Below are 288358 nucleotides of genomic sequence, written 5' to 3' on the forward strand. Positions count from 1 at the left end.
GCCAAAAAAAACACAAAAAATGTCAATAACTTGTTCAAGTTATGAATAACTTGATCAAGTCATTTAAAATTTTGAAAAATGGTTAGGTCACTTGGTAACCAAGCCTGGCAAAGATATATAAGAAAAAAAACTTGGTTAGGTTTTAGATGTTGAAATAACCTGACTAGGTTATGAAAATAAAAAATTACATTCAAAACTCGATCGAGTTATGAAAATAAAAAAGTACATTCAAAACCCAATTAGATTTTGAAGAAGTAAAAATAGGCTCTACTTCGGAGAGTATAACTTTTAAATATCAACATGTATTGGATAGGTATTGACGATCTATAACATAATGGATCAAAAATAATTCTAGGAAATTAATATTTTTCTTTCCATCCATTTGAATCAAACACTGTCCAAAATAGGTGGTCATTATTTTGCAAACATGAAGTGAATAGGTAGTAGATAAGAGTACTCTCTCTCTCTCTCTCTCTCACACACACACACACACACACACACACACACACACACACACACACACACACACACACACACACACACACACACACACACACACACACACACACACACACACACACACACACACACACGCATGCACGCACGCACACATGCACGCACGCACGCACACACGCACACACGCATGCACGCACGACATACACACATAGAGGTACATGAACTCTTAAAATCTCTCTCTTACTAACTCATAACCTCTTTCTTAATAACTTCTAAATTCTCTCTATATAACTTGTAATCCTCTCTCTCTCTCTCTCTCTCTCTCTCTCTCTCTCTCTCTCACACACACACACACACACACACACACACACACACACACACGCATGCATGCACACATGCACACACACGCACACACACACGCACACACAGAGAGGTACATGAACTCTTAAAATCTCTCTCTTACTAACACATAACCTCTTTCTTAATAACTCCTAACTTCTCTCTATATAACTTGTAATCCTTAACCTTTGTCTCTCTAACTAACTCATACCTCCTCTCTGACTAACCACAAAACTCTCTCTCTCTCTCTCTCTCTCTCTCTCTCTCTCTCTCTCTCTCTCTCTCTCTCTCTCTCTCTCTCTCTCTCTCTCACTCACTCTCTCTCTCTCTCTCTCTCTCTCTCTCTCTCTCTCTCTCTCTCTCTCTCTCACACACACACACACACACACACAAATAGAAATAAAAAATAAAAATCCTAAGATCTCTCTCTTACTAACTCTTAAAATCTCCCTCTTTCATGCATTCAAAAGAGCTTTCTAGATGTTCATTGTGCCCACTAAGTACTAGCCCTTATCAGTCTTCCCCAAAACCTCATGTCCCACTAGAATGTATTTGATATTGACATTAGGTTAGTTGACCTCTATATTCTCATTCATCCACTTATTCACTTCATTCTAGTTCGAAGAGATCCTCTTCAAGTTGTTGGTGGTGACTCCCATAGTTAATTCGATCCCAGAATTGGAAAATAGCTTGAATACACTAAGTTCTTGTTTGAAGATATGATATTTACCAATTTTGTTTGCTTTCAATAAACTCACCACCTCCTCTTGCAATGAAAAATTTGATCCTGACATCCCATTGATCACACCAATCTCATGTCTCTACACATCTGTAAGGTCAAAAAATATTTAGGGACAAAAATCAACATGTGGATCAATCTGAGTTGAATCGAAACTAACCATAACTAGTAGTTGCATGCTTTTTTGAATGCAATGATGAGCTGATAGAGATGATATAATTTGTCTTATATAAATAAAATGGTCACTAAAATTCTACCTAATTTATTTATACAATAGAAGAAAAATCTATAAATAAAAAGAACTCAAACAAAATGCAAAAATCATTTAGAGGCAATCTCAAATCACATTTCATTAAAAGTCAAATTTTCCAATTTACCCAAATTCAAGATTTTTTTTAATTATAGATTATTTAATTATATTTATATATTTAATTATTAATTATTTTATTTAAAAATAAGCTTTATTTTTAGTATATCACTTTTAGTTAATCTATAAATTAGTCATGAAATAACTTTTCAAATTATAAATCTTGATATAAAATATTTTTTTTCATTATTATAGTTTATTTATAAGTTTATATAATATTAAATTTTAATTATTTGTATTTAATTATTGACTTTTTTCAAATATTTTATTTTTAAGTAATTGTTAAAAACTATAATTTTCTTTTTTAATTGTGAAAAAATATCAATTCTAATTTTTAAAAAAAGCCTAATAGTTTTTAATATAACATAAAAAAATTATTTATTTGTAAATATTTATGTCTTACTAAATAAATAAAATGAGAATTACAACATGTAAAATTGTGAAATTGTTGATTAGAAGGTGAAAAAATCACCCCTATGCTCAAATTTCTTTTATTGCAATCATAAAAAGTCTAAATAGTGATGGTTCAAGAAGAACTTTAATCTGTAATTGTTAGACAAGAGCTTTAATTTGAATTTTTTCGACAAGTGTTTTTGTCTAAAATTAACAATATTACAATTGCCTTAGTGATAACAATTTCTTTAATAAAAAATATACTTATACTTATAATTATCATTTCAATTGTAATCTTAACAATAAAATATTATTATATTTTTGAATTAAAAGCAACCAAAACCAGGGGGTTGGCCCTTAAACAAACAAACTGCTCAACAACTAGCAAATAACCATCAACCCAAACTACCCCCTACTAAAATATTATTATGTTGTAAATAAGTATACTTTATTAAAATTTATAATTATATATTCTATTTTTATGGTTGTAAGAATGAATTAATAAGAAGTAAATGATAAATCTATTTTTATTACCAACCTTAGTTAGACATGATTTATCTTATCATACATTCATAGTTGATTTTGTTAAGAAAACTTATTTAAAAAGAGAAGAAGGATGCAACGTGTTACTTATGTTTCAAAATTAAGTATGATAGAATATGTACAATATTATAATTAATGTTATTGTTATTGTTGATTTTTTTTTTAGAAATTAATCAATAAATTTTTATTAATCTATTCAACCATTAATCAAAATAATCAAAGTATATTTCAATTTTTTTAAAAAATAATTTATATTTAATAATTAGCAATACTCATTCTCTTTTGTGCATCCATTAACGTTAATTTTAAAAAATAATTCGTAAATAAGTATTTTATTAATCTATTCAACTACTATTAAAAATAAATTTTAATGTATCAAGAAAAAAAATATTTTAATTTTTCTTTTTATTAGGAATTATGTATGAGTTATAAAATGTATATTCACAAAGTGTACCTTGATTTTAAGAAAATAAAGACATTATGAAGATAATTCATATTTATTTTGAACATATTATTTCTTATATTTTTTATGATGTGTTTTCGTTTCTTGGTGTAAATAGCAAAGATTTAAAAAAATATTCAAACTTTATAAATGTGATATATAGGTGTTGTTAAATTTGTGTAAAGTTTGCATGTACATAATTATTATTAAAGTAAACTTGAGAAATGAGGAAGTTTCTATTTAGAAAAATAACTTTCTTATTCAGTGGTTCAATAAAAAGTGTCTCTATAAGGGATACTAATTTAAACCAATAATATGAGAGATACAAAAGTTAGAGAAAAATGGGGAAAAAGGTACTTTACTAAAATAGATTGCTATTTTTTATTGCCAATTTTTTTTTTTTTTTTTTTTGGATCGGTAAATGGCTGAAGCTTAGATTAATTATTATCATCTTTTTTTTCTTTTTTTCTTTTTTTTTTTCAATGCGTTAAGAAAATTCAAACCCAAGACCTCCCACATGAGAGGCTCACAAGTTACCATTGTGTTGTAGGCTCTTGCCTATTGTAGGGAAAAATTATCAAGAATGGGTGAAAATTTATAAAATCTGGGAGCAAAGCTCCCACATATGAGCCTATTGGCTTAAATATATTAATATAACAAAAATTACAATGATTAATCAATATAAAATATGTATAAAAAATTATGAATTTCAATTTTAACAATAGCTTAGTGGAGAATATTCAATAACAATATATTAAAAAATAAACAAAATAATAAAAAAAAATTAGGAAATAATAAATTTTAAAAAAGAATGAACATAAAATGGAGAATATTATATTAAATTATATTAAGAATAAGAAACATTAACAAATGATGAATTTAAAATTAAAAAATTTCAATTAAATCCAACTATATAACACATCCTTAAATCACTACCTAAAACATTAAAAAATGATAAATGTTATTATAATCTACATATTGGTACACAAAGAAATACAATCTTATTCTATAAAGAAATGGGCATTGTGATTCGAAATTTACAAAAAAAAGAAGATTTAGTTAATCAAAGCACAAGGGCCCCTAAACGAGAAGCACCATTTCTCGCTAACTACATATTTGTGAATTTCCTTTATATCTCATGACCAAACAACTATGCTAGCTACGCCCTTATTTACTGTGATCTCCATGTCATCTTTTATCTTTTTTGTCTTCCACTTAGCCATTGTTCTAGAAAACTGAGTTGCAAAAACTTTTAACGACTTAGTGGAAAAATAATTTGGTCAATGGAAAAATGAAAATAATAGTGAGAAGGTTACCTGGAGAAGTGATAAATTCATTTGAATCTTTGTACTATCTTTAGGGCTTTAAAAAATATCTAGTATGAAAGATGCAAAGTTCCCTTCATTGTATTCAATCTATTCTAAAAATTGTAACAAAAATAATGTAGATATCATAAATAACATAAGCATTAGAATAAATAAATAAAATAACCAAAATTTTAAAACAATAAGAGATCTAGCACCATGGATATCTTCCAGTTAAATATTGTATTCAAATCCTTCACTTGAAAAGTACTCAATTAGCATGTCAGCTGATAGAGGCAATAATTATATAGCACCAATCAATAGAATCAAAATGAAATAAAAATATTAAATAAAAACATACTTATCAAATGATATTTTGTATCAATACAGAAGTGACTTTTGTTGATCTCTTAATGAAGGGAAGTTCTCTATTTCTTGTTTGTGATTTTTAGATCTCAAATATCTATGAAAGTTTTGGAACCCCACAACTCTAAGAACATGAGAGTGTACAAATATCATTGTAAAACCATTATAAAAGTAATAATTTATGTGCAATTAAAAAGAAAAATACTTTATTCCAAAATTAAATGACATAAATTATTGAAAGTTTAATTTGATAAAATAAAATAATTTCAATATAGAATGTTGTGATTTATTGCAAACTTACAAAATTCAATACTTGTGTGAACTCAATTTTTTTGGGTAAGTTCTTTATAATATAATTTAAAAACTATAGTCTATACCAATCAAAAGATTAGATCTTGTGTGAAAAGTAGAAATAGAAACTCCAACAAAATAAAATAAATTAACTAAAAAATTTGCACAGAAAAAAAAATTAGTTCAAAAGGCTAATAATTTACCAACAAGTATTTACAAATAGTGGAAGCAAATTTCCCACATATAAACCTATTAACAGTTAATGGAACAGGGAAAAAGACAATAGCATATGACTCAAAATTCATTATGTTGGGCTCTTAGCTGATGCCGAAGCATCTAGTGGTATAAGGGAAATCTTGTATCACCAAAAAAATGCTTAGTGTTAGTTTTTATTTAAAGAAATTTCATTTCTAGATACCCATTTGGGTGAAATAGACATTCCAACTCTCATAGTTCCATTATTGGTTTTTTGGGTTACAGTTTTTGAGCACGTTGGGATATGTGCTAATGTAGAAAATAAGTTATTTTTTAATTGAGCCATAATTATGATGATTTGGAGGTGTAAGTTGGAGGGATGATTATACTTGTAATTTAAAGCACTCCAAAAAAAATTAGGTCAAAAGGCTTTACGGTTTGAAAATTATTACAGTTTTAATTTGCCTAGAGACCTCCTAAGAGCACTTCAAAGTCAAAATTTGAGGCATTAAATGGCCTTTTACAGGCCTAAAAAATGGGGGACAAGCTAAGATAGTTTATAGGGCTATAAAGTACTTGGAGAGCTTTTCAAAAATGTAAACAGTTCGTCAATCAGAGTCCTAGATCAAAAGTTATGCCTCTCGAAAGTTGGGCTACCATTTCTGGATTCTTCTAATTTTACACCAAATTTTGATGTATTTTCTAGAACCTTCTATTTTGGTGGTGTATTCTAAATGGAATACTATAAAATTTATTCCTATCCCTAAACCTAATTTGGATTACTTAAGGTCAGTTTTGGCATTGTAAAGGCAGTTTTTGGTGGAGTTTGGGAGAAGGTACTATAAGAAGGGTTTTTTGTAGAATCTAATAACATTGTAAGCCCATAGGGCATGTCATGGAGTTTTTTTTTTTTTTATTGAATATAATAGAATATAATTTCTGATAATAATATTCCCCCTTTCCTATTGTGTTAATTTTTTCTTGGATTCTATCTCCATTGAGTGGTATCAGAGCTGGTTTTCATGAGTATGTAGATAGAGCACCAATTGTGAGGCAGTTTTCACTTGGATTGTGTGGATGTGGGTTTTGATACAAGAAGATGCCTCCATGAAGGGATCATAGTGGAAGGGCTATAGTTGTTACTCTTGAGGTTAGAGCCCTCCAAAGACAAGTCCAAGCATTTCAAGAGGAGATCCATAAAGGGATGAATGTTCTCGTAGGTGATGAAAGTGAGGAAGAAACTGAAGAAGGAAATATTGGGTAGGAAGGGGAAGGAGATGGAGAAGTTCTAAACTAGGTAGAGGAAATGATTTTTAAGGCCATTTCCAAGCTTGTAAAAAAACCTAAAATTGATATTGGCATGTTTTCAGGAAATCTAAACTTGGATGAGTTGATTGACTGGATCAATGAGCTAGAGGAATGTTTTGAGTATGAGGATATAAAGGACCCTAATAGGGTTAGGTTTTTGAAGGAAAAATGAAAGGCCATGCTAAAATATGGTGGCAAGAGATTTAGTTGGAATGAAATAGAAGAGAAAATGAGAAAATCACAAGATGGGATCGCATGGTGGACAAACTAAAGAAGCGGTGCATTCCTCTTGATCACAAGCTTGATTTGTTCAAAAATATGCAAGAGTTAAAGAAAGCAGGAAAATATGTCTAGGAATACACAGAGCAATTTTATGGAGTTCTTATTAGGGTGGGGCATAAAAACACAAACAATGAAAAGGTTTCTCGTTACCTTTGTGGGTTAAGACCTAGCATTCAAAAGGAGTTAAGTTTGGCTAGAATGACTAGCATTGAAGAAGCATACTAGTATGCTTTGTGAGTTGAGGAGAAGCTAAGAAAAATAGTTTGATGGAAGGAAAAGAGGGCATATTCAAGGAAGAAGGGGCAGCGTTAGGTCATTTGGAGGCTGAAATGAGAACTAGAAGAGAAATGAAGATGTGGGTACTATACGAAACTAGAGGAATGAGGGTTTCAATTGCTCCTGTGATCAAAACTTTGGAGATCAAAGAGGAAGAGGTAGAGGAAATGGAAAAGGTTTAAGAAGAGGAAGCTTTTAGGGTACCTATTTTCATTATAATGAAGAAGTTCATTATGCCTATGAATGCCCTCAATGCCAAGGAAGGATAGATAGGAGAGCTAATGGTCAATCAAGGGTTGCTCATGTGAAAGATGATGAATAGTCATCACATTCAAAGGATGTAGAAAGAGGAGATGTTTTGGTTGATGAAAGGGTCTTGTTAAGTGGTGAGACTAGCAAATGTGAGGGTAAATGTTGTGATGTGATTGATGGTGGGAGCACTAACAACTTGGTGTCAAAAGAAATGGTCTCAAGGCTAAAGTTCAAGAGGGAGAAACATCCCCATCCCTATTAGATTGCTTGGGTGTAGGATGATCATAAGGTCTTGGTTAGTGAGGAATGTTTGGTAAAGTTCAAGATTATGAATTAAAATGATGAGGCTCTTTGTGACATCATTCCAATAGATGTCTTCCATTTATTGTTGGGAAGGCCATGGTAGTTTGATAAAAATGCTATACATGATGGTCATGCAAATACATAATCTCTGAAGAAGGATGGATTTCACCAAAAATTGAAGCCCTTGATAAAGGAGGGTGAAAAGGTATACAATATTGCTAGGGTATGTCTTGTTGATGGAAGAAAATTTTTGGATGGCATGAAACATCAACATATGTGTTATGCTTTAATTACTAGAAAGGATAAGGAAGGTAGTAGTGAAATTCCACTTGAAGTTTCAGGTCTATTAAGTGAGTATGGAGATGTCATCTCTGATAATGTTCCAAAAGGGTTACCACCAATAAGACAAATTAGTCATCAAATAGATTTAGTCCCTAGAGCTAGTTTTCCTAACAAGACTTCTCATAAGATGACTCCTACTAAGACCGAGGAGCTGAATAGACAAGTTTAGGAGTTGTTGAGGAAAGGTTTAATTCAAGAGATCCTGAATCCATATGTAGTACCTATAGTGCCAACACCAAAGAAGGATGGAGAATGTATATAGACTCTTGGTTATAAATAAAATAACCATCAACTATTGATTTCCTTTGCCAAGGATGATGATCTTATGGATTGCTTGAGTGGAGCTTAGTACTTCAAAAAGATACATCTCAAGAGTGGCTATCACCAGATATGGATATGAGAGGGAGATGAGTGGAAGAATTTATTCAAGACCAATGGGGGTCTATATGAGTGGTAATTCATGCTCTTTGGATTGACCAATGTGCCAAGCACCTTCGTGCAGCTTATGAATAAGGTATTAAAGAATTTTTTGGGAAAATTTGTTATTGTCTATTTGGATGATATTTTGATTTTATTAAGTCTTTTGATGAACATTTATTGTACATTCATAGTATCGTTGAAAGCTTGAGGGAAGAGAAATTGTTGATTAATTTGAAGAAGTGTAGCCTTGTCAAAAGTGAGTTAGTCTATTTGGGGTTTGTTGTATCAACTGAGTGTCTCAAAACAAACCTAAAGAAGGTGAAGGTCATCTTGGAATGGCCTACTCCAAGGTCTACCACTAAGGTAAGATCATTCCATGGTCTAGCTAGTTTTAATAGGAAGTTCATTAGGAATCTGAGTAATATATGTGCACCCTTGACTGAAACAATGAGGGGGATAGAAAATAGTTGAAGTTGACTACAAGAGTTGCAAGGAGTTTTGAACTACTAAAGAAGAAGGTGATAGAGCAACCTGTGTTGGCACTTCCTAATTTCAACAAAGTATTTCAAGTGGATTGCAATACTAGTGGTAGTGCTATTGGGGCTGTGTTGAGAAAAGAAGATAAGTCTATTGCCTATTTCTATGAAAAATTAAATGACGCAAAGACGTATTCTATTTATGAACATGAGTTCTATGCAATAGTTTAGGCCTTAAAGAAATGGAGGCATTATTTTTTGTGAAAAGATTTTTTTTTTGTATACTGATCACCAGGCATTGCAATACCTAAATAGCTAGGATAAATCAAATCAAAGACATTTGAAATGGGTAGAGTTCATGCAAAATTATACATTTACAGTATTGAAACATAGAAGTGGAAGGTCTAATAGGGTTTCAGATGCATTAAGTAGGAGACAATTGTTGTGAACAATAATGTAGGTTGAAGTGGTTGAGTTTGATGAACTCAAGAATCTACACCCCAAGGATCCTAACTTTGTAGAGACTTGGAATGCTTGTAAAGAATTTGTTACTCTAGATAGGACTAAATGGCTAGATTACATGATTCAGGATTGTATGTTGCTCAAGGGAAGTCAACTGTATATCCCAAAGAGTTTCATCAGGGAGAACTTAATCAAGGAGAAGCATAGTGGAGGGATGGCAGGACACCTTGGTTGAGATAAGACCATTGCCATTATTAGAGAACATTATTTTTTGCCTCAATTGTCATAGGATGTGAACAAGTTTGTGCAGAGTTGTCAAGTATGTCAAACAACCAAATGATTTAGTCAAAATACTAGACTATATCAGCCATTGCCTATTCCATAAAAGCCTTGGAAGGAAATAAGTATGGATTTTTTTCTTGGATTGCCAAGGACATAAAGGGGTAATGATTTAGTATTTGTGGTGGTTGATAGGTTCTGTAAGATGAAACATTTCATTCCATGCCACAAGACTCATGATGCAGTACATATTGTAGATTTGTTTTTCAAAGAGGTCGTGAGGGTACATGGTCTCCCAAAAAGTATTGTTTCTGATAGAGATACTAAATTTGTTGAGTATATCTGGAGGAATTTGTGGAAGAATTTGAAGATAGAATTGAAGTTCAGTTCTACACATCATCCGCAGACTGATGAAAAAACAAAAGTAGTGAATAGAAGTTTGGGCAATTTGTTGAGGTGTTTAGTAGGAGATAAACTCAAGGGATAGTATTTGATTCTACCACAAGCAATTTTTTTTTACAATAATTCTATAAATAGGAGTACTAGTAGATCAACATTCCAAATTGTGTATGGGAGTAGTCCAAGGACTACACTAGAGCTAAGGAAGATGGAGCAAGGAGAGAGGGCAAGGGCTGAGGTAGAATACTTTGTTGAACATGTCAAGAACCTACATGAGGAGGTATGAGCACAAATTACCAAGATGAACCTACAATATAAGGCTAAGATAGATCAAAAGAGGAGACATAGGAGTTCCAAGTTGGAGATCAGGTTATGGTATATTTGAGGAAGGAATGATTTCCAGTGGATAGCTACAACAAGCTAAAGATGAAGAAATCTAGCCCCTATAAATTTTTGAAGAAAAATGACCAAGGAAATGCATATGGTATGGAGTTGCTAGATGTGATTCATATTTCTTCTATTTTCAATATTTCAGACTTAACATAATATCATGATGATGGTGTAGATGAGGAGTTGATGCTGGAGCAATGTCCAATTCCTACTTCTGTGAAGAAAGAGATTGAAGGAGTTCTAGATAGTCATGTGGGCTAGAGTACCAAAAATAGATAATATGAAGAATACTTGGGGAAATTTAAATGAAAACCAATAGAAGAATCAACTTGGATATTTGCAACAGAGGTTTCCCATTTTGATTTTCCTCTACTAGCTATAAAGTGACAGGGTCACTTTTAAATCTACCCTGGGTGTCTGATGTAGGAGCATCTAGTGGTGTAAAGGCAACCTTGTATCACCAAAAATATGCTTAGTGTTAGTTTTTGTTTAAAGTGTTTTCATTTCTGGATGCACATTTGGGTCAAATAGAGATTCCAACTATCATAGTTCCACTATTGGTTTTCTGAGTTAGATTTTTTGAGCACTTTGAGACACATGCCAATGTAGAAAATAGGTTATTTTTTAATTGAGCCATAATTATGATGAATTGAAGGGTGTAATTTGGAGGGATGATTATACTTTTAATTTAAAGCACTCTCGAAAAAAGAATCAGGTCAAAAGACTTTATGGTTTGAAAGTTATTATAGTTTTAAGTAGCCTAGAGACCTCCTAAGAGCATTTCAAAGTCAAATTTGAGGCACTAAATAGCATTTTATAGGCCCAAAAAATTGAGAGACAAGTGAATATTTTCTAGATGGCTATAGAGTACTTGGAGAGCTTTCTAGAAATGTAAATGGTTCGTCAATTAGAGTCCTAGATCAAAAGTTATGGCTTTGAGAAATTAGACTACCATTTTTGGATTCTTCTAATTTTACACCAACTTATGACATGTTTTCTAGAACCTTCTATTTTGGTGATGGATTCCAAATGACATATTCTAAAATGTATTCCTAACCCTAAACCTAATTCAAGTTACTTAAGGTCACTTCTGGCATTGTAAAGGTAGTTTTTGGTGGAGTTTGGGAGAAGTTACTGTGAGAAGGGTTTTCTCCAAAATCTAATGACATCATAAGCCCATAGGGCATGTTGTGTAATCTACTTTTGTTGTATTGAATGTAATAGAATATCATTTTTTATAACAATATTCTCCCTTTTCTATTGTGTTCATTTTTGTCTTGGATTGTGTCCCCATAATGAGCGCTTCTACAAATTGATTAATTGTAGTTCATAAATGTGTTGAGATTAGTATTAATTATAACATAACTCAAAACTTACCTCCATTGATGGAGAGGCACTAGATTGAAATACATGCGATCACCTAGAAAAAATTCATCTTAATTGTGTTGAAGTCTATTAAAATCTTCCCAAAGAGAAGGTGATACAAGAAGAAATGTTGGGCGAAGGTCCTTTATAAGGAGATGGATGAGTCAAAATAGATAGATTGGTTTAATGGTCACATCAAATTTGTATTTAATTTATTCAAAGTGGTATGTAGAGTCTTTAGATGGAAAGGAAATAGAGTTAGAGAGTTTGGCGGGTTGATGAGTCCACCCACATTTCCATTAGGCAAAGTTTTATGTTCAGTGTGTATTTTCATTCTCATAGATTCATCTAATTGTCAAATTGAATTTTATATTAACTTTGAAAATATTGTTTTTCTTTTCTTAGTGCCTCAAAAGTAATTTAAACTTTGAATATACTAGGTACTATCAAATTATAATTTAAAGTATATATTCTTTACAATTTATTTTATATATATATATATATATATATAGATTTAACTGTTAAATTTTTTAATTAGTTAAATTAGATTTTAATGTTAAATTCATGTTTGTAGAAAATATGCTTAATTTTCTATTAATCTTCATAGTATTTTTTCTAACTTTATTTCATATCAATAAAAAATTGAAAAGCCTTCTCATATTTTATTTTACAGTAAATGATGACTTCTCTATGATTTCACATGTTTTTTCCTTTATGGATCTCACTTGTTCTTTTGATATATTGTATGCAAGTCAGGGTCTTGGATTGCACTTGCATCAGACAACTTTCTAATATCATGGTCTCAATTGTAGTTTTGGATGAAGTTCAATTATGGTAATTTTTATGACAATTTTTGGCTAGACTCTTGGTTTTGTCTCTAGCACCAAACAATTAATTGTATTCATATGAGTTTTAGGCTCTTTGTAATCACTATATTCTCGATTTGGGAATCTCTAGGACAAGATTCATTAGTTTTTATAGATACTCTCTCTTGATGCAGTGTTTCTTCTACATCTTTTGTATCTAGCAATGACCGTAGTTTTTCTTTTCTAGTTCTTTTCTCCAAGAGCTATTTTGAACTAGTTATTATTAATATAAATATAATATTTTGCCAAACATTTTTTTTTAAAAAAATTGAAAAGCACATTATATCTAGTAGTTAAGTAGCTAAAATCAATTTTAAATTAATTATTTATAACTAACTATAGGGTCTTCAAATAGGAAATATATATAGAGAGAGACTTGGAAGCAAGATGAGTCTGGCCACATTTCTATTAGGGGGACTTTTATGTCTAGTTCATGCTTATATTTACTACTCAAATTGAATATTATATTTAGTTATTTATAATTAAATTTATTATTTAGTTTATTATTATTTCTAATGAACTGAGTTAATGGTAAATTTTAATTTTATTAGTTATCATTAGGCTTTCATTGAAATATGAAAATTTCATAATCCATAAATAATAAAATATCAAGAATTTTAACTAAGTTAGAATTCTAAATTTAAATCATGCTTATAGAAAAAAATTTCATGTTTGAATTCGATATTTACCTTTTGAATTTCATTAAAACTTGAAATTTCTATTGCTTATAATAACACTTTACAAGTTTCTATATTTGATTTGAAATTTCTTAGTAAATTAGAGGTCTATGCTTGAATCATGCTTCTAGAAAAAATCAAGTTACTTGATTTAATTATTTACCATTGACATTTTATTAAACACATGATTTTTTCATAATCAACACTAGCATAGTTTGTCTTTCTTATCTAATATAAATAATTAAATTGAAGAAACTCTTCCTCTATTCAGTAAATTGTCTATTTAAGCAAGAGGCAAAGTAAGGCACAACTTTCCTTCTACATATATTACTTGCATGATACATATTTTTTTCATATTTAGAGGTGGAATAGTACATCTAGCAATGATGGTTTTTGTAAACGTAAAAGATACATAGCTAATTGGACCTTATAGAATTTTACTTGAGTGTATATTTTCTCATCAGAAAAGTTAAAACACATTGCCCATGGTTAAAGGTTTAAAGAATAGATTTTGAGATTCTAGAATTCATATTACACATAGATGGTAACCTAGTAATTTAGCTAAGTGATAATTGTTAAGAATGATTGGTGTTAAGAATGATTGGCTTTACAACTTAGTACTATAGGGAAACATCCTCTTTTTCATAGGAACTATATATAACAAAAATGGGTGAGTTCTAGGCTCAAAGCTCCAAAAGACGTCAATTCTAAATCTTATGATTGAATGATTGTGATCTATATAAAATGTCTCAATCAATATAAATAGAAGAACACATAATTTGTATGTCATCTCGATAATTTGTATATTGGCTATCTTATTTAAATTGTTAGTGATATCCACTTCATAAAGTTCATCTCCAAAGGTTGAGATAAGTAAAACTGGATGATATCTTTTAACTCATAGTAGACTTAGAAAGGCTATCATCTATGTAGAATATTTCTAATATAATAAGGATTAAATATGAAAATCCATTTAGAAAGGAACAAACATTTTTTGTCTTATTATACATGAAAATTCTCTAAACTAGGGTAAAAACACATAAAAAATTTAAAAAAATCAATGATCATACACAAGTATGGCTTCAAAATGACCATATAAAAAGAAATGAGAAATAGAAAACCTAATTTAACTTTTTAACCTAAAATTGACAAAAAAATCTGATTTATAAATCAAGGCTTGGTAATAAAGCATTTATAAAGATTCAGATAGCCCTCCCCTCATTAAAGTTTCTATGAAAGTAAAAAATTTACAACTAATAATATGCAAGATCAAATTCAAAGAATTACAAGAGGTGGTGTTTCAATAGGAGTACCATGTCAAACACCATGGGGTCAAATCTATATGATCATTTGAATGTGTTGCCATCTCCCAAGCATCCTTAAATCATAAGCTCTAGTAAGAATTATGCAAGAATGATAGTTCTAACTAATAACATGTATTTTCAAATTCAAAGAACTATATTAGGTGGTATTTTAATAAGTACATATTGTAGAGAATCATAAGATCAAATCTCTTGAACCATTTTAACGAATTGCCAGTTTGAAGTATCACTAAAATGTAAGCAACAACATTTAAAATACTAGAAATGAAAAAGTAATTTAAAAGATACCATAAGTGTAGAATTTTAAAATGATGTTGATCTCTAAGATTATGTTGTCTATTAGTGTCCAAACACTTAGTCATTTACTAGGAAAGATTACAAGGTCATCACTGTGACCGAGTTATCTAGTAAAGGCCAAGCATGCAATTCTTATACCAAGGAGGATAGTGATTGTTGAGCATTCAATATAGTCCAAGAAATATAATGAAGATTGAGCATATTGATAGATTATTAAGTGTCAAGAAATAGGTATATAGAAGTTGAGTAACAACATGAAGGTTTATACATGACAATGCATCAAAGCATTCGAGTGTCGAGTAGTTTAGTTTTGACATATAAGATTGTAATTGCACAAACTCATATGTAAACCATTTTTTCCAACTTTTATATGATATTTAATATTTGCAGAGCTAGATAAGGTATTCTTACAAAAGGTAGTGATCCCAAGGCATACAATTCAATCAATTAGAAAATGAGTTATATAAATGACAAAAGATGATAAATTGTAAGTCATCGATCAAGATCTAGAAACTTCATAGAGCGTCTATTTAAGGAGGATTCTAACCCTAGAATTAGAAGTGTTAAGAAGTTGAGATGCATAGAGAGTATATGTGCATGTGATGAAATGGAAATGAAGTTTCAAGGTCAAATCAAGCAGACAACAATCAGAATAGTAAAGGACTAAACAAAGTTATCATATTAGGAGACTAGATCAGAGTTAAGCAAAGAGGAGACCCAAGATCACCTTGTAAAGAAAACTAAGGGCTAGGTACTGAATGAGTTATTTTTAATTGAGACAGGGTAAATCTCTTAACAAAGTGGTCTTAACAGATCTATGTAAACCTCCTAACAAAGTACTTACTTCATTATTAGTGTAAATTTTTTTAACAAGGTTAGACCTAATAGTCTCTTAATATTTTAACATGAAAAACCTTTTATAGGATAGATCATATCTTATGATCAAACATTATAACCCTAACAAGTTAACTTTATTGTTGTAATAATGAAGATTTGTGGGTTTCATCCCCACCCTAGTTTTACCTTCATCTTGAAGTCTTTCTAGGTAACCAAATCATTGTGTTATGTGTTAAGAATTCTTTATTGATGTGATGTATTTTGTTTATATTTCAGCATTATATATTTAAATGGTATATTTAATAAATAAGATGATTTGGATATGAATTTATGAAATTGGTTTTGAAGTCAAAATTTTAAGATCTTGATTCACCTCCCCACCCCTCTTAGTATCTTATTTTCTATATACTCATTCTAACAAATGAAGTCCTAACTCAAAAATGTAGTATATGAAATCAACAATATTAAGGACAAACCTATAACTGATAGGAATTTTAAGTTGTAACATACATGATACATTTTTAAATTATAAAATAATGGAAGACAATGAACCTGTTAATTTCTATAGAAAATTTAAGGCATCCTTATCAAAAATCAATTTTTCTAGAGTGATGTATGAAGTTAAAAAAATTAAAATTAATAATTTGAAACAATTTGAAAGCTATAATAAAAACTGAAACATTCTAACAAATAAAATGTGGATAGAATTTATGATTACTTTTTTTTTAAAGTGTTAATTAATTATTATATTTTTGAAATACAATTGAAATAGTAATTATAAATCTTATAGCTTTCTTTCATAAATATGAAATGTAATAATTGATTAAACAATTTTATATTGTGAACTAAATTTTTAATGAAATTGAATAATGGTAAATGAACCTATGAAAGATTCAATTTTATTGAATGCAAGTCCATTGATAGCTGAAAGGATTAGACAAAATTTGAATCTCAAATGACTTCACTAAAATTATTGATACTTAAATTGAGCAGTCTAGCCTATGACTTAGACCCATATCATATTACTTAAAAAAAATTAGTTCTAGATAGAAGCTCAAAAGAAAATAGTAGTAAATTAAAGATAGATAACATGGATGGCAAAAAAACCCTTAGAAGTCTTCATTCCCATCTATAAAATATAACAGTTATTTGTATACCGAACACATGAAATGCAAGGCTTAGTTTAAAAAAAAAACTAGACAGGCTAAAATATTAGCTACTTGTTAGGGTAGAATAGCCCAAAGTAGTTCTTGGTCTCATGTCTAGGCTAACACTAGGCTTCTAGTTCTCATTAAATAGAGAAAAGATGCAAGTCTCTAAGCTTTTTCCAAGCCTCTTTGGCATTCCTTCCTTCGAGAGAACCTATTTTATAATATTTTTGTTCTAACTTTGAGCATTCTTTATGGTAACCACATTGTTTTCCATAGCAGGCCAACCAACAACAATAACAATGATGGGTATGTTGCAATACTTGACGAATTCCATTGCAAAGTAGAGAGTATCAATCATGGTGCCAAATAAGTTCTTGTAGATCTTGTTCCTATCCTTCACCACATGAGTCATGGGTTTGAAGAGGGAAATCTAAGCTATAGTAATTCTTACTATAATTGTAAAAAAAAGGGCAACACATTGCCCAAGAATGTAAAATTATATGAAAACACAAATTTTCAAAATATAACTTTTATTGCAATACTCTACTAAAATTTGATTACAAAGGGTTAAATATAAAGAATTCATGCCCACAAAAAAACAAGCTAAAAACTAGATATCCATATACTTAGAAAAAATTTATTTGCTAAAGAATCAAACTAAAAATTGATAAAACCAAGTCCTAAATATATGCATATTTTAGCACATTTTTCATTTGCATAAAAACTAAAAAAATAACTTAAATATTCATAAGAAAAAAAATTATTTTTTTGACTAGTGTCAATTATGAACATACTCCCTCTTGATGTTGAGTGGACTTAAAATCTAGTCCATTCATTTCAAACTAAATTCTCCATCATTAGTCTTATAGACTCACACAATACTTCTAATAAAATTCAACTAACTATTTATTAATTCGTCTCTTTTGTGAGAAATCACAAGGCTCAATTTTCCCTCCTTTCTCTAATATAGAGAAGACTCTTGACACTTCCATGTGCCAATCAAAACAAGTAGTCATCAACTACTTTACTTAAACATCTAAACCTTGATCCACCACTATCACTTTTGACATTTGAACATTGAGGTTTTTACAACCTTCTCAACATCATTGCTACCTTCTGTCAACAAGATCCATCGATCCATCCATAGTGAACATGCATACAATTTATCATTTAGATTGTCCATCACAATCTCTATTCTAGCATGACTATGAATGTCCCAAAATTTATCTGCTTTATGTCCTTCTCTATGACAATGAGAACATTTGATACATTCCTTAATTTGAACTGATTTATTCAAACCTGCAATACTAGCAAGATCAAATTTCTCTCTCTCTCTCTCTCTCTCTCTCTCACACACACACACACACACACACACACACACACACACACACACACCAAATCCAAGGCCTTCAAATTTTGGCCTCCAAATGGGTTCCTTCATGCCTTGTCCATGCTTTTCTAATACACTTTCTTTGAATTCCATTTTCCCCATAATCTTAAAACCAATATTATTTTTAAAACACCCATTGTTATGATCATAGCAATTTCCAACTATACCTACAAATGTCTTCTTACCTTCATCTTTATTCTCTTCACCTGAAGAAACTTTGACTATATCGTACACAAATCACTCATTTCACATGCAACAACACAAATTGATAGCTTTGATTTTAAAATCTCAATGTCTTTTTCCAAGATACTTACCTTCTCACCCAAATCTTCATTCTCCTTCTTGACTTTATCAAATAATTTTAAATTATTCTTTAATTCAACATTTTCTTGGTTAACCTATTCCAACTCTATTTCAAGATTCTCAATTCGACATAAATAATCATATATCTTTTCCAAACTTTTTAAAATTCTCAAACAATTTTGAATTAGACATCTCCAATTTTATCAATTCATCTTTCAGCATATCTTTTTTAGAAACCAAAATTCCGTTTTCTTTCTGTACCCTTTTGCTTGTCTTCCCCATTGAAATAACAAAAAATATTACAAAAACAAATTACCTCTACTTGGTTCGTTTGTAGGGAAAATATATTCTTTGGTTAATCTTAATCTTTAATCTTCCTTTTCCCAATGCTACTCATGATCTTTCTCTTCCTTAATTTTTAAACTCTTTCATGAATATTTTTCAACACACATATCTTCTCTTCTTCAATATGATTCTAATCAATATCTCATATATTCATGCTCTGATCTTCTTATACAATCTAGATAATCGCATCAACACTCTTCACACCCTGAAGTATTCATTAATTCTGATACCAAATGTAGATTTTATACAAACACAAATTTTGAAAATATAACTTTTATTGCAACACTCTACTAAAAAATGATTACAAAAGGTTGAATATAAATAATTCACACCCATAAAAAAAAAACAAAAAATTAGATATGCATGTAGATAGAAAAGTTTTATTTGCTAAAGAATAAAACTAAGTCCTAAATATACTGATATTTCAGCAGATTCTTTATTTTCGTAAAAACTAAAAAACTAACTAAAATCTTCCTAAGAACAAACTCTATTTTTTCACTAGCATCAATTATAAACAAAGAAAGGGGAATGGTTATGTTGGAGAAATTAAAGAAAAGAGCCAGTATCATTCACAAATTTATTAGTAACTGTTCCCTTTGAAGGAACTTGAAATGATAGGGCTCCGATAAGATCTCTCATCACTAGGTTTGTGGAGACCTTGATTTCATCCTGCAAATTGGCCTTCTCAAGATAATTTTGGATGTTTAACATGGTAGGAAGAAGATATGCAACATACTCGCTAGTCTCTTCCCTGCCTACCATTTCATTTCCATAGTAATGTATTTGATGTTTTTGGTAGGAAAGTAGAGCTTTATGTAATCGTCCACTCACTTGATAGCTTCTTTCTCATTAGATGAGATTTTGTGCAAGTCAAGATTGGCCATGCCCACAATTATTTCCATGCCAAAATATAGTTGACTCTTGTTTGTATATCCTATATTTTCCAATTCTATTTGTCTTCATCAAACTGGTCACCTCCTCTTATGGACGCAAATTGTCTCCCAGAAGGCCGTTGTTAACTCCTATTTCCTCAGCATCTGCAAACAAGTCAAAATAAGGTCTATCATTGCACCACTCTAAAATATATCACATTTCTTTCTACGATTTTATGATAAGAATATTAGGGCTAGTATAAATCTAAATTACCTCCCTAGATTGAGAATAAGAGGATGAAAATCTTCATCCACTCTATACATGCCCACACTATTACTATACCGAGGCAGAGATGATGGTGTTGCAGTATGAGACAAGTATGTGAGCCATTTTATAGGAAGAATTCACCATTTCTAGATGATAAACATATTCAAGTTGATTGAATTAGTTGACAACAAAAAAAATCGTAAGCTTTCAAATCCAAAACAAAGTTAATATAAATTATTGCACAAAATAGAATTTGTATGGCTGAAATTATTATTAAGTACACCTCCTCACCCCTAGCTAGACATCTTTTGTCATCCATCAATTGATCATGATATCAAAGTGACATATATAGAGTCAATGATGATAAGGATCAACGGAAACAAAAAAAAAATCTAGAATTACACATGCAAATTTAATATTTGTACATATATACATGTTAATTTTATTGTAGTCATGTATTTGGAATACGTATTTGAGAGAAGTATTAACTACTACTTGTGTCATAGTTTTTAATATTCAGAGAAGTGATTGTTCTTGCAAGAGATGTAGAAGGATTTTTAAAAATGTTATTTAATAATTGTCAGTTCATAATGTTGTATTGAAATTGAAATTTTACCTAATAAGTGTCAAATTGTCAGGATGAATTTATTTAAATAAAATAATTTATTCTAAATTTTTTGTTGAAATTAAAATAGAAGATACAATATATAATTTGTGGAGTTAGTTCAAAATACTGATAATACAAGATCACTTTGTAGTTGCAGAAAATAGAAAATTAAACTAAACAAATGAAAAATAATAAAAAATAATAAAAAATTAAGAAGGTCAATGATTAATGGTGTAATATTCCCCCTTAATCTAAAGGGGTTAAATTAAGCATGCTCCAAAAATTCTCAAACTTTTTGTGTCCAAGAGCTTTGGTAAAACTATCTGCAAGTTGATCTTAAGTAGGACAATGTTGGAGGTGCACACTACCATCGTTCACATTGTGTTGAAGAAAATGAAATATGGTGTTGATGTGTTTAGTGTGATCATAAAGATTGGATTTTTCACCATCTTAGTTGTTTATTGATTATCAATAAAAAGTGGGGTAGAATAAACTCATTGTGCTTGTAAATCTACAAGAATCTTTGAAGCCGTAAGATCTCTTGAGTAGCCTCAGAGGTGGCCATATATTCAACTTCTATAGAAGAGATAATTGGAACATATTTCTTTTCTGATTTCCAAGAAATAGCAATAGATCCAAGATACATTAAATAACCATATGTAGAGTTTCCATGTTCCAATTCACCTGCATTATTACATTCAAAATATCCAAGTAATTAAAAATTGGTGACTTGTGAGTACTTGAGCCCATATTTTGAGTGTCTTTTAAATGTTGAAGAAAAGGTTTGGTTACTAATCGATGATTTTAACTAGGTTGTTGCATGAATCTAGAGAGAACCCAACAACAAAGGAAATATCTAAATGAGTAGTAGTTGGATAAGTCAAACTACCAACAAGTTTCCTATAGGGAGTTGGATCAACCAATGCCATAGAGTTGGTGGAGGTGAGTTTGAGATTTTGCTCCATTGGAGTATGAAGACATTTGAAATATGCCATGCCAAACTTAGGGAGAAGTTCACCAATATATTTTTTACTAGGAGATAAAACTATATTTGGGAACTTGAATTACCTCAATACCCAAATAATAATAGAGTTTCCCTAAATCAATCATTTCAAACCCTTTCTTCAATTGAGATTTCGAACCTTTCTTATAATTATCATTGTTACTAGTAAGAAATACATCATCTACATAAAGAACAAGATATACAACAATTCCATCATCAAACTCAAAATGCTAAAAATACAACTTCAAGAGATACATAGTGAGTTTTTCATACCATCCTTACAAAGCTTGCCACAAACCATGTAGTGATTTAATGAGCTTGAATACCTAGATTTCTTTACCATAGACTTCATATCCTTTTGGTTGAATCATATATACTATTTTTGTGAGATCACCATTCAAGAATGTGGTTTTTAAAATCTGGTTGATGAACTTTCCACCCATGTTGTGCTGAAAGAGCCAACAAGACATAGATGGTTATCCATTTTGTAGTAGGGGAACAAGTTTCATCATAATCTATGTCCTCTTTTTTAGCATAACCTTTTGCAACAAGGAAGACTCTATGTTCATCAAGTGAGCCATCAACTTTATATTTATTTTAAAAATCCATTTGCAACCAACAAGTTTACAACCAATTCCCATGTACACCATTTTTTAGAAGTGCATCATACTCAGTTTGCATAGCTTTTTGCCACACTTTAATATGTTTAGCTTCTTCTTTATAGGAATTTGGTTCATTATCTATTGTTAAATTAGTTCATTAAGAAACTTTAAAGTATTCAAATTAGAGTATTGAGATTGCTTCCTTAGTTTGTAAGAACTTCTTGTACTAGTTTTGCCAAATTCATCAGGTCTCAAAGATTGTAACATTTGTTGGACATGTTTGACCCATTTGTGAGAAGATTGAGTTTGGACTAAAGGTTTTTCAAAAACCTAAGTATAATCTTGATTAGTTGTTGATGGTGCTGAAATATTAGGTTCAATATTAGAAGAAATATCATTAGAAGAGGTGGCTTCTTTTTGCAAAGGAATAGGTCTATCATCTTGAGTTGTCACATGGAAATTTTATTAGATTAGAAAAAATGTAGATTTATTAAGGTGTTTAAACTCACTTTCAATATTTGTATCACTTTTGGAGGATTCACAAAATACAACATCACGGGAAATAAAAAACCTTTTATGAACTTCATCATACAACCAATATGCCTTTGAAGATTTTGAATATCCAAGAAAAATTCACTTATATAACTATGTTGAACCAACTTATTCCTTTGTTCCTTAGGGATAAAAATCTAGCAAGTAGAGCCAAAATTTGAAAGTGCCAAACAAATATCCATACCATACTTCATATAGAGTTGTTTAGTGATGAACAAATTATGCAGATCTGTTGCACATATTTACTATTGTTCTCACTACTTCAGCCAAAAAATGTAATTGGAAACCTTTGAAATACAAAATTGCCCAAATTATGTTCATGATAGTTCTATTCATTCATTCACCAATGCCATTTTGGTGAGGAGTTCCTGGAATAGTGAGATGATGTTGAATTTCATGTTGACAAAGATAATTCTAAAAAATTAGAGATGTAAGTTCTCCTCCATTATTAGCTCAAAGAGCACCAATTTTAGTCCTAGCTTGATTTTTAACCATAATAGAAAACCTTTTAAAGATTTTAAAAGCTTTTGATTTTTGTTGCAAGAAATAAATCCAAAGCATTTGGTTGAAATCATGAATAAACTATATGAAATATTTAGATATTCTAGTAGAAATTATAGGTAAAGTCCCACATAAATCAAAATGTATGAGTTGTAACTTTCTATGTGCCCTCCAAGTGGAGTAAAAGAAAGGATTCCTATGTTATTTGGCAAGTATACATGCTTCACATTTTAAACTATTTTAGGAAAAATAAGAAAACCATCAACACCATTATTTTGCATAATATCAATGCTATCATAATTAATATATCCAAACCTTGCATGCCATAAAAGGTTTAGGGGTAATCCACTTTTTGTTGTAAGATATGGAGAAAATTTTCAAATTTGTAGAAATTCCATTTAGTTTTAATAACCTTCCATCTTCACAATAGGAAAATATAATTTTATTATTAGGTATTTTCCTTACATAAAATTATGCATCTTTTAACAAAATAGAGTACTCTTGTTTTTTAATCAACATTAGTGATAACAAATTATGTGGCAATTGGGGAATAAATAATACATTATGTAGCACAAAATCTGCAAGATTAGGAAACATAAACCAAATGATTCCTTTTCCAATAGGCTTGAGACTTGATTTATCTACTAAGAAAATTGGACCACATGTACCTCCATGAAATTCTTCAAATAAATCATGTCAAACTATCATATGTTGTGTGAATCTATTATCTGAAATCCAAGAATCATGCCATGAAGTATTATATACAAAGTCTAAAATAAAAAAGAAGATAACTATCATTATCATTGTCACAAGAAAATTGAGCTACCTATGGAGCTTTATCACTTGAAGTTTTATCATCATTATAAACATTTGTTTTATCTTTCTATTAAAAATATTTTTCTCTAAAAGTTTCTATTTTATTGCATGATAGCTTGCATTCATGTGCATCATGACTACCTTTTCTACCACATCTTTTACAGTATAGATGTTGTCAATCATTTTGATTATCATTTTTCCATTGACCTCTACTTTTTCCTTTATCATAATTATTAGTTCTACTACAACTCTTTTTTATAGGTTTCTCCTTTTCATAAGCAAGACAAACATTTTCATTACTATTATCTATTTTCCTTCCAAAAGACTTTTTAAGCTCAACTAGCTTTCCGACCAATTGATCAAAAGTAATGGTTTTTAATTGATTGCTTGTTAAATGGAATGTGTTGGAAGAAGAGCCTTAATAAAATCTATGAGATAAATATCAACTTTCCCACCAACAACATCAACATCTTGTTTTATGGCTATGATTTTAGAAGCCAAACTCATAACATCACCATTTTTTTATTCAATATTAAACAACTTTAACTGCAAGTGAATAAACTCTAATTTTGAATGAGAATCGTATAAATATTTTAACTTGTGTAGTGCATCCCATGCAATTGTGCATCCTTGTATATGTCAATATAAATCTCCATTAACTGAAGCTCTTATCAAAGCCAAAGCTTTTAAATTATTATATTGCAAAATTTATTTTTCTTTTACATCTATTGGTGCTATAGGGTGGGTATTTTCATCACAAATTTTATATCATAAATAATTGAAACTAAGAGAATTTTCTACTTTTCTATGCCATTCTAGCCATATATCTTTGTCCATTAATGTTTTCCCAATCAATGAGACTATAGATTGAATTGTGAATACAAATAAATAGTTTTTCAAAGATTGTAAACTTAAAGGAATGCTTCTTCATTGCTCGTGTTTACAATGAGCAATATAAATATTTTTGTGACCATAAATAAACTAGAGAAAATGAAAATCATCTCAATATTCATCCCTTCTTCTATAACATATATATAGAAAGAAAGTGCAAACATTCCTTAGACAAAATTATTCTCCTTGTATAACTTTGAGTTTGAAAAATGAATAAAACTAGGTTTTGATACCACTATCAAGTTAGATTGATTTGAATATAATAATTTAATCTAAGATCTTGTGTTGAAATTAAAAGAAAAGATACAATATATAATGGGTAGCGTTAGCTCAAAAAGTAATAATATCATATTACTCTTTAGTTATAGAAAAAAAACTTAAACTAAACAACTATAAAATAATAAGCAAAAATAATAAACTAACAAGCCCAATGATTAATGTTGTTGTTGATGAAATATGTTAGTGTTGGTATGTTTTCATTACTTTTCTATTTGAACTCATTATGCTCAAGGAATAGACCATTCCACAAGCTACAAGTATCATACATGTATTTGGTGGGTTTTTAAAAGGATTTTTAGTGGTACATCATGCAATATATTATTATAAATTTGGAGAGAGAACAATCTAAGACCTAGATGAAGCATAGATGAATATCCTTCTAAATCATATGCTTTTGTTCATTTTTTTTAGTTTGAGTGTTGAAACTATAAATGAAAAATACATGCAATTCAAAATAGCAGAAATCAAGGCTCTTACATGTTTTCTTAATCCAAAGGTTGAATAGAGGATAGATGGATGAAAGAAAAACAATGGTTTTTAATAAACCACTAGAAAATAATTGAAAGTCATTTCTCCTTTCATAATGCATACATAAAAATTATGTTCAAATCCAACATTTTCATGGAATCTACTACTCTCAAGGATAATGTCAAAAAAATACACATTGAAAGAACCTAGATTTTTTTTAACTCACTTGTATGCTTTCTGATATTTTCTTTTTTCATTAGTACTATATTTTCCTCACTATCACTAATTTACAAATATCTTTAATGTTAAATTGAAATCATTAGTTTGCTTTCCTATTCTTTCTAAAATAATGAATCCTAATGAAAACTTAAATTTTTTATCATAAGTTATCTGACTAATAGCAATAATTTTAACAATTCAATTTCCTATGTGTTTTTATCTTTAATAATGGAGCATAAAGTATCATATGAATAGGAAGGAAGGATAATAGAGGATGCAATAGAGATAGGAAAATTTAAAAGTTAGACAAGAGATAGGAGGAGATAACTTTTTTCATTTGGTGATGAAATCTAGGTATACAAAAGCTACAAACAAAGAGAAATAGAAAGTCTTGTTTTTTTTTTAATCTCGATTTGAGGAGACAAATAACTTTGTAAAAAATTACACTCTTGGTGATCAATAAATTTTGACAATTTTAAAAATTTCCAACAATGGAAACTTAAACATAGTTTGTTCATCATTGTATGTTGCAAGTGGCATTGTCATGTTGTAGTTACAAGATTTTATGTTCATTATGGTTTTTGTTGTTGATGTTGATGTTGATGTAAATTGAAATAGTATTTCCTAAGTAGCAATAATATTTTGTTAAAACTATCTCTAGTTTAACTATTAGTTTAGAATCTTACTATACCTTGCTTTGTCATGATAATATTCCTTCTTGTGCATCTACATAACCTATGATAATCAAGCTCTACTAATGGGTTAGAACCTTGACCAAACATTTATTATTGTACTCTTTGAAATAGAATTATATAGAAAACATTAATCAAGAAAATATCCACATTTTATGTAATGCCCTGCCAAGGGATCCAAAGAATTAACCTAGAGTTTCACTAAGTTTGGTAATAAATTTTTTTTATTTTTTTTTAAAATAACATGAAAGTAAATACCACATATAACTTGTACATAATAACGGAAGCAATAGCAATCTCCATCTAAAAGTAAACATAACATACATAACCGATTTCATTCTTTAAGAATCCCTTAATGTTGAGTTACATCTAAATTAACTAACATACATGAGTCCATCTAGTACAACATCCACATGAAATAATAATGATAAGTTCAATGTTCATACAATACATTTCCAAATGCTCAATCATCCACTGTACATGTCACAGGGCATGAAGGCTTAAAAGAATATACATATGTGAAATAAGGTACATCATCCTATTCTAATCCATGATACATCAAAGACAATCACATGATACACATGATACATCATCATAGAATACATATACATCCATCGTAAGATCAAACATAACTAACTAAGTGCACGGTTCCTCCCAACCATTAATAGCATCATTAGACCATCGTGGGCCCTAGCCATCCCTCTGTGCGTACATCCCAAATCACCGAAGAGATCATTGGTATTAACATAGTAGGAATATCACTCCTAACATATACAACATCATATGTAGAAAGTAATCTAACATGCAAATATAAGCATAAGATAACATCATCTAACATATGCTAATCATCAATGAAAGGATACATAACCACCATCATGAAGGACGCATCAGCCACGATGTCTCAATGAATCTCAAATGATAAGAGTGGAAAATACACTACCACCCGACCGTGTGGTACCTAAGTGGTCCACTCCCACCATGCTGAGGAGATAATCTCAAGTCCCAAATAGGCTATCCATAACACATAGCACAAATCTCTATAGTCCAGGAATCCTAAAAGTATACTAACTCAAAGGTTCCAATTACGAAACTGACATCTACTTCCCAGAGGCACACAATGACATGTAGGAACCTACTATGCAAGTGAGAAAGTGTCATCGCATTTATCACATACAAGTTACCCTGGCAGTTACCTAAACTCCATGGGTCCATACTGATCTCATGCGGCCACTAGTATCCTCTCATACTAACAAGGCATACTATGGAATGCAAGGTTGCAACCATGCATTCTCACTACTCCCATCCTAGCCTATATAAGCACTCAAGGTATGGGCGAGAACACAACACTTATCTTTTTAGGTTCATTCAGTTAGTATTAGGTGTGAATGTTATCACTTATTAATCCAACTTACAATGAGTTACCTTGGCAGCCTCTTAGGGCCCCGGCCCCCATTGCAAGCCACTTCCCATCACTACATGCAGATATCCTACCCTAATGCTCATGGAATCATAAATCTCAAAATTACAAAAGATAATCTATAAAATCATCAAATATGCATAAAAGCATCAAATCTCCATGAGCAAGCATCCATAGAAAATCATGACCACAACAGCTCTCTATTGGCAACTAAAGCATCACTGATAATCAAAAGTATCCAACGGTTCTCAATTACCAACAATATATCTCAAACACACTGATCGAAGACTCCAAAAATGGTTGAGTCAAATATGTCACAACATGACATCATCAAGAATAAATCCACATTTCGATCCCATCATGGCGACTAGAAAATAACCAAAGATAACTGATCGATGACCAAAAATAATGGTTAAGTCAAGTGTCTCATAAATAAGAACCTCAACTATAACAATCAGTATTACAACCAATACATAGAGCATTCCATCACATAACCATGGTTGGGTTCATAAAGATCGAGATTAAAACATCATCATGACATCACAATCACATAACTCCCAAGCCTCTGGTAGACGTCCTATAACTGGTCAACACTAGTCAACCCAAAGCCCAAAACAATAGTATAAAGAATACACATGTTTTGCTAAGTTTACAACTTAAATGCAAAAGTCTCAGTTTACATTCCAAGTTGGTTAATGAATGGAGAAACATTTTGTATGTTTTTCCTACCCCACGTAATTGTTGATAGATAAAAGTTTTTCCCTCTAACTCTTAGAACTCAATTATCTAAATGTTTTTAAGAATATACGTTATACGTTATTCTGGTATTGATTTATCATAACTCAATTTATAATATTGAAAAGGGCTAAAATATTTGATAATTTAAATGTTATAACTTTAAATTTACCTTAATTAGACTAAATTCTAATTAAGTAATTTTGATTAATTAAAACCCATATTATTTATTTAAAAACTCTAATTAACTTTGAATATTAAAATTTCATATTATTACATATATATACATATATATACATATATATATATATATATATGTATATATATATATACATATATATATGTATATATATATATTAATATTATATATATATATATATATACACATATATTTACATATATATATATATATATATATAATAACATATAACAATATTTACTAATGCATATAACAATTAATATTTAATTTTAATACAAAATTGAATTTTGTTTAAGCGACTTATAACAAAGCCAAATGTATTTATAAACAAAGGCGAGTTTATACTCGCACCACCATTTATATATGACAGCGCTGTGTAGCCTGCCTCTGTCGCAGGGCCTGCAACAACAAGCCCACTGCCGGTAGCTCTAAAGAATGGGTTGGGTGGAATAAAAACCCCCGCCCTTCTTAAAACAAAGGTTTTGAAAACAAAAATTTCGCATACATATCACATACAAATATATTTTTCACAAATCGTTTACTATGAACGACTTTAGACTTATAAATATATTATATATATTTTTGAAAAATGTTTCAAATAACGATTTTTCATATATAATTTTTAAAGAAACGTTTGGAGATTCTTTTTAAAAGAACTTACATATATATATATATGTATTCGCAGAATTTAATTATCACAGCATATATATATATATATATATATATATACATATATAATTATAATGTGTATATATATATATATGTATGCAGATACGAAAATATAAACATGTATATTTTACAATGAGCATATACACAATCTATTTAAAGATTCTAACTTTTAGAATTTTCCTATAAACCATTTGGCCTCAAAATTTATCCATTAAGTCATTTAATGGTTTTGGCTACGAATTTAAACCCTAGCCCCGTGTTCTTTTCAGATTTATGCATATAAAATTTTCAAATAAACTAAACTACCCATATGCATAAAAAAAATACGAAATTCCTCAGAAGACATATGGAAGACACGAAGAAGACAGTGAATGCATGATGCAGAAATAGCATAAGTAAAATCACAAGAATCTACCCAGATTCTAATGCTAAATCGCTCTTCCTCAGAAAACTCGCAGAGCAAGCTCCTCCCTTCTTCAAAGTTCTCGAGTCCTCCAATGCTCCAATTGCACTCCAAACGCTCTCCCTAAGCTTCTAGGAATGCCTGAATATAAAGAGCTCTAAAGAAACCTTTGGAATGCTTCTTGAAATAGCTGGAAGGTGTCACCAACTAAGCATGGGCTTTTCCAACCTTTTTGATGAGTCATAGAGTTGTAGACACCTTGTGCTTAATTGATGCACTAACCCCCGTGTTGTTGACACATGTTAATTCCCATGCAAGCTTATAACTCCAATAATTTCTATTTAAATTTTATAATTTTCATTTTAATTTTTATAACTTTTATTATTATTATTTTATTTATTACTTTATTATTATTTTATAATTATTATTAATTTTGATTTCTAGTTTTCTTTTATTTAATTCCTTTCCTCAATAATTCACATTTAATTAATCAAAATATCAAAGATCATGATATTTTATTAATTTTCTCAAATAAATAATTTATTAATTAAATCTATTTAAGACTTAATTAATGGAAAATTCACCATAGACCTCCAAGATAAAATATGAAAACCCATCATAGAACAAATCATAAAAAATAAATCTAAAGGGTTAAAAATCATGAAATATGTCATCCGACACATTCGGTGGGTATTCAACTCTGATACTTGTCCTAACTCACTAGGACAAATGGTTTTTCTTTTAGGTTTGGGATTTGGACTTGAGAATTTATCTCCCTTCTCTTATCATTGAGATAGTATAATAGGGTACGCTCATCCTGACAATTCAGGGAAGTCGATACTCGGTACCTGCAACCTGCAGAAAAACCATGCATGTACATACAATATATAATGCTAAGCTAAACAGACAATGGCAAGAAGTGGTGCATCGTGTAGATCCCGACTAAGCAGGTGACTATGACTCCCTTCCTTAACCACATCAGAAACACCATACAATAAGAAAACACACACACCATACACATGCAAGTATGGGGTAAGTAACCATAATAAAACACATGAGATAATAAACCATCTAACTAATCATCATTAATAACTGAAAAATAATGTAATGATCATCATACATACATGAAATGTAAAGTCTAAATGATCTCATCATATATCAACTGAATCCCTATCATAATATCTGATAGTGTCAAAACAACACCACTAAACCATCAACACAAAACTAGTCTACATAGTTTGATAATAATAGCAACAATAAGTCTAGAAAAGATGTGAATGAGGGTAGGCACTACATTTTATACATTTACATGCAAAAGTAATAACATGATTAACTAAACAAAAAATGGTTTTGATATTAAGCAACAACCAAAAATGAGGGCTGACCTAGAACAACAAGTTATAAAACAACAATAAGTAACTTGCAACATATAATCATCCTACCCCCTTTCTTAATAAGAAAAAATCCCTACATTAACATATTCCAATTTCTAAAACTATTACAACTAGTAGACTAATAGACATACTAAAACTTAAATATATACATAAACATGTTAAACTATGATTCCAAATATTAAAACTAAAATGAGACTAACAAGAGATAATAGTAGAAGCCCATCTCAGTATCATACATGTAACTAAAAACACCAAAAAAAGAAACCTAAACATAGAGAGATAGATCTCTTTCTTCTCTTTGTCAAGCCTTTGCAATAGCACACAAAGATACTTATCTACCAAGGACTGGTACAAGGAGGTTATAGTGTCTACACCAGCATAAGTAGTAGACTTTTCCTTCTCAACATGATGGAGACGAAGAGTGGTAGTCATTGAGAGCATCACTTTAATAGTACAATTTATCACCTCATCAAATCTCTAATCTAGGTTATCCTATTTTCTCATGAGTTTCTTGATGGTCTCCTATATCACAACATTCTCCTTTGCACATCCCCAAAATCCAATTCTCATAGACACCTCAAGGTTTATCCCATCTCCTTTTATGTGGTTCTTTCCCTTCTATTGTTAATGGGTAGGGGAGCTAATAGAATCAAGGTGTAGTACATGTCCCATTTGATTTCTATAACTCATCCTGATAGATGTAACCTTGATGATCTTTCTTTGTGAGTGGTCATGATTGGGACAATTAGTGGTCTACACCCTTGAGGTGATTAGATTTATGTTATTATATTAGTTGGATTGATTATTCTTATGCTTGGTTTATGAGATTATGATGTGTTAGATGGTTTCACTAAGGTTAGTGCTAGTGGTTTCCAGGATTGATGTGGTATCATAATGTTGTTCCACGATTACCCTGAGATGTGTACAATGATTGCTCTGTGTATTGTTATCTTGCTACACTAGACTAGGTTCATGTAGTAGTGGTTAGTCCTATATTTGACCATGTTCACATATGTGTTTTAAGTTTCTTTTTATGTTGTTTAACAATTGTTATTAATTCTATTATTAAATTCTTAAATAATTAGAAATTAGTTGTCCATGTTGGATTCACTGGTTATGTGGTACACATATTTACCTTGTTCATTTTAGTAATTTATGCAAAATGAACTATTTAAATGATTATTTAAATAAAATTAATTATGATGCTTTAGGGTCAGTGCAAGAAGTTGGGTCTCACTTTTGGCCAAAAAGTGGAAGTGTTTTTCCTATTTTTGCAATATATTGTCAATTGATGCCAAAGTTTGAGGCATTTAGAGATTAAATAATAAAAACTTCAGAAATAAAAATTGTAGTACCAAGAATCTCCTTTTAGAATATGTAATTTATTTGTATACCCATATTATAGATTTTTTTTGTTATGGATCTTTAAAACCCACTTTTTCAAAATGTCCATTTTAGGACCATACCACACTCGTGTATGGACACCATAATTTGACACAACTAAATAAATTTTGTGAAGCTTTTTAAAAGAGTTACTTGACACAAACAAGATTAATGAGAATAATTTAAGAAAATTATTTAATGAATATTTTTATTATTATTAATTATTAATTGATGATTAAGTTAATTTCTAAAATTTCTTGTATACGAACACAATAATTTAATTAAAATTTAAATTTTTTGTATTTTTTTAAAACTTCAAAAGAATTGTGAAGATTGATGATATGCAAATTAATTTAAGAAATATGAAAAGTTAGAAAAATTATTAAAGTTTTAGAGAATCTCACTAATTAATGTTTAAGAGACACTTTTAATTAATAAATAATGCAAAAGTAGAAAATGAACTCATAACATTATAGAATTTACATTTTTGAAATCAAAACAGTAAGACCTATAATGGATTTTCTTTTTGTCAAAAAATTCAATGGGGAAGACTATATAAAAATAATGACAATCCCTAAAATTGTTGATTAATTGCCTTAGTCAAAATTTGATACACAAAGGCATAGGCTTGGTCTCACCAAGCCTATGCAATGCCTTTCTCCAAGGAAAAAATTGATTCCAAAGGGAAATTCCCACCCATGGCATTAGAATTGAGCACTTAATTTGCAATTCAAAAATTAGGTGCCCAATTTATAATTGGGGACCCAATTATTTAAATATTGGTTGCCCATTTTAAAATTGGGCACTTGATTGTTCAAAAAATTGATTGCCCAATTGTTTAGAAATCAGTTGCGTGATTGTTAAGTACTTTTTGGGCCCCAAAAGATGACGCACAAAGAACTTATCAATCATTGCAATGATTGATTGATAATTTTGAGCTACAAGAATGAATTTCGGTCACAATCATTTTGTTTTCTTGTCATCTTCTATAATTTGCAAGCTATTTATTTGAATTCAAAACTGGTGTAAACATGGGATCAAAACAATGAAGAAAGAATAAAATAAAAGTTCTACAAAATATAGAGATTGCAACAAACAAAGAGAATGAAGCACAATGTCAACAAGAGAGAAGACAAAGAATTAGAGAGTTGAGAAATGTTTGGTCTTCAATTTTAAATATTATTTCAGAAGAGAAAGACATTGAGGATGCCATGATGGATGAAGAGGCTAAGGAAAGGAATCCAAGACAAGGAGATTCAGATACACATTCTAATCAAACATTGAATACAGGTGTGTCTCCAAACCCTAGAGTTTTTTCTCATGATGAAATTAGTAATTTTGTAGAAGTAGGTTATGATTTGAATGATTTAGGTTTTCTTCATGAGAATAGATTATCAAATGATCATGCAAAACAAACTCCAATGAAAATGCAAGCCCCAAAAGAAATACCAAGAAAAAATGAAAATGAGATTCACATTCCAAATAAAATTGAAAATGAGATTCACATTCCAAATAAAATTGAAAATGAAATGCCAATTGAAAATAAAAATGGTATGAATGAGACATGGAAACACCAAGTACTTAACATAAATGTTTGAATGATACTGAAGTGCATGAACATAATTTTCATTTTCCTAATGATGTGCTAGATAATCTTCATAGATTGGTTTTGTGAAGACAAATTAGGACACATGCTAATAGATTAAATATAGACTTTTTTTATAATAAAAAATTTGGGTTTCAATGTTAGTTGATGTTGTAACTAATTAATATGTCTAGAATGAAAAAAATTAATAAAATGTTTAGGAATTTATGTGAAACCCAAGAATAAAAATTAGTCTTTAAAACAAGTTGTATCCATTTTTGCTAGTGCCTTTAATGTTATCAGAAATAGAAAATGCTCTAAAGATAAGAATGCAACATGATGAGCAATAACAATATCTTTAGCTAACAAATTAGCTACTGACAAAAGATTTATTTAACATAAGTGGATATCTTAATGTGAGTCGTAAAACTTTAGAAAGAGCTATAAAGAGAAGGGTTAACTTTGAATGTGATCTAGCAAATAGTTTGTGGACTTCTAGTGGTAGACTCCTAAGATGTGATATGAAACTTACTAGTGAAGTCAAGAGTTTGGTTGAAATTTTTTGGCATGATAATACTAGAGTATCACCTAATTCAAGAGGTGTTCTTAAATTGAGAGTTGGCTCAAAAATATGTAATCCACATCCTAAACACTTTTTGGACATGACTCAAACTAAATTATTCAAAAAAAAATTAGATGATAACGTGTTAACTATTACCATTAATTAAAGATCATTTGAAAAATGTAAACCATGGTATGCAAGGATTAACAAGGACATAATCACATTTTCTTTAAAACTCATGTTCAATTTGTTACCATTATGATGTATTTTGATTTATACATGGTACCATGCAAAGTAAAGAAATGTTGCAAGAATGTGGTATAAAAGCACCACCTCATATTATAAAAGATTTCATATCAGATTATTTTCTAAGCCACCTAATGACCAATATTTTCTTTTCAATACATGTCTTTCTGATACATGTGATGTGTGTGGCAATAATTCTTTGTTAGATGAATGTTTGCATGACATTTTGTTGACTACTTTTGGATAACAATTAGTTGATGTAAAAAGATTCAAAACTATTGAATGTCCATTAAAGGATGGGAATATTGGAATATGGTGTGATCTAGTTACAAATAAAGTTAGTTGTCATGCATTTATGGATGAGTTTAAGAGTGTGATCATACCAAAATATGTTTAACACTCTCAATATTCTAGATGGCTTATGGAAAATTTTTTATATGTAAGAATACATTTTCAGTTGGTACTATACTTTCATTTGTTGACTTTTCAAAGAACTACACACTTGCATTGCAAGATGAGGTACAAACACAATATTACAATTTAGTGCAACTAGCATTTTTTGTTCATATAGTTTATAGGCATGCACCTAATTGTACAAAGAAGGATAAAAAATATTAAGAGAGTACCATTTCTATATGAGTGATAATAAAATTCATTCATCTAAGTTTGTCCAATATTTTTTCAAGGTCTTTTATGACAATTTAAGAGAGAGCCAACATCAAGTGACACAATATTGGATATGGTCAAATAATTGTGTATGATAATTCAATAATGCTAGAATGTAATATTAGTTCAGTAGGGCACATAGGAAAACTAATATCCAACATGTGTGAATTTTTTTTGAGGCTAGACATGGTGAAGGAGAACATGATGGTGCTGGTGCATGCATCAAGAGAGCATTTTGTAGAGAGAAATTAAAATTTGATGAAAAAGAAAAATTCAAAAATGCATATGAGATTGTGGAATGGTGTAATGAATATTTATACATAGGATCAAGTTAGAAATCTACAATTAGACATTTCTTTTTCCTAGTTGAAAAGAAGAATATCCTTTCCAAATATTTCTATGAGACAATTAGTAGTTCAACTAAATGGCATTCATTTAGGAGTTCAGATTCTAACACTTGGACTATATGGACTAGGGAGCTTGCTTGTTTTTGTCAATTTTGTCTTGTAGGTGAATGGGAAGAATGAGAGAATACAAAAATGGGTTGAAGATTGGCAACAAAAATCATTAGCACCTAATGACACACATTTTCAAGATGATATAGTAAATGAAGGCCCAAATGTTACATTTGCATCAAAAGACTATAGTCATATTTCAAACCTCATACAACCTTATATGCACAATTTAATTAATTTCTTTGTGATCATGCTTAAATTTATTTTATTTATTTATGTGTATGTCATTAATATATTATTATTTATGTACACATATGATTAAATTATTTGCATGCACTTTATCTTATCTTGTAGGACATGTTTATGTTGTTATTGCACCTAATGATAATGATGAAGACACCAAGTATCGGTGAGCTAGATGTGTGGAACCAAAGAAAAAATTGGTATGTCATCAAGTAGATGATGATGGTTTTGAATATCCAATTGCATCTGTCATTGTAGTTGGCACTTGGCTATGTACATACCTAACAAAAAGAAATAGTTTACAAACATTTGAAGACTACCAATCAGAAAATAAGAGTTTACACTATTTTCTTTTGGTTGTGGCAACAAATTCAAATTAGAAAGATAAAAAGGGAGACCTACCAATAAGGTATCATGGACAATTTCAATGGATGAGCATGAGACAATCAAAGATGCATTGCAAATGAGAGAGGATGTAGATGGTATAGTGGGATGACTAAAAAATACACACATGTAAGTTTTTTGTTTGTTATTCTCTTTTTTATATATGTAATTATATAATTTAAATGTATATAAGAATTGTGAATAGAAAATTAGAGAACTTATATATACCTCTTATTCAGGTCTCAATTACAACTTATGCAAACTTAAATGTTTAAGGTGAATCCAACATCAACATCTTGTGCACTTACCAAATGTGGTTGTGGTGAGGTCCTATAATAGAATACATAACTTTTAAAAATTTGATATAGATCATAATGAACTATGTATAAATCACAATACTGACCTGAAAGGATGATCCTTGTACCTCCATCTAGCTTAGTCATGTAGTCCCTACAACACTCATGATGACATAGTCCTAAAATCATGGATATAAAGCTTGAGTCAAAATTATATATACATGAATTAAAATGTATGTAGATTAAAAAGTACATAATTTACACTATATTTTTTGAAATAAAAACATATATATCATATGTGAGTAGTAGCTAGTGTCAGAGATGTTGGGAATACAATAGGGAAGTAAACTCTAAGAGGGGAGGGTGAATCACCACTTAAAAGTTTCAACCTCTAAAATTATTCACCACACATCCATCTCAAAGCCTATGCATATAAATTTAAATATCAAATAAAGAATATACATTCATAGCATGAAAGTAAATATTCAACACATGTATGACACAATATAGTTGGTTACTCAGTAACCCTCTAAGGAGAAGGTAAAACTAGGGTGGGGATGACACCCACAAATCTTAACTACTATAGTAATAAAATTTATCCAATGAAGGTTACAATTTTTTTTATCATGAAACATGATCTACCTTGTGAAAGGTCTTCCTTGTTAAAGGATTTAGAACACCCTGCTAAAAGTGTGTCTAGTAAGAAGACTTTAACTTACAATGAAGTAAGCACCCTGTTAAAGGATTTACAAGAGCCCATTAGGACTAATCTATTAAGAGATTTGACTAATTCACAAATTAAAATGTCTAAATAACGATCCTTCAGTTAGCACTTTGTTGCTTGATGTTAGATCACCTTTATTTTGATGTGTACTTGATCCTTTCTGATCAGATGTACCTATATTGTCCTTTGTTTCCTTTCCTCTATTCTCCTTCTAACTAATTCTACAATGTAACACAACTCATAACACCTTAATCACCATGAGTTCTTTGTTTGCACATGCAAACTCTCTTCAATTCTACTTAGCATTCCTTTCTTCCCTAACTAAAGTTTAGGGCTCATCTTTCTTAAGAAGACCTAGGCAATTTAGGGTTAGGTACGAATCAACGATAGCAATTCACCCATATTTCTTCTTAAACCTTCCCTTTTTATGATAGGATTCATGTTATGTATAGGGATTCACAATTAAGATTTATCCTTATCAACAAAAATCATAAAATAATACTTAAGTAGGCTCAAAAATGGTTTACATATTTTTTTGTGCCAATACAAACAATTATGTCAAAATTGTATTACTTGATATCTAAAGTCCTTAGTGCTCGGCACTAACTATAACTTCAATGTTGTCACTCAACATGCCCTATTTTCTCAACACTTGAATCACTCAAAACATACTATTTGCTCAGCATCTGAGGGACTCAACAGTTGAGTGGCTCTACACTCACTGTTTACTCAACATGCATTATCTTATATGTTATGCTTGGCATATGTTACTTATTCAGTATGAACTAAGTAGATGACTTAAGTGTGTAGACACTCATTAATAAAAACCAATCTAAGACCAACAATCTCCCCCTTTGACATGAGTGTCATAAAATGCTTGGTCATACATTAATGATCTTATCCTTATGAGCATAACATAGATAACTTGTATCTATTTGCCTTCTATATAAAAAATTTCAAAATATCAAAATTTGGCAACACATGACTTATTAGTTATACCTAAAAATTTAAAATTTAGACCTCCTTCTAAGTTAATTTTTCTATGCTACACTCTATTAAATCTTTCTCTTATTGAGTAGATTGTTTGTCTGTTTAAGTATTTCATAACTCCCTTTGAGTTGATTGTTCTATCTACTACACTCTGTACAAAATCTTTCTCTTGCTAACTAGATTATCTATCTATTTAGCTCTATCTCTATCTACCCCATACTCTTTCTCATTATTACTCCCCCTTTGTCCTCACTCCCCCTTTTCGACACTTATGTCAATGGGTTATACACTAATAGTGTGTTTTGCCAAAAATAGTTTGTCGATCTCAAGGATAATCTTTGGAGCTGCATTGAAATTATCACAAGCTACCTCAAATGACTTAATTTGGATGGCCAACTTAGCATAAAGGTGTACTATGCCTTCATGTGTAGAAATATGAGAGTCTTTCTTGATGATATTTTTAGCATAGGCTAGTTCCTTGTGGAGTATCTCCCTATGTGGGGTCAACATCAACTAGATGAATATCAGTTTAGCCCTAATGTTGGCTTCATTTGCATGTAATGTTGCTAATCGACTTTGGGAATATAGGAGGGTGTAAAAGTGTTTCTCACTTTGGGCTAGAGAATTTGGTAGAGTTATGCGAGAAGTGTGCATAATGCTCTCCAAATTTAGGATATGACTCCTAACTTCCCTTGTGAAGAGTGTAGTATTATTCAGTTTGGTATATAAAAAGAAAATATTCTCTAGTATCTTCTTCACAATTTCTATTTTGGTTTCTAATTCAACACATGTTAGTGCAATAGCACTTGATATCTTTTCATCAACCTTATGTTGGAATTTTCTCTTAGACCATTCAAGTAATTTGACATTGGAATCTAGGTCTGTGTCATTCACCTTCTCCACTAAGCTAGTTAACTATTTAATTATTGGCTTGTTTTCCTCTAGAGTTGATAGACTGAATACATCAATAAAAATTTCTTTGATATCAGTTAAATCTTTCCTCTACCTATTCGCCTATCTAAACAATTCTTGATTCTTCTTCTTTGCTAGAGCTTTTTGGAGTATACCCATCTACTCAATAGTAATAGTTGCATAATCAAATTTGAGTAACTCAATTACTTCATCCAAGTTTACATCAAAAAATGATGTAACTTTGGCTCCCTTGGATTTACTTGGACTTGGCCTTGAGGATTGTAATGGTGTGGTTTCTATGCTTGGCCTTTGAAGAACTTGACTAGGAGGAGTGGAAAATTTTGGTAATGTTAACAATGTTTGTATTGCTACTTGCTTCTCTAACTTTGTTGTCAAACTTGACTCTTTGGGTGTGTCCTTTTCTTCCTTTTTATTATCAGCAACACCTTGATTATGTGTTGTAGGTGTAGGAGTATCAACCTGACCTATTTGGATATTATTTTCTTCATTCATTTTTGTCTCATCTTTCTTCTCTCCATCTATCTCACCTTTATCATGTACACTTTCCTTTATAGTGACTAAGACTAGAGTACTTTGTGCCATTATATTGATGGTAGGAGTTGTTGTCTCTCCTTTCTTTAATATACCACAAGGGGTAATGTAGGTTATAACATAGAAAATTTAGGAGGAGCTGAAGGTGTGATTTTCTTTTGTAATACCTCCCCCATAGATACCTTATCTTCCTTCTCCATCTCATCAACACTCACCAATATAGGATTGTCACAATGTTTGGCCTGGGTAGTGAATTCTACTAGTATATTTTTCAAGTAATCCTCTATGAGGGGATTGATGTTCTGAGTGACAGTATAAAAAATGTCCTTTATCTTTATAGTGTTAGCTTCTTTGTTCACCTCATGTGAAGGACTGACACTTGACACTAGTGTATTTGGTACACTATTTTGGTTGTTCATCCTCAGTTGGTGTTTATGTGTCTATGTTCATATTCAAGCCTTCGTCAACTATATCTTATTTAGTGCCAGCTTCTTTTTTTTCTTCATTTTCTTCACCTACCTCAATAGGTGCCTATAATATCATTTGGGATGTTGTCAAACCATATAACTTGATTTCCACGTCAAAAGTATCCTCAATGTTATTATGCAATATACTGAATGCCCTATATTTTGGTGCAAATTTTCTAGTATGTTTCTTAATGGATTTTGTTATTGCACCCTTAGTTCTAGCATACCTAGGCAAGTGTTGTTTCTGTTATTTTTTTTTTTAGCATTCAGATAATATTGCCACTTCTTCTCAACTCTCTCATACAAAATCTTGGGTATGGACTTGGAAAGTTCAAGAGGAGCCTTTTTTAATATTTATTTAATGGAACAAACTACCTATTCACCTTGATTCATTTCAATCTTCCCAAGATTGTCAAACTCAATGTGAGAGAATCTAGATAAATCAACATGAATTCTAATATTCTGACATAGATTATCTAAATATAAAGAAGAACTATGACTTACCACTTGAAACTATTTGTTGTCATTAGGTTAAATCTTCTCTTCATTAGATTCAGTTAGAGAAACATATTTTTTGCTTGGTCTCTTATGAGATTATTCACCCTTGCTAGCTTGACTGGCTCTTTTCTCCTTTGACTTGGCTACTTCCTTAGCCTTTCGTGTAGTGGTCCTTGTGCTAGCCCTAGTTGTAGGTATTGTAGGCTAAGTATGCTTTGCAACCTTCTTTGGTTTGTTTACAATAGGTTCTTAATATTTTCTTCTTCTTTTTTCAATAGCTATAGGTGCTTTACTAGCTTCTTCTCCCTCGACATGTTTTATGATTTCTACTTCCTCTTCTTGTTGATCCTCTCCTTGAACTTGGCTGATGGCACATGGTTCTTGTATAGGTGCATTATCTTCTTCTTCTTCTTCTGCATCATAATCTTCTTCTTTTGTGATGCAGGAGCACCCAGAGGTATAAAGGCAATCCTGTGTCACCCAAAAAAGTATACTTAGACTTAGTTTCTATTTCATGTCTTCTCATTTTTGGATACTCATTTGGGTCAAATAAAGGTTCCAACTCTCACAGTTCCACTATCAGTGCATTTGAAAATCCCAAAAAAATAGGAGCATGTAATTGAGCCATCATTTTGGTGACCTAGAAGGTGTGAATTGGCCAGATGAATGTAATTGGGATTTAGAGCATTCCAAAAAAAGAATTAGGTCAAAAGGCCCCACGGTTTGAAAGTTATTGCAGATTTTTGAGTTTTGGAGACCTCCTAAGAATGCTTCAAAGTCAAGTTAGGGGCAATAAATGACCTTGAAAAGGGTTGAAAAATGGGGGATGAGAAAAGCTGGTCAATAGGGCTATAGAGTGCTTCGAGAGCTTTTTGAAAATATAAACGGTTCGTCAATCAGAGCTACGGTTCAAAAGTTATGCCTCCCAAAAGTTCGGTTACCATTTCTGGATTCTTCTAGATTTGCACCGACTTCCAATGCAGCTTCTGGAACCTTCTATTTGGTCAGTGGATGCCTACTAGCACTTTTTAGAATGTTCTCCTAGTCCTTAACCCTCCAGGGTCTATTTAAGGAGATTTATGGCATTGTAAAAGGCAGTTCGGAGTGGAGTTTGAGAGCAGGTACTGAAGGGAGAAATTATCTCCAGATTTATGCTATTGTAAGCCCTTAGGGCATGTCTTGAAGTTTTTTTTTCTCTGTATTGTTTGTACTAGCTTATTTTCGTATTTAATACAATTTTCCCTTTTTTGTTGTGTCCATTATGTTCTTGGATTGTATCCCCATCAAGAGGTATCAGAGCTGGTTTTCCTCAGTGTGTAGACAGAGCGCCGACTATGAGGCAATTTGCATCAGGACTGTGTGGTTGTGGGTTTGAGTTAAGAAGGTGCCTCCATGAAGAGAGCGTGGTGGAAGGGCCAGAGCTATTAATCCTAAGGAGGTTAGAGCCCTCCAAAGCCAGGTGTAGGCATTGCAAGAGGAGCTTCGTAGAGGAGCAAATGTTGCCGCAGGTGACAACAGTGAGGATGACAATGAAGAAGAAGTTATGGAACCAGAAGAGGAATTTGACGGGGAAGTTCTGAATCATGTAGAGGAAAGGCTTTTTAGGGCCATTACTAAGTTTGGGAAAAGACCTACAATTGAAGTGGGTGTATTTTCAGGAAATCTAAAACCAAATGAGTTGATTGATTGGATCAATGTACTCGAAGAATACTTTGAGTATGAGGATATAAGGGACCTAGATAGGGTTAAGTTTGCAAAGGCAAAACTGAAAGGCCATGCCAAAATTTGGTGGCAAGAGGTTCAATTGGAAATAAATAGAAGAGGAAAGGAGAAGATCACAAGATGGGATTGCATGGTGGACAAATTGAAGAAGCAGTTCATTCTTGTGGACTATGAGCTTGACTCGTTTAAGAAGATGCATGGCTTAAAGCAAGCAGGAAGATCAGTCCAAGAATATACAGAAGAATTTTACAGACTCTTGATTAGAGAGGGACATGCAGAAGCAAATAAGGAGAAGGTTGCTCGTTATATCAGTGGGTTGTGACCTAGCATCCAGGAGGAATTAAGTCTGGTAAGAATGACCAATGTTGAAGAGGCATACCAGTTTGCCCTACGAGTTGAAGAGAAGCTGAATAAAAGGTTTGAAGGAAGACAAAGAGGGTGTGGTCAAGGAGGAAGGGGAAGTGGTAGATCATCTGGAGGCCGCAATGAAACCCAAAAGAAAAATGAAGATGAGGGTACTAGCAGGAACTAGAGGAATGAGGGTTTCAACTGCTTCTGTGACCAAGACTTTGGAAATCAGAGAGGAAAAGGTAGAGGACGTGGACAAGTTAGAGGAGGCTTTCATGGTACCTATTTCCATTTCCATGAAGAAGGTCATCGCGCCTTTGAATGGTCTCAATGACAAGGAAGGACAGATAGGAGAGCTAAGGGCCAAGCTAGGGTTGCTCATGTGGATGGGGATGCACAATCATCACATTCAGAGGATGCAGAAAGGGGAGAGACATTGGTAAATGAAAGAGTCCTACTAAGTGGTGAGATTGAACCAAGAAAATGGAGGAGTTTTTTCCGTACCAGATGCAAGTATGAGGATAAATGTTGTGATGTAATCATTCATAGTGGTAGCACTGATAACTTGGTATCAGAAGAGATGGTCTCTAAGCTGAAGCTCAAGAGAGAGAAATATCCCCAGCCCTATCGAATTGCTTAGGTAAAAGATGATCATAAGGTCCTAGTAAGTGAACAATGTTTAGTGAAATTCAAAATTGGAAGTTACCATGATGAAATTCTCTATGATGTTATTTCAATGGATGTTTTCTATCTATTGTTGGGTAGACCATGGCAGTTTGATAGACATGCAGTGCATGATGGACATGCAAACACATACTCTCTGACAAAGGATGGAGTTCGCCACAAATTGAAGCCGATGAAAAAGGAAGGTGAAAAGGTATGTAACAGTGCTAGGATTTGTCTTGTTGATGGAAGGAAGTTTTTAGATGGCATAAAACATAAGCATATGTGCTATTCTTTGATTCCTAGGAAAGATAAAGAAGGTAGTAGTGAAATACCACTTGAAGTTTCAGATTTACTAGGGGAGTTCGGAGATATTATCTTTGATAATGTTCCAGATGGATTGCCACCAATAAGGCAAATCAGTCATTAGATAGATCTGATTCTAGGAGCTAGTTTTCCTAACAAGGCTGCTCACAGGATGACTCCTACTGAAACAGAGGAGCTAAATAGATAGGTTCAAGAGTTGTTGAGGAAGGGCTTGATTCGAGAGATCCTGAGTCCATGTGCAGTACCTGCAGTACTCGCACCAAAGAAGGATGGTGAGTGGAGGATGTGTACAGATTCTTGAGCTATAAATAGGATCACCATCAAGTACCGATTTCCTTTGCCAAGGATGGATGATCTTATGGACTGCTTGAGTGGAGCTCAGTACTTCACAAAGATAGATCTGAAGAGTGGTTATCACCAGATATGGATTCGAGAAGGAGATGAGTGGAAAACAACCTTCAAGACCAAGGAGGGTCTTTTTGAGTGGTTAGTCATGCCCTTTGGATTGATGAATGCCCCAAGCACCTTCATGCAGCTCATGAATGAGGTACTTAAGAAGTTCTTGGGAAAATTTATTATTGTCTATTTGGATGATATTTTAATTTTCAGCAAGATTTTGGAAGAACATTTACAACATATTTGTAGTTTCCTTGAAAGGCTAAGGGAAGAGAAACTATTAATTAATCTAAAGAAATGTATCTTTGCAAAAAGGGAGTTAGTCTATTTGGGGTTTGTTATATCACTTGAAGGTCTCAAAATGGATCCAAAGAAGGTAAAAGCCATCTTGGAATGGCCTACTCCAAGGTCTGCTACTGAGGTAAGATCATTTCATGGTTTGGTTAGTTTTTACAAAAAGTTTATTAAGAATTTCAGTGGCATATGTGCACCCCTAACTGATACAATAACAGGGGATAGAAAAGAGTTCAAATGGACTACAATAGCTACGAGAAGTTTTGAATTGCTAAAGAAGAAGGTAACAGAACAGCCTATGTTGGCACTTCTAGATTTTAGAAAGGTTTTCCAGGTAGATTGTGATGCCAGTAGCAACACTATTGGGGTTGTATTAAGCCAAGAAGGTAAGCCTATTGCATATTTTAGTGAAAAATTGAATGATGCAAAGAAGAATATTCTGTTTATGATCAAGAGCTCTATGCAATAGTTCAGGCCTTAAAGAAATGAAGGCATTATTTATTGCCAAAGGAATTTGTTTTGTATACTGATCATCAGGCATTAAAGTACCTAAATAGCCAAGGTAAATTGAATCAGAGGCATATGAAGTGGGTAGAGTTCTTGCAGAGTTATACATTTGTGTTGAAGCATAGAAGTGTAAAATCTAACAGGGTTGCAGATGCACTAAGTAGGAGACAGTTGTTGCTTATAGTAATGCAAGTTGAAGTAGTTGGGTTTGATGAACTCAAGAATTTGTACCCCGAGGATCCTGATTTTGCTGAAGCATGGAAAGCTTGTAAAGAACCTGTTGCTGTAGATAGAACCAAGTGGTTAGACTATTTGATTCAGGATGGCATGTTGTTCAAGGGTAGTCAATTGTGCATTCCAAGAAGTTCCATGAGGGAAAATTTGATTAAGGAGAAACATAGTGGAGCGATGGCAGGACATTTTGGTGGAGATAAGACCATTGCCATTCTTAGAGAACATTAATTTTTGCCTCAAATTTCACAGGATGTGAAGAAGTTTGTACAGAGTTGCCAGGTTTGTCAAGTTGCCAAGGGGTTTAGTCACAATACTGGCCTATATCAGCCATTTCCTATTCCATCAAGGGCATGGGAGGACATAAGTATGGATTTTGTTCTTGGATTACCAAGGACACAAAGGGGTAATGACTCAGTATTCGTGGTGGTTGATAGGTTCTCCAAAATGGCACATTTCATTCCATGCCACAAAACTCATGATGCTGTCCATATTGTAGACTTGTTTTTCAAAGAGGTGGTAAGACTACATGGTCTTCCAAGGAGTATAGTTTCTAACAGAGATACTAAATTTGTGGGGCATTTCTAGAGGACATTGTGAAAAAAGTTGAGAACAGACTTGAAATTCAGTTCCACGCATGACCCACAAACTGACGGCCAAACAGAAGTGGTAAATAGAAGTCTGGGCAATTTGCTGAGATTTTTAGTTGGAGATAAGCCCAAGGGATGGGATTTGATTCTACCATAGGCAGAGTTTGCTTATAATAACTCTATAAATAGGAGTACTGGAAAATCACCATTCCAAATTGTATATGGGAGTAGCCCAAGGACTGCACCAGAGCTGAGGAAGATAGAACAAGGAGAGAGGACAAGTGCTGAAGCTGAGGAATTTGCTAAACATATCAGGCATCTACATGAGTAGGTTCAAGCACACATTACCAAGATGAATCAAGAGTATAAAGCTAGGGCTGATCAAAGGAGAAGACATAAGGAATTCCAAGTAGGAGATTTAGTCATGGTGCACTTACGAAAAGAAAGATTTCCAGCTAGTACTTACAACAAGCTGAAAATGAAGAAATTTGGCCTCTGTAAAATTTTGAAGAAACATGATTCAGGAAATGCATATGAAGTGGAGCTGCCAGATGGTATTCAAATTTCTCCCATTTTCAACATTGTAGATTTAACAGAGTATCATGATGATGGTGCAGATGAGGAGCTGGTGTTAGAGCCATGTCCAATTCCTGCTTCTAAGAAGGAGGAGATAGAAGACATTCTAGATCATCGTGTGGGTAGGAGTACCAGAAACAGGCAGTATGTAGAGTATTTGGTCAAATGGAAAGGACGACCGATTGAGGACTTAACTTGGATTTCAGCAGCTAAGGTTTCCCATTTGGGATTTCCTCTACCATTCATAAAGTGACAAGGTCACTTTTCAATCTACCCTGGGTGTCTGATGCAGGAGCACCCAGAGGTATAAGGGCAATCCTGTGTCACCCAAAAAAATGTACTTAGACTTAGTTTCTGTTTCATGTCTTTTCATTTTTGGATACCCATTTGGGTCAAATAAAGGTTCCAACTCTCACAGTTCCACTATCAGTGCGTTTGAAAATTCCAAAAAAATAGGAGCATGTAATTGGGCCATCATTTTGGTGACCTAGAAGGTGTGAATTGGCTAGATGAATGTAATTGTGATTTAGAACATTCCAGAAAAAGAATCAGGTCAAAAGGCCTCGCAGTTTGAAAGTTATTTTGGTTTTTTGGGTTTTGGAGACCTCCTAAGAATGCTTCAAAGTCAAGTTAGGGGCATTAAATGACCTCAAAAAGGGTCAAAAAATGGGGGACGAGTGAAGCTGGTCCATATGGCTATAGAGCGCTTCAAGAGCTTTTCGAAAATGTAAACGGTTCGTCAATCAGAGCTATGGTTCAAAAGTTATGCCTCCCGAAAGTTCGGTTACCATTTTTGGATTCTTCTAGATTTGCACCGACTTCCAATGTAGCTTCTGGAACCTTCTATTTGGTCGGTGGATGCCTACTAGCACTTTTTGGAATGTACTCCTAGTCTTTAACCCTCTGGGGTCTATTTAAGGAGATTTTTGGCATTGTAAAAGGCAGTTCGGAGTGGAGTTTGAGAGGAGGTACTGAAGGGAGAAATTATCTCTAGATTTATGCTATTGTAAGCCCTTAGGGCATGTCTTGAAGTTTTTTTTTTTCTCTGTACTATTTTTACTAGCTTATTTTCTCAGTTAATACAATTTTCCCTTTTTTGTTGTGTCCATTCTGTTCTTGGGTTGCGTCCCCATCATTTTGCCCCTTACCAAATTTTTCTTTCAATTTCTTTACCATCTTGTTCTTTAATAAATGAAGCAATCTTTGAGTCCATTGTGATTTTTGACTTGCCAAATCATAATTCCCAAAAACTATAGCCTCCTTATCAACTTCTTCTACAAGTAATGTTGTTATTGTTACAAAGGCTTCATCAATGTTGATTTCATATCCCAATGGTCTTAACCATCCAACTCTAGGAATTTCTGCCTAGACATATGTATAGTCAGTGTCAACTAGGAAGAAAACATCATCAAAATGTTTCTTCACTAGTGAAATTGGTATCCTCAGTCTTTTCTTCATTGACTGCTTGAAGTCTTAAAATTATCTTGTCATGACTAACTCAATGAATTCACCTATTTGCACTACAATAGATCTATTTACCTTCCATGTAACTTTACCAAAAGTAGGAAATGCATTTTGTACATAAAAGAATATACATACAAGAATAGATCCAAATTTGTATTGTGCACTTTTGGTCTTTCTTATGGCTCTTAAATTCTCAGTCAATTATTGCAACTGTAACTTAGAAATATCATAAGTATCATCTTTCTTCACTATGTTGTATCCCACATTCAATGCAGTACATGGAACACTATTAAGAATGCAAGAATGATATAACTTATGTTCTATTATCCTCACTACAATAGAAATTAAGGGATCAATGATTGTATCAATTGTCATCCTTGATTTATTCCACACTACCCCTATAATCTTTTCAATTACCTTTTTTTCTTCAGTTCTCAATGTCTTTGAATAATCTAGGGTTGGATAACATTTAACTCTATGCACAATTTTCTTGGTGATTTTCTCCATTCCATTCTCTAACCATACAAAATTATCATGTATCCTACTCAAAACTATCTTTATCCATTCTGTATTGAAGATGTTGGGGAAATCTAGGGCATGGGTTAACCCTTTCTTCTCAACCATTTTGAATACCTCCTTCAACACTCCATTTTCACACAATTCCCCATATGTATCACTAATTTCCATGTGTCCTCTGCTTCCAACCTTACTTGTATAGCATCATCTAATAGCTTTGATCATTAAGACTTATGGTGGTATCATTGACAACACATTGGATGGATCTTGTTTACAAGCTATGTCTAAAATAGCTCTAAAATTAGGTTGTTTAATCCATTACTTATCAATTGCACATTCAAAACTTCCATTCCCTCTACAACCTTGGCTACTAAAGAAGTAGATATCATTTCATAAAACTAGGTTTTACAAAACTTCAAACTTCATAACATGGCACTCTATAAATACCTTTATGATTCTTAAGTTGATGGTGTCGAGTGACTGGTGAATCCATTTCCAAAAAGTTGAGAACAATTTTTCTAGTTCATCTTTAGCTCTTCACACTCATTCAAATTTGAATAATGTTAGATGAGTAGAAACTGATCATATAGAACTCAAAAACTTCTAATTAATTCTTAGTGCTTACACAACTCTAAGCTCAACTTCAATAAAGATTTCAACTCATTCGGCTTCCATGAAGTTTCCTTTCCACTTGGAAACCACTAAAAACTTAGTCAATGCTAACAATTGTGTTAGCTCGACATCAACTAAAGTTTCACTCAAAAAACATAGTGAAACTTTTTATGCTTGATAGCAACATGAAAACTAACAAAACTAAAAGATTTCGTCTTGATTCTTAACAACACTTTGCATCTTTCTTCATGCATATGTAGTATTTTCAGCACTAGATCCTTGGAACTAATGTAAAGCGTTTCCTTTTAGATATCAGTCCCACATAACTCTTGATTTCTTAATTGGAGGAGGTGTGATCATCTAACCCATTGGGTGAATTGATCCCTTCTACACTTGATGTGATACAATCTTCCTTTCTCTTCCATGTCTTGTTCAATTGATCTCTAATAGTTTGAACATCTATCTTTTCTTTGCCTTTGTTAAACTCATTGTTTGGTGCCTTTGACCTTGTTGGGAAATTTTTTCTTATGTGACTAGTCTCTAAACAGTTAAAACATGTGGTTTGACTCAACCATCTACTATAGTCACTTCTAAAATTTGTTCTTATGCAATTTTTAGAAACATGTCCATATTCTTGATAGTAATGACAACTATACCTTGTATTATAATCCCAATAAGAGTTGCCATTATGTGTTACCTTTGTCTACTTGTTTTATGACCATTTAGCCTTGGATTTGCACTCATATGCCCTATGTCCATACTTATGACATTTATAGCACTATCCTTCAAATCTTTGTGAGCTTATGGTCTTGATTCTGCATTCATGTTCTTGATGTCCTTGTTTGTTACATTTATGGAAATAACCCATGAATTTTTTCTTAGGATTATGATTTACAATCTTGTTCTTACAAACATTAGTATTATGACCTATCTTACCACAATTATGAGAAGCAGGTTTGGATTTATTACCTTTATTACTTCTTTCTTCACTACTTTTGGAGGATTCTTCTTCTTCAATACTACTATATCCCAATCCAAAAGGATCATTCTTAGATCTAGGGGATCTCATCAATTGTTCAAAGTATTTGATGGCTTCACTAGATTTGTTGAAACTATCAACAAACCCCTTTTCTCTTTTCATGTCATTTCTTAGTTGTTCATTCTGCAACTCTAGTGTTGTGATCTCAATATCCTTTACATTTAGTTCATGATTTGTAGTCATCATTTGACTCAAGGTTTCCAATTTCATGTTAGCAATCCTAGTTACATTTGATGTTTTCTCTTCTAGTCTATTGGTTAAAATCCTTTTGTCATCTTCATCTTAATTTTTCTACTCAGTCACTTCACATAGCAATACTAATTGGATCTCTTGTTTTCTCTTTAGATTTTTGACCTCTTCAGATAGGGTTCCATTCTTTTCCATCAAATCTGCAACTATTGCATCAAATTCATTGGAGTTTCCATTTGCAAATAATTCAATAGTGTCAATCTCTTGGTATTGTGTGTCATTCTCTTGGATATCAATTTCATTTTCCTTCCCTTCAATGATCTCTTTAATTTATCTCTTGCTTCATTCAGCTAATGTAGGGAAAGTTTTATTTCAATTGTCTAGTTCTCAATAGTCTTTCCTAATTTGTAGACTTCCATCTCCAAGATCTTTCCTCAAAGATTTTATTTCAGAGAACTAGGCTCTAATACCAATTTTTGGAAATACAATAGGGAAGTAAACTCTAAGGGGGGTGGGGGTGAATTAGAACTTAAGAGTTTCAACCTCTAAAATTATTCACCACATATCCATCTCATGGTCTATGCATATAAAATGAAATACCAAATTAAGCATATACATTCATAGCATGAAAGTAAATATTCAACAAATGCGTGACACAAGATAATTGGTTACCTAGAAACTCTCCAAGGAGAAGGTAAAATTGGGGTAGGGATGAAACCTAAAAATCTTCACTATTAGAGTAATAAAGTGTATCCAAAGAAGGTTACAATGTTTGATCATGAAACATGATCTACCTTGTAAAATGTTTGCTTTGTTAAAGGCTTACAAGATTGTTAGATCTTACCCTGTTAAATTATTTAGAACACCCTACTAAAAGTACTTCTAGTAGGAGGACTTTAACTTATAATGAAGTAAGAACCTTGTTAAAGGATTTATATGAGCTTATTAGGACTACTTTGTTAAGAGATTTGAGTGATTCACTAGTTAAAATGTCTCAACAATGATCCTTCAGTTAACACTTTGTTTCTTGATGTTAGATCAAAACTATACTAATGTGTACTTGATCCTTTTTTATTAAATGTACCTCAGTTGTCCTTTGTTTCCTTTCCTTTTTTCTCCTTCTAACTGATTCTGCAATGTAGCTCAATTCATAACACCTTAATCACTATGAATGCTCTATTTGCGCATGTAAACTCTCTTCAATTCTTTGACAATTAAGATTCATCCTTATTAAAAATAATAATATAACAATACTTCAGTCAGCTCAAAAATGGTTTACATAGTAGTTTGTGCCAATACAAACAACTATGTCAAAATTATATTACTCAGTATCTAAAGTCCTTGGTGCTTGACACTAACTATAACTTCAATGATGTCAATTGGCATTTGATTGACTCAACATGCATTGCTTGCTTGACACTTGAATCACTTGGCACATACTATCTTCTTGGCATCTAAGTGACTTGGCACTTGAGTGGCTTGCCACTCACTGTTTACTCGGCATGCACTATCTTATATGTTATGCTCGACATTTGTTACTTATTTAGTTTGAACTAACTAGATGGCTTAAGTTTTTAGACACTCATTATCAAAACGAATCTGAGATCAACAAAAAATGTGTTTGGAGTTATGCTATCATGATGATCATTGACATTTCTGAAATGGTCAAAAGATGAAGGAGTCAAAAATGGACTATATTGAGGCCTTTATGGAAAGTATGATCCATCCCTTATTCCTAAAACCAAAATACACTATTATACATGAATCAAAGTTGAAGATAAGTTAATAACAATGTGTACATAAAAAATAGTCCAAATTATTTATTTTCAAAATGTCACACCATAGATATTTGAGGTTGTGCTTTAGTGGTCGATGAATCAATACCTATAGAAGCATTCAACTGTGTAACATATGTAAATCCCTACAAAATTAGATAAAATGAATATATGAGCACATGTTATTAAATTCAAGTTCCAATGTACATTATTTATAGTGTAATTCAAAGTGCATACTATATGAGGGATGCCAACATCTGAAGGTCTCAAAAAAAAGACTATATTGTCTCCTAAGAGGAACAATATCATCCATGTACTTTGTTAATTAAAAATCAACATACATTAATATGGTTAATAAAATTATGCATATATGTAGAAAGAAAATAATAATGTACTTTATAAATTTTCTTTAAATTTTTACCTACTTCTCCCAACTCTCTCCCTCTCCATAAACAAGGTCAACAAATGACTCAACATCAATATCATCGATACCACCACCATGAGCAACATATGCCTCATCATCAAAATTGATTCCCTCGACATGATGGCCATCCTATACTACATCAACATCACTTTGAGGGCCTCTACATATACCTCCACAATTGGTAAAAACATTTCCAAGTGGACGAATATCTATTTCCTGCATCCACTAGTTTGCTAAATTGCTCGAAAGGGCACTCATTGAAGTAAGAATAGATGGCACTACTCAATGATGTAGAGGCACTAGGAAACCTAGAGAAGGAAGAGGAACAAGAGGTTGAGGAAGTCTACAATTCGTCATATTGTTTCTAAGCTTTGCTCCAAGCCTATCCTAAGTCATGCCTCCACCAACCCCCTGAAATGGTCTAATATCAAAATAATTGGGTTTCAAACCCAATTCAAACTTAGCCCATAGTTTCTTAAGAAAGTAAATGGACACCTCATGATTTGTGTGTGGTGGATGGTCAAATACCATCCACTACCACTCCCAAAAGTGTTGTGATATATGAGGATGTGTGCACCATCTAATAGATATGTGAGGTTTATTCTCGCTTATCTTGAGACATGTCTTAGGGTTTACAAAATATGTTTTAAAATGTCCTTTATTTAATTTCAATTGATGGATCTCTCTATAAGATAGGCCATCAAAATAGAAGGCACACATTTTTTGACTCCACAATCTAAAGCTATCTATGTCAGTATCTAAATGCTCAATAGACTTTACAACACCTTGCATGATATCTGAAAGGTGAAGTAGGTACGACAGGGGGGATAGGCCTCGTGCTTAATACTATGAATATCTCACATGAGGTCATGAAGGTTGCACCTCATGCTCTCACATAGATCCTCTGGGGTAGGTGGTGGAGGAAGATTAGGTGGTCATTGAGGTGGAGATGGTGGGGGCAAGGTGGGGGTGAGTCCATCAAATATAATCTACATATATGTATACAACACGAAATTTCACAAAATTACAATTTAATAGATAAATCTAAAATATCAATAAAAATGCATCTTTAAAACCATATATTTCCATCTAATAAACTACTTGAATATAACAAAAAGTGGAGAGAATATATTTGGATTAAAGAAACATTGTGGACATCATAAACATATATAACTATAAAGTATGGTTAATCATAGGGTATGGATTAAGATTCAAATTATAGTTAGATTATGGTAAGATTAGGCTAAGGAGTAGAAGTGTTTTTAAAAAAGGTTAGTGTTATGATTGTGCATAGACTTTACAAAAGTGGTCTAAAGTGTTAACATTTACAAAATTAGATTTTACTAGATTGAACATTAATATATGTTGGTTAAGATTTAGGAATTAACATTTTTTATTTTATTTTTTTTTCCATTTAGAATTAAGGTTACAACTTAATGCATTAAATTTTTGTCATTTTTCATTTATTGGGCCAATGACAAGTAACATGAGATAACTAGGGTAGAGCTTGATGGACTGAATTGAAAGCTCACAAGTCTTTTTGAATTAGGAATAATGCATGTACCTTTTCACTATGAAATTTGATTCAAGCAATAAGTTTTTAATAATAGTTACAATAGTTATATCAAATTTGTAGAAATTTCTATTTAATATATATGAGTTATATTTATAAATATTTAATCCAAGGAAGAGTGGAAATAATTTCACTTTTAGAATTATGGAAAACAATGGACATTTTGAATAGAGAAATATTTATAGTAATATGATTTTTTTATAACTATAATTATGTGTGGATAATGTTTACGTTGAAGGTATTTTATTATTTCAAATGATTAATTAGATATTTGAGAATAACATATTTATAATTCCAATCGATATTTTATAATTTCAATTGTATTGAATCTATTTTTATTAATTAATATTTATATCAAATATATTGAATTTTACATTTTAATTAATTTGTATTTATGTTAAAGGTTTTGAATTTTTTTTTTAGTAGATATTTGTATAAAAATTAGATTTAAATTTGAATTTGAATTAATTATATTTATTGCAATATCATTTTTTTACAATATAAATATCCAATTTATATTTAATAATAGATAGTAATAAAATATTTTTAAAAATATATTTGTTGTTTAAAATTATATTTTTGATTGTAATACATTTGATTTGGAAGGGAAATATGACTTATTGAAAATCACAAATAGAATTTAAGAGAGTTTAAGTTTATGTCAAAATTAGGGCTAAGGTGTTTGAAGTAACTAATAGCAGCCAACAAGACAAGGAGCTGACCTTGTAGTTTAAAAAGGCTAAAAAAATAGCCGGAGGAAACCTTCTAGTCAACTAACCAATAATAATTTTAAAATTCAAAAAATTATATATGTCTATAGTCAACTTAACAATACTAGCAGTCTTTAAACTAATATGCATAATAGATTGTAAAATAAAACAATAGCCTTTAAAACAATTGCTGTTATAAGTCCCCTTAAATGACATAAACATAAAGACCTTGTGGGGTACCAAGTTCATAGGTGTAATCATAAATACAACAAGAAAAGTAAAAGACATAGGGCTCGTTTCCCTTTTCAAGCCCATCGTTTTCCTCCTTCTATAGTGCTTGCCCCTGGTTCACATTTTGTTATTGTTGCTAAACTCTTTTGGAGCTAGTTTTATGTTGTTGGTTGGCAACATTCTTTTGAGAATATTAGATATTGTGCTATGGATTCAGTTTATTATGTGATGAGATTACTTAGATTTTGCATTTCATGTATGCATGATGATTATTTTCAGTGTTTGCAGTTATTAATGATGATTAGTAAGATAATTTATTATCATATGTGTTTTTTTATGGATACTTACCCCATACTTGCATGTGTATGGTGTGCGTGTTTGCTTTGTGTATTTACTTTTGTATGGCATGTTTGATGTGGTTAAGGAAGGGAGTCGTAGTCACCTGCTAGTTGGGATCTACACGATGCACCACTTCCTGCCATTACCTATTTAATTTAGTATATATTATGTTTGTATGTGCATGGTTTTTATGCAGGTTGCAGGTACCAGGTATCAACTTCCTTGAATTGTCAGGATGAGCGTACCCTATCACATCATCTCAATGATAAGAGAGAGAAGATAAATTCTCAAGTCCAAATTCCAACCCTTTAAGCCATTTGTCCTAATTGAAAAATTAGGACAAGTATCCGAGTTGAGTACCCTGTGAATGCGTTAGATGACGTAATTCATGATTCAAACCCTTGGTTTGATTTTGTATGTATTTTGGCTATGATGGGTTTTCATATTTTTACCTTGTGAGTCTTTGATGTATTTTCTATTAATTAAGCCTAATTAAAATATTTAATTAATGGTTTAAATTTAATGGAAAATTAATATGATATTTTAATATTTATTTTATTTAATTAATTGAGAAATTAATTAAATAAAATAATTAAATTTGAAGGTAAAAGTTAAAAGTTAAAAGTTGGAATGTGACCATATTTATTTTAATAATAATATTATTATTAAAGCTAACAAATATTTTAGCAATTAAGTTTTGAAAAAAGAGATTTAAAAGTGAAAAATATATTTTAATTATTAAAAGATTCTAAATCCCATGTGATTAAAATATAAATATATTAAGATTGAAAAGTGGAAGTATTAAAGTAAGTGCATGAGATTTAATAAATAAATAAATTAAATTGAAAAGAGTAAAAGTAAATATTAAATTAATTAATGTGCATTATTTTAATATTTGCTCACATAGGAGTTTGCAAGTTTTCGGGAGTTGTCATGTAGACAACACATGAGTTTGCACTCTAAGAATGCACTAGTTGTCTACACTTAGAAGTTAGCATTTTATTTGAGCACATGGTGTCTACAACCTTAAGACTCATCTAGAAGGTTGGAGAAGACTCATGCTTGGTTGTCATGCTTATCTTCTAGTTGTTTCTAGACACATTCTAGATGCATTTTAGAGGCCTTTAAATTGAGGCTCTCCTAGTGTGGTTGGACAAGCTGAATGGAAGCTAGAAGCTTAAATGAAAGCTTAAATGGAAGCTACAAGCTGAAAGCTAAAATGGAAGCTTCAAAGCTTACATGTAGTGGAGAAGATTCATATGCTCATATATTTTCTACTTGTTTATATGCTTCTTCTAGCTCTTCTAGTCACTTGGAGGATTCAGTTGGCTTGAAACTTGGAGGAATTGCGAATGATGGAGAAGGAAGGGATTTTCTATGGACTTCTAAGGCATGGCGGATTAGCATCAGTGTCCAAGTGCACTCGTGATATTCACATATTCTCTTTGCACTATTTCTCTTCATATCTTCATCTTGTTTGTTATATGTGTCTGAATACTCTTTGTGATTGAATCTACAATTGAATTGGAATCTCGATATGTATGGTTGCAAAAAAAAAATAGAAAACCCTAGATCCAATTAAAGAAGAAATTAGATCTAATTCGGGTTTGGGTTCGAATTAGAATCAAATTGAAATAGATTTGAAAATGGTTTCAACATTTATGGCCAAATCCATTAGTGAAATTATTGGATAAATTTAGAGAACAATTACCTTTTAAGAGAAATTCTTAATTCATCGCAAATTGCTCTATCACTGCCCCTTGGATAGACCCAAACTCAGTCATTCATAACTTTTTATCGTGATCAAATTTATTTGATCGCTCCAGTCAAAAGTAGCGCAACTTGGCCCTCTCCAACATATTTCAATTTCAGCCCGATCCAACAGTTCATTAGGGAGATATGACCATCGTACTGAGACTATTTTATTCAAAGACAAATATTTCTCCATTTCCCATAACCAAGAGTTCTTTATGCTTAAACTTCACAAGAATAATATATCAAAGCATAGAATGAATTAAAGATATTATTGTAATCTTTCCTTAGTAGAATCTTATTAATATGCATTAGTTTTATATCGTTTATTATCTAATCTAATTAAATCAAATTTAATTAAGATTAGTTAATAGTAGAAGAAGTGTAATTAATTATTAGTCAATCTAAGTAAATGAGTTTTTAAATGAGAGAAAATTAAAAGAAAAGAGATTTTAATATAGTTATATAGTGGACTTTTTATAATGTATATTAAATACTATTTAATATATATTAAATAATTTAGAGATGATAATTTTATATTACATTTTTAAATGAGGAGACTCTAATGATAATGGATTAAGATTTAATTGATATGGAGTCACTGTTATAACATTGTTATAATTTGAATTACTATGGTATTATTAATACGTTATATATTATTAACTAAATTATTGATATACCTTAATGGTATTAATAGTTAGCTAATGAAGCTTATGTAAAGTTCTCTAGATTGACTAATAATAGTTTTGATAAGTTTATTATTTATTAATGTTTGTTGGGTCTAACAAACTATTAATAAATAATAATATAAATGGTCTAAATAGTTACCAATTAATTCGATTAGATTTAATCTAGTGAAGATTATTTAATGATTAAAGTTTTGTAAAGATATTAGTTTTTGGGATTTGAAGTATAATAGATCAATTGATATTCATTGAGTTGATATTATAACTATGATATTAATAATTAAGTTGTGCGATAGAGTCTTATTTGAAAATTGATGATAATACGAATTAATCAAGAGAACGTTGGTATTTTTTGATAGATGACGAATGTGGTCATACAGAATTATTATTAAGATTTTCAAGATAGCTTGTTATTAATATTCATAAGTTATTAATAGGATCATTTGAGTATTGGATTATAGTTGACTTTTATCTTACGAAATTCTAGTTAGTTATTAATTGGAACGTTGCTATGATTATGTAATTATTAATTAAATTAATTAATGAGAGTTAATTAGATTTAATTAATAATTAAGTTATGTAATAGAGATTTAATTAATAATTATGTAACTTCTTTTAATGAGATTGTAGAAATATTGATATCAAATTGATAGGTCTTACTCTTATGACTTGAATAATGACCTTAGATATTTAATGGTGAAGACTTAGTAATATTTAATTGAGGACTATTAGAATATGGACCTATATTAATTGATTGATCAGTTTAATAAAGTTATAATTTTTTTATTCAAAGATTGATAATTGATTCCCTTATAATTTAGACGAATAATGATCCTCTGATTATGTTGAAAAGTTGATGTAACATTAAGGAAGAGTTATTCAATTAGTAATATGGATCTTAGCAAATAAAGCAAATGATTTAATGAGTGAATATTTATCCTTAAGTTATTCTTAGAATGTAATTCTTAATAATGGAAGGATAATGCTATCGGGGAACAATTGGGTTGACTTGTAGGTTAAATGATTAAACTTAAGACACTTAAAAGTATACTTGCAAACAAAAAATTGGAAACCCCTACACATTATTCAACTATGTGAATTTAGTAAACCAAAACATGTGTTTGCATCATGTATTCTATATGCTTCTTGTTTTGAGTTTTGGGTTGACTAGTGTTGACCAGTCTTAGGTTGTTACCAGAGGCTCGGGGGTTATGAGATGTGATGGCATGTTGATTTTATTTGGTCTCGATCTTTATAAGCCCAACCATGGTTATGTGATTGTGTGCTCTATGTAATTTTTGTATTGTTCATCAGTCTTCATGCATGAAGCTAAGATGTATATGTATTTGAGACACCTGAGCTAATCATTTTTGAGTCATCGATCAGTTATCCTTGGATTATTTTCTAGTCGCCATGATGGGACTAAAATGTGAAGTTATTTCTTGATGATGTCATGTTGTGACATGTTCGACACAACCATTTTGGAGTCTTCGATCAGTATGATTTTGAGATATTCTTGGTTGCTTGTTGAGAACCAATGGTTATTGTGATCTATTTTGAGATATATTTCGGTTATTGAAAACCAATGGATATTTCTGATTATCAGTGATGCTTTCAGTTGTCGATAGAGAACTGTTGTGGTCATGATTTTCTATGGATGTTTTTTCAGATGCTCATGGATATTTGATATTTTTATCATGGACATTTCATGTTTCCTTTTATGGATTACCTTTTGGATTTTCTTTACAGTCACTTGTACAGGACTACGGTGATTTTATGATTCCATGAGCTTAGGGTTGGTAATTTACTTGTAGTGTCAAGAAGTGGCTTGCAATGGGGGCCGGGGCCCTAAGTGGCTGCCAAAGTAACTTATTTTAAGTTTGGTTAATAAGTGATAACATTTACACACTAAATGGGGATTAAATGAACCTAAAAAGATAATTTTTTTGATGTTCTTGACCATGCCTTGAGCGCTTGTACAGGCTAGGATGGGAGTAGTGAGAACACATGGTTGCGACCATGAATTTCGTAGTATGCCTCATCAGTATGAGAGGATACTAGTGGCCGCATGAGATCAGTATAGACCCGTGGAGTTTAGCTAACTGCCAAGGTAACTTGTACGTGATAAATGCAATGACACTTTCCCGCTTACAGAATAGGTTTCCTACATGTCATTGTTGTGCCTCTGGGAGTTAGATGTCAGTTTTGTGTGATGGAACCTTTGAGTTAGTATACTTTTAGGATTCCTGGACTATTAGAGATTTATGCTTTGTGGTTTTGATAGCCTATTTGGGACTTGAGATTATCTCCTTAGCATGGTGGGAGTGGACCATTTAGGTTCCATGCGGTCGGGTGGTAGTGTATTTTCCACTCTTATCATTTGAGATCCATCTGAGACACCGTGGCTGATGCTTTCTTGGTCGGTATTTATCTTCATTATATTTTTGGATCATTATGATAGATGATATACCTTATGATGGATGTATTTACTAGTATGTTTCTTACATTGATGATTTGCATATGTTAGTTGATGATATGTTATGCTTTACTTTGCATGTTAGTAGGATATTTTTAGGAGTAACATTCCTACTATGATAATACCGATGATCTCTTCAGTGCTTTGAAATGTTACGCATGGAGGGATGGCTAGGATCCACGATGGTCTAATGATGCTATTTATGGTTGGGAGGAACCGTGCACTTAGTTATTTATGTTTGTGATTTATAGTTATCTCTTATGATGGATGTTTATAACTTTCATGATGATGTATCATATATGATATCTGGTTTCATTTATGTTATTGCATCATGTATTAGTATTGGATGATGATGTACTTTATTTACATGGATGTATATTCTTTTAAGTTTTTCATACCTTGTAACATGTACAGTGGATGATTGAGCAATCTAAAATGTAATTTAAGAATGTTGGATGTATCATTGCTAAGGATTTGATGTTAGATAAATAATTATGTTAGATGTGATACAATGCTAAGGGATCTTTAAAGAATGTAATCTGATATGTATGTATGTTGTGTTTACTTTCATTTGAATTGTTACTATTGCTTCCGCAAGTGTTGTGAATGGTTTATCTTTCATGTTTTAAAAAAAAATTGTTTGGCAAACTTAGTTAAATTCTTTATATCCCTTGGTAGGGCATTACACCTTCTCAGGCTCAACCTTGTCCCCTTCCCCACCTTCCACTTTAACTAGTTTTTCCTAAATGGTCTTTAACCATTCCTTAGCCAGGAACCCATAGATGGATCAAGTGGTCTTAGTGAATTTTCCTACGTCCTTCTCCTCTTTGTTTGCCTACAAAAAATAAAGTGTGGTGGCTGCAAAGTGCATGACCTTGGTGGAAAAATCCACCAAGGTTTTGAACCTCTAGCAAATAGCAATCTGGTTGTTAGCTAGGTCCCTCATGGAGTTCTCTAGCCTTTCCAGTCTCACCTTGCTATGGCTATGTTTTCCCTTCTTCCCAACACCTTTCGGGGTTTCTTTTCTCAAGGAGGTAATATCAGCCCCCTCCACACTTCCCCCACTCCTAGTTGGGGTAGTCTTGAGGGTGTTAGAGACATGGGAGAGACTTATTATGGCTAAGGTTGTGTTAAGGATCTGGTTATGATTATTTAGGATTAGGGTTTTAGTTAATGTTAGGATTAGAGTTGGACTTAGGATCAGAGTTACATGAATAGGGTTTAGATTTAATACTATGGTTTTAAGGTAAGGGAGCACATTATACTTAGTTTTATGTTTAGGGTTTAGATTTTTATTACAATTATGGTTAGGTTGAGGTTAGACTTAGGAATTTAGTTAGTTTTATGGTTGAAATTACAATTTTTAATAAGGTTACACTTATGATAATGGTTTAGGTATATGTAACAATTAGTATTAAGATTTTGTACCTTGCTTACTATTATGATTTAATATTTGTGATAGAGTTTGATAAGGTTAAGGTTTATGGTAATAGAGTATGATTAGATCTTCCTAATTTTAGAGATTTTTTTAATCTATTAGTTGTACAAATGTACACAAAAGAATACACAAATGTTTTTTTCTAATTGACCTTCATCAATGTTTTTTCCTAATTGACCTTCAATATCTATTAGCATATCTATTGCACCCTCAGGTGTGATTACTAGTCTTATCCCCAATTAAATTAATTCTACCTTTGAGTAAAGCTTTCATGTTAGATATTTAGTATATATTTAAGCTAAAAAATAAAATTTTCATTGTTATGTTACTATTAAAATGTAGACAATAAAATCAACTTGTCACATTAGCAAAACCTTTAAAAAAAATTAAAGAAATAAATATATATTGTCTTAGCAAGTCCTAGGGGCCTATTCGAGGTGATAGAGGAAATTTTTAGGTTTATTATATTGAATATGAACCAAGTTGTTGTTGCGATATGCATATATACATGTACATAGAGCTCTCTAGATAATTCGATACTTAAAGCTAAATTAATTTTATCCATTATTTGATATATCATTTATAATTTATTTTAATACATAAAGAATGATCATTTATTATTAAAAATTAAAATAAATGCTAACTTTATTTTTTCATAAATGTTATCAATTCATACATGTAAACAAATGTGAATAATTGAGAGAGTGAAACACCTAACAATTTATAAATTTAACACATCTACATAAAATATTAAACTTACATTTAATTCAAACATACATACATCACCTTAAACTACAATATAGGGTTACATGGTTAAGTTTTAGAAATAACATTTTAGGGTATGAGTTTATAAATCTTGGTTAGGTTTAGTGTTAGGGTATGGATATGAGTATCTAACATCATGGTTTATATTTATGTTTAGAATTTAGTGTCTATATGGTAAGGTTAGGAATATAAGGTTTGAAACTTAACTTACTATCTAGAGCTAGGCATTTAAGGTTTAGAGCTAGATGTAGGATTAAGGTAAGGGTTTCAAATTATGTGCATTAGGTAGGGTTCAATTAGGATGTACATAAATTTTAAGGTCAATGTTACTATGGCTCTAGTTAAAATTGGATTACATGGTTAGCATTCAAATTAGGACTATAGTTCAATTCTTGAGATTATATAGTTGCCTAAGATTTAGATTATATAGTTGAATTAGGGTTGCAACTAGGATAATAAGTTAATATATTAGAGTTAGAAAAATATTTCATAACATTTATTTATGTGTAAAGTGCAGGTTCAAGTATAGGGTTTATACAAATCCTAACCATAAAGTTTGGTTAATATTTAATATGTACAACAAGTTAGTTGAAATATATCTAAAACACCAATGTAGATACACATTTAAACAATATAAACATACAATGGATCTATCTAATCATTCATTACTTTATCTTTAATTATGTGTCATATAAAATAAATACATCAAAACATCTAAAATAATAATTTTTAAATGAACATCTACAAAAAAAATATTTAAATGAACATCTATCTATTAAAAAAGTGTTGAAATTCTTTAGGATAATTGAGAGGGGGTGAATTAGTTATCCAAGGTCTAGATGTACAAATAAAACTTTTCAATGCTTAGTAGACCCATATCCATAACACCTCAACATGCATCCATCCATTACATCATAAAATACTTAAACTTTGTAGGCTATTGTCCTAAGTCAAAATAACTTTGCAAAAATGTAAACATGAAACACCATAAGAACATTCACACAATTGACACAAGGATTTTAAGTGGAAACCCAATTTCAGAAAAATCACTAGTAACGTGGTACTAATTTTCACTCTTCTAAAGTGATGCCTTCTAAAATGCCAACCATGTTAAAGGTTATAATACACACTATTGAATGTGACTACTTAAAGGATTTCAATCACTTTGTTAGGAGTGAGCCTTGTTAGAGGACTTTAGACCATTCCTTTAGAATTTCACCTAGTTAAATGATTTACAAATGACTATTAGGTCAACCTTAATCCAAAGGATTTTGTCCAAACTTAAACAATTATTAGAAATTAATAGTAGGACTTGATCTAATAAAAATTATAACTCAATTGTAGATTACAAATCTCTATTCCAGTCCTCCATTCTGCTTGGTATTCATACTCTTTAGCTCTGATAGCTTGTTCACCCTTGAATAATTCATCCTTTGAAGCCTTCTTGCCTTGTATGCCAACTACAATCACCTCTATTCGATCACTGGATGAAGCAATACCCTATACTTCTTGTCTTCTTTAGGTTCTTGCACATGTCAACCTTTTCTTCTAACTAGCTATCTCTATAAAAAGAGAATCTAGATCATTTTTCTCTTAACTAGAATCATCTATTTTAGGGTTAGGTAGGATTAGGTAGAATTTAATGAATCTACGCAATTTTCCATTTTGTTTCTCTAGAAACTTCCTCTACAATCTTCCTTGAATTTGCCTCAAAATGGTTTGCCTTGAATTTTGTGCCACCAACTCATCATTGTTATCTTCCACATGCTTCACATTATTCAAGAAAATAAAATAGTTAGTTCAAATTCATCAAATCTTTGATTTAACACTGTTTGTTGTTAGTTGACATCTATACTATTCTATCACTCGGCCAAAACTAGTTCACGTGGCAAGCACTATAGTTTACTAATGCTTGATATCAACTAAACTTTACTCATCATATATTATCATTCACTTGCCTTACACTATTTTTCTTCTTTGCTCAACATCTCTTGATATTCACTTGGCTTTAACTAATTTCTTCTTAACTTGCATTGACTACTCAGCAAGGTTTGGTAGACACTTTTCTTACTTGATCTTCTTCTAGTCTCAACTTAAGTAATCTTTCATTTCATACTATAAGTAAATAAACAATAGACTATAGTATTAATGTCTTACTTGGTCTTAGTGCTTCTTTTACATACTAAATAACTCAACCTTTCTCTAGGTGCTCTTGTTATCTCCTCTTTTCAAATCCTCTTCATCAATCAACTAAATGATAACATCCAAACCAAAAATCAATTGTCTTACTAGTAGGTAGCTGGTTTGACATTATTTACAAAATAATTATTGTTCCATTAATTTTTCTTCACTTGAAAACAATCTCATATCAATAATCTCCTTCTTTGGCATTGATGGAAAACTAATACCAACAAGAATACCAAAAAGAAAATAATAATCCTTGAAATTTCTCCCTCTATCAATATATGTCCTTCCTCTGTATAGGGTAATGGAAGATTTGTCAATCTCCTTCAATGTATATATCTCTCTTATATCTCCCTTTGTAGGTTAGTTTTCTTTCTATATATCCCTCTTTCTTATATCTCTCTCTTTGACAACAATGCCAAATAATTTTCATCTCTATATGTAGATATAATCAATTCAAGTTCCTCCTCTATCATCATGAATGTGACTATAAGTCTTCTAATTAAACTCCATTACTTTAGGTAGCACCTAAAGTAAGATCCACTCCATCAAGTTGTAATATACAACGTTCAACTAAGTTGATACAAGGGACTTCTCATGCTTATTAAGTAGCTTTGGATAGGGGTATCACCCCTAGTTAACCTCTAAGATATTCATGTGCATCCTTAGGTGAAGCTTTTGTGAATGTATCAACTATCTATTCTGTTGTGTTCACATATTCCATATTTACTTCTTTGTCATTAACCAACTCTCTTAAGTAATGACACTTGATTGCATTGTGCTTAGACTTTGTGTGCATCACAAGGTTCTTTGATATGTTTATAGCACTTGTATTATCACAGGTTCAGTTATTTCCTCCTTCATACCTTTGAGTACCTATTTGATCCATGCCACATTTGTACAATTTACTAAAATAACCACATATTTAGCTTCAACAGTAGATTGAGATATACAATTGTGTTTCTTATTGGTCTAGGTGACCAATCTCTTTCCTCAAAAAAATTCTCCACCACTTGTGCTCTTTTTGTCATCAATGTTTCCAGCCCAATCAACATTTGTAAAGGATCTTAACTCAAAATTTTGATTTTTCTTGTAGTATAGACCATAGTCTTTTATTCTTTTTAGATATCTCATAATTCTTTTAACAACCATCAAATGATTCTCCTTGGGATTTGCAATTTTTTTTTTAACAATCCTAATAACTAATGCAGTGTTAGGTCTGCTATGTACTACATATTGCAACTTATCAATCATGGACATGTAGAATGTTTGATTCACATCAATAGAATCATCATTCTTTGATAGTTTGTGTCTTGTCACCATATGAGTGCTAACTAGTTTTGAATCCTCTAAACTAAAATTTTTAAATATTTCCTTCACATATTTAGACTTAGTGATGTATATACCATATTTCATCTGGTATACTTACAAACCAACAAATAACTTGATCTCTCCAAACATAGTCATTAGAAATTCTTTCTTCATTTCATTTGCAAATGCTTTACATAATGCATCTTGAACTCCAAATATGATATCATCAACAAAACATTTAGCTAGTAAATTACCTTTACTGTTGGTCTTAGATTGGTTTTGACAATTGAGTGTCAACACACTTAACAAATTTTCTTAGTTAATACTGAGTATACTATAGATGTTGATTTATAGTATGTGCTGAGCCAAAAATTCAACAAGTGTTGAGTCATTCAGATGTCGAGCAAATAGATAGTGACAACCAAGTGTCAACTACTGAGTAACTAATAGATGCTAAGCCAATATATGTGCTGAGTAAACTATAGGTCTTGAGCAAGACATAATTTCTATATGTGTCGAGCATTAGTAATTAGTAAGTGTCAAGTAACATAGAATTAACATAAGAGTTTGTACCCTTACAAACTAAGATGTAAACTATTTTTGAGCTGACACAAGATGAATCTTGAAGGATTAAAAGATGAGATTGAATCTATTTGATTTCTTATGAAATCAACATGCAACCAATCAGAAAAATGGAAAGATTTGAAAAGGAAAGATGGATGAATCTCAATCATAGATTAATACCTAACCCTAAGTCATGAAATATTTTTAAGGAGTTTGAGACCCCATAATTTAGAAATGTACGAGAATGTATGAGAGAGTATGTGAGAAGAGAATGCATGCATGGAGAGAATACTAGCAAAATTTGAAAGAAATGAAAGGGATGAAAAGACTTATAAGAAGGACAACATTGTAGTATCAATTTATAGAACAAAGTATTAACACTTCGAATAGAATCATATTAGATCAATGAGGATCAAATTATAATGGACAGAACATTAATTTGAAATTTGCAATTGATGATTATAAGTTATTAGGTCAACACATTCTACTATACTTTACAGCCATTATATTAGGAGAATGAAAATCCTATGAAGATAGGTTGGGTTACAACCATTTTGTAAATACTTTAATAAGATGACATTCCAAGTGAGTGTTTGTAAAATCCTTTAGATAGTTACACCATTAATAGGGTGTTGGAGCCTTTAATAGGGAAGGCCTCTCATAGGGTAGACCATTGATGATGGTCAAACTTTTTAATCTTAACAAGTTACATAGTGTTGCAGTGATAAGTTATGGGTGTCATCCCCACCCCAGTTTTACCTTCTCATTTTGGAGGGTTTCTGGGTGATCAAATATTGTGTTATCTATTTTCATTCATGTCTTTACTTTCATGATTAATTAGACATGTTTCATGCATGTATTGATTTTAGTTAAAAGTTTTATAGCTTAAAGTTTGGTACTTTTGATTCACCCCCCTCCTCTTATAAGTATTCTTCCCACTTGTAAATTACAACAATTGGTATCAATTGCTAGTTTTTACAAGGAGAATCCTTACAACTTGAAGAAAATATCTAGAAATGGAGGTCTACAAGCTTGGGAAGATTATAAAGAATTAGGAGATCAAAATACATCTCATTTGACACTCTCTGAAAGAAGCTAGGGAAGAATTGAGGAAATCCCTAAAGAGAAGAAAGAAAATTACCATAGCTGAAAATGATACACTGTACAAGGAGATTGACACCACAAAAGTATTTTCCAATGGAGATTCTAAGGAGTTTGATGCAAAATTTATAGGCCTAATGGAGAATAACAAAGCTCAAGCAGAAGAGATTAGAACTCTCAAGATTGAACAAGAATCACAAGCCATGATGCTTTGTGAAGTGATTGAGCATAAGAAGAAAGCTATTGAGGATAAAACTATGATAGAAGATGACAAAATAAACCTTGCAAATAGACTAGAGGAAAATTCAATTGAGCTTGCAAGAGTTTCCAACATGTAGCTAGACACCCTAAGCCAAATGATGAATGCTCATCATGAGCTTAATGTTGAGGACACTGAGATCTCCACACTAAAGATGTAGAATGAAAAACTGCAAAATGTCTTGAGAAGAGAAAAAGAAATTGAAGAAAGCTTCAACAAACCTAATGAATCCATCAAGTACTTTGAACAACTCCTAAAATCACCAAGATCCAACAATGACACTTCAAGACTAGGATACACTAGTGCTGAAGAAGGAGAGTAATCTAAGATTGTAGAAGAAATAAATAACAAAAGTAAGAACAAAACACCTACTTTTCATTTTTTTGGTAAAAGGGGACATACCTCTAATGTATGTAGGAGTAAGAACACCAATCAACATGACAAACCTAAAAACATGGGTCACTATCACAAGTGCAACAAGCAAGGACATTATGCACATGACTATAGGACTAGGACCATCAAGACACCAAGATTTGAAGTTCACTGCTACAATTGCAAGAAGTATGGACATAGAGCCTTTGAATGTAGATCTAAGCCTATGTGGACACCAAACTGTAGACACCTAAAATCCCTTAGAAAATAAAGTATTTTTATTTTTTGAAAAAGTCCCTGATGACATCATCATTAATTAATTAATTAATTATTTAATTAATTAATTTATTTTTATGCCATTAAATCCCCTTGTCTTAATTAAAAATATTTAATTAAGGAATCCCTCCCAAAAATGTTTAAATCTTATTTAAACATTATTTCCTTATTTATTAATTATTTAATTAATAAATTGACCAAAAATCCCAAAATAAATATTTAATTTATTTTTTGCCCAAAACTTGGCCAATTTCCTTAAGACCACTAACCTCTTCCAAAATCTTCTAATCCTTCTTTAATTTCGATTAAAGGCTAATCTCATCATTTTCTACCCCTAATCTCAACTCAAAATATTTAACTAAGGTTAAATATCAATCCTCATGTTTATTAAAAATGTTTTAATAAATATTTCTTCAACCCAAACCCTTGAGATAAATAAACTTTATTTATCCTCAAAACCTTATGAAGTTCTAGACTCTTCTAGAAGGACTTTATCCTCTTCCTAAGCCTATCTCTAATCCTCCATTTTAGCCTAATCCACCCCATCCACCCATACTAACCAAGCTTAGCCACTAACTCACCCACCCTCATTGAATGCCATCCACTTGCATATCTCTAACAAGCTTAGTCTAATCATAAATCACCTCTAATCCCACCCCTAACCTTGTCACATTCCCTAAGCAAGCTTAAGACTTTCCTAACCCAAGCAAAGTCAACAATCTCAACTCCCTCCAAAATATCCCAACCACTAAGCCTTCAATGCTCTTACAAAGCCATAAAAGACTCTTACGAGCCCATTCGTTGCTCTTACAAGACATTATGAAGGGTTTTTATGAAGATGTTATCCCTTGAGCCTCCTTTGTTGACTCATCCGTGCCCTTTCCTCCATCCTCTCACCCTGTGACATGTGTCACTCCCTGATTGGCTGCAAGGAAGCACAATCCATGTGCTCTCCTCTCATGCAATCTGAGCCCTCCATGAGCTTTTCCCCATCTTTACATCTTAGCCCTCAAACCCTCAAGCCCTTAGCCTATAAATTGAATCCCCTCCCAAGCCATATCATCAGAATCCTTGAGCTAAAGTTATAATGCCATTTTGAGAGCAAGTTTTACATCAAATCCATTCACCCAAGCCAAAATCCATCAAGAACACCATTGAAGCTAGTTTGAGAAGCCTTGAGCATACGTACCAATCCTCTACTTAGACTCATCTACCAAGAAAATAGCTAATTCCTATTGGGAGAGTCCATTCATTTGGCTCACATTCCTAATTAGGGGTTCCTCTTTAGTCTCTCTTATATGTTATATTAATCTTTGTTATTTAATGCTTTATTCTCTAAATATATTAGTGTTTCTTGCTAACATATTAGTATATACACAAACTAACCAAAAAGGACAAATAATCGTGGACATCACTACAATTGGGACTACAACACCAAGAAGAGCTCTCACTACTATCAAGAATATGGACACATTCTAGAGAACTACATAAGAACATAATTTAGTGGCAACTATAATATTTGGTTGAGTCAAACCACTTGTTTTAGCTACCTAAAGATAGGATACATTAGCAAGTATTGCCTAACTAGGTCAAATGCACGCAACTCTAAGTTCAACAAAGGAAAACAAAAAGCTGATGTAGAACACATTAGAGGAGAGATGAATAGAACATGGAAAAGAAAAGATGGAAGTAGCACATCTAATGGAGGGATCACTTCACCTAAAAGGTCAAATGGTCACACTTCATCCAAGGGTATGTGTAGGATCTGTTGGTGATTTATTTTGATGTTAACAGTACTAAAACTACTAGGCGACAAAAGGCTTAGTACCTAGATATCAGTACATACACAACCTAAAGAATAGCCAATTCTCATTATCACTTGCATATGCAAAGTATTAGGACCCAACTTCAATAAAACCTTAGACGGTTTTCTACTCTTTTGGCTCTGTAAAACCAAGGCGGGTGCACCCGGGGATGGTTCAAAGATGGAATAATTGTATGAGAATTATCCTTAGTTTCATTTTGATTCTCATCTCTAAATCCTTAAACATATAAGTAAATAACTGATAAACACATCCCTTGAACAGATATGGCCAAGAAATCTTCTATAGCTCTGCAGGTGTTTCCAACAACAATGGCTAAATGAAGCTAAAACAATCTAGGCAGGCAAGTGCTGGCCAACTTTGAAAATCTTACAGGAAAGATAAATGAAAATTGATTTTATGATGTATTTTGAAAAAGCTAGTTATAATATACTTCTCTTTTGGCTGAAATACTCTCGATCAGTGCCTAATCCATTGGGAATTCAGAGTCAAGTAAATTCTTAGATCTAATTTGTTGCCTTGCAATGAATTTTCATCAGCAATTCTTACCAGAATTTATCATTCAAGAATCCTTATTAACACCCAAGTAACCTCATCACATTTATCAAAGCCTTTACTTAATCCATTGAATTAACAGCAATAACAAATGGATGTACAGTCTTACTAAATTGCAATCAATTGCATAAGCTTTTACTCACACAACATCAAGGTAACTTAGTATTAAAAAGGAGACAAAATTCAGATAAGAACAGATATGGGGACAGTTCATAACTTGTATTCATTTCCTTTGAAAATGATATATCCTTTACAAAAAACCCAGAAAAACCTTCAGAGAAGAAGCACAGTCCTTTTACATTCATCCATCTCTCAGAGATTTTGACAGAAAAAGCATACTATAAATTTCTTTCCAAAAATGTTTGGACCAAAAAAGAACTAAGCACAACACTTAGTGAAAACCAAATTTGGACCCTTCTTTAGCCTTGGGATCTCACTTAAATAATGTGAGATGCAACAAGCTTCAGGCTACAGAAGGTGACAGGTGTCCTTCTTTTGAAAAAACAAAAAACAAGAATAACAGAAAGGTTGATTACAACAGCATTTCTTGGCGGGTCCCTTTCTGTTATGCTTCTTGGTTGTTATGATCTGCTTTCGCAATCATTCTTCATCTTCAGAGTACATACCCATAAGGTCTGCAAGTGATGTATCATCTTCTGTTACATGTAAAATCACTTTAACCTGGGGATTTTCTATGTCATCATTGCTGACTACAAGAGTAACAATTACTCTTACATCTTCCTCGTCATCTTCTCCTGACATCTGTTCACTAAACTGATCTTTCCATCTGTTGAAAGTATCATCATCTGGCCAATCAAAACTTAGGGTTTCTCTTTGTATCTTTATTAAAGAATTGGCATTTTCTTCTAATTCATCGAATTCTTTTCTTATATCAGCATAATACAGTTGTATTTTTACCAGCTCTTCATTTGTCTTTGCCCAAAACCAATAGCCAGTTTCACTGATGATGTTTGTTATTCTGTTATCAAATAATTCATCCATTTCCTTTTCCCATTTGTCCTTTTCCTTTACTGTATCAACAGATTCTAAGGCACAAGGAAATAGGGTGAATTTCTTAGCAAGATATCTTGAAAAACAGAGTGTCAATTTCCTCTGTAAAGAATCTCTTTTATTTTCAAAATTATCTAATTGATTTAATAAATCAAAAATCCTCTCAACCTGATGGTAAGGCATTTGAACTGTAGATATACAAATAATTGTAACATCATTATTCCTCTGTCTCCACTTCTGTGTAAGAGAATCTAGTCCATTCTTTTCTTTATTTAACTCATCTATGAGGGTTACAACCCTTGTCAACTGGTCATAAAAATTTGACCATTGTATTTTATCCCTCAAGTATGTTACACCCTGCCTCCATTTCTCCTCCTGCTGGTTTCTAAATTCTATCTGCCACTCATGTAATTTGGTTTTTTCTGCTTCAAACTCCTCTGCAGTATAGAATTGAGGTCTTTCAGGGGTGTCAGGTATTTCAATAATAGGGGTTAATCCCACAGATGACTGTGGGGGATATGCAATTCTTAATGTACTGGATTCTCCTATTTTTCTCTTTCCAAGTACCTTTTCTAATTGAGACACCCTGTTTTCTGACTCAATTCTCCTTTTTACCTCTTGATTATAGGCTTCTACCACTACTTCATATTTATTATGCATATCCATCATTTCCCTCTCTTCTCTTTCCGCAGTAGCCAGGGCAAATTTAGAATAATCCACATTCATGTGGGCTGCCTGTACATTTGAAGTGTCAGCAACTCTTCTTACAATGATACTCCCTGTCAATCCTGAGTCATCAGGCTGTGATGAAGTAACTCTGGATCCTCTTCTCAGGGACCACATAACAAGGGCAGCTTGATCATTGCTGAATGCTGTACCCAAGAATTCCTCTTTATTTGGATCCTGAAGCCCTAAATTATTTGAAACAGAATTAAAAACTAATGCGTCAGCAATGTCCCAATTGGGCAATAATAAAACATTAGCATTTTTTACCATCTGTCTTCCCTCATCAGGGGTTATATTTTGGAACTCTTGAACCATTTGTTCTTTTATTAGACTTTGAATGGAGGCCTCATCCATTTCTGGATGTTCTGCTCTCATATTATTGCACCTTTGCTCAAAAATGTGCATGTTTACTCTCCACGCAAACTGATGGAAAGGCCTAGATCTTACAAAATTGTTATCAGACAAAAAATGCTGACTGGCTTGTTCCAAAACAGGGTCCAATTCCCTTCCTCTGAAATCTGCTGTAGTTAATTCAAAACTTGGTACAGGGGGTTCCTGAGGGTTCCCTTCATCAATCTCTGCTTGTGTAACAAAAATTTCTCCTTGTGACCCCAATTGTTCGAATTGCTCACTGGTGAGTTGTTCTTCCTCAACTCTTATTGGGGTTTGAGAAGGTGAGCCACTTTCATTAGGGGATTCTTCCTCCCTTATTATTCTTCTTCTTTTGGGGGAAGGTTCAGGGGGTCTTTCTTCTAGGACAGTGCTGGAAGATCCAACAATCTGTTTTTCTTTATGCACAACGGGCACCTGCTGTCGGACAATGGTATACCCTGTTTTCTTCCGTACCACCAGTGGACCTACTCCAATGTTGGGAGTGAAACCCAACTTTCTCATAATTTCTCTGGCTTTATCTGGAAAAGAATTAATAAAATGTTGTTTCTTCTCATTCATTACCTCCATTATCTCAGAGAAATTGCTCATGAGTTTATGTACTTTGTCTGCATTGTTCGCAGCATTACTAAGAGGACTGAAATTTTTATCAAAACAATTAATGAATTCCAAAACTTTTGAATAGACTCTCCATTTTTCTTTCTTTATTTCTTGCTCATGGAGAGAGTATTCATTTCTTATTATATCTTCTGGAAAATAGAATTCATGCTGGACTGGATGCAGCTTGATTCTCAATCTAAGGGCAGAGTTAAAGAAACCTTCTGCATCACAAAAATGAGAGTGAGACACTGCCATTTTGTATTGATCCAAAAATTTATGGAGAAAGACCCATCCTTCTTTAGTTATCACAAATTGGTGGGCTATAGTACAAGTAGGAAAAATTGATCCTGTCCCCCTTTTGTGCAAAAAGGCCTCCTCCACTCCTCCCAACTGCCACAAAAATTCAGCTATCCCTACCTTCAAGGGTACCTGATAGGGTAACACATGGGGTGTTCCTTTGAAACCATAGACCCTGATGACCGTTGAAACTGAATATGGGATAATATCTCCCCAATTATGTGAAACCTTCAGATTGTGGGTTTTGTCCATAGGCCTGATAAGGTGCATCAATGCCTTAGGGATTCTGGGATTGTCACTCAATAAGAGGCACCTTAGTTTGGAGGCAAAGTGCCTATCAAATCTAACGAAGCTAGCATTTTCTGCTTCCCAGGTCATGTCTGCACTCCATAATTGGACTGGTAGTGCTTCCCCTTCTTGTTCTCTATTTAAAACCATTTCCTTACCAAAATAAGTGGCCCCTTTAAAAAGAAACATATGCATCAGTAAGGAATACTAACCCCAAACCTTTTCCACCTTGCCCTGTGCAATCCCCACCAATCCATGATGGATCTCATTTGCCAAGTAAGATGCAAAATCAAAAATTATTTCCACACCAAAAGAAGAGATTTGGGTGATCATATACATGAAGCTCACCGGAATAAAATCTTCTTCGCCCTCTCCGAAGACTCTGCACAGGGTCCTATATATCTCCACTGCCCTGGCATTAAAACATGATTTCTTGAAGGGCTCTTTAGAAGATGATGTTATGGTTGGGAGGCCTCCAATTCGGCCTATGTGGGCTTTCAGTGCACCCTGTCTAACTACATCCCTCTTGGATATATATTCCTTTTCTAAATCTATCAGATTAATGGGCTAATGATACATGGTGAGGGGTCCCAGGCTGAATACCTTCCTAATCTCCTCGGGACTGATGGTAACTAAAGCCTCACCATCTACTCTCCTCACTACCTTAGTGACTTGGTCATAGTTTTTTGCTATGGCTTCAAGCAAGTCAAAATCCATAAACATGCTGGGAACAACAAGCTTCCCAAGATCAAAATTCCAAATGTTGGCATGAGGGGCATATAACTTTCTCTCTGCAAACCATTTCTTGAATAGACTCAAACCAGTCTGAGCAGTTTGAGCATCCCGGACCCAATTACCCTTATCATACAATCCATCAGCTACCCTAAGCCTAGGATTGAGTGAGGTCAACCTCTTAACTTGTACCATTTCTACAGTGGACTCAGGAAGTAACTCAAGCAAATCATCATGCACATTTCTATCCAGGTAGTTCACTGCTCCTGTAAATCCCTTCTTAGGAGGCATCTTGAGCTATCCTCTTTAAAACTTAAAAGCTCACAAAGATGATGGCAGTTTTACTTACTTGAATTCTGTCTCAATTTTCCTTTGAATTCCTGCAAAATTTCAGCGAACAGATAACTTGACAATTTCTTATCAACCTTGGCACGCTTTTCTTTCAGTAATAGCTTCTGCACAGGAATGGCTTCAAATCTTTTCTCGCGTGAAATGAAACTGATGCAATCTCTCTGTATTATACTCTGTTTTTTCTCACGGACGAAGCTTTCTTGTCTAATTAATACAGAGAGTGGCACTACATTTTTAATTTAAAACTGCGTCGTTGATCTTCAAAGATCCTACGATCATGCGGTACAAAGAGAACAACTAGGAGTTACACTTGCCATGTCAGTCATATTACCCAATGAGAGCTTGCCATGTACATAATTCTTTCTTTTGATGGCGCTTACCTTTAAACCTACTGACGACGGAGAACACGTGTCAGCATGTCGCTACTTCGTTATGCATAAAGAACAAGCACCTTGCCATAACGAGGCGGCGACAACCGTTGATCGGATCAAGAAATGATCGAAAGATATGCTACAGGGCTTCTTAAGAAAGAACGCGGTGGGCCCATCTCGCTATGTCACTATAATTATCTTCCTTGCAACTCTTCATAACGAGATAGCGAGCTCCGTTGATTCACTTCAAACTGACGTTCCAGATTTCTTGTACATTTAGTCAGGTAAGCATTAATGAGAATCGGATCTCTGCATAGCTAGCACATGTCAAATTTTATCAGTCACCTATCATTACACGTCATCAAAGATCTTGCCGATCTTTTACCATTTTACGGGGCCTCGCTAACTCGCTAACGGTGAAGCACCTCAACTTTCTGATAGCGAGGTAGCGAGCTTCGGCACTTTAAATGATTCTGTGCCAAAAAAAGCAAGGGGGTACCCAGTAACTACTCCCGTTAATTAAAATTGATTCTGACAACAGTATTCATGACAGGTCATGCCACCTAGTGTAATTATGATACAAGCGAGATGCAATGTCATCATTTTAAGATTTTCACGTGGCCTCGCTACTTCGCTAACGGTGAAGTGCCTGAATTTTCCGATAGCGAAGTGGCGGAACTTCCGGAAAAAATCAACATTCCGGCTCTGATGTCAGATATTCTAGTGGGTCCTTCTTCCCCTTTTTATGGCGAATTGCAAAGTATACCTGCACAATAAAGTAATTAATAAGCAAATCTTCGATTGTCGCACCTTCATTTCATGGTCCCACCGCTTAAAAACTCGACACTCGCTATCTCGCTATACTTAATGAGCATGCAACTTTCAATAGCGAGATAACGCCAGCGGTAGATCTAATCAGATCTGACGGTTGGGACAAACAGTAAGAAAGGTAACCCGGGAGAAAGGACAAGGAATAAGGAAGCATATTCGCTTCTTTTGAATTTTGAAAATTTTCGCGCCCGACCATTTATAAATAGAGATGAATGTAAGGCTTACAAGGCAAATATTTCTCAAAGATGTTTTATCCAAAACCTTATACTTCATTTAGACATAGATCACCTGACCTTTCTATGGTTTAACTGAAAAAATTTTACTGCAGAAAAAGTCAGACCAACAGTGGCTCTGTCTGGGGATGATAGACTACTTGAGTCTATGCAAGGATTCAGAATCTATGGGAGAGCAGACCACACATCCGGGAAATGACAACTTCTTCAGAGAGCACTGAGCAACACACAAAAACAAAAACTCAGACTGTACAAGGATTTACAGAAAACAGGACGCTGGGAAAACCTAAAACTAATGTTCATGGAAGAAACTAAGTATTTTTTCAAGAAAAATACCTCTTCAAGAACTGTCCATGAACTGGCAATTCAAGAATATTATCAAATACATCTTTGATTATGTAGGAATGTTCACCCCAAGTATTCTCAATGAGATATGGGCCTAACCAAATGGGGTCAAATTTTCCATGTTTTCCTTTATCTTCAATTCTGGCGTTCCACATTAAGACTAGGTCTCCATTTTCAAATTTCTTGTTTACAGTTCTTTTATCATAGAGTGTTTTGACTTGTAACTGCAATTTTTGATTTCTCAGAGATGCTTCTCTTCTGGCTTCGGTCAATCCTACCAGTTCATTCATTCTTTCTTTCATTTCATCAGTAGTATCTTCATCATATGACTGGATGTAATTGTATAATCCCATCAAATTGTTCTGGGGCATTCTAGCTTGAATTCCATACACTAAATCAAATGGAGCCACCCCAATTGCCTTCTTTACAGTTACTCTATCAGCCCATATTGCCAACTGTAACTTGGAATCCCATGCCCTTTTATTATCGTCCAAGGTTCTCTTAATGATTTTCAACAGGCTTTTATTTGTGGACTCAGCTTGTCCATTCCCTTGTGGATGATATGGGGCAGACGTTGTTCTTGTCATTCCATATTTATCACAAAAATTTATGAATTCCTCAGACCTAAAACACATAGCATTATCTGTGACAACTTTCTGTGGACATCCAAATCTGGAAATGATATTATTCAATAAGAAATTATTTACTACTTTACTCGTTGCATTTCTGGTAGGGATAGCCTCTACCCATTTTGTAAAGTAGTCAGTAGCAACCAGAATCCAGGAATAGCCAGTACTGGACTTGGGAAAAATTTCTCCTATGAAGTCCAGACCCCATTGTTGAAAAGGTGCTTTAGTTTCAACTGGCTTCAGTGGAGTATTTCCTGAGAATTTCAGCTTCCCAGCAAATCTCTGACAAGGATCACATTTTTTAACCATAATTTGAGCATCTTTGAACAAAGTGGGCCACCAGAAACCAGCTCTCATTATCTTATGCGCAGTAGTTTTGGCCATGTAATGTCCTCCACATACTCCAGCATGCATTTCTTTCAAAATTTTGTTTGCCCTTTCTCTGTCAACACATTTCAACAGAACTCCTTCAAAGTTTCTCCACCATAAGTTATTTTGAACAATTACATACCTGATGGCTTGCAATTTAATATTCCTTTTTTCATTATTAGGCAGATGGGGAGGAACTTCCATGTGTTGCAAATAATGTATAACATTAATGTACCAGTCACACTGGTCCATGTCGCATAAATCAGTTCTGAAATCATCATTTACTAGGTTTATCTGATTAGCTTCCAGGTTAGTTTCGGCCATAAGTTTGGCCAAACCTTGACCTCTGACTAACTTAGTTATCTGCATATCAATGTTAAATTCTTGGATTCTATTGATCCATCTGCATCTCCTTCCTGACACTTCCTGCTGAGAGAAAATATCTTTAACTGCAGCACTAGGTACAAAGGCAATAATAGTAGCACCTACCAAATAACTTCTGAATGCTTTTACAGCCTTTACCAAAGCATAGGCTTGTTTTTCATTTATTTCGTACTTCAGTTCAGCATGCTGCAGGGATTTGCTAAAAAAGGCAATAGGCTGTTCATACCCTTCTTGGTTTTTCTGTAATAAAACTGCAGCCATAGTATGGAATGATGCAAAAGAAAAGATATGCATGGGTTTTGTATAATCTGGGGTCCTCAACACTGGAGCATTTTTTATCGCAGTCTTTATATCCTGAAATGCCTGTGAAGGTTCACCATTCCAGTCTATAACAGCTCCTTTCTTGAGCATTTTTGAAATGGGTCTACTGATTTCAGCGAAATTTGTAACAAACCTCCTCAGAAAATTAACCTGGCCAAAAAAGGACTGTATACCTTTCACGTTTTTAGGTTTAGGGACTTTATCAATAGCCATTACCCTTTCTGGGTCTATTTTTACCCCATCTTTGGACACTATGTGTCCTAATAACTTTCCTTCTGTGACCCCAAACGAGCATTTCTTTGGGTTTAGGGATACCCCATATTCTAGGGCTTTTATAAAAATTTTGTTCAAGTGTTTGCAGTGATCTTCAGCCTTATTAGAATACGCTGTAAGATCATCCTGGTACACAACCATAAATTTGTCAATATATTCATGAAATGCTACATCCATGGCTCTTTGGAAAGTAGCTCCTGCATTAATCAAGCCAAAAGGCATCCTCACATACACATATGTTCCCCAAGGGGTTGTGAAGGCTGTTTTGAACTGTTCACTTTCTTTTACCAGAACTTGATTATATCCAGAAAAGCCATCCATCATTGACATTAATTCAGAGCCGGTCACTTGTTGCAACATAGCTTCCATATTAGGTAAGCCATAATTATCTTTTAGAGATGCAATGTTTAGATTTCTAAAATCCACACAAAGCCTAATATCTCCATTCTTTTTTCTTACAGGAACAAGGTTTGAAACCCAAGTGGAATGCCTAATTGGTTTGATTATTCCACCATCTCTCAGTTTTGTCAGTTCTTCCTACATTTTTGGGGCAAGGGTGGGATTGATTGGCCTCTGCTTTTGCCTAAAGGGTTTTACATTTTCTTTCAAGGGTATGACATGCTGGAAAAGGTCCTCCCTATAAGCTTTAAGGTCATCATATGACCAAGCAAAAACATGCCTGTACTTTCTAAGTAGGTCAATCAATGCTTTTCTAATTTGAACTGGTAGATCTTGGCCGATGTAAACCTTTTTAGGGATTTCATTCGTTCCCAAATTCACTTCTTCTAGCTCCTGCGGCTTGGGGTCCTTTATTTCCGATCTCACTCTGTCTTGGTTATCAAAAATGTTCTCCAAGACTACCAACCCCTTAGGCATCTTATTTGTTTTTAATTGCATGATTTCTTGACCAAAAATGGTTTCCTTCCCATTTATGGTTTCAATCAGTCCATTGCAGTCCATCTCCTGCCCATGGTATCTGTCTTCATTTAGCAAAAAATTTGTGATATCTTTGTCATCTTCAAACACCTGCCAATTGTCAATGTTGTCAGGTATAGAAGGTCTGTTTTGAATCTCAATCTGGGAGATTCCTGCAAATGATATTTCTTTTGGTTTGATAGCTACATTAACCAGAAGATCAGCCATTTTATTCTGGGTTCTATCTCTCCATGAGATCCCAAATGCATCAAAGAATTCTATTTGATCCCAGACCTCGTTTCTATATTGTTTTAATCTCCTATTTTTTGAGGAGTATGTTCCTTTAATCTGAGAGATGATCAATTCAGAATTCCCTATGACATACAATTTCTTAATTTTGTGATATGTGGCCATTTTGAGACCTAGCAACAATGCTTCATATTCAGCAATGTTATTTGTGCAAGCAAACTTCAAGGTGAATGAATACCTGAAGGTGTTATTTTCAGGGGATACAAAGACTACACCTGCCCCTGCACCTTCTTTAGAACTAGCCCCATCAAAGAACATTGTCCACAGTTTTGGTGAATTCATGCAACATTCAACCTCATTTTCAATGATATCAGGTAAGTTTTCCACTTCCTGAATAATCAATTCAGCCCTGAAAGCATTAATCCCAGTGTCTAGGAAACAGGTGGTATCTTTGTCAATGTCTTCACCTAAGATGTGGTTAACCCTTGGTTCCCTATTTACCCTGATAGCTTTGTCTCCTATATGGAAAGTGGCATAAGTAAGGTCACACTGGAGGCTTCCCCCCATGGCGGCACTCCATTTTCTGGAAAGTAGCATCCCGTAATGTGGGGGTATATCCACTACAAGGACAGACATGGTTAATTCCACCTCAGGAAATGCAGCCAGTTTAAATGGTAAGGCATTTATAGTACCTATTACTGGAACCTCTCTAGCATCCATCCCTCGGCATCTACCTTGCTTAGTATCCACCTTCAATCCTAGGGCTTCCATTACTTTAAAAGGCATTATAGTGTTGGAAGCTCCAGAATCGATCATACAATTTTTTAAGGTTTTCCCTTTTATGATTAAACTAAGGAAAAAAGGATCAATATCTTGTATGAACGCAACTGATGAATCATCTAAGAACATCTGAGGAATCTGAGATATAATACCATTGTCCTCTATTATTAATGGGGTCTGTTGGGCTACCGGTTGATTATCAATACTATTGTTGTTTGCTATTCCACCCAACCATGACAAAGCCTTATTTTTATGCTCTTCAATTCTAAAGAGCTCAGACAAGGGTACTTTCACAGTAATTTGAGATAACATGGCAATCATATCAACAGGTTCAACTACAGTAGGTTTTACAATAGTACCTGGGATCGGAGTCTTTTGAGTAGTGGGCACCACTTTTAGCTTGACAACATCCAGTTCTGATTTCTTTGGTTGCACTACGGTCTTTGTTGCTTCAACTTTCTGAAATTGAACCTTCTTTTTTGGTTCCCATTTCTGACCCTTGTTCTCCTTGATCTTAGACACATCTATACTGACTTTCTTGTGTTGATCATCTGTCTTATGAGTAGTGTCTTTGATGAACATACTAGATGGCCTTCCTGCCTCATTACTTATTGCTCTATTTCTCAAATTGTAATTACTGTGGACTTGTGAAATCATTTCGGCTGTAATTCTATCAATTTCCTCCTTGGAGGGGATTCTTAGGTTTGTGAAACCTACTTCAAAAAATGTATTGCATACCTTATCTGTATCATTCTTCTCATCATCTGAAAATATTTGCTGATGATGTAACTGGTAGGCAATTCTCTGGCTGGTAACATCATTCTCAGGTTCTTCTGAATCAGAATCTATCAAGTCATCTGATGTGTTCGCCATATTGCAACTTATATCATCATGGTTCTTTTCTTCTGTTTCTTCTTCTGCTTGCACTCCTTGAGCTTGGGCGAATGATTGGGCAACAGCACAATAATCAGCAGAATGAGGTGATTGACATATAATGCACCAAGGTACATCATCATTCATATTTACAGTGTTCCTTTGCAGGGGGTCTGGGGTACCCTTATCCTTCATATTTTGGATCTGGTTAGGAATTGGTTTACCATCTTTCCATTGGGTGGTGTAAGGGTAATTCTGCATCCTAGGCTGTCTATTGAAATTGTTGTTATTCACAGGGGCTCTCTCAGTAACATTTGTCTTATTGAAATTAGTGGGATTCATTTTCTTAAGCATTTCTAAAACATGGCCTATAGTAGGTTCTTCAGGCCTTTTTCCCATGGATGTTTTGTCACCTTCCCTTTTATTATTACTCTTAGGGTTGAAAAGCTTAGGATCATCCCTTCTCCCTAATTTGCCAGAGGCCTTTCTATTATTTTCTATATTCACTGCAACTCTATAGGCATCTCTCAGAGTTTTAGGATCCTTATCTCTCAGTTGGTAGGCCATTTTTCTATCAAAGGCATTAAAATAGGTTGTAAGATAGACGTCTTCATTTAACCGCATAAACTGAAACAGTTTGTACATCCCTTTCTGAAATCTCACATTAAAATCGAATGTGGATTCATTTGGATTCTTCTTGATATTGTTGAACTCATTCAACATGAATCCTGCATTGGTATTGTCCCCATATTGTTCTTTGAACAATTTCTCCAAATCGCTCCATGAAGTAATACTATCATCAGGCAACCTCCTGAACCAATCCCTTGCATCCTCTGTGAGTGAATGCACAAATAATTTCATCACCATGTCCTCATGTTCGACTTCATAGTCATTGAGCATGTCAATGAAAATTCTCAAATGTTCTTCACCAGTGACAGCATTATTTCCAGAAAACTTCACCACTTTATCCCTTAAATCAAAAGATATGGGATGGGGGGCACCAGGAATACCGGCAAATGATATTTGTCTATATTTTTCGAGGTATATAGGTTTCTTCTGGAAACCGGGAGCGTTAGAGGTACTAGCTGCATTAGCTTGAGTTAGGAGAGCAGCTTGGGATAGCTGTGGTGGGACAAACGAGACTTGAGTGCCGATATTGGAAGATGAGGTAGGAGCAGGTTGGGGTGCTTTCTGAGTCGGGATTATGGGAACATTAACTGGTGCAGGATTTGTAGGTGGGATAGACAAACTAGGCCATGAATTTAATGCAGAATTAGACTTTATGAATTGGATTTTCCTTCTGGTCTCTGCGGCCTGAGCCTCATTTTCAACCTTCTCAAGTTCTTTTGCAAGGTCTTCCTTCTCCTTTCGAGCCTTCTCTAGTTCTAGGTCTAATTTTGATATGGAGGGTTGTATAGATTTGCTCGGTATAGCTTGAGGCTCATTTATTTGGATTCCTACAGCCTTGCCTTTTCCTTTATCTAGAACTGTTCCAGTGGGCTCTATTGGATTAACTTGAATGGGTTTATAAGCTTGAACTTGAGCAATAATTGGTTCTTGTCTTTGATTTAGGAGTTTTTCCTGTTGTTGAACTTTAGCTTTTAGATTATCAATATTTCCAAAGACGTCCTGATGGAAAGTGGGGATATTCTCTTCTAATTTTTTATTTTGCTCTTTCAAAGCAGCCATCCTTCTTAGCAGAGTATCTCTTTCTATTATTGCATCCAAAGTGGCTCGCTCCCTTTCTTTTTCAAGACGGATGCGCTTAGCTTCTTCCTCAGCAATCCATTTCTTCAAAAATCCTATTTCAGATTGCACTTCTTTAGAATCAGCAGAGGTTGCCTTGGAATCAGCAGGATCATCTAGATCTATAAGGTTCGGTTCTATATATGGGGCTACTCTGGGATTAAAAAGGTTACCAGATGAACTCCTGAATCCTAGCCTACAATTTATATCTGCTACAGGCCCTGGTCTGGGTGAAGCAATTCCCATAGTAGATACATCTTTATCTTGAAAAACTCTCTGATCTGGTAATGGGGTACTGAAAATACCTCCTAAAAGTCTTGTATTTTCGGATTCAGAACTAAGCGAAGATGATTCTCTTGCTATTATCGGTTGATAATGGGAATTTACAGAGGCATTACCTCTAGGCTTCCAAGTAGGATTTGGATCTATTCTTTTCTTATTTTGGTTCTTCCTACCACCTTGGGGTAAATCAGTGTACATTGATACATCAGGATTGGCTCTCATGTAAGCCCTTGTGTTTTTTCTCTTGTCAGCCATATTTTTCTTTTGTTACAATAAGCACTAGCTTCAAAACCTTGACTGAGTCGCCACCCTTTTTCGGGAAAATACAATAACACTCGTTACTGACAGAAAGAAAACAATACACGAGCGGGAACAAATATACGGCACAAAGAGATCAATCATTGATGTTGTAAGACTGCAACTCTTGCTTGTTAGATAAGACACTCGGATAAGTTGGATGTGTCAGTGTGTAGCAATGGTACTTGGGTTTATATCTTCATATTTTCTCAAGTTTTGACACTATGAATGTCCCCAGCGGAGTCGCCATTTTGTTGGTGATTTATTTTGATGTTAACAGTACTAAAACTACTAGGCGACAAAAGGCTTAGTACCTAGATATCAGTACATACACAACCTAAAGAATAGCCAATTCTCATTATCACTTGCATATGCAAAGTATTAGGACCCAACTTCAATAAAACCTTAGACGGTTTTCTACTCTTTTGGCTCTATAAAACCAAGGCGGGTGCACCCGGGGATGGTTCAAAGATGGAATAATTGTATGAGAATTATCCTTAGTTTCATTTTGATTCTCATCTCTAAATCCTTAAACATATAAGTAAATAACTGATAAACACATCCCTTGAACAGATATGGCCAAGAAATCTTCTATAGCTCTGCAGGTGTTTCCAACAACAATGGCTAAATGAAGCTAAAACAATCTAGGCAGGCAAGTGCTGGCCAACTTTGAAAATCTTACAGGAAAGATAAATGAAAATTGATTTTATGATGTATTTTGAAAAAGCTAGTTATAATATACTTCTCTTTTGGCTGAAATACTCTCGATCAGTGCCTAATCCATTGGGAATTCAGAGTCAAGTAAATTCTTAGATCTAATTTGTTGCCTTGCAACGAATTTTCATCAGCAATTCTTACCAGAATTTATCATTCAAGAATCCTTATTAACACCCAAGCAACCTCATCACATTTATCAAAGCCTTTACTTAATCCATTGAATTAACAGCAATAACAAATGGATGTACAGTCTTACTAAATTGCAATCAATTGCATAAGCTTTTACTCACACAACATCAAGGTAACTTAGTATTAAAAAGGAGACAAAATTCAGATAAGAACAGATATGGGGACAGTTCATAACTTGTATTCATTTCCTTTGAAAATGATATATCCTTTACAAAAAACCCAGAAAAACCTTCAGAGAAGAAGCACAGTCCTTTTACATTCATCCATCTCTCAGAGATTTTGACAGAAAAAACATACTATAAATTTCTTTCCAAAAATGTTTGGACCAAAAAAGAACTAAGCACAACACTTAGTGAAAACCAAATTCGGACCCTTCTTTAGCCTTGGGATCTCACTTAAATAATGTGAGATGCAACAAGCTTCAGGCTACAGAAGGTGACAGGTGTCCTTCTTTTGAAAAAACAAAAAACAAGAATAACAGAAAGGTTGATTACAACAGCATTTCTTGGCGGGTCCCTTTCTGTTATGCTTCTTGGTTGTTATGATCTGCTTTCGCAATCATTCTTCATCTTCAGAGTACATACCCATAAGGTCTGCAAGTGATGTATCATCTTCTGTTACATGTAAAATCACTTTAACCTGGGGATTTTCTATGTCATCATTGCTGACTACAAGAGTAACAATTACTCTTACATCTTCCTCATCATCTTCTCCTGACATCTGTTCACTAAACTGATCTTTCCATCTGTTGAAAGTATCATCATCTGGCCAATCAAAACTTAGGGTTTCTCTTTGTATCTTTATTAAAGAATTGGCATTTTCTTCTAATTCATCGAATTCTTTTCTTATATCAGCATAATACAGTTGTATTTTTACCAGCTCTTCATTTGTCTTTGCCCAAAACCAATAGCCAGTTTCACTGATGATGTTTGTTATTCTGTTATCAAATAATTCATCCATTTCCTTTTCCCATTTGTCCTTTTCCTTTACTGTATCAACAGATTCTAAGGCACAAGGAAATAGGGTGAATTTCTTAGCAAGATATCTTGAAAAACAGAGTGTCAATTTCCTCTGTAAAGAATCTCTTTTATTTTCAAAATTATCTAATTGATTTAATAAATCAAAAATCCTCTCAACCTGATGGTAAGGCATTTGAACTGTAGATATACAAATAATTGTAACATCATTATTCCTCTGTCTCCACTTCTGTGTAAGAGAATCTAGTCCATTCTTTTCTTTATTTAACTCATCTATGAGGGTTACAACCCTTGTCAACTGGTCATAAAAATTTGACCATTGTATTTTATCCCTCAAGTATGTTACACCCTGCCTCCATTTCTCCTCCTGCTGGTTTCTAAATTCTATCTGCCACTCATGTAATTTGGTTTTTTCTGCTTCAAACTCCTCTGCAGTATAGAATTGAGGTCTTTCAGGGGTGTCAGGTATTTCAATAATAGGGGTTAATCCCACAGATGACTGTGGGGGATATGCAATTCTTAATGTACTGGATTCTCCTATTTTTCTCTTTCCAAGTACCTTTTCTAATTGAGACACCCTGTTTTCTGACTCAATTCTCCTTTTTACCTCTTGATTATAGGCTTCTACCACTACTTCATATTTATTATGCATATCCATCATTTCCCTCTCTTCTCTTTCCGCAGTAGCCAGGGCAAATTTAGAATAATCCACATTCATGTGGGCTGCCTGTACATTTGAAGTGTCAGCAACTCTTCTTACAATGATACTCCCTGTCAATCCTGAGTCATCAGGCTGTGATGAAGTAACTCTGGATCCTCTTCTCAGGGACCACATAACAAGGGCAGCTTGATCATTGCTGAATGCTGTACCCAAGAATTCCTCTTTATTTGGATCCTGAAGCCCTAAATTATTTGAAACAGAATTAAAAACTAATGCGTCAGCAATGTCCCAATTGGGCAATAATAAAACATTAGCATTTTTTACCATCTGTCTTCCCTCATCAGGGGTTATATTTTGGAACTCTTGAACCATTTGTTCTTTTATTAGACTTTGAATGGAGGCCTCATCCATTTCTGGATGTTCTGCTCTCATATTATTGCACCTTTGCTCAAAAATGTGCATGTTTACTCTCCACGCAAACTGATGGAAAGCCCTAGATCTTACAAAATTGTTATCAGACAAAAAATGCTGACTGGCTTGTTCCAAAACAGGGTCCAATTCCCTTCCTCTGAAATCTGCTGTAGTTAATTCAAAACTTGGTACAGGGGGTTCCTGAGGGTTCCCTTCATCAATCTCTGCTTGTGTAACAAAAATTTCTCCTTGTGACCCCAATTGTTCGAATTGCTCACTGGTGAGTTGTTCTTCCTCAACTCTTATTGGGGTTTGAGAAGGTGAGCCACTTTCATCAGGGGATTCTTCCTCCCTTATTATTCTTCTTCTTTTGGGGGAAGGTTCAGGGGGTCTTTCTTCTAGGACAGTGCTGGAAGATCCAACAATCTGTTTTTCTTTATGCACAACGGGCACCTGCTGTCGGACAATGGTATACCCTGTTTTCTTCCGTACCACCAGTGGACCTACTCCAATGTTGGGAGTGAAACCCAACTTTCTCATAATTTCTCTGGCTTTATCTGGAAAAGAATTAATAAAATGCTGTTTCTTCTCATTCATTACCTCCATTATCTCAGAGAAATTGCTCATGAGTTTATGTACTTTGTCTGCATTGTTCGCAGCATTACTAAGAGGACTGAAATTTTTATCAAAACAATTAATGAATTCCAAAACTTTTGAATAGACTCTCCATTTTTCTTTCTTTATTTCTTGCTCATGGAGAGAGTATTCATTTCTTATTATATCTTCTGGAAAATAGAATTCATGCTGGACTGGACGCAGCTTGATTCTCAATCTAAGGGCAGAGTTAAAGAAACCTTCTGCATCACAAAAATGAGAGTGAGACACTGCCATTTTGTATTGATCCAAAAATTTATGGAGAAAGACCCATCCTTCTTTAGTTATCACAAATTGGTGGGCTATAGTACAAGTAGGAAAAATTGATCCTGTCCCCCTTTTGTGCAAAAAGGCCTCCTCCACTCCTCCCAACTGCCACAAAAATTCAGCTATCCCTACCTTCAAGGGTACCTGATAGGGTAACACATGGGGTGTTCCTTTGAAACCATAGACCCTGATGACCGTTGAAACTGAATATGGGATAATATCTCCCCAATTATGTGAAACCTTCAGATTGTGGGTTTTGTCCATAGGCCTGATAAGGTGCATCAATGCCTTAGGGATTCTGGGATTGTCACTCAATAAGAGGCACCTTAGTTTGGAGGCAAAGTGCCTATCAAATCTAACGAAGCTAGCATTTTCTGCTTCCCAGGTCATGTCTGCACTCCATAATTGGACTGGTAGTGCTTCCCCTTCTTGTTCTCTATTTAAAACCATTTCCTTACCAAAATAAGTGGCCCCTTTAAAAAGAAACATATGCATCAGTAAGGAATACTGACCCCAAACCTTTTCCACCTTGCCCTGTGCAATCCCCACCAATCCATGATGGATCTCATTTTCCAAGTAAGATGCAAAATCAAAAATTATTTCCACACCAAAAGAAGAGATTTGGGTGATCATATACATGAAGCTCACCGGAATAAAATCTTCTTCGCCCTCTCCGAAGACTCTGCACAGGGTCCTATATATCTCCACTGCCCTGGCATTAAAACATGATTTCTTGAAGGGCTCTTTAGAAGATGATGTTATGGTTGGGAGGCCTCCAATTCGGCCTATGTGGGCTTTCAGTGCACCCTGTCTAACTACATCCCTCTTGGATATATATTCCTTTTCTAAATCTATCAGATTAATGGGCACATGATACATGGTGAGGGGTCCCAGGCTGAATACCTTCCTAATCTCCTCGGGACTGATGGTAACTAAAGCCTCACCATCTACTCTCCTCACTACCTTAGTGGCTTGGTCATAGTTTTTTGCTATGGCTTCAAGCAAGTCAAAATCCATAAACACGCTAGGAACAACAAGCTTCCCAAGATCAAAATTCCAAATGTTGGCATGAGGGGCATATAACTTTCTCTCTGCAAACCATTTCTTGAATAGACTCAAACCAGTCTGAGCAGTTTGAGCATCCCGGACCCAATTACCCTTATCATACAATCCATCAGCTACCCTAAGCCTAGGATTGAGTGAGGTCAACCTCTTAACTTGTACCGTTTCTACAGTGGACTCAGGAAGTAACTCAAGCAAATCATCATGCACATTTCTATCCAGGTAGTTCACTGCTCCTGTAAATCCCTTCTTAGGAGGCATCTTGAGCTATCCTCTTTAAAACTTAAAAGCTCACAAAGATGATGGCAGTTTTACTTACTTGAATTCTGTCTCAATTTTCCTTTGAATTCCTGCAAAATTTCAGCGAACAGATAACTTGACAATTTCTTATCAACCTTGGCACGCTTTTCTTTCAGTAATAGCTTCTGCACAGGAATGGCTTCAAATCTTTTCTCGCGTGAAATGAAACTGATGCAATCTCTCTGTATTATACTCTGTTTTTTCTCACGGACGAAGCTTTCTTGTCTAATTAATACAGAGAGTGGCACTACATTTTTAATTTAAAACTGCGCCGTTGATCTTCAAAGATCCTACGATCATGCGGTACAAAGAGAACAACTAGGAGTTACACTTGCCATGTCAGTCATATTACCCAATGAGAGCTTGCCATGTACATAATTCTTTCTTTTGATGGCGCTTACCTTTAAACCTACTGACGACGGAGAACACGTGTCAGCATGTCGCTACTTCGTTATGCATAAAGAACAAGCACCTTGCCATAACGAGGCGGCGACAACCGTTGATCGGATCAAGAAATGATCGAAAGATACGCTACAGGGCTTCTTAAGAAAGAACGCGGTGGGCCCATCTCGCTATGTCGCTATAATTATCTTCCTTGCAACTCTTCATAACGAGATAGCGAGCTCCGTTGATTCACTTCAAACTGACGTTCCAGATTTCTTGTACATTTAGTCAGGTAAGCATTAATGAGAATCGGATCTCTGCATAGCTAGCACATGTCAAATTTTATCAGTCACCTGTCATTACACGTCATCAAAGATCTTGCTGATCTTTTACCATTTTACGGGGCCTCGCTAACTCGCTAACGGTGAAGCACCTCAACTTTCCGATAGCGAGGTAGCGAGCTTCGGCACTTTAAAGGATTCCGTGCCGAAAAAAGCAAGGGGGTACCCAGTAACTACTCCCGTTAATTAAAACTGATTCTGACAACAGTATTCATGACAGGTCATGCCACCTGGTGTAATTATGATACAAGCGAGATGCAATGTCATCATTTTAAGATTTTCACGTGGCCTCGCTACTTCGCTAACGGTGAAGTGCCTGAATTTTCCGATAGCGAAGTGGCGGAACTTCCGGAAAAAATCAACATTCCGGCTCTGATGTCAGATATTCTAGTGGGTCCTTCTTCCCCTTTTTATGGCGAATTGCAAAGTATACCTGCACAATAAAGTAATTAATAAGCAAATCTTCGATTGCCGCACCTTCATTTCATGGTCCCACCGCTTAAAAACTCGACACTCGCTATCTCGCTATACTTAATGAGCATGCAACTTTCAATAGCGAGATAACGCCAGCGGTAGATCTAATCAGATCTGACGGTTGGGACAAACAGTAAGAAAGGTAACCCGGGAGAAAGGACAAGGAATAAGGAAGCATATTCGCTTCTTTTGAATTTTGAAAATTTTCGCGCCCGACCATTTATAAATAGAGATGAATGTAAGGCTTACAAGGCGAATATTTCTCAAAGATGTTTTATCCAAAACCTTATACTTCATTTAGACATAGATCACCTGACCTTTCTATGGTTTAACTGAAAAAATTTTACTGCAGAAAAAGTCAGACCAACAGGATCATGGTCAACCAAACTATGTTCTTAAGTGCCAATAAAAAATCTGAAAATCAGGGTTATGTCAACTTGATGTGCAATTTTTTACTTTTTATTAAATTTATATAAAAATGTTGAGAGAAAAGAATCTCTATGAAATTGAATCTAGTTTTTAAACTACTAGGACTTATCTCAAAAAAATAAAAATTGATTGGTCAAAATTTTGAATTTTAATGCAATATTACAAAAATTTCAGAACAAAAATAAGTAGACGTATGTCTAGCCACCTTAATCAAAATCAAATGATAATATTTTTTTATAATATTCTAGAGATAAGTAGTAGATTCATGCTTGGATGTGACACATATTTTTGGATATTTTTATTATAAATAAATAATAATTAATTAACTTTTGACTTTAGTATTTTTGGAATAAAAATAATCTCATGTCTGACCACCTTAACTAATTCAAAACTCTATAAAATTCAATTTTTCATTTTTTTTCCTTATAGTAGAAGAATTATAGAATGTGATGCATCTTTTGGATTTAAAAAATGTTGTACCATTTGAAAGTTATAGTTGTTTTAAAGTAGTGTGTCAATCGACACTTTATATGTAACTCCATTAGAAAATAAGTAGTAATTACTTACTAAACTCATAATTTGACAAACCTTACATTTATGGAAAGATAAGAACATTCATAAGAAACCCTTTTCATTTCATCAAATTTTGGTGAAGAAAAGGTCGTCAACTACATGTTTGAAGTAAAAATCACATAAAAATATGCCAAAAGCATATTTTTAGGATGTTTTTAAAGTTGACCATATAGGTTTGGTATCAAAATACATAGTAGACCTTATAAAGATATTAATTTTTTTCATTTAGTATCAAGATGGGTGGGAAAAAAGTTGAAATAGATTTTGAAATAGTTTGAGATATTTCAGAACTATAAATTTTTTAGAGCGCCACTTTTTGGCACACCATGATCCTGCACATACCTCCAACTAAGCAAAAGAAGGTATGTGGGACTAATATTTAAATGTTTTATCATACATTAGTTCCAAGACTAAACTAGTACTGAAAAGGATAGATCAACATGAATAAAGATGCAAAGTTAAAATTTCAAAATTTTCACATTGTTGTTGAGTAAGGAAAGTTACCTTTAGGTGACAAGTAAAATCCTAGTATATGCTAAGTTGTCTACCAAAGTTAGTAGAAGCCAAGTTAGTAGTGGATGCCGAGTGTTGGAAGATCAATGGAAGCTGAGTGAAACATAATTGCATAAGGAGCTAAGTGGACAACTGTATATGCATAAAGCATTAAATGCTTTGAAATGAAGGGTATAAGGTCAATTTTTCAATCATTTTTCATCATTGTGAACATAGAGAAAGAGAAATAAAAGCATAGAAATGACTTCCAAGCAGAGATTGAAGCTTTTACAAAGATTTTAGTCAAGATTTAGCATCATTTTGTTGATTTAAGGTATTTACACTAGTACCGAGCTACACAGTTAGGTAACTTTTACATCTCAAAACCCTAGTTTTCAAAAATGGCATCTAGCTCTAGGAAACCCTAGGATAAGGAGTTGTTTGAGGTTCAATTGGTTAGTAATGAAGTTAAACAACAAGACTTTAGAACAATTCCCAAAGTTGTATATAAGAACGACCCTACCAGAGCTTTATCCCTTATTCCACCTAAAGTTGTGATGGTGCAAGATGTTAGAAAGTGCTATAACTATAAAATAGGTGCAATTGGTGACATGGAGATTAGAAAAGAATATGAAAAACTTTGTGAGGATGGGGTTTTGAAGGAAGAGTTTCAAATTGTTGAAAGGAAGCACTTAACCCATGCCCTATATTTGCCTACTATATTCAAAACTAAATGGATAAGAATTGTGTTAAGTAGAATCCTTGATGGATACCTATGGTTGGAAGATGTACCCATTAAAGTATCTAAAATAATTATACATAGAGTAACTAGGTACCCAACCCTAGAATGGCCAAAGACCCTAAGGAGTGATTCTAAAGAAGCCATAGAGAAGAACACTAGGGCAAAGTGGAATAAGAGAGAGATGACAATTGACACCATCAAAGTCCTCTTGTAGAATTTTTTATTAGGGTCATGTCTCATAAATTCTATCAGTCAAGCTAACTCAACAGTGTACCTTGTATTGTAGTTGTCATGGGATACAAAATTGTCAAGAAGGATCATACACATGATCTAGCTAAACTACAATTGCAATAGATTATGGAGAATTTGGGAGCTATAAGAAGGTCCAAAGGTGTCTAATGTAAATTTGGAGCAATTTTGATATGTTTATTTTTCTATGTTAAAAATGAATTCCCCTCTTTTGGAAAGGTAAGTTGGAAAACAAACAGGTTAATAGTAGTATAGATCAATGAATACATAGAGTAGATGCAAGAAAATTTTGAAACTATAATGACTAGCTACTTTGAAGACTTTAAGAAGTCAATGAAATAAAGACTCAAGATACCTATCTCTCTTGTTGAATAACACATCAATGACATTTTTTTCTTAGTAGACATTTATTTCACATACATTCAAGTAGCAATATCAAGGGTGAGATGGCTAAGGCCACTTGGATATGAAATCAATATTGATGAGGCATTAGAAACAATCACAACATTACTAGCAGAAGACATTGAAAAAAGTGCAAAACCTTTTGGCACTTTTGATTTTTTTAAGTCAAAAGTTGGAATGGAATTGAAAACTACTTGAACCCTGAAGAAAAAGGATAGAATGGTCAAGAAGCTTAAGGCCAAATTTGTTGAATGAACAATAGAAGCAAAAGAAGAAGATGATGAAGATGAAGAAGAAGAGGAGTAGGATCAAGGGCCACTTACATTGACCCAAGGCATGGGAGAAGATTTAGAAGAGCAAGAAGGTGCTAAGGAGGAAGAGGAAACCAAGGAAGCACATACCAAGCTAGAGGCAAATAAAAGAAAAGTGTCCACCAAATCAACTGCCAAGCCCAAGAAAGTTGCTAAGCCTAGCCTAACAAAGCCTACCACAAAGGCCAATACAAGAGCCACATCAAAGAAGGCTAAGGAACAAGAAAAGAAGAATGTCACTTAATGGGAAGGTCTAGCCAAGAAGAAGTTGAGAAGAAAGTATGCTGTACCCCCTAAATTAGATGAAGAAAGAATAGAATCTGATGACAACAACCAATTCAGAGTGGTAAGTCACACCACTAAGTTTGATTTAGAAAACATATGTGACAACATTAGGGATAATACTAACTTGTCAAGTTTAAAATGTATTGATTTTAATAAGTTGAATAGAGAGGAATAGAACATGGTTGAAGAGCCTATCTACATAATGATGGCCAAGTTTAAGAACACTCCACTTGAACTTGACAATTCAATGCCTAAGGAGTTATATTCAATCGTAGAAGATAAATGACATTATTGCCTTAATATGGAAAAAAAAAATAAGAGAGTCAACATTGGCATGAGTAATGCTTGAACTCTCCAAAGGAAAAATTAGCAAAGAAAATAAGAAGCACGGGAGAAAATTTGCACCCAAATATAGAGCATTCAATATTCTACAAAATAAAATTGAGGACGTTGTGAAGAAGTCCTCTCAAATGTGGAAATTAATCTATGGCCTCACAATTGTCAAAGAAGGAAAGGTAGATCCTTTTGAGGGAAGAAATAATGAAGAGGAAGAGGATAATGATAAGGAATAAGAAGGAGAAAAATAAAAGGCAGATGATATAGTGGAGAAGGAGACACAAAAAGATGACATGGCAACTGTTGAACAATAGAAAATAGAATAGAGTGTGCAAGACACACAATTGCCACCACCAAGTCCTCCACATGTAACTCCCACACCTACAGATATAGTAACTATACAAGATGTTCTTGACAACTCTGGTTAGAACATAAATCCACTAACTATAGAGGATCTCAAAAAGATTCTTCACCAAACTACCTTACAAGCACAACTATGTAAAAATCCAGTCTTGGTGAGTGTGGAAGAACTATAAAATGTTGTAGCTAACTTCATAAGGGATAAGGTGAATCTATAATAACCACCTTCTCATATTGCAACAACAAAAAGTGGATAAGCCCAAGAGCAAGCTCCACAAGATACATTAGAAAAGATTGACTCCACAATACCAATCACTACAACTACCAAGGAGCTAGTAAAGGATCAAATAGAACAGATGGATACCTCTATCTCTACAAAATAAGGACAAGCTCCACTCCCAAAGATCACAATAATTGATAAGGAGAGGACTAAAGAGGACAAGGAAAGCCCTAAGGAGAAGGAGGAAGAGGCAATACAAACATTGCAATAGGGACTCCAACTGGAACATCTCAAAAGTGGAGCACTAAAGTAATACCACTTCAAATTTTAGCACTAGGCTCGAGATCTATGAAAGTTGCAAGGGTGTTTCACTATGGAGACCATGCATTAGATGAGGACATAGTCATTCACAAGTATGACTATGAAACTATGAATATTGATCAGATAAATGAAGTGCAAGAGGCACTAGAAAAGAAAAAGAAATAGGAGATACTTAGAAATGAGTATAAACAAAGGCAAGAATTAATTGAAATAAAGGACATCTTTCTAGATGCATTTAGCTTGTAGGTACCTAATGAAACCAAGCCTATTATGGAACAACTATCTAGTATAGTGGACCAAGTACAAAATGAAGACCTTGATACAAATGCAAAACTATTAGAATGGTCTAAAAAGAGGTTTCACACAAAGGTGAATGAAAGAATATCAAGTGAAATAGCACTTTCACAAGTGGAGCTAGCCAAGAAGATTAAAAAGGTAAAGACAATACTTGAGAATATATTCTCATTATACTCAAAATTGTGGGACCCATCAATTTTCACACAAGAAACTAGCTAGTGAATAATGAGTTTGGAGAGGAATCTAAAGATATCAAGAATGAAACTACCCAAGGATCCACCTTAGAGTGAGAAGCATTTTCAAACTACACTTCAAACTTAGAAGGAACTAGCTATGTTAACAATAGATGAGGCAAATACCAAGGCCAAGTTGATACAAATTCAATTTTCCATAACCCCACACATGGAAATTTTGTAGAAATAATTGGCCTATGCTGAAAATGTGTTAAAGAAAGACCCCAATCTTTCTACAGTGGAAGGCCTAGTTCACCTTTTAACAAAGTCAGCCATCCAACTTAAATCACTGGAAATTATATTAGAAAATTGGGATGCTACTCTAAGGATAGTAATAGAGGTAAATAAATCCTTTTTGGCTAAATATTCAGTTAATGTATGGACCCCTTTGACATAAGTATGAAAAAGGGGGAGATAAAATTTTGGGGAGATAAATTTTGGGGGAGAGAAATAGAAAAGCTAAAAGGAAACAATAACTGCAAGGGAAGATGTGTGAAAGGGGGAGTTAGAATAGAGTAGATAGATAAAGAATGGAAAAGTGGAGATAAAGAGTATCAAAATCAGCATGAGACAAATTCAACATGAGGAGTTGTGGATACAACAAAGGTACATCAACTTAGGGGGAGTTACAAATTTTGAAGTATCTTGACAAAAAATTTGAACAAGTTTTGAATTTTTTTACATATGTTGAATAGATGTATATTATATTCAAAAAGATTAGACTCATCATGTATAGTTAAGTGTTTTTGACACTCATGTCAAAGAGGGAGATTGTTGGTCTCAGATTGGTTTTGACAATTGAGTGTTAACACACATAAAAAAAATTCTTAGTTGATGCTGAGTATAATATAGATGTTGAGTTATAGTATGTGCTGAGCTAGAAATTCAACAAGTGCTGAGTCATTTAGATGTCAAGTAGATAGATAGTGCCAAGAAAGTTTCAACTATTGAGTGACTAATAGATGTCGAGCCAGCATATGTGCCAAGTAAACTATAGGTGTTGAGCAACACAAAATTTCTATATGTGTCAAGCATCAATAATCAGTAAGTATCAAGTAACACTGAATTAGCATAAGATTTTGTGCCCTCACAAACTAAGATGTAAACCATTTTTGAGCTGATACAAGATGAATCTTAAAGGATTAAAATATTAAATCGAATCTATTTGATTCCCTATGAAATCAACATGTAACCAATCAGAAAAATGGAAAGATTTGAGTGGGAAAGATGGATAAATCTCAATCATAGATTCATACCTAACCCTAAGTCATGAAACCCTTTTAAGGAGGTTGAGGCCCCATAATTTAGTAATGTATGGGAATGTATGAGAGTATGTGACAAGAGAATGCATGTAAGGAGAGAATGCTAGAAAAATTTGAAGGAAGTCAAAGGGGTGAAAAGACTTAGAATAAGGACATCATTGTAGTATTAGTTTATAGAATAGAGTATCAACACTTTGAGTAGAATCATATTAGATCAATGGGGATCAAATCAAAATAGACTAAACATCAATCTAAAATTAGAAATTGATGATTGTAAGTTATTAGGTCAACACATTCTACTATACTTTTTAGCCATTATATTAGGAGAATGAAAATCCTATGAAGATAGGTTGGTTTGACAACCATTTTGTAAATCCTTTAATAGGGTGACATTCCAAGTGAGTGTTTGTAAAATCTTTTAGATAGGTACACCATTAATAGGGTGTTGGAGCCTTTAACATGGAAAGCCTCTTATAGGGTAGACCATTGGTGATGGTCAAACTTTGTAACCTTAACAAGTGACATATTGCTATAGTGATAAGTTGTGGGTGTCATCCCCACCCCAGTTTTAGCTTCTCATTTTGGAGGGTTTCTTGGTGATCAAGTATTTTTTTATCTATTTTCATGCATGTCATTACTTCCATGATTAATTAGATATGTTTCATACATGTATTGAATTTAGTTAAAAGATTTATAGCTTAAGGTTTGGTACTTCTGATTCACACACCCCCCCCCCCCCCCCCGCCCCCCACTCTCTGATGTACTCTTCCCACATGTAAATTACAACATTTACCTCCTTTTGTCCTCAAGTATAGATTGTTGTTATCATCAATCTTCTCAAAACTAGTCTTTACAAGACAATTATGAAGCCTCTCATACCATGCTCTTTTTGGAAATGATTGAAAAGATCATGAGGGAGATTGTTGGAAATGATTGAAGAGATCATACATAAATAGTAATGGAACTGGTAAAGAATGTTCTCAATCATTGTTTTGTCATTGATGTCAAACTTGCTACTTGCAAGAATGACAATTGCCTTAGTGATCCAAATACTATCAATTGGTTGATTGACAAGGAGGAGGCAATCAATAAGATGTAATTAGAACACCTAGAGAAAGGTTGAAGTTATGATGTTGTACTGAAGTAGAAGGATCAGCTAAGCCATTGATGAAAAAGTGTATTGATGACATACTCTAAGACATAGAGAATGGGCACACTGAAACATATCAAAGATGTAAGGTTTTAGCTAAGTCATTTGTAAAGCCTAACTAAGTTCATTAGAAAGAGAGAGCCGAGAAAGCTAGTAAGTGCTGAACAGATTCCTAGTTGAAGCTGAGCAAGTTCAACTTTAGCAAGTGCCGAGCAGAAACAAGTGTCGAGCAAGAAACAAGTGCCGAGTAGAAACAAGTGCTGAGTGCATACAAGTGCCAAGTAGATACAAATGCCAAGTAGAACCAAGTGCCAAGAAAGAAACAAGTGCCAAGAAAATACAAGTGTCGAGTAACACAGAGGTGTTGAGCATCAGTAAACTAATAGTGCCAAGTTGCTGTATTATTTCAAAAATAAAAGATTTGTCAGATCTAAGCTGACAAGGTTGTTATCTTGAACTCTGTAAATTAAATAGAAGATAAGAATGATGAGCTGGTGGCACATAACACCATGTAGAACATTTTTGGAGAATACAACTAGACTTTAGATGAAGTTTCTAGATAATAGCAAGATATGGGGTAGATACATTGTATCCTACCTAATCCATTTGAAACCCTAAAATTGGAGAGGAAGAATCGAGCGGGAAAGACAATCCAAATTTCTATTTAAGGATTCATAAGGTCACAAAGCAAAAAAAAAAAAAAAAGAGAGAAGAGGAGGTCAAGCATGAAAGCATAAAGTGTTGAAGGAGGTGCTAAGTAGTAAGAAAGCACAGTTACTCTACTTCAATAGATGACCACAGATATGGTTGGATTGGTATGATGAGTAAGAATACTTAAGGAGGTGAAGCTTGAGATGAAAAGTTGTTAGAGCTAAAGTGATCAAAGTCAAGCAAAAGGACTGAACTGAAGTGTGATATGAAATCTGCAAAATATGTTGTAACTTGTATCAGATCAACAAGTCATTATTGTTACTTTCTAGCAATTGTAACAAATAGTTTAAATCCTATGGACTTAGGTTGGTTTAATAGCCATGTTGTAAATCCTTTAAGAGGGTGACATTCCAAGTGAATGTTCTAAAGTCCTTTGATCAGGGCCATTCCTAATAGTATGGTGAAATCCTCTAACAAGGTCACATTTAACAGTGTGTTGTAAGCCTTTAATAGGGTAGGCTTTTAACAGGGCATCACTTTAGAAGAGTGAGAATTAAGTAGCATGTTACTAGTGGTTTTTCCCAAATTGAGTTTCCACATAAATCATTGTAACATGTGTTGATCTTGCATGTTTTATCTCTGCATATTGATTTACTGTAATTTGCTAGGATGATTGATTTAAGCTTGGATGGATGAAAAGTTTATGTATTCACTATAATTTATGAAAAAGTATTATTAGGGCATTTGGACCTTGGATAACTGATTCACCACCCCCCCCCCCCCCCCCCCCCGCCCCCCCGCACCTCTTAATTATTCTAAATAATTCTAACAATTGGTATCAGAGCCAAACTACTGATTCAGTTTAAAGGGATTATAAGAAGAAAAGATCAAAATACCTAAGAGCGAAGTTCCCAATCTCAACAAAGACAACATGGTTGCATGGAAAAGTTTGATGAAGCTACATCTTGGATCCATAGGAGATTATGCCCAAAATTCAATTGATACTGAACATGTTGATCCAATTGGTACTCTTACTAAAAAAGATTTGAAAAACAAACAAGAACACAATCAGACAATGCTAGAGATTGCTTCTATACTCAACTATGTTGAATTTGATGACATCAAAGGATGTGACATTGCATTCAAAATGTGGAAAGCCCTATCAGACATCTATGGAGGAGATAAAAATGTCCAAAGAGCAAAAAGAGAAAGCCTCAAAGGAAAGTTTGATGATATAAAAATGGAAGAAAGTGAGAATGCTACTCAGTATGGCGCTAGAATAAAGGAAGTGGTAAGTGCAATAAGATGTTTGAGTGGTCAATTAGATGAAGATACTGTTAGTAGTAAGTTCTTAAGAACCTTGCTCCCTATCTATGCTATTAGAGTATCAGCAATACAAGAATTGAGGTGTGTGCCAGGAAACAATCTAAGTTTTGAAGGTATAGTGGGAAGACTAACTACATTTGAGTTATCCAACTTTGATAACTATAAACCTAAGAATGTTGAGTCTACTTTCAAATCCAAGCTATCACTGAAAGATGTTGAACATGTGAAATCAAAGAAAGGAAGAAAAATGAAATATGTATGTAGTGATAGTAGCACTGATGAGGAAGATGTGGAACAATTGGAAGCATTGCTAGCTAGAAGATTTCACAGAGGCAAAGGAAATTTCAAAGGTAAGATGCCTATCATTTGTTTCAATTGAAATGAAGTAGGACATATTGCTGCAAGGTGTACACAAAAAAATGATTACAAGGAAGGCAACAAGTACAAATATAGAAGAGAAGATGATAAGAAAGATTACAAAGACAAAGGCAAGAAGTGTTATATTGTTGAAGAGAATTCTGATGATAATGATGATGAAGTTGTTTATGTAACCATGAAGAACCAGTCTGATGAAGAATACCTGCAACACTGGTAACATGTATGAACAAAAATGATAGATGGATCATAGATAGTGGATGCTCACATCACATGACAGGAGACAAAAGTAAGTTTGTTAACTTTACTTAGTATGATGGAAATAGTATTAGATTTGGTAATGATGTTCCATGTCAAATAAAAGGAAGAGGCTCCATTAAGCTCACAGAACAAATTTCATGTGATAATGCATACTATGTTGAAGGATTAAACTACAATTTGATGAGTGTCTCATAGTTAGGCAATGTAGGATGCAAAGTAGAATTTGGAAACAAAACTGCAAAAATCTATGGTACTGATGGTAAATTGATAGGAAAAGGAGATCAAACAAGAAGTAATCTATTTTATCTTGATATGGATGATGTTTCTTGTTTTGTTGACAAATTTGAGGATGAATGGTTATGGCATAAAAGGCTACTTCATGTCAAATTTGACAATCTGGTCAATATTGGTAAAATGAAGAAAGTCCAAGGTTTACCAAAATTGAAGAAACCTAATAATATCATGTGCAAACAATGTCAGCTAGGAAAGATGACAAAGTCAAGTTTCAAAAGTAAAAACCATACATCTAAAGAAGTACTTGAGTTAGTTCATACTAATTTATGTGGTCTAATGGAAGTACAAAGCTATAAAGGAGATAAATACATAATGTTGTTTGTTGATGACTATTCTAGGATGATGACTGTTATGTTCTTAAAGAAAAAATCTAATGCTTTTCAAATGTTTAAGTGGTATGTGGCTAGAGTTGAAAAGGAAACAGGAAAAAATTTGACATGCTTGAGATCATATAGAGGTGGTGAATTCACATCAAATGAATTTGAGATATTTTGTAATGCTAAAGGAATCAAAAGACAAATGTCAGCTCCTAGAACTCCCCCATAGAATGGAATTGCTGAGAGAAGAAATAGATTTGTGATTGACTATGCCAAAAAATTAATGATGGAAAAGACTGTTGCTCTAAAATACTAGACAAAAGTTGTAAGTGTAGCTATTCATACACTAAACTGAGTACAAGTTAAGAAAGGTACTAATACAACACCTTTTGAATTATGGTATGGTCACTCACCCAATGTAAAACATTTCAAAGTATTTGGTTGCAAATGCTTTATCCTTAAAGATGCTAGAAATGAAAATTTTGATGCAAAAAGATATGAAGGTATATTCCTTGGTTACTCCACTAGAAGTAAGACATACAAGTTTTTCAATACTAACACTAACAAAATTGTGGAAAGTGCAAATGTAAACTTTGATGAGCATACAAAAGTCCAAGTTGAAGAACCAAAGAGAATGAATGAATATAGAACCTTTGTGTATTCTTATGAAGGAATTCCTGTTGATGATGATGTTGTCAATCAAATTGCGATTCAACAAAATTTTTTAATTTCAGTCGAGTCACAACCAGTGAATGCCGAGTTACATTGAGAAGCTGAGTTACAGAATGAAAGAAATGCACAATCTGATCCTGAAGTTAGTACACATGAAAGAGATGAGGAACAATCTAACAAATCAGTGCATGGTGACCCTGAATTTGAAAGATCAGACATGGAAACAAGGATAGAACCAAGATTATCCAAATATGTAAAATGACATCACCCTGCTGAACAAATAATTGGTGACAAGGATGCAAGACCAATGAAAAGGAATAGACTAAGACATGAATCATGTTTGATCAGCAAATCTAAACCTAAGATAGTATATGGTGCATTACAAGATGATAATTGGTATAAAGCTATGGAAGAAGAGATTGATCAAATAAAGAAGAACAAAACCTAGAGTTTGGTTCCCAGACCAGTTGACAAGAATGTGATTGGCACCAAGTAGATATTCGGAAACAAGTTAGATAAGAATGGCGAGATTACTAGAAACAAAGCTAGACTAGTATGCAAGGGTTATGCTCAAGAAGAAGGATTAGACTATGGGGAAACATTCACCCCTATTGCTAGAATGGAAGGAGTAAGAACTTTACTATCTATCAAATGGATGTAAAGTCTACTTTTTAAAATGGTATACTAGAAGAAGAAGTCTATATTGAAAAACCAGAGGGATTTGTTGATGAGAACAACAGGGATATGGTTTGTAAATTACATAAAGCACTCTATGGTTTGAAATAAGCACCCAGAGCATGGTATGAGAGACTTCACAATTATCTAGTGCAAATAGGATTTGAAAGAACTGATGATAATAGCAACATGTACATCAAATTAGAAGAAGGTATGGATATTATTGTATCTAAAATCTTTGTGGATGACATAATTTTTGGAGGAAAGGAAGTGCTTTGCAAATGCTTTGCTGACAAAATGAAACATGAGTTTGAGATGTCTATGTTTGGAGAGATCAAATTTTTTCTTGGATTGCAAGTACATCAACTAAAACATGGTATATTTGTGACACAATAAAAGTACATCAAAGAGATACTTAAAACATTTGGACTGGAGGAGTCCAAACTAGTCAACACACCAATGGAAATAGGAAATAAGCTATCCAAAAATGATGTATCAGCTGAAGTCAATCAAACAATGTATAGATCCATGATTGGAAAATTACAATATGTTGTACATAGTAGACTAGACATAGCATTAGCAGTTGGAATAGTGGCTAGATTCTCTTCTAATCCCAAAGAAAATCATCTCATAGCAGTAAAAAGAATAATGAGGCATCTCAAAGGAATTGATAACTTTGGTCTATATTACAAAAAAAATGAGAAGTTTGAGCTCAATACATATACAGATGCAGACTAGGGAGGCAACATTGATGACATAAAAAGCACAAGTGAAGGTGCATTATTTTTAGGTAAAAGGCTAGTTACTTGGACTAGCAAGAAACAAACATGCACATCCCAGTCCACTGCAAAATCAGAATATGTGGCAGCAACATTTAATTGCACAAACATTGTGTGGCTCACACATCTATTGAAAGGAATGAAAGAAGAGGTAGCTAAACCTATGATATTGTATTATGATAACACAAGTGCTATAAACATATCCAAAAATCTAGTAATGCATGCAAAAACTAAGCATATTGCAATCAAGTATCATTATGTCAGATAATTGGTAGAAGACAAACAAGTGAACTTGGAGTACATTCACACAAAGGAAAAAACTGTAGATATCTTCACCAAACCATTGCCCAAGGATGCTTATGAATATCTTAGAGGCAAGTTGGGGGTAATACCCCTAACTCAAGTAGTATAAAATAACAAGGAAGCTGCCCAACATAAATAGGAATAAATCATTGAAATATCTAAAGAATGATGCAGAGGATGACAACAGGAGCATAAACTCCAAATCAGTCACAAGCATGGTGACAGAGGGAGAAGACATCATAGCCAAAGCTTATATTTTATATATTAAAGATGCTACATCTTTGGAATTTATGTCAAAGAGGGAGAAATATGCAAAAAACTGATCAATACAAAGCAAGAGGGAGATATATAAGATCAATAGTAAGGATGCAACAATCAAGAAAGTAGTAGACAATGTATACAATCTTGGTGGTAACTAAGTTGATCAATTGATTGGTTTAGTTTGCCATCAATGCCAAAGAGGGAGATTGTTGGAAATGATTGAAAAGATCATGAGGGAGATTGTTGGAAATGATTGAAGAGATCATACATAAACAATAATGAAACTGGTAAAGAATGTTCTCAATCATTGTTTTGTCATTGATGTCAAACTTGCTACTTGTAGGAATAACAAATGCTTTAGTTATCCAAATACTATCAATTGGTTGATTAACAAGGAGGAGGCAATCAATAAGATGTAACTAGAACAGCTAGAGAAAGGTTGAAGTTTTGATGTTGTAATGAAGTAGAAGGATCAACTAAGCCATTGATGAAAAAGTGTATTGATGACATACTCTAAGACACAGAGAATGGGCACACTGAAACATATCAAAGATGCAAGGTTTTGGCTAAGTCATTTGTAAAGCCTAACTAAGTTCATTAGAAAGAGAGAGCCGAGAAAGCTAGTAAGTACTGAACAGATTCTTAGTTGAAGCCAAGCAAGTTCAACTTCAGCAAGTGCCAAGCAGAAACAAGAGTCGAGCAAGAATCAAGTGCCGAGCAGAAACAAGTGTTGAGCAGATACAAGTGCCGAGCAGATACAAGTGTCGAGCAAGAAAGAAGTGCCAAGCAAATACAAGTACCAAGTAACATAGAGATATCGAACATCAGTAAACCAATAGTGCCGAGTTGCTGCATTATTTCAAAAATTGAAAATTCGTCAGATCTAAGCTGACAAGGTTGTTATCTTGAACTCTACAAATTAAATAGAGGATAAGAATGATGAGCTGGTGGCACAGAACACCATGTAGAATATTTTTGGAGAATACAATTGGACTCTAGACAAGGTTTCTAGATAAGATCAAGATATGGTGTAGATACATTGTATCCTATCTAATCCATTTGAAACCCTAAAATTGGAGAGGGAGAATCGAGCGGCAAAGACAATCTAGATTTCTATTTAAGGAGTCATAAGGTCACAGAGCAAAAAAAAAAAGAGAGAGAGAAGAGGAGGTCAAGCATGATAGCATAAAGTGCTGAAGGAGGTGCTAAGGAGTAAGAAGGCATAGTTACTCTCCTTCAACAGATGACCACAGATATGGTTGCATTAGTATGATGAGTAGGAAGACTTAAGGAGGTGAAGCTTGAGATGACAAGCTGTCAGAGTTGAAATGATCAAAGCCAAACAAAAGGACTGAACTGAAGTGTGATATGAAATTTGCAAAATATGTTGTATGTTGTATCAGATCAACAAGCCATTATTGTTACTTTCTAGCAATTGTAACATATATTTTAAATCCTACGGACTTAGGTTGGTTTAATAGCGATGTTGTAAATCTTTTAATAGGGTGACATTCCAAGTGAATGTTCTAAAGTCCTTTGATCAGGCCCATTTCTAATAGTATGGTGAAATCCTCTAACAAGGTCACATTTAACAGTGTGTTGTAAGCCTTTAACAAGGCAGGCTTTTAACAGGGCATCACTTTAGAAGAGTGAGAATTAAGTAGCATGTTACTGGTGGTTTTTCCCAAATTGGGTTTCCATGTAAATCACTGTGTTATGTTTTGATCTTGCATGTTTTATCTCTACATATTGATTTACTATAATTTTCTAGGATGATTGATTTAAGCTTAGATGGATGAAAAGTTTATGGATTCATATAATTTGTGAAAAAGTATTATTAGGGCATTTGGACCTTGGATAATTGATTCACCCTCCCCCCCCCCCCCCGCCCTCAGTTATTCTAAGGAATTCTAACAGCTCTTGGGGATTTCTTTAAACTAGTTAAATCTTTGTGCCATGTTCTTGTTGTTTGGATCATTAAATCCTTTAGACTTTTCTATATAAACCTCTTCTTCCAATATACCATTCAGAAATGTTAACTTCACACCCATTTGATAAACTTTGAAGCTTTTGTATGTAGAGTATGAAATTAGAGTTCTTACTCCTTCCAATCTTACAATTGGGGAAAATATTTCTCCATAGTCTATTCCTTCTTTTTGTGCATACCCCTTGCAAACTAATCTTGCCTTATTCCTTGTGACTTCACCATTCTTATCAAACTTGTTTCTATACACCCAATTGGTTCTAATCACATTCTTATTCTATGGTCTACAAACTAGAGTCAGTGTTTTGTTCTTCTCAATATGATCAATCTCTTCTTTCATGGATTTTCTCTAGTCTTCATTGCCTAGGGAAATTTATTTTACCTATTCCTTGTCATTGGTCTAGCTTCTTTCTCTCCAATAATTTGTTTTGCAGGTGATTTCTTCTAAAATACTTTGGAAATCTTAGGTTTTTCTTCTTTCTTCAATAGGTCTATCAACTTAAAAATCACTATTTACTTCTCTATCAATTAGATTGACATTCCTTTCATGTACACTTATCTCAAAATTAGAATGCACCTCAACTTCTATCTATAACTGAGTTCCTAAAGGCAACTCAACAATCATTGAAACTTGTTGTTGATTTATAACTTGGTTTATAACAACTTCATCAACATATATACCTTCATAAAAGTATATCAAGGATTTGTACTCTCTAGGTTCCTTTATAGGAACAGCTTCATGTAGCTTTGTATATTCATCAAACTTCACATTTGCACTTTGCACAACTTTTTTAGTGTTAGTATTTAAACACTTATAAGTTTTCCTTCTTGTGGAATAGCCAAGGAATATACATTCCTCACTTTTAGCATCTAATTTTTCATTCTTGAAATCTTTAAGAATATAACACTTGCTTCCAAATACCTTAAATTATTTTACATTGGGTGAGTATCCATACCATAGTTCAAAAGGTGTTGAATGAGTACCTTTCTTGACTTTTACATGATTCAAGGTATAGATAGTTTTACTTATAGGTTCTCTCCAGTTTCTCAAAGAAACATTCTTCTCCAACATGAGTGTTCTAGGACAATCCATTATAGATTTGTTCCTTCTTTCAGCAATCCTAGTTTGTAGAGGGTCTCTAGGAGTAGAAGTTTGTCTTTTGATTCCTCTATCATTATAGAATTTCTCAAACTAATTTCATATAAATTATCCACCTTTGTCAGATCTTAGAAATGTCAATCTTTTACCTATCTCCTTTTCAACTCTAGCTAAGTACCACTTCAACATTTGGAAAGCATCATATTTTTGTTTTAGAAACAGAACTATCATCATCCTAGAATAATCATCAACAAATAGTATAATATACTTGTCACTTGTGTACCTTTTCACATCAATTGGCCCACACAAATTAGTATGAACTAATTCCAAAATTTCTTTAGAGGTGTGAGTCTTACTTTTAAAACTATATTTTTTCATCTTTTCTAACTAACATTATTTGCAAATCATAGTGTTAGGTTTCTTCATTTTAAGAAAATCTCTAACTCCTTTCATGTTACTAGTACTAATTAAGTTATCAAAGTTAACATCACATGACCTTTCCTTACATAGCCATGCATCATCAAATTCTACAATAAGACAAGTGGAAACATTCATGTCAAGATAAAATAGATTACCTCTAGTCTAATCACCTTTTCTAATTAGTTTCCCATTAGTGTCATCTATCTTTTCTATCTTGTTCTCAAACTCAATTTTGCAACCTAAACTATTCATTTCTAACACACTCAACAATTTATAGTTAAGTCCTTCTACATAATAAGGATTGTCACATATAATATTTTCTATAAGTTTGATTGATCCCTTTCCTTTTATCAAATAGGGTGCATCATTACCAAGTCTTACATTATTTACATTATAATAATCAAGGGAAATGAACTTACTTTTATCTCCACTCATGTGATGTGAACACCCGCTATTAATTATCCATCTATCACTCTTGTTCACATAAGACACTAGTGCAGTTACCTGATCCTCATCGGAATAATCTTTCATTGCAACATACAACATTTCAACATCATGGTCATCTGATCCATCTTTGGTTTCCTCTTTAGCAATATAGCAAGACTTCTTTCCTTTATCTTTTTAATCTTTGGTGTCCTCAACTCTTTTCCCTTTTTATTTGTCTCCACTTATATTGTTCTTCTTCTCTAGACATCTAGCAACAATATGACCAACCTCATTAGAATTAAAGCACATGATAGGTAGCTTACCTTTGAATTTCCCTTTGTCTCTATGAAATCTCCTTACTATAAATGCTTCAAGATGTTTTACATCCTCCTCGTTTGTATCACTATCACTAGAAACATACTTGACCTTTTTCTTTTTCTCTTTAGGTTCCTTTAATGATAGTTTAGCTTTGAGAGAAGATTCAACATTTTCATTTTTAAAATTATCAAAATCAGAGAGTTCAAAAAAATTGACCCTACCCATCAAACCTTCAAGGGATATGTTTCTACCTAGTATACATATTAGTTCTTGTATGGTAGAAACTCTAATAGCATAGATAAGCAATAGTTTTCTTAGTACTTTTGTTATTACGGTCTCATCATCAATGATACCATTAGCTCTTCTAATAGCATTAACAACATTTTTTATTCTAGAGCAATATTGAACAATGTTCTCACCTTCTTGCATTCTCATGTCATCAAACTTCCCTCTTAGAATTTTAGATTTGGCTCTCAAAAAAATTGTATCTACTCAATAAATTTTGTGTAAAACATCCCACATCTTCTTTGAAATGTTACAATCCTTGATGTCATCAAACTCTAAGTAACCTAGGTCAGAGGAAATCTCCAACATTACCTAATTGTGTTCTTTCTTCTTTTTAAGATCATAAATAGTTAAGGCTCCAACAAGAACAACATGCTCAGTGGTGATGATAGATTGTGTATGGTCTTCAAGACCTCCTAGGTGTAGCTTCATCAAAATTTTCCATGCAAGAGAGTTTTCCTTGTTTAGCTTTCGTACTTCTCTTTTAGACATCTTTGATATTTTTCTTTCAACACTTTCAAATTGATACTCTTAAGCACTATGGCTCTCATACGAATTGTTGGAATTCTTTAAAATAACTAAGAGGGTGGTGAATCAATTATCCAAGGTCCACAAATAAAACTTTTCAATTCTTAGTAGACTCATATCCATAAAACCTCAATATGCATGCATCCACTAGATCATACACTACTTAAACTTTGAAGGTTACTACCCTAGGTCAAAACAACTTTGCAAAAATGTAAACATGAAACACCATAAGAACATTCACACAGTTTGATACAATAATTTTATGTGGAAACCCAATTTGGCAAAAACCACCAGTAACATTCTACTTATTCTCACTCTTCTAAAGTGATGCCCTATGAAAGGCCAAGCCTATTAAAGGTTACAATACACATTGTTTTTTATAAGAAAATAAGGTTTTATAGGGATTTTGAAAGCCAAAAGTTAATGCATATCAAAAGGCTGATAATAAACAAAAAAAGCCCAACCACAGTACTATGGCCAACCAAAAGGCCAGAACGATTGACAAGAAAAAAGCCAAGAACCAAAAACTATAGAAAACAAATAGTCCAAACGATAGGAAATGAAAAACCTTTGTTACTCCTCCACCTTTCTTTCAAACTCCTAAATCTTTTCTGCCACTTCATAGGCTTTCTGGATCTCCTCAGCCATTTTCTCCTACTTCTTCTAACCTGTCTGATCCAAGTTGCTAAAGGTAATGTCTGTAGTCATGTCCTCATCCACCCTATCTCTAGCTCTTTCCTTTTCCTCATTATCCTCTGGGAAATCCCTAGCTTTCAACTTTCTTGAAAAAGAAGAGATTTTTCATTAAGAGAAGTCAGAATTCAAATCATCTAGTTTACCAAATTATGATTGTAATTTTCCAGATTCTAAATTCTTTTTTCAACTAACCTAAGGCCATCCCCCTGATCTATCGAATTTCCATGTTCTAACTTCTTCCCTTGGTTTTCCAACTAACCCATTCTTTCTTTGACCTCCTCTAGTTCATGGTAGAGCCATTCAATTCACCTAAAATTATCAATCATACTCCTTCTAACATTATTTATCAAATTCATGCCAATTTCCCTTACATTATTAGTAAAATCCACCAGTACCAGATCAATGAGTTCCTCCATCTAGAGCTTTCCCTCTTTACCTTCAAGGATTTTGGGATTCATGGTTTCTCTCACAATTCCCATTTTTGAGGTTCGAACATTAAAAATTTTCAAGGCAATGTGCCTATCTTTTATAACCTCCTCTTGGCTCTCATCCTCTATCTTCTCCTTATCATGTTCCTAAGGAGGGGAAATTGGGGAAATAGGAATGGTTGTGATCTCTAGCCCATGATCCATTTTCCCCTCTGGGGGCATGTCCTTTATCTTTATTAGTATCCATATCATCCCCTTCCTCATTATAAAAATTGTTAAATGTGACCTTATTAAATGATTTCAATCATGCTATTAGGAGTGAGCCTTGTTAGAGGACTTTAGACCATTCCATTAGAATTTCACCCAGTTAAAGGATTTACAAATTATTGTTAGGTCAACCTTAATCCAAAGGATTTCCACACTAGTATAATTATTATAAATTAGCAGTAAGACTTAATCTGATAAGAACTTACAACTTAATTGCAAACTACAAACCTTTATTTTTGTCCTCCATTTTGCTCTGCATTCATACTATTTAGCTCTAATAACTTGTTCACCCTTCAAGCATTCATCACCTTAAGCCTTCTTTCTTTGTATGCTAATTGTAGTCACCTCTTTTTAGCCACTAAATGAAGCTATACCTTAGACTCCTTGTCCTCCTTAGGTTCTCACTCATGACAACCTTTGCTTTTGACCAGCTAGCTCTATAAATAGAGAATTTAGATCTTTTGTCACTTACCACAATCATCCATTTTAAGTATAGGTGGGATTAGGTAGGATTTAATAAATCTACCCACTTTTCCATTTTGTTCCTCTAGAAAATTCCTCTACAATCTTCCTTGAATTCACCTCAAAATGGTTTATGTTGAATTCTACACCAGAAGCTCACCATAGTTATCTTCCACATGTTTCATATAATTTAATAAAATAAAATAGTTGGCTTATATTTGTCAAATCTTAAATTTAGCATTGTTTGTTGTCACTAAACATCTATATTGTTTTGTCACTCGACCAACACTAGCTCATTCGATAAACACTAAAGTTTGTTGATGCTGACTTTAGTTGGCATATACTATCATTCACTTGGCTTACACTATTTTTTTTTCTTTGCTCAGCACCTCTTGATTTTTACTCATCTTTAACTGACTTTTGGTTGGCTTGCACTAACTTCTCGACAAAGCTTGGCATACACTTTTCTTACCTAATCTTCTTCCAATCTAAATGTGAGTAATCTTTTTATTTCAGACTATAAGTACATAAACAATACACTATAGTACCAATGTTGTACTTGGTCTTAGTGCTTCTTTTACATACCAAATAACTGAACCTTTCTCTAGGTGCTCTTTTTATCTCCTCTTTTCAAATCCTCTTTATTAATCAACTAAATGATAACATTTAGACCAAAAAGCAATTGTGTTTGCAATATGTAGTAGGTTTGACATCATTAATGAAATAATGATTTTTCTATTATAGGTTCTTCACTTCAAAACAATCTGATACCAACAAAAAAATGACATTTTAATTTGCATGGATTTTAAATTAACAATAATCAATATATAAAATTATTAACAATAGAAATCTAGAATTTTACTTATACAAAACTATTTAGTGTGAAAAAAGAAAAAATTTGAAAGAATTATAAGGAAAAGAACTAAAACAAATGAGATAAAATAATAGAAAATAAATTAAAATACTTCAAAGACTAAAAAAATATCCAGGAGTTAGTAGAAAGCACAAAATGGGGTCTCATTTCTAAGCACAAGTCAGGCTCCCATTCAACAATGAAAGTAAAAATGACAAAAAATCCCACAAATTAGGTTTTATGTTTTTTTATGAATTGGGTACCTGATTTTTAAATTATAGTTGGAGTGCCCAATTTTTGAAGATGGGTCACACACCTGAACCATAATGGGTACCCAGTTCTAAAAAATTAGGTGCCCGTTTCTAAAGAGTTCTCATTTCGTGGAATTGACTTCTATGGAATTGCAACCCAACTTCTTGCACTTACCCTTTAATTATGTGATTTCATATAATTATTGCTTTCCTTCTTGTGATATTTGATTTATGGACATGTATGTTCATTGCAATTTTACTTTCCACGTGATTAAATTAGATGCTATGGATTAGATGTTAGAGATATTTGATCTCCTTTATGCTTTTGAGTATTTGCAACTTGACTAATGTGGTTTTGATACTTTGTAGTGTGGAGGTTCTACCTCAATCTTCCTTCTATAATTATTGTCAAGATTTTTCCTTGTAAACCTAGGTGACATTGGTTAAACATTAGGTGATACTAGAAAAGTATTGCATGGCTATAGGGATAAATATTGTGCAATACTAGAAATTATTGCATGGGAGTAGCAAGTTCTATCATACAATACTTGTAAAATATCACACAGCTATAGTAAAGTATATCATGTGATATTGGAAAGTATCACATGGTAGTTGTAAGAAGTATCATGTGATACTAGAAAATTATCACCTGGTAGTAGTGAATGGTATTGTATAATACTAGAAAAGCATCACATGGCTTTTGTACAAAAACCTACTTGAAAAAACAAGAATTTTTAGACTTGTTCGATGAGTTTCAAAGGGTGTTTTGGATACCCTATTGGGTTGTGCCCCTTGCCCCTTCCTAGGACTTGATAGCTTGGAGATTAAGTGTCCTTATTAATTTGACTTTCATAGTTGGTTGTTGAATGCATTGGTAAGTAGTGACACTTGGAGATTCATGGTTGCTTGGATTGTTTGGTTAAGTCTTCTGTTGTGATATTTTGATCATTTTCATGTTGATCTTTTTTGAATCCATGCTTGATACTTTAAAAAAAAATTATTGGATTTTATTGTCCATGTTCCAAGGATATATAGGTAGGGCATTACATCTAGTATCAGAGCCCATGTTCAAATATTGGGATCTTTGTGTATATCTTTCCCATAGGGTTAATGTTGTGATTGTGTGAGTGTGAGTGCCTCTTTGAGAGCTTGTGATTTTTTTGCTTGGATGCCTACTTGGAATGAACTTGCTTGTCTAGTAGATGTTACTAGAGTAGTGTAAGGAGAAGGAAGTGAGTCTTTCCTTGTTATGTATATGAAATCAATGTGCCTTAGCATGGTTGGTTGTTTGTGTGACCCTCTTAGATGGAGCCACTGATTGGTGTCCATGTGTTGGCTTTCAGTGCCTCTTTTGTTTCTCCTTACGGAGTAAGGTGCATTTTTTTCCTTGTATTCTCCTATTGTAATTAGATAAATGAATCTTATTTTTGATTCTATGTTATGTCAATATAGTAATGAAATTTTTTCTTTCATTAAGAAATGAGTGTATTTGTGAATCATTGCAAAGAAGTAGGTGTTGCATTAGATCCTTTGGGTAATGACTTATATCCCTAAAGTACTTGCTTCTTAAGCTTATGAAAATTTTACTAAAAAAATTTTATATCTAAATGTTGCATTTCATAGAAAAAAATTAAGAAAATTATCCTAGTATACATATGCATAAGGTTATCAATGGTATATTGCTTGATGTGTGTGAGTGTGTTCTCTAGCATGACTAGGATGAATTAGTATTCCCTAGAATTTTTTGGTGATTTATCCATATTGTGTAACCATTATTAGTCATCATATGTAATGTGATTTGGTTGATACCTTATTTTATTTGGCTGGAGTCCTTTCCTCATGTTGTTGGGCTAGCATTGGTTTTTGACAATTTTCTTTCTTGGAATAGTCATCAAATTTCTCTATCACTTTCCTTGTGTCTATTTCCATACTTGACTTATTTTTAAAATGACATCTTTGGTAATTTAATGTTGGATTTTATAGTTCTCCCATTTTGGATATTTTGATTTTGTTTCATATTGACTATTCTACATGTTTTCTATTGTTGGCTAGTCTTGTGTTGTAACTCTATCATGTTCATCTCAAACCTTTAGTAGAACACATAAGGGATAATATTATAGAGAACATAATAGTGTTTTTATGATATATTTAAAGTTTTTAATATAATTTAATAGTTTAAATGAGGATTAAACCTAATGTTTTTCTTGAAATAAATTTGAAAAGATAGGTACTTGTTTAATGGTAAGCGACTCTTGAACCCTTGATTCAAAAAACTTTCAGTTTCATCATTCATATATTCTTTTGTAATTATTAATTAATTGAATTATGAAAGATAATTAATTATGGTTTCAATGTGTAAATTATCTTTCATTCCATGTCTTAAGTCAATCGGGGCATGTTTTCTCTTTGGTTGCTTTGGGACATTTCACTTGTTTCTCATCTGGGTAACTGAGACTATTTGAATTTTCCTATGTTGTTTTATCTTCAGTGGTGACTCAAACTCTTAGGTTTTAAGAATCTTTAAAATCCATCATGTTGTAGGCCTTATCAATATCTTTCTAATGCATTTGGAGAAGAGTCAATTAGACTCAAGATGTGAAAGTTATGGCCTCCAGAGTGGAGGCAATTTTTGTGTTGATTTGGAATTTTGTGTGAGGGTTTCCTTGCTTAGGGTAGATGTTTCCTTGATCTTTTGGGAGTAAATCAGTCCTTTTGGTGAGTCTAGATCCTCTTTTTGGACACTAAATTTAGAAAATCTTTGTATACATGCCTCTTTAGAGAAAGTAGGTTAGCATGGTTATGCCACTAGCTCAGGCAGTGTTGGAAGAGTGTCTAGATGGTTAGTGAAATTGTGATTTTTCCCTAACTCATATTGGGATGATTTATTTTAGATGTTGAGAGAGATTCCCTCTCAATTCTAATACTTTTTAGTTCTTTCTCCCTAAGCTTGTATCTACAAGAGGTTATCTTAGTCAAGTTGCTCATTTGTGATTGACTTGAGGATTGGAGATTGAGTTTAGTATTAGGTTGGGTGTACTATTCCTAGCTTGTTTTTGGAGGGACATGGTATCATTAGACGCATGCTACCATATTGTAAGTTGTTATGAAGTTATTATATTATTTTGTATACTAATGAAATTATTTGCAATCTTGTGGAAAGGTGATAACTTTTCTGGTTGGGTTAAGTAACCCTAGTTCCCAGTGATAGTTGAGCTTTTTGTACCATAGAGACTAAGTACCCCTACACTTCGTGATTAGTTTTGGAGAGTATCCTTTGGAGTGTGAAATTTTGTTAGTTAATTGTCATCCTTTGTGTTCAAAGGGTGAGTTTATATAGATTCAAGGATGCTCATGTGTCGCATGATAGTGTTATTGGAAATTTGGGATGATTATTCCTCATGATTCCAACTCTTGTTGGAAGTGCATAGAGTTTTGAACTTGGTTTTTGGTCACTTGGTAGGTACATGTTATAGTCCGGCACCTATTGATAAGGCAGAGTATCATTTTCCTTACCTTGTAGTGTTGATTTTATGGCTAGATGGGTTTTCCTTGTGCATAGGAAGTTCCTTGTTGAAGACCTTGTGTTAGTGTGACACCTATTCTCTTGTCGTTAAACTATTTAGGGGTTGACAAGATGGTTTGTGAATGTTGGAGTGATTTGGATTTTGCTTGTAGAGAAGTTAGTGAGTCATTTCTATTGTTCAGTTTTGATTTTTTACTTGGTATGTTTGGTCTCTATTCTTAGATTATAGGCCTCTAGGAGTAAGCCTAGTCTTTTGTGGTGGGGGGGTTTAATGTAGTGCCTCTCCCATCTAATTTCTATAAATCATCCTGATGGATGCGACCTTAATGATCTTTCTTTGTGAGTGATCATGATTGGGACCATAAGTGGTCTAAACCCTTGAGGTGATTAGATTTATGTTATTGTATCAGTTGGATTGATTATGCTTGTGGATGATATATGAGATTATTATGTGTTCGATGGTTTCACCGAGGTTTGTGTCAGTGGTTACCAGGATTGATTTGGTATCATGATGTTGTTTCATGATTACCCTAAGATGTGTGCAGAGATGACACCATGCATTATTATCCAACTAAATTGGACTAGGTTCCTATAGTAGTGGTTAGTCATGTATTTGACTATTTAAATGATTATTTAAATGAATTTAATTAGATGCTTTAATTATGCGATTTCACATAATTGTCACTTCAGCCATTATTATTGTGCATCTACACTTGATTGTGTTCATTTATTGTGCAGGACTTATATCCCTAGTAGTGGCACATGGAGTTATTTATTAGCCCTTTCATGTAGATCCAATATTGTCCCTGTATGGGTGATGTATCTTTATGGTTATTTTAATCCTCCGATAATTGGTAAATCTAGATTCATAATGCATTATGTGATTAGACCTATGAGCATGTATGTGCATTTAGGTTTTTTCAATGGTTGCATAAAATATTAAATTAAATGATGTTTAATGGGTTAGAGGGATTTTAATTATTTTGTTTAATCTTTATTTTATTCTCAACTAATTTTTCGTAGTTGGATTCCAACTCTATTAGAATCACCTAATTTAATTTGGGTTAAGGTAGCCAGTTAGATTATTTAATTGAAATAATATAATTAATATGTCACTTTGCAAAAGTACATATATTGGCTAAAAGTTAGTTTATTCTGACTTCTCACTTTTCTATTTGATGGTTTTGGAGAAAATTCTTCCAAACCCCCTTGTGAGAAATCAAAGGTTTTCTCATTGCAAGAGTCAGTCTGAGCAAATTGTTGCGAGGTTAGTCTCACAAGATTCATATCAGGATTGCTCCATCATGCGGATGGTTTCATCTGATTTGATGTCCCTATTATTTCATGGTGGTATTTCTCATTTTTACCTCTTCACTGCGAGGTACGGATTTTTTTGTTCTAATGGTTTTACTCTATTTTAGCCTTTATTTCATGTTACTAAATGTTAAGAGTGGAGAACTGGTGTTCCCCTCTATTTTTATGCATTCATATCACCTAGTTGCATGGGGGTGAGCCTTTCTATTTTGTAGGAAATTAGAAATGCAAGTTTAAGAATTTTTATAGTACTAGGTTTCCATGAAGTGTTTGAGTCCATGATTTGATTTGAAAAGTGTCATGTTAGGAGGATTTGATCAATGGCCTTTTGATTTTGTTGAATTCCAAGTTGTTTTAGTTTTGGGTGTTTTGGAATTATCTTATTTTGTGTTCCATCTAGTTTTTTGCCCATTTCTTTGTTTAGATTATTTAGAGATTTGAACTTGTAGCCATTTCCATAATGATTGAGATTGTGAAATCAAAATGGTTATGCAACATTCTAGGGTATCTTATTTCCTAATCCAAACTCGTATTTCCATAGTGGATTTTGTGAACTTGTGTCTTTTGCCAAATTTTCCAGATTGGGAATCTGAGCCTATTTGATGAATTTTATTGGACCCTTGGTCTTGTGACCCTATTCTTGAATTGAGGTTTTAGTTTTGTTGTTATCCAATAACTTTGAGTTTTGGGCTTTTATTCTTGCCTTGTTTTTTAAGCCATCCATATTTGTTGGGATTTTGGCATTATTTCCTTTGATGTTGGAAATGGATTATATTCCATGTTTCCTTGCATGTTATGTTTCCCCTTCATGGAATTTGCAATTCATATAGAATCTATAATCCCAAATTTAGGCTAGTTGAGTGAGTTCATGATGCTTGGTGATTTATTGTTCATTGGGAATCATGTATAAGTCATACTCCTAGATATAGGTTGGTTGAGTGATCTTGTTTTACTTGGTATTTTGCTAGTTTCTAACCCATCCCTTATTATTTATAGTCATTGTGTAGTTGGTGTGCCCATACATGAGAATGCACTTGTTGGGTTCTTGTGAGACTCGATCTCCCTATTTCTTTCGATTGAGTTATATTCATTGGGGTTAGGCTGGGAAACTGCATTGCCTATGGGCACTCGTCATGCAATGAGAATGGGTATGTAGGGTAAACAAGTGGGAGGCTTTTGTCTCATATACCTCAACTATCCTGACAAGATATACATGACAAATATTCTAATAAGTGATAACTAAATAAATTCATTGGTAATTAACTAAGATAAGAAAATGGTATGTACCAGCATGTCTATCCTAAAGGTATATGCCCATCAATTTATTTGAGGGATGTTTGCATGGTTTATCTAGGGACATAACATGATGGCTTCCCAAGGGAGATTCCATATGATGTTTATCTTTGGCTCTGTGATGCAAAGTGATCTACCTTCCACTAGATTCCCTATATAGTAGACCCATAGAGAGTCTAACTAGGACCTCTTGTATTGCATTGTCTCATGATCTTAACTTCAGCCCTCTATTTTGCTTCGTGTGAGTATTAGCCATGGTTGGATTATTATGTTGTGTATTTATTGTCAGATCATTATCTCCATCATCATGACGAGAGTGGGCCTATGGGTACCATGTGGTTGGGAGGCATAGCTACCTATAACACTAGTTTAGACCAGTGTACAAAGATGGTCTATTTCTAGTTTGAGGTCGATGCTAGATATTCACTTAGTACTTTGGTGTATCTAGAGTATGTTCTCTAGTGATTTGTGTCTTACTTTGGATGCATTTGATATCATGTTTAGATGATGATTATTATGTTACTTGATGCATTCCTTTATTATGATGTTGTATCATATTGCTAGATATTTTTTCTTACCACTACTTTGGATTAGTGACGCTATTGGTAGATTAACATGTTTGATATACCTTTTCTTATGATTTTAGTTGATGATTATTGGTAAGAATGTCTTATGAGACAACTCCAACTATCTTGTTGGCAATTTGAGATTCAAGCTCATGGGATGGCTAGGGCCTTTGAGCTCTCATGATGTCATTATGGTTGGGAGAAAATGAGCAAAATTATTTTTAGGTTGGTGGCTTCATTGTTGGTGATTTCTTTCTTGTGATATTTGATTTATGCACATGTATGTTCATTGCAATTTTTCTTTCCACATAATGACATTAGATGCTATGGATTAGATGTTGTCAATTAGATGTTAGAGATATTTGATCTCCTTTGGCTTTTTACTATTTTTACCTTGATTAAAGTGCTTCTAGTAAGTTCCCTAGTTTGGAGGTTCTAATTCTATCTTCCTTCTAGAATTATCATTGTGCTTTTTCCTTGTAACCTAGGTGATATTGGTTCAACATTGGGCAATACTAGAAAAGTATCACATGGCTATTGGGAGAAATATTGTGTGATACTAGAAATTATTTCATAGTAATTGCAAGTTCTATCATATGTTATGGGTAAAATATTGCATGGCTATAGTAAAGTGTGTTGTAAGATACTAGAAAGTATCACATGGTAGTTGTAGGAAGTATCATGTGATATTGGAAAATTATTTCCTAGTAGTATTGAATAGTATCATATGATACTAGAAAAGTATCATACAATTTCTATGCAAAAACCTACTTGGAAAAACAACACGTATTTTCTAACTTGGATGAGTTTTGAAGGGTGTTTTGGATACCTTATTGGGTTGTGCCCCTTCTTGATGAAAGCATTTTATGTCCCAAATTATACCATATTTTAACCTTCATACAAGCCTTCACACTCATTTCGAACCCCATATTCTATTCCATTTTCTCCTTCTATGTTGCATATGATTGAATATTTATGAGTAATATTTAGTATAGTTATCAGATAGAATATGTCAATAAATAGAAGAGATTGTATTTATCTAACAAGTTATGGTTCTTCCTATCACCCACTATGCATCTTCCTATAGCTCTTTCATGAATATAAAACTCCATCAACTTTGAAATAAGATGCATTTATTTCACATATAATTAACCCTATGTAAATATGTGGAAAGGGCATTGAAGACTGGTAGAGGACGCATTTTCTAGCTGTATAGATTTTAATGAAAATATGAACTATAATATTTGTTGCAGACTTCATATGTATGACATGAATATGAAAGAGAGCTATGTGCCAAAGAATGGGAATAAATCTAGACCAAAGATTACCCATTGCTAAGTATTCTTAGGAAATGGGTGTGTGAATCACATGAACTGCATACTCGTCAGCCAGATTTGCTCCATATTTATACTCTATTATAACTAAACCATTTTCAAAACCATAGCTTAGAAATAGTAGATGGAAATAAGATTCAAATTAATATCAACCACCACGTGGGATATGGATAGGAAACACATTGATCTAATTCTTCTTATATGTATAACCACTTCAAACCCGTGGTTCCACAAATATGGATGAAGACAACATTATTCCACACTGCATGATAACAAAAAATTGCTAATTCTTCACGATGCAGATTTTTGTTAGAGATTGTTTATGTAATGTTTATTTTTTGTTAAGCCTACATTTATAAGCTTGTTAGCCTGCATGTATAAAAGGTAGCCTAATGTATATTGGAATGTATTATTCTCCATTTTTGACTAAGGAATAAAATATTCATTTTGCTAATCAAACTCACATAAACAAACATCTTTCTCTTCACTCACCTTGTGAACTAGAGGAAGGGCCCACTCTTGGAACGTCTAGTGAGATTGTTTTAAATTTTGTATTAGTTAGAAGTTTTTATTTTGTGTGGTGTCTTATGTATTATCTAGTAGGTTATCCTAAAATACATATGATTGAATCAGCTTCTGAATTCTAACTAATATGAAATGGTTATTCTATTTGATCACAATTATAGTTAAATTAATGAGATTTAATACTGAAGATTTGTGCAAATTATCTACTAGATAGTGTCTTTAAATCCATTTTATTTTCATATGTTGGTTAGTTGTAAATAATAATACTTTTAAATATCATATCTTAGTGTATTATTTATTTACTATAAGTTTTTGGATCTTAATTTCATCTTATTGTATTATTCTAGTTTGTTAGAATAGATTACTTTAAGAGTTAAGTGCTTTAGTTTCTACTGCTAGAAGTGACAGTTCCTATAGTAGAACTATTTTAATTTTTTGCAAGTTTATTTTTGAGTGTTTTAGCTACATTCATAATCACTCAAATCACAACTCTCATCCCTTGATGGCATATTTCTTAGACACCTTTTGCAAGCTTACACTCTTAGATTGACATGTATAGACTAGCCAAACTTTATTATAAATCATTAAATCTTTATTATTATTTTCCCTAGTGTTGGCCTATCACTTCCTAGGACTTGAAAGCTTTGAGATTAACTGTTCTTATTTGTTTGAATTTCATAGTTGGTTGTTGGATGCATTGGTAAGTAGAGATGCTTGGAGATTTTTGGTTTCTTGAATTGTTTGGTTAAGTCTTCCATTGTGATCTTCTAATTGGTTGTATGTTTATGTTGATTGCATCCATTCCTGATACTTTTAAAAATATGTATTGGCTTTTATTTTCCTTTTTCCAAGGATCTTTGGGCAGGGCATTACACAAGGTTCCCATTATTACATGTAATATCAATAATCTATGGGGTGTGGATCTCACCTTTAAGAGTGCTAGAAATATGAGAGGGCATTTTATCAAGTGGCTATCTATAGGACTACAATCACCCCCTGTTTGAGGACCTTCACTCGCACTCTCATCCTTCCCATTATTGATATAAATTCCATGATTTGCCTTCCTTTTCTACCTCTTGGTGGGCTTCTTATTCTCCCCAATACCCCTAGATTCTAAACTAATAGTGCAGTCCTACTTATCCTTAGGGTTGCCTTACATCAAATTCTTCCTAGACCTAAGGGATTTTCTTTTACCTACTTTAACCTTAGCATTTGATTCAATAATGCTAACACCCTTCTTCATCTTAATCTATTCAAGAATGTAGGAGGGGGAGGTATTGGGGAATTTAGTTTCCACAACCAAGATAGTCTATGAGGAGATTTGGGGAGTAGAAATCGAAGGTGACAAGTTGGAGGGGAGGAGCTCAACATTAATGGGACAAGGGGAAAAAAGATCCCTATAAAAATTATAGTGGTGGAACATGAAGGCTTGGTGAAACATAGTATAGGACTTACCCTCCTACCTTTTCTTCCTAATTTCATGGATATTATCTTCCATAACATGTAGCAAAAGGTAAGGAAACTAAATAAGTTCTTGATTACTAAAGTGATTCAAGATAGGGAAATGGTAGTAATATATAATTTAAAATTGACCCTCTAGCATAAGATAATGCATGATAGAATAACATAACTCATCCAAAGATGGTGAAAAAGATTCTTTGTCAAATCCACCATGCATAGGAACCTAATCTTCATTAGCGTGGAAGACTTTTTTCAAACTAGCTTCATCTGAAACCTCACTTGATTTTGACATTTTCTACCTTCTCGGGGTAGCCCATTAGCTCTAGCTATCATCTCTTCATTAATCTCAAATGAAATTTCATTAATAGTGACACACCACTCATTCTTGGAGTTCACAAATTGCATGGAGACATTCTCATCATAGCCCTTAATACATTTAATGAAGGGAAATAGGGCCCCCTAACACATATATGTCCAAGCTACATCATTATTTTTAATGGAATCCTCAGTATCACTTGGCTCAATATGCACACAATTACCACCCATCTTTTTGTTATCCCCTAATTCCACAACCAACTCTTCTAAGGAAACCAAGATAACCCTACCATCAACAACAAAATAGACCCAAATATTGATGGAGTATTTCATAATCCACTCTTTACAAGTTAAGCAATTCATTAAGAAATTAAACATCATGGGAATGATGCTAAGATTACAAGTTGCTTTTGCATTGGAAAAAAATACAATCTACAAGGTGTAATTACTTTGTTTAGTATGCCAATACAAAAGGAAATGATGCCAATTTATGCCATAAATCAGTGACTCATCATTATTGATTAAGATCATCCTTTTTTTCTTAGAATAATGTCTTCAACCTCTATCTTAGATATCACTCAAATTTTTCAAATGAAAAAGATAGTAATAAATATGAGAAAGTGTTACTATTATTTTAATAATCCCTCTCAATTGTAAAAAATGCCTTCCACCCACCAAAAAGGTGGTCATCCTAAGGAGGCTACTATAGTATTGCCACATTCTCATGAGGTGTATTGATCTTATAGAATTAACTTTTGTCAACCCCCATAAGGCTTTGAATTGAAACTAATAAGCCTTCCATGTTTCTCCAAACTTATAAATCCAAGGTTTCATGTCTATACACATCAAGGCCATCCACTGCCTAGTTCACTTCATAGTAAATATGTTGAATGGTAAGATCTTGTAATTTACCAATTAAAATATTAATGTCACTTTAATAATTGTAGAGACCTTCCAACCAATCTTTCTTCAGCCTCCAACTACCTCAATGATGAGTTAAAGTCACCTTCCACCACCAAATAAAGAAATCCCTTTGAAATGGAACTTTTAACCCACCCACAAAGGCCCATGGATTCAACAATATTTTATGAATCCACTCTCCATCTACCCATATATGCCACCAATAATCTATATTGACAATATTTTATGGTTCTCCTAGTATCTATAACTCCTTGTGCCAACCTATCAAAGCTAAGTTTGAACCAAGTGGTTGTAGGGGGTTTCCATTTATCATTCTTTCTAACAATAGTTTTAGAAGTATCAAAAATTGAGACCAATTGGAGAAATACTAATTATCCCACACATTTTGATCACATCTAGAAGGAGGGAAGGGAGGATTTTTCCATTTCTAATTGGGAGAACACTCCTTGATAAGATTCACCAAAATCTGTAGAGTGACCATAGGGGGAGAGCTTTTTTCACTACAAATGCAAATTTTCCTCTCCTTCAGTAAGTGAAAGCATACGTAGGGAGGTATCAAAGTCCATAGGGTCCTTAAGATAGGGTGATAAAATGGGAATTTCTAGTTAAAAATAAATTGTTTAAGATCATAATTGAAGACCCAGGAGATCCCAAGCATATGTAGAATTCTTGACCAGATAGTTACAACATAAGGACAATAAATGAGGAGGTGGAATATGTTTTTCTCTTCATTATTGCGAAGCACACAATGATTGACAAATTGGAAACCTCTCCATTTAAGATTGTTAACTATGAGTGCATGATAATGAAGAGTTGATCACTAAGAGAAAAAATCTTTTGGAAGACGCAAGATCCCAAATATATTTTCAAACATTAAGATTGTCCTTTTGACCCTAGAATAGTGTGATAGGAAGATTTGATAGTAAACTTAGCAGAATCATTCAAATCTCAAATAATAATATCTTATTTTGGGTAGGCATGGATACAAATACCCTCAATAATTCATTGTAGCTCCTCTAGAAGTATAGTAATATTTTTCTCTTGGACATTAATGGATAACTTATGCCATTTTCCATTGTTATCTATATAGTTGCTAAATCTCCAACTGTAGTGGACAATGCAATTTAAGTTTTTCATTAAAATGATGTGAGTTTGATTAAGAGGGTTATCTCCTAGAAAATTTTATTTCCAAAAAAATAATGGTACTCCCATACCCCATGACATACCTATATCACCCATTTCCTTACTTTTCTTTTACTTCTAGCAATATTAGTCCAAATCCATGGCCTAGTAGGGAGGTAACTATTATTAAACTCATGAGAGAAATAATTATCCATCAAGTGTTTAGCTCTCATGATTTTCCACCACCTAGTAGAATTTTGAATCTACCTCCAACCCACCTTAGCCATGAGAGCCCTATTGAGGTCACAATTCTCCTCAAATGTATCCCCCTAGGATTTGGGTTTGTAGACTTTTTCCTAGCTAACTAGGCTCAACTTGGACATCTCTTCTACTTTTGATTACAAGAAGTTACATTGGATTTTCATAATATCCCTAAATTTTATGGATATTTTAAAGAAATATAGAAAATAGATAGGTATGCCTTGGAGAGAGGCAAAGAGAAGATGTAACTTACTTGCATTACATAGAAATTTTCCTTTCAACCCTACAAGTTTTCTCTACTCACACTCCACAACTATGTTCAGGAGATGTATGAGACATCCTTTATGATAAGTGAGAGGCTAAGAAAAGGGTTAGGGAGAGACACTTCCAAAATATTAAGCTCCCAAAAAAATTACTTTGGATATCAATCTCATTATCAAAAAATATAATTATCTCTTCTAGTAATTTTTGTGTTGGCCAAAGACTTCAGCATATTGATTTAGGAGATCTTTCCAAAGCCTAGCCTCTCTCATTGAGGATAAGCCATAAAGAAAGGTGTCATGAAAAGATTGTTGTAGCACCTCAAGAGGGAGGGTAGAGGCTAACTTAATACCCTTGATCTTCCCCTACTCTGTTGAAGAAATAAAATTCTAGCCAATAATCATAGCCACTATAATAAATAGGTAGTCAGATAAGGGATCTACTTGTCCTAGTCTTGTGGTAGTATTAATAATATTCCATCATGTTGTATTGATTAACATATAAAATTGGACCATAGTAACCACTTCTTTAATCAAAAGAATAAAATTTTCTCCAAATCCAAGTTTAACAAGGAAGTCAAATAAGAATTCCCTCTAGACCTTATCGTAGGCTATCGAGATATCAAGTTTTATAGCCATGCTAGGATTTCTACTCTTCCCCATATAATGCAAAAAATAATGGGAGGTTATCATTGCATCAAAAATATTCCTTCTAGGCACAAAACTATTATGAGAACTGTTAAAAATTTTATCTTATAAATGCTTGAAGTTATTCACCATGATGTTTGAGAGGATCTTATAAACTATTATGAAAAGATAAATAGGTACAAATTCTTCCATCCTAGTAAGTTCCCCAACACTGGGGACAAGAATTCTATAGGTTTTATTTAGTTTTGTTATGATATTCCCTTTCCTTATTAAATCTTTGGCCACATGGACTAGATCATTATTAATTATCTCCTAAAACTAATGCACAAAAGTAGAGGGAAGTCATCTAAAATTAGTGCTTTGAAAGTTCCAATAGAGAAGACATTATTCTTAACTTCTTCATCACTAACCTTCTTGATTAGATTTTGATTCATATCATTATCAATAATTGTGTTGATGACATAGAGTAATGCATCCTTAGTACTAGGAGGGGATCTAAGGCTGGACATTGTAGATATCTTAAAAGTAACTGGTCACCCAGTTTCACCAAATCAACTTCGTCCACCATCTCCCTATTATTTCTATCTAATAATTCTTTTATCATATTTAGATTTTTATTTTTTGAAGTAGAACTATGGAAAAAGATATGTATTTATATCTCCTTCTAGTCATCCATTAATACATGATCTTTATTTCTAATTATTCCGCCCTATAACCATCCTCCATTTACCATGTCATTCATGCTCTTCTTCATGGGTAGTGTTAGAAGTATCCCCATTGCCCATCATAGTCTGATGAACATCTAGTTTAGCCTTGATGTCTTTCTTTCTTAGAAGATATCTCTAACAGATGATTTTCTCCATCCAAAACTTCCTTTTTAACATTTTCTTATTTTTCTCATAATCCGAAACATGGAAGTCACTTCAACCTACATATTTCATTACTTTTTGAAATAGTCTCAAAATTGGGGATAGGAATACTACATTATCTCATTCCTAAAGAGCCTCCTCCCAAAAGACCCATTAGAGAACTAGCTAAACAGGAGAATGGAGTGCTTTGATCAATATCATTTTGGGGAACACCTAGAGGGAAATGAAAGGGAGGATATCCCAACTAGTTGTGATGAGAAGTCTATCAAGTCTAACATGGATTAGATTAGGACATGACGTATTATTGGACCAAATAAATGGAGCAACCTGGAATTGATGTTGAAGAGATTGTTTATTTTCAAAAAATATACAAGGTCATACATACTCTCTAAGTAGTCCTCTAAACCACATAGTTTTTTTGAGTGATAATTGGAGTGTTGAAATCTAAAAAATATATAATGTGACCAATTCCCATGCAAGTTAATAGTTTTTGAAGCTTCTTCCCACACATGAACTATACTATCTTGAGTGTTACGAGCATACAAATTAAAGAGAAGCCAACTACAATCATCATTAGCAAACTCCACAATTAGGAAATTAGGGTTTAGAAATATGTCTTTCTCCATAACTTACCCAAGATCCCACATTGTTCTGATTCCCCTAGAGGAATTAGTAGCTTCACTATAAGAAAATAAATCCTGTTGGAATACATAGTCATTAACTTTTTCAAAATTTAGTTTGGTCATCTCTATCTCCTGAATGAAAATGATATCCACCTTATTTTTCAAAAATATTTTCCTTCAAGGAAAATTTTTTCCTAGTTCTATTCAATTCCCTTACATTCTATGATATATATTTTATTTCCTTCTTTTTAGTATCATCCAAGGTAAGTTTCCTCCTTTGAGAAAGTTCTTGCACTATTTCTTTAGTCCTAGCTATTCTTGTAGGAGTCTCCCCATTTTATGTTATATCCCTATATTAGACTTCATCACACCCCAAGATTTTCTCTTAGCAGCTTACCCACCTACCATAATTATTATAGGGGAAGCCAAAGATAAACAAATAACCACTTGAGACATTGAGGATGTAACAAAAGGGTTCATATCCTAAATGATTTGAAGATACACTATCTAAGATCTAATGGGAGATGCATAGTCACCCTAGTGTGGAAAATTACCCTCTTTCCTATCAAGAATAGATTCTCTTGACCCAACTCTATTCAATATAGGTTGTTTTGTACCCTTTGAGACAACCCCCAAAGTGGTAATACTTGTTGACATATCAGTCAAGTTGTTATTAGTGACACACACTTATTTAGATTATATATATCTACCAAGATTATTGTATAGCTATTAGTGTTTTCCAAGTATTTCAGGTGTCATCAAGTTCTATAGTTGTTATTAAGTCCTTTGGACAAATCCTAGTGGTTACTGAGTAGTCATCATTACAAAGAAGATTAGTAGTGTAAACCGTGCATCTTAGTATATGTTGAGTTTACGACTGCAAGCTGAGTTGTGCAGTGTTCATTGAGTTTGTAGTGTATGAGATGCAAGTCAAGTGTTAATCAAGCTTCTCAGTGTTAACCAAGTGACTCAGTTTCTACTAAGCTTGAGGTGATAGTTTTTACTAAGTCTTACCATGGTAAACAAGTCATTCATTTTATATGATGATTTTCATAGTATCTACCAAGTCACCAATGTAGTCCAGATTCAAGACTACTTGGAAGTGATTAGTATGGACCAAACTTCTATGTCTACTAAGTGAATGATGATGCCAAGCATTGACAGTGGATGCTGAGTATTAGAACCTCATTGAGTTTGTCTTCAGAACTTGAGTGTCTTCATGTGGGCTGACTTTGTAATATTTGTGTTAACTTGTATTGTGGATGACTTTGTAATGTGTATAATTGGATTGGTATGTATATGAAATGTATTGTATCATATCAAAGTATTATGAGAAAAAAAGATGTAAGTGAATATAATCAGAAAAGAGTAGAAAGAGTGAATTACAAAGGCTACAATAGTATAAGGAGCAGCAAAGTCATATCTCTCACAGCAAGGTGATTCGTACCTAAAGGAATCTCATTCAACAAACCAAGTTATAGATCAAATATCATCTATTATTTCATCCTAATAGGTGGATCAATCAAATCCTTTAACAAGATAGACCTAACAGTCTTTTGTAAATCTCTTTATTGAGTGTATAATTAATTGTATTTTTGTAAATCCTTTAACAAGGTGGACCTAGCAGTCCTTATTGCTCTTAATAGGGAAGATTATTAGAGGTGATCAATGTAAGCTTTAACAAGGTAACTTTATACTAAAGTACTAAAGTTTGTGGGTATCATCCCCACCAAAGTTTTACTTTCTATTTGGAAGGTTTCTGGGTCACCAAATCTTTGTGTCATAGTGTTATGAATTCTTTCATGTTTTCAATTTCTTATGCATGCAATTAGATTAGATTATATGTGATGAATTAAATGCTAATTGGATTATTCGATTAAGAGTTGAAATTGTTGAAATTATGGAAGTTACTAATTCACCCCTCCTCTCTTAGTAAGTTAACATAGTCTTGAATATTTCCAACAATTGGTATCAGAGCTCTATGGTTCTCAGGAGAAAAAATTTTAATAGCTTGAACAAAGATCAAGGCCATAGAGATATTCAAACTTGACAAAGCTATTGATAATGAGAAGCTAGATTTGGAAGTGGTCATTGCCCAACTCATGAAAGCAAAGTAGAAACTCTCTCAATCCTTGAAAAGAAGAAAAGAACTTGCAATTCAAATGAATGATCATCTATATATTGAAGAAAGAATTGAAGATCTTCATTCAACCAATTTGAATGAAGCCAACGAAGCAATTAAAGATCTATTAGAAAAGAATGGCTCACTATAAGAAGAAGTAAGAAAACTAAAAAGAGAGCAAGAAATTCAATTAGTAAGGTTATGTGAAGTTATGGAGTAGAAGAACAAGATAAAAGAAGAGATAGATGGAAGGAATAATGAAATCCAAAACCAATCCCTTTAGCAAGTAGACCTTATTGATCAAAGATCTCCAATGCAAATGAGGAAATCATAAGCCTAAGATTTGAAAATGAAAGGTTGAAAAATGATCTAAAATCTAAAAGGAAATCAATGAAAGAATGATGAAATCCCAAGTAGACATGTATCAATTGAATGAAAAAAACCTCTATAGACAAAAGGGAAAAATAGAAATTGGATATACAAAAGAAGGAGAATCGTCCAAGAAAGGATCTCAAAAGAACTATATGCCTACTTGCAAGCACTATGGTAAGATAGGTCATATGTGAAACAAATGTTGGAGTAATGGAAAAGGAAAATTCAATGAAAAGTGATACAATTGCAATTAGCATGGTCATAAGGCTAATGAATGCAAAGAGAAAACAATATTTGAAGGCAAATGTCACAAATGTAAGAAACATGGACACAAGTCATCAAAATGCAAAACCAAGATAATGAATCTAGTAGAGCAATTTGTGAAAGCAATATTTGGTTGGGACTACAACACCTAGTATAGATGTCATTATTGTGGAGAATTTGGACACATTGGTATAAATTGTGTGAAGCATCATTTGAGAAAAAGAGACACTACTAAAAAATGTTTCATTTGTATAGAACTTGGTCATCTTGCTAAGAACTACATGAATATTGGTAGAATTGAAGATGAGAAAAAGGAAAGAGTTGATAACATCTGAAAATAGGTGAGGCAAAAATGGATTCCTAAGTCTATGGAGGATACAAGTCCAAGTAATGATGATCAAGTCACTCAAGATTTGGGTGACTCTACCATTTATACTTAATTTCTCAACGAGAAACTAGAACTATGCTATAAAAGGAGACATCCAAAATAGTTTCAAATTAAAAGAACATAGAATCCATATCTATACTTAGGATACAAAGTGATCACTGAGTACAAATCTCTACCAAGTGAGGTTGGGTCACAGACTCTACCAACCAATGTTAGGAGTAATAAAGATACTTATGATTATTGAGTCACAAATACTTCACCAAGTGATCAATGCAAAGTAGTGGATGACAATCTGTCAACTTGATGTCAATCTATCTACCTTTTGTACTGAGCATTTATGGAAAATTTTTAACAAAAGGAATGAAATCAAAGTCATTTCTTATTGTGAAATTTTGAGTGCTATTGTGAAGTGCAATCTTTATAACTTCCAAGTGATTTGAGTGAATTTATAGTGAAAGTTTTCAAATTCTCTCAAACCTTACAGAGTGAAGATGGCATCCAGTCATAACAAGGTTAAGCTAGGATTTAACTTGAAACAAAGCTTTCATAGGTGGTAAAGAAAGGAAAGAAGAGAATTGAAAAATTAAAAACTAGTTCTACACTTTTGTTAACTAAAGGAAAAGGTCGGGATGAGGAAACAAAGGATGAGGTAGAATCTGAGGAAGAAGAGCCATTAAGGAAGAAAGGAAAGATGATTATCACCAAGCCACAAAAGCCATCCACTGTAGTATTAATAAGAAGATCTTCAAGGAAGAAATATGACAAGGAAGGAGGAGACATTGTATTTAGAAAACCTCCACCCACCTTCCAAGATATATTGAAATATCTAGAAGCAAGAGACAGAATAACAAATTCAAAATCATTAAAGTATGAAATTAGGATAGCAGAGGAGTAGAAGCAGATTGAAGACCTAGTGATGGATAAGATGGGAAAATGGAAATACTCACCAAACCAACTTTCTTCTCAAATTCCTAATGATTTGTTGGAAAATATAAACCCAAAATGGGCTTTTACCATGCAAACTACCAAATAAATATATGGACAAGCCTTGAGGAAACTATTACCAAGCATATCAAATGCAAACGTAAAAGAGTCATTGAAGAAAAATGAAGAAAAATTAACTCTAAAGTTTAATACTTGCTTGATTTCGATGACAGACATTGAACATGTTGTAAGGAATGCAACAAACACTTGGAAGAATATCTATCTATTACATAAACCAAGTGATTTTCTAGTTGATGTTAAAGAAGATGATGATGATGAGGATAAGGAGAAAGATGAAGAGGAAAATATTGAAGAAGTGACTCATTTTGACAATGAAGAAGATGAAGAGGATCAAGGACAAGAGGCTACTGAGGAAGAAAAGAAAGATGATGAGGAAATTGATCTAGTTAAGATAGCTGCAGTAGTTATTGCCTCACTTCCTTACTCTCCAAGAAAACCAATGACAACATCAAGTGTGAAGACAGCCCTAGCAATTTTGATTATGACCACTAATTCCAATCCAAATGTCCAATCACTCTTTGCTCCTACTTAGCTCAACACATCATTGACAAAAGTGACCTCCACTTCATCTACTAAGTTGCAGACTCTTCCTTCATCAAGTGAGTTAGCTACTTTAGTTTTGAGCACATCAATTTTGGATTCTTTAGGTATTTCTATAAATATTCCTTCAATAAACACATCATCCATTTTTACAACCAGTCCTAGCATGTCAATTATTATTTCCATTCTAGGTACAAAAGAAATAAGTGTAAGAATAGTTGAGCCCAAGGTTCAACTAAGCACAAAACTTTTGGGAAAATGAAAAGAGTTGGAGGAAGAAATTGATTTAGATGAGGAAATTGTAATCCCCAATTGGGACATTTCAAAGCTTGCATTCATTTGGGGAACTCCTCTAGAAAAAAGCTAAATAGAAAAGACTAAGAGAGGAGAGAGATAAGGAATTCAAGATAATTGAAGATGCAAAGAAAATTTTGGCAGAGGCCATAGGTATTGAGGTTGATTCTTCTCAACCAATTTTGTATCAGCTAGTAGAGGTAGTCTAGAAATTTAAGGAAGATACTGATGGACAAGATAAGCTAGTGCAAAAGGTAGAAAAGAAGTTTGATAATAAAGTGTTGGAGCACATTGCTTAGTCGATAGCTATATATCAAGTAGAACTTTCTACAATTTTGGGAAATTTAGAAGCATCTTGTACAAATGTGTCATCACTTTTTGGAAAGCTATGTGATGTTTCTAAGTTTACTAAGGAAATAAAGGAAAAATTATCCAAAATAGATGAAGATCTGAAGGCTAGTGCTCAATAGCTATAACTTGACCCTAGTTTAAGCTCTACACACTTCAAGAAAATAAGATTTTTGTTAGATATGCAAGCAGTGTTGCTTAGAGAAGAAGTAAGGATTATATCCACATTGATAGATATATAAAATATGATTCTTCCCAACATGGATGCACTATAGAAACATATTGCACATTAAAAACTCCCATCCATGACAATAACTTCTCCATTGCAAATCATATGATAGAATTGTTAGCGGAAGTAAAAATTGCACTTCACACATGTAAGGTCCTAGAAGAAAATTGTGATAAAACCTTGGCAATCATTCTCAAGGTACATTCATAATTTTCATGTTATTTTGGTGTTACTATGTAAATAAATAGAGTAAATCTTTGGCATTAATGTCAAAAAGGGGGAGAAAAACATATGTTATGGGGAAGAACATGCAATAAGTTGTAAAATCAATGGGGGAGTAAGATATGTATAGTCCTTACCATGTACAAATCTATACCTTACAGAATAAAATTTTGAAAATTATCAAAATAGTATAGTCTACTGACCTAGTATCACAAGGTGATGGATAAAAGGTATTCAAGAAAATTTTTGAATTTAGTTTTGGCTAATAAGTGTTTTTGTCACTAATGCCAAAGGGGGAGATTGTTGACATATCAATCAAGTTTTTTGTTAGTTGACATATCCAAGTATGAGATTGCCAAGGGGGGAGATTGTTGACATATGCAAGTATGATGAGAAAAAAATATGTAAGTGAATATAATCAGAGAAGAGTAGAAATAGAAAATTACAAAGGCTACAACAATATAAGTAGAAAAAAAGTCATATCTATCATAGCAAGTTGATTTGTAGCTAAAGGAATTTCATTCAACAAGCCAAGTTGTAGATTATAGATTGTCCACTATTTCATCCTAATAGGTGGATCAATTAAATCCTTTTAGAAGGTAGACCTAACATTCTTTTGTAAATCTCTAAAAGGTGGATCAATTAAATCCTTTTAGAAGGTAGACCTAACAGTCTTTTGTAAATCTCTTTACTAAGTGCATACTTAATTGTATGTTTGTAAATCCTTTTGCAAGGTGGACCTAGCATTCCTTATTGCTCCTAACAAGGCAGCTCATTAGAAGTGATCAATGTAATCTTTAATAGGCTAACTTTATACTGCAATACTAAAGTTTGTGGGTATCATCCCCACCCTAATTTTACTTTCTATTTGAAAGGTTTCTAGGTTACCAAATAATTGTATCACAGTGTTATGAAAGCTTTTATGTTTTTAGTTTCTTATGTATGCAATTAGATTAGATTATATGTGATGGATTAAATGATAATTGGATTGTTGGATTAAGAGTTGAAATTGTTGAAATTCTAGAAGTTCTTGATTCACCCCTCCCCTCTCAATAACTTAGCATAGTCTTGAATATTTCCAAAGTTACCACCATCTCCTTCCATCTCCATATCCTCTAATGAAGACTGTATAATAATGTGACTCTTCTGCATAGAAGCATATTTATTATGGGCCTTTGTCAAAACCCCAAGGGAGTGTCCTAGTCTATCTCTTTTTATTATGTGGAGATATCAATTTTCATATTCCTTTTTCTCCATTTGTGGGAATCTCCCTTATTCCAAACTCTCCTTATCAACCTTTTGTATTTAGGTTTCTAAGGTGATGAAACAAGGTTCACAATACTTTTCACAAAAAGGACAGTCTTACAACACCAAATTATCCTCAAGAGTAGGAAGTGACCCTTTTAGAAGGGAACCTTTCAATTTCTCTCGAAAGGAGTAGCCAAGATTAACCACTCCAGATGAGAAAACCTTTTATTTATCATTTGGTTCCTTTTTTAGTGTAGGTATTCAATTATAAATACCATATCCATATTGGGAACACTTCTAGTATTATAGAGAAAAATTCATATAGAAAATGACTTGTATCTATGATCCCCACTTAGATTTCAAGAATGCCATGTTAGGTAGGGCCTTAGTGATAGCAATATTAATACAAAACCTAGCAAAATCTAGTCTAGATTTATTCAATGTAATTTTTTCATCTTTGATATAATGGCCAAAAGAATATCCTATCCACCTAAATATATTTTCATTTTAGAACTCCAATGGAAGACTAGGGATGCCTATCTAGAGAAAATCCATGCAACTCAAATCTATTGCAGGATGAAATCTCACTTTCCTCTTAGCAAGGGCCAAAGAGAATTTACCATAACTCTAGGAGTCTAAAAAAATAGTGCTTTTATCTTCCTCCATAAATTTAAATGAAAAAGAGAGAAGTTGGAATCACAAAGACATTAATTAATCCTTCAAGCCTCCATTTTGAGCCACACCATTTCTTAACAATGTCAATAGAAGGTCTAAAATATAGAAAGTGAACTACTAAGAGCACAAAGATATTCACAAAGATAATCTGTATCATTGAATCTAGTAGATAGATCTCTGGCCCTTTCTTACCATTAGAGATCTCTAGAAACTCCTAGAAGACACAAAATGCATAGGGCCCAAAATAGTGCCTTTTATCTTGATTTAGGGATCCCCACATTCCCTAGGTTTCCATTATCTTACACCTCCTTCAGAGTGGAGACTATAAGAAATACCAAATCATCTGATTGACTAGGGGTCCCAAAAAAATCTAAGGCTCCCAAGAAAATAGGAAACCCCATGTGAAGAGGGGATCAGTTCTATAGAAAATCCTATTCACATTTAGGTCAAATTGTCTATTAGTGACAGTCAGATGGTTGCATTACTACCAAGCTTATCATTCATCCTACAATGTTAACCAAGTGTTTCATTTTCTCTCAAGCCAAGTAATTAGAATGCAATGTCTACTAGGAATCTAAGTCAATTTATAGTGTTTTCCAAGCTTCATAGTGTTTACCAAGCTTTAAAGACTATGCATAGTGCACATTGAGTGTAGTAGAGGCTAATGAGCTATTTAGTAGAAGTGAAGAATATCACAGTGTTAACTGAGATCTGGTATGTTAACCAAGTTCTAATGTATCTACCAAGCTCATAGCATTAACAGTGTGAATCTAGTGTTGATTGAGTCATGTGGTATCAACTAAGTAATTCTGCAACTACTGAGTTTCTTAGTGTTCATTGAGTCACATAGTGTTGATTGAGTTCAAGCTACTTGGAAGTGACTAGTATGGACTGACCTTCAAGTTCAACCTAGTGCCAAATATTGCCAAGTATTGCCAATGTTTTTTGTGTATTAGAACATCACCGACTTTGTCTTCAGAACCCAAGTTACAACAATTAGGATGACTTTATGAAGTATGATGAATTTGGTACTGTAGAAAAATCCACAAGGTATTGGATTGGTATGTATGTAATGCATTTTATCATATCCAAATATATATGTTAAGAGAGAAAGATACAAGAATTATAAGGAATAACAAAGATTTATCTATCATAGTTAAGGGATAATTATAATACAAGGAATCTCATTTAGAGAATTAGAGTTGCAAATCAAAGATTAGCCACTAGTTCATCCTAGCAAGTGCACCAATCAAATCCTTTGACAAGGTAGACTTAACAATATTTTGTTAAATCTTGTAACCAAATGCATACTTCATTATATTTTTGTTGATCCTTTAAAAAGGTGGACCTCATAGTCCTTATTGCTCCTAATATGGTAGATCACAAGAAGTGGTCAATTGTAAGCTTTAATAGGTTAACTATTTACTATAGTACTAAAGCTTGTGGGTATCATCCCCACCCTAATTTTACTTTCTAATTGGAAGGTTGTGTTAGAAATAATAGTGCACCAAGATAACTAAGAGGGGGAGTGAATTAGTTATCCAACAATTAATACATTTATCTTCTTTAAAAATATTTAACCATTCAACCAAAATAAATAGCAACCATAATAAGATGCACATAGAAAATTACACCAAATATCTTAACTAGGAAAACCTTTGATCAAAGGGAGAATCCCAATGGGAATGATGCCAACAAGATGATGTACTAATATAAATATTCCTTGTTAGAGGATGGACCTTGTTAGGTGTCTATTACAACATTTAGTACATAGAGTCCCTGTTAGGAGACTTTGAATCTCTATTAGGAGTTGTAGTACAATGTATACAAGAAGTGTCTATTTCCCAAACATGCAATTTCAACTACAAGGAGAGCTGACTACTCAAACATACAATTTACTTTTATTTTCTTCTTTCCTTTTTTTTTGTCAACCAAACCAATCATTGTTAGACCTTGTAGACTAGGTCATGAACCTCAGATCCAAATATCAAACCTTGGATCCCTCAACAAAACCTCAACAATGAAGTTTCCTTCACTTTTACACTACTCTACTCAACATCGCATTTCACTCTTACTCTTGCTTAAAAATATCATCTACATCCAAACCATGATAAAGTAAAATGTCCTTCCTTTATATTGAGTCCATAAAAAATTCACTGAGTTGGCTGTTAGACCTTCTCAATTAATCATTATAGGACTACATTAAGAACACGTTACACTTAACGATAACATTAATCTTCTGCCTTGCAACTTAAATAATTTTCTATACATGAAATATTATAATGAGTGATCTTACCCATGTCATCACCAACATGTCTTCTACACATCCTTAATCTCAATTCTTAGAATAACAACTCTACTAAGAGATATAACAAGTTTACTAGAACATGCCTCTGTAAACTCTATCTCAGAACAAACATCACCAAAACTTACATAACTTCTTTTAAACTTATCATTTATCCTTCTAATGTTAACTACATATACTAGATATTTGGAAGTATCTCTCATAACCTCAAATAGTTAGAATACTCAACTAACCATTTGTACCAACTTGATCTTTCTGCTATTCTTCTATCAAATATTGCAAAAAATTGCTATGTTGACATGAATGAAAAACATAGTCATGAATTTAACAAACCATCATAGTAACATATCTACAATACTCCCCCATAGGAATACCATCGGCATTTATGCTTGTAAAAATCTTGCAACAATCTCCCCCTTTGACATTAATGGCAACATAGATGAAAAGCATCTAGTTCCAAGAATACCAACAAAATATTGCTTATCTGTTTTTCAATTCCTCTTCATCAATCATTCTTCCCCATTGATATACCTCAATGTTCTCTCTATCAAACTATCATTTCAAGCTATGCTCATGCCAAAATTCTTCAACTATAATGTTGTACATGTTGTTGTTCTTCTCCTCAACATGATGTTTTTCATGCAATACTTCTCTACCATTGACATAAAAATGTCAAAGCTTTCAACAACCAACTTTACTACATCAAATTCTACAATAATTGATTCTTACTTAGCTCAAGTGTCCAAAGAGACTATTCAAAATGACATCCAACAAGAGTCCTAGATGACTTTGTCCATCACAAATACTCCCCCATATAGGAAGCATCAACATTCAATCTAGACAATAATTGTGCTCTGTTACACTAGACTAATGCACTCTTGCATCCTCTACTCTAATGTAGGAAGGGGCATAACCCGAAGCATACACCACAAATACTCAAAAGTCTCTTTGGGAAGAGTCTTAGTAAATATATTTGCAATCTTCTATTTAATGCTCACATATTCCAATCTAATTTCCTTTTCTGCAACTTTCTCTCTCAACATATGATACTTAATAGAAATATGCTTAGTCTTCGAATGCAACACTAGATTTTTAGAAATATTTATTATGCTTGTGTTGTCACAATGTATGACAATAGGATCACTAATTTCTATCCTTATATCCTTCAACATCGACTTCATCCAAACAACTTGATTGCAATTGTTTGTTGTTGCAACATATTCTACTTTTATTGTATGTTGTGATGTACAATCCTGCTTGTTTCTTAACCAAGAAACCAATCTTCCTCCAAGAAAGGAAGCTTCACCACTAGTAATCTTTTTTTTCATTCATACTGGCTACCCAATTAGCATTAGTATAAGAACTTAGAGTAAAATCATTAGATATGTCATACTACAATATGAACTTAGATGTTCCCTTCAAATATCTAGATATCCTTTTGACTGCTGCATAATGTGCTTCTCTAGGATCAGCTTGGAATCTTGCAACAATTCAAACTAAATTTTCTATATCCAACCTTGTGTGAGTTAGATATTTCAATCCTCCAATCATAGATTCATACTTCTTCTTCTCAATAGTAGGTGTCTCATCCTTTGTAGATAACTTGTGTCTAGTTAACATAGGTGTTCCAATGGGTTTGCATGTTTCCAAGACAAACCTTTTCAATAAATCCTTCAAGTATTTAGTTTGAGAAATAAAGATACCTTCTTTATTTTGTACAATCTACAATCTTAGAAAACATTTCATTTCTCCTATCACATTCTTGTTTGCTATTCTAGCAACCAATTCCCATGTCTCATTTTTTACTATCTAATCCAATTTTTCTTTCATAGCTTGTTTCCAATAATCTTCTTTGCATGTTTCATCTACATTCTTAGGTTAAAATTGAGATATCAAGCATATTTCTTCATTGACTCTATTTCTTGTCATCACAACTTTGTCTTTGCTTCTGATGATCTTCTTAAATGGGTGATTCTTTATCATATTCTTCCCTGAAGAATGATTTGTTATCTCAACTCTTAGCTCTACTAAATGTTCCAATCTTTGTTCTTGCCTTGGATCTCCTTCATTTTAAAAATAATTTCTAGTCTCAAGAAATACCTCATCATTCTTTGGCTTAGTAACATCATCATCATCTAAATTGTAATCAACTATTCTATCTTATATCCTAAATTTCTCACAAATTCTTACATTTGCACCTTCTATAATAGTCTTAGTTCTTTGATTATAATGTATATACACCTTGTTTTTAAATGAATAACTAATACCTTCATTACTTCTAGCATCAAACTTACCAATATCGTCATCTCTTTTGATATAACACTTTCTCCCAAAATTTTTGGAATAATTAATTGTAGGTGAGTGACCAAACCACAATTCATAAGGGGTCTTGTTTGTGTCTTTCTTGACTTGTACATAGTTCATAGTGTAGATTGATATATTTACATCTTCTCTCTAAAATGTCTAGGATATATCATTCTTAACTAACATAGCTCTTGTAACTTCTATAACTAATAAATTCTTTCTCTCTGAATGCCATTTTGTTTAGGGATTCTTAGAGCTGATACTATCTTTTGATTCCGTTTTCTTCACAAAACATGTTAAACTCATTTGAGGTAAATTATCTTCCTCTATTTGATCTTAAACATTTAATCTTCATACCAAATTCATTCTCAACTCTATTTTTGAATAACTTAAACTTATCCAAATGCCTCAAATTTATCTTTAAGAAAGCAACCAACATCATTCTAGAAAAGTCATCAACTAGAATCATAAAATACCTTTAACCATAGAATCCTTTAGTCTTTGTGGGACAGTTGAGATCTATGTGTACAACCTCTAATTTCATTGTAGTAGTAAACTTCTTGTAGGGAAAATAATTTATATTATGCTATGCTAGCACACATTCCTTGCCAATTGTGTTAGTAGGCTTTACAATCTTAGGAAAATCTCTAACAAGAAACATACTACTAGTCTTCACAATACTGTCAAAGTTTATATGAAAAAAACTCTTATGTCATAACCAACTATCATCTATCTTTCCAACCAAACATGTCATTTCAGTGGGATTCAACTAAAATACACTATCTCTAGATCTAGTTCATGTTCCAATTATGTTTCCATCTTTATCTCTGATCATGCATGTTTTCTCTATGAATTGTAACTGATAACCTTTTTCTACTAGTTGTCCAACCCTCAAAAGATTGTGCTTTAAACCATCGAAAAAATATACATCCTTAGTGTTAGTTTTACCATCAAGAGTTATAGATTCAATGCCTTTAACATGGCATGCTGCATTGTTTTCAACTCTAACAATTACTCCATCCTGACTTTTGAAGTCAAGAAACTTTTTCATATCACCAATCATATGATGTGAACAACCACTGCCATTTATCCAATTAGATTTATTCTCAATCTGTGACACCAAAGCTACTTTTTCTAGATTTTCTTCTTTAGTTTTCACAAATCCAATTTCATCATCACTAGTACTAAATGCTTGTTCATCAAAATCATTATCCTCATTTGCATACAAACACTCTCTATCTTTTCTAAGCTTGTAATTTCCTTTATACTTTTTCTCTCTTTTAGGACACTTAGATGCATAATGACCATATTCATCACAAGTCCAACATTTCAATATTTTCTTACCTCATTTTTCTCTTCTTACTAGAAGGGCTACTCCTTCTTCAATCTTATTGTCCTCCTCAAATCTATTTCTACTAGCAAAATCTCCTCTAGAACTTGTGCTCCTTCTTAAATTAGGTCAAATATTCAAGGCACTAAAAGTTGTCTTTATTTTGGTCAATTCTCTAGGCTATCTAAATTCATTTTCAGCTACTTCAATTCTTCCAAGAAATGTCTCCTTTGTGAAGTATTTGGTACAAGATATCAACAACTATATCATGTAAACTACTAAGTTAAATGGTGGTGTTAGAGTCTTCATTATCTTCCATATAACTTCATCATCTTTTTTGGTTCCTCCTTAAGATATAATACTTGCAGTAACATCTAATATCCTACCTATATATTTTCTTATAGATTCATCTTCATCATTTTAGCATCTTGAAATGAAAAAATCCATCTTTGTAACCTCAAATTCTTAGAATGTGCATCACCTTCAAAAACTAGTTTCGAAAGCTTTCCAAATCAAATGTAAAGTAGCAAGTGATTTTACCTTATTGTATTCAATTTTATGAAGTGCACTCAATATTTCTTCTCTAGCTCTCATGTCACACATAAAAAGATTTCTTTCATGCTTGGTACAATTTTCCAAATCCTTTTCTACAATGATTGTCTTCATTGATTTGGTCAAAATCTAATATCCTGGACCCATAGACAACAAATGTGTCTTCATCTTTTCCTTTTAGCTATCATAATTTGTTCCATCAAACTTCAGACTATCTTTCCTAAATATTCTTGCCATGGAACTCCCAAAGTTCTTAAACTTTATCTTCGAAGACTTGATGCTCTAATACCAATTGTTAGAAACAATAGTCCACAAAGATAACTAAGGGAGGGGGGGGTGAATGAGTTATCCAATAATTATTACATTTATCTTCTTTAAACAAGTTTAACCATTCAACCAAAATAAAAAAGCTTAATAACATGCAGATAGATAGTTACACCAAATATGTTAACTAGGGAAACCCTTGATCAAAGGTAAAACCCCAGTGGGAATACTGCCTAGAAGATGATGTACTAATACAAATATTCCTTGTTAGAGGATGGAACCTATTAGGATTCTATTAAAATATTTAGTACATATAGTCCCTATTAGGAGACTTTGAATCCTTGTTAGGAGATTCTGATACTATTAGGAGTTGTAGTACAATGCATGCAAGAAGAGCCCACTGCTGAAACATGTAATTTCAACTACAAGAAGAGCTCATTGCTCAAGCATGCAATTTACTATTATGTTCTTCTTTCCTTTGTTCTATCAATCAAATCAATCACTGTCAAACCTTGTAGACTAGGTCATGAACCTCAGTTCCAAATATCAAACCTCATGTATCACTTAGCAAAACCTGTGCAATGAAGATTTCTTCACTTCTATACTGTTCTTCTCAACATCACATTTTTCTTTTACTACTTCTTAAAAATATCATCTACATCCATACACATCCATACCATGATAAAGGAAAATTTTCTTCCTTTATACCGAGTCCATAAAAAAATTCCCTAAGTTGACTATTAGACCTTCTCAATTAATCATTATAGGACCACATTAAGAATGCATTACACTTAGCAATAACATTAATCTTTTTCCCTACAACATGAATAAATTTTCATAAATGTAATATTATGATGAGTGATCTTAGCCACATCATCACCAACATGTCTTCTACACATCCTTAACCTTGATTCTTGGGAATAACAACTCTACTAAGAGATATAACAAGTTTACTAGAACATGCCTCTATAAACTCTATCTTAGAATAGACATCACCAAAACTTACATAACCTCTTCCAAACTTATCATTTCTTCTTACAATGTTAAGTATATATACTAGATACTTAGAAGTGTCCCCCATAACCTTGGATGGTTAGAATACTCAACTAGCCATTTATACCAACTTGATCTTTCCATTGTTCTTTTGTCAAATATCATAGAAAACTACTACAGTTGACATCAATGACAAACTCAGTGATGAATGTAACATATCTACAATACTCTCCCATAGGAATATCATTAGCATTCATGCTTAAAATAATCTTGCAATAGGTTTTTGGGTCACCATATCTTGTGTCAAAGTGTTATGAATGTTTTATTGCTTTGATTCTTTCAAGCATGCAATTAGGTCAGAATAATAGATGAAGGATTACTTGGTGAATTATGATAAAGTTTTATTGGTTCCTAATTCACTCCTCCCCTCTTAGTAACCTTCCCCACCTTATATTTCCAATAATTGATATCCAACCTCTGATATCTCACATTAGAAGTTTAACAGCTTGAGATAATATCAAAGGCAATAAAGGTATATAAGCTAGATAAGGATATTGAGAATGAAAAGTAGAATCTAGAATTGGCCATTGGACAACTCAACAATGTAAAGGAGAAACTCTCTCAATCACTGAAAAGAAGGAAAGATCTTGTAGTAAAAATGGATGACAATCTCTACATTGAAAATAAAATTGAAGACTTATGTCTAGAAATAAATTTAGATGAAGATGATGCAACAATTAGAGACCTATTGATTGGGAATTCCAATCTTCAAGAAGAAATTAGAAAGCTGAAAAGAGAGAAAGAAATCTAATTAGTCAAATTATGTGAAGTCATGGAATAGAAAGATAAAGCCAAAGAAGTGATAGAAGAAAAGGGAAATTAAATTCAACAACTATCCCTTAAACAAGAAGACTTTATTGATCAACTCAATGATGCAAATCACGAGCTTATCAATCTAAGGTTAGAAGATGAAAGACTATAGAATGATATCAACATTGAAAAGAAAACCAATGAAAGAATGATGAAATATCAAGAAAGCATGAATTAATTGAATGAGATAGTCAATATAGAAACAAAGGAAAAGATGGATTAGGATATATAGAAGAAGGTGAATCATCTCAGTAAGGATCTCAAAAGAAGAAAAAGGCCTAATTGCAATCATTGTGGTAAGATATGTCATACATAAAACAAATGTTTTAGCAATGGTAAAGAAATATTAAATGGAAAGTGTTAAAGTTGCAACAAGCATGGTCATAGAGAAATTGAATGCACATACAAACCTAAGTTTGAAGGAAAATGTCACAATTGGAAGAAACAAGGACATAAATCTTCAGAGTACAAAACCAAAAAGAGGAACCCAATAGAAAAAATTGTGAAAGAAATATTTGGATGGGATTACAACACATGGTGTACATGTCACTATTGTGGTGAATTTGGACACATTGAAGAAAACTATGTGAAACATCATTTGAGGAAAAGAGATAATATAAAAACATGTTTTATTTCTGAAGAACTTGGACATCTTGCCAAGAACTACATGAACATAGGAAGAATTGAAAATGAAAAGAAAGACAAAGTTGACAATATTATAAAAAAAATCAAGCAGCAATGGGTACTAAAATTTCTAGAGAATGGAAGCCAAAATCATGAAGTCAATGACACCCAAGTCAATGAGTTGGGTGGCACAATAATTTCAACCTAGTTTCTTATAGAGATTATTGGAATTGTGATTCAAAATAATTCATCTAACATCAATTATAGCTAGCAAGCAGAATGATCCAATCATCCTAGCAAGATGCACAAGGATTACGAAGTGATGATGGTAAATTCAAGACCTTATCGAGCAAGGTTAGGATACATTAGAACACTGGATGAAGATTTTGAGTTGTTGGTGACTCTACCAAGCTATGAATGTCTCCCAAGCAATAAAAGATAAACTAAGTGGAGGATAGGCTATCATTGAGTGAGTATACATATGAAGTATTAATGAAAATTGAAAAGAGGAAATTTGTTAAAAGGAAATAAATCAAATGCATTATTTCACTACAAATTTAGAGCCCTCAAGGAATTTGAGTTTTTTTTGTTCAAGATTTCTTGCATTTTCAGAAACCCTACTGAGCATCACATCATTAAGTAGTAAAGTGAAGAAAGGTTCTAAAATGTTAGTCTAAGGAGTCAACTACAAGGCACTTACATTCATGTTGAGTCTAGCAATTGTAGAGGCTTTCGACCTAGCTAGTGCATAGTCTCAAATTCTGCCCAAGGTATTACTCATCATTGATATCTATTGATTTTACCACTATTCTATTTAGGATCTTGGTACTCTAGAGATGAATGAGGTATTCAATAAATTATGTGTGCATGGTGTATTGAATCTTGAACATAAACATTTGGAAACTAAGGATTTGATGCATATTTCACATATGCCAAGGGATTTTTAAGTCAAATAGACTAGAGTTATCATAAGCCATGTTCTCAATGGGAAATCATGGTTGGACTAACCCATCCAGATTAAAAAGAAAATGATTCATAGAATCATTGGACTTCCAATGCTAAACAAAGAGAAGACCACCAAACCTTAAGTCAGGTTGAATTGGCTAAGATAACTCTTGTCGAGTGGGATGGAAGAGGCATGAAGCCTAATGGCATGATATAAATGGAGCTGAATTTTGGCATACATGTGATTTCACACAAAATTTATAGCTCTAGTCAATTGAACAACATGTTATGTGAAGCTATTGATCTTGCATACAACAAGGTAGTAAAGAATAATCTATCTTTCAAATTTGTTGAGTTTCTGTTGAACCAATTCAACAAGAACATGGAGAGAATCAAAGTATCAAAGAATGAACCATGTATTTTTCATTCCCTTTTGACATGTCTATTCTTCTTTATTCAAAATTTTTTCCCTTCCAAAGGTTTTGTAGTATGGAGGAAGGATGTTCTAGTTTTATATCAAATCAATGAATACATAGCATAATTGGGTGAAAATTTTGATAGAATCATGGATAAATACTTTGAAACATTCAAAGAAAAAATGCAAAATGGGTTTAGGATACCCAGGAAGCTTGTTGAAGGCTATGAGAAAGATATATGTTTCATGGTTGACTATGACAAAGTTTATATTCAAGCAGTTAGACCTACAGTAGCATGGGTTAAACCTCTAGAGTATGAGGTTAACATTGATGACACTAAGGATATAATTGAAGCTCTACTAAATGAGCTTGTGGATCCCAAATCCACCTATTTTGGAACATATGATGAAGCAAAGGGATCAATTGAGCTTGAAATCAAGCTACCTCAAGCAATGAACAAAGGGATGATAGAAAAGTTAATGAAAAATATAAAGCAAGAAAGTTCTCCCCTCACGCTGATAGAAGGAAAAGGAGATGATGTAGAAGATGATTATGAAGAGGATGAAGTCGAGGAATCTATATCTGAGAAGGAAGAGCCTCCCAAGAAGAAGGGGAAGGTCATTATAACTAGACCTACCAAATCCTCCCCTACTATATTTAGAAGAAAGGTAGCCAAATCCAAAAGGAAGTCGAAGTTAAGTGAAGATGAAGCCAAACTAATTATCTTCAAAAGATCTACACCTACACTCCAAGAAAGATTGAAGAGGATGGAAGAAGGAATTGGCATGGCATGTTTTAAGCTTCTCAAGTACAAGAGAAGGAATGACAAAGAGAAAAGGTAGATTGAGGATACTCCTATGACTAAATTAGACAAATGGAAGTACTTAACAGATGAACTTTCATAGAAAATTCCTAATGAACTTATGAAGGTAGTAAAACCTAGATGGGAAAATGCAAAGAACACTATCAAGGACATCTTTAACAAACTTTAAAGCAACTCATGATGAGTCTCAATGAAAAGGAAGTAAATGAATCCTTGAAGCAAAATGAGAAGAAGTTCACTCTCAAGTTAAACACATGTATGATATTTCTTAAGGATATTGAATCTTTGGTGAATATAGCTACTACTACATGGAAAAACATCTATCAACTACAAAAACCTAGTAATTTTTTGTGCACATTGATGCCAAAGGTGGTGAAGATGAGGAAGAAGAAGTAGAAATAAATGACGATGAGATAGATGATGTCAATCTTGACAATGAGGAGGAAGAACATGAAGCTATAGGAGGAATCCTTCTAGAGATACAAAGCATTGAAGAATTTGATGTAGAAAAGACCGTAGCTCAGATTATGACTTTGTTTTCTCACTCTCCAAGAAAAGCCTTAGTGTAATCAGGCTTAGAGAAATCCTCTACCAAGGTGGTTGTGGATACCAGTGCTACACCAAGCACCCACCAAGCTCTAAATCTATTCTGATGAGAAGCAAGTTCCTCCATCATTAGGCTTGACCAAAAAAAAACAAGGTATTCCTATTATTAGTTTCATTTCTACATTTATTTCTATTCCATCTATTTCTACAATTGTTTCTATTCCAAGTGTATCCATAGCTAGTGCAATCAAAGTTGAGAATCACTCTCAACTGAGCACTGAAGTTTTAAATAAGGGTAAAGAAATTATTTATACCATTCAAAATGAAAAGGGTAAAGAAGAGGAATAAATTGATCTAGATGAGGACATTGTTCTTCTAAATTGGGATATCTCTCTCCTCACTCCTAATCAAATGGATACCTTGGGAGAACTATTAAAGAAGAGAGGAAAGCAAGAGAAGCTTAGAGAAGAAAAGAAGAAGAAAAATCAAGTCCTTGAGAACACAAAGAGCATATTTGTTGATGCTCTGAGTATTGAGATTGCTAGTACAAAGCCTATTCTTGATCAACTAATTGAAATTATTGACAAATTCAATGAAGATCTAAATGGATAGGAAAATCTACTACAAAGAGCTGAAAGAAAATTTGAGAATAGAGTATTGGAGCAAGTTGCACAAAAAATTGCAATAGATCAAGTAGAGCTATCTGCTATTCTTGTTTCACTAGAAACATTTGTAAGTAATGTTATTTCAATATTTGTCAAATTGAGTGACACATCTATCTTCACAAAGGAGATCAAGGATAAATTATCCAAGATAGATGAAGATATCAAGGCAAGTGCATGTTAGCTATCACTTGACCCAAGTTAGAGTTCCAAACACTTCACAAAGATCATATATCTGAGAAATTTATAGGTAGAATTATTGAAGGAAGAAGCTAGAATCAATTCCACACTTACAGAAATTCAAGGCATAATTCTTCCAAACATGGATGAATTTTAGAAAAACATTGCACATGAAAAGAATCTCATCCATGACAATAACTTCTCCATAGCTAACCACATGATGAAATTATTAGTAGAAGTTTAGATTGCCTTACATGCATGCAAGGTATTACAAGAGAATTGGAAAAAGACTATAGTACTAATTCTCAAGGTATATTTTGATTTCTTATCACATTTTGGTATTGACATATAGATATTATACACCTTTGACATTTATGTCAAAAAGGGGGAGAAGATATTGTATATTGTATTATTTCATAAAGAGGGAGAAGATATTGACAAAAGGAGGAAAAGTATGCTATACTCTAGATGTATGTATCTAGGAGAGATATATGTATGGGGGAGTAGTATTATGTAGACACTTGTACAAATAAGAAGAAAATATCTTTACAAAAGAAATTTTAAAAAATAAAAAAAAATAGAGTACGCTACTAAGCTACACTAGCAAGAAGTCAAAACTGAGTTGGAGACTCAAAATGATGATAAAGGAAGTTATTTTCTTTACTTATATCTTTGGATTTTTAGATTTTTGGTTTAATAAGTGTTTTTGTCACTAATGCCAAAGAGGTAGATTGTTAACATTTATGTTAGTTTGTATATTTGTGACTCAACACTTATTCAAATGGTTGCATTGCTATCAAGCTCTATAGTTTCTATCCAACTTATCATTCATCATGTTATTTTAACCAAGTGCTTAAGTTTCTCCCAAGCCAAGTAGTAAAAATGTAGTGTCTACCAAGCACCTAAGTTAGTTTATAGTGTTTTCCAAGCTTCATAGTGTTTACCAAGCTTCAAAGACTACAAGTACAATGCAAATCGAGTGTAGAAGAGGCTACTAAGCTATTCAATAGAAGTGAAGAAGATCGTAATATTAACAAAGCTCTAGTATATTAACCAAGTTCTACTATATCTATGGAGCTCACGATATTAATAATGTCAATCTAGTCTTAACTGAGTCATGCAGTGTCAATCAAGTGATTCTATAGCTACTGAGCTTCTTAGTGTTCATTGAGTCACATAGTGTTGACTGAGTTTGAGCTACTTGGAAGTGATTAGTATGGGCCAAGATTCAAGTTCAATTGAGTGGCTAAGACTTTCAAGTGTTGATAGGGTTTCCTATGTATCAGAACATCACGAAGTTTGTCTTCAAAATCCAAGTTACAATAGTTAGGCCAACTTGGTGAATTATAATCAATTTGGTATTGTAGCTAGCTCTATAAGGTAATAAATTAGATTGGTATATATGTAATGCATTGTATTGTATCCAAATGTGTGTGTGTGTGTGTGTGAAGAGTATTATGGTGCACATGAGTGTGAATTGAAGAAGGCTACAAGTAGTATAAGGTACAATAGAGATTTATCTATCATAGTCAAGTAATCATTGTAATACAAGGAATCTGTTTAGAAAATTAGAGTTGCAGATCAGAGATTAGCCACTGGTTCATCCTAATAGGTGTATCAGTAAATTCATTTAATAGGGTAGACTTGGCAGTCCTTTTCTAAATCTCCTAACTGAGTTCATACTTCATTTTATATTTTTAAATCCTTTAACAAGGTGGATCTTACAATCCTTATTGCTCCTAATAGGGAAAATCACTAGAAGTGGTCAATTTTAAGCCTTAATAGGTTAACTTTATACTACAGTACTAAAGCTTGTGGGTATCATTCCCACCCTAGTTTTACTTTTTAATTGGAAGGTTTCTAGGTCACCATATCTTGTGTCAAAGTGTTATGAATTTTTTATTTCTTTGATTCCTTTGTGCATGCAATTAGGTCAAAATAATATATGAAGGATTAATTGGTGAATTAGGATAAAGTTTTATTGGTTCATAATTTAGCTCTCCGCTGTTAGTAACCTTACCTACCTTATATTTCCAACAAAAATAAGTAGGAGATTTGAGTAGATTTTAGTAGATCAAGAGGAGGGGGGCCCTCCAAAGAAGTACACATAAGCATGAGTTGCAAAGTGCCAAAGATTCTTTTAATTTATAATTGGGTGCAATATTTACAATAGTAACCTATGTAAAAAAAATGTTAATAGAACAAAAGGATTTGACATTACACTTTAGTCTCAACTAAAATGAATGATAAGGAATCCATTACTAAATCGAATTCTATTTCCCAGCCAAAAATGGTATAATTTAATTTCAATGACAATATATATCTACAATCCATTAATTATACATGAATCATGAATGTTACTAGATATAATTTTGTAAAAAAAAATTACCATCATACTTTAAAAAAATCATGCATAGTCAAATACTATTTACAGATGGGAGCTATGTGCTCCCATTAAAGGTTATTGTTGTATGGAAAAGTAGTCTTAATATATGTAAGGAACATATTTACCTATTTAAGCAACAATCAATAATAGTAAAACACTTTCAACACAACCATACTCTGGACCACATGTTAGCTAATGAAGTACATACAATGCTCAACTAGACTACCAAATTTTCTATTTACGAAAGTGAGAAGCTAATTGAAGTATACCATGGCCTAAAGTGCAATAAATAGTAATATTTGACTTGAACTTTTATCATTTTAGTTATAGATTGATGACCTAAGTATGTGCTAACAATGTTCTAGTCACATATCTAAACAACAATAATTACTAATGTATATGCTACCATCTTGTTTACATGGTGTTGTATGTAAATTTTATTCTACTAAATAATGACAAGAAAATGGTCATGTTATGTAAAATTCATCTCTCTCTTGGTTTGAGAATTACCTACAGAAAAATTTGAAAGACAAATTGCATATAAATATTGGAACTAGTGAATGAAACTTTATGCACATTAGCATGACAAATGAATCCTTGTTACAACACATGTTTTAGTAGGCCATGGTGATCTCTGTACCAAAAAAGAGTAGTGACACACCTAATTAACTTATATGGAATTATTTTAGTATTTTCACCAAAGAATTAGCTACAAGAACATAGACGATTAGTTTTGGAACCCCTAAAATGCCATGAATGCCCCACTTATAGCCCAAACTTTATACTTCCTTGCAAGACCACCTATTCCATGAAAGATAGGTCTGGTCCCAATCCTACAACCCACAAAAATGATTAGCTCAACATTCAAAGACACCAAGTTGGAATTAAATCCTTCTTGGGAAACAAGTATGTGGACAATTCATAGACAAATTTCACAAAATTGAGGAGTAAGATAAATATTTTGGGTACTAAAAGCCTAAAAAAGCCTCTTTTCCACTCATGTCTTGATTTTTTTTATTAGAGAAGTTCAAATAGATCCAATTTCAATTTCCTAAGAACCTCAAACTTTCTAATAATGGGAATCAAAATACCAAGCACAATAACTATAAGTGTAGATGGAATTTCATGCAACACATGGAAGTTCCAGATTAATTTTCTTATTTGGTCTTTCTTAAATCTATTAACAGCGATTGAAATGTATGAAATTACCATATTCTTATGAATTAAGATGTTATAATCATTGTCATCATCACCAGATCAAATAATTATGAAGACAAGACAAGACAAGACAACATCCAAAAAGAGCCCATCGAATCTCATCCAAGGCCTTAAATTCTAAGATTTTTCCTTTACAAAATTCTTCTCTTTCCATATCTATTTCATAGCTATGAATGGAAAGACCAAGTCTTGTGAGATTTTCAACCTTGTAACCATGTAGAGGGGAAATATACCAATAGGCTAATTGCATTAGCCCTATAATTCAAATCCTAAATAATAATCCTATAGTGTAGATTCCTATTGCTATTATCTTTAAAATACTTTGATGGTTTCCTTCACTAAATATCATTTCACAAATATTCATAATTTTTAATGGCATGGGAATACCAAAATCTTGTTATGATATTCTGAATCACTATGAATAAGAGAGTAATTCCTAATTCTTGCCCATTCACCAACAGAAGGAAAATTACAATCAGAAAGAAGGTGCTAATGTCCTCCATTGATTGCTTTAATTCTACCCATTCTTTATGTGAAATTGATCTTATTTGAAGAGTTTTTAATACATTTATGTTTGGAATAGAAAAAAATAAAACCATATTTCTATGTATGATTATAAGATATAAATGGGAAAACCTATTTAACTTTGTATTTTTTATTTCATTTTTATTGGGTCTCTTTTGTTTTTATAGATGAAAAATAAAAATCAATGGAAAAAGGGATAATAATTTTCCATTAGGAAAATAATTATTTAGGGAATAAAGCTCGCACAAATACCCTATTGGCGAAAAATAAATATTTAGGAGAAAAAGAATACTATAGTCAATGCAAAGAAATGGATCCTAGTGGGTGTCATTTCACATTTTCATTCTTTGGTAGATACTCACCACAAGCACCTATAAAATATAGTGTAAATAACTTGGTCTTGCATCAATGGTGCAACCTTCCCTTGAATTCCTAGTCCCCCCAGATCTAAAGATCTTTCTGGATTTTTGGCTTGTCATTTCCAATGGGGCTCCTCAAGATATTAGCTTTGAGATAGGCAGTTGATCTTGGAAGTGGATTTAGGGTTGTCGAACAGCCTAGCTTTCCTACATGGTATTAGCCTAGCCTCAATGTGTTGGTGGGTCAATCATTTGTGGACCCATCAAGGGATCTCCTAGTTGTCACTCATGGGGATACAAGTCTAGAGATTATTATTTGGAATTATATGTTAGACATTATTTCTTAGGGGCTTTCTTAGAGCCTGGTGGGTAGGTTCTTGTCTTATAGGCCCACCATTGATATGGCTAGGAAATGCGTATCCACTAAGTGGAAAATAAAATGATCTATTAAGGTTGTGGACATGGTAAGTGCTCTCTTCCTATTTAAATTTTCTATTGAAGAGGAACAAAACCAAATATTGGTCAGAATATGTAGTTTTGGTAAGAACTTCGTAGCATTGGCTAAATGGAAGTAATGCTTCGACCTTAGTACTGATCTGTAATGAATGGCCCCAATTTGAGTTAGGCTCCTAGGTCTACCTTTGGAATTTCTGGATGAAATGATCTTTAAGTGAATTAGAGACTCCTTTGGACATTTTATAAAGGATGATATGGTCACCCTAGACATGTCTTGCTTGGGGTTTTCTATGTTCTATGTGAATGTGGTGGTTAATAAAACTCTACCAAGTTGTATAGTCCTAAAGTCAAAATGGGGAACATGGACACAAACGATCAAATATGAGAATGATAATCTATACTACCAAAATTATAGGAAGTATGGCCATAATGTAACTAATTGCATAATGGATAGGAAAAGTGAAGAGACTAGAAAAGGGAAAGAGACAACGATTGATGGAGGTGGCCAAAATAATGAGTCAGGATGGTCCTTGGATATGGAACAAAACCATCCTCTATCTTCTTCAAAGGAGGAGGAAAATCTGAAGTATCTAGATGAAGGAAACCCAGTCACCACAAATAGGGAGGTGGCCCTTTCGCTTCACTAGAGGAAGGTGAGACACCGAGTGATAGGGGAGGGAAAGTGGATGCCCTTAGAGATTTTCTAGAGGAAGGAGAGAAACTGAGAAGCATAATGGAGGATGAGATGGCCTAGAAAAAGGTTTTTAGTAGAAGGTAAAGGAAAATGTATTCTAGTCCTCTCCCTCTAAGAGTGGAGGGAACTCAGGTAGATAGAGGGCCTCGTTCACCCTTACAAGAGACTATGAAGAATATAGAAAGTGTTTCAACTAAGTGGGTAGAATATCCTTCTCTAAAGGGAAATCTCATGGTTACACTACCATGTGATAATGATACTCATTTTTATCCTAGTATGGTGACACCTTGTGTTGAAGCTGGGGGTTGGAAGGAATCCAAGAATAAGAACCTAGGACAATCGAGGGCAGATGTAGACTCTAAAATAAGAACTAGAAGGCCTACATCAAGGGTGGAGAGAACTAATGTAACTTCCTAAGGCATTACCCATGGGAAGTAGTGAACCTTAGAGGACATCTAGAGAGGTAAGAAATGAAGTTTCTCACTTTGATTATAAGGGGCTTAAATAACTCGAGGAAGCAATTTTCTCTAAATAACATGATTTATGAACATAAGGTTGATATTTTCCTTATCCAAGAGGTCAAAATGATCAAACACAATTTTTACAAATTTGTGGTATACATATGGAAAGGTGCCAAATATGGTTATAGTGAAGCCTCTGGCACATCAAGAATGATTGTGACTATGTGAAACCCTAATAAGATTAATGGGGTTCAACTCCATTGCCACCTTCACTTCTTGGATGTGAGGTTCACTGATGTTGGCAATGACTGGGTCCTCTTCAACTTCTCTTCTCTTAATAATAGCAGAGGGAGATTGCAAGTGTGGGAGGAAACCTTGGCTTGCATGGCTAACCTAAAAGATACTATTCTTGTATGTGTGGAGGATTTTAATACTCTGCTATAACCCTAAGATAATATTCAAGGAATTGAGGATGTTTCTAAAAGCATGCATGACTTGGATGGGTTTCTAAGGAGGAGCAAATTCATAGTTATGGAACTTTAAGGCATGCAACTTACTTGGTTTAACAATAGGTTGAGATAGAACCTCATTCAGATTAGGTTGAATAGGGTATTTCTTTCAGCAGACTAGGATATACTTTCTTACATCTCCCTAAAGGGATATCCAAATAATATCTCTAATCAAGTTACTTAATGGTTATTTTTAGTTAAATAAAAAAATATCCTAGAAAAAAGGAAACCTTTGAGAATTGAGATAATGTGGCATTCTCACCCCTAATTCTATGATTCTATTGAAAGGTGGTGGAATGTGATGGTCTAGGGTACATCTATGTTTTACATAGCTAAGAAGATAGAAAATGTCAAGTAGGAAGCTATGGCCTAGAACAAGCCTCATCTAGAGACATTCAAATTAAATAATTAAATTGAGAGAAAACTAGACACCATTCAGGAAAGAATGGTGTAGGGTGATCTTTAACAAGCCACACACAAGGAGGAGAAGAGTTGGAGGAGGAAGTGGAAACAAGTGGTTGAAAGAGAAAAAATGTTTTGGAAACAAAGATCTAGAATCTAGTGGATCGCTTAAAGGGACAAGAACATGACTTTGTTTCATAGGTCAGCCTATAAATAAAAGAGAAGGAACACTATCCCAAAACTCATTGTTAAAAATAGATGAAAACTTGAAGAGGAGGATGAGATTAGGAAATGGACCACCACTTATTTATAAGAAATGTACAACCTTCTACATCTACAGGTGGACCTCAAGGAAGAGAATGACTTTCTAGAAATCATGAGGCCAATTGTGGATGAAAGGATGAACTAGGATACTGATAAGTAAGGTTATTGAAGAAGAGGTAAAACAAGAGGTATTTTCTAAGGGTGCATCCAAAGCCTTGAGACTGGATGGGTTTCCCCTAGCTTTCTTTCAAGAGCTCATGGAAATCATCAAATATGGTATTATTCATGTGGCTAAAGATTTTTTTAGTACTAGTTGAATTCTTAAAGTGCTAAACCAGGCATTTATTATTTTGGTTACCAAGGTTGTTGATCCCAATCACTTGGAAGAATACATACCAATAAGCCTATACAATACCATATACAATATTTTATCCAAGGTGGTGGTCAACTACATGAAAACCATTTTGAATAGAGATATTAGCCCCACTCAATAGAGGTTTATCCTAGGAAGGAAAATTTTGGATTCTATGATAATCTCCCATGAGGTACTTCACTCTATGAAAAAGAGTGAAACCTAGGTATGGCACTAAAAATGGATATTTCAAAGGCATATGATGAGGTGGGGAGATAATTTCTTCACAAAATCCTAAGGAGGTTTTGGTTTTGGAGAAAAAGTTCATTTCTATAATTATAGAAATGATATGCTCCATCTAATATTCAATTCTAGCCAACGAATCTCTACCATAATTCTTCCATGTGGGGAGGGGGCTGAGATAGTGGGACCCCCCATTTCCATAGCTTTTGATCATGGCGGTAGATATTCTAGGAAGAAACCTCCTAGCTACGATGGCTAGAAAGGAAAGTATAGGAGTCAAATTGGCTATGACCCTCCTATAAAAGGTGTTACAATAGTTTGTTGATGACACCTTCCTCTATGGTTTATCCTCCATTAGAGAAGCTAAGGTCTAAAAGAAAATTCTAAACAAGTATGCTACTATCTTGGGACAACATATAAATTACTGGAAAAGTAAACTCTACTTCTTTAACATGAACTTGGTGCTACAATAAAGAATTTCCAAGGAGATAAATTGTAGGGTAGTGAGCCTCCCTGACACCTACGTAGGACTACCTCTTACTCTGAAGTAGCTTACCCATCAATTTTGGACTACTATGGTGGAAAGAATGTACAAGAATCTTGTAGGATGAAAAGGTAAGGTGCTCATTCATGTGTGAAAATTACAACTTATTGTGGCCATCTTATGGGGAATTCATATCTATTTCTTGTCTTTATTTAAAATATCTAGTTGTATGAGAGATATCCTAGAAAAAATGCAAAGGAAAATTTTATGGTCAAGAATAGTGGAGAAATTGAAACCAAGTTTTCTTAGATGGGAGAAATTATAGAGACCTAAGTCTCATGTGTCAAATACTTAGGAGGGATGCCTTATAATCATTTCCTTTGTAATGATAACTTCCCTATTGGCTCAAAGATTTGGACCAACATTATTAAAACTAGTAAACACCTAAGAGTGGGAATGACGTGGGATATTAGTGATGAGAATCTAGTTTGTTTGGATTGATAAATGGATTGGAGAAGTCCCTTTGAGACTCACAACATTTGAAGTTCTACGAGAACATGAAGGTAACATTTTTGGTTCTAAGGTTGCCAACTATATTGACAACAAGTAGTGGAAAGCCTTCAACACAGGAAATTTTAACCTAATTAAAAAAGTTATGTATGCAAAACTAGTCTCACTCATGGTGAAAGCATGCATTCCATCCTTTCTAGATAGAGATAGATTGATATGGGAAAGGAAACCAAGTGAATAATTTAGTATTAGATCGGCATACAATAGCATAGTTGAAGAAGTTGGAGACCCAAAGTGGAGAATGGTTTGAAAGTCTCACTGCCTCCCAAAAATAAATTTATTTTGGTGAACTATTATGCATAATGGCATTCTCACTATTGACAATCTCAAAAGGTATAACTTCTAGATGGAGAATATTTTTGTGTTATGCGGTAGGGATTAGGAGACTATCTACCATCTTTTAATCCATTATTGCTTTTCTGACTAGATATGTAAATAACTATCTTTTAGTTGGGCATTGCTTAGGTAATGAATAAGGATGCTCATTAGTTTATATCAAGTCGACAGAGCCCCTCCCATCACCATCTTATTTGGTTGATCTATAAATCCATTACCCCTCATGTTTTCTAGAATATATGGAAGGAAAGGAAGAACCACATATTTAGAGAGAAATTCTAACCCCCCAAGATGGTTTTCCAACAATTGATGGGCCTTATAAGGGAGGGCGTCCAGACATGGAATTAGAAACTACCTCCCTGTTGGAAGCATAAATGTTGATGATACTTCTATGGAGGAGTATTATAGAAACATGATTAGATCATTATCATGATGATGTGTTACATTCATGACTATGTTTATCATTGATGTATATATATTAGTTTACTGTGGTATCTAACTGAAGAACAACGATAAAGATCAAGTTGGTATAGATAGATAGTTGAGCATTTTCACTAAGAAAGGTTAATGGGAGATAAGAATAAGTATCTAGTATATGTAGCTAACATCAGAAACATAAGATAACAATTCTAGAAGATGCTATGCAAGTTTTGGTGAATACTATTCTAAGATAGAGTTTACAGAAGCATGTTTTGGTACAAATTTGTTATATCTCTTAGTAGAGTTGTTATTTTGAGAAGTCGAAGTTAAAGATGTGAAGACAACATTCTAGAGATGATGTAGATAAGATTTCTCATTATAATGTCAAATGTACAAAAATTTATTCAAGTTACAAGGTGAAAGATCAATGTTATCACTAAGTGTAATGTGTTCTTAATGAGGTCCTGTAATAATTAATTGAGAAGGTGTAATAGCCGACTTACAGAATTTTTTTATGGATTCAATATAAAGGAAGGAAATTTTCCTTTATCATGTATGGAATGTATGAATGATTGCAAGAAGCACAAAGAGAAGAATGTGAAGATAAGTAGAGCAGAGCGAAGATGAAGGAAACTTCATTGCTAAGGTTTTATTGTGAGATCTGAGATTTGATATTTGGATCTGAGGTTTATGACCTAGTATATAATGTTTGACATGGATTGGTCTGGTTGACAAGATAGAGAAAAAATATTAAAGTATAGTATAGACAATTATTCTACAAGGAATAGCTAAGAGATTAGTTAGACAGTGAATTCAGTGGTCTTTCCCTAGAAGCTATTTGAATAGTGGGTCCTTCTGCCTTCCACAACTCTTAATAGTTTTGGAATCTCCTAATAGGGATTCAAAGTCTCCTAATAGGGACTCATGTGTAATAAATATTGTAATAGACTCCTAACAGGGTGCATCCTCTAATGGGGAATATTTATATTAGTACATCATCTTGTGGGCACCATTCCCATTGGGGTTTCCCCTCTGATCAAGGGTTTCTCTAGTTAACAAATATGGTATAATTGTGTATCTGCATCTTGGTATGGTTTTTTAAAATTTGATTAAATGGTTAAGATTAATTAAGGTTGATAATTGTTTTAATTAGATAACTAATTCACCCCCACTCCCCCCCCCCCCGCGCTCTTAGTTATCTTGGTGGACTATTGTTTCTAATAATTGGTATCAAAGCATCAGGTCTTTGATGATAAGGCCTAACAACTTTGGGAGATGAGTGACAAGTTATTTTAGAAAAGATAGTCTTAAGTTTGATGAAGGAAATTTTGACACACAAAGGATGAAGCTTCTTGGTGAGAGATCAAAATTGTGTACAAATTTGAGCACTAAGTTTTTGGATAGAGGCACAAGTAAAGATAAATCAAGATATGGAGACATAGAGAGCAAAGAAGGTATTGATCTATTTGTGAAAAGAGAGAAAGTAGGTATGGATTTTTTTCTTGTTGGACATGTAAAGAGTTTGGTCATTTTTCATCTACATGACCTAAGAGAGTAAGAACAACTAGAAAAAGTTCACTTTCTGATGAAGATAAATAATATAAAGTTAGTATGGAAAGATTATTGAATGATTGTGATGATAAGGATAGTAATATTAAATTGGTTAAGAAAACAGAAGTAGTAGAAGAGATAGCCTTGGTAACTATTGTTGAAAGTGCAAGTGTAAGAGTTGATGAGAAATTCAAGATACAAGAAAGAATAGTTGACTATAATTCTGATGAAGAAGAGGATAACATTGGAATTATTAAATAGAATGATGAAGTATTATTTGAGACTAATAATGATTTGTAGAATGAAGAAGAGCTAAGGTAGGAACAAATTTTAGAACCTTCAACAGAGCTAAGAGTTGAGATATAAACTCCTATTTCTGGTAAAAATATGACAAAGAATCATCCACCAAAGCAGATCATCAGAAGTAGAGATAAAGGTGTAATGACAAGAAGTAGAATCAATGAAGAACTATGTCTGATATCTCAAGTTGAAAAAAAGAATGCAAATGAAGTATGTAAAGATGACTATTGGAAAAAATATATGAAAGAAGAATCAGATCAGATAGTGAAGAATGAGACATGGGAATTGATCCCCAAACCAACATACAAGAATGTGATAGGAACAAAATGGGTATTCAAGAACAAGTTGAATGAGCATAGTGAGGTAAGGAAAAAAGAAAGATTGGTATGTAAAGGTTACTCACACCAAGAAGGAATAGACTATGATGAAATCTATGCTCTTGTGCCAAGACATGAATCACTAAAGTTATTCCTAGCCTATGCAACACATAATAAATTCAAAGTGTATCAGATGGATGTCAAGTCAGCATTTCTGAATTAAGAACTTGAAGAAGAGGTATACATAAAACAACCTAAAGTTTTTCGTTTAACAGATGATAAGGATATAGTAATAAAATTGAAGGAAGCATTGTATTTCTTGAAGCAAGCACCCAAAACTTGGTATGAAAGGTTGCACAAGCATTTAACAAAGCTTGGATTTAGCAAAGATATGACATACAATAATCTATACTTCAAAGAAATAGATGATGGATTGATGATTTTGGTAATATTTTTTGATGATATCATATATGGAGGAAATGATGATGAAAGTGAAAAGTTTGCAGAAGAAATGAAGAAGGAATTTGAAATGAGTATGATAGGAGAAATGAAATACTTCCTATAATTACAGATTGTGCAGGATAAAGAAGGAATCTTTATTTCTCAAACTAAGTATTTGAAAGATCTACTAAAAATGTTTGGTTTGGAAACACTAAAATAGTTGGAATACCTATAGTAACTAGACACAAGTTATCTACAAAGGATGAAACACCTACTATTGAGAAAAAGAAGTACAGATCTATGATCGAGGGTTCCAACATCTAACTCACACAAGGCTAAATATAGCAAATGTTGTTGGAATTGTTGCAATATTTCAAGTTGATCCTGGAGAAACACATTATGCAATAGTGAAAAGGATATTTAGATACCTTAAAGGAACACTAAAGTTTGGATTGTTGTATGATAGATCTAATAATTTCACTTTATATGCTTATACTAATATTGATTGGGTAGGTAGCATGGATGACAGAAGGAGCATCAATGGTGGAGCCTTCTTTCTTGGAGGAATATTGGTTACTTGGTTAAGAAAGAAGGATTGTACCTCATAAAGTATAGTAGAAGCAACATATGTTGTAGCAACAAACAATTGTAATCAAGTTGTTTGGATGAAGTAGATGCTGAAGGCTATAAGGATAGAATTTAGTAAATATATTTTCATACATTGTGATAACACAATCATAGTGAATGTGTCTAAGAATCTAGTGTCACATTCTAAGACTAAGCATATTTCTATCAAATATCACATGTTGAGAGGGAAAGTTGCAGAAAAGGAAATTAGAATTGAGTATGTATGCACCAGAGACTAGATTGTAGATATTTTCACCAAGCCTCTTCCTAAAGAGACTTTTGAGTATTTTTGATGTGTGCTAGAGGTTACGCCCCTTCCTACATCAGAGAAGATGATGCAAGAGTGCATCAGTCTAGTGTAATCGAGTGCTATTATTTGTCTAGATTGAATGTTGATGCTTCCTATATATAGGAGTATCTGTGATGGATAGAGTCATCTAGGACTCTTGTTGGATGTTATTTTGAATAGTGTATTTGGACACTTGAGCAATTCAGAGACAGTTGTTGCATAGATTGATGGTTGTTGAAACCTTTGACAATGATGTCAATGGGGGAGATATTACAACATGAAAAATAGTTTGATATAGAGTACATTGAAGGGGGAGATTACAGCTAATATAGAGCACATTGAGGTATATCAATGGGGAGAATGATGATTGATGAAGAGGATTTGAAAAGAAATAATCATAGTCTTTTTAGTTGGTATTTTTGGAACTAGATGTTTTTCATCTATGTTGTCATCAATGCCAAATCGGGAGATTGTTGGAAGCATGAATGCTAGTAATAATTCTTGGGGGGAATATTGTAGAAACATGATTAGATCATTATTATGATGATATGTTACATTCATGACTGTGTTTGTCATTGATGTCAACATAGCAATTTTCCACGGTATCTAATAGAAGAACAATGATAATTTAGATCAAGTTGGTATAGATAGATAGTTGAGAATTTTTACTAAGTGAGGTTAAAGGGAGATAATAGTAAGTGTCTAGTAAATGAAGCTAACCTTGAAAGCATAAGATATAAGTCTAGAGGAAGTTATGCAACTCCGGTGAAGACTATTATGAGATAGAGTTTACAAAAGCATGTTTTTGGTAAACTTGTTATATCTCTTAGTAGATTTGTTATTCTAAGAAGCCAAAGTTAAAGATGTGAAGAAGACATTCTAGAGATGACATAGCTAAGCTCACTTGTCATAATGTGACATGTACAAAAAGTTATTCAAGTTACAAGGTGAAACATCAATGTTATTACTAAGTGTAACATGTTCTTGATGAGGTCCTATAATAATTAATTGAGAAGGTGTAATAGCTGACTTAAGGAATTGTTTTTTGGATTTGATATAAAGGAAGGACATTTTCCTTTATCATGTATGGAACGTATGAATGATTACAAGAAGCATGAAGAGCGGAATGTGAAGATAAGTAGAGTAGAGCAAAGGCAAAGAAAATTCATTATCGATGTTTGATATTTGGATCTAAGGTTTGTGACCTAGTCTACAAGGTCTAACAATGATTGGTCTAGTTGATAGGATAGAGGAAAGAGGTTAGAGTACAGTACAGACAATTATTCTACAAGGAATAGTTGAGAGATTATTTGGACATTATGCTCAATAGTCTTTCCCTAGAAGCTATTTGGACACTGGGTCCTTCTACCTTCTACAACTCCTAACAGGGTTGGCACAACTCTTAATAGGGTTGGAATCTCCTAACAGGGATGCAAAGTCTCCTAAGAAGGACTCATAGGTACTAAATATTGTAATAGACTTCTAATAGGGCCCATCCTCTAATAAGGAATATTTAAATTAATACATCATCTTGGGGGCATTATTTCCACCAGGCTTTCCCTCTAATCAAGGGTTTCCCTAGTTAACAAATCTGGTGTAATTGTGTATGTGCATCTTGGTATGGTTATTGTTCGCTTTGATTGAATGGTTAAGATTAATTAAGGTAGACAATTTTTTAATTGGATAACTAATTCACCCTCCCCCCAATTATCTAGGTGGACTATTGTGTCTAATAGTTCCCACCTCCCACACATCTTGATAGGCATTAGGCAGAAATATGGGACATATCGCATGTTGTGGAGAAAGTGCATAGATCAAAGATTGAAAAAAGAAAAGGAACCAAATGGAAGGCACACCCATGAGAGTGTGGTCATTGTAGTGATTCTCAAGGATAAACAAGGTATATGCAAAAGGGGATATTTTAGGAAGTGTGAAATTTTCTAGAGGAAAGGTCCTTGACCCATGGAATATGGTATTTTATATTATCATGAGGTATATCATGCTTGAGGACAAGGTTAAAGTTTATTAACATTTTTTTAAATATTACAAGGGTCTCCATCCCAATATCCCCAACACAAATACCTAACCAATCAATATTACTAAATTAACCCAAGCCTTGTTCCCTTCCTCCAAAATCTAGACTAAAAAGGAACCTTCGACCACTAGTAAAAAGTTGAAAATGGAAAATATAGAGGTTCTTGATGTTAAAAGTATTGGCAACACTACTAGGAAAGGTACTAGTTGGTCAAGCAAAATATTGAGGAAGAAAAAATCCTTGTCCGCCCTAGGTAAGGATAAACCTAAAATTCTAACTCAACTAATAACTTGGGTAGGAAAACTAGCCCTAGGCCCAAAAGGAACTATGGGGATCAAGTAGAGGATGAGATTTGCAATGAAGGGAAAGAGGAAGTGGGTATGATTTCTAGATAGTAGGATAGCCTTCTCCCATTGAGGGTGTCGATTACTTTAAAAATTGAGACAAACACTTCAAAGTCTAAGAAGGATGATGCCATGAGGGAGTAGGAGATAGTCACGTTGCTAGTCAAAATGGGTAATTTGGGAAGCTAGACTCAGGGAAGGATCCACCTGAGAGGTGATGTTTGAAAGGATGTGCATACCATTAGTACTCACACCCAAAAGGAGGAAAACATAATGGGAAAAACAAAAAATTACCAAGGAAGTCTAGATATTACCAGATTGGAGGAGTCCATAACCACCCTGATCAAGAAGAATGAGCACTCTAAGGACACATTTGATAGGGTTGAAAACTTCTTTGTGAGATAATACATTCTATTGTAACTATTCTCACCTTCTAGAGGTTGGCAAGGAGAGAAATACAAATGAAAAGGACATAGAGACTACTAAGTCTCTATATCAATTTCTAGTGAATGATTGGTTGTGGTTGCTCATAAAGAACCCAAGGACCCAAAGAAAGGAGAGTTAGTTCCTTTTTGACGAGCATCTTTTGTGGTTTTTTTATATGTTAGTTAGCTTCCATTTAGCCCATAGGTTTGTTTATGTTGATACTTTATTGACAAGTTCTATGCCAAACAAGTGTTTTTTCGATAGATATATGTATAATGAGGACATTAGTATTGTTACTAGTAGTAGTAAAATTAGAAACATCTTATTTCAAGTGTTCATGATATTAAGGAAGGGGGTTGGTTAGTTTAATGGTATAGACTCTCGGTTGATTTTCAACTCTTTTTGTTGTTTAGGGTCAACCCCCATTTTGGCTCCTTAAACATATTAAAAAACATAGGGGAAATGTGACACATAAAAGATAATTTCTATAGTGCAAGTGAAAATAAAATATAATTTGTTGTCTTTGTTTAATTATTTAAGAAATAGGAAGACTGGGAAATGATTAAAGAAATGTTTCTTTTGGTTTGGTGGCCAGAGGATTATTAAGTGTATGCAACATTTATGTCTTATGATAATAGTCTATTTCATAATGATCATGTGATTTTATATATCATTTATCACTTTATCAAGTTTTAACATGGAAATATTTGAAAAGCTATATGTGTCTCTTCGATATGGTTCTACTCATAAGAGATAAGAATGTTGTAAATGGATGTCTTAGTTATTCAACCATGATTAAATTAACATTGGACACAAAATTGAATATATTCAAATAAATAAATAAATATATATATAGTTCTAAATGCAATAAAATCATATTGAGTAAAACATATTTTCTTGATTTTCAATGGAGTAGTTTATGTTTGCAAATAATCTAATCTTTAGGCTTAGAATTTTCTATGAATCTCAAGTATCTCCTATTCTCTCAAATTTATTCTCATACACAATCAATTCCTTTCCACTATTAGCTTATATGAATGTGAAAAAATGATACAGCCTACCTCTTTCCTACTCACAACACATAAGACTCACAAGTACATGATAGTAACAAATATTTCATATTTTAAAAATAATTAAAGACTAACATAAGATTCTTCTTTACTCAAAAACTACCACAAAACACCATTAATTGACTTAAAGATGCATCTCTTACATACAATAATAGACAATTTGAGAATCTGTCTTTTAACTATTTTCCACACATCACTCTCTTTAGTGCTACTATTGAATCCTCTATACACATCTTATACTTCTTCCTATGCTAAACTTTATTTTCTTCCAAGTTGTTTGATGAAGTGTAAATCCCTTTTTGCACTCCATACATTAACACAAAACTCCAACTTGGATTTCAACTATTGTGCACTCTCATACATTCAATCTAGTTCCTTGTACATGGATCCACATGGTTGTTATGTCCATCTATTCCCTTTCAACCTACTTGTGTGGGCCCATGGCATCCCATAAACCTTATCCAAAAAGTGATCACTTATTTCCTCATGTTGTTGTATTGTCAATGGTCTCCCTAACATCGCATAAAAAGGTCATATTTTAATAAAAACTAATTTTAAAACTACTCAAACACCATTGAGTCATATTTATTTCATGTTGGGCTCTTATAACCATGATCACACCTCTTATTTAGCATGTCTTCTTTACCATCTCTTTGTGAAACTAAATTATTCATATGTACTAAATGTTTATAACACTTACCTCTATATGTGCATACATTTCAAAAATAAATTTTCTTCAAGATGTTTCCTCAAACACCAGCTTGGGATTCACCAACACTTTTCTCATCAAGAGCCTCACCATCCTTATGATTTTAACCATTTTGGGGGTGGGTCACTTTCCTTCTCATCCTCTTGATTAATGATTCAATGCCTAACTATTCCTAGTTCTTTCTTTTATCTAGAAGGACATTCATGATTACAATGAACAACCTCTAGACATACTAGAAAAATATACCAAGCAACCCTCTACTGCTGCTATTGCATCATCTTGTTTGTACTCTTTCTCTTTTTTATTAAATTGTCTTATTTCATTGATCCTATTCTTTAGTTATATATGATTTTATTATGACTCATTGGTTTGATAACATTCCTAAACAAACGTTAGGTATTATCACTTTTTTTGTCAAAGTAGGTCATGCTATTTTATCTACACCCATTCACCTCACATATGGTAGTTGTAATTATAATATTCTCTTAAGATTTTCATGGCTACACCTTATGTATGAAAATCATAATAATATGGCCTACAATATAGATCTTTTATAGTAAAAATAGTCTTCTCAAGCATCATAAGTAGAGGAATAAAATGGGATACCATGATACCCAAGATCCTTGGTAATGATCCTAATTAGGACATTAAAGTAGTGGTCCTCAAATTATGTATATATATTGGGTCTCTAGAGTTAGGTATGAATTTAATTATTCATATATTAATAATTTTATCTAAGAGCTTGGATTATAAGAAATTAAATAAAAACTTATGTAGTTCCTTTCTATCAGAATTCCAAAGGACCTTATAGAATAAATGCAAGGCATCCTATACATAATATTTGTCATTGGCCACAACATGAACAAGCTCTTAAGATTTACAGTTAAGAGAACTGATGAAATAAAGCTTCTTGTGATGAATCAATCCAAGAAGCAACAATGTTGATACATTCCTAAATGGCTTGGTCTATTTCAATAGAGTTTTTGTAGGTAGTAAACACTTTTTTGTGATTTTTCATACAATCCTTAAAAAATTGTACATTGTCTTTGACGAAAATATGTCTATTTTTGTTATACATAATGTCATGTATGGTATGATGAACTTTAAAAGATTGAATGAATTTCTTACAAACTCTATGCACAATAAACATGGTTTAGATTTAATCATTTTTAGTCATTACTAATCTAGTTCTAATTTCTAAGATCAACCACACTAATATGTAAAGTACAAAAGAAAGGGTTGGATTTGAGATCTATAGTACTTTAGTGATTATCTTAACCAAAAATGTGGTTTTATACATATCCATAGTTTTTTCCTAATATCATCAATATTTTTTTACTAATGATAATCTGAACACTTTTGTAGAAACTAATATTATATACACAAAAGTCTAGTGGATACATTATTAAAATGATCGTTACTTTGTAACAAGTGATCAATTACTAATTAAAAAGAAGCTTAAATCTAAAATGCAAAATGATTACTGATACCCCAACATATCTCAACTTTCAAGCTTTCCTCGCTACACATATTATGATTCAAACATACCGAAGGTTGATTTATTTATTTCAATGGATTGAGTTGAACAAATTATTAGGCACCAGAACATTAATTTTCCTTGCCCACGGATTGAAGCCATGTGTGGGTGTGGGTCCTTCTGATTTGTAGATACGCAATATTTTTTTCTAGAATTCTCTAGAGAGCATGAAAGTCATACTGCTATGATGGACATGGTTATTTTTATTAATATTAGCTAAGATGTCTTCCATAGTCATCGCTTCACAATTGAGTAATCTCTTCGAAATTAAAAATTAGTAAGATAATATATAACGAGGATAAGCACGAGCGAGAAATCCTCATCCTCATTACAAGCAGCGCCCAGTCGTCCAATCTTTGGTGACCTTTTTGGCGCATTGTAGACTTCTGAGCCGTCAGTAAATAAAGTCAGAGCACTAACATGACTACGATTTAGCACGCGTTGAAATTCAATCGAAAATAATGTTAGTTTTTCCAATAGTCAATTGGCGGTCATCTCACGGCGAAGACTACTGACTCGACAGAGTTGGCGAATATTAACATTGGTCTTTATAAATCCATATCGTCGTTTGTAAACATTGCACATAATAGAGCGTGCAGAGTTCGACGAGTATTGCAATTAAGCATGACATTCCCACAAGGAAATGGGTTTAAAATTAATTAGTAAGATATTGGTACTGCATAAAGTCAGTTGGGGTAGAGTATTAAAAGACTACTAAGGAAATTTTAGAGTTGACTTGTTAGTATGTCTTGTCTTTACAAAAGGATACTAATACGGCTCAGAGTCACTAGGGGGTCTGGAGTATTATAAGACTAGACTGGGTAACCTTAGAGTTGGCTCATTAGATGAGGCTTGCCCACTTGCATAGTAGATTTTCTACATATTTGTGTTGTCTCTAGGATTAGTTGACACTTGTGTCTTTGTACCCTTTGAGATAGTTTTCTTTCAAGTGATTACTTGAATCTAGCTATTAGTTTTGACTTTTGAGTTTGTTATCTGTTTGGAACTTGAATTTGTCTCCTCGGTGTAGTGGGAGTAGACATTTTTGAGTTTCATGAGGTCGAGTGGTAATGCATTTTCTTATACTATTAAGAACCAACTATTCGATGTTGTTGCTAGATGTGTTTGTGCAGATGTTCCTTTTTATTTGATCTTGTATTTCTATGATGGATGGTTATACTCTAAGTGTATTATATTTGATTTCATAGATCTTATGAGATGATGTAATCTATTTCATAATGTATATTATTTCAACCTTTCATATCCTGTGACTTATAGTGGATGATTGTGCACTCCATTTATTGGCAAGTGGCATCTTGTAATTGTATATTATTTAAATGGATTTATATGTGTAGTTATTTTTTCATGTGGATTTGTTATATATTAGTTTTAATATTAATTCAACTTAAATGTGATACAACATCATAGGACCCTTAAGAATTATAATTTGTTTTATGGTATGTGTTTATGTGTATGTTATTGCTTTTTCTATTCTATATTTGTTGTTGTTAAGTTATTATCTTTCAAAAAAAAAAGTTTGTCAAACTTAGTAAAACTTTAGATTATTTTCTTTTGGGTTCCCTGGCAGGGCATTACACCTTTTCATAACTCAACCTTTCCTCTAGGTGCTTTTTCTATGAGCAACTTCTTGAATCCTCTTCATCAGTCAAATAGATATGGTTTATATCAAATAGAAACATGTCTCATCAATATATTTGGCATCAATGACTACATAACAATTATTTCAATTGTAGTTTCCAACAATATTTTGGCAGGTGTTTAGAAAGGAAAATCATGATGACCATTACATTATTTGATGTCTCTTCATAAATCTTGTTTGTAGTGAATTGATTTGATTAGGACATTATATATATATATATATATATATATATATATATATATATATATATATATATATATATATATATATATATATATATATATATATATATATTGCCAACAAATTGACAATTAGATGAAGACGAGGGAGATCTTCAAACATGTTATTCTATATATTTATTTCACTAGTTTTTTTTATTTCTAAGCAACCCAAACATTAATATTGGCTTGCCTCACATTTCTAATATTGATGTCAAATACACAATTTCTGATAGTGTAATAAATATTTTGACAATGCGATAAATACTCTTTTTATCATCACACCTTTTCTCTTGAGCTTTTACATTCAAAAATAAAAATAACCACTAGGACATTCGTTTAGTGCTAATAAGAAAAATGAAATTATATTTCATAAATTAATTTAAAAAATATTTATCATCAAAACATTAGAATTGCAAATTTTATTTTTTATGTCAATTAATTAAGGAGGGGCTGATGAAAATATTAGTGCCCTATAGGGACTAACAATATATAATAGAATTTGAGGATGGCACAAGGGCAAAAGTGAAGAGAGTTTGGTAGAATTACGATGAATATTGTTTTAGATTGTCTTCTATTAATATGTAAGGTAATCAAAAGAATATTTAAATGATTTTTATTGTATTAAATGTTAATTATAAATTTTTGTGAGAGCCACATCATATAATAAATTTGTATGCAAGAAGATGTTTTAAGTAAATTAATAATTCATTATTTTTTATTGTGTGTGTGAGTGAATTCATGTTAGAAAATATTAATTATACTAGGAAGATAACTTACTTATTAATATTAAAAGTAAATTATTCTAATAAATATATTAAATATTTATTTTTTTAAATTTAGTCTAATTACTATATTAATTATTTACATAAGATGGTAATGAAAGAGCTAGTAAGATAATCCCATAGATTTATATGCCTTGTAAACAATTCTTTAACTATACTATTCAATACTTTTAGGATTTCACTAAACTATCTAAGTTTTGCAATATATTGATGTATTTATAAGTATACAATTTTCTTATCTATGATTGCTGATCTTAATGTTAATGGATATATTTATGTTAATCACCTAAGATTGAAGTTACATATCTAAAATTTAAATAATATTACAAAAAATAAAAATTGTCAAATAAAAATAGATCTTGGTACAAGGTGTTAGCATGATAGAGTATTGTAAGGATGGAAAAATATATTTATGAATAGATATTGTTGTCCTTACATACATGATCTATTATAATATTAGTATATTCTTTGGTCAATGTCATATTGTTCAGTGAGAAGCACAAAAACTTTTATGATTCAAATCTCTTTGCCTATAGTACATTTTAAATTGGTTTTCCTTACAAAAATAATAATTTTAACACCTCCTTTTCATTAGGAAATAATTGTGTTCTATTAGGTATTCAATGCTATAAAGACTTTAAGGAAAAAGATAAAAGTTAACTTGGTATTTAGAGTAGAGATGAATATTTTAATCTGATCCACCAATTTGATTGTGAAGATCATATCAAAATTATATGAGTTGCATATAGATTATATTGTCTTTGTCAATCAACCTACAATCTTCAAACATATGACTAAACAATCTCTCTTCATTAATTACTACTTACAATATGATTGTACTCATTGTCCAATATTAATTGATTTATAAATTTTATTTTAATAACTTTTAATATAAATTCTTCTTAATTAGAGTTATTTCTTTAATTAGGATTTAAATTCACTTCTTGTGATTTTTTTAAAATCTCATTTTTCGAGACTTGATGTTACTTAATTGACCAATCCCATTTGAAACAATTTTGACATGCACCATTCAATTAATAAATCTTATTTTCCTTTTCAAATCAATATAACCATTTTCATATTTGTATTATCGTATTTGTATATATATGAAAGGATGAAGTTGAACTGGAATTAAACATGCATATTCAATTCTTATATGCAATTTGTAATAAAACTATTTATTACTTATATTTAACTTCTATTTAGCATTTACTTGCGACAACCCAGAATGCATACATAATGTTATTTGGGTTTCGCTTTTATTCTTACCGCTTCTGCAGCGGCCATGGCTAGATTATGGTTAAGCAGGGGAGCAGGTTAGGGGGAAAAGTTAACAGGATAAACAAGGGACTTGTTAGGGTAGAAGAGGCCACAGTGTTTCTCCGTCTCGTCCCCCCCCTTCAGGTCCTCATTGAACAGAGCAAAGATGAATGTTTTGATGCTCTTCGGAGTCCCTGCATTGGACAGCACATGTTTGATCAGATTGTTGTTGTAAGTCTGGGCATTCTCAATTGTGGCAATAGAGGCCTTCACACCAGTCCCATAAGATGGCCATCCGCTTTCAGTAACCACGATTGGAATATTCGAGTATCCCATGCCCTCCATGGCAGAATACAAAGTGTCAACCATAGCGACAAACAAACTGGTGTAATTCGGATCTCCATTTTTGTTAGCGGGAGTAGAGGGCTTGAACAGAGCATTGTCCAAGTTATACAAGTCTCTGTGCTGTCGTAGGTGAAATACGTGTACACATTCGCCATGAAAGGAGACCCATTCTTCGCTAGGAACTGCAGAACAAACTTCATCTTGTTCTACACTTTACCACTGAAACTCCCCTTTGTCGGATTTAGAGGCGCGAATTCGCCGATTATGTCTGTGAGAGCATGTGTCATCGACACCTTTATTTTGCCCTGTAGATTTGCATTCACAAGCGCTTTCTGGATGTTGTTCATCGTACCCACCAAGTACTAGCACTTATCAGTCTTTCCCAATACCTCATTTCCCACTGCAATGTATTTGATATTACAAGCAGGATAGTGGGCTTTTATATTCTCATTCACCCACTTATTCACTTCATTCTGGTTTGATGAGATCCTTTGCAAGTCGTCGGTGGCAATTCCCATGGTTAACTTGATCTCGAAATTGGCAAAGGCATTGAATACGCTCGGCTCTTGTTTGAAAATCCAGTATTTCCCAATGTTGTTCGCTTTCAATAAACTCACCACTTCCTGCTGCGACGGCAAATTTGATCTTGACATCCCATTGTTCACGCTAATCTTCTGTCTCTGCACATCTGTATGCTCAAAAATATGTGTTCAGGGACAAAAATCTAGATTGAATTTAAGGAAACCAAATTAATTCCCATTAATCACGATACCACTAATTATTTGATTGTACAGCACTGAAATGTGCAGAGATTAGAATAAATAAAATTAGTGAAATTACCTCCATGGACGGAGAAGCATAGGATTGAAATGCATGCAATCAGGAAAACGTTCATCTACCCTATTTTCATGTACTCCATTTGTAGATATAGGGAAAGGCGATGCAGGGAAATACATGGGGTGATAAATTTTTATTTAGTAACTTCCACTCTTTAATATTATTCTTAATTGGTAACAACATAGAAAATAATTGGTCAAACATGGAGATAATATATTATGCAATGATAACATTGGTAATGACATAGTAAAATGTAGCATAATTTTGACTAGAAATTCTCATAAGTAAAATTAGTAAAATGTGCTCTTGTTGCAATCTTTAGAATAGTGTAACAAACTTCAAATAATTAAATCAATTGATTTCTTATGATACTTCCTAATAATTTTAAAAGGAATTTATGGTTCTCCACATGATTAGAATTTACTAAAAACATAATTTCATGTATATGATCATATTCAGAATCTACAAATAAATATGCTCATATTGAGAATCTACAAATAAATATGCACATAAATATGACTATCACCTCTATTTGGTAGACTTCTGGATTTAGCGCGTCTCTATAAATTGTTCTCCATTAGAATTCCATGTTGAATCTGTCACTGTAGAAGTTATTGTTTCATTGACTCATATTTTCTTCCGATCTTTATGACCTGTCCTTTTCAACATTTTTTTTAATGTATTTTTTACAAATTAAAGTCTTCCAGATTACTTGACTACTTAAAATCACAATATAATTAGATGACTATTGTTGGAATTTTATGCTTAGATCACATGCATAGAAATCACTTTCCATATTAAATAAGAGATAATGTGTCAAAGTTACTATCAAAAGGAAGTAGAGATATGTAGATGGAAATGGAAATAAAGACTAAAAGGAGATATAAGATGGAGTTAAAAAGGGATGGAAAGATACGAATGATATCTATTTAAACTACTCTAGAGAGCAAAGCTCTAACAACTCAATCACACAACAAGTTTTTGGTTGGAAGCCTCCCAACAAAATTATTGGAAGTATAAGAGGAGTAACTGAGAGGGGAGGGGTGAATCAATTACCACAAAAAAAAATCCCACATCCCCTAGATGTCAATATAAATCAAAATTGAACTCTTTTGTAACTTGGTAAACACACAATAAAAATGTTGTAGCTTGGTAAACATCAAAAATAGCTCGGCAAATGCTTAACATGAAAATCTTAAGATATTATTTGTGATTGATGTTACTTTGACATAGTTGCAAAAACATAAAAGAAATAGCATGAACACAATTGACACCAAGATTTTATTGTGGAAACCCAATTTGGGAAAAACCACCAATTGCAACTAGTTAATGTTTTTCACTCTTACAAAGTGAGCCTTGTTAGAAACCAACCCTATTAAAAGTTACAAAATATACTGTTAGGTTTGAACTTGTTAGAGGATTTAATCACCCTGTTAGGAGTGGCCTTGTTAGAGGTCTTTAGATAATTTGATAGAAATGCCATCGTGTGAGAGGATTTAGAAATAGTTATTAAGCCAACTCTGTTAAGAGATATAGATGACTACTATAATGACCTTAGAGAGTAAAAATGACATGACTTGATTTTTGATGCAAATGAATTTCTGATTACATATCTCAATTCTAGATTGTGTACTTGATCCTTTCAGATTGAATGTATCTTTACATCTCAACAAGGATATTCTACTTATCCTTCTAATTCACTTCCTCTAAGCATCATCAAATCTTTAATTATGCTCCTCTCCATTCAATCCTCAACTTGACCTTATATTTATATTTTAAACACATTGTCAAGTTAGGTTGAATATAACTTGGGATAATTAATATTCATCTTCTCACCCGACAAGAAGCAACAAATGAAACTATTTAACTCAATATGCCAAAATATGAAAATCCTTTGTTAGCTAACCTTGCTCGGTAGATACTAACTGAAAGAGATTTTCCTATGTTAACCAAGTGAATTCAATTAACATTGCATATTCACAAAGTTTTTTTGGTAATTGAGTGAGCTCAGTTAACACTGGTTCCATCCAACATTTCCTTCTTTAACTGAGTAAGCTCAGTTAAAACTCAACTTTTGCAAACCTTACTTTTTTGCCTAAGTGAACTCGGTAGACACTATCTTTTGAACTAGGCAAGCTCTGGAATGCTTGACAGACATAGAAAATTGTCTTCAATGCTCAAGCGAGCTCAACATACACTGATTGGCAATGATATGACATTTTGTGTAACATTAAAGATGATGCACAATTAATCAATTATTTTCAACAATCTCCCTATTTGGCATTGATGGCAACACAACATGTCATAATGCAATGAAATTTTAGAGCAAAAATAAATTAAGGAACATATCCTTAGTTTCAACCTAATTCTCATCCATGCGAACTTGGCTCCCTCTATGACTGTGAATTCCCTCTATCTTCAATTCTTTCCTTTGTGAGCAAAACTCTTCCTTTGATATCAAACCAAGTTCATTTTCTTTCTTTTACTTTTCTTTCTCTTTATAAAATTTCTATGAAAGATGATAGTAAAATTCTCCCTCTTTGACATCTCATGCAAAAGGAAATATTTAGTGACTATCAATGTACCTCATGTATTGGTTTATTTGCAATATACCCTTGTTAATACTACATCAACAAATTGATCTTTAACATGCTCTAGTTGATGCATCACTAAACTTCATTTAGTGAGCTTTGAATAGGGGAATGACCCCTAACTTACCTCTTAGATACAAAAATGCATCCTTAGGTAATGGCTTAGTGAATATGTCTACAATTTATTTTTTAGGATTCACATATTCCAATCTTACCTCTTTATCTTGTATCAATTTTCTTAAAAAATGATATTTTATAGCGATGTGTTTTGTTTTTTAATGCATTTGTAATGCCCCGCCAAGGGATCCAAAAGAATTAACCTAGAGTTTCACTAAGTTTGCTAAACAAATTTTTTTTTTTTTTTTTTAAAGTAAGAATGTATATCATACACATCAAACACATAGTAGCGGAAGCAATAACATGTAATCATCAACAAACATACATCACAAATTACATTCCTTAAGGATCCCAAGACGTTGAGTCACATTTAAATTTAATTAATTCTAAGTCTAACAACTACCACATCCACATGAAAGAATAATAAGAAAGTCCAATGTCCATAATATACATTTGTTCTGAATGCTTCTTGGCAATTTAATTCGGAATGCTCAATCATCCACTGTACATATCACAGGGTATGAAAGGCTTAAAAGAATATACATATGTAAAGATAAAGATACATCATCCTCAAATCCATGATACAAAGTACCGTAAAATAAATGAAACTAATAACATACCCGATACATCCATACATCCATAATGATAAAACATCTATCAAAAAATCTAACCATCCATCATAATAATCCAAGAACATAGCGAAGGTAAATGCCAACCAAGAAAGCTCCAGCCACGGTGACCACAGACGGATCTCAATGGTAAGAGTAAAATGCACTACCACCCGACCGCATGGAACCTAAATGGTCCACTCCCACCATGTTGAGGAGATAGTCTCAAGTCCCAAACAAGGTATCAAACACAAAACACAAGTACTCTCTAAGTCTGGAAAATTCTAAAAATATACTAACTCAAAGGTTCCAACATAGATAGACATCTAGACCCAAAGGCACCACAAAGACACATAGGAAACCTTCTATGCAAGCAGGAAAGTGTCATCGCAAAAGTCACGTAGAAGTTACCCGAGCAATCCCTTAGGAATCCCGGGTCCCTAGTGATCCCTGCGGCCACTAGTATCCTCTCGTACTGACGAGGCATACTGCGAAATGCAAGGTCATAACCAAGCGTTCTCTCTACCCCATCCTAGCCTGTACTAGCACTCAAGGCATGGGAGAAAATATACAATTATCTTATTAGGTTCATTTAAGTCAGTATTTAGGTGAGATGTTTTCACTTGTTAAAACAACTTACAATGGGTTACTCCAGGCAGCCTCTTAGGGCCCCGATCCCCATTGCAAGCCACTTCCCGACACTACACATAGATAACCTACCCTAGGCTCATGTGTTAGGAACCTGTGTGTTCCTTCTGTTTATTTTGTTAGAGTAGTGTTGTTGGACGCATATGCTTTGTAAGTCGTCCCGTGAGTATATTTTATTATTATCCCACATGCATAGGTAGTATTACTTTTCTAGATCGTACTCAGTATATAAGAATAGGTTGAGGCCCTTGATGGGCACGGACAAATTTATTGTATTGAGCTTGCTCAAAGGAGGTTACCCCCTCGAAGTGGCCTGCGATTAGTAGATTCATTCTGAGTTCTGCTATCACTTTGTATTCTGTTATTTCGAGCATTCTCACGATATTGCTATAAGGAGGTTCATCACATCTGGTATCAGAGCACTCTCTTGGGCTCGCTGGGTGGAAATTACATCAAATTATTTTTTCTGTCGTGGCCTTCAGGTTCCTCTCACTTCTAATATCTCTTGTTATTGCAATAACTCTTTTCAGTTGTTCTGTCTGTGAGTGAATTTTTCTAAGTCGACTGTTCAAAAAAAAAAGAGTAAAAATTTTTCTGTTTTTTAGTCGTAGCTTCCTTGTTTGCTTTCTGTTTCTGCTCATACTTCCGCAGAACGTCTGCAATATCATTTCGCATACTTCCTTCCTTGGCGACCCAACCCCAAATTTTACATATCAAAGCCCTAAATCCCTCATTTATCTAATTTTAGGTTTTGCCCTATCTTTTTCACCTCTCATCCAATCGCCACCAAACTGAGCCACAAGATTCAATTCCTCATTTTGCTCCCTTATCCCTCTTGGACTGTTCGCCTCATTTCGCCTCCCTACCCTTGAAACCCTCATTTTTCTGTTTCCCTTGTCCCGAGATAGTCTCCCACCACCCGTCGAACACCCATTTCCTATCTGAGTTTTACCCAAATCCAAGTTTGCCGTAACTCAAAAAGTTTTTGTTTCTCATCTTCTACCCATTCCAAAAAAAAAAAAAAAAAAAAAAAAAAAAAAAAAAAAAACCTTGCTTTATGGTTGTTACGCGTACAGGAGCAAAAATCATGGAAGAAGAAATGGCATCCCTCAAAACCAAACTTCAAGATCTGGATGACAAAATTCTGGGTCTTAACTTTCAGCAGTCAGCCATGAGCCGAAACCATTCAGGAGATACTGGGTCCTCTTCTGGCAATTTCCGTGGACCAAAGCTTGATTTTCCACGCTTCGATGGTTCTGATCCGACTGGATGGATCTATAGGGAAGAGCAGTATTTCAGCTTGCATAATACTTTGGATAACCACAAAGTCCCCCTTGCATCTTTTCATTTGGAACATGAAGCTCTTCAATGGTTCCGTTGGTACATCAAGGCTAATGTAGGCCCAACATGGAGAGAATTGTGCACCCTCATTTTGGAGCGCTTTGGCCCTAGTTCCTTTGATGATTTCACAGGAGCACTCACTAAACTGCGTCAAACAGGCACTGTACGAGAATACCAGACAGAGTTTGAAAAATTAGCTAATCACACAGAGGGCTTGTCTGATGAATTCTTCCGTAGTTGTTTTGTCAGTTGTCTGAAGGATGCACTTCGCTCAGAAGTCAAAATGTTTCGACCTACTACAATGATGGAAGCCTTTGGGTTGGCTAAGTTAGCGGAAGACAAGATTAGTGCTCTACAACGCTCCAGATCTAATTTTGTTCCATTCAGAAATACAGGTTCTCACAACCCTCCAGTCATACCAGCTCCCAGAACTACTCCGATCAAGCACTTGTCTGAAATAGAGATGCGAGTCAGGTGAGACAAAGGGCTTTGTTATAATTGTGATGAGAAATGGTCTCGGGGCCATCGATGTGTTCAGCAAAAGCTCTATCTCTTGGATGTGGATTCTCCACCGGAACTGGAAGAATATGTAGATGCTCAGGAAACAGTGGATGATGAGGTTGAGCCTCACCAGCCTGAACCTCCTTCACCAGAAGCTCCACCAGAGATATCTGTCCATGCTTTGGCAGGAGTCACTACTCCACAAACCATGCAGGTCCAGGGTTTCTTCAAGAAGATCCCTCTTACTATACTCATTGATTCTGGTAGCACTCATAACTTCATTGATCCACGACTAGCCAAACAGGCTGATTGCTTTATCCATCCCTGCTCTAGCTTTGAAGTCATGATTGCCAATGGGGGCACTTTACCTTGTAAAGGGAAATGTCGCAATGTGTGTCTCTCTATTGGCGATTATAACATGCGCTCTGACATGTTTGCCTTACCCTTAGGTGGCTGTGATGTGGTTTTGGGTGCCCAATGGTTACGCACTCTTGGCCCCATTCTCTGGGATTTTGCTGAACTTTGGATGCAGTTTTCAGCCGAGGGGCACCAACACACTTTGAAAGGCTTACAACTTGGGTCTCTCAGCATCATCAGTTCACACCGTATGGAAAAACTTCTTAAGAAGAATTCACATGGTGTCATCGCTCAACTCCATTCCATTCAGATGCAGCCATCAGCAGTCTCTAGCACTCCTGTCGATCTCCAACACATTTTGGACAAGTATTCTGGTGTATTTGCTGAACCTGTGGGATTACCTCCTTCTCGTCCAGAGGACCACCGTATTCAGCTCCTTCCTGGCAGTGTTCCGCCCAACATCAGGCCCTACCGCTACCCATTTCATCAGAAGACCGAAATCGAGATACTTGTCCGTGACTTACTGAAGCAAGGTATTATTCTCCCTAGTACCAGTTCCTTTTCTTCTCCAGTTCTGCTTGTTCGCAAAAAAGATGGGTCATGGCGACTCTACATTGATTTCCGAGCACTTAATCATCTCACTATAAAGGACAAGTTTCCCATTCCAGTTGTTGATGAACTTCTTGATGAACTTCATGGGGCTCATTTTTTCTCCAAGTTAGATCTTCATTCTGGGTATCATCAAATTCGGGTTAATGAGGAGGATATACCTAAAACTGCCTTCCGCACACATGATGGTCACTATGAATTTTTAGTCATGCCCTTTGGCCTCATGAATGCTCCTTCAACATTTCAGGCAGTGATGAATAACATATTTCGACCATACCTCCGGAAATTCATTCTGGTCTTCTTTGATGATATCCTCATATATAGCAAAACTTGGGCTGAGCATCTCCATCATCTGGAGCTTGTCTTGCAACTTCTCTCTGATCATCAACTCTGTGCAAAACTATCTAAATGTGTGTTTGGCCAGGAGGAAGTGGAGTATCTCGGGCATATTGTTGCACACCATGGAGTGCGGGTGGATCCTACAAAAATAGATGCCATGAAAACTTGGCCGCATCCTAAAACTCTCAAGAGCCTTCGGGGTTTTTTGGGGTTGACTGGCTACTACCGCAAGTTTGTCAAAGATTACGGGAAAATTGCAGCACCATTGACAGCTCTGTTAAAAAAGGATGCCTTCTCCTGGACCCCTGTTGCTGAGACTGCATTTGAACAACTGAAACAGGCTATGTGCAGTACACCTGTTCTCGCAATGCCAGATTTTTCCAAACCCTTCACTATTGAGAGTGATGCTTGCGGCAATGGATTGGGTGCTGTTCTCCTGCAAGATGACCATCCTATTGCGTTCACTAGCAAAGCCCTCTCTGGTAAGAATCTAGCCCTCTCTACTTATGAAAAAGAAATGATGGCTATTTTGCATGCTGTACAGAAGTGGCGGCCATACCTCTTAGGGAGTCATTTTTGCATCAGAACCGATCACCAAAGTCTGAAATACTTCCTGGAACAACGGGTATCCTCTCCTACACAACAGAAATGGGTCAGCAAACTCATGGGGTATGATTATGAGATCACCTACAAGAAGGGTAAGGAGAATATTGTGGCAGATGCTCTTTCTCGCACATTTAATAATCAAGCTTCCCTTTCCGCTATTTCTATGCCCATTCCCAATTGGTTAGCGTCTGTTCAGCAGGGCTATGACAGTGACTCTTCTTTATCTCAAATCATTCACCAGCTAGCCAATAATCCTTCTGCTATACCACATTACTCTTGGGATGGTGCTTCTCTTCGATACAAGGGTCGGCTAGTGCTTCCTCAGAACCCAGCTCTACATCAGGCTATTTTTTATGAACTCCATGCTTCTCCTTCAGCAGGGCACTCAGGCTTCCTCAAAACTTATGAGCGAGCAAGGAGAAACTTCTTTTGGAAAGGGATGAAACAGACGATTCAACAGATGGTGGCTGAATGTGATACTTGCCAACGCCACAAGGGTGAAACGACCCTCCTTCCTGGCTTGCTCGAACCATTGCCCATCCCTACACGGATTTGGACTGATAGTTCTATGGATTTCATTGAAGGGCTTCCTAAATCCGATGGCAAGACAGTGATCTTGGTTGTGGTTGATCGTCTCTCGAAATATAGTCATTTTTGTGCCCTCAGCCATCCCTATACTGCCTCCTCTGTTGCACAAATCTTCATGGACCAGATATTTCGTCTTCATGGACTCCCTTCTTCCATTGTCTCTGATCGTGATGCAACTTTTACCAGTCATTTTTGGACTGAACTATTTCAGAAAACTGGCACCAAACTGAAGATGAGTTCGGGCTATCACCCACAAACTGATGGTCAAACTGAAATTGTCAATAAATGCTTGGAAACTTATCTTCGTTGCTTCACTTTCGAACAGCAACATCAGTGGGCCAAGTGGCTCCCTTTAGCTGAATGGTGGTACAATACCTCTTACCACACTGCCTCTAAAATGACTCCATATGAAGCAGTCTATGGTCAGGCACCTCCAGTGCTCCTTCCCTACACTCCCAACAGCTCACCAGTCCAGGCAGTTGACATAGTTCTCCGCAGCAGGGATCAGATTCTTCGTACCTTACAGGATAATCTTCACATGGCCCGTAATCGGATGAAACAGCAAGCAGATCAACACCGTTCTGAGCGCTCATTTCAAGTTGGGGATATGGTTTTTCTTCGTCTACAGCCATACAAACAATCCTCCCTAAAGCTGAAAGGGCGTCATAAGCTGGCCCCAAAATTTTATGGGCCTTATAAGGTTCTGCAGAAGATTGGTTCAGTTGCTTATAAACTGGAACTTCCTCCTTCTTCCCACATTCATCCAGTCTTTCATGTTTCTTGTCTAAAGAAAGTTCTGGGTACCATTGTCAGAGCACAAACTACTCTCCCTGAAATGGATACGGAAGGATCCATTATCCTGGAGCTGGTGGCAATCATTGACCAGCGCACTCGCCAGCTTCGCTCTCGCTCCATCTCTGAGGTCTTGATTCAGTGGCATGGCATGCAACCAGAGGATGCTACCTGGGAACCCCTTCTTTAGATTCAACAACAATTTCCACACCTTAAGCTTTGAGGACAAAGCTTTTTTCTAAGGGAGAGGGGATGTTAGGAACCTGTGTGTTCCTTCTGTTTATTTTGTTAGAGTAGTGTTGTTGGACGCATATGCTTTGTAAGTCGTCCCGTGAGTATATTTTATTATTATCCCACATGCATAGGTAGTATTACTTTTCTAGATCATACTCAGTATATAAGAATAGGTTGAGGCCCTTGATGGGCACGGACGAATTTATTGTATTGAGCTTGCTCAAAGGAGGTTACCCCCTCGAAGTGGCCTGCGATCAGTAGATTCATTCTAAGTTCTGCTATCACTTTGTATTCTGTTATTTCGAGCATTCTCACGATATTGCTATAAGGAGGTTCATCACATCATGAAATCACAAATCAAAGAATCATAATAAAATCACCTCAGTCCTATACAAGCAACTGAAAAACATCATAAAAGATAAGCAACAAAAATTACATCAGTTCCTCATGAGCAACAGGTAAGCATCAAATAATAATCATATGATCACAACAGTTCTCTATCAGCAACTGAAGGCATCAATGATAAATTACAATACTGATCAAAGACTCCAAAATGGTCAAGTCAACACATGACATCATCAAGAACATAACAAACACTTCAGTCCTCTCAAGCGACCGAAAAGCAATCCAAGTATAACTGATTGAGACTCAAAAATGGTTATCAAATATAACTGATCGAGACTCAAAAATGGTTATCAAATATAACTGATCGAGACTCAAAAATGGTTATCAAATATAACTGATCGAGACTCAAAAATGGTTATCAAATATAACTGATCGAGACTCAAAAATGGTTAAGTCAAGTATCTTATATACATACACTTCAGCTTCATGCCAGGAAACTTAGAAAGCAATAACAAACAGTAATTGCAAACATGTCATAGAGCACTCCATCACATTACCATGGTTGGGTTAAGAAAGATCGAGACCAAATCATCATAACATCACATTCACAACCCCGAGCCTCTGGTAACAACCTAAACTGGTCAATACTAGAAGAAAACCTAAACACCCCATAATACAGATAACACATAGAAATATAGAATAGTCTCACAATTTGATTTCATGTTAATAATATAATGTTAATTCAAATGTACGGGTTTCTATTCTCATTTCCAGTGTATAATCTAGGTACTTATGATTTACAATATATCCCTTAACCTATTCTTATATTTAATTAGGATCAAGCTAAAACCCTAATTTGGTTTTAAAAAAATTTTCTAAAATGATCTAAAGACAAGATATTTATCAAAATAAATAAGTAATTTATCAAATTACAATTTTCATTTAACTATATTCATCAATGGTTAATTTTAATTAAACTAATGTTTAATTAAATTAACTAATGATAAACAACTAAGTTCTTATATAACCAACTCTAGAATTATCAATTATTAATAATTAATATAATTTACTAATAATTTTATTAAATAAAAAAAAACTTATTTTAAATACATTATTATTTAAATAAACAATAATAAAACTTTGTTAACACTTTCATTTAAATAATAATTAAGAATTATTAATAATCTTATTAATAATTTTATTTAATAATTATTAATAATCTTATTAATAATTTTATTTAATAATAATTAATAATATCATTAAAACCTTTTTTTTTTTAATAAATATTATTAATTAAAATAATCACTAAATACAATTTAATATTATTAAAAATAATAATTAAAAACAATTTTAAAAAATAAATAAATAAAACGTTATATAATGATTATAGGCCATCGGCCTTGCAAACCAGCCAGTGCGGCAGGCCTGTTGACGCAGGGCCTGCAGCAGCCTGGCTGACGCAGTCCCTACGCCAGCAGACTACCGTCGGCAGTAAAAAGGTGGGTGGGGTGTGTGGAATAGCCCCCACCCAAAAATAATATTTTTTTTAATATTATTTTCTTTTTAAAAATAAATATTTTTCTTGTAATGAATATTTTTACAAAACATTTTATTAAATGAGTTTTTTATAAATTCAAGAAAAATGTTAATAAAACAAATTCTTGTCTTAAATAAAATTTTTTTTTTTTATTTTAATTTTTTTTTTATATAAACATATTTTCTTTTGTGAAAACCTAGCAAATCTCTGATAGGAAGAAAACAATCAACCAATCGAATTTACTATCTAAATTCGATTTACCATCTGAATTTCATCTTAAAATTTTCATTTCCAAAGATTCAAACTCCTTCCAAATTTAAATTTCTCAATTCTATTTAATTCAACCCAAAACCCGATTTAATCCAATTTCCCTTTTTACCTACGAATGAGGTTTTCTGAATAGTTTTTTCCAATCTAGGTTTACAGATGAAATCGAATAGCAACAGATCTAGAATGAATAATTCACACATTCAAGAAGACAAGATCTTACAATCACGAAGTAGACAAATCATATTAAATTTCTTAAATCATTTAGGGGTCAAAATACCAGACCCTACCTGAACCTGATGCTAACATGCAATCCCCAAAACTGTAAGAGGACTCACTTCTCTTCAATAACTTTCTTCTGAAAATCCTTCCTAGAATTCTCCTTCTCAAATTTGCTTCCAAAAACTCTCTCCAAAATTCCTGTCTCCAAAATTCACGGTCCAAATTCGTGTCCCCCCAAAAATGAACCCCAAAGTTGTGATAAGGAGTTTTCTCCTCAAATCGGGGCACTAATTGTGCGTTCACCCGAGAGGACTCTTTGCTCAACTGCGTTAACTCAAAATTATCTTTTATTAATCTTTGCTTTATCTTTTTAATGCATATTAAATGAATCATTAAATAACTTTATTTAATTTTTTCCACTTGACTTCTATTTTTAATCTTTATTACTTTTCATCCCATGCGCACTTTATGAAATTAAAATAACATTATAATTTCCTCTTATTTTATCTTTTTAATAAATTTCTTTATTTTCAACACATGCTCGCATCATGCAATCTTACAACTTTTAATAATTAATATATTTTCACTTTTTAATTTATTTTAGAACCTTAATTGATAAAATATTTAATTAACTTAAATAACAATAATATTTAGCATTTATTTAAAAATGAACTCTAAATATATTATTATTAAATTAAATAAATATTATAATGTTCTAAATTATCCTTAAACTTTTATCTCCAAATTTAATTCTTTTTATTTAATTAATTTCTCAATTAATTAAATATAATCAAATATTAAAATATCATAATAATCTTCTATTAAATTAAATCATTAATTAATCATTTTAATTAATTTCTTTTATATTTAAACTCATGCTTAGATCATGCGATCTAGAAACCTTTAATAATTTAATATCTTTTCCACTTTTAATTTATTTAAGAAACTTTAATTGATAAAATATTTATTAATTCAATTAATAATAATATTTAGCATTTATTTAAAAATGAACTCTAAATATATATTATTATTAAATTAAATAAATATTATCACATTCTAAAATTATACTTAAATTTTTATTTCTAAATTTAATTCTTTTTATTTAATTAATTTCTCAATTAATTGAATATAATTAAATATTAAAATATCATAATAATTTTCTATTAAATTAAATCATTAATTAATCTTTTTAATTAAACTTAATTAATAGAAAATACATCAAGGACTCATAAAGCAACATACGAAAACCCATCATAGAAAAATACATACTAAATCAAACAAAAGGGTTATAATCACAAAATACCATCATTTGATGCATTCAGAGGGTACTTAACTCAGATACTTTCCCTAATTATCAATTAGGACAATTGGCTAAAGGGTTTAGGAATTGGACTTAAGAGTTTATCTCCCCTCTCTTACCATTGAGATAATGCGATAGGGTACGCTCATCATGGCAATTCAGGGAAGTCGATACCCGGTACCTGTAACCTGCATAAAATCCATGCATGTATAGACACGATATTCTAAGCTAAACAGACAATGGCAGGAAGTGGTGCATCGTGTAGATCCTGACTAGCAGGTGACTACGACTCCCTTCCTTAACCACATCAGAAACACCATACATAAAAAAAACAAACACGCACACCATACACATGCAGTATGGGGTAAGTATCCATAAGAAAGCACATTTGATAATAAACCATATAACTAATCATCATTGATAATTGAAAATATTGAATAATCATCATACATGCATGAAATATAGAGTACCAAGTCATCTCATCATATAATAAATTGAGTGTAAAACAACATCTGATAATCTGAAAGTAATGCTACTAAACATCAAGTATAAAACTGGCCTAAAAGAGTTTGGCAATTAAAACAAAATGTGAACTAGGGGTAGGCACTACAGCATCATTAGATTCTTTGATATATTAATTGCACTGGTGTTATCACAATTTATAACTATGGGATCCTTGATCTCTATCTTCATACTTGCCAATAGTTGCTTGAACCAAACAATATTAGAACAACTAACTACTACTACCACATATTCTACCTCTCCTATGGACTAAGAAATACAATTATATTTCTTGTTTGTCCAAGACACTAGTCTTTTAGCAAGAAAGAATGCTCCACTACCAGTGCCCTTTCTATCATCAATGCTTCTTGAACAATCAACATATGTGAATGCTTTTAAATCCAAATTGCCTCCTTTTTTGTACCATAATCCATAGTCTTCAATATCTTTTAGATATATTTTGATTCTTTTGATTGTTATCATGTGATTTTCTTTGGGATTTGCTAAGAATCTTGCCACCAAACCAACTGCTAATGAAATATCAAGCCTTGTATGTATTATATGCTACAATTTTCTAATCATTGATTTGTATGTGGTCTGATCTACCTCCTTGGAATCATCATTTTTGAAAGCTTATGTCTAGTAGACATAGGAGTTCCAACTAGTGTTGAATCTGCCATTCCAAATTTCTTTAGTATCTCCTTGATATATTTAGATTGAGTAATGTAGATACCATCTTTCTTCTACTGGATCTACAATCCAACAAATAATTTTATCTCTCCAAGCATAGACATCTTAAATTCTTTACCCATTTCTTCTAAAAATTCCTTGCACAAGTCACCATTTACTATAAATAAAGTGCCATCCATGAATATTTCTTCCAACACAATCTTCTTGTCTAGTCCTTCTATGATATACAGACTACTATTATCATTTGTTCTTTGAAAACTAATATTTATCAAGTAGTTATGAAGTCTTTCATAGTAAGCTTTAAGTGCTTTCTGGATACCATATAATGCTTTGTGTAATTTGCAAACAATATTTTTTTTACTGGGATTTACAAAACCTTTATGTTGTTCTATGCAAAGATTACTTTAGTGGGGAATCTTCACCTTTTGGCGATCCTGTCTCAAGGGTCAATCATCATTTGATGAATAGTTCATGTAACATAGGTCAATTGCATCACCAGCTATTTATCAGATTTGGGTCCAATGCCCATGGTAGTTGCCCATTAGTTATCACATGATTGGTCAAAAATATTGTTCCAATTGCCAATGTAATATACATTTTGGATACATTTATTTTAAAAATCTCCACATCATTTGCATGTTGTTTCTTATTGGAAAATGCTCTTTTGCCATTACTACAACCAAATAATTTTCCCTTGGGTTGGGCATCGACTACCATTTTCCTAACATATGTCGACCACTAGCCCCATTTAGCCAACTGTTTCCTATTGTGGGCTTGCATAGGAAGGTGTGTTTTTCCTACATTTGACATTGCCACTTATTAATCTCATATAATTCACTGACCTAGATTGGACTATAAGATATTATTATTCTACATAATTCACTCTTTTCTAATCTGGAGACTGGCATTTCTTATTGCTACTAAAGTTTTAGAGTACTGAGTACATTGCCCATTGATTTGTGGACCATGGTTTTCATAAAAGGAAAGTGATTTTAAATTTATTTTTTATGTGGATAGTGGTACTGGTACTTGTTATTTTTTTAGTTTCAATATCTAGTACCCACTAGTGACTAGACATCTCACATGCTAAGATAGGTATGTGAATTTTATTAGATAGTACCATGGTAGTAGTACCCTTTTTATGAGAATGAATCATATTATTGTTATTATATGTAGTCTAAGTAGTTTACTAAGACTATTCATAATTTTTGACTCATCACTATTTGAGTCTTTTATTCAAAAACTAAGTTGATTTACTTCTTGTAGCCTTTATCAGTTTGCAATGTCAAACAAGAGGGGTAACAAGGGTTCTACTAGGATCCTTGAAAGCCAAGAGAGGCCACAATTACCAAATTGTAGAACCATATCTGCATATTTTGGTGGTGGAAATGTTGGCAACCTACAAGATTCACAAGTTAAATCTCTAGTGCTTATTGAAAAAGGAGATTCATCACAAGTTGGAGACCATATTGAAGAAGTTCAAGTTGGTAAACTTGATATCTCAGTGGAGGATGAACTTGAACATAATTTGGAGGTAGTTCTCCTGAGTACAGAGTCACAAACTAATATTATAGACTTGGAGTTAGTTAATGACCAGTTGGGTGAGAAAACCAAAAGTGATTCCATAAATCATATTCATGCACAAAAGGGAAAAAAATTGGAATAAAAAAGGATCGATCTCATTGGGATCTATCCAAAAGGAATTTTTAATTAGATTGGGTGAAAAAAGTATTGGTTCATTAAGCTAGTGGCCAATCCAATTGATGATGAGCCTCTTGTTGAATGTAGATGTAAGATTTGCATAGAGATAACAAAGAAGGAGAAGAGGTTGCAACTTACACTTGATACCATAGAAAAACATATTGGTAAAGTTTACAAAAGGGAAACTATAGATGGAGTTGAAAAATCTATGCTAACCTGAAAAATAAAGGAGAACTATTTGCTTATTAAGAATGTCGAAATATGCACGTTACACAAGCAATTACGAGAGAAGCATTCTCCAATAAAAGGATCCATTGAAGATTCCATTGGGAAAGCAATGGAAGCGCAAAATATGGGAAAAGTAGTTTAATTAGGTATGGTCTTTTATATTTTTAGTAGAAGATGTCTTATGATGGAATACCCAGCAATTACTACTTTATTACACTTTTTTTAAGTTTGAAACTATCCGAACATTCAGTGGTCAATAAACAATAGGTGGGAATGGGCTAGTTGTCTTACACAAGTTGAAAAAGAAGATATGAAAGAAAAAATAAAGCACTCAAATTTCATTGCATTATCTCTACATAAAGTTAAAACAATTGATAATGCTTCCTTAGTGTGCATGTATGTTTATACTATAAACATGATCTTTGTCGTCAACCCTTTTTATTATCTATTCCTAAATTGAATTGTAGTGTGACAGCTAAAAAATTATATGATTTATTAAAGAGTACTCTAATTGAATGTGGAGGTTTGGATAACATGGAGATTGCTAAAAATTTGGTGTGCATTGGAGCAGATGGAGCTTTGGTTATGCAAGGTCATAAAGGCAATCTTTGCAAAAAGATCAATAATGATTTGACACCCTACACTATACCCATTCATTGCATGGCCCATCGAATGAATCTAGCTTTGGAACTGTTGATGATTTTGGTTCTATAAGTAAAGTGGAATCTCTAATCAAATGGATTTACCAATACTTTTGTTGAAGTCCAAAACAAGTCTAGGAGTATTAACACTTTGCTCAAGGACTTACTGATCGAAGGAATCTTCTTAAAGATAATGGTATGAGATGGATCTCTTTGGATGGACTAGCACATTGAGTATTCTTTGAATATCCATCATTGCTTGGACTAATCCACTCTATGCGAGACTAATTCCCTTGATTATATTCAAGTCTAACTAATGTTAAGATACTCTTAACTTAAGCAACTATTGTCCCCATGCTACAGGAATGATAAATATTATGAAAAAGGTTCAACAAAGAGCTATGTACATTGAAGAATATAATAAGCTACATAAAATGACATGTAATAGCCTAGATACTCTATATTGATTACTACCGTTAGATGAATCAAAGTTTTCAAAGTGGATAGAAATCACAGATTTGAACAATCCTGGGAATTTTTTACATATTGGTGCAAATGATGAGGTATGTGCTAGGTTACATGGAGTTGACATACAAATGTAGTACTATGCCCATGTCAACCCCACCTCTAACCCAAATGAAGAAGAAAGTGAAGTAGAATTAGAACCAGAGAAGGTACTTTCATGTGTTACAAGTGAAGACTTCAAGAAGATTGAAGACTCTATGCTTGACTCTATCAAGTGAGGTTGCTACAATATTTTGTCACAAATTGGATTCAAATTCCCTCTAGAGGAACTGCTCGAAGCAATGTCTATTGTTTTTCTTCAATATTGGTCTCTAAACTGTCTGACTAATTTTCAAAGAAGGATGATGACTTTTATTTAGCATTTTTGCAAACCTAAAGTAATCAATGGAGTAACTATAAATAAAATTTTAGATGAATCTCGAGTGAGAGATCAATCATATTCTTTTGCAAACATAATGAGGGAACAATATGATTTTATGGAGAATATAAATGAAGAGGGAGTGGTAACAAAGCTTTGAAAAAACCTTGGTTAGAGCAAGATCAGTTTAGAGAGTCAATACCAAAATATTTCAAGCTTACTAATTTATGTTTGACAATGATATTTGGTTTAGTGGAGGATGAGAGAGTTTTTGGTACTTTGGACTTCTTGAATTCAGAGGTTAGAAACAAATTAGACAAAAATTTGGATAATTACTTGAGGCTCTATAATTCTAGGTATGAGATAGATAGTTTCCCTTATGATGGGGCTCTCAATATTTGGGAAAACAAATGTGGAAGAAGAGGGATGACCAACATTTCAAATGCAAGTGGTAGTGACAGTGGTAGTGGCGATGGTTCATGTCCTAATATTGTAAGCAATGAAGATAATGTTTACTTTGGCATGCATATTGACACTGACAATGCATATGAAGAAAACATAATGAATAATGAAATGTTATATGAAATAAATGAGGAGGATTCTAATGATAGTGATGTTAAGCTAGTCCAAGTGGAGTGGCAACTATAGCAGCTTCTCAACTTCAAGTTCTAACTTTTGTGTGAGTCAACTAGTAGGCTAGTAGCTCTGGTCTAAGATGAGATCTACTAATTAATTATTTTTATAAAAGTTAATTTATAGCCTTCATTCATTATCCTTTTATAGATGCTTTTAAAATATATATATATGTTGATGTTACAAACTTAAATGTTGAGATTTTCATTGAAATTAGTTTTTACTTTTAGATTCTACACATGTTGAAATTTTCATTGATTCTAGTTTTAATATAATAATACATGTTGAACTTGAGATTTTCAATCATTTTAGTTTTTAAAAAATTTTAGATTTTCATTATTTCTAGTTTTTTAAAGAAAATGTAACATAATGCATTTGATAGAATAAGCTTTATTTAAAAAAATTGTATTATAATTTATAATTATAAATCAGCCAGTAACATAATACATTTAACAATTACAAACAATTACAACCCTTTGCAAATGACTCAATGTCAAATGACCCTGAATTCTCTTTTCTAGATACAAGGGAGCAATAATAGTTTTAGATCAATTTGTAATTGTATATATAATCAGATTATTACTACATAATACATTATGTTGTTGGAAATGATTGAAAAAATCATAAGGAAAGTTGTTGGAATAATATATGCAAATGGTAAAGAATGTTCTCAATCATTGTTTTGTCATTGATGTCAAACTTGCTACTTGTAGGAATGAAAATTGCTTTGGTGATCCAAATACTATCGATTAGTTGATTGTCAAGGAGGAGGCAATCAATAAGATATACCTAGAACACCTAGAGAAAGGTTGAAGTTATGATGTTGTAATGAAGTACAAGGATCAACTAAGCCATTGATGAAAAAGTGTATTTGATGACATACTATACGACACAAAGAATGGGCACATTAAAATATATCAAAGGTGTAAGGCTTTAGCTAAGTATTTTTTAAAGCCCAACTAAGTTCATTAGAAAGAGGGAGCCGAGCAAGCTAGTAGGTGCCGAACAGATTCTTAGTCGAAGCCGAGCAAGTTCGATATCAAGTGCCGAGTGATATCAAGTGCCGAATGATATTAGGTGTTGAGCATCAGTAAAACCAATAGTGCCGAGTAACACAGAGATGCCGAGCACTAGTAAATCAATAATGTCGAGTTGCTGCATTATTTTGAAAATTGAAGATTTGCCAAATCTAAGCCGACAAGGTTGTTATCTAGAAGTTTCTGAATTAAATGGAAGATACGAATGATGAGCTGGTGGCACAGAACACCATGTAGAACATTTTTAAAGATACAATTGATGAAGTTTTTAGATGAGAACAAGATATGAGGTAGATACAATGTATCTTACCTAATCCATTTGAAACCCTAAAATTGGAGAGGGAGAATTGAGCGGCAAAGGCAAATCAGATTTCTATTTAAGGAGTCATAAGTTAATGAAGAGGAAGAGAGAGAGAGAGGTGGTCAAGCATGAAAGCATAAAATGTTGAAGGAGGTGCTAAGAAGGAAAGAAAGCATAGTTACTCTATTTCAATAAGAAGACCCTAGATATGGATGCATTGACATGATAAGTAAGAAGACTCAAGGAGACAAATTTTGATAAGAAGACAAGCAATCAAAGCTGAAGTAATTGAAGCCAAGCATAAGGATTGAACTAAAAGTGTGATATGAAATCTGCAAAGTATGTTGTAAGTTATATCATATCAAAAGGCCATTATTGTTACTTTCTAGCAATTGTAACAGTTAGTTTAAATCCTATGGACTTAGGTTGGTTTGATAGCCATGAGATAAATCCTTTAACAGGGTGACATTCCAAGTGAATGATCTAAAAGTCCTTTAACCAGGCCCATTCCTAACAGTTTGGTGAAATCCACTAACAAGGTCACATTTAACAGTGTGTTGTAAGCCTTTAACAGGGCAGGCTTTTAATAGAGCATCACTTTAGAAGAGTGAGAATCAAATAGCATGTTATTGGTGGTTTTTTTCAAATTGGGTTTCCACGTAAATCATTGTGTCATGTGTTGATCTTGAATGTTTTATCTCTGCATGTTGATTTACTGTAACTTGCTAATATGGTTGATTTAAGTTTGGTTGGATTAAAAGTGTATGGATTCATTAAAAGTAGTGAAAAAGTATTATTAGGGCATTTGGACCTTGGGATAAATGATTCACACCCCCCCCCACCCCCCCCCGCCCCCCCCCCCCCCTCCTCCCTCTCAGTTATTCTAAAGAATTCTAACAATTGGTATCAAAGCTAGACTACTGATTCAATTTAAAGGGACTATAAGTAGAAAAATATCAAAATGGCTAAGAGAGAAGTTCCCAAGCTCAACAAAGACAACTTTGTTGCATGGAAAAGCTTGATGAAGCTACATCTTGGATCCATAGGAGATTATGCCCAAAATTCAATTTTCACTAAACATATAGATCCAACAGGTACTCTTACTGTAGAAGACATGAAAAACAAGCAGGAACACAATCAGACAATGCTGGAAATTGCCTCTGCACTCAACTATGCTGAATTTGATGATATCAAAGGATGTGATACTGCATTCAAAATGTGGAAAGCTCTATCAGACATCAAATGAATTTGAGATATTTTGTAATGATAAAGCTATCAAAAGACAAACATTAGCTCCTAGAACTCCCCCACAGAATGGAATTGCTAAAAGAAGAAATAGATCTGTGATTGACTGTGCTAGAATATTAATGATGGAAAAGACTGTTGCTCTAAAATACTGGAGAGAAGCTGTAAGTGTAGCTGTTCATACACTAAACCGAGTACAAGTCAAGAAAGGTACAAATACAACACCTTTTGAATTATGGTATGATCACTCACCCAATGTAAAACATTTCAAAGTGTTTGGTTGCAAATGCTTTATCCTTAAAGATGCTAGAAATGGAAAATTTGATGCAAAAAGTGATGAAAGCATATTTCTTGGTTACTCCACTAGAAGTAAGGCATATAAGTGTTTGAATACTAATACTAACAAAATTGTGGAAAGTGCAAATGTAAATTTTGATGAGCACACAAAAATCCAAGCTGAAGTACCAAAGAAAATGGAAGGGTACAGAACCTTTGTGTATTCTTATGAAGGAATGACTATTGATGAGGATGTCATCAATCAAATTGATAATCAACAACAAATTTTAGTTTCAGCTGAGTCTCAACTAGTGAATGTCGAGTTGCATTCAGAAGCCAAGTTGCAGAATGAAAGAAATGGACAATTTGATTCTAAAGATAGTACACATGATGAAGAACAACTTGACAATGAAGTGCATAGTGATCCTGAATTTGAAAGATCAAACATGGAAACAAGGACAGAGCCAAGATTATCCAAATATGTAAAAAGACATCCCCCTGCTAAACAGATAATTGGTGACAAAGATGCAAGACCAATGACAAGGAACATACTAAGACATGAATCATGTCTGATCAGAAAATTTGAACCTAAGACAGTATATGGTGCATTACAAGATGATGACTGGTATAAAGCTATGGAAGAAGAGATTGACCAAATAAAGAAGAACAAAACTTGGAGTTTGGTTCCCAGACCAACTAACAAGAATGTGATTGGCACCAAGTGGGTATTCAGAAACAAGCTAGATGAGAATGGTGAGATTAATAGAAACAAAGCTAGACTAGTATGCAAGGGTTATGCTCAAGAAGAAGGAATAGACTATGGGGAAGCATTTGCCCCTATTGCTAGAATGGAAGGAGTAAGAACTTTACTTGCATATACTGCCTATAAAGATTTTAAAGTCTATCAGATGGATGTAAAGTCTGCATTTTTGAATGGTATACTAGAAGAAGAAGTCTATATTGAAGAACTAGAAGGATTTGTCGATGAAAACAATAGGGATATGGTTTTTAAACTACATAAAGAACTCTATGGTTTGAAACAAGCACCTAGAGCATGGTATGAGAGACTTCACAATTATCTAGTGCAAATAGGATTTGAAAGAACTGATGATAACAGCAACATGTACATCAAAGTAGAAGAAGGTAAAGACATTATCATATCTAAAATCTTTGTGGATGACATAGTGTTTGGTGGAAAGGAAGTGTTTTGCAAAGGCTTTGCTGAAAAAATGAAACATGAATTTGAGATGTTTATGTTTGGAGAAATCAAATTCTTTGTTGGATTACAAGTACATCAACTCAAACATGGTATATTTGTGACACAATCAAAGTACATCAAAGAGATTCTTAAAATGTTTGGAGTGGAGGAGTCCAAACCAGTCAGCACACCAATGGCAATAGGAAATAAGCTATCAAAAAATGATGAATCAGCTGAAGTCAATCAAACAATGTACAGATCTATGATTGGAAAATTACAATATGTTATACATAGTACACCAGACATAACATTAGCAGTTGGAATAGTGGCTAGATTCTTTGCTAATCCTAAAGAAAATCATCTCATAGCAGTAAAAAGAATAATGAGATATCTTAAAGGAACTGATAACTTTGGTCTATACTACAAAAAGAATGGAAAATTTGAGCTCAATGCATATATAGATGTAGACTGGGGAGGCAACGTTGATCATAGAAAAAGCACAAGTGGAGGTGCATTATTTTTAAGAAAAAGGCTAGTTACTTAGACTAGCAAGAAACAAACATGTACATCCCAGTCCACTGCAGAGTTAGAATATGTGGTAGCTGCAGTCAATTGCACAAACATTGTGTGGCTCACACATCTATTGAAAATAATGAAAGAAGAGGTAACAAAACCTATGATATTGTATTGTGATAACACAAGTGCTATAAAAATATCCAAAAATCTAGTAATGCATGCAAAAACCAAGCATATTGCAATCAAGTATCATTATGTCAAAGAATTGGTAGAAGAAAAACAAGTGAAGTTGGAATAGATTCACAGAATGGAAAAAACTGCAAATATCTTCACCAAACCATTTCCCAAGGATGCTTATGAATATCTTAGAGGCAAGTTGGGGGTAATACCCCTAACTCAAGTAGTTTAAAGCAACAAGGATGCTGCCTTGCATCATTAGAAACAAATCATTGAAATATCAACAGATTGATGCAGAGGATGACAACAAGAGTAGAAACTCCAAATCAGTCACAAGCATGGTAACAGAGGGAGAAAAAAACAAGAAGCAAAAGCTTATATTTTGCATGAAAAAGATGCTACATCTTTGGCATTTATGTCAAAGAGGGAGAAATGTGTAGAAACCTAATCAATACAAAGCAAGAGGGATATATATATATATATATATATATATATGAAAGAGGGAGATATATGAGATCAGTAGTAAAGATGTAGCAGCAAAGAAAAGTAGCAAACAATGTATACAATCTTGGTGGTAACTAAGTTGATCAATTGATCAGTTTGGTTTGCCATCAATGCCAAAGAGGGAGATTGTTGGAAATGATTGAAAAGATCATAAGAAAAGTTGTTGGAATGTTATATGGGAATGGTAAAGAATGTTCTCAATCATTTTTTTGTCATTGATGTCAAACTTGCTACTTGCAGGAATGATAATTTCTTTGGTGATCCAAGTATTATCAATTAGTTGATTGTCAAGGAGGAGGCAATCAATAAGATGTAACTAGAACACCTAGAGAAAGGTTGAAGTTATGATGTTGTAATGAAGTACAAGGATCAGCTAAGCCATTGATGAAAAAGTGTATTTGATGACATACTATAAGACATAGAGAATGAGCACACTAAAATATATCAAAGGTGTAAGGCTTTAGCTAAATCTTTTGTAAAGCCCAACTAAGTTCATTAGAAAGAGGGAGCCGAGCAAGCTAGTAGATACTGAATAGATTCCTAGTCGAAGCTGAGCAAGTTCGATATCAAGTGCCGAGTGATATCATGTGTCGAACACTAGTAAAACCAATAGTGCTGAGTAACACAGAGATGTTGAGCACCAGTAAATCAATAATGCCAAGTTGCTGCATTATTTTGAAAATCAAAGATTTGCCAGATCTAAGCCGACAAGGTTGTTGTCTAAAAGTTTGTGAACTAAATGAAAGATAAGAATGATAAGCTGGAGGCATAGAACACCATGCAGAACATTTTTAAGGATACAACTGATGAAGTTTTTAGATGAGAACAAGATATGAGATAGATACATTTTTAAGGATACAACTAATGAAGTTTTTAGATGAGAACAAGATATGAGATAGATACTATGTATCCTACCTAATCCATTTGAAACTCTAAAATTGGAGAGGAAGAATTGAGCGGCAAAGGCAAATCAAATTTCTATATAAGGAGTCATAAGTTAATGAAGAGGAAGAGAGAGAGAGGCAGTCAAGCATGAAAGCATAAAATTCTAAAGGAGGTGTTAAGAAGGAAAGAAAGCATAGTTACTCTGTTTCAATAAGAAGACCCCAGATATGGATGCATTGGCATGATGAGTAAGAAGACTCAAGGAGACAAAGCTTGATAAGAAGACAAGCAATCGGAGCTGAAGTGATTGAAGCCAAGCATAAGGATTGAACTAAAAGTGTGATATGAAATCTGCAGAGTATGTTGTAAGTTATATCAGATCAAAAGGCCATTATCGTTACTTTCTAGCAATTGTAATAGTTAGTTTAAATCCTATGGACTTAGGTTGGTTTGATAGCCATGAGATAAATCCTTTAACAGGGTGACATTCCAAGTGAATGTTCTAAAAGCCCTTCAACTAGGCCCATTCCTAACAATTTGGTGAAATCCTCTAACAAGGTCACATTTAACAGTGCGTTGTAAGCCTTTAACAAGGCAGGCTTTTAACAGGGCATCACTTTAGAAGAGTGAGAATCAAGCAGCATGTTACTGGTGGTTTTTCCCAAATTTGGTTTCCACGTAAATTATTGTGTCATGTGTTGATCTTGCATGTTTTATCTCTACATGTTGATTTACTATAACTTGGTAATATGGTTGATTTAAGTTTGGTTGGATGAAAAGTGTATGGATTCATTAAAAGTACTGAAAAAGTATTATTAGGGCATTTGGACATTGGATAACTGATTCACCCCCCCCCCCCCCCCTCTCAGTTATTCTAAAGAATTCTAACATATGTGTGTACAATCATATTTCCAATTTGCCACATTGTCAATTGTACAATTTTTTTAAGTAGTAGGGAAATTTTTTCCATCTGCTCTATGCAGTAATAGTATGCTAGTGCCTAGCTGTCCAACTATCCTGACATGCTGGCTCTTGATTCTTGTAACAATTAACATTAAACAAAGTTGAAATTAAATCTAAAATTTGAAATTAAAGAGCAACAAGTAATGAAATGATTATAGTACTATCACTTACTAAGAGTTGGTTTTAGAATGGTTTTGACATTTGAGTGTCAACACACTTAACCACTTTCTACATTAAAGCCGAGTACGCTATGTATGTCGAGCCATAGTGTGTGCCAAGTCAAATTTCCAATAGGTCCTAAGTGACTTTAGGTGCTAAGCATTATATGGATGCCAAGTGATATAGGTGTTGAGTCACAATTGATGCCAAGCAAGTAAGAATGCTTCATATGTCGAGTGAGCTAGAGTCATACATGTGCTGAGTAAGAGAGAATGCAATAGGTGTCGAGAAAAGTATGATAGTATATGTGCTAAGCATCAATAGTCCAGTATGTGTCGAGTAATACAGAATCAAGATATGAATGTGTGCCCTCACAAACTCAAATGTAAACCATTTTTGGAGCCGACATAAAATAATTTCAAAGAATGATAAGGATAAGAATGAATCTTTTACATTTCCTATGCAATCAACATGCAACGAATCAAAAAAATAGAGAAGGCATGCAACCAATGAGAAAAATGCAAGAAATGAGAGAATTTGAAGATTCAATATGGATCATAGATCCATACCTAATCCTAAGTCTATGAAGTCTTTATAGAAGACTTAGACCCCACAATTTTAAGTTGTTGAAGGGAAGTCAAGGAAGTTGCTAAATAGATAGCAAATTGTAGAATAGAGCAAACAGTAGGGACATTGTAGACTTAGAGGAATAGAGAAAAAAATACATATCTAGTTGATTAGAACAAAGCAAGGGATATGAACATATATTAGATCAAGCAAGGATGACATTAGACTGAGCAGATCAAGTGCCTAAAATCAATAATCAAAGATTGTAAGCAATCAGGTCAAAGATTTCTAATACTGTCTATCCATTGTATTAGATAGTGAAAACCCTATGTTGATAGGTTAGCTTAACACCTATTTTGTAGATCCTTTGAAAAGGTGACTAAATCTTTTAACAATGTGACACTTCATGTAAAGTGTTTGTAAATCCTTTAACTAGGTCACTATTGACATAGTGTAAAGCCTTTGACAAGGCAAGCCTTTTATAGGGAAAACTATCATAAGTGGTCAAACTATTATTATTGCAGCGATTTTTGTGGGTATCATCCCAACCCCAGTTTTACCTTCTTATTATTGGAGGGTTTTTGGGTTACCAAATCTAGTGTTATGTGTATTGATGCATGTGCTTGCTTTATGCTTATTTAATATGTTTATATGCATGCAGTTCATTTTCAATTAATTATTTTAAAAGAGTTGAAAAGGCTAAAGTGTGGTACTTCTGATTCCCCCCCCCCCCCCCCCCGGCTAAGAAGTACTCTTCCCATTTTGAATATTTCAACAATTGGTATCAAAGCATAGGTTCTCACAAGGAGAAGCCTAACAACTTAGAGAAAATTTCTAAAGATGGAAGTCTTCAAACTTGGGAAGATCATAGAAAATTAGGTGATTGATGTGCATCTTGCTCTACACAAATTAAAAGAACCTAGAGAAGAATTGAGAAAGTCCTTAAAAAGAAGGTAGGATATAGCCATAGTTGAAAATAACATACACTACAAGAAGATTGATACCACACAAATTTTTTCCAATGGAGATTCCAAGGAATTTGATAAAGCAATAGCTAAATTGGTGGAGAAAAATAGAGCACAAGTTGAAGAAATTAGAATACTCAAGCTTGAACAAGAGTCACAAGCCATAATGCTTTGTGGAGTAACTGAACAAAAGAAGAAAGCCTTTGAAGACAAGGCCACGATAGAAGATGATAAGAGAAATCTTACCAATAGACTAGAGAACAAGATAATTAAGTTTGAAAGAATCTCAAACATGTAGCTTGACACCTTAAGCCAAATGATGCTCATCATGAGCTAAATATGAAGGATATTGAGATTTCCACCTTGAGAATACAAAATGATCAATTGAAAAATGAATTGAAAAGAGAGAAGGAGATAGCATAAAGCTTCAACAAACCCAATGAGGCTATCAAGTACTTTGAGTAACTACTGAAATTGCCAAGGGCTAGTAATGATACTTTAGGACTTGGTTATGCTAGCATTGAGCAAGGAGAATCATCCAAGACTATAGAAGAAAGGAGTAACAAAGGTAAGAACACTAAACCTACTTTTCATTTTTGTGGTAAAAAGGGACATACCTCTAATGTATGTAGGAGCAAGAATAGTCATTAGCATGATAAGCCTACAAATGCAACCTTTTGTCACATGTGCAAAAAGCAAGGACATCAAGTAAATGAATGTAGAATCAAGTCCATGAGGACACCAAGATTTGAAGGTCATTGCTACAACTACAAAAAATATGGAGATAGAGCATTTGAATGCAGATAAAAGCCTATATGGACACCCAATTAGCCTACAAAAGAAAACAACCATGGTCATCATTACAACTAGAATTACAACACCAAGTATAGCTATCACTATTGTTAGGAGTATGGACACATTCCTAAAAATTGCATAAGGAAACATTTTAGAGGGAATTACAACACATGGTTAAGTCAAACTACATGTTTCAGTTACTTGAAAACTAGTTATATCAGTAAGAATTGCCCAACAAAGTCAAAAGCATCCATTATAGAAGTCAACAAAGGAAAAGAGAAGATTGATGTTGAACAAATAAGAAAGAAAATGAACAAGACTTGGAAGAAGAAAGATGAGTGCAACACATCAAATGGAGAGATCACTTCACCCAAGAGGTCAAGTGATCACATCTCATCCAACTAAGCAAGAATAGGTGTATGGAACTAATATACAAAGTTATATCATAAATCAGTTCCAAGACAAAGAAGTACTACACGGAAGTAATCTACATGAGCAAAGATGCCAAGTCAAAATTTGAAGATTTTGCAAATACTACCAAACTGTCCTCAAATGTCGAGTAAAGTACCAATGGATGCCAAGTTTTTAATACCGACCGAGTTGATTGTTAGATTATGGTGACTGATCATGAAAGTACTGTACACACTGTAAAAAAGTTTTGGGCCGTGGCTGACATGGTAGCCGACATATTATGGCCGACATGTTGTAACCCTAAAATGAATAAAATACTTGTATAAAAGGGTTTTAGGGTTAGGTATTTTCAATATATTGTGATGCGAAATTGGTTCTTGCGGCAGTATTGAGCTGTAAGGGATTACAGATTGTAATTAGGTTGTAATCATTAGATTGTAATAAGATCGAACTTGTTGTTTGGTGGATGTAGCCCAGGGATTGGATGAACCACGTTAAATCTTGGTGCTTTGTGTTCATTTCTGTGTGTTCTATTATTTTCTATTATTGGTTATATTTGCATGTAGTTTTTATTTCTGTCTGTGGTTTATCCTAACAAGTGGTATCAAAGTGAGGTTGTCTTTTAGTTATCCTCTGCAGGAAAGTCTCACGGTTAAGTGGGAGTCTCACGGTTAGCAATGGCAGATGAGGATAATCTGAGGGTTGACAAGTTTACTGGGCAGAACTTCCAGTTATGGAAGATGCAAATTGAAGACTATCTTTATTAGAAGGATTTATGGAAGCCGTTGGAAGGCAAAGCTAAGAATCAAGGAACTATGTCAGAGGTTGAATGGGATCTTTTGGATAGAAAGGCACTCAAAAGCATTTGATTATGCTTGGCACCATCGGTGGCATTTAATATTACGAAAGCAAAGACAATAAAAGATTTGATGAAAACCCTAGTGACACTGTATGAAAAGCCCTTCACTTCAAACAAGGTATTTCTCATGAAACGTTTATTTAATATGAAAATAGCAGAAGGTGGATCTGTTGCAAATAATTTAAATGAGTTTAATACTATTACTAGTCAGTTATCTTCTGTGGGTATCAATTTTGATGAAGAAATTAGGGCTCCCTTAATTTTGTGTTCTTTGCCTGAAAGTTGGAATGACTTGGTAATGGCGGTGAGTAATTCTGTTCCCAAATCTAGTACCCTAAAATATGATGATGTGATTGGTGTTGTTTTGAGTGAAGAAACTCATAGGAAATCCTCAGGTGGATCTACATCAGGAAGTGCTTTGAATGCACAAAGTAGGGGCAAAACAATTGAGACAGGAAGTAACTCTGGAAATCGTGGGAAATGAAGAGGAAAGTCAAAGGGGAAGAGGTCTCAATCGAGAGGACCAAATGATTGCTGGTACTGTGGGAAACTAGGTCATAAAAAGAAAGATTGTTGGAATCGAAAGAAAAATGAAGGAGATAAATCATATGGAGACAAGGAGGCAAATGTGGTAAGTAACAAATTTGAAGAGGATGCTTTGCTTCTATCTTTAGAAAGTGTTGACAAGTCATGGCTTTTGGTGCAATGGCAAATGGTATTTGTAGACAAAAAATTGTTCCAAGGACTCCACAGGAAAATGGAGTGGTTGAATGCATGAACATGACTATAATGGAGCGCGCAAGGAGCATAAGGTTGCGTGCTAGGTTGCCCTTACACATGTGGGCAGAGGCTATCAATACTATAATATATTTGATTAATAGAGGTCCATCTACTGCTTTGGGTTGTGGTATTCTAGAGGAGGCATGGATTGGGAAGAAGGTGAGTTATTCTTTTCTCAAGACCTTCGGTTGTGAAGCTTTTTCTCATATAGATGCTGAAAATAGAACCAAGCTAGAAGCTAAATCAAAAAAATGTGTCTTTTTTGGATATGGCATTAATGAATTTGGTTATAGGCTTTGGGATTTTGAAAATCATAAAATTATAAGAAGCTAGGATGTCATATTCAATGAGAAAGTGTTGTACAAAGATCTGTTGCAGCAACATGAGAAGAAAGAAGATGATTATGTAGTGTTGGATGATACTCCAAAAGCTAATGTTCCATCCATTCCTCATGATGTGCAACAGCCGCAACAACAAATACCACACACACTAGTGAATGTTAGATGGTCAACGAGGCAAATTAGACCTCCACAAAGGTTTTCTCCCTCTTTGTATTCTATTTTACTTACTAATGCTAGTGAACCTAAAAGTTATGATGAAGCTATGCAGGTGGATACTAAGATTCAGTGGGAGTCTGCAATGAAACATGAAATGGACTCTTTGCTGAAAAATAAGACATGGGATTTGTGCAAGTTGCCTGCATGTAAAAAGGCTTTATAGAATAAGTGGGTTTACAAGTTGAAAGAAGAGGAAGGAGGTTAGAAAAGATTTAAGGCCAGGTTAGTTGTAAAAGGATTTGCACAAAAAAAGGGAATTGATTTTGATGAGATATTTTCTCCTGTTGTTAAAATGACTTCTATTTGTACTGTTTTAAGTCTTGTGGCTACCAAAGATTTGCATTTAGAGTAGCTAGATGTTAAAACAACCTTTCTTCATGGTGATTTGGATGAAGAAATATATATGGCTCAGCCACAGGGTTTCGAGGTCAAAGGTAAGGAGAACTTAGTGTGCAAATTGAAGAAAAGTTTATATGGCTTGAAGCAAGCACCTCAGCAATGGTATCTAAAATTTGACAATTTTATGCATGAGCATGGATATAACAGGTGTCATTCAAATTACTGTGTTTATTTTAAGAGGCTGGATGATGATAGCTACATTATTTTATGTTTATATGTTGATGATATGCTGGTAGCTAGGTCTAACATGGATCATATTAAGGGGCTAAAATGCCAGTTAGCACATACATTTGCTATGAAGGATTTGGGGGTAGCAAAACAAATCCTTGGTATGAAGATTTGCAGAGATAGGAATAATAGAACCTTGATGCTATCTTAGGCTAATTATGTTGAGAAGGTGTTGCAACGTTTCTCTATGGAGAATGCTAAAGCTATTAGCACACCTTTACCTGGTCATTTAAAATTGACTAAGGAGATGTGTCCCAAGACACAAGAAGAGGAGGATAAGATGTCCAAGATACCCTATGCTTCAGCTGTAGGAAGCTTGATGTATGCTATGGTATGCACTAGGCCAAATATTGCACCTACAATGGGAGTCGTTAGTAGGTATATGAGTCATCGAAGATTTGAGCATTGGAATGCTGTCAAGTGGATTCTTAGATATTTGAGAGGAACATCGAATAAGTGTTTACATTTTGGGGGCTCTACTACTGATTTACAAGGCTATGTTGACTCAGATTTGGCTTGGGATATTGATACTAGGCGGAGTACTACAGGTTATGTCTTTACTGTTGGTGGGGCAGCCGTGACCTAGGTTTCTAGGTTACAGAAGATTAATGCTCTATCCACTACAAAGGCAGAGTATGTTGCTGCTATAGAGGTAGCCAAGGAGATGATCTGGCTTCAATTCTTTTTGGAAGAATTGGGACATCCTCAGAAGGATAATTATTTGTTCATAGAAAGTCAGAGTGCCATTCATCTTGCAAAGAATTTAGCTCTGCATTCTAAGACCAAACACATACAGTTGCCGTACCATTTCATTCAGTATGTTTTGGAGGATGGATAGTTAAAGATGGAGAAGATGCATACCAATGAAAATCCAGCAGATATGTTAACAAAGGTTGTAACACAGGAGAAGTTGAACTCCTCTTCAGCTTCAGTTGGTCTTTTAGACTAACCATGAATAAAAGAACAACAGAGTCCAGGGTGGTTTGATCCAATGGGAACCCCATGTGGTAGTGGTATTGGTATAGGATCAGTCTTCAAGTGGGAGATTATTTTTTACTGTGGAGCCTGATCAGTCCCCAAGTGGGAGATTGTTATATTATGGTGACTGATCAGGAAAGTACTGTACATACTGTAAAAAAAATTTGGGTCGTGGCCGACATATTATGGCCGACATGTTGTAACCCTAAAATGAATAAAATACTTGTATAAAAGTTTTTTAGGGTTAGGTATTTTCAATATATTGTGATTTGAAATTGGTTCTTGCGGTGGTATTGAGCTATAAGGGATTACAGATTGTAATCAGGTTGTAATCACTGGATTGTAATAAGATCAGACTTGTTGTTTGGTGGATGTAGCCTAGGGATTGGCTGAACCACGTTAAATCTTGGTGCTTTGTGTTCATTTCTGTGTGTTCTATTATTTTTTGTTATTGGTTATATTTGCATGTAGTTTTTATTTCTGTCTTTGGTTTATCCTAACATTGATAGTTGAAGCTAAGTGAAATAGAAAACTAGTGGAAGCTACGTAAACAAAATACAATGGGAGTTGAGTCATGGTGAAACCTTCAAGTGCCAAGTTTATATCTCTATGCACTAAGCATTTAATGCTAGGTTTTGATAGGTATAAGGTCAAATTTTCATCATTTTCACACCATTAGAACATAGAGAAAAGACAAAAAGAGTGCAGGAGTGATCATAAGACAACCTTGAAGACATTTGCATTGATCTCAACAGTGATTCAACATACATTTCAATGATCTAAGGTATTTATTAAGTGCTGAGCTACGCAGAGTTAAAGTTTTTAATACATTTAAACCCTAGTTAGCTATAATGGCTTCTAGTTCAAGAAACCCCAAAGGAAAGGAAGTTCATGAGGTCCAATTAGTTAGTAATGAGGTAAAACAACCCAAGTTTAGGCCAATCCCTGAAGTCACCTATAAAAATGACCCTGTTGGCACATTATCCATTATCCCACCTAAAGTTGTCATGGTATATGATGTGAGAAATTTTTATAAAAATAAGATAGGTTTAGTAGGTGATCTTCAGATATTCCAAGCCTATGAAAAACTATGTGAGAAAAATATTCTAAAGGACGAATTCCAAATAGTCAAGAAAAAGGTTTTGACCAATTCCCTAGTTTACCCTACAGGTTTCAAAACTAAAGGGATATAGATTTTCCTTAGCAAAATTCACAATGGATATTTGTGGTTAGAAATAGGACCAATAAAGATTACAAAAAGGATAGTGCATAGGGTTATGAGTTTCCCAACCCTAGATTGGCCTAAGACCTTGTGTAGTGATTCCAAAGAAATCGTTGAAAAGAATATAGGTGTCAAATGGAATAAGATGGGTATGACTATTAATACTGTAACTGATCCTTTTCTAGATTTTACTGTGAGAGTGATATCTCACAAATTCTACCAATCCAATAGATTGAATATTGTGCAATGTATAGCTATTGATGTAGCCTACAAACTAGTAAAGGAAGATCACACATATCATCTATCAAAACTAATGTTGTAGCAAATTAATGAAAACCTAGGAGCAATAAGAGATCAAAAGGTGCTCAATGCAAATTTGGTTCAATTCTTACGTGTCTATTCTTTTATGTTATGGAAGAATTTCCTTCTATTTGAGAGGTGAATTGGAACCCTAAAAAAATTATAATTACACAAATCAATGAGTTCATTGATCAGATGGGTGACAATTTTGAGGCCCAAATGACAAGCTATTTTGAGGATTTTAAGAAATCCATGAAGCAAAGGGTGAAAATACTAGTTTCCCTAGTGGAAAAACACATTAATGACATATGCTTCTTGGTTGATATTGACAACACCTACATCTAGGCAGCAATACCAACAGTAAGATGGCTGAGGCCATTGGGATATGAGCTTGATATAGATCACAACATTGCTTGTAGAAGAGATGGATAAGGCAGCTCCTCACTTTAGCACATATGATGTTGTCAAATCAAAAGTTGAAACTAAATTGAAGACAGTCTCTATTATTAAGAGGAACAATAAATTAGTAAAGAAGATAAAGAATAAATTTGGAGCAAATATTGAAGGAGAAGTAGGTGGCAAAGAAGAAGAAGAAGAAGAAAGTGAAGAATAAGAAGAGCAAGGGCAAGACCTAAAAGAGTTGACCCAAGGCGTAGGAGAAGACAAGGAAGAAGGTGCCAAGGAAGAAGAAGCCAAGGAAGCACCTACATTAGTTAAGCAAAAGAAAATAAAGGCAACAACTTAGCCTCTAGCTCAACCCAAACCTAAGAAGGTCACTAAGCTTGCACAAGCCAAGCCTGCACCAACAACAAGAACTACTACAAGGGCTTCCACACAAAAGGCCAAAGAACAATCAAAAGAAAAGAAGAAGGCCACTGAAAATGATGATAAAGTGCCAAAGAAGAGAAGGAAATATGTGGCACAGCCAGACACAGATGATGAAGAAAGAATAGAGTCAAAGGATATTAGCCAATTTCGAGTGGTAAGTCATCCTCCTAAATCTACCTTAGACAAAATTTGTGAAAATGTTAGGAATGTAGATTTGAATGACTTGAAAAAAATTGATTTCAATAAGCTTAGTAGAGAAGAGCAAAAATAAAATAGAGGAATCTGTGTATGCCATGATGGCTGAATTTATGAACACAGCTCTAGAGCTATAAAATACCATTCCTAGAGAGCTATATGAGATAATTGAGAATATAAGGCATTATTGTCTAAAAATGGAAAAGGAGATCAAAGAATCTACCTTAGCTCAAGTAAAGTCTAACCTGACAAGAGGTCAAATAACAATGGTTAATAAGAAACATGGTGGTAGATTTACACCTAAGTATAGAGCCTTCAACATCCTACCAAACAAGATTGAGGATGTAGTGAATAAATCCACACAATTGTGGAAAACAATTTATAAGATAACCGATGACAAAGAAGAGGAAGTAAATAAGGTAGAGGCTAGTACCAAGGAAAAGATAGAGGAAAAGAAAACAAAAGAAAATAAAGGAAAGGAATAGAAGCAAGAGGAAGAAACAACAAAAGAAAACGAGGAAAAGAAAGGAGAAGAAGAGAAGAAAGAAGAAGAAGATAAGGAAAAAGGTGAGGAGGAAGAAACGTAAAAAGGAGAAGAGATGGCTATAGCTGAATAGTAGTAAGAAGAGGAATAGAGTGTGTAAGACACACAAATGCCACCTCCTAGCCCTCATGTAACCATAACACCTATAGAAACAATAACTATCAAAGATGTTCCTAACAATTCAACTCAGATCATCAATCCCCTAACTATAGAGGATCTCTCCAAGATCCTTCACCAACCCACTCTATAGGGATTGTTATGCATAAACCCTATATTGGTGAGTGTAGATGAGCTATAGAAGGTAGTAGCAATACCACAAAGAGAAAAGGTGAAACCAAAGGAACCACCTTTCACTTACACAGCTACTAGCACTAAAATTTTAATGCTTCCACCACCTATAGTATTAGGTGATATCTCATAGAAACCAAGCACAGAAGAAGGAAAGTTAGATGAGAAGGAGGATACATCAAAAGAAAAGGTGTAGGCCACCATATAGACATTGGTAGAACTACCAAAGACAGGCACTCCTACAAAGACCCTTCAGAAGCCGAGCACTAAAGCTATTCCTTTGTAAATCTCTACTCTAGGCTCAATCTCAAATAGAGTGGCCAGGGTACTTCACTATGGAGACATTGAATTAGATGAAGACATTGTAATACCTACCTATGACTCCAAGACCATCACCATGGATCAAATCATTGAAATACAAGATGCATTAAATAGAATGAAGAGGCAGGAAATACTCAAAAAAGAGTATAAACACAAGCAAGAACTACATGAGATCAAGAACATCTTTATGGATGCCTTCAGCTTGTAGTCACGAGATAAAGCAAAGCCCATAATAGAGAAACTATCTGATCTAGCTGACTAGGTGACTAGTGAAGACTAGGATACAAATGTTAAACTTATGGAATGGTTTGAAAGGAAATTTCAAGGGAAGGTGAATGAGAAAATATCAAGTGGTATAGCACTTGAACAAGTAGAGTTGGCCAAGAAAATTGACAAGGTCAAATTTGTACTTGAGAACATTTTCTCATTGTACAAGAAGCTGTGTGATTTTTCCAACTTCACACAAGAAACAAATCAAAGGATATTGAGCTTGGAGAGAAATTTGAAGATTTCTAGCATGTAATTGCCAAGGGATCTAGCTCAAAGTGAGAAGCATTTTTCCCAATTGCTTCACACTCAAAGAGAGCTAGCTACATTAGCAAGTGAAGAGGCCAATATAAAGGCCAAACTAATGTAGATTCAATCCTCCATAACCCCACATTTGGAGGTCCTCCACAAAGAGAAAGTCTACATTAAAATTGTCTTAAAGAAAGATCCTAATCTTTCTACATTAGATGGACTTGCACATCTTGCTATAGAGACTTTCATCTAGCACAAGTCACTAGATATTGCTTTGGAAAATTGGGATGTAGTTCTAGAAATAGTAATGGAGGTAAACAACACATTTTTGGAAAAATATGGTATTACTCCTTAAAGCCCTTTGACATAAGTGTCCAAAAGGGGAAGAAATAATAGTAATGAATATATATCTAAGGGGGAGGATACTAAGTTTTTATTACATTCTTTCATGGGGAGATATAATTTTTTGAGGGAAATATGAATAAAACTAGTGAGTACTAACAGAACTGCTCAGCACACAAGTATGCAATAAAGATAAAGAGCATTAGGCACATCTAACATAGAATTTTGGGATACAAGAATGAAATGGCACAATCAGCTTACGGGGAGTGGTGAGGTATTTTAAACATTTTTTGAATTTTTTTTGAAAATTTGTACATATACAAAACATGTTGGATAGGGTACTCATCAGGACAGATTAGTAATGTGTAGTTAAGTATTTTTGACACTCATGTCAAAGGGGGAGATTGTTGGTTTTAGAATCATTTTGACATTTGAGTTTTAACACACTTAACCACTTTCTACATTGAAGCTGAGTAAACTATGTATGTTGAGCCATAGTGTGTGCCAAGTCAGATTTCAAATAGGTGTTGAGTGACTTTAGATGTCGAGCATTATGAAGGTGCCAAGTGATATAGGTGTCAAGTCATAGTTGATGCCAAGCAAGTCAAAATATTTCATATGCTAAGTGAGCCAAAGTCAGACATGTTCTGAGCAAGACAAAATGCAATAGGTGCCAAGCAAAGTAAGATATTATATGTACCAAGCACAAGTAGTCCAGTATGTGCCGAGTAACAAAGAATCAACATATGAGTTTGTGCCCTCACAAACTTAGATGTAAACCATTTTTAGAGCTGAAATAGAAATATTTCAAAGGATGATAAGGATAAGAACAAATATTTTACATTTCCTATGCAATCAACATGCAACTAATCAGAAAAATGGAGAAGGCATGCAACCAATGAGAAAAATGCAGGAAATGAGCAAGAATTCAAGATTCAATATGGATCGCACATCCATACCTAACCCTAAGTCTATGAAGTATTTATAAGAAGACTTAGACCCCACAATTTTATGTTGTTGAAGGGAAGTCAAGGAAGTTGCTAAAAAGATAACAAAATGTAGAATAGAGCAAAGAGCAAGGGCATCATAGACTTAGAGGAATAGAGTAGCAATTACATATCCAGTTGATTAGAACAAAGAAAGGGATACAAAAAAATCTAAGATCAAGAAAGGATCACATCAGAGTGAGCAAATCAAGTGCCTAAAATCAGTAATTGAAAATTGTAAGTAATCAGGTCAAAGGTTTCTAATACTCTCTAGCCATTGCATTGGATAGTGAAAGCCCTATGTTGATAGGTTAGCTTAAAAAATATTTTGTAGATTCTTTGAAGAGGTGACTAAATCCTTTAACAGGGTGACACTTCATGTAAAGTATTTGTAAATCCTCTAACCAGGCCACTATTGACATAGTGTAAAACCTTTGACAAGGCAGGCCTTTCACAGGGCAGACCATCAGAAGTGGTCAAACTATTATTTCTGCAGTGATTTTTGTGGGTATCATCCCCACCCTAGTTTTACTTTCTTATTCCTAGAGGGTTTTTGGGTTACCAAATCTAGTGTTATGTGTATTGATGCATGTGCTTACTTTATGCTTATTTAATATGTTTATATGCATGCATTTTATTTTTAGTTAATTGTTTTAAAAGAGTCGAAAAGGCTAAAGTGTGGTACTTTTGATTCACCTCCCCTCTCAAAAGTACTCTTTCCATTTTGAATATTTCAACACTAAGTTCTTACTTCTTAGTGCTATCAACTATGACTATCACTGATAGTAACTGTAATAGTTTGAGAAGATGACCTAGCTCTAATGACATTCTTTAGGGTGCTCCATTCTTCATCATTTGGAAACTCTATTTTTTTGAAGTTGTAGCTAAATAGTTGTAACCTCATCAACAATGAATACTTTGAATATATATTTTTACATGAAACAAGGAATTTATCTATAACTACATTCATTGTTGATAGTGGTTTGATGCAACTTGTAATTCTTTCTGGAGTGGTTTCCTTAGGAAAGTTACCTAAATCAAAATTCATGGTGTTGTTCAACTTTTTCCTGTAAACTTCTTTTTCAATGAACTTGTTGTTTAAGTAAGTTGGATTTGGTAATACAAAATTTAGCAACTTTAGTATGTTGTGATTCATTTTCTTCAAGTCTTTGGAAGTATATTTGAGAGCTTCATCTATTTCCATTAATTGTTCACAATTGTGATAGGCAACAAAGGTCATTATGGAGGCATCCAAGGGGTTGTTTATTCCTTGGTTTGCCAAGTCCCTTGAACTAGATCTTTGTACTTTATTCAAAATTTGTTTAGCAATAATTTTTAAGGAATTGGTGAAGATACTTCTTTTACCCTCAACATATTTTTTTACATTTTCAATGACAACTTTGAGATTGCTATTTTAATCAAGACATTCAAACAAACTATCATTGTTCTTAATTATTTTGTCCCAATTTTCTTGTTTGATAAGCTTAACCATGTTTATTAGAGTATCCTTGACATGATGGTTTTTGGAAGATGTTATATTTTGTATAATTGCATTCTCCATCTTTTTCTTCATTTCAAACATCTCTATTTTACTCTTTTTCTATATTTTCTCTAGTTCCCCTTCCCAAATAGTTGCTCTATTCCTCTCATCCTCCAATTTCTTCTTCAAATCTTGGATTGTCTTTGCAATAGTTACCTCTTTTTTCTTTTCATCCTTTAGTTTCCTTTCTAGATCATGGATTTTCTTCATAGTGGACTTCTTTTTCTTTGCATTGTCCAATTCCTTCTTCAAATCATGAAGTATTCAAGTAGACTCCTCTTTCTTAATGTTCTCTAGTTCCTTCTTCAAATCTAGGATTTTCTTTAGACTTAACTCCTCTTTTTTCTTTGCATTCTCCAATTCCTTCTTCATATGGTGAGTTATGTTAGTATTTTCAGTAGTACTAGACTCCATTTTCTTCACATTCTCTAATTCCTTCTTCAAATCAAGGATTATTTTTGCAGTTGACTCCTCTTTTTTCTTCATATTCTCTAATTGCTTCTTCAAATTATGGATTGTGTTTGTATTAGACTCCTATTTTTACTTCTCATTCCCCAATTCCTTCTACAATTTATCAATTATCCTTCCCTTAAACTCTTTTTTCTTTTCCTTCTCCAATTCAATTTTCAAATTATTATTTTCCTTGATAGCAGAGTCCAGGTCAATTTTCAATTTATTATTGACCTGTGAACTACTCTCTATAGACTTGAACATCTATGTAGTAGAGGCTTTTTCATGCTGAATTCTTATTTTGCACTCATCCAATTCTTTAGTCAAATTTTAGTTGTTCATTCAACTTTTCTTGCTGGACAATTGCCTCTATAGAAGAAGAATTGTTTATCATATTTTGCAATTCTTTGAACCTATTGTCTATTTATTTCTCTTTGGCCTTCACATTATCAAGGTCTCCCTATAACTTTTCTATCTTTTTTGTAAGCCTTTGGTTTTCCCTCTCTACTTTGAGATGTGTAGAGTAGACCATTTTGTTCCTCTCTTTTGATATATTGATTTTGTCAATATTTTTTGCTTTTGAGAAATCCATTTGAAGACTGGTAACTTGTACATCATTATTATTTATTATATTTTCTAGTGGATTATTATCTCTAATTAGGGGTATAATAGCCATGAAGTTCATCATTTCAGTGTTTGGATCATATGTTGGAAATATACTGTTAGTAGATCCTTAACATTCAACAGTTGTATCACTTTTCAAAGTCTTCATAATTTGCCTATTTCTTTTACTTGTCTAATCAAACTTTGATGTAAACTCCTTTAAACTAAAATTTGTGGTTGCTAACACAATTGAGTGTTTGAATGGTGAATTATCAGTTGTATTGTTGTATGCTCCTCCAACTCTAGTTAAACTTACTCCACCTATAATTGTATTTTGAGGATTGCCAACATATTGAAGATGGCCCATTCTAAATCTTGGCATTTTAGGACAATTTTTAGGGTTTTGTATAGAAGCTACTAGTGCATACATTGGTGAAGTAACTATTGACTTTTCTTGTGTTGTAATTTTCATAACGTTTTGCTTTTTTTACACAAGGCTCGTTCATGCTAGTGCCACTGCCAATGCCAATGGGATCAACTATAATTGGATTTGAAGATTTAACAAATATTGTGTTGGGATGACCTTTAGATGTAGAAGTATAATGTTTTCTTCCCTTTCTAGATGAATCATCTTCAACCTCATCAGAGAGTCTAATGATTTATTTACTTCCTCTTTTGGGTGGGTCTAGTACTAGAACTAGATTCCAAATCCCTTCACCACTTGCACCAATGGGCCCTATACCTGCATAACCAATTTTTTGTATCATAGTTGCCCCTTTATTATATGTTTGTTTAATAGAATCACATTTTTTAAGATTAACAATATATCTACACTTAGTTGACTTGGAATCCTGAATATCTTGAATGTCTCCATTAGACTCAAGGTTCTTCTATCTTTGAATATCACTATCACTGCAACTACCAAAATCATATAGTATAGTTGGATGCTCTTTATTTTAATAATTGCTGAAAAGTTCATCATCCTCGATTTCCTCAAAACCTGCTGACATCTTTGGTTCACCCAAATTTTGCCTCATTTTCCAAAAGTTAGCCATCTTGGTTTGACACCAAAATTCAGGTGTGAATTCCTCCTTAATTACTTTCACCATAGACCTCTTAGAAGGTTGAGATTCTTTCTTGTAGAAATTTAAGTATGTTAGAGGCTTTGATTTGTGTGACTCTAATATGTGCAATATTTTAATTTGGGATGACAATTCTTGCATTGAAATATTATTCTGTGTTGCATGTTTCTCCATGTTTTTCTTAACCTCGTCCCATGAATCCTTTTTTAAAACTTTTTTATCAATGACATCTCCCAATGTTGATATTTTTTCTCATAGTTCCCATTGGCAATAAGGCTTGGTTTTATTATGTTCAATGGATCATAATTCTAGTGACTAACAAAATCAAAGCCAAAAAAAGTTACTAATTCATTTGCCACTTTGAAAGCCTTTTTCTCAAATGTGAGGCCTTCAATTGTGAAAGGCAAGGAAGGAAATATCATTTTCTTTTGTTGTCCAGTGAAAAGTTCATTTGTGCTCTCCATCTACTATACATACTCTAGTGTGAAAACCCTTTCTATAACATGCATTGGAATTTTGCATCATTAAAATGTTGAACCATAAAACCTTAGGACAATGTACTCTTCCATGAAGAACTAGTTAGCCAATTGAATTTGACTTCCTACTTGAATGTAATATTTACAAAACATAGGCAATCTAGGCACTGATGTGCTACTGATTTTTTGGTAAATGGGTGCCATAAAGAAGTCTGCAAAATGGTTGTAGTTATTATTGTTAGTAGTTATCCTCATCTTATGCATCCACTAATATACTAGACTTGGAGTCTCTGATTTCTTCTGGGTTTTCTCACCAAACTTATAGACCTCAATATCAAGCTTGTTGTTCTCTATCTCAAATATTAGGTGATGCTTTGCTAAAAGAAGGTAGCACAAGTAACTTGTGAACTTAAATGTCTTCATCTTTCTTATAGTTGTACTTTTTTTAATCATTAGTGATTGTTGTTGCATAGATTCAACGATGTGTTGAACAAAATTATATCTTATATCTACCTTCTCAATTGACTAACCTTACCAATGGATATTATAAACCATTTCAAGAACAATGGCACCCACTTCCTTATTACTGTCCAATCCAGACAAAATGATAAGAAAGAAATAGTATTCTAAACCCATGGCACAAAAATATCATACTGATAAGGAGGCTTATGGTCTATGTCTAGTGTAACAATAACACTAGTATGATCAGTAGGTGACTTTGAGTTTATTAAACCCTTAATATATGAATCTTTAAAAACTCTATCCATTTTTTGATAAGCATATGCTAGTTTATCCAAGTCAATGTGCTCGTTAAAGCTTTCTAGTTTAAACCCTAGCCCTAGGTCTAAGAGAGTGAAAAATTCACTCTTTATTATGGGTAGAATTTCCCCCTATGTTTTGGTTTACAATTTCCTTTCTATTTTCATCATAATTCTGAGTGCATAGCATTACAATTTCATAGCAAGGGAATACTTTAGGTACAATGAGGTTTGCTAATCTAATAACCAAAGCAACTAGTTTATTTTTATATGCATGAATACTTTTGTTATATTTATAATAATTTCTCTCCTTTTGTTGATCTTTCCACTTATTAAATAATGAATCTCTAATTCTCATGATTCTCAAAATTTCATGGATAATAGGATAAAAAATATCATGACATTCATCAGTGAAACCTAGGGTTTGTAGCCCATGATTGAGTTCTATAATGTCTTTCTTTTTCTTTATGCTTGCACTCATATTGGAGGTGTTTGTATTTGTTTTGCCCATGCTTGCTACTACTTATTTCACAAAATTATTCTTCAAGCCCTATTTTAAAAAATTGTAAAGTGTAAACCTAAGACAATAAGAATCAAGATTTATATTGTTGCAAATTACACTCATTTTTTTAAAAAAATAATTTAAATAGTAAATACCCAAAATCAAGAATCAAGATTCAACAATACTAGTGCTAGCAGATACTCAGATAATTGGTGTTGTCCTGTGATACTCAAGTTTTACACTTTCAGTCTTCAGAAGACAAAATGGAATTCATTCAGTCTTTGAAAAGTTGAAAAGTTGAAAACCCTATTATATCGAAGTCTCAACTTCGAGAACTCTGAACTTCATACTCTAAAAACATATAAGGTTAATAGTTAAAAGTTAAAACATAAGTATTAAGTAATTAATGGTTTTAAGCGTTTTTCTAATACTAGGTACAATGTACATGTAAATGACATAAAGACTCAATAATGTACATAACAATAATAGTAATAAGTAAAAATCTATTACATTAATGTACATTTGAATTTTGAAATTTGTTCATGTTTTAAATAAATAAATAAATGGAAATTATACTTAATAATCAATATGATTTTTGGGTCAATTTGTGGAATGCTATTGTTATTGTCAAGAGTTATCTTGAATTATGACACTTGTTAAGGACAAGTGTCATGATTCTAGATGTTTCTTGACAATAGTGATAACATTCCCAAAATTTACCTGAAATTCATCTTGGGCTATTGATCTATCTTCCACTTAATAATTACCAACTTGGGATTAAGTAATAATTTTTTTTAAAGACTAAATATAATAATTATTAATATTAACCAAGTCTTAACACTTAATCGAGCTTTGCAATGACTAGACATGTGTCACAATTTTGGATGGATTTAGGCACATGCAAAAACATTCTCCAAATCAGTTCAAAATTCATCTTGGGCCATTGATCTTTCTTTTAGTCAATGGTCAGGAGTCGAGACTCAAACATACCTATAACTTATAAGAAATAATCTTCGACTACACATGTCCCAATTTTAGGTAGAAATAGAATTTAACTTTAATCTTTTAAAATTTGGTCTGAAATAGAGTTGCGATTGATTTATCATTCATTGATTAGTCCAGATCAAATTGTGAATCATTAAACCTTTTACATAACTAATATTAATTATTTAAATTATAATTTACGGGAGAGGACCCAATAGTTAAGTAGGGTCCAAAATTTGATCACCCTATTGTGAACATAAAGTCCAATCTTCCAACACATTTTTACTATAAATTATAATTAATTGATCTATTTGTATGTATAAAATATCCAAATGTTGATAAAAATGTAACAATGCTTGAACACATGAAAACTTAAAAATGTTATAGAAAAATAAATATATGAATTCATTAATGAGTGAAATAAATAACTTTTTGTCTCAAATAAAAATAAAAATATCATAGATATTTCATATATGTGTGTCACTCAAAACATAATATGCTCAATTAAATAAATATTAATATCTTAGTGTACAAATACTACTTTTATGTGTACAATTATTGGGGTAGAAATGTATATGCGTAGAGAAAATCATATCAATAATATGTATCATCACAATATAAAAGGTGAATACTAATAAATGCCTTGCATTTTCTTGTGAAATGAGTGAGATTGTCAAAAACTTTTAGTGTTCAACTAATGGTCGCTTTGTGTTGGTTATAGGTTGTATTTCATATAATAATATTTTATTTTTATAACAACAAACAAATTATTTTATTGTTGAAATATTTTTCATTTTGTGTTATATATAAAAGTTATATTTAACAAATATTTATGATTAATAATAACTATTTTGTCTATTTAAGTTACATATATGTTACATTTTATATAGTTAGACAATGTTCTATTAATAAAAAATAATAAGTTTAAATTTACTTATTAGATATTTTTAGATTAAGCTTTGGTCAAATGTTTAAGAAGTCATTTTTGAACACATCTCACTAGGTGCACTATTTTAATGAGTTGTGTGCTGAGTCACAACTTTAAACCTTAGTTGTAGCCTATAGGTAGTTCAATGTCCATTTTATATTTCTAAAAAAAAAGGTCTTATGATATCCCATGTAGCAGCTACATCTTGATGAAGTTAGCCCTTAGAACTACTGGTTCCTCTCCCCTATCTTATAAGTTATTGTTGCACAATGCAATTTAAAACTTAAATAAAAAAAAGTGTAGTAACTAGTTGTAAACATATAAATTATTTGAAGTTCTTGACAATATCCAAAATCCATGATTTAGATGAATAAAATTAAACATGTAAAATTAATGAAACATTGAATTTTCAAAAATATAAAATTATAATTTGTAAATCATAATCAATTATCATTCATTGATCATTAATTTTTTGATAATGATAACTTGATTTAATAATCATAGAATTTTTACTTAATTAAAATTGATTTAGATTATAATCAATATTTGCTAAATTTCTTTAGCTTGATAATGATAAGTGTTAATTTAATTTTAATTTAGAAAATCATGACATTTTTCATTTAATTCAAAATATGATAAAAAGTTAAAACTATTATGATGATCATGATATTTAAATAAATTTACATTTCAAAATAGGAAGAAATGAATAAAAAATTAATATTCAATATTTTACATGAACATTCATATATAAGTTATAATTTGAACTTTTTATTTTCAAATCAAATTTCAATATTAGCTATACAATTTAAATTGCATGATCGTTGATGAGGATTCAAGATTCATTCTTCATGATTCATGAATCATGATGTTCCATGTATCATAAGTTTAACTTTAACAAACTATTTTTTAGTTATTTAATATTTTAAAATAAATTAATAATAGTTAAAACTATTATTACTAATAACTTGCATGACCCTAGCACTTGCATTCATATATTATTGAATTTTACAGGTTTTTAAATTTAAAGGACATACATATACACATTACAAATTTACAAATTTTCATTTGATAATTTTCAATTGAATAATTTTTTACTATAAATAGTTAATCAAATATGAAACCATAAAAGGATTGTTGAAACCCTTTATTTTGTTTCTAACTTTATAACTATTAACAATTAATTTTTTATAACAAAGTCGCAAACTAACATTTCAACAGTGCATTGAGATGCCAAAAACAAAGTCATAGACTAACAAGAAAAACGATTTGAAAAGCCAAAAACTATTGTTTTTATTGATATATTTTAGAGTGTACAATGCACATAATTTTTATTCATAGGATAGATATTCAAAATAGCTGATTAAATCAACTTGGTTTTACTATATCATAATTTACATTAAAGGGCAAGACCTAATCCAAAGAAAAAATAGATATCTTAAAACCATTTTTTCCCCAAGGGGCAAGGGTCAAGGAAATAGGATTTAGGAAATAGGGAATAGGAAACTAGGGAACATGGATGTTGGAAGCATCAACAAGCTGAGGGACTAAGGGCTTGAAACCTTCAATTAGAAAGGTCTTCAAGCCCCTCCATGAGTAATTTGTTGGTGAACATGATATCATCAAACTCGTCTAGCCATGTGAAGTGAATTTTGTTGACATTGTCCAACAACAACCACTTCCATAGAAAATCCCTTTCAAGCTACACCCACTTCTGATGGTGAGTCAATTGCTATTCATTCATGCCAAGTAGGAAGGGATGCTTCTATAAAGTGCTCCCTATGCTATGCTTCCAACACTTGTTTTCTATGACTCGAAAAAGGGATGCCAATGTTTGGCCCTAGTACTTCCTTAACCAATACAATAATTTTGACGTCATCTTATAAAAATGTTTCCTTAAAAATGTTACACATAAGCATCAGAATGTTTTCTTGATTGCCTCCAATGTCAAGAAGAGACACGAGGAAGTAGGAGGTAATATCTATGGACACACTGTACCTCTTATCATTTCTTAATAATTCATAGCCAAGGACCAAAAATAAAGCATGGCTGATAAAAGGACCTTTGGCATCTTCCTTGCAAAACATGGCTAGGACATCGTTAGTTAGCATGTCCAAAAAGGGCTTTTGTAGACCCATTTTAGTGCATTTAAGGAAAATTGGTGTATCCATGACTAAGAAACTCTACAAACTGAATTCAAATTCAAGAATTTGAGAAATGATAATGAAAGAGAATTGAAGAGGCTATTTAATGGAAGTTGCATTAAATTGTTTGGCTTTTGTGATGCTTCATATCTTAATTTTTCATATTTTTACTAATTTTTAAGTGTATGAAATGTACTCGCATTAATGTCAAACAATTGAAGTGCTTTCCAAGGTGGTTGTAAATGGAATGTAATAATTGTAACTATTAGTATCACATTTATGATTTTAATCTTGATGTGATGTTCACTACATTCTAGTTAATGGTTTCTATGCAAAACTTTCCATGTGTCTCCATTCCATAGAATTTCATGTGACTCTAGCTCTTTTCAAGCTATTGGCCCTGAAATGCATTTTCTTTCGTTGATCTCTAATTAATCAACAAATGATAAAACTTTTGTATTAATGATATGAAAGTGATGGTAGCCAACTTAGCAATGATGACATTGATGTAACAACATTATTAATAATAGACCTAAGATAGTACACAAGTTGAAGTGACTACTTAATAGTTAGTACAGTCACTAGCTAGTACTCAAGAAAATTTGCTTTCAGATAAAACAAATTTTCAATTTACTACTAAAGATTAGCCAAGAGCATTATTATTAATTTTCATAGAAAACAAGTAATTCACCTTTGATATTATTAATTCATTTTTGGCAAGGGAAAAAATAGCCAACATTTATTTATCTGTCAGGAAGAAAAAAAATTAATTCACCACATTTAAAATGATTTTTGCTAGGGCAAGAAAAGAATCACTAATATATAATATTTTATTTCCCTATATGGAACAAAAAAAATGCCCTTGACATTCAAATTTTCCTGCCCACAAAATGTTGAATTCACTAGCATTTTAGGCATTTTTTCAGGAGACATTTCTTAAAGTTATCCTTGGTTCTATTTATAATTCCTCATCAAGAATTTCATTCAAGAATGTAGACTTTACATCCATTTGGTAAAATTTAAACTCTCTATGAGCTAGTAAAGTTCTAACACCTTCTAATCTTGGAATAGGAGAAAATGTTTCACCACAATCAATACCTTTTCTTGAGAATAACCTTTACATACTAACGTTGCTTTGTTTTTGGAAACTTCTCCATCTTCATTTAGCTTATTTCTAAATACTCTTTTTGTGCTAATTACATTTTTATCCTTGGGTCTACGACCAAAAGTCCAACTTTTTTTCTTCTCTACCTGTTCTATTTCCTCATTAATTGCTTCAAGCCAAGTTTCATTACCAAAGCATCTTTAGCATTTCTAGGTTCAAATTCAACAAGCAAACATGTAACCTTTAACTTTTTTTCTTGTCATTGCTCCAACTTGTCTGCAATGATTTGATTAGGTGCATGATGCCTTCTAACATATCTTGCTAATACAAGTACTTTGGATTTGGATTTTATTTCACTAATTCTTCATGATCTTTTGTATTAAGTTCGAACTCTACTGTCTATGACTTAGGTCTATCAGACTCAATTTTCTCTAGTAATAGCTTGGTAGCTTCTGACTACAATTTGGGTCCTTCAAACTATGATTTGGCTTGCACTAATTGGAACTTGGTAACTTTTGGAGATTTTGGGGACTTGGGAGGTGAGGCCTTTTGATTTCTAGATAGATTTGGCAAAGTATCAGGTTCATAGTAAAAAAATCTTCTATAATCCTTAGGTTCTTTGTTGCTCTCTTCTTCACTCTTTTCTACAAACTCATCAATTCTCACATGTGCACTTTCTATGATTTTATAAGGACATAGATTTAAACATTTGTATGCTTTACTTTTGCAGGAGTATCCTTGGAATATACCTTCATCACTCTTGAAATCAAATTTACCTTTCCTAGATTCTTTCAAGATATAAAATTTTCTACCAAATTCTTTCAAGTAACTTACATTAGGTTTGTAGCAATACCGTAGTTCATAAGGACTTTGATTTGAATATTTTTTTCAGCTGTACTTTGTTCAAGGTATGCACTGTAGTATTGATTGCTTCCTTCCAATATTTGATTTCAACATCCATCAATGTTCTTGCACAATCCATGATGGATCTATTCCTTTTTTTAGTTATACCATTTTGTTGAGGTGTACCAGGGGTTGATACCCATCTCTTAATTCCTTTTTCAATGTAGAATTCATTGAACTTATTGGAAATGAATTCACCACCTTTTTTTGATCTCATACATTTCAACTTCTTTCTAGTTTCTTTTTCTACTCTTGCTAGATAACACTTAATTTTTTTGAAAAGCTTTAAATTTTTCTTTTAGATACATTATAGTCATCATTCTAGAATAATCATCAACAAAAGGAATTAAAAACATATCTCCACTATAACTCTCTATTCTAATAAGTCCACATAAGTCTGTATGTACAAGCTCCAAGACTTTTTCAAAATGATAGTTCTTGCTTTTGAAACTAATTTTTTCCATCTTACCAATTTGACAATTTTTTCATAGACCCATATCAAGTTTTCTTGAGCTAGGAATACCTCTTACTCTTCTATTTTTTCTTATCTTGACTAGATTATCAAAGTATCCATAACCAACTTTTTACTACTTGAGCAATAAAACATGAACTTTCACTAAGATCTAGATAGAATATATTACCTTTTGTTTGTTTTTCAGATCTGACTAGATTTTCTTTTCCATTCAATAGTTTGGCCTTCTCATTCATGAATTCTACCTTGAATACAATTTTATTCAATTGTGCCATACTCAGTAGATTATGCTTTAGTCCTTCAACCCAATAAGCATTGTCACATCTAAGTTTATAGGTTAATGGGATACACCCTTTTCCCTTTACGCAACAAGGTTCATTGTTGTCAAATCTCACACTACCACCATTGTAATGTTCCATGAGTTCAAACTTTTTTTATCTCTAGACATATGATGTGAGTAGCCACTAATGATAATCCATGCATCATTTTTGCTAACATTAGAGATAAGTGTCATTTTATCTCCTTCATCATCAGATTCATCTTTTACAACAATATATACCATTTCATCGTCATTGTTATTAGAATCTTTAGCTATAAAAAAAGATTTCTTACTTTTTTCCTTATAGTCCTTGCAGTGTTTGAACTCCTTGCCTTTGAACTTATTACTTTTCTTTGCATCCTTGTCTTCTCTATTTGGGCACCTTGCAACAATTTGACCAACTTCTTCACAAGAAAAAGTAGATTAGAGAAATCTTACCTTTGTACTTTCCTCTACCTTTGGAATATTTCCTTACAAGTAAGGTTTTAAAAACTTCAAGATCACTGTCTAAACTTTCTTCTTCTTCTTCACTTTTTGATTGATTGCCTTTTGATTTCTTATCCTTTTTCTTGTGTGAAAGCTTGGCTTCAAATGTAGACTCAATACCTTTGGAACTAGGGACATAGTTATCATAGTTATCCAACTCCAAAGCTATCAATCTTCTAACTAGAGCATCCAAAGTTATGTTTCTATTTGGATCACATCTCATTTCTTGAATAGAAGAAACTCTAATTGCATAGATAGGAAGAATGGTTCTAAGTACCTTTCTTACAACTGTCTTGTCATTAATATCTTCTCCAAATGCTTTACTTGCGCTCACACTTGCTTTAACTTGCTCAACATATTTTGCAATTTTTTCATCTTCTCTCATCTTCATCTAATCAAACTATCCTCTAAGATTTTTGGCTATAGCTCTTCTTACAGTATCATCTCCTCCATAGATGGATTTTAGTTTTATTGACATATCATAAGCTATACTGCAACTTTTGACTTCATCAAATTCAACATAATTAAGAGTAGGAGCAATGCCAATCATCATGATGTTATGATTTTTCTTTTCAACAATATCTTCAACTTATAATGTTCCAGTAGGAGTCTTGTATTCATTATCAAGATATTTACAACATAAGCCATTGATACTTGCCAAATGTAACCTCATGAGTATTAGGATTAACCTCAAATAGAAATAATAGTTACATGCAAATATAACCAATACTAGAAAATAGTAGATCACATAAAAGAGAACACAAGACACCAAGATTTAACGTGGTTCACCCAATCCTTGGGCTAAATCCACCAACAAAAAGTTAAATATTATTATTATCCAATGATTACAACTTGATTGCAATTTGTAATCCCTTATAGCTCAATATCATTGCAAGAACCAATTTTCGCATCACACATTGAAAATCCCAAACCCTGAGCCTTTTTACACAAGCTTTTGCTACTTTGAAAATTAGGGCTAGAATAATAGAAAAATAGTAGCCGATGCCTTTTACAATATAAGGGCATTTTTGGCTTTTAGGATGTTGCCCCTGAAAACCCCTACCAGGGGATTGCCTCTTGACCCCACCCTATTTTGTGATAGGGAGCGTAGTTGGGGCACTACCCCAAGATCCCACAGGGGGTGTTGCCCCTTAAACCCATCTTAGGGGCACTACCCCCAAACCCCCATTGAAATAATATGGGGAAAGAACTACACTAAATAAACCTCTAAGTTTGATTAGGCTCCACATCACAATAATGAGTCCTTTCTATGCCATAAAGCTATCTTGGCTCAACTTGGGAATCTATCTTCTACAAGATATCTTGACCAAGATTTTAATGTGGAAACCAATTTGGAAAAAGTCACCAATTGCAACTAGATACTAATTTTCCCTCTTCTAAAGTGAGCCCTATTAGGAGCCAACCCTACTAAAAGTTACAAAACACATTGGTAGGTATGACCCTATTAAAGGATTTAATCACCCTATTAGGAGTGGCCTTGTTAGAGGTATTTAGAAAATTCAATAAAAATGCCACCTTTTTAGATGATTTACAAATAGCTATTAAAACAAATTTGTTAAGAGATTTAGATTTTTACTACAATGGTTACAAAGTAACAATGAGATGACTTGATTTCTATTGCAACTGAATTGCTAATTATAGATCTCAATTTTGTCTTGTATATTATATCCTTCCTAATTGAATGTATCTTTGCATCACAAAAAGGATATTCTTCTTATCCTTATAATTCACTTCCTCTAAATATCATCAAATTTTCAATTATGTTCCTCTCCATTCAATCCTGAACTTGACCTTATATTTATATATTATACATTATCAAGTTGGCTTGAATATAACTTAGAATAATTAATATTCATGATCTTATTCGACCAGAACCAAAAAATAAAACTATTTAACTTAATATGCAGAAACAAGAAAATCCTTTGTTAGCCAACCCTGCTCGGTAGATACTAACTCAAAGAGATTTTCCTATGTTAACTAAGTGAACTTGATTAACACTGCATATTCACAAAGTTCCTTTGGTAATCAAGTGAGCTTAGTTAAAACTAGTTCCATCCAACATTTCCTTCATTAACTGAGTGATCTTGGTTAACACTCAACCTTTTCAAACTTTACTTTGTCACTCGAGTGAACTCAGTAGACACTATCTTTTGAACTAGGCAAACTCTGAAATGCTTGGTAGACATAGGAAATTGTCTTCAATGCCTAAGTGAGGTTGTCATACACTAATTGGCAATGATATTGAATTTTTTGTAACATCAAGGAGAATACACAATTAATCAATAGTTTCCAACAATAACCTCTTAAGGTCAATTTTTTAAACCACTCACAAGAATAATAAAAATCTTCAAAATCTTGAACAAGCAGCACAACATTAGTGATATTAGTAGTTGTACCTCATGGAAAACTATTAGCACAAGCTTGCGAGGTTATTTCTTTGGGGTCTCATAATTGTCCATTGCGAAAGCTCCAACACCAATGTCAATAGTTGGGTGGAGGCTAGTCCAAGTAATTAGAAAGCTTTAGCTCTTACAAATGCACTATAATATAGAAAGGCACAAAACATAAAGTACTAGAACAAGCAACTCAAACATAACTATTGAAAATAGATTGATATAAGTATGATAAATGTGTTTCAATCATTTTTTTGTCACCAATGTCAAACCTACTACTTGTTGGTAAGAAAATTACTTATATGATTTAAGTACTATCATTTGTTTGATTGATGAAGAGAATTTGATCAAATGAGGTAACAATAAAACCTAGAGGAAAGGTTGTGCTGAAATCTAATTGAAAAGATCACTATTCAAGAAGGGAGATTGTTGAAAAATAATATTTTCAATCATTGTTTTGTCACTAATGTCAAACCTACTATTTTCTTGAATGAAAATTGCTTATAAGATCTAGGTGCTATCACTTAGTTGATTGATGAAGAGGATTTCATCAATAAGATGTAACAAAAGAACTTAAGGGAAAGGTTGAGTTATGGTTCTGTAAAGAAGTACAAGGATTAGTTAAGACAATGGTAAAATGATGTATTGATAATACACTTGAAGATATAGAGGTTGGCTACACTTACAAACTCTAGAATAATAAGTTGTAAAAAAACTATTTGTAAAGCTTGACTAAATTCATTAGTGGGTGTCGAACAGATTATCATTAAGTGCTGAGAAAATGCAAAATCTAGTGTGTGTCAAGTGAAATAGAAGGAGTCGAGCAAGCTTAGGTGCCAAGCTAGACAAAATGTAATAGGTGCCAAGCATAAAAAAAAATTAGTTGATGCCAAGTGAATCTACAGTAGGTGCCAAATAACATAGTATGTGTTGAGCATTAGAAATTCAATAGTACTTGGCTATTGCATTATTTGAAAAATCAAAGATTTGCTAGATCTAAGCTAACAAGTTTGTTACCTTGAATTTTGTGAACTATATGGAGGATAAGAATGATGAGATAGTGGCACAAAATTTTAGGTTAACCATTTTTAGGCAAATATAGGTGGATTCTTTGTGATATTTCTACAATAAATAAGATTAGGGTAGATACATCGTATCTTACCTAATCCATTCAAACCAAAAATAAGAGCGGAAATATTAGAGTGGGAAAAGAATTCCAAACTTCTATTTAAGGAGTTGTAGGTCAAGAAGCAAGAGTGGTTGGTTGGAGATGGTGTGTGGTGTTCAGGAGAAGGCATCAAGAGGGAGGAATAGGGTAGAGAGACTCTGCTTCAATAGGTGACCGTAGAGGTGATTGCACTGGCACAACAAGTATGGAGATTCAAGGAGACAAAGCTTGAAATGAGGACAAGCTATTAGAGCTATAGAGATTGAAAGCCAGACAAATTTGTGAATTGAATTGAGATCTAAAATCTGTAAGTTATGTTGTGAGTTATATTAGATCAAAAGCCCTTATTGTTACTCTCTAATAATTATATCAATTAGGAAAAAATCCTACGGACTTAGGTTGGTTTAATAACTATTTTGTAAAGCCTTTAATAGGGTGACATTCCAAATGAATTTTCTAAAGTCCTTTAACCAGGCCCACTTCTAATAGGGTGGTTGAAATCCTTTAACCAAGTCACATTTAATAGTGTGTTGTAGCCTTCAACAGGGCATCACTTTAGAAGAGTGAGAATTGAGTAGCATGTTACTGGTGGTTTTTTCCAAATTGGGTTTCTATGTAAATCACTGTGTTATGTGTTGATCTTTCATGTCTTATTCCTACATATTAATTTTTTAGTAACTTGCTAAGAAGAATGTTTAGCTTGGATGCATCGTTAGTTTAAATGGGCTCACTATACTTAGTGAAAAAGTTTTATTAGGACATTTGGACCTTGAATAACTGATTAATCCCACCCCCACTCTTAGTTATTCTAAAGCATTTCTAATAGGTTGAGCTATGATGTGAAAATAAGTATGAGAATTAATTAAGATAGTGATATTATAATGCATTGATAATCTACTTAAGGTTGCAAAGGTTGGATACACTAAGTAAGGTCAGAAGAACACGCTAAATGAAGTTTGTCTACCAAGCTTGACCGAGTGGATAGTAGGTGCTAAGGAAAGTTAGTGCAAGTCAAGAAAAAAAATTAGTTGGAGCCAAACAAAGTCAATTTCAGTGTAAGCTGAGTAAAGTTTAGTTAATGTTGAGAACCAGTAAAATTTAGATTGTGCTGAGTGTTTTGATAGTGGATGTTGAGAAACACAATTTTTGTCGAGCATTTGAAGCCAATTAATGTTGAGTTTCATCATTATGAGAAAGATCAAGAATTTGAAGAATATGAGCTGAAAAGTTTATTTTCTTAGATTGTGTGAACCGTGTGGAAGATAAGATTGATGAGCTAGTGGTATAGAATTCAAGATAAACCATTTTGAGGTAAATTCAAAGAGGATTGAAGGAGATGTTGTTAGATTAATTATTTGTTCACACTTATTAATTAAATCACTTTGATTTAATTAAATAAGTTTTCTTATTACTCTAGATTGCTTAAGCTATCTTGTAGGTACATATAATTAATATTTTATTAATTATAATGTGCAACCCTAGCTTTTTTAGGCTTTAGGTTACCCTTTTCAGGTTATGATCTCCTTTTATAAGGATTGATCTCATTGTAATCTTGTAATTGTTGAATAATATTTTTCTTCTTCGTTTGAGTTTTTTAGATCAAACCCTTGCCTCTTCTTGTCTTTTTCTTCTCTGTGATAGATTTTATACATGCAAGTTTTCTTGGGCTTCATGGATTTGTTATGTTCTTTTGCTCAAATCCTACATGGTATTAGAGCTAGATCTATTGTAGCTTGTTCAATGTTCCAAGAAAAAAGAAGAAAAAGGGTTTGTTGGATCAGACCTGGTGTTTTTTCAAGATTTTTTTAAAGAAATAGGGGAGTCACTAAATTTTGGAGTAGTTTGAAGCCAAACAGACCTCACAAATGGATTCAGAAGGCGTTAAAACCCCTATTTTGATATAAAATTTGTCTAATTTAGACAATGTTGATCTAGGAGGCAAAATTTTTTGCTTGACAAGGTTGTACGACCCATGGCATGCACTTCAAGGAGGAAAAATTAAAAATTCTCATGTTTTTGGTCCACGACGATTAAGTAACCACAGCGAAATTGCTAGCAGTCACCGCTAGTAGTCTGCCAATGGCTCACAGTGGCTCCACCAGCAGCTTCCACCATAGCTTTGCCTACAACGACCGTTCACCCACCCACCACCCTAGCCATCACTCTGCTGATAGTGCGGTGGTGGTTACTTTTTAAAATTTTTGTTCTTTATGCATTTCAAAGGGCTTGGAGTTTTTTTTTCGTAACTTGAGCATACGAATATATTTTTTCAATTCAAATAATGTGCTAGAAAGGTAGTTCTGAGATGAAGATGTTGCTATAGGTGTTTTTGGGTTTTGATGTAGTTTGGTTACCTATTTTGGTAGTCAAAGCTAGATGTTCTATTTTACACTCTGGAAGGTGTATCTTGAGCATCCGGTCTTTGATTTTGGTCTTCTTTATATCATTGGAAAGCTCTTTCTATGCTCTTTTCAATGATGCTAGTTGTTGTTCTAGATTTTTCTCTAGGAACATCCTATTTAGTATTTTTTGTTTATGCATTCTGGTGGATATCGTGTTTTTTTTAGGTCTAGGGATTGATTTTGTTGCTTCAGATGCTTTTTTTTGGACTCTACCCTCTGTTGTATTAGCCTTATGCTTTTTTTTTATCATTGTTGATATTCATTGTAAGCATCATTTTGCAACACACTGAGATAAAGTGCCACTCTCATGTTTTGGGATCCTTTTCATCATTGTGATTCATTGTACTCACACTATTTTATAAAGTGCGATGGGGGGATAGTTTTTTGCTACTTATAGACCCTCTTTCTCTTTTGCCTCATGTAGTGTTGATGACACGTGCCTTTATTGGTGTTTGTACCTCACTCTTGATGTGTCTAGTTTCTATGTTGTAGGAGATTTTTTGGCCCACCTTTTTAGTTGCCTGTCACCTCACTTGCCTTAAGGGGGGGTTATATTTTTGTTCTATGCTTCCTTGGTTGATTGTTCATTAGTGTAAGCTTTGTATTTAGTACCTGGTCCTACATACTAGGAAATTGCAGTCGTTGACTACCTATGCATTTTGGTCAGATGGATCATCTACCATATAGACACGCTCAGTTCGTGCCTTTTATTTCCTTGGAGGTTCTTTAGATCAGTATATTTAATAGATTTTTGTGGCTTTTAATGCTTTAGTGGTTCTCTTGATGATCTTTCTTTATTTCTTCTTTTGGAACATTCTTTCCTATCTCTTTTCAGAGTAGGGTTTTCCCCATGTGGTTTTCTCTATTTCTCCATTTCATAGAGATTTTGTTGTATTGGGTACCTAATCAGGCCTTATTTCTAGGACCCATCTCTTCGCTTTCATAGCTATGCTAGGTTAGCTTACCTCCTGAGCTTCACTTAAGGGGGGGTGTTAAAGTAATTCTTTGTTTGCACTTATTAATTAAATCACTTTGATTTAATTAAATAAGTTTTCCTATTACTCTAGTTTGCTTAAGCTATCTTATAGGTGCATAAAATTAATATTTTATTAATTATAATGTGTAACCTAGCTTTTTTAGGCTTTAGGTTACCCTTTTTGGGTTTCAATCTCCTTTTATAAGGATTGATCTCATTGTAATCTTATATCCATTGAATAATATTTTTCTTCTTCATCTCAGTTTATCAGATCAAACCCTTGCCTCTTCTTGTCTTTTTCTTCTTTGTGATAGGTTTTCTACATGCAAGTATTCTTAGGCTTCATGGATTTGTTATGTACTTTTGCTCAAATGCTATAGATGTTTCTAGAAGGGAATGAAATGGAATGATGGGTAGATTCATTGAATCTTACCTTATCTAACCTAACCCTAAAATGGACTATAGAGGATGAACAATAAAATATCTTAATTCTCTATTTATAGAGATTACCAGTCAAAAGAAAGAGTTGATGTGTGAGAACTCAAGGAAGAAAAGGAGTCTAGGGTATTTTATTCATTTAGTGACCTAAGAGAAGAGTCTACATTAGCAAGAAAAGAAATAAGGCTTAAGTGTATGGATGTTTGAAGGGTAAACAAGCTATCAAAGCTGAAGATTATGAAAACCAAGTAAAATGGAGGACTAAAATAGAGATCTATAATCTACAAATAAAGTTGTAAGTTGTTATTATATCAACCCTTACTAATACTCTCTAATCATTATATCAGTCAAGGGTAAATCCTTTCGATTAAGGTTGACCTAATAGTCATTTGTAAATCATTTAATCAAGTGAAATTCCAAGTGAATGATCTAAAGTCTTCTAATAAGGCTCACTCTTAATAGGGTGATTGCAATTCTTTAACTAGGTCACATTTAACAATGTGTATTTTAACCTTTAATAGTGTTGGCCTTTCATAGGGCATGACTTCAAAAGAGTGAAAATGAGTAGCATGTTATTGGTGGTTTTCCCTAAATTGGGTTTCCACATTAAATTATTGTGTCAAATGTGTTATTGAATCTATTATGTTTCATGTTTACATTTTTACAAATTGATTTGAAAAAAACCTACAAGTTTAAGTGATTGCATAATCTAATAGGTGCATGCATGATGAAAATGTTTAATGGGTTCACTAAGCTATGAAAAGTTTTAATTGTACATCTGGACTTTGGATAACTAATTCACACCCCCCCCCCCCCCCCCCCCCTCTCAATTATTATAAAGAATTCTAAAAATAACAATGAGATGTAGATTTAATTCGTCCATATTTGATAAAACCCAATTTAACAAAACAAATAAATAGTCATTCAATACTCGACAAATAAGCTAAACATGATGATGTTCCAATGTTTTTTTCAAATGTCAATGAACCAATATGATTGCAACAGTATCCAAACATGTGTTCACACTTGCTAGTTGACATAATTGATTTTGAAACTAATTTGAGGGTAGATGGCTTCAACCTTTTTTTTTTTGACATTATTTTGGTTCAATCCCTTTATTGTCTATGTTCTTTGTATAATCCTCTAGCATTGATAATAAGTTTCTAAGTTTTTTAATGATTGTCTACAACTATTTGTATGTTCTTAACTATCATTTTTGTTACATGGATAATTTGGTGCAATACATTTCAAGAGTGAAAATGAGATGAATGAACTAATAAATGAACCAAAGATTGAAACTAAGCATAATTAATTCTTTAATTGTAAAAAATAATAAATTTAAGAAAAATAAAATAATTTAGAACAAGTAAGAAATAGTGTATTATGAGAAATTGCCAATTAATACACAATAGTTCTCTATACTAATTTGATACACTACGAAGTATAGAGGAGCACCCTATTCCTTCAATCTTATGAAAAATAAAAAATACTAAACCATAAACAAGTATGAAAATTCATAATATCTAGTACAAGAAACAAAGCTCTCCAAATGACTACCAATACTTATTCATCACAAGAAAACCATTTGGATATTTTTGAAATTGGAGACAAGACAGCCACACATTTTACTACATATGACCAAAAGGAGTATTAGTTCTAAAACTCTAAATCTGTTATTGTCTATTTTGGTGATATTTTAGAGCCCTTGAGTAAGCAATTGAACCTCCACAAGAAAATGGTAGAGGATGTTGTCTACAAACATCATACATAGTAATAATAAAAGGGGAAGCTTTTCATGCACAAGCTTCAAAACAACTTTGATCAATTGAATAATTTGTCATTTATTATATCTTTACAAAAGGCCAAGATTTGACAAAGAAAACCAAATTAATTTACAAAAGCCATAGAATTTAATTGAATGAAAATAAGATATGGGAATATTTTTTGTTCATTATATCCATGATAAAGCAACCTACAATGCTAACATTTGGGTTTGAAGAGTGCACTTAATTCTTGATGCAAAAGATAAAATTCTTAGAGAGTTTTATTTATGGATATTTGTAGTAGAGCTTGCAAGGAAAGCATTAGGAAACATTCATTCTAAAAAATGCAAGCAACTCAAAAAATTATATAAGCACTGCAAAAAAGGACTAACCAACATATTATATAAGAACTACAAAAAGAGTACTAACCAACTTCCTATAGAAGAATTAACCCTATACATTTTCTCCAATAGCTAATAAGATCAAGAAAATATGAACATACCCAGAACATACTAAAAATTTGGAGCCCAAAAGATGCATAAATTTACATGGAGATTGTAGTAAATTGGTGATTTCAAATTCAGACAATGAAGGTAAATAATTCCAACATGCAATAGCTTATAAATATAGAGGTTTATATAATAATAGGAGACTTCCTAAATAATTTTCATATGCTTTGATATCCTATAAAACAATTGGGAAATAATTACAGGTTTTTAATTTTTTCCAATTTCAAAATAAAAAAATTATTTTACACCTTGTATTTCTCACTCATGACCAATTAAATTTTAAATAATTAATAGTTTTCAAAACTAAATATATATGCAAAAACATTTCAGACTATTAGGTGTGTGCACCATGGCGGTGTAGAAAAAAGTGGAAATTGCCAAAAAAAATACAAAAAATGTCAATAACATGTTCAGGTTATGAATAACTCGATCAAGTAATTTAAAATTTTGAAAAATGGTTAGGTTGCTTGGTAACCAAGCCTAGCAAAGATATATAAGAAAAGAAAAACCTGGTCAGGTTTTAGATGTTGAAATAACCTGACCAAGTTATGAAAATAAAAAATTACATTCAAAACTCAATCAAGTTATGAAAATAAAAAGTACATTCAAAACCCAATTAGATTTTGAAGAAGTAAAAATAGGCTCTACTTTGGAGACTATAACTTTTAAATATCAACATGTAGTGGATAGGTATTGAAGATTTATAACATAATGGATCAAAAATAATTCTAGGACATTAATATTTTTCTTTCCATCCATTTGAATCAAACACTGTCCAAAATAGGTGGTCATTATTTTGCAAACATGAAGCGAATAGGTAGTAGATAAGAGTTCTCTCTCTCTCTCTCTCTCTCTCTCTCTCTCTCTCTCTCTCTCTCTCTCTCTCTCTCTCTCTCTCTCTCTCTCTCTCTCTCTCTCTCTCTCGCGCGCGCGCGCGCGCACACACACACACAGGTACACTACTAACTCATAATCTCTTTCTTAATAACTCCTAACTTTTCTCTATATAACTTGTAATCCTTAACCTTTGTCTCTCTAACTAACTCATACCCCCTCTTTGACTAACCACAAAACTCTCTCTCTCTCTCTCTCTCTCACACACACACACACACACACACACACACACACACACACACACATACACACACAAAATAATAATAAAAATTAAAAAATTAAAAAAATCCTAAGATCTCTCTGTTACTAACTCTTAAAATCTCCCTCTTTTATGTATTCAAAAGAGCTTTCTAGATGTTGTTCATTGTGCCCACTAAGTACTAGCCCTTATCAGTCTTTCCCAAAACCTCATGTCCCACTACAATGTATTTGATATTGACACCAAGGTAGTTGACCTCTATATTCTCATTCATCCACTTATTCACTTCATTCCAGTTCGAAGAGATCCTCTTCAAGTTGTTGCTAGTGACTCCCAAAGTTAATTTGATCCTAGAATTGGAAAATAGCTTGAATACACTAAGTTCTTGTTTGAAGATCTAATATTTACCAATCTTGTTCGCTTTCATGTAACTCAGCACTTCCTCTCGTGATGACAGATTTCATCTTGACATCCCATTGTTCACACCAATCTCATGTCCTTGCACATCTATAAGGTCAAAAAATATTTAGGGACAGAAATCAACATGTGGGTCAATCTGAGTTGAATCGAAACTAACCATAACTAGTAGTTGCATGCTTTTTTGAATGCAATGATGAGCTAATAGAGATGATATAATTTTTCTTATATAAATCAAATGATCACTAAAATTTTGCCTAATTTATTTATACTATAGAAGAAAAATCTATAAATAAAAAGAACTCAAACACTATACAAAAATCATTTAGAGGCAATCCCAAATCACATTTCATTAAAAGTCAAATTTTCCAATTTACCCAAATTCAAGATATATTTTTAATTATAGATCATTTAAATATATTTATATTTTTAATTATTAGTTATTTAATTAATTTTATTTTGAAAATAAGCTTTATTTTTAGTATATCACCTTTAATTAATCTATAAATTAGTCATGAAATAACTTTTCAAATTATAAATCTTGATATAAAATCTTTTTTTCATCATTATAGTTTAATTATAAGTTTATATAATATTAAATTTTACTTATTTGTATTTAATTATTGACTTTGTTTAAATATTTTATTTTTAACATGTAAAATTGTGAAATTATTGATTAGCAGGTGAAAAAATCACCCCTATGCTCAAATTTATTTTATTGCAATCATGAAAAGTCTAAATAGTGATGGTTCAAGAAGAACTTTAATTTGTAATTGTTAGACAAGAGCTTTAATTTGAATTTTTTTAACGAGTTATTTTGTCTAAAATTAACAATATTATAGTTGCCTTAGTGATAATAATTTCTTTAATAAGATACTTATAATGATCATTTTAATTGTAATCTTAATAGTAAAATATTATTATATATTTGAATTAAAAACAACCAAAACTAGGGGGTTGGCCCTTAAACAAACAAACTCATCAACAACTAGCAAATAACCATCAACCCAAACTACCCCCTACTAAAATATTATTATGTTGAAAACAAGTATACTTTATTAAAATTTATAATTATATATTCTATTTTTATGGTTGTAAGAATGAATTAATAAGAAGTAAATGATAAATCTATTTTTATTACCAACCTTAGGTAGACATGATTTATCTTATCATATGTATTCATAGTTGATTTTGTTAAGAAAACTTATTTAAAAAGAGAAGAAGGATGCAATGTGTTACTTATGTTTCAAAATTAAGTATGATAGAATATGCACAATATTCTAATTAACATTATTTTTATTGTTGATTTGATTTTTAGAAATTTATCAATAATTTTTTATTAATCTATTTAACCATTCATCAAAATAATCAAAGTATATTTCATTTTTTATTTTTTTAAAAATATATATTTAATAATTAGCAATACTGATTCTCTTTTGTGCATCTATTAAGGTTAATTTTTAAAAAATAATTAGTAAATAAGTATTTTATTAATCTATTCAACTAGTATTAAAAATAATTTTTAATGTATCAAGAAAAAATAAAATAATTTTTTTCTTTTTATTAGGAATTATGTATGAGTTATAAAATGTATATTCTCAAAATGTACCTTGATTGTAAGAAAATAAACTCATTATGAAGATAATTCATATTTATTTTATAATTTATTTTGGACATATTATTTCTTATTTTTTTATGATGTGTTTTTGTTTCTTAGTGTAAATAGCAAAGATTTAAAAAAATATTCAAATTTTCTAAATGTGATGTATAGGTGTTGTTAAATTTGTGTAAAGTTTGCATGTACATAATTATTATTAAAGTAAACTTGAGAAATGAGGAAGTTTCTATTTAGACAAATAACTTTCTTATTGAATGGTTCCTTAAAAAGTGTCTCTATAATGGATACTATAATATGAGAGATACAAAAGTTAGAGAAAAATGTGGAAAAAAGGTACCTTACTAAAATAGATTACTATTTTTTATTGCCAATTTTTTTTTTTGGATCGATAAATGGCCAAAGCCTAGATTAATTATTATCATCTGTTATAATTAATTTTTATTTTTTTAATGTGTTAAGAAAATTCAAACCCAATACCTCCCACATGAGAGGCTCACAAGTTACCATTGTGTTGTAGGCTCTTGCCTATTGTCGGAAAAAATAATCAAGAATGGGAGAAAAATTATAAAATCTGGGAGCAAAGCTCCCACATATGAGACTATTGGCTTAAATATATTAATATAACAACAATTACAATGATTAATCAATATAAAATATGTATCAAAAAATTATGAATTTCAATTTTAACATTAGCTTAGTGGAGAATATTCAATAACAATATATTGAAAAATAAACAAAATAATATAAAAAATATTAGGAAATAATAAATTTTAAAAAAGAATGAACATAAAATGGAGAATATTATATTAAATTATATTAAGAATAAGAAACATTAACAAATGATGAATTTAAAATTAAAAAACCTCAATTAAATCCAACTATATAACACATCCTTTAATCACTACCTAAAACATTAAAAAATGATAAATGTTAGTATAAGAACATATTGGTACACAAAGAAATACAATCTTATTCTACAAAGAAATGGCATTGTGACTTGAAATTGACAAAAAAAAAAAGATTTAGTTAATCAAAGTGCAAGGGCCCCTAAATGAGAAGCACCAATTGTCACTAACTACATATTTGTGAATTTCCTTTATATCTCATTACCAAACAACTATGCTAGCTACACCCTTATTTACTATGATCTCCACGTCATCTTTTATCCTTTTTGTCTTCCACTTAGCCATTGTTCTAGAAACTGAGTTGCAAAAACTTTTAACAACTTAGCAGAAAAATAATTTGGTCAATGGAAAAATGAAAATAATAGTGAGAAGGTTACTTGGAGAAGTGATAAATTCGTTTGAATCTTTGTACTATCTTTAGGGCTTTCAAAAATATCTAGTATGAAAGATGCAAAGTTTCCTTCATTGTATTCAATCTATTCTAAAAATTGTAACAAAAATAATCTAGATATCATAAATAACATAAGCATTAGAATAAATAAATAAAATAACCCAAAATTTTAAAACAATAAGAGATCTAGCACCATGGATATCTTCCTATTAAATATTGTATTCAAATCCTTCGCTTAAAAAGTACTCAATTAGCATGTCAGCTGATAGAGGCAATAATTATATAGCACCAATTAATAGAATGAAAATGAAATACAAATATTAAATGAAAACATACTTATCAAATGATATTTTACATCAATACATAAGTGACTTTTGTTGATCTCTTAGTGAAGGGAAGTTCATTACTTCTTGTTTGTGATTTTTAGATCTCAAATATCTATGAAACTTTTGGAACCCCACAACTCTAAGAACATGAGAGTGTACAAATATCATTCTAAAACCATTATAAAAATAATAGTTTATGTGCAATTAAAAAGAAAAATACTTTATTTCAAAATTAAATGACACAAATTATGGAAAGTTTAATTTGATAAAATAAAATAATTTCAATATAGAATGTTGTGATTTATCGTGAACTTAAAAAATTCAATACTTGTGTGAACTCAATTTGTTTGGGTAAGTTCTTTATAATATAATTTAAGAACTATAGTCTATACCAATCAAAAGATTAGATCTTGTGTGAAAAGTAGAAATAGAAACTCCAACAAAATAAAATAAATTAACTAAAAACTTTGCACGGAAAAAAAAAAATTAGTTCAAAAGGCTGACAATTTACCAACAAGTATTTACAAATAGTGGAAGCAAAGTTCCCACATACAAACCTATTAATAGTTAATGGAATAGGGAGAAAAACAATAGCATATGACTCAAAATTCATTATGTTGGGCTCTTAGCTGATGCTAGAGCATCCAATGGTATAAGGGCAATCCTGTATCACCAAAAAAAATTTAGTGTTAGTTTTTATTTAAAGCAATTTCATTTTTGGATACACATTTGGGTCAAATAGACATTCCAACTCTCAGAGTTCCATTATTGGTTTTTTGGGTTAGAGTTTTTGAGCATGTTGGGATATGTGTTAATGTAGAAAATAAGTTATTTTTTAATTGATCCATAATTATGATGATTTGGAGGTGTAAGTTGGAGGGATCATTATACTTATAGTTTAAAGCACTCCAAAAACAATTAGGTCAAAAGGCTTTATGGTTTGAAAGTTATTGCAGTTTTGATTTGCGTAAAGACCTCCTAAGAGCACTTCAAAGTCAAAATTTGAGGCACTAAATGGCCTTTTACATGCCTAAAAAATGGGGTATGAGCTAAGCTAGTCCATAGGGCTATAGAGTGCTTGGAAAGCTTTTCAAAAATGTAAACAGTTTGTCAATCAGAGTCCTGGATCAAAAGTTATGCCTCTCGAAAGTTGGACTACCATTTTTGGATTCTTCTAATTTTACACCAAATTTTGGTGTGTTTTCTAGAACCTTCTATTTTGGTGGTGTATTCCAAATGGAATACTATAAAATTTATTCCTATCCCTAAACCTAATTTGGGTTAGTTAAGGTTAGTTTTGACATTGTAAAGGTAGTTTTTGGTGAAGTTTAAGAGAAAGTACTATAAGAAGGGTTTTCTCTAGAATCTGATAACATTGTAAGCCCATAGGGCATGTCATGGAGTTTGTTTGTTTTTTATTTACTATCATTTTGATAATAATATTCCCCCTTTCCTATTGTGTTTTATTTTGTCTTGGATTCTATCCCCATCAAGTGGTATCAGAGCTAGTTTTCATGAGTGCGTAGATAGAGCATCGATTGTGAGGCAATTTGCACTAGGACTGTGTGGATGAAGCGAGCATGGTGGAAGGCTTGCCGTTGTTACTCTTGAGGTTAGAGCCCTCCAAAGACAAGTCGAAGCATTACAAGAGGATATCCACAGAGGGATGAATGTTGCCATGGGCAATGAAAATGAGGAAGAAAATGAAGAAGGAAATATTGGGCAGGAAGGGGAAGGAGATGGAGAAGTTCTAAAGTAGGTAGAGGAAAGGATTTTTAAGGCAATTGTCAAGCTTGTAAAAAGACCTAAAATTGATATCAGCATGTTTTTAGGAAATCTAAACCCGGATAAGTTGATTGATTGGATCAATGAGCTAGAGGAATGTTTTGAGTATGAGGATATCAAAGACCATCATAGGGTTAAGTTTTTGAAGGAAAAATGAAAGGCCATGATAAAATATGGTGGAAAGAGATTCAATTGGAATAAAATAGAAGAGAAAATTAAAAAATCACAAGATGGGATCACATGGTGGAAAAACTAAAGAAGTGGTTCATTCCTCTTGATTACAAGCTTGATTTGTTCAAAAATATGCAAGAGTTAAAGCAAGTAGGAAAATATATCTAGGAATACACAGAGGAATTTTACAAAGTCCTTATTAGGGTGGGGCATACAAACACAAACAAGGAAAAGGTTTCTCATTACCTTTGTGGGTTAAGACCTAGCATTCAAAAGGAGTTAAGTTTTGCTAGAATGACTAGCATTGAAGAAGCATACCAGTTTTCTTTGTGAGTTGAGGAGAAGCTAAGAAAAATAGTTTGATGGAAGGAAAATAGGGCATAGTCAAGGAGTAAGGGGTGGTGGTAGGTCATTCAGAGGCTGAAATGAGAACCAAAAGAGAAATGAAGATGTGGGTACTAGACAAAAATAGAGGAATGAGGGTTTCAACCGCTCCTGTGATCAAAACTTTGGAGATCAAAGAGGAAGAGGTAGAGGACATGGACAAGGTTCAAGAAGAGGAAGCTTATGGGGTACCTATTTTCATTGCAATGAATAAGGTCATTATGCCTATGAATGCCCTTAATGCCAAGGAAGGATAGATAGGAGAGCTGATGGTCAAGCAAGGGTTGCTCATGTGGAAGATGATGCATAGTCATCACATTCAAAGAATACAAAAAGAGGAGAGGTTTTGGTTAATGAAAGGGTCTTGTTGAGTGGTGAGACTAAAATTGGACAGAGGATGAGTTTGTTTCATACTAGGTGCAAATGTGAGGGTAAACGTTGTGATGTGATTGATGGTGGGAGCACTAACAACTTGGTGTCAAAAGAAATGGTCTCGAGGCTAAAGCTCAAGAGGGAGAAAGATCCCCATCCCTATCAGATTGCTTGGGTGTAGGATGATCATAAGGTCTTGGTTAGTGAGCAATGTTTGGTAAAGTTCAAGATTAGGAATTACCATGATGAGACTGTTTGTGACATCATTTGAGTAGATGTCTTCCATTTATTATGGGGAAGGCCATGGTACTTTGATAGACATGTTATACATGATGGTCATGCAAATAAATAATCTCTGAAAAAGGATGGATTTCAGTAAAAATTAAAGCCCTTGATAAAGGAGGTGAAAAGGTATGCAATAGTGTTAGGGTATGTCTTGTTGATGGAAGAAAAATTCTGGATGGCATGAAACATCAGCACATGTGTTATGCTTTAATTCCTAGAAAGGATAAGGAAGGTAGTAGTGAAATTCCACTTGAAGTTTTAAGTCTATTAAGTGAGTATGGAGATGTCATCTCTGATAATGTTCTAGAAGGGTTACCTCCAATAAGATAAATTAGTCATCAAATAGATTTAGTCACTAGAGCTAGTTTTCCTAACAAGGCTGCTCATAGGATGACTCCTACTAACATTGAGGAGCTGTATAGACAAGTTTAGGAGTTGCTGAGGAAAGGTTTAATTCAAGAGAGCTTGAGTCCATATGTAGTACCTATAGTGCTAGCACCAAAGAAGGATGGAGAATGTGTACAGACTTTTGGTTATAAATAAAATAACCATCAAGTACTAATTTCTTTTGCCAAGGATGGATGATCTTTTGGACTACTTGAGTGGAACTCGGTACTTGAAAAAGATAGATCTCAAGAGTGGCTATCATTAGATATGGATATGAGAGGGAGATGGGTGGAAGACTTTATTCAAGAACAAGGTTGGTCTATATGAGTGGTTAGTCATGCTCTTTGGATTGACCAATGCACCAAGCACCTTTGTGCAGCTTATGAATGGGGTACTAAAGATTGTTTTGGGAAAATTTTTTATTGTCTACTTGGATGATATTTTTGTTTTTAGTAAGTCTTTGGATGAACATTTATTGTAGATTCATAGTTTTGTTGAAAGGTTGAGGGAAGAGAAATTGGTGATTAATTTGAAGAAGTGTAGCCTTGTCAAAAGTGAGTTAGTCTATTTGGAGTTTGTTGTATCAACTGAGGGTCTCAAAATGGACCCAAAGAAGGTAAAGGTCATCTTGAAATGGCCTGCTCCAAGGTCTACCATTGAGGTAAGATCATTCCATGGTCTAGCTAGTTTTTATAGGAAGTTCATTAGGAATTTGAGTAATATATGTGCACCCTGGACTGAAATAATGAGGGGGATACAAAAGAGTTGAAGTGGACTACATGAGCTGCAAGGAGTTTTGAACTACTAAAGAAGAAGGTGATAGAGGAACTTGTGTTGGCACTTCCTAATTTCAACAAAGTATTCCGAGTGGATTGCAATGCTAGTGATAGTGCTATTGGGGCTATTTTGAGTAAAGAAGGTAAGACTATTGCCTATTTTAGTGAAAAATTGAACGATGCAAAGAAGTATTCTATTTATGATCAGGAGTTCTATGCAATAGTTTAGGCCTTAAAGAAATGGAGGCATTATTTGTTGTGAAAAGAATTTTTTTTGTATACTGATCAAAAAGGCATTACAATACCTAAATAGCTAGGGTAAATCAAATAGAAGACATTTGAAATGGGTAGAGTTCATGCAAAGCTATACATTTACAGTATTGAAACATAGAAGTGGAAGGTCTAATAGGGTTTCAAATGCATTAAGTAGGAGACAATTGATGCTAAAAATAATGCAAGTTGAAGTGGTTGAGTTTGATGAACTCAAGAATCTACACCTTGAGGATCCTAACTTTGCAGAGGCTTGGAAGGCTTGTAAAGAACTTGTTACTCTAGATAGGACTAAACAGCTAGATTACATGATTCAGGATGGTATGTTTCTTAAGGGAAGTCAATTGTATATCCCAAAGAATTCCATGAGAGAGGACTTAATCAAGGAGAAGCATAGTGGAGGGATGGTAGGACACCTTGGTCGAGATAAGACCATTGCCATTATTAGAGAACATTATTTTTTGCCTCAATTTGTCACAAGATGTGAACAAGTTTGGGCAGAATTGTCAAGTATGTCAAACAACCAAATGATTTAGTTAAAATATTAGACTATATCAGCCATTTCCTATTCCATCAAAGCCTTGGGAGGACATAAGTATGGATTTTTTTCTTGGATTGACAAGGACATAAAGGGGTAATGATTCAGTATTTGTGGTGGTTGATAGGCTCTCTAAGATGACACATTTCATTACATGCCACAAGACTCATGATGTAGTACATGTTGCACATTTTTTTTTTAGAGAGGTGGTGAGGGTACATGGTCTCCCAAAAAGTATTTTTTTTGATAGAGATACTAAATTTGTTGAGTATATTTGGAGGAATTTGTGGAAGAAGTTAAAGATAGAATTGAAGTTTAGTTTTGCACATCATCCAAAGATTAATGAAAAAAGAAAAGTAGTGAATAGAAGTTTGGGCAATTTGTTTAGGTGTTTAGTAGGAGATAAACATAAGGGATAGGATTTGATTCTACCACAAGAAAAATTTTCTTACAATAATTCTATAAATAGGAGTACTAGTAGATCAACATTCCAAATTGTGTATGGGAGTAGTCCAAGGGCTGCACCAGAGCTGAGGAAGATGGAGCAAGGAGAGAGGACAAGGGCTGAGGTAGAATACTTTGTTGAACATGTCAAGAACTTACATGAGGAGGTACGAGCACATATTACCAAGATGAACATACAATATAAGGCTAGGATAGATCAAAAGAGGAGACATAAGGCATTCCAAGTTGGAGATCAGGTTATGGTATATTTGAGGAAGGAATGATTTCCAGTGGGTAGCTACAACAAATTAAAGATGAAGAAATCTAGCCCTTGCAAAATTTTGAAGAAACATGACTTAGGAAATGTATATGATGTGAAGGTTCTAGATGTGATTTATATTTCTCCTATTTTCAATATTGCAGACTTAATAGAATATCATGATGATGGTGCAGATAAGGAGTTGATGTTGGAGCCATGTCCAATTCCTACTTCTGTGAAGAAAGAGATTGAAGGAGTTCTAGATAGTCATGTGGGCTAGAGTACCAAAAACAAACAATATGAAGAATACCTGGGGAACTATAAATGACAATCAATAGAAGAATCAACTTGGATATTTGCAATAGAGGTTTCCCATTTTGATTTTCCTCTACTACCTATAAAGTGACAGGGTCACTTTTCAATCTACCCTAGGTGTCTGATGTAGGAGCATCTAGTGGTGTAAAGGCAATCTTGTATCACCCAAAAATATGCTTAGTGTTAGTTTTTGTTTAAAGTGTTTTCATTTTTGGATACACATTTGAGTCAAACAAATATTCCAACTCTCATAGTTCCACTATTGGTTTTCTAAGAGTTTTTTAGGACCTTCAGACACATGCCAATGTAGAAAATAGATTATTTTGTAATTGAGCCATAATTATGATGAGTTGAAGAGTGTAAGTTGGAGGGATGATTATACTTGTAATTTAAAGCACCCCCAAAAAAAGAATTAGGTCAAAAGACTTTACATTTTGGAAGTTATTATAGTTTTAAGTTACTTGGAGACCTCCTAAGAGCACTTCAAAGTCAAATTTGAGGCACTAAATAGCCTCATATAGGCCCAAAAAATGAGAGACAAGTGAATCTTTTCTAGATGGCTATAGAGTGCTTGGAGAGCTTTCTAGAAATGTAAATGGTTTGTCAATTAGAGTTTTAGATCAAAAGTTATGCCTCTGAGAAGTTGGACTACCATTTTTGGATTCTTCTAGTTTTACACCAACTTATGATGTGTTTTCTAGAACCTTCTATTTTGGTGGTGGATTCCAAATGACATATTCTAAAATTTATTCCTAATCCTAAACCTAATTCAAGTTACTTAAGGTCACTTATGTCATTGTAAAGGTAGTTTTTGGTGGAGTTTGGGAGAAGTTATTGTGAGAAGGGTTTTGTCCAAAATCTGATGACATTGTAAGCCCATAGGGCATGTTGTGTAGTCCATTTTTGTTGTACTGAATGTAATAGAACATCAATTTTTATAATAATATTCTCCCTTTCATTTTGTGTTCATTTTTGTCCTGGATTATGTCCCCATAATTAGCGCTTCTACAAATTGATTAATTGTAGTGCATAAATGTGTTGAGATTAGTATTAATTATAACATAACTCAAAACTTACCTCCATTGATGGAGAGGCACTAGATTGAAATACATGTGATCACCTAGAAAACATTCATCTTAATTGTGTTGAAGTCTATTAAAATCTTCCCAAAGAGAAGGTTATACAAGAAGAAATGTTGGGCAAAGGTCCTTTATAAGGAGATGGATGAGTCGAAATAGACAAACTGGTTTAATGGTCACATCAAATTTTGATTTAATTTATTAAAAGTTGTATGTAGATTCTTTAGACGGAAAGGAAATAGAGTTAGAGAGTTTGGCGGGTTGATGAGTCTACCCACATTTCTATTAGGAAAAGTTTTATGTTTAGTGTGCATTTTCATTCTTATAGATTCATCTGATTGTCAAATTGAATTTTATATTAACTTTGAAAATATTGTTTTTCTTTTCTTAATGCCTCAAAAGTAATTTAAACTTTGAATATACTAGGTACTATCAAATTATAATTTAAAACATATATTCTTTACAATTTATTATATATTTTTTTAGATTTGACTGTTAAATTTTTTAATTAGTTAAATTAGATTTTAATGTTAAATTCATGTTTGTATAAAATATGCTTAATTTTCTATTAATCTTCATAGTATTTTTTCTAACTTTATTTCATAGCAATAAAAAATTGAAAAGCCTTCTCATATTTTATTTTATAGTAAATCACGACTTCTCTATGATTTCACATGTTTTTTCCTTTATGGATCTCACTTGTTCTTTTGATATATTGTATGCAAGTCAGGGTCTTGGATTGCACTTGCATTAGATGGCTTTCTAATATCATGGTCTCAATTGGAGTTTTGGAAGAAGTTTAGTGATGGTAATTTTTATGACAATTTTTGGCTAGACTCTTGGTTTTGTCTCTAGTACCAAACAATTAATTGTATTCATATGAGTTTTAGGCTCTTTGTAATCACTATATTCTCAATTTGGGAATCTCTAGGACAAGATTCATTAGTGTTGATAGATACCCTCTCTTGATGTAGTGTTTCTTCTTCTACATCTTTTGTATCTAGCAATGATCATAGTTTTTCTTTTCTAGTTCTTTTCTCTAGGAGCTATTTTGAACTAGTTATTATTAATATAAATATAATGTTTTGCCAAAAAAAAATTTAAAAAAAATTTGAAAAGAACATTATATCTAGTAGTTAAGTAGCTAAAATCAATTTTAAATTAATTTTTTATAACTAAGTATAGAGTCTTCAAATAGGAAATATATATAAAGAGAACTTGGAAGCAAGATGAGTCTACCCACATTTCTATGAGGGGGACTTTTATGTCTAGTTCATGCTTATATTTACTACTCAAATTGAATTTTATATTTAGTTATTTATAATTAAATTTATTATTTAGTTTATTATTATTTCTAATGAACTGAGTTAATGGTCAATTTTAATTTTATTAGTTATCATTAGGCTTTCATTAAAATATGAAAATTTCATAATCCATAAATAATAAAATATCAAGAATTTTAACTAAGACTTCTAAATTTAAATCATGCTTATAGAAAAAATTGTCATGTTTGAATTCAATATTTACCTTTTGAATTTCATTAAAAACTTGAAATTTCCATTGCTTATAATAACACTTTACAACTTTCTATATTTGATTTGAAATTTCTTAGTAAATTAGAGGTCTATGCTTGAATCATTATTCTAGAAAAAGTCAAGTTACTTGAATTAATTATTTACCATTGACGTTTTATTAAACACATGATTTTTTCATAATCAACACTAGCATAGTTTGTCTTTCTTATCTAATATAAATAAGTAAATTGAAGAAACTCTTCCTCTATTCAGTAAATTATCTATTTAAGTGAGAGCCAAACTAAGGCAAAAATTTCCTTCTACATATATTACTTGCACGATACATATTTTTTTCATATTTAGAGGTGAAATAGTACATCTAGCAATGCTGGATTTTGTAAAAGTAAAAGATACATAGCTAATGGGACCTAATAGAATTTTACTTAAGTGTATATTTTCTCATGAGAAAAGTTAAAACACATCGCCCATGGTTAAAGGTTTAAAGAATATATTTTGAGATTCTAGAATTCATATTACACATAGATGGTAACCTGATAATTTGGCTAAGTGATAATTGCTAAGAATGATTGGCTTTACAACTTAGTACTATAGGGAAACATCCTCCTTTTCATAGGAACTATATACAAAAAAAATGGGTGAGTTCTAGGTTCATAGCTCCAAAACACATCAATTCTAAATGTTATGATTGAGATCTATATAAAATGTCTCAATCAATATAAATAGGAGAACACATAATTTGTATGTCATCTCAATAATTTGTATATTGGCTATCTTATTTAAATTGTTAGTGATATCCACTTCATAAAGTTCATCTCCAAAGGTTGAGATAAGTAAAATTGGATGATATCTTTAACTCATGGTAGACTTAGAGAGGCTATCATCTATGTAGAATATTTCTAATATAATAAGGATGAACTATTAAAATCCATCTAGAAAGGAACAAACATTTTTTGTCTTATTATACATGAAAATTCTCTAAACTAGGGTAAAACCACATCAAAAATTAAAACAAAATCAGTGATCATAGAAAAGTATTGCTTCAAAATGAATATATAACAAAAAATGAGAAATAGAAAACCTAATTTAACTTTTTAACCTCAAATTGACAAAAAAATCTGATTTATAAATCAAGGCTTGGTAATAAAGCATTGATAAAGATTTAGATAACACTACCACACCCCCCCCCCTTAAAGTTTCCATGAAAGTAAAACATTTCCAACTAATAATATGCAAGATCAAATTCAAAGAATTACAAGAGGTGGTGTTTCAATAGGAGTACCATGTCAAAAACCATGGGGTCAAATCTATATGATCATTTGAATGAGTTGCCATCTCCCAAGCATCCTTAAATCATAAGCTCTAGTAAGAATTATGCAAGAATGATAGTTCTAACTAATAACATTATTTTGAAATTTAAAGAACTATATTAGGTGGTATTTTAATAAGTATATATTTTAGAAAATCATAAGATCAAATCTCTTGAACCATTTTAATGAATTGCCATTTTGAAGTATCACTAAAATGTAAGTAGCAACATTTAAATTACTAGAAATGAAAATGTAATTTAAAAGACACCATAAGTGTAGAATCTTAAAATGATGTTGACCTCTAAGATTATGTTTTCTATTAGTGTCCAAACACTTAGTCATTTACTAGGAAAGATTACAAGGTCATCATTGTGACCAAGTTATCTAGTAAAGGCCAAGCATACAATTCTAATACCAAGGAGGATAGTGATTGTTGAGCATTCAATATAGATCGAGAAATATAATAAAGATTAAGCATATTGATAGATTATTAACTACCAAGAAATAGTTATATAAAAGTTGAGTAACAACATGAAGGTTTATACATGACAAAGCATCAGAGTATTCGAGTGTCGAGTAATTTAGTTTTGACATATAAGATTGTAATTCCACAAACTCATATGTAAACCATTTTTTCCAACTATTATATGATATTTAATATTTTTAGAGTTAGATAAGGATTCGATCATGCATTCTTACAAAAGGTAATGATCCCAAGGCATACAATTCAATCAATTAGAAAATGAGATATATAAACGACAAAAGATGATGAACTGTAAGCCATTGATCAAGATCTAGAAACTTCATTGAACATCTATTTAAGGAGGATTCTAACCCTAGAATTAGAAGTGTTAAGAAGTTGAGATGCATAGAGAGTATATGTGCATGTGATGGAATGAAAATGAAGTTTCAAGGTCAGATCAAGCAGACAAGAATTAGAGTAGTAAAGGACTAAATAGAGTTATCATATTAGGAGACTAGATCAGAGTTAAGCAAAGAGGAGACCCAAGATCACCTTCTAGAGAAAACTAAGGGATAGGTACTAAATGAGCTATTTTTAATTGAGATAGGGTAAATCTCTTAACATAGTGGTCTTAATAGATCTATGTAAACCTCCTAACAAAGTACTTACTTCATTATGAGTGTAAAATATTTTAACAAGGTTAGACCTAACACTCTCTTAATTGTTTAACATGACAAACCTTTTATAGGATAGATCATATCTTTTGATCAAACATTATAACATTAACAAGTTAACTTTATTGTTGTAATAATGAAGATTTGCGAGTTTCATCCCCACCCTAGTTTTACCTTCATCTTGAAGTCTTTTTAGGTAACCAAATCATTGTGTTATGTGTCAAGAACTCTTTATTGATGTGATTGTAAGAATTTTCCTAAGGAAAAAATTCACCTAGGAACTAAGAACTCAAACACAAGCACATAGTAGACCAAAGAGAGAGAGAGAGAGAGAGAGAGAGAGAGAGAGAGAGAGAGAGAGAGAGAGAGAGAGAGAGAGAGAATGATCAGAATGACAATGTATTCAATATGCCATGATTAAGAGTACACTAGGAGTGCCTATATATAAAGGCATCTTAGGAAGCACCTAGAATGTCTTTAGAAACAACTAGGAGATAAGACAACTAAGCACCTTATCCAACATTCTAGATGAATGGATAAGAATGACAAAGTGTCATATGTGTGTAGAAGATTCCTATGTTGTAGACAACATGTGCTTAAAAGAGGTGTAGACCCCTATGATGTCATCATGACAACTCACAAGAGTACACATTCTCCTAAGTGTCTCACAAATAAAATAATGCAAAATAATAAATTAATGCATTAACTTAAGTAAACTTAAGTAAGTGTAATAAGTAAATACTTATTTACACCAACAACCCCCCTTAAGTGCAACTTAGGGGAATGCCCTTAAGCTTACAAACTAGGATGAAGATGCATAATGGGTCCCGACTACTAGGCCATGTTTGGTACCCATGTACATAATGAAGATGCAAATCTCTCATAAAGCAGGGAAAGAGGGAAAACTTCATGGGAAAAACTACAGAAAGCCAAACCATGACGAGCATCATTGCAAGACAAAAAGAATCAATGAGTTAGAATATCTACTCAAGAAGAACAAGATTCAAGTGCCAGGTACTTCCAAGGATTCAACTCCAACCTCCTTATTTTGAACTGATTTATTCAAACCTACAATACTAGCAAGATCAAATTTCTCTCTCTCTCTCTCTCTCTCTCTCTCTCTCACCAAATCCAAGGCCTTAAAATTTTGGCCTCCAAATGGGTTCCTTCATGCCTTGTCCATGCTTTCCCAATACACTATCTTTGAATCCCATTTTCCCCAAAATCTTAAAACCAATATTATTTTTAAAACATCCATTGTTATCATCATAGAAATTTCCAACTATACCTACAAATTTCTTCTTACCTTCATCATTATTCTCTTTACCTGAAGAAACTTTAACTATATCGTACACAAATCACTCATTTCACATGCAACAACACAAATTGATAGCTTTGATTATAAAATCTCAATGTCTTTTTCCAAGATACTTACCTTCTCACCCAAATCTTCATTCTCCTTCTTGACTTTATCAAAAAATTTAAAATTATTCTTTAATTCAACATTCTATTGGTTAACTTGTTCCAACTCTATTTCAAGATTCTCAATTCGACATAAATAATCATATTTTTTTTCAAAAAAATTAAAAATTCTCAAAAATTTTTTGAATTAGACATCTCCAATTTTATTAATTCATCTAAAATTTCATTTTCTTTCTGTAACCTTTTTCTTGTCTTCCCCATTGAAATAACAAAAAATAGTACACAAACAAATTACCTCTACTCGGTTCTTCTGTAGGGAAATATATTCTTTAGTTAATCTTATTCTTTAATCTTTATTTTCCCGATGCTACTCATGATCTTTTCTCTTCGTTAGTTCTTTTAATGTTTCATAAATATTTTTCAACACACATATCTTCTCTTCTTCAATATGATACAAATCAACATCTCATATTTTCATACTCTAATCTTCTTATACAACCTAGCTAATCTCATCAACACTCTTCACACCTTGAAGTATTCATCAATTCTGATACCAAATGTAGATTTTACACAAACACAAATTTTGAAAATATAATTTCCATTGCAACACTCTACTAAAAAATGAGTACAAAGGGTTGAATATAAATAATTCACACCCATTAAAAAAAAGCAAAAAATTAGATATGCATGTAGATAGACAAGTTTTATTTGCTAAAGAATAAAATTAAGTCCTAAATATATAGATATTTCAATAGATTCTTTATTTTCATAAAAACTTAAAAACTAACTAAAATCTTCCTAAGAAAAAACTCTATTTTTTCACTAGCAACAATCATAAACAAAGAAGGGGGAATGGTTATGTCAGAGAAATTAAAGAAAAGGGCCAGTATCATTCACAAATTTATTAGTAACTATTCCCTTTGAAGGAACTTGAAATGATAGGGCTCTGATAAGATCTATCATCACTAGGTTTTTGGAGACCTTGATTTCATCCTGGAAATTGGCGTTCTCAAGATAATTTTTGATGTTTAACATGGCAGGAAGAAGATATGCAATGTACTTGCTAGTCTCTTCCCTACCCACCACTTTATTCTCATAGTAATGTATTTGATGCTTTTGGTAGGAGAGTAGGGCTTTATGTAATCGTCCACTCACTTGATAGCTTCTTTCTTGTCAGATGAGATTTTGTGCAAGTCAAGATTGGCCATGCCCACAATTATTTCCATGCCAAAATACAGTTGACTCTTGTTTGTATATCCTATATTTTCCAATTCTATTTGTCTTCATCAAATTGGTCACCTCCTCTTATGGAGGCAAATTGTCTCCTAGAAGGCCATTGTTAACTCCTATTTCCTCAACATCTGCAAATGAGTCAAAATTAGGTCTATCATTGCACCACTCTAAAATATATCACATTTCTTTCTATGAGTTTATGATAATGATGGGGACACAACCCAAGAACAGAATGGACACAACAAAAAAGGGAAATTGTATTAACTGAGAAAATAAGCTAGTACAAATAGTACAGAGAAAATAAATTTCAAGACATGCCCTAAGGGCTTACAATAGCATAAATCTAGAGATAATTTCTCCTTTCAGTACCTCCTCTCAAACTCCACTCCGAACTGCCTTTTACAATACCAGAAATCTCCTTAAATAGATCCTGGAGGGTTAAGGACTAGGAGTACATTCTAGAAAGTGCTAGTAGGCATCCACTGACCAAATAGAAGGTTCTAGAAGCTATGTTAGAAGTTGGTGCAAATCTAGAAGAATCCAGAAACGGTAACCAAACTTCCAGGAGGCATAACTTTTGAACCGTAGCTTCGATTGATGAACTGTTTACATTTTTAGAAAGCTCTCAAAGCGCTCTATAGCCCTATGGAAAAGCTTCACTCGTCCCCCCATTTTTCAACCCTTTTCAAGGTCATTTAATTCCCCTAACTTGACTTTGAAGCATTCTTAGGAGGTCTCCAAACCCTGAAAAACTGCAATAACTTTCAAACCGTGGGGCCTTTTGACCTAATTCTTTTTCTGGAATGCTCTAAATTATAATTACATTCATCTGGCCAATTCACACCTTCTAGGTCACCAAAATGATGTCCAAATTGCATGCTCCTATTTTTTCAAGATTTTCTAGCACACTCGGGATGCTCTTGCATCAGATAAGAATATTAGGGCTAGTATAAATCTAAATTACCTCCCTAGATTGAGAATAAGAGGATTATGAAAATACATGCAATCCAAGAAATCTTCATCCACTCTATACATGCCCACATTATTACTATACTGAGGAAGAGATGATGGTTTTGTAGTATGAGACAAGTATGTTAGCCATTTTATAGGAAGAATTCACCATTTCCAGATGATAAAGATATTCGAGTTGATTGAATTAGCTGACAACAAAAAAATCACAAGCTTTCAAATCCAAAACAAAGATAATATAAATTATTGCACAAAGTAGAAATTGTATGGCTGAAATTATTATTAAGTATACCTCCTCATCCCTAGCTAGGCATCTTTTTTCATCCATCAATTGATCATGATATCAAAGTGACATATATAGAGTCAATGATGATAAGGATCAAAGGAAACAAAATAAAAAATCTAGAATTACACATGCAAATTTAATATTTGTACATATATACATGTTAATTTTATTGTAGTCATGTATTTCAAATATATATTTGAGAGAAATATTAACTACTAGTTGTGTTATAGTTTTTAATTTTTAGAGAAGTGATTGTTCTTGCAAGAGATGTAGAAGGATTTTTAAAAATGTTATTTAATAATTGTTAGTTCATAATGTTGTATTGAAATTTAAAATTTATCTAATAAGTGTCAAATTGTGAGGATGAATTTATTTGAATAAAATAATTTATTCTAGAATTTTGTGTTGAAATTAAAATAGAAGATACAATATATAATTTATGGAGTCAATTCAAAATACCGATAATACAAGATCACTTTGTAGTTGCAGAAAATAGAAAATTAAACTAAACAAATAAATAATAATAATAAACTAAGAAGGTCGATGATTAATGGTGTAATATTCCCCCTTAATCTAAAGGGGTTAAATTAAGCATGCTCCAAAAATTCTCAAACTTTTTGTGTCGAAGAGCTTTGGTAAAACTATCTGCAAGTTGATCTTAAGTAGGACAATGTTGGAGGTGCACACTACCATTTTTCACATTGTGTTGAAGAAAATGAAATATGGTGTTGATGTGTTTAACGTGATCATAAAGACTGGATTTTTCACCATCTTAATTGTTTATTGATTATCAATAAAAAGTGGAGTAGAAGAAACTCATTGTGCTTGTAAATCTACAAGAATCCTTTGAAGCCATAAGATCTCTTGAGTAGCCTTAGAGGTGGCCATATATTCAACTTCTATAGAAGAGATGATTGGAACACATTTATTTTCTAATTTTGAAGAAATAGCAATAGATCCAAGATACATTAAATAGCCATATATAGAGTTTCCATCTTCCTGCATTATTACAATCAAAATATCCAAGTAATTAAAAATTGGTGAGTTGTGAGTACTTGAGCCCATATTTTGAGTGTCTTTTAAATGTTGAAGAAAAAGTTTGGTTACTAATTGATGATTTTAACTAGGTTTTTGCATGAATCTAGAGAGAACCCAACAACAAAGGAAATATCTAAATGAGTAGTAGTTGGATATGTCAAACTACCAACAAGGTTCCTATAGGGAGTTGGATCAACCAATGCCATAGAGTTGGTGGAGGTGAGTTTGAGATTTTTCTCCATTGGAGTATGAAGAGATTTGAAATATGTCATGCCAAACTTAGGGAGAAGTTCACCAATATAATTTTTACTAGGAGATAAAACTATATTTGGGAACTTGAATCACCTCAATACCCAAATAATAATAGAGTTTCCTTAAATCAATCATTTCAAACCCTTTCTTCAATTGAGATTTCAAACCTTTCTTATAATTATCATTGTTACTAGCAAGAAATACATCATCTACATAAAGAAAAAGATATACAACAATTCCATCATCAAACTCAAAATGCTGAAAATACAACTTCAAGAGATACATAGTGAGTTTTTCATACCATCCTCACAGAGCTTGCTCCAAACCATGTAGTGATTTAATGAGCTTGAATACCCAGTTTTCTTTACCATAGATTTCATATCCTTCTAGTTGAATCATATATACTATTTTTGTGAGATCACCATTCAAGAATGTGGTTTTTAAAATCTAGTTGATGAACTTTCCGCCCATCTTGTGCTGAACGAGCCAACAAGACATAGATGGTTGTCCATTTTGTAGTAGGGAAAAAATTTCATCATAATCTATGTCCTCTTTTTTAGCATAACCTTTTGCAACAAGGAAGACTTTATGTTCATCAAGTGAGCCATCAACTTTATATTTATTTTAAAAATCCATTTGTAACCAACAGGTTTACAACCAATTCTCATGTACACCATTTTTTAGAAGTGCATCATACTCAGTTTGCATAGCTTTTTGCCACACTTTAATATGTTTAGCTCCTTTATAGGGATTTGGTTCATTATCTATTGTTAAATTAGTTCATTAAGAAACTTTGAAGTATTCAAATTAGAGTATTGAGATTGCTTCCTTAGTTCGTAAGAACTTCTTGTACTAGTTTTGCCAAATTCATCAGGTCTCAAAGATTGTAACATTTGCTGGACATGTTTGACCCATTTGTGAGAAGATTGAGTTTGGACTAAAGGTTGTTCAAAAGAATAAGTATAATCTTTATTAGTTGTTGATGGTGCTGAAATATTAGGTTCAATATTAGAAGAAATATCATTAGAAGAGGTGGCTTCTTTTTGCAAAAGAATAGGTCTATCATCTTGAGTTGTCACATGGAAATTTTATTAGAGGTGAAAAAAATGTAGATTTATTAAGGTGTTTAAACTCACTTTCAATATTTGTATCACTTTTGGAGGATTCAAAAAATACAACATCATGGGAAATAAGAAACTTTTTATGAACTTCATCATACAACCAATATGCATTTGACTATTTTGAAAATCCAAGAAAAATTCACTTATAACTATGTTGACCCAACTTATTCCTTTGTTCCTTAGGGATAAAAATATAGCAAATAGAGCCAAAATTTGAAAGTGCCAAAAAAATATCCATACCATACTTCATATATAGTTGCTTAGTGATGAAAAAATTTTGCAGATCTGTTGTGCATATTTACTATTGTTCTCAGTGCTTCAGCCAAAAAATGTAATTGGAAACCTTTGAAATACAACATTGCCCAAATTGTGTTCATGATAGTTCTATTCATTCATTCAGCTATGCCATTTTGTTGAGGAGTTCCTGGAATAGTGAGATGATGTTGAATTTCATGTTGATGAAGATAATTCTAAAAAAATATAGAGGTAAATTCTCCTCCATTATTAGCTCAAAGAGCACCAATTTTAGTCCTAGCTTGATTTTTAACCATAATAGAAAACATTTTAAAGATTTTAAAAGCTTCTAATTTTTGTTGCAAGAAATAAATCCAAGGCATTTGGTTTTAATCATGAATAAACTATATGAAATATTTAGATCCTGTGGTAAAAATTATAGGTAAAGTCCCACATAAATCAAAATGTATGAGTTGTAACTTTCTATGTGCCCTCCAAGTGGAGTAAGAGAAAGGATTCCTATGTTGTTTGGCAAGTATACATGCTTCACATTTTAAACTATTTTTGAAAAAATAAGAAAACCATCAACACCCTTATTTTGCATAATATTAATGCTATCATAATTAATATATCCAAACCTTGCATGCCATAAAAGGTTTAGGGATAATCCACTTTTTGTTGTAAGATATGGAGAAAATTTTCAAATTTGTAGAAATGCCATTTAGTTTTAATAACCTTCCATCTTCTTGATAGGAAAATATAATTTTATTATTAGGTATTTTCCTTACATAAAATTGTTCATCTTTTAACAAAATAGAGTACCATTATTTTTTAATCAACATTAGTGATAACAAATTAAGTGGCAATTGGGGAATAAACAATAAATTATGTAGCACAAAATCTACAAGATTAGGAAACATAAACCAAACAATTCCTTTTCCAATAGGCTTGAGACTTGATTTATCTGCTAAGAAAATTGGACCACATGTACCTTCATGAAATTCTTCAAATAAATCATGTCAAACTATCATATGTTGTGTGAATCTATTATCTAAAATCCAAGAATCATGCCATGAAGTATTATATACAAAGTCTAAAATAAAAAGAAGATAACTATCATTATCATTGTCACAAGAAAATTGAGCTACCTATGAAGCTTTATCACTTGAAGTTTTATCATCATTACAAACATTTGTTTTATCTTTCTATTAAAAAGAATTTTCTTTAAAATTTTCTATTTTATTGCATGATAGCTTGCATTCATGTGCATCATGACTACCTTTTCTACCACATCTTTTACAATATAGATGTTGTCAATCATTTTGATTATCATTTTTTCGTTGACCTCTACTTTTTCCTTTATCATAATTATTAGTTCTACTAGAACTCTTTTTTATAGGTTTCTCCTTTTGATGAGAAAGACAAACATTTTCATTACTATTATCTATTTTCCTTCCAAAAGCCTTTTTAAGCTCAACTAGCTTTCCAACCAATTGATCAAACGTAATGGTTTTTAATTGATTGCTTGATAAATGGAATCTATTTGATGAAGAGCCTTAATAAAATCTATGAGATAAATATCAACTTTCCCACCAAAAAAATCAACATCTTGTTTTATGGCTATGATTTTAGAAGCCAAACTCATAACATCACCATTTTTCTATTCAATATTAAACAACTTTAACTACAACTGAATAAAATCTAATTTTGAATGAGAATCATATAAATATTTTAACTTGTGAAGTGCATCCCATGCAATTGTGCATCCTTGTATATGTCAATATAAATCTCCATTAACCGAAGCTCTTATCAAAGCCAAAGCTTTTAAATTATTATATTGCAAAATTTATTTTTCTTTTATATCTGTTGGTGCTATAGGGTGGGTATTTTCATCACAAATTTTATATCATAAATAATTGAAACTAAGAGTATTTTCTACTTTTCTATGCCATTCTAGCCATATATATTTTCCCATTAATGTTTTCCCAATCAATGAGACTATAGATTGCATTGTGAATACAAATAAATATTTTTTCAAAGATTGTAAACTTAAAGGAATGCTTCTTTATTGCTCGTGTTTACAATGAGCAATATAAATATTTTTGTGACCATAAATAAGCTAGAGAAAATGAAAATCATCTCAATATTCATCCCTTCTTCTATAACATATAGAAAGAAAGTGTAAACATTCCTTAGACCAAATTATTTTCCTTGTATAACTTTGAGTTTGAAAAATGAATAAAACTAGGCTTTGATACCACTATCAGGTTAGATTGATTTGAATATCATAATTTAATCTAAGATCTTGTGTTGAAATTAAAAGAAAAGATACAATATATAATGGGTAGAGTTAGCTCAAAAAGTAATAATATCATATTATTCTTTAGTTACAGAAAAAAAAAAAAAAAAAAAAAAAACTTAAAATAAACATCTATAAAAGAATTTTTAGTGGTACATCATGCAATATATTATTATAAATTTAGAGAGAGAATTGTCTAAGACCTAGATGAAGCATAGATGAATATCCTTCTAAATCATGTGCTTTTGTTAATTTTTTTTAGTTTGAGTGTTGAAACTACAAATGAAAAATACATGCAATTCAAAATAGAGGAAATCAAGGCTCTTACATGTTTTCTTAAGCCAAAGGTTGAATAGAGGATAGATGGATGAAAAAAAAACAATGGTTTTTTAAAAACCACTAGAAAATAATTGAAAGTCATTTATCCTTTCATAATGCATATATAAAAATTATGTTCAAATCCAAAATTTTCATGGAATCTACTACTCTCAAGGATGATGTCAAAAAATACACATTGAAAGAACCTAGATTTTTTTAACTCACTTGTATGCTTGAAAACTACTCTTTGAAGTCTCCTGATAGTTTTTTTTCTTTAGTACTATATTTTCCTCACTATCACTAATTTACAAATATCTTTAATGTTAAATTGAAATCATTAGTTTCCTTGCCTATTCTTTCTAGAATAATGAATCCTAATGAAAACTTTAAAAAATTATCATAAGTTTTCTAACTAATAGCAATACTTTTAACAATTTAATTTCCTATGTGTTTTTATCTTTAATAATGGAGCATAAAGTCTCATATGAATAGGAAGGAAGGATAATAGAGGATGCAGTAGAGATAGGAAAATTTAAAAGTTAGACAAGAGATAGGAGGAGATAACTTTTTTCATTTGGTGATGAAATCTAGGTATACAAAAGCTACAAACAGAGAGAAATAGAAAGTCTTGTTTTTTTTTTTTAAAATCTCAATTTGAAGAGACAAATAACTTTGTAAAAAATTACACTCTTGGTGATGTTCAACAAATTTTTCCAATTTTAAAATTTCGAACATTGGAAACTTAAACATAGTTTGTTCATCCTTCTATGTTGCAAGTGGCATTGTCATGTTGTAGTTACAAGATTTTATGTTCATTATGGTTTTTGTTGTTGATGTTGATGTAAATTGAATTAATATTTCCTAAGTAGCAATAGTATTTTGTTAAAACTATCTCTAATTTAACTATTAGTTTAAAATCTTACTATACCTTGCTTTGTCATGATAATATTCCTTCTTGTGCATCTACATAACCTATGATAATCAAGCTCTACTAATGGGTTACAACATTGACCAAACATTTATTATTGTACTCTTTGAAATAGAATTATATAGAAAACATTAATCATGAAAATATCCACATTTTATACATTTACATGCAAAAGTAACAACATAATAACTAAACAAAAAATGTTTTTGATATTAAGAAACAACCAAAAATGAGGGCTGACCTAGAACAACAATTTATAAAACAACAATAAGTAACTTGCAACATATAATCATCCTACCCCCTTTCTTAATAAGAAAAAATCCCTACATTAACATATTCCAATTTCTAAAACTATTACAACTAGTAGACTAATAGACATACTAAAACTTAAATATATAGATAAACATGTTAAACTAGGATTCCAAATATTAAAACTAAAATGAGACTAATAAGACATAATAGTAGAAGCTCATCTTAGTAGCATACATGTAACTAAAAACACCAAAAAAATAAACCTAAACATAGAGAGATAGATCTCTTTTTTCTCTTTGTCAAGCCTTTGCAATAGCACACAAAGATAATTATCTATTAGGGACTGGTACAAGGAGGTTATAGTGTCTACACCAACATAAGCAGTAAACTCGTCCTTCTCAACATGATGGAGATGAAGAGTGGTAGTCATTGAGAGCTCATCACTTTAATAGTACAATTTGCCACCTCATCAAATCTCTAATCTAGGTTATCCTATTTTCTCATGAGTTTCTTGATGGTCTCATATATCACAACATTCTCCTTTGCACATCCCCAAAATCCAATTCTCATAGACACCTCAAGGTTTATCCCATCTCCTTTATGTGGTTCTTGCCCTTCTATTGTTAATGGGTAGGGGAGCTAATAGAATCAAGTTGTAGTGCCTCTTGCATTTGATTTCTATAAGTCATCTTGATAGATGCAACCTTGATGATCTTTCTTTGTGAGTGGTCATGATTGAGACCATGAGTGATCTACACCTTTGAGGTGATTAGATTTATGTTATTGTATTAGTTGGATTGATTATTCTTATGGTTGGTTTATGAGATTATGATGTGTTAGATGGTTTCACTAAGGTTTGTGCTAGTGGTTACCAAGATTGATGTGGTATCATAATGTTGTTCCATGATTACCCTGAGATGTGTACAATGATTGCTCTGTGTATTGTTATCCTGCTACACTGGACTAGGTCCATGTAGTAGTGGTTAGTCCTATATTTGACCATGTTCACATATGTCTTTTAAGTGTCTTTTTATGCTGTTTAACAATTGTTATTAATTCCATTATTAAATGCTTAAATAATTAGAAATTAATTGTCCATGTTGGATTCACTGGTTATGTGTTACATATATTTAGCTTGTTCATTTTAGTAATTTATGCAAAATGGACTATTTAAATTATTATTTAAATAAAATTAATTTGATGCTTTAGGGTCAGTGCAAGAAGTTGGGTCTCACTTTTGGCCAAAAAGTGAAAGAGTTTTTCTTATTTTTGCAATATATTGTCAATTAATGCCAAAGTTTGAGGTATTTAGAGATTAAATAATAAAAACTTCTAAAATAAAAATTGTAGTGCTGATAATATCCTTTTATAATATGTAATTTATTTGTATACCCATATTATAGATTTTTTTTGGTATGGATCTTTAAAACCCACTTTTACAAAATGTCTATTTTAGGACCATACCACACTCATGTATGGACACCATAATTTGACACAACTAAATGATTTTTTGTGAAACCTTTTAAAAGAGTTAGCTAACACAAAAAAGATTAATGAGAATAATTTAAGAAAATTATTTAATGAATATTTTTATTATTATTAATTTTTAATTGATGATTAAGTTAATTTCTAAAATTTCTTGTATATGAACACCATAATTTAATCAAAATTTAACTTTTTTGGATTTTTTTAAAACTTCAAAAGAATTGTGAAGATTGATGACATGCAAATTAATTTAAGAAATATGAAAAATAAAAAGAAATTATTAAAGTTTTAGTGAATCTCACTAATTAATGTTTAAGAGACACTTTTAATTAATAAATAATGCAAAAGTAGAAAATGAACTCATAACATTATAGAATTTACATTTTTGAAATCAAAATAGTAAGACCTATAATGGGTTTTCATTTTGTCAAAAAATTCAATGGGGAAGACTATATAAAAATAATAACAATCCCTAAATTTTTTGATTAATTGTCTTAGTCAAAATTTGATACATGAAGGCATAGGCTTGGTCTCACAAAACCTATGCAATGCCTTTCTCCAAGGAAAAACTTGATTCCAGAGGGAAATTCTCAGCCATGGCATTAGAATTGGGCACTCAATTTACAATTCAAAAATTAGGTGCCCAATTCTAATTTAGCCATTATGGGAATCAGACACCTAATATTTAAACAATTAGGTATGTGATTATCTAAAAATTGGGTGCCCAATTTATAATTGGGGACCCAATTATTTAAATATTGGGTGCCTATTTTAAAATTGGGCACTTGATTGTTCAAAAAATTGATTGCCCAATTGTTTAGAAATCAGTTGCCTGATTGTTAAGTACTTGTTGGTCCCCAAAAGATGACCCACAAAGAGCTTATCAATCATTGCAATGATTGATCGATAATTTCAAGTTGCAAGAATGATTTTTTGTCATAATCATTTTGTTTTCTTATCATCTTCTATAATTTGCAAGGTATTTATTTGAATTCAAAACTGGTGTAAACATGAGATCAAAACAATGAAGAAAGAATAAAATAAAATTTCTAAAAAATACAGAGATTGCAACAAAAAAAGAGAATGAAGCACAATGTCAACAAGAGAGAAGACAAATAATTAGAGAGTTGAGAAATATTTGGTCTTCAATTTTAAATATTGTTTCAAAAGAGAAAGACATTGAGGATTCCATGATGGATGAAGAGGCCAAGGAAAGGAATCCAAGACAAGGAGATTCAGGTACACATTCTAATCAAACATTCAATAAAGGTGTGTCTCCAAACTCCAGAGTTTTTTCTCATGATGAAATTAGTAATTTTGTAGAAGTAAGTTATGATTTGAATGATTTAGGTTTTCTTCATGAGAAAAGATTGTCAAATGATCATGCAAAACAAACTCCAATGGAAATGCAAGCCCCAAAAGAAATGCCAAGAAGAAAAGAAAATGAGATTCACATTCCAAATAACATTGAAAATGAAATGCCAATTGAAAATAAAAATGGTATGAATGTAGACATGGAAACACCAAGTACTAAATATAGATGTTTGAATGATATAGAAGTTCATGAACATAATTTTCATTTTCCTAATGATGTGCTAGATAATCTTCATAGATTGGTTTTGTGGAGATAGATTAAGACACATGCTAATAGATTAAATATAGACATTTTTTGAGAATAAGAAATTTGGGTTTCGATGTCAGTTGATGTTGTAACTAATTAATATGTCTAAAATGCAAAAATTAATAAAAAGTTTAGGAATTTATACGAAACCCAAGAATAAAAATGAGTCTTGAAAACAAGTTGTATCCATTTTTGCTAGTGCCTTTGATGTTATCAAAAATAGAAAATGCTCTAAAGATAAGAATGTAACACGATAAGCAATAAAAATATCTTTAGTTAACAAATCAGCTACTAACAAAAGATTGATTTAACACAAGTGGATATCTTAATGTTAGTTTTAAAACTTTAGAAAGATTTTTAAAGAGAAGGGTTAACTTTGAATATGATCTAGCAAATAGTTTGTGGACTTCTAGTGGTACAGTCTCGAGATGTGATATGAAGCTTACTAGTGAAGTCAAGAATTTGGTTGAAATTTTTTGGCATGATAATACTTGAGTATCACCTAATTCAAGAGATGTTCTTAAATTGAGAGTTGGCTCAAAAATACGTAATCCACATCCTAAACACTTTTTGGACATGACTCAAACTAAATTATTCAGATTTTTTTAGATGATAAGGTGTTAACTATTACCATTAACTAAAGATCATTTGAAAAGTGTAAACCATGGTATGTAAGGATTAACAAGGATAGGATCACATTTTTTAAAAACAAACTCATGTTCAATTCATTTCCATTATGATGTATTTTGATCTATACATGGTACCATGCATAGTAAAAAAATGTTACAAGAATGTGGTATAAAAGTCCACCTCATATTATAAAAGATTTCATATCAGGTTATTTTGTAAGCCACCTAATGACCAATATTTTCTTTTCAATACATGTCTTTCTAGTACATGTGATATGTGTTGCAAAAATTCTTTGTTAGATGAATGTTTGCATGACATTTTTCTTACTACTTTTTGGATAACAATTAGTTGATGTAAAAAGATTCAAAACTATTGAATATCCATTAAAGGATGGGAATATTGGAATATGGTGTGATCTAGTTACAAATGAAGTTAGTTGTCATACATTTATGGATGAGTTTAAGAGTGTGATCATACCAAAATATGTTCAACACTCTCAATATGCTAGATGGCTTATGGAAAATTTTGTATATGTAAGAATACATTTCTAGTTGGTACTATACTTTTATTTGTTGACTTTGCAAAGAACTACACACTTGCATTGTAAGATAAGCTACAAATGCAACATTACAATTTAGTGCAAGTTGCATTTTTTATTCATATAGTTTATAGGCATGCACCTAATCATATAGAAGAGGATTAAAAATATTGAGAGAGTACCATTTTTATATGAGTGATAATAAACTTCATTCATCTAAGGTTGTCCAATATTGTTTCAAGGTCTTTTATGACAATTTAAGAGAGAGCCAACATCAAATGACACAATATTAGATATGGTCAGATAATTGTATAGGATAATTCAATAATGCTAGAATGTAATATTGGTTGAGTAGGGCACATAGGAAAACTAATATCCAACATGTGTGAATTTTTTTGAGGCTAGACATGGTGAAGGAGAACATGATGGTGCTAGTGCATGCATCAAGAGAGCGTTTTGCAGAGAGAAATTAAAATTTGAGGAAAAAGAAAAATTCAAAAATGCATATGAGATTGTGGAATGGTGTAATGAATATTTATACATAGGATCAAGTTAAAACTCTACAATCGGACATTTCTTTTGCCTAGTTGAAGAGAAGAATATCCTTTCCAAATATTTTTGTGAGACAATTAGTAGATCAACTAAATGCCATTCATTTAGGAGTTTAGATTCTAAGACTTGGACTATATGGACTATGAGGCTTGCTTGATTTTGTCAATTTTGTCTTGTAGGTGAATGGGAAGAATGAGAGAATACAAAAATGGGTTGAAGATTGGTAAAAATAATCATTAGCACCTATTGACACACATTTTCAAGATGATTTAGTAAATAAAGGCCCAAATGTGACATTTGCATCAAAAGACTATGGTCATATTTCAAACCTCATACAACCTTATATGCACAATTTAATTAATTTTTTTTTTATCATGTTTCAATTTATTTTATTTATTTATGTACACATTTGATTAAATTATTTTCATGTACTTTATCTTATCTTGTAGGACATGTTTATGTTGTTATTGCACCTAATGATAATGATGAAAACACTAAGTATTGGCTAGCTAGATGTGTGGAACCTAAAAAAAATTGATATGTCATCAAGTAGATGATAATGGTTTTGAATATCCAATTAGGTCTATCATTGTAGCTAACACCTAGCTATGTACATACCTAACAAAAAGAAATAGTTTACAAATATTTGAAGACTACCAATCAGAAAATAAGAGTTTACACTATTCTCATTTGGTTGTGGCAAAAAATTTCAAATTAGAAAGATACAAAGGGAGACCTGCCAATAAGGTATCATGGACAATTTCAATGGATGAGCATGAGACAATCATAGATGCATTGCAAATGAGAGAGGATGTAGATGGTATAGTGGGATGACTACAAAATACACACATGTAAGTTTTTTCTTTATTGTGCTCTTTTTTATATATGTACTTATATAATTTAAATGTATATAAGAATTGTGAATAAAAAAATTAGAGAACTTATATATACCTATTATTTAGGTCTCAAGTACAACTTATGCAAACTTAACTATTTAAGGTGAATCCAACATCAACATCTTGTGCACTTACCAAATGTGGTTGTGGTGAGGTCCTATAATAGAATACATAACTTTTAAAAATTTGATATAGATCATAATGAACTATGTATAAATCACAATACTGACCTGAAAGGATGATCCTTGTACCTCCATCTAGCTTAGTCATGTAGTCCCTACAACACTCACGATGACATAGTCCTAAAATCATGGATATATAAACCTTGAGTCAAAATTATATATACATGAATTACAAAGTATGCAAATTAAAATGTACATAATTTACACTATATTTTTTGAAATAAAAACATATATATCATACGTGAGTAGTAGCTAGTGTCACAAATGTTGGAAATACAATAGGGAAGTAAACTCTAAGAGGGGAGGGTGAATCAGCACTTAAAAGTTTCAACCTCTAAAATTATTCACCACACATCCATCTCACAGCCTATGCATATAAATTTAAATAAAAAAGCAAGCATATACATTCATAGCATGAAAGTAAACATTCAACACATGTATGACACAATATATTTGGTTACCCAGTAACCCTCCAAGGAGAAGGTAAAACTAGGTTGGGGATGACACCCACAAATCTTAGCTACTATAGTAATAAAATGTATCTAATGAAGGTTATATTTTTTTATCATGAAACATGATCTACCCCTATCAAAGGTCTTCCTTGTTAAAGGATTTAGAACACCCTGCTAAAAGTGTGCCTAGTAAGAGGACTTTAACTTACAATGAAGTAAGCACCCTGTTAAAGGATTTACAAGAGCCTATTAAGACTAATCTATTAAGAGATTTGAATAATTCACACATTAAAATTTTTGAATAATGATCCTTCAATTAGCACTCTATTGCTTGATGTTAGATCACATTTATTCTAATGTGCACTTGATCCTTTCTAATCAGATGTACCTCTATTGTCCTTTGTTTCCTTTCCTCTATTCTCCTTCTAACTGATTCTATGATTTAACACAGCTCATAACACCTTAATCACCATGAGTTCTCTATTTGCACATGCAAAATCTCTTCAATTCTACGTAGCATTCCTTCCTTCCCTAACTAGAGTTTAGGGTTCATCTTTCTTAAGAAGACCTAGGCAATTTAGGGTTCGGTACAAATCAACAGTAGTGATTCACCCATATTTCTTCTTAAACCTTCCCTTTTTCTAATTGGATTCATGTCATACATAGGAATTCACAATTAAGATTTATCCTTATCAACAAAAATCATAAAATAATACTGAAGTAGGCTCAAAAATGGTTTACATAGTTTTTTGTGCCAATACAAAAAATTATGTCAAAATTGTATTACTTGATATCTGAAGTCCCTAGTTCTTGGTACTAACTACAAATTCAATGTTGTTACTTGACATGCACTATTTTCTCAACACTTGAATAACTCAACACATACTATCTACTCAGCATCTGAGGGGCTCGACAGTTGAGTGGCTCTACACTCATTGTTTACTCGACATGCACTATCTTATATGTTATGTTTGGCATATGTTACTTATTCAATATGAACTAAGTAGATGACTTAAATGTGTAGACACTCATTAATAAAAACCAATCTAAGACCAACAATCTCCCCCTTTGACATGAGTTTCATAAAATACTTGGTCATACATTAATGATCTTATCCTTATGAGCATAACATAGATAACTTGTATCTATTTGGCTTCTATATAAAAAATTTCAAAATATCAAAATTTGGCAACACATGACTTATTAGTTATACCTCAAAATTTTAAATTCATACCTCCTTCCAAGTTAATTGTTTTGTGCTATACTCTATAAAATCTTTCTCCTATTGAGTAGATTGTTTGTCTATTTAAGTATTTCATAACTCCCTTTGAGTTGATTGTTCTATCTCCTACACTTTGTACAAAATCTTTCTCTTGTTGACTAGATTATCTATCAATTTAGCTTTGTCTCTATCTGCCCCATACTCTTTCTTATTATTACTCCCCCTTTTTCCTCACTCCCCCTTTTTGACACTTATGTTAATGGGTTATACATTAATAGTGTGTTTGTCCAAAAATAGTTTGTTGATCTCAAGGATAATCTTTGGAGCTACATCACAATTATCACAAGCTACCTCCAATGACTTAATTTTGATGGCCAACTTAGCATCAAAGGGTACTAAGCCTTCATGTGTAGAAATATGAGAGTCTTTCTTGATGATTTTTTAGCATAGGCTAGTTCCTTGTGTAGTATCTCCTTGTGTGGGATCAACATTAACTAGATGAATATCAGTTTAGCCCTAATGTTGACTTCATCTACGTGTAATATTGCTAACCAACTTTGGGAATATAGGAGGGTGCAAAAGTGTTTCTCACTTTGGGCTGGAGAATTTGGTAGAGTTATGCTAGAAGTTTACATAATGCTCTCCAAATTTAGGATATGACTCCTAACTTCCCTTGTGAAGAGTGTAGTATTATTTAGTTTGGTATATAAAAATAAAATATTCTCTAGTATCTTCTTCACACTCTCTATTTTGGTTTCTAATTCAACCCATGTTAGTGCAATAGCACTTGATATTTTTTCATCAACCTTATGCTGGAACTTTCTCTTAGACCATTCAAGTAATTTGACATTGGAACCTAGGATTGTGGCATTCACCTTCTCCACTAAGCTAGTTAACTATTTAATTATTGGCTTGCTTTCTTCTAGAGTCGATAGACTGAATGCATCAATAAAAATGTCTTTGATATTAGTCGAAGCTTTCCTCTACCTATTCTCCTATCTAAACAATTCTTTATTCTTCTTTTTTGCTAGAGCTTTTTGGAGTATACCCATATGTTCAATAGTAATAGTTACATAATCAAATTTGGGTAACTCAATTACTTCATCCAAGTTTACATCAAAAAAATGATGAAACTTTGTCTCCCTTGGATTTACTTGGACTTGGCCTTGAGGATTGTAATGGTGTGGCTTCTATGCTTGGCCTCTGAAGAACTTCACTAGGAAGGGTGGCATATTTTGGTAACATTAAAAATGTTTGTATTACTACTTTCTTCTCTAACTTTGTTGTCAAACTTGACACTTTAGGTGTGTCCTTCTCTTCCTTTGTACTATCAGTAACACCTTGATTATGTGTTGTAGGTGTAGGAGTATCTACCTGACCTATTTGGATTTGATTTTCTTCATTCATTTTTATCTCATCTTTATGCTCTCCATCTATCTCACCTTTTGCATGTACACTTTCCTTTATAGTGACTGAGACTAGAGTACTTTGTGCCATTGTACTAATGGTAGGAGTTGTTATCTCTCCTTTCTTTGATATACCACAAGGGGTAATGTAGGTTGTAACATAGAAAATTTAGGAGGGGCTAACGGTGTGATTTTATTTTGTAATACCTCCCCCATAATACCTTATCTTCCTTCTTGATCTCATCAACACCCACCAGTACAAGATTGTCACAAAGTTTGGCCTCGGTAGTGAATTCTAATAGTATATTTTTCAATTCATCCTCTGTGAGGGGATTGATGTTCTGAGTTACACTATCAAAAACATCCTTTATCTTTATAGTGTCATCTTCATTTTTCACCTCGTGTGAAGGACTGACACTTGATACTAGTGTATTTGTTACACTATTTTGGTTGTTCATCCTTAGTTGGTGCTTATTTGTCTATGTTCATATTTGAGCCTCCCTCAACTATATCTTAGTTAGTGCCATCTTCTTTTTCTCCTTCATTTTCTTCACCTACCTCAATTGGTGCCTATAATATCATTTGGGATGTTGTCAAACCATATTGTGATTTCCACATCAAAGTAGTCTTTTGTACAATATCCTCAATGTTATTATGTAATATACTAAATGTCCTATATTTTGGTGCAAATTTTCTAGTATGTTTCTTAATGGCTTTTGTTATTGCACCCTTAGTTCTAGCATACCTAGGAAAGTGTTGTTTCTCTTATATATATTTTCAGCATTCAGATAATATTGCCACTTCTTCTTAACTCTCTCATACAAACTCTTCGGTATGGAGTTGGCAAGTTCAAGAGGAGCCTTTTTAAAATATTTATGTCATGGCACAAACTACCTCTTAAACTTGATTCATTTCAATCTTTGCAAGATTATCAAACTCAATGTGAGAGAATCTAGATAAATTAGCATGAATTCTAATATTCTCACATAGATTATCTAAATCTAAAGAAAAATTGTGACTTACCACTTGAAACTAGTTATTGTCATTAGGTTCAATCTTCTATTCATTAGATTTAGCTAGAGCAACATATTTTTTCCTTGGTCTCTTATGAGATTCTTCACCCTTGCTAACTTGACTAGCTCTTTTCTCCTTTGGCTTGGCTACTTCCTTAGCCTTCTATGTAGTGGCCCTTGTGCTAGCCCTAGTTGTAGGTATTGTAGGCTAAGTATGTTTTGCAACCTTCTTTGGTTTGTTTACAATAGGTGCTTAAGCTTTTTTTTTTTTTTTTTTAAGTAGCTATAGGTGCTTCACTGGCTTCTTCTTGCTCGACATGTTTTATGATTTCTACTTCCTCTTCTTGTTGATCCTCTCCTTGAAAGTGGCTGATGACACGTGGTTCTTGGATAGGTGCATTATCTTCTTCTTCATCATCATCTTCTTCTTTTGGCCCTTACCAAATTTCTCTTTCAATTTCTTTACCATCTTGTTCTTTAATAAATGAAGAAATCTTTGAGTCCATTATGATTTTTGACTTGGCCAAATCATAATTCCCAAAAACTATAGCCTCCTTATCAACTGCTTCTACAAGTAATGTTGTTATTGTTGTAGATGCTTCATCAATATTGATTTCATATCCCAATGGTCTTAACCATCTAACTCTAGGAACTGCTACCTAGACATATGTATAGTCAATGTGAACTAGGAAGAAACATCATCAAAATGTTTCCTCACTAGTGAAATTGGTATCCTCGATCTTTTCTTCATTGGTTGCTTGAAGTCTTCAAATTATCTTGTCATAACTAACTCAATGAATTCACCTATTTGCACTGCAATAGATCTATTTACCTTCCATGTAACTTTACCAAATGTAGGAAATGCATTTTGTACATAAAAGAATATACATACAAGAATAGATCCAAATTTGTATTGTGCACTTTTGGTCTTTCTTATGGCTCCCAAATTCTTAGTCAATTATTGCAACTGCAACTCAAAAATATCATAAGTATGATCTTTCTTCACTATTTTGTATCCCACGTCCAATGCAATACATGGAAGACTATTAAGAATGCAAGATTGATATAACTTATGTGTTATTATTCTCACTACAAAAGAAATTAAAGGATCTGTGATTGTATCAATTGTCATCCTTGATTTATTCCACACTGCCCCTGTAATCTTTTCAATTACCTCTTTTTCTTTAGTTCTCAATGTCTTTGAATAATCTAGGGTTGGATAGCATGTAACTCCATGTACAATTTTCTTGCTGATTTTCTCCATTCCATTCTCTGACCATACAAAATTATCATGTATCCTACTCAAAACTATCTTTATCCATTTAGTATTGAAGATGTTGGGGAAATCTAGGGCATGGGTTAACCTTTCTTCTCAACCATTTTGAATTCCTCTTTCAACACTCCATTTTCACACAATTCCCCATATGTCTCACTAATTTCCATGTGTCCTATGCTTCCAACCTTACATGTATAGCATCATCTAACATCTTTGATCATTAAGACTTATGGTGGTATCATTGACAACACACTAGATGGATCTTGTTTATAAGCTATGTCTGACATAGCTATAAAATTAGGTTGTTTAATCCATTACTTATCAATTGCACATTCAAAACTTCCACTCCCTCTACAACCTTGGCTGCTGAAGAAGTAGATGCCATTTCATAAAACTAGGTTTTTCCAAAATTCAAACTACATAACTTGGCACTCAATAAATACCTTTATGATTCTCAAGTTGATGGTGTCGAGTGACAATTGAATCCATTTTCAAAAAGTTGAGAACAATTTCTCTAGTTCATCTTTATCTCTTCACACTCTCATTCAAATTTGAATAATGTTAGATGAGTAGAAACCGATCATATAGAACTCAAAAACTTTTAATTAATGCTTAGTACACAACTCTAATCTTAGCTTCAATAAATATTTCAACTCACTTGGCTTCCATGAAGTTTCCTTTCCACTTAGAAACCACTACGAGCTTAGTCAATGCTAAAAATTGTGTTAGCTCGACATGAACTAAAGTTTCACTTAGCAACCATAGTGAAACTTTTTATGCTTGATAGAAACATGAAAACTAACAAAATTAAAATATACATGTTCTTTATTCTTAACAACACTTTGCATCTTTCTTCATGCATATGTAGTATTTTCAACACTAGATCCTTGGAATTGATGCAAAGTATATCCTTTTAGATATCAGTCCCACTTACCTCTTGATTTCTTAATTGGAGGAGGTGTGATCACCTAACCCATTGGGTGAAGTGATCCCTTCTACACTTGATGTGCTACAATCTTCCTTTCTCTTTTATGTCTTGTTTATTCGATCTCTAATATTCTCAACATCTACCTTTTCTTTGCCTTTGTTAAACACACTATTTGGTGCCTCTGACCTTGTTGGGAAATTTTTGTTTATGTGACTAGTCTTTAAACAACTAAAACATGTGGTTTGACTCAACCATCTACTATAGTCACTTCTAAAATGTGTTCTTATGCAATTTTTAGAAACATGTCCATATTCTTGATAGTAATGACAACTATACCTTTTATTATAATCCCAATAAGACTTGGCATTATGCGTTACCTTTGTCTACTTGTTTTATGACCATTTAGGCTTGGATCTACACTCATATGCCTTTTGTCCATACTTATGATAGTTATAGCACTATCCTTCAAATCTTTGTGAGTTTGTGGTCTTGGTTCTGCATTCATGTTCCTGATGTCCTTGTTTGTTACATTTATGGAAATAACCCATGAATTTTTGCTTACGATTATGATTTACAATCTTACTCTTACAAAAATTAGTAGTATGACCTGTCTTACCACAATTATGAGAAGTAGGTTTGGTGTTATTACCTTTATTACTTCTTTCTTCACCACTTTTGGATGATTCTCCTTCTTCAATACTACTATATCCCAATCCAAAAGTATCATTCTTAGATCTATGGGATCTCATCAATTGTTCAAAGTATTTGATGGCTTCACAAGGTTTTTTGAAACTATCAAAAAATGCCTTTTCTCTTTTCAATTCATTTCTTAGTTGTTCATTTTGCAACTCCGGTGTTGTGATCTCAATATCCTTTACATTTAGTTCATGATTTGTAGTCATCTTTTGACTCAAGGTTTCCTATTTCATGTTAGCAATCCTAGTTACATATGATATTTTCTCTTCTAGTCTATTGGTTAAAATCCTTTTTTCATCTTCATCTTAATTTTTTTGCTCAGTCACTTCACATAGCAATACTAATTGGATCTCTTGTTTTCTCTTTAGATGTTTGACCTCTTCGGATAGGGTTTCATTCTTTCCCATCAAATCTACAATTATTGCATCAAATTCATTGGAGTTTCCATTTGCAAATAATTCAATAGTGTCAATCTCTTGAATAGAAATTTCTTTTTCCTTCTCTTCAATGATCTCTTTAATTTATCTCTTGCTTCATTTAGCTAATGTAGGGAAAGTTGTATTTCAATTGTCCAGTTCTCAATAGTCTTTCCCAATTTGTAGACTTCCATCTCCAACATCTTTCCTCAAAGCTTTTATTTCAGAGAACTAGGATTTGATACCAATTATTGGAAATATAATAAGGAAGTAAAATCTAAGGGCGTGGGGGGTGAATTATAACTTAAGAGTTTCAACCTCTAAAATTATTCACCACACATCCATCTCATGGTCTATGCATATAAACTGAAATACCAAATTAAGCATATACATTCATAGCATGAAAGTAAATATTCAACACATGCATGACAAAAGATATTTGGTTACCTAGAAACTCTCCAAGGAGAAGGTAAAACTAGGGTGGGGATGAAACCTACAAATCTTCACTATTGGAGTAATAAAGTGTATCCAACGAAGGCTGCAATGTTTGATCATGAAACATGATCTACCTTGTAAAAGCTTTTCCTTGTTAAAGGCTTACAAGATTGTTAGATCTTACCCTATTAAAGTATTTAGAACACCATATTAAAATTATTTTTGGTAAGAGGAATTTAACTTATAATGAAGTAAGAAACTTGTTAAAGGATTTACAAGAGCCTATTAGGACTACTTTATTAAGAGATTTGAGTGATTCACAAGTTAAAATGTCTCAACAGTGATCCTTCAATTAACACTTTGTTTCTTGATGTCAGATCAACTCTATACTAATGTGTACTTGATCCTTTCTGATTAGATGTACCTCTTTTGTCCTTTATTTCCTTTCCTTTTTTCTCCTTCTAACTAATTCTTCAATGTAGCTCAATTCATAACACCTTAATCACTATGAATACTCTATTTGCACATGTAAACTCTCTTCAGTTCTTTCACAATTAAGATTCATCCTTATTAAAAATAATAATATAACAATACTGAAGTCAACTCAAAAATGGTTTACATAGTAGTTTGTGCCAATACAAACAACTATGTCAAAACTATATTACTCAGTATCTAAAGTCTCTAGTGCTTGACACTAACTATAACTTCAATGATGTCAATTGACATTTGAGTGACTCAGCATGCACAACTTGCTTTACACTTGAATCACTTGGCACATACTATCTTCTTGGCATCTAAGTGACTCAACACTTGAGTGGCTTGACACTCACTATTTACTCAACATGCACTATCTTATATGTTATGCTTGACATTTGTTACTTATTTAGTTTGAACTAAGTAGATGGCTTAAGTGTTTAGACACTCGTTAGTCAAAACCAATCTAAGATCAACAACAAATGTGTTTAGAGTTATGCTATCATGATGATCATCAACATGTCTGAAATGGTCAAAAGATGGAGTCAAAAATAGACTATATTGAGGCATTTATGGAAAGTATGACCCATCTCTTGTTCCTAAAACCAAAATACATTATTATACATGAATCAAAGGTTAAGATAAGTTAATAACAATGTGTACATAAAAATAGTACAAACTATTTATCTTCAAAATGTCACACCATAGATATTTGAGGCTATGTTTATTGGTCAATTAATCAAGACTTGTAAAAGCATTCAACTATGTAACGTATGAAAATCCTTACAAAATTAGATAAAATGAATATATGAGAAAATTTTATTAAATTCAAGTTCCAATGTACATTATATATAGTGTAATAGAAAATGCATACTATATGAGGGATGCCAACATCTGAAGGTATCAAAAAAAGACTATATTGTCTCCTAGGAGGAACAATATCATCCATGTAATTTATTAATTAAAAATTAGCATACATTAATATGGTTAATAAAATTATGCATATATGTAGAAACTAAATAATAATTTACTTTATAAATTTTCTTTAAATTTTTACCTACTTCTCCCAACTCTCTCCCTCTCCATAAAGAAGGTCAACAAATGACTCAACATCAATATCATTGATACCACCACCATGAGAAACGTATGCCTCATCATCAAATTAGTGCCCCTAGCATCATGGCCATCCTATACTACATCAAAATTACTTTGAGGGCCTCTACATATACCTCCACAATTGGTAAAAACATTTCCAAGTGGACAAATATCTATTTCCTACATCCACTAGTTTGCTAAATTTCCTAAAAGGGCACTCATTGAGGTAAGAAATGATGGCACTATTCAATGATGTAGAGGCACTAGGATAACTAGAGAAGGAAGAGGAACAAGAGGTTGAGGAAATCTACAATTCATCATATTTTTTCTAAGCTTTTCTCCAAGTCTATCCTAAGTCATGCCTCCACCAACCCCTTGAAATGGTCTAATATCAAAATAATTCGGTTTCAAACCCAATTCAAGCATAGCCTATAGTTTTTTAAGAAAGTAAATGGGCACAACATGATTTGTGTGTGGTGGATGGTCAAATACCATCTATTACCACTCCCAAAAGTGTTGTGATATATGAGGATGTGTGTGCCATCTAATAGATATGTGAGGTTTCTTCTCGCTTATCTCGAGACATGTCTTAGGGTTTACAAAATATGTTTTAAAATGTCCTTTATTTAATTTTAGTTGATGGATCTCTCTATAAGATAGGCCATCAAAATAGAAGGCACACATTTTTTGACTCCATAGTCTGAAGCTATCTATGTCAATATCTAAATGCTCAGTAGACTTTACAACACCTTGCATGCTATCAGAAAGGTGAAGTAGGTATGGCAGGAGGGATAGGCCTCATGCCTAATACTCTGAATATCTCACATGAGGTCATGAACGATGTTTCACCTCATGCTCTCACATAGATCCTCTAGGGTAGGTGGTGGAGGAGGATTAGGTGGTCATGGAGGTGGAGATGGTGGGGGCAGGGTGGGGGTGGGTCCATCAAATATAATCTACATATATGTATACAACATGAAATTTCACAAATTTACTATTTAATAAATAAATCTAAAATATCAATAAAAATACATCTTTAAAACCATATATTTCCATCTAATAAACTACTTGAATATAAAAAAAAGAGGAGAGAATATATTTGGATTAAAGAAACATTGTGGACATCATAAACATATATAACTATAAAGTATGGTTAATCATAGGGTATGGATTAAGATTCAAATTATAGTTAGATTATAGAAAGATTAGGCTAAGGAGTAGAAGTGTTTTTAAAAAAGGTTAGTGTTATAATTGTGCATAGACTTTACAAAATGGGTCTAGAGTGTTAACATTTACAAAATTAGATTTTACTAGATTGAACATTAACATATGTTGGTTGAGATTTAGGATTTAACATTTTTTTATTTTTTTTTCCATTTAGAATTCAGGTTACAATTTAATGCATTAAATTTTTTCATTTTTCATTTATTGGGCCAATGACAAGTAACATGAGATAACTAGGGTAGAGCTTGATGGAATCAATTGCAAGCTCAAAAGTTTTTTTTAATTACGAATAATGCATGTAGCTTTTCACTATGAAATTTGATTCAAGCAATAAGTTTTTAATAATAGTTCCAATAGTTATATCAAAATTGTAGAAATTTCTATTTAATATATATGAGTTATATTTGTAAATATTTAATCCAAGGAAGGGTGGAAATAATTTCACTTTTAGAATTATGGAAAATGGTGGACATTTTGAATAGAGAAATATTTATAGTAATATGATTTTTTTATAACTATAATTAAGTGTGGATAATATCTATGTTGAAGGTATTTTATTATTTCAAATGAATAATTAGATATTTGAGAATAACATATTTATAATTCCAACCAATATTTTATAATTTCAAATGTATTAAATTTATTTTTATTAATTAATATTTATATCAGATATATTGAATTTTATATTTTAGTTCATTTGTATTTATGTTAAAGGTTTTAAATTTTCTTTTTAGTGGATATTTATATAAAAATTAGATTGAAATTTGAATTTGAATTAATTATATTTAAAATTATATTTATTGCAATATCACTTTTTTACAATATAAATATCCAATTTATATTTAATAATAGATAGTAATAAAATATTTTTAAAAATATATTTGTTGTTTAAAATTATATTTTTGATTTTAATACATTTGATTTTGAAGGGAAATATGACTTATTGAAAATCACAAATAGAATTTAAGAGAGTCTAAGTTTATGTCAAAATTAGGGCTAAGGTTTTTGAAGTAATTGATAGCAGCCAACAAGACAAGGGGCTAACCTCGAAGTTTAAAAAGGCTAAAAAAATAGCCGGAGGAAACCTTCTAGTCAACTAACCAATACCAACTTTAAAATTCAAAAAATTATATATGTTTATAGTCAACTTAACAATACTAGCATTTTTTAAACTAATATGCATAATAGATTGTAAAATAAAACAATAGCCCTTAAAACAATTGTTTCTATAAGCCCCCTTAAATGACATAAACATAAAGACCCTGTGGGGTACCAAGTTCATAGGTGTAATCATAAATACAACAAGAAAATTAAAAGAAACAGGGCTCGTTTCCCTTTTCAAGCCCATGGTTGTCCTCCTTCTTAGGCTCATCCTTGTCCCCTTTGCCACCTTCCACTTTAACTAGTTTTTCCTAAATGGTCCTTAACCAATCCTTAGCTAGGAATCCATAGATGGATCGAGTGGTCTAAGTGAATTTTCCTAGGCCCTTCTCCTCTTTGTTCACCTACAAAAAATAAAGGGTGGTGGCTGCAGAGTGCATCACCTTGGTGGAAAAATCGACCAAGGTTTTGAACCTCTAGAAAATAGCAATTTGGTTGTTAGCTAGGTCCCTAATGGAGTTCTCTAGGCTTTCTAGTCTCACCTTGCTATGGCTATGTTTTCCCTTCTTCCCAACACCTTTTGGGGTTTCTTTGTCATGCCCATAATTTCATACCCAAAATAAAATATAGATTCTTTTAAAGGAAAGCACTATTTTCTACTACAAATTTCAAATCTGCAGTATAACGAAACAAAACTTTGATCAACTAAATTATCTCAACTTGAAAGACCATTACATTTAGATTTCCATTTTAAAGTCTTTCAAATATAAATCTTAATAAGATACAGAATTTTTTTGTTTTCTTGTATTCAAATAGGAAACCTTTCATACATCACAAATGTAAGATTAAAAACTTCTCTTTTGCATAGAGTCATATACACAAGCTTGAATCAAATAACAAGACTTAGCTTTTATAAGTTGCAAAGAAAACTACAAATACTCAAACAATGCTCGTTTTCCACCCTACCAATTAATGGCATCACGAGGCCTCTTGTGCCCTAGCCATACCCCCGAGCAAGAACTCACTGCATCTAAGGATCATAGATGTTATCATGTGAGTGAGTTCCTAATTCAAGAACAATATTTTAAACTACACTTGTTGCACATTTTAGACTTACATGAATCTGACTCAAAGAAAAATACTACAAAAGAAAAGTGATAGAAAGACTCATCTCTCTCTCAAGTTCTCTCTTGATCTTCTCCTCCTCATACTGGTTCTACCATCACCTCCCCTTCTTCATTCTCCTATTTCCATATAACTTCCCCTTTTCCTCTCCAACAATGGTGAATGGTCAATCCTCCAAAGTTTTCCTCCTTCTTCCAAAACCCTATCCTCCTTTAATGAAAGCACATTTCTTTCTTAACAATCTGTCATAACCCATTCTCTCCCACTATTCATTTTCGTCATATTTGAAGTGGGGCCCTTTTGAGGTGTCATAATGTAAGTTTTGACCATGATTTGACCCTCACCTAACTCCCAACCCTAGGTATTATAAGTGGGTTAGGTTATTTTAACCCAAAATGCACTCTAGGGTCCATTTTAATGCCTCTAATGTCCAACTTTAGTTTACATCCGATTTTACAAGAATTTGCATGGAGATAGACTTTGATTATTTTACAGGAGTTGGCATAGTATCTTCAAAGGTCTTCATAATCATCCTCTGCACAATTCAAATTAAACATTAGTAACCTAAACCTTTAAATATATAATTGTAAACATTAATAGATATATCCTTGATTGAACCATAGATTAACACATTAGACCAACATCATATTCTAACATCATTTTCTTAAGAATCATATGTCTATGAAAATTTATTTGCAAATGTGTATCATTCATTCTACTATAACTACTTCTCTAATTACAATATTTTCAAGAATAGTAGCCACATTAATAATTCATAACATATGTATCATAACACCTTACACATACATTAAATCAAGTTCTTACCATTGAGTCTAAATATATAATGAGATGGGATATTACATACTACCCCTTTTTCTATTGACTTTCTCCTAGAAGTCACCAATGTTTTGTGAAATCACTCCCATATTTAGATTATTATTCACATCAATGATTTTGTCATTTAAATTGATTGGCAATTTCTAAAAAAATTCATCAAGCGTAGGTACTTACTTCCACTAATTATAGGATTCAACTCATAACATCTCTTAGAATAACATAATGAGTATCACTAATATTCACTGTGTTATCTACATTCTAATCATTTTTGTACTTCTTTATTTTAAATTAAATGATGCATAATTCACTTCAAAATGAAAATCACATAACCCGAACTTGATTTCCATTTTCACAGTCACCTTATGTAAAATGTATTCATCACAATAAAATATCTATTTAATTCAGTTGGCCAAAATTTCAATTACAAAAACTATCTAATTATCATGATGAGGTAAGATGAACAATATAAGGTATATACCCATAAGGTAACTCACATTAGCTAATCAAGGTTTTAACATAAATTAGATATTCTATCATAGTGTGAATTAGTTCTAATGCTACCAGTCTCATAAACTATCTAAACTATCGTATCATATGTAAAGAGGTTCGACCATTTCTATTTATAATTATTGTCAATTGTATGAACAAAATCCATAGTTGATCATAAGTTGGGCCTAACTTTGCACATTATTTAAATAAGTAGAATTCTACTATACAAAGTATCACATACACATTTTCAACTAATATTCAAATGGTTACAATTGATAAGTCAATCTTATTTAAACAATACTAATCATTGCAAGTCACATAAGTATTCTCCCTAATCATGTTATTGCATAAGCTATACAATGTTCTCTAATGAAAAACTTAATATTTATTTCTAATCAAATTATATTACAAACAAATTAATGATCCTTCTAGTCCTTACTTGGTCAGGACCTTACATTCCCCTCCACTAGTCTTTGACTTCCTCCTGGAAGTCAGCAGTGTTTGGTGTTTATTTATTTTTCTTTATCTATCAATTCCTACTCATTTAAGCGATCTTTCCAACATTTATTATTGTATAATTGTACAAGCATACATAAAACATGATATACTAAACAAAATTGAAACACTCAGCTAGGGAAACAAGGCTCAAACAAGTTACACTCAAACACGAACAAGGCATACAACATATCCTAACAACATATAAACTCCCTTCCAAGGCTTAGCACAATGATTCACCATTGGAATCAGAAGAAAAAATAGGTGAAGGTGGGCTCTCTAAGGAGGAGAATCTCTTAACTGCAATGTAGAGCCCAACTAACCCCTTCACCCTAGGCATCTCTTCCCTCCCAAGGGTGAGTGAAGCCTTCACACCCATTGACATCCTATACACTCATACACAAGCCACATCACTGGAATAAACAAATAACAAGGTTCATGAATGGCCATAGAGGTAAATGTCAATCTCATTTGGGTCTGAAGGGCACTGTACCATATAACTGTCTAAACCCACATCCATAGTCCAAAATCAATAATCTGTGATCCAAGCCTCACTTGGTGGCTCGATGGTAAATAGACCCATCACATAAGAGGTCATCCATACAAAACCACGTGTCATATCCCTTGTTTATGTAAGGTGGTTAGCCTCCAAGGAATACACACCACACACATAGGAAGGTAGTGGATAATAGCTACATAACAGCCGCACATACCCCCATCCTCAAGGTTTCCCTGCGTCTGCTTCCTCGTATACCTCATCAAGTTCATCTCCATCGTCCTTGATGAGAAATCACATTACAACACAAGACCAACATCCAAAAACACCAAGGAAACTAGTCTAGCCACACAAAAAAATTTCCAATGAAAGAAGTTAAATCATATATTTCAACAAAAATAAAACAAGAAAATTTCAATGTATTGCAACAATAAGCTAAATAAAAAAAAATGAAGATTAAGGTTGTGGCTATACTATCAAAGACAAAGTAAATAAACTTGTTGGTCTACACAATAAAATAAATCATAAAGTGCACATTACATCACTATGTGACTCTATCTAGCCACCTCACGAGGAAGGAGGGAACAACGTCTGGCTAGTGCAGTAGCCCTTCATGTGGGCACTCTAGGTGCACTAACCACATGGCATGGGGTGTTCACCTCGGCAACACCTCGCATCAAGTGGTATAGACTAAGCACGTCGACTCACCCGGCATGACCATACACCAGGTGGAGAACACCCACTCTAGTCATATGTCACATGGCAATGTTCCTCACGGAGAAAGCACGTGCAGGACACACTCCACATAGCGATCTCATGTAAGCATCATTGTAGCCAGAGGTATACATGGCTAGGGTCCACCCATATGCACTTCCACGTACACATGACCGAGCATCCATGGGTACCCCTCCACAAGAATGCAAGCATCTCCTATATGCTCTGCATCAAGTGGGAACTGAAACATACAAAACCAATAGCGCCTTCATGTAACTATATTTGTGGCATTGTGTTCTCGAGCTCGGCTCGCTACCATCAGCAACACGGCATCATTACCCATTGGATCATGTCGGAACATGTGCAGAAATGGTATCTATCACAACATGGGAAATCCTCCTTCCACATGTTGGATCTCATAGGAGAATATACACAAATATGTCTAAGAGTCTTATTCTGAGTACTGGTATTTTGTTTTCAACTATGGGAATAGGTAACAACATTATCCTTTGTAAACATCCTTAAAGGTGGTACTAGTAGGGTTACATACAAGCAAGAAACACATACGAGGTATGACTTCCACATACTTATGTACAAACATAATTTCCAAGAACATTTGATTTTAATTCACATGGGCACACATGACAATTGCTATTTTTACAAAACACTTAACACAAATGGTAATACTGGTGTAATCACATGGATGAGGAAATACAAGATGACATGATTCATAGCTTCACATGGATTACTAACACCTATTAAAGAAAAGTATTACATCTTTTATTGCTTCATGAAACCTTAAGCTTGCATCTACATAACCACATATAATATTAGCATTAGCTCATCTAATCCTTCCTAGATGAGGATATCAGACACTATCTATAGCCATGTAAGATATTCCCACAACATTTTTTTTTAAAAAAAAAATCTTATCAACACAAGAACATATTAGCCCATGTACATCATTGCACGATTTCATTTTTCATTGGATCTCTACTCTACTCATTATTCCATCCACTAGTTTATTATTGAAAAAAATAGCTCACATTGTCATTACCATAACATACAAGCTATCCACATACATATAAATTTTCTTCTCTTACAATACATACCTTAAATTAAGCAAGGAGCATCTATTGGAAACATGCATAATCAACATTTTCAATCACTAATATAAGATGGTACACATGAACATTCAATTTTTGAATACACACTTAAACAGGGAAAAATAAAGAAAATTAACCAAATAACACGGTATATCACTAATTTTAGATTTGAGAGTGAAAATGATATATAACTTATATTCCAATTCCTCTATAGGTATTGATTATCCTCATACTAAGGCCTTATTGAAGGTTTTAAGTACATTTAGCAATCTAATTCCTATAAGAATTTTCTTATTACATCCTTCAAAATTTAAAAACTATGAATGACTTATTTAACAAAACATAATCATAAATAAAATGCCTCATGTAAAGTCTCATATTTAATAGATTGTGACCCAAATTTAAAAAAAAACCCTCTTGCTTAAATTGTAACACAAAATCAGTGACTCTCTTACCTACTTCAAAACTAGCACAAGGTTAAAAGTAATCTCTTCACAAGTCAACATCATAAATCTTCTAAATGTACCAATCCTAATTCAATTATACTCCTTGAGATTATGTTTCTTTGTAAAAACATAAAAATTTGATTTGTCTCTCATAGTTTAGACTTTTAGCATTTGAACTAGAGTTCTCATGATATCTACTAATTTTGATAATCTCGTCGGTTAAATGTGAAATCTTATATTCAGTAGTTGCTTGAATATAATAGTGTTATTTTTAAACTACCCTTTTTTTGTATAAGATTATTCTTAAAACATTAATCCGAAGATTTTATTTCAAAGAAAATAATTTAAGAAAATTCATGCTTGACTAATTATATGACATTCAATATCTTAAAATTCAAACAAACTTTAACATCTAAGCAAAATATTTGTATTCGACATAATATGAACTGTATATCTTTAAAACCAATATGAGATGCCATTAAGTATAAACTTATTGGCCCCCTTCACTCTGTTTTACAACATAGCAATAAATTTTCATTTATAGATTTTAGACTAACTTTAATAAAGTGAAATTATATATATATATATATATATATATATATATATATATATATATATATATATATATATATATATATATATATATATATATATATATATATATATATATATATATATATATATATATATATATATATATATATTTTATCCCTAATGTTATTTTCATTTTAATGACTTAATATCTAAATGGATTAATTGATTCCATTACATTATTGAATATAAACTATTAATTATTTCCTTCACATCATAATGAATCTTTTAAAACAACATTATTACTTCTATTAATTAAATGGACACAAATATTTAATCTAACAATCCTCCTTTTTAAGCTCACTCTTAAATTTAAGAAATACTAAAGATAGTAATGAAATATTCTAATTAATTACTCTCTTTAATTTATTAATTAATATTATAATAATACTAAATTTAAAATACAATTTCTAAAATGTTGTTTAGAAACAAAACTTGCATTTATTAAATTTAAAGCACTTTATAAATTCTACTATTTACTAAAAGAGAGAAATCATGTTTCCCTCATAGTAAGTCAATAAATTCACTTTACATCATTTAAATATTGAACTTAGAAAGAAATCTATTTAGATTAAAAGCTCACTACTTTACTAACTTGGTAATATTGAAATTAGAAAGAAATCTTTTATTGATTTATTAAAAGCCCACTTCAACATTTAAAATGAAAACACTTTCTTTTTATTTTAAATCTGAAATTTAAATTCACTTTCCAAAAGAAAACTAAAAGTCAACAAGGAAATAAATAAAATAATCACAACCCTAATTAGGGTTCTCCAAAAAAAGTTTATAAAAAGAAAACTAAATCTACTGTTTCATTATTTTCATTTCAATCTTGTTCTTTTGTTTTTTTTTCTCATCTTTTCCTTTCATATTCTAACCCTAATGCATGTTGTTCTTATTCATTGTTGTTTCTTGCCCTTGTTTGTTTGTGTTGCAGGTTTAGATTCAAGAGCTCAATGAAAGAGATTTAGCATTCTTTTCATCTCTATACATCCATTAGAGTTGCAGATCTGAGCAGAGAGCCATGCTTATCCATTTTATGACATTATAATATCCATATTTTCATTTGCAAGTTTACAAATTTTGTTTGTATACCCTCTACTAAGGATGTTTATTACTGAACTTTATTTGTATTAATCATTCTCTATTTTCTCTAATCTAGACATATGATTACATGAAGAATCAATCTTTGTTTTTTTTTTTTTTTTTTTTTTTTTAAATAACAATACCAATGATATTTACAATCAAAGTATACTAATACACTAATAATTTTATTATATGTGTTGAGATATTTTAAGAATAACTCAGATTTCAATACTCTTTTATATCATTTACTTACATACTTTTTTTAATTTATTTTTATTACTACTGTGCTGATAATTAATTAATTAATTTTTTTTTTGGACATTATGTTTTAGTTCTATACTATTGTATTTGAAGATATTGAATCTACTACCAAAATCATATATAAAAATGACCAAAATGTATAGATATTACCAAATAATTACTTAATCCACAAAATCCCTAAATGCTAACCCCATTCCTACCTCCTCTCTCATTAGCTTTACAATTGATAACTATAATTTTCATATCTTGTGTCACCACAAGTGACCCCACCATATTCATAAATATGGTTTACCAAGACCCCACTAACCTCCTTCTAGAAAATCAGCGCATGTCCAAGTTGTAATTAATTATGTTGCTTGCTCATTACGTGGGTAAATTCCTCCTAGGCGTGAGAGTTGAAGAGTCTATAGTATTATTGACCGTACTTTATCTTTTTGCTAAACATGAATTAGGTGGCAAAAAGGGCATGGAAGAGCCCATAATTTTAAATTGTTTGTTTAAGCTAAGTAATTTCCCCTTTAAAAGGTCGCCCATTCCATCTTGCTGCCCATGTAAGTTGAGATTTGTTGTTATAAGGAATGGATGGGTAGATGACAAGACTTCTATCTCCTTCATTAATAGACTTGGATGATTTTGGGTGCTAGAAATCTGATTAAGATTTAGTGCTTATTTATTGCATTAGACTTTTGCTCCAACATGGTCGCCTCTTCATTGATTCTAGGAAACTATGTTTTTTTTTTCAAGTTTCTTTGATGGTGTTAATGAGTTTTATATATATATATATATATATATATATATATATATATATATATATATATATATATATATATATATATATATTTGTTTTTAATGTCTGACCAAGGTACAAGTCCTATACCATCTCCATTCTTCATAATAATGAGTACCTAACATATTATCATTTTCTTTTTATTATCATTAGTTATATTAGAATACAAAATTGTAGTATTATTATTATAATCAAACTGAATATTTTAATGGACTGTAATAAGAGTGGGGTGGGTTTTTTTCTTCTTCTCATACATTTTCCAGCAAGCTAATTTGCACTCCCAGGTCTTAGGTAAGTAGGTGATCTTTTTCGCTATATTGTTCTCATACTTCCCTTGGATGGTTCTAAGGTGGAAGGGTGATATTTGATCAAGTACATGCACGCTAATATATGATCTATAAAGTAAAACTAAAGGATTGTGTTCATTGAGTTTTCTTAATGCTCCAATTTAATGACAAGAATGTTTTCCATGATCATCACAAAGAGGTATAAACTTCAGTATGCATCTTTTAAACAACTAGTATTCAAAGACAAAATGAATCCTTTAGAAATCTCTTAATCTATAAAATGCAATTAAAACATGATCAAACATGAACCTAATAAACTAGCTTTTTCTATCATAATGGTATTTTAATAGACTTTTTCTTATGGTACTAAGTCATGAAGAAATTTCCTTATATTTTCCCATGTCTATAATGGTCCCAAACAATGTCCCAATGTTGCAACCATGCTTTGATACCAAATGTCATGCCCATAATTTCATACCCAAAATAAAATATAGATTCTTTTAAAGGAAAGCACTATTTTCTACTACAAATTTCAAATCTGCACTATAAGGAAACAAAACTTTGATTAACTAAATTATCTCAACTTGGAAGACCATTACATTTAGATTTCTATTTTAAAGTCTTTCAAATATAAATCTTAATAAGACATAGAATTTTTTTGTTTTCTTGTATTCAAATAGGAAACCTTTCATACATCACAAATGTAAGATTAAAAACTTCTCTTTTGCATAGAGTCATATACACAAGCTTGAATCAAATAACAAGACTTAGCTTTTATAAGTTGCAAAGAAAAATACAAATACTCAAACAATGCTCGTTTTCCACCCTACCAATTAATGGCATCATGAGGCCTCTTGTGCCCTAGCCATACCCCTGAGCAAGAACTCACTGCATCTAAGGATGATAGATGTTATCATGTGAGTGAGTTCCTAATTCAAGAACAATATTTTAAACTACACTTGTTGCACATTTTAGACTTACATGAATCTGACTCAAAGAAAAATACTACAAAAGAAAAGGGATAGAAAGACTCATCTCTCTCTCAAGTTCTCTCTTGATCTTCTCCTCCTCATACTGGTTCTACCATCATCTCCCCTTCTCCATTCTCCTATTTGCATATAACTTCCCCTTTTCCTCTCCAAAAATGGTGAATGGTCAATCCTCCAAAGTTTTCCTCCTTCTTCCAAAACCCTATCCTCCTTTAATGAAGTCACATGTCTTTCTTATCAATCTGTCATAACCCATTCTCTCCCACTATTCATTTTCGTCATATTTGAAGTGGGGCCCTTTTGAGGTGTCATAATGTAAGTTTTGACCATGATTTCACCCTCAACTAACCCCCAACCCTAGGTAGTATAAGTGGGTTAGGTTATTTTAACCCAAAATGCACTCTAGGGTCCATTTTAATGCCTCTAATGTCCAACTTTAGTTTACATCCGATTTTACAAGAATTTGCATGGAGATAGACTTTGATTATTTTACAGGAGTTGGCATAGTATCTTCGAAGGTCTTCATAATCATCCTCTGCACAATTCAAATTAAACAGTAGTAACCTAAACCTATAAATATATAATTGTAAACATCAATAGATATATCCTTGATTGAACTATAGATCAACACATTAGACCAACATCATAGTCTAACATCATTTTCTTAAGAATCATATGTCTATGAAAATTTATTTGCAAATGTGTATCATTCATTCTACTATAACTACTTCTCTAATTACAATATTTTCAAGAATAGTAGCCACATTAATAATTCATAACATATGTATCATAACACCTTACACATACATTAAATCAAGTTCTTACCATTGAGTCTAAATATATAATGAGATGGGATATTACATACTACCCCTTTTTCTATTGACTTTCTCCTAGAAGTCACCAATGTTTTGTGAAATCACTCCCATATTTAGATTATTATTCACATCAACGATCTTGTCATTTAAATTGACTGGCAATTTTTAAAAAAATTCATCAAGCATAGGTACTTACTTCCACTAATTATAGGATTCAACTCATAACATCTCTTAGAATAACATAACGAGTATCACTAATATTCACTGTGTTATCTACATTCTAATCATTTTTGTACTTCTTTATTTTAAATTAAATGATGCATAATTCACTTCAAAACAAAAATCACATAACCCGAACTTGATTTCCATTTTCACAGTCACCTTATGTAAAATGTATTCATCACAATAAAATATCTATTTAATTCAGTTGGCCAAAATTTCAATTACAAAAACTATCTAATTATCATGATGAGGTAAGATGAACAATATAAGGTATTTACCCATAAGGTAACTCACATTAGCTAATCAAGGTTTTAACATAAATTAGATATTCTATCATAGTGTGAATTAGTTCTAATGCTACTAGTCTCATAAACTATCTAAACTATCGTATCATATGTAAAGAGGTCCAACCATTTCTATTTATAATTATTGTCAATTGTATGAACAAAATCCATAGTTGATCATAAGTTGGGCCTAACTTTGCACATTATTTAAATAAGTAGAATTCTACTATACAAAGTATCATATACACATTTTCACCTAATATTCAAATGGTTACAATTGATAAGTCAATCTTATTTAAACAATACTAATCATTGCAAGTCACATAAGTATTCTCCCTAATCATGTTATTGCATAAGCTATACAATGTTCTCT

The 288358-nt window shown here is 32.8% G+C and overlaps 2 pseudogenes; both read right to left on the reverse strand.

The window, feature by feature from the left end:
• Positions 1 to 17183: 17183 nt before the first annotated feature.
• LOC149570191 (glucan endo-1,3-beta-glucosidase-like) lies at positions 17184 to 171969 on the reverse strand (annotated as a pseudogene).
• LOC149570192 (glucan endo-1,3-beta-glucosidase pseudogene) lies at positions 171845 to 173133 on the reverse strand (annotated as a pseudogene).
• Between the last annotated feature and the right edge of the window lie 115225 nt (positions 173134 to 288358).

This window comes from Cupressus sempervirens, chromosome 3, assembly GCF_028749045.1.
Source record: "Cupressus sempervirens isolate cs-2001-9-10 chromosome 3, ASM2874904v1, whole genome shotgun sequence".
NCBI classification, from domain to species: domain Eukaryota; kingdom Viridiplantae; phylum Streptophyta; class Pinopsida; order Cupressales; family Cupressaceae; genus Cupressus; species Cupressus sempervirens.